Here is a 265,544-nt window from a genome sequence, read left to right on the forward strand (position 1 = left end):
AATAAATACTTTAAAAATTTCATAAACGGGCAACATATTTAACAACAATCATAGCTGATAACTTGCTGTCTTTCTTTACTTTTGAAAACCTTAGTATTATTTGAAAACTATATATACATAACAGTAATTTTGATATTATTTAATGTGCTTTTTGGGTCTTTAATTCGTCATGAAATTGAAATAGCATTGAGATAATTTTATTCAATAGAAAAAAAATCTGAAAACTGCTTCAAGTTTTTGTTTTATTAATCGGAAACAGCAATTTTTCATTATTACAACTTCAAAAATTAGTTTTGTCCGATATAATTAAATACCTATTCCTTTATACTTACATACAAAACGTAACCCAATGAATGTGATGTCATGTAGTATGATTAGATAAGAAGCACCAAATAGGTCTCGAAAACACGACGAGACGTGGACCGTTTATTTGTACTGCAATCTTCCATAACATATTGATGGAATAACTTATTAAGTAATTTTCAGCAAGGTGCAATTATACCTAGCTCGTTTAGGGGCTACTTAGTGAATGGGCTTGCAAAATTAATTAAAAATTAAGTCGCTTTTAGGTTCTTAAGTCAATTCAATTTCATTCAATTCTTGGTTCTTTCAATTTTTGAAGTAGATGTACCTACCTACAAATAGAAACATTATTCAATGCTTTTTACTGTATAGTGATGTAGACATTTGTAAACAAAAATAAGGAAAAATACTTAAATAAAATTAATTTATGTTGGTTTGGTAAGTACTTAACTACTTACTATATTGCGGCGTAATTCACGGGCAAACCAATAAACAAACACAGTTTCACTATAATATTAATGTAATATGATGTAATTTCTCAGTTTATGCGCGTTTTAAGTAACAGAAATATATATATATATAATAATATAAAATATTTCAATTATGAAACTGGTACAGTCTTGGATCCCTAACTGGGGAACCTACAAAGATTATTTTTATTTTAGTACTCACAATTATTAATTGAGATGTCTAGTACTTAGGAATTAAATAAAAAGTCGGCAATATGCCTTACTTTTTTTTTAATGAATTTTAAAAGAAACAAATACGTATTTTTCTGAAAAACGATCAATAACTCGAAAACGGGCGGTTTTTGCCCATAAGTGTTTAGAGGTAATTTGTAGCATTTGACCTCCTCTACAACTCCTCAAAGAGAAGGTAGCGTTTTTCTGGACTTCGTGTATAAATATCGCACATATGGATAAAAAAATACTAAAAATTATTTCCCCGCTTCAAAACGTTTCTGAATTTAAATAATGTATAAAAAACAAGAATTTAAAAAAAAATCATCAAAATCGGAGCTGTTTCTGAGGACTTCCTAAGATTGGCTATTTTACGGCTTTATTTACTCCACTATAATTATTATCATTATTTTAGTTTGTATTAGTATAGACTGCTTTAATCTTAACTCTTCCGTGGGGGAGTAAACACAGCGGTGACAGTAAAGGGGTTGATTAGGGATAAGCAAAGGGCGATGAATGCTCCCTCGTTACCGTGTTGCAGGATGTCGGGGGCTCATTCAGCCCCCACTCGGTGGATGAGACGTCTGGACCTAAAATAGATACACTACCCATTATACGCAGTTGGTAGTTTTCTCTCCAGGTTTTCCTTTTTTTACATAAATTCAAAATAGGTACCATGGTTTGTCCGTTTTTTAGATTTGAAAGATGATATAGTGATGTTAATTAATTACGTGAACTTAAATCTAAATTCAACAATTAGTGTACAGTATTAATTAAATTGTCTTTAAATTTTACAGCGCCACCTTGAGTGTTCGCTTATAACCTCTACGTAGGTTTAATATAAATAACACAGTTCTTGTACTTGTACGTACACATCAACACAAATATCTCAAATCATTTATTGATATAACGACAGAGGATGTTGTGATAACAAAAACGTACGTAAAGGGTCCGTCCTTCCGTCGGCCATTTTAATTTTTTTATTAATTGTTATTTGTTGCTATATAGCGGCAATTGACGTATCACATTCTGTAAAAATTTCAACTATCTACCTACCAATTACGGTCGTAGATGCATATTATTAAATAAATCAATCAATAAATCAATAAAAATCACGCTGGCAGACAGACCGATGGATAGACGGACGGACATTCGGAGGCTTAGTATTAGGGTTGCGTTGGCACTTGGTACTCTACGGGTACGGAACCCTAAAAATTAAAAAAAGATTGCGACGATCGCAATGCATCAATAATAAAAATTTCATCATTACATTGGACTGGCCGACGATTATGAAATGTGATGTTATCAATCGACCATAATGTTATTGACCTCTGTGACCCGGAGATGCGGTATTTTTATTCACCTGACAATCTTTTTAGGGTCCCGTACCTCAAAAGGAAAAAAGGAACCTTTATAAGATTATTTTACTGTCTGTCTCTCCGTCTGACTGTCGTGTCTGTCAAGAAAACCTACAAATAGGGTACTCTTCCCACTGGCCTAGATTCTAGAATCATGAAATTCGGCAGGTACGTAGGTAGGTAAGGTAGGTCTTACAGTACAAGTACGTAAGGCCATTAATGCCGCATATGCAAATACTCAAATATATACCTTGCAAATAAATCAAAACCACTATATAGGGTGTTTCCAGGTACTTCCCGTTGACTTAGGTCCTAGAATCATGGAAGAAGCAAGGCCTCGCAACAAAAGAAAAGAAAAAATCCGAAACTCGTAATTTGTATTTCTTTTGTAGTCAGAAATCACAAAAGAAAATATTTTACAAGCTTAGATTTGCAGTTGAAGTTCACCCTTATAAGAAACAAAATAATCACATACTTCCTTCCTTCCTACGAAACCCCGCTGCGCGAATCGGGCTCGCCCTTGGCTGGGCTTTATCTATACTAATATTATAAAGAGGAAACCTTTGTATTTTTGTATGTTTGTATTGAATAGGCTCAAAAACTACTGGACCGATTTCAAAATTTCTTTTACCATTCCTTAGAGGGATTCTTCCGAATCCGTATAGGCTATACTTTATCCCGGAAAATAGAAAAAATAAATGTCCACCCGTGCGAAGCTGGGGCGGGTCGCTAGTATTACCTACTTTAGCATCTGTACCTACCTAGTATGTATGTGGTCCTGACTATAGATAGCATTTACGACATAAATCATCTGCAAATATCTTACTTAAGTGCAAAGCGGTGCCGCCAAGAGATTTAGAGTTCCGGTAGGATGCCGTGTAGAAACCAAAGGAGTATAGGTTTAATGAAAACTGCCCTACCCGTTAGCCCGCTTACATCTTAGACTGCATCATCACTTGCCACCAGGTGAGATTACAATCAAGGGCTAACTTGTATCTCAATTAAAGTTAGAAAAAGACTTACCACCAGGTGAGATTCCAGTCAAGGGCTAACTTGTATCTGAGTTAAAGTTATAAAAAGGTATGTATGTACATAAAAATGCATGTGAATTGCATTTTTATACTATACTACAGAACGGAATATATATTATATCATGCAACGGAATAATTTAAAAAAGCGTAAGTCGTAAGTAATATTTTTCAAGTTATTCAACTAAGTAATTAATGATTGCTATCAAGTAGGTAGTTAGTCACATCAATTACATACCTAGACCTAACCACTTATCTCATTTCATACAAGGTTAACAGAAGCACGCACGCCGCGACCACAGACTGACGTGTGAAACGAGTTTTTTTTATAAGTTTTTTTTCGAAGTTATAACTTAGACAAAATGTTGCGTCCACTGTTCCATTTAAGTGTTGCTGCGATAAATACGTTCGTAATATGGTACGATCAAACGTATATCACATTTCCTTTTGCTGTTAAAGCTATGGAGGGATATCCGTTGAAGTCCAGGAGTATGTTTCTCACTATATGGTGCCTGGTAAGTTATACCTTCTTACTGTACATAGAATAAACAAGGAAGGAACACATCCTGAAACCTGAAAGCTCTCTATAGTGTTCTCAAATGTGTGTGAAGTCTGCTAATCCGCACTTGGTTACCGTGGTGGACTAATTCTTACGATTCAGAGAGCAGACCAGCCGTACTCAGTAGTGGGTCGGAGACTCGTTGAGATGATGATAGGTATCTAGTTATTAGGAGAAAAAAATCCTAAAATGGATGGCTTTGACGGATCAACTTTACCTTAGAAAAATAAGTTTTTTTTTCAACTTGCTAATATAACTTTAATAGAAAATTCACTTTTACAGTTACTTTGATGAATATCATAGTCAGATCATAGGTAACTAAGGTAAATCAAACCTTGCGCCATTATGGCTCCGATTAGGTGTATTATTAGTGTAAGTAGGTAGGTAATATAATATCTACACGTGATTTGCCTTGCACTTTATACCTTCTGGAGTTGGTTTTTCAGTCGTATCTGATTTGAATGTATGTCGCGCCAACAACGTAACTCGATTCCGATTGGGACGATTGTAGTGCACCTCTTACGTATTTCATCAAGAATTTACTTGATTACCTTTTAAGTAAACTAGATTAAGTAAGTACCTACGGGATTCCAACTTTTCATGCAATTTTGTGGCCGATGATTTTTTGCCCCTTTGGATCACTAATTATGTAAGTAGGTAGGTACCTATCTATAGGGGGAAGTGGGGCAGAAAAATTCAAAATGTCATTTCACTTCTTAATATTTTTTTGTATGGTTCTGCACATAGCAAATTTTATAAATATTACTAGCTGTGCCCGCGACTTCGTTCGCGTGGAATAGTGACTTTTCGGGCAGCATATACTCTGTACGTTAAAAATATTCGCCGTGATTCTTTAAATTGACATAACTTTTTTATTTATGAACCGATTGACATGAAATAAACACTAAATCCTAAGTGAAGCTTACTACAATATATTAGTGAAAACCGTATCTAAATCGAATAAGCCGTTTCTGAGATTAGCGTGCACAAACACACAGACAAACAGACAAACAGACAAACAGACAAACAGCCAAACAGACAAACAGACAAAAAAAAATTAATTACAATTTCGGGTTCGGCATCGATATAATAACAACCCCTGCTACTTTTTTTTTATATATTTCCATTGTACAGACACCACTTTTCTACAATTTTATTATATGTATATTTTATTATCTATATACCTACATATAATAAAATTGTAGAAAAGTGGTGTCTGTACAATGGAAATATATAAAAAAAAAGTAGCAGGGGTTGTTATTATATCGATGCCGAACCCGAAATTGTAATTAATTTTTTTTTGTCTGTTTGTCTGTTTGTCTGTGTGTTTGTGCACGCTAATCTCAGAAACGGCTTATTCGATTTAGTGTTTATTTCATGTCAATCGGTTCATAAATAAAAAAGTTATGTCAATTTAAAGAATCACGGCGCCTCGCGCCTGAGCGTCCGTGGCTATATAAAGCGCGAAAAGTCACTATTCCACGCGAACGAAGTCGCGGGCACAGCTAGTTTAAAAATAAAAATAATAGGTAGGTATCTACATAATAACTACCTACATATTTTATCCGCCATGTAAACCTAGACCTACCTAAATTAAAAAAAAACAGTGTTATAATAATATTTTTACGATTCCACGGAATTCTTAGTGTGCGAGAGTCTGGACTCATACCTACTTGATCGGTTGTTTATTTACTTATATATTTTTCTTTTTTTCAGATTTTACAAACCGTGTACCACTTCGTCGCATTCTTGAACGATGTTATCGGAACGAACGTGCAGTCCCCGAAAAAGACACCGATAATCCGGAAAATTAAAGACACCCTCTTCTCCCTCGCTTTTCCAACAGCGATTTACGTGTCTCTCGCATTTTGGAGCATATACGCCATAGACAAGGAGCTTATTTTTCCTGAACGCATAGAAAAGTTGTACCATCCAGCTCTCAACCACGTTATGCATACGACCATTTCAGTTTTTATTATTATTGAATTATTCACTTCTTTTAGAAACTATCCGTCAAGAAATCTCGGTTATATAGTAACGTATTCATTCTACGTATCGTACTTAGTTTGGTTTTTCGTTGTCTATGCTAAAACAGGTGCATGGGTGTACCCAGTGTTCGAACCTTTGAATTGGCCACTGAGGTTTGTTTTCATAGCACTGAGCCTAAGTATAGCAACAAGTTTATATATTTTTGGGGAGAAAGTGAACAACTTCGTATGTAAGAGTCGTAGGCAACCATACACCAATGGTGTTACAAATGGTTCGGCTAAGAGTAAGAAGAAATCATAAATAGGTAAATAAATAATATTTTGTAATAAATATTCAACCCTTTTTCATTTCTCAAATTAAGTTTATTATCAACCTTTACCTACCTAAACCTACCTAACCTTAAAACCTACCTTAGCCTTCGCTGTTCCTCTATCTGCGGTTTGTATCTCTTTAGCAGTACCTAAATAGGTAAGAGAATTGAAATTTTCACAGAATCTATTTCTATTGAAGCAAATAATAAAAATTTCAAATGGCCACCATGAAAATTTTAATAACTAACTAACCCTCGTAGCTTTAGTTTTAAGTTACGTAATTAATTATCACCACTATCGTACAAAAACAATTTCGACCATCAAAAGGAGTACAATAGTAGGTACCTACTTTGAATAAATGACATTGACTTTGACTTTGAACTTAAAAAGTGTTATTTCTTTACGATGGTACGGAAACCTCCGTATGCGAGTCCGACTGGACTTGACCGATTTTATTAATTTTATCTTGTACCTACTGGCTTTAGAGTTTGGAAATCTGTTCTTGAAAATAATTTTTACGAAAAATTTAAATAAGTTATACGTAAATGAAGAGTTTCATAACATCTTTGTGAAGGAATAACAGCACAAATAAAACAAACCCAAAACAAACACTTATTTTTAATGAATTAAAAGTATACATCGATGATTAAAAGTAAAACACACCACCCAGAGAAAAACCTTACACGGTTTAAAATAACTACATAATATTAGACATAAACAAAATATCTAGAAAAATATTTCTTGGTAAGTAGGTACGCTTTTATCTTAATTGAAAGTCAGTTTTTGCAGTTAGTTATTTTTCTCCAACTTTTAAAATATTATTTCCATTGATCCCTCAATTCACAATGTTTGACACGTCACATTTCTTTAAGCCACATGACATTTTGGATTTTTAGCTTTTTAATTAATTTATTTATAACAAAAGACATGTAATAGTCACAAATAATGTACATTGAATTTAAAACTAAAATCTAAATTAAAGCAAGTAGGTAAACATAAAATAATATAACAAATTAAAAATATCAACACTATAGAAAGGTTTATAATACCAGTTTCCCATTAAAATAAAAAAATCTAGATAAGTCAGTACTCAGTAGGTATTTGAAGCAGTTTTCGGAAACTCATAAATATTGAAACCTTATGGGAACAATACGGTGTATTTATGATTTTCACAATAAAAAAAATCAGAAGTCCAAAAGCAAAATTTTGCATGAGCCCTTTTATTACGCATGGATGGAGTCTGATATTTTTTAAACAAACAAAATAACCAAAGTTTAACTTGTATCCAATAGATCCATCCATTAACTTTTGCCTTGATAATACGTTTCTTACTCTTATTCTCTCCACTTTTGCTTCAAAGCCTTGTCATTTTTTCAATTGATTTTTTTTAATATTTAGCAAAAAAATTTCACCTAGTCTTAATAAATCTGTGACCACCTGTTTCTCTTTCTCTTGCGAGAGTGGCGCCAGGCCGGTGCTGGTTGAACGGTAGATAAATTCATTTTTTTCAACAACTCGTTATAAATTTTACAAATACTTTTATAGAACATTATTACAGTAGAAGCACCTTTAATATATTGCTCTATAAAAGTTAAAGGGTCTGCCTGATTTTCTAATTTTAAAGCTATATTATACACAAAAGTTCCATTGTAACTTTTATAGCAAACAGTACTTTCAAATGGTGAAGCACATAAGGTGTTTAATGCATTTATTTGTTGTAATGCACATTGAAATTGAGCAAATGAATGTATTTTATTAATGTCATAACTATCAGGTCTCATACGGATACTTCGATCTATTTCAAAATGTTTTAAAAGTACACTTGCTGCTATAAGACAATCGTCGTATAGAACTTTGTTTTTATCCAGAAATAGCTCATCTCTTCCTAGATGTTTTACAGCTCTCCGTCTCAACTCTTTTAGTTTTTGAGCATTTTTATTATTGAATTGGTAATGATCGCGCGAAGAATCAATTTTTTCATCAATGATTTCCAACATTATGTATGACATGATTAAACTGTGAGCATGTGCTGCCGGGACGTTACAAAAAGAAATCCACCAAAGAACTGATATCATAAAAAGTTGGAAATTCGACGGTAACAACTTTATATCATCAAAGCCTAAATTTTCAAGTTTTATACCAAGAAAATGTTGGAAATATTGCTTCAAGTCTGTATCTGTAAGTTGTTCATAAGATATATTTGAAGGTCGCTCAATAGAATACTCTCTATTTACAAACAACTTTCGATAATTACAATTCTCTCTGCTAAAATAAAAACAGTGATCGTGGCGAAAATCTGTTAAAATATCAAAAGCAAAACGTACAATTGGTAAAACACTGAGAAAAGAATCCTGTTTAGTAACATTTTCAACTTGCGGGTTGTAAATGTGCAAATGGTGTGCATACAAATTTAAATAACTAGTTGGTATAAGGTTTTTACGAATTTTATCAGAAAACCAATCAGGTAAGCTATCTAAATTGGGGTTGGAAACATCCTGCGCCTGTTCATCATCTTCTTGAGTGTTGTCTTCATTAAAAAAAGGTTCAGAATCGTTATCATGTCCTTCATCATTTTTATCATCAGAATTAAAGATTTCATCTACATCAGGCATCTTATATTCTGACTTTTTAATCAACACATCTGTTGATATATTGAAGTATTTCAAAGATTTACATTCATTGCAGTGATATCCATCAACATTTTTCTTTATTATTTTATGAACATCCTTTATCTGGTTTTTCCTTAGCATGCCTAGTATTTTAATGATAGCAGAATCTAAGGTTTCATTTTTCAGCCAGCTGAATAAGGCATGTATCATTTTCTGTTGCTTATTCTGTTTTCTCTTCACTTCAGTCAATTTAAGTTGATTCAAGAATTTACCAAAGAGCCCTTTTTCTACAAAATCATTTCCAAGTACGATTGCTAGTAAAGGTAAAAGTTCTTCATGCAGACCGCTAAAATGTTCACAGACGTATTGTACTTTGTATAGTTTACATTCCATTGTGTAAACCTTATTACCGTCCACCTCGATTTGCTTTGGTTTTGTCTCTAACATATTAAAAGGGATGTATAAAACGTTATATATAAAGAAATCTGAATCGTAACTCAGTACAGGACATTGAAGATATCTTGCTAGAGCTGCAATTTCATCATCTGCTTCAAACTCACAAATTGTATAGGGAATCTTCATTTCTATAAGTACTTCTCTGAAAACATCTCGAAGGAGATAAGGGAAGATCTGAAAGTCATGCTGCTTCAATGGATCTAGACGAGAACCGAGGACTTTTAACTTGGATTCAAGGCGAATAAAGACCGTTCTCAATTTTCTGTTCTCGTGGCACCCATCAAAAATAACATAAGGTTTAACGTTACATTTCTGCAAGTTTTTGAAAAACGTTTTTGTACACGATGCAATCTTGTCATAATCACCACCAAATGCCGAGAAATCGTTCGTCAATAAATACAGCTGGGTGCATAAGCTAAGACCGTCGATGACCAAGCTGGTATCATGTAAATAGTAGTTTTTGAAAAATAAATGTTGATTTTGATTCATATAAGTTGTCAAACCTTGAACTCCCATCTGGAAATTCAAACCAACTATTCAATAAACACTGCAAATAAAATAAAATAAAATATTTCTATACGTACATATCGAAGTCAGGCGAGTGTCCTGCGTCAATTTCTAGTTTTTTTTTTTTTTTGTTCGACCGATCTCACACGTAAGAAACAAAAATATTATGCATGGTTTAAATAGTGAGATTGCAGTCAAGAGCTAACTTTTATCTAAATTTAAAAAAAAATAAGCATTCAAAAAAAGAAGAAAGGAGAGTGAAGGTTGCTCAATATATCGCGCAGAAAATTGGTTGTCTGTAAAGTCGGTTTACTGACGATATTTGAACGTGACAACAAAGGCCGATTGTGCTTCTTTGTTGCTCGTTCCGCGCTCTCGCTTGCACTTCAAGCCTTACATGGAACGCCTCAGAGCGAAGTAACGCCGCATGAGTCATGTTTTTTCGTGCGTGCAGCCGGCTCTATCGAATTATAAGTTGTCACGTCAAAAAAACCTACGGGTAAGTCTCATCGAGCATGTTCATCGAGCCGGTCCACATTCCAAGAAACTCATTTGCCTTAATTAATACCTACTTACCACGTGACATGTAAAAACATTAATAGTACTTATGCTTAGTAGTTATTAAAGAAACAACGACGATGACGATGTACTTAAATACATACCTTTCAACAATCTTTGAAGCTGTTTGACAGTATTTTAATTCTCAACTGTGAACAGTTGCATGATAACCAATTCGGGTTTTGCGTTGGACTCTCTAATGAGACAGCGCTAGGTTGAGTGTTTAGAAGGCTGTCAAATACTTAATTGATCGTAAAACAAACACGCATCCTCCCCTCCCTTGATCTTTCCTAGGCTTTTGAGGTGGTTTCGTATAATGTTCTGTAGGAAAAGTTAGAAAAGAGTAGATTACTGATAGAGTATTTAAATATTCTCAAATATTAGTAGGGAAACCAGGTTGATAATGTGAGACAGGAAGATGCTATCTCACGACCTTACAGCTTAGATTAGTGGTGTCAAGTAAGTAGGGTTCTGCTTGCCCATTATCTTCAATCTCTATGTAAATAACCTTATTGGTGCACTTGGCAGCATCCATGTGGGTCGTCACATTGATGGCGAAATTCATCAAACATTTCATCATCTTCAAACATTCCTACTAAATTATTAACTGTTTAATTAAAAGAGCCTCGATAGCTCAACGGTTGAGGAGCGGACTGAATTCCGAAAGGTCGGCGGTTCAAACCCCACCCGTTGCACTATTGTCGTACCCACTCCTGGCACAAGCTTTACGCTTAATTGGAGAGGAAAGGGGAATATTAGTCATTTAACATGGCTAATATTCTTTAAAAAAAAAAAAAAATTACCATCAACAGTTTCTGAATACCCATGGTTTAGGAGTGTTGTACCCTGCATCATCAGGGATGCGGAGTTGGTACTTGGAGTTTAATTATGAAGTCGTTGATTTGACCTACAATATCAACTCACCATCAACAGATTCTGAATCTCCATAACTGAAGGGGGCAACAACCCTGCAGCATCAGGATTGGAAAGTTTTATCCATAACATTTTGTAGGAACTCCTCGCAAACTTCTTTTACTAACTATATGGATAGGTAGGTATTCATTCATCTCTGACCTTGGACTAAGTATTCCTTTTGAATTGGATTGATGAGTAAGATAATAATAATCAGAGTAGAGTCGGCAGAATAATGAGATTTCTGTCACACAAGGGAAATTGTATGTTACACAAAGGATTTTTGTAAAGGAGCATTTTATACAGCTTTGCACTTAGTTGTATTTTAAAACAATAAAATTAACCACGAAGAATGTGGCGCGGGTGGAAAAGTAGAGTAGCTTTCGTCACCTACCTAACTCTTAACCAACAGGGATTTGTGGGTATAAAAGTTTTTCTCTGTTCTTAATTTTTAGGGTTCCGTACCTCAAAAGGAAAAAGGAACCCCTAGATCACTTAGTTAGTCTGTCGTGTCTGTCAAGAAAACCTATAGGGTAGGTACTTCCCGTTGAACAAGAATAATGTTTGGCAGGTAGGTAGATCTTATAGCACAAGTAAAGGAAAAATCCGAAAACCGCAACTTCTGGTTACATCGTAAAAAAATGTATTCACAAAAAAATATTACTAAATCACAGATCCGTCATTAACTTGCAGTATTTTACCTACATAAAGTGCTAGGTATAGGTACCTACCTTGTAAGATGGTATGAAACGGTACCTACTAATAATACCTTTATTATTGGTAACCCTACATTGACATTGTTTAGTGTAACACTTGACATCACCAATTACTCAGTAGGAGTAATTTTAGTTATATCAAAACTCAGCCAAATTCATTGGTCAGAGGAATAAACCGCCAACGAACGGCCAAACATGCGCAATTGCGCAGTTATCACAACGACAGGAACGGAATTTCACCATAATATAAAAGCAGCTACCTACGCGTTTAATAGATACATTAAAAATGCTCTTTAATATATAATGTAAAGAAAAACCTAAATCTAAAACAATAATCTTACCTGAATTATTATCGTGTCACACAAATAATATTTTTAAGCGCCAAAATCTAGACAAAATAATCTTCAAGTACTTCAACAAACAGCGGAACGGAACTTGCAGTTTGTACTGTTTGCACTTTGCAGCGGAAAAACTTATCTATGCTTTTGACTCTCGGCAGACGCAGTCAGCGTCATGACCAGATTTAGTAATTTCTACTTTTTTGGTAGATTTCGAGCTGTATTGGCGACAGTAATATTATTTAGTCTGTTTTTTAACCCCCGACCCAAAAAGAGGGGTGTTATAAGTTTGACGTGTGTATCTGTCTGTGGCACCGTAGCGCCTAAACTAATGAACCGATTTTAATTTAGTTTTCTTTGTTTGAAAGGTGGCTTGATCGAGAGTGTTCTTAGCTATAATCTGAGAAAATCGGTTCAGCCGTTTGAAAGTTATCAGCTATTTTCTAGTTACTGTAACCTTCACTTGTCGGGGGTGTTATAAATTTTTAATTTACACTTGTTAAATGATGTAACCACAAATGCGGTTATCAGATTTATTCCTGTACTTGTGCTATAAGACCTACCTACCTACCAAATTTCATGATTCTAGGTCGACGGGAAGTACCCTATAGGTTTCTTGATAAACAGATTGACAGACAGACAGACAACAATGTGATTCTATGAGGGCTCCGTTTTTCCTTTTGAAGTACGGAACCCTTAAAAACAGGGTTACCACCTGAAGCACGCATTTTACCTCAAATAACCTTTAATCCCCTTCAACATAAAAACTCAAAATTTTTGCTAGAATTGACACTTTATTTTAACTTTTTAAGATTATTTTGGTACTTTTTTCAGCTTAAGATGACAACCTTATGAGAAACCTCTTTGATGCGGGCGGGGTATTCCCCGTTCCTTAAATCCTTATGTGAATAAGTTTTTCACTATGGAATATAACTAAAATATAATATTATAACATGAGATATAAATTAATTTCGCTCACCTTACCCGTAAGCGCAGGGCAAGGGTAAGCGCAGTGTAGGACGACCTCCTGCCCGCTAACCCGTTGACCTGAAGAAGGTGGCGGGGAGCGGGTGGATGAGGAAGGCGGAGGACCGTGTTTGGTGGCGTGCTCTTGGAAAGGCCTATGTGCAGCAGTGGACGCATACAGGCTGATGGATGGATGGATGGATGGCTCACCTTGCTTTGAAATGGAATTCTTTACACTAAAATGTAATAAGTCTGTACCTAATGGAAATAATTAAATTAAATATAATTTTATGTGTATTAGAAAACTTACGTTTTTCAACGACAATAATTGTGAATTTAATCATGAATAACATTCCCCTTTCCCCTCCAACTAAGCGTTAAGCTTGTGCTAGGAGTGGGTACGACAATAGTGCAACGGGTGGGGTTTAACCTGCCGATCTTTTGGATTTTAGTCCGCTCCTATAACCGTTGAGCTATTGAGGCTGTTTGAAACACATCCATAGCTTAGCAACGCAGCACATTTCTGGTGGAAGGACAGCCTTATTGCCACAGATACTTGCTGGTCTAAGCTATAGTTTAATACTCTCCTGGTAGTCCCCGACCAGAAAGAAAAGCTGATAATTATTGGAATGTTGCCGGATGTAAAAAATGACTGAACACAAAATTAATCTAAAAATGGGCGTGGAATGAAAACAAATTGAATCAATCACTCGAGTAAACCCACTACGGAGTAAACATTCACTCGAATGAACCGTCTGATATCTATATAATAATAATGATACCGTACGCGGTACAGTGGCCACGGGAAACTTTAGAAAAAGAGTTAATAGTAAAGATTATATTAATACCTTATGTCGCAAAATTTCAAAATCTATTACAGTCTGCAAAAATTAATATCCAACTAATATTATAAATGTGAAAGTGTGGATGTTTGTTACTCAATCACGGAAAAATGAACGATTTGGATGAAATTTGGCAAGCATGTAGCCTTTGACATGGAAAAGAACATTATACATCGATGTATCATGTAGGGAACATAGGCTACTTTTTATCCCGGAAAATCAGAGTTCCCGCGGGATTTTGAAAAATGTAAATCCACGCGGACGAAGTCGCGGGCATCAGCTAGTAATATTATAAATGTGAAGTGTGGATGTTTGTTACTTAATCACGCAAAAACTACTGGACGGATTTGGCTGAAACTTGGAATGGATATAGGTTATACCCTGGATTAACAGATAGGCTACTTTTTATCCCGGAAATCAAAGAGTTCCCGCGGGATTTTAAAAAACGTAAATCCACGCGGACGAAGTCGCGGGCATTAGCTAGTTTTAAAATAAAATAAAAGCGCTCTCCGTTTGTATGCGTTCCACAAAAGAAATAAAAACATTAGATATTTTGTTAATAATAAATAATAATAACATTGTCGCAATAACAGATAAGTAGGTATAATTCTAAAATTTACATACCTAATAATAGATTGCGATTTAATATCATAACAGGCATTACAAAATGCAAAAATGCGTACCGTGGCAGTATTGTACAAGGTTCCAGATTCGATTCCAGGCTGTATGAGAAATATATTTTGTATAAACAAATACTAAGTTCAGGTCTGGTATCTGATAAGAGCTTCAAAGCGGATAATTGACGGCAGGCCGGAAATCAAGGCGTATCCCGAAAAGAAACTGACAGTAGACTGGGACTTGATACAAACCATTTATTTCTTACCTCTGCCAAACACGACGGCGCCTCGATGAATCCCAGAGATTTAAAATAAAAACAAAAAAGTTTGAAACTGATAGATTTTATATTAATTGTACATCAGATTCAAAGCCTTTCACAATAAAATCGATTTCATTATTGACAACATTTTTCCGCCTGCTCCTTTTTCTCTTGCTTGACCATTGAACAGTAGATAAATTCATTTTTTTCAAAAACTCGTTATAAATTTTACAAATACTTTTATAAAACATTAGTACAGTAGTAGCACCTTTTATATATTGACCTAGAAAAGTGACAGGGTCTGCCTGATTTTCTAATTTTAAAGCTATATTATACACAAAAGTTCCATTATAACTTTTATGATAAACTGTACTTTCAAATGGTGAAGCACATAAGGTGTTTAAGGTGTTTATTTGCTGTAATGAACACTGAAATTGAGCAAATGAATGTATCTTTTTAATGTCATAACTTTTAGGTCTTTTATGGATACTGTCATCTATTTCAAAATGTTTTAAAAGTACACTTGCTGCTATAAGACAATCCTCATATAGAACTTTGTTTTTATTCAAAAATAATTCATCTGTTTCTAGATTTTCTGCAACTTTTTGTTTAAATTTTTCAAGTTTTTTAGCATGTTTACTATTAAATTGGTAATGACCGCGCACGGAACCAGTTCTTTCATCAATAATTTCTAACATTATGTACGACATAAACAAACTGTGAACATGTGCTGCCGGAATGTTACAATAAGAAATCCACCAAAGAACTGATATCATGAAAAGTTGAAAATTCGATGGTAACAATTCAATTTCATTATAATCCAAATTTTTAAGTTTTAAGTCAAGAAAATGCTGGAAATATTTGTTCAACTCTGTAGCAGTGAGTTGTTCATAAGATATACTTAGAGGTCTCTCGATCGAATATTCTTTATCAACTAATAATTTCCTATAACTACAATATTCTCTACTAAAGTACAAACAACTTTCTTGACTGAAATCTGTTAGGATGTCGAAAGCATAACGTAAAATTGGTAAGACACAAAGAAAGCAATCCCTTTCAGTGAAATCTTCTGCTTGCGGATTGCAAACGTGCAAATGGTGTGCATACAGATTTAAATAGGTAGTAGGTATAAGGTTTTTACGAATTTTTTCAGCAAACCAATCGGGTAAGCTATCCAAATTAGGGTTGGAGACTTCAAGAGCCTGTTCGTCATCTTCTTGAGCACTGCCTTCATTAGAAACAGTTTCAAAATCTTTATCATCTCCTTCATCATTTTCGTCATCAGAATTACAGATTTCATCATCAACATCGGGCATCTTATATTCTGACTTTTTAATCAATTCACCTGTTTTTATATTAAAGTATTTCAAAGATTTACAGTCATTACAGTAATATCCATCCACACTCTTCTTTATTATTCTAGACACCTTATTTTTCTGATATTTCTTAAGCCTGCCTATTATTTTAATGATAGCAGAGTCTAAACTTTCATTTTGCAGCCAGTTGAATAAGGCATGGATACTTCGCTGTTGCTCATTCTTTTTTCTCTTACTTTTGGGCAATTTAAGTTGGTTGAAGAATTTACGAAAGACCCGTTTTTCTACAAAATCATTTCCAAGTAGAGTCGCTAATAAAGGTAAAAGTTCTTCATGAAGACCGCCAAAATGTTCACACAAGTATTGTACTTTGTATAGTTTACATTCCATTGCGTAAACCTTATTACCGTCCACCTCAATATGCTTTGGCTTTATCTCTAACATATTAAAAGGTATGTATAAAACGTTATAAATAAAGAAATCTGAATCATAACTCAATACGGGACAGTTTAGAATTCTGGCTAGAGCAGCAATTTCATCATCTGCTTCAAACTCGCAAGTTGTATAGGGAATCTTCATTTCTCTAAGCACTTCTCTGAAAACATCTCGAAGGAGATAAGGGAAGATCTGGAGGCTGTCTTGCGTCACTGGATCTAGTCGAGAAGCACCTTTTAACTTAGATCTAAGTCGACTAAGCACCGTTTTCAATTTCCTACTTTCATGGCACCCATCAAAAATAACATAAGGTTTCACGTTACATTTCCGCAAGTTCTTGAAAAATGTCTTCGTACACGATGCCATCTTGTCGTAATCACCTCCAAAAGCCGAGAAACTGTTCAACAATCTGTACAGCTGGGCGCATAAGCTATGACCGTCGATGACCAGGCTGGTATCATGTAAATGGTATTTTTTCAAGAATAAATCTCGATTGTAATTTATGTAAGTTGTCAGGCCTCGCACTCCCATCTCGAAATTTAAACCACTAAACCCTCGAAATCCAGGTTATAAAGTTAAAATATAAACTGCATCTAAAAATTATTAAGAAAGAAGAGGTTATGATACGCATAGAGTAGGTATAGACCTTAGACGTATTTTACTATTTTGTCCATGCTTTGTCCACAGACCACAGATCATATACTAGTCTGAACTTTGTCCACAGCACAGACCAATAACATATTGGTCCACAGTCCACACCCTCCACACCACGTCCACACACCAGTAATCCAGCTCTGTCAAAGGTACTCTTGGGTACTCTGTGGTTTGTATTTAGCTAAGGCATGGGAAACGAGAGATCATCGGGAAAGTACCTATGCTTATACCTGGTTCGTACAAAATACACAAAGGGGCGGCAAGCCTATTTTATGAATCCACACGACCACAAGAATAAAAAGGATGACCACCATACGACTGCGCCTAAGGGAGTTATGTAGTTTACTTGACACTAATAGAGATCAAATTCATCAAATTATATCATACCTGCGAGCTATACTTTAAAGTATTTTATACCGTATTTTTGATAGGTTTTTAATAATCTATCATTTATTATGCATTTATTTTCCTCTATGATTTTCATTCTCAATCTCTTCATTTCAAAGAGTAAATCAGTAATCACTACGTTCACTCTTGTCTATGGGTCAAAATCAAAATGCCGGCACTTTCATGCGGATTTTAAAATTTGTGAAACACGTGTTGTGTATAGAGCGAATTTTGAATCGTTATAATTATAAATTACGTTGTTCCTGTGCGTTGTTCTCTTTAAACTATATATCTCAGTATCGCACTATGTCATAAAAGTGTTTTTGGCGCGGATAAGCACAGCGTGAGTAACAAATCAATTGCGCCACATTGTATCGGGATTATCGCCTGTAAAATAAAATATTTCTATAATGACTGAAGAAAAAGAAGTGGTAACTGAAACTAATGGACAGGAAAATAAAGATAAAGAGGATGATACTGAGGAATTAACTGATTTGGAGAGTGGCATCATACGCCAAGTGGAGTATTACTTCGGTAAGTTTTATACTTACTACGTGCTTTTATCAAATCGATAAACATGCAGCATGGACTTACAAAATACACCCATGTTTCAATTTGTTTCGACTCTTTCGTATTTTCACTGTATTAGGTACTTCGGCTGTAGGCTATTAGTCTACAGATAAATTTTCTGTTTTATTGGAACCTAACCTAAAGGCTCTAATAGACGACTGAATAAAAAATTTATAATGCATTGTGTGAATGAATGAGCACATTGGCCATTCCAACCATTCTGGTCCAGTATAGGGCTTAGTGGGCTATTCAGCAGTCTACAGCTTTGGAATTTGTGATTTAGTAGGTATTACTGTAGGAGACCCATATAAAATATGTTTCATCATCTACTCATTACCAGCTCACTATTGAATACAGGTATCCTCTCAGAATGAGAAGGGGTTTGCCATAAAAGTCTACCACTTCAGCACACTTCAAACAACTTTGGGAATATTATGGTGAACTCTCAGATCGGCGGGTTCCTCACAATGGTTTCCTTTACAATTAAAACAAGCTACTTACTTAATAGGGTCTTGGACTGTAGGAATAAAAATAATGTTATGTTTTGTATAGCGGTAGTTTATGATGCTAGAATCCATTATTTAAAAAAAAAAAAGATTTTTTGAAATTTTTGACATCCTAATTAATTTATTAACTTCACACTGTAAACGCGACCCTTACTACAAGACCTTTTGCTTAAAAACACACAATTCCGAAAAGTTAAAGGTCATGCCTCAGACCTTCAGAGTAGAAGGTCCATAACTACTGGCCATCACCGCTTTCTAAAAAAATATTGTTACAAGTACATTCAATAAAAATCAATAAATTTCAATCAATTACAGGTGATCTCAACCTGCCACGAGATAAGTTCCTGCGTGAACAGGTGAAGCTGGATGATGGATGGGTGCCGCTGGAGGTGCTCACCAGGTTTAACCGGCTCGCCAAACTGACCATGGACACTGATGTTATTGCCAGCACTATTAATAAGTCAACTTCTGGACTTCTTGAGGTTTGTGTCACTCATTCTATGTAACTGTAACATGTCTAATGAACAAATGATTTATCTTTGAGCTTATACTTGATACTTAAAAATCTTAAGCATAAAATTATAATTATGGTAATAGTTATGGTATGGTTAAGTATATAAGAAAGAATGCATACTAATCTATACTATCTATACTAATATTATAAAGAGGAAACCTTTGTATTTTTGTATTTTTGTATGTTTGTATTGAATAGGCTCAAAAACTACTGGACCGATTTCAAAATTTCTTTTACCATTACTTAGAGGGATTCTTCCGAATCCGTATAGGCTATATTTTATCCTGGAAAATAGATAGGATTTTTCGTGGTAGTGTCCACCCGTGCGAAGCCGGGGCGGGTCGCTAGTAACTAATATTTTTCAAAATTCAAAATATTTTTATTCACTTTTACAAGTACTTTTGAATTGTCATTAGCATCTACCACTAGTTCAGAATGCCTTTCCTACTGAGAAGAACCAGCGGTTGCTCTTTTCAAAGATTTGAAATTAAGATTGCGAGAGTTAGTGTCTGTCTATCTGCTAGCTTTTCACTGTCATCTACACAATTTTGCACAGAGATAACTTGTATCTTAGGGAGGACATAGGCTACTTTTGGCCCTGTAAAATATCAAAGATCTCACTGGATTTTTAAAAGTCAATAGATTCAAGTAATTGATCAATTGACTGATTTATTGATTTTGTTAAAATAAATTCAGAAAAGTTTTCATTGAATTTTGTAATAATATGGGTACATTTTTGCCTGAAATAAAGAACATTATTTATTATTTATTATTATTGATCATATTTTAAATATTTAAACGTAGATTGTAATATACCAAGCTTAAAAAAGTTGTAAATTAATAACAACAATTAACTTTTCAGGTTTCAGATGACAACAAGAAAGTACGAAGAAACCCTGAGATGCCAATACCAGAAATGAATGAGGAAAGACGTAAAGAACTCACGGCTCGGACAGTATACGCCAAAGGTTTCCCCAAAGACACGAACCTGGACGACATTCTCAAGTTCTTCAAACAGTTTGAGGAAGTAGAGAATGTTATCATGAGGCGGTATCAAGACAGACAGACTAAGAAGCGACTTTTTAAAGGATCTGTTTTTGCTACGTTTAAAACTAAAGAACAGGTAAGTTTTTTTTTTTTTTAAATAAAGAATACTAGCCATGCTAATCATGACTAATACTCCCCTTTCCTCTCCAATTAAGCGTAAAGCTTGTGCCAGGAGTGGGTACGACAATAGTGCAACGGGTGGGATTTGAACCGCCGACCTTTCGGAATTCAGTCTGCTCCTCAACCGTTGAGCTATCGAGGCTCTACTATTACGATTACTCTTTATCATTCTGTATTCAAATCCATGAATGTGCAATAGCCACTTGATAGGCTGATTCATCATCATGATCATGATCGAGCAATCGTCGGTTCACTACTGAGTACTGGTTCATCAGAATGTGGAGACCCTTCTCACACACTTGACACTTCAACGCTCCACGCTTCCACTTCCACGCTGATCAAGTTTGGAATGGCGGGCTTCTCACACTTGAACATTATGGAAACTCTCAGGCATGCAAATTTCCTTACAATGTTTTCCTTCACCATTTAAGAAAGTGATATTTAGTTGTTAAAAACAACAACTCTGAAAAGTTATAGGTGCATGCCCAGGATTGAACCCCCAACCTTTTGAATAGGAGGTGGATATCTTTACCACTAGTAACTAGGCTATCATGGCTATTGCACTGATTTATTTGTGATAATATTGGATGGGTTCATGGAATGGGTTTTACAGTATTTTTCTTTATTTTATGAATTTTCTTGGTCATATTTTAAGTACCCAATTGTGCCTTCACATATTCCACACAGGATTGAACTGTTTCAACAGAGCTTTATGAAAGCTTTAGTATTTTAGACTGAAAAAATGTGTCTTTTTCCAGGCGGAAAAGTTTTTAGGTACAAAAGATTTGAAATTCAACGACTCTGAGCTACTGACTCTATGGCAGGACAATTATATGCAACGGAAGCAAGAGGAGTACGCTGCTAAGAAAGACAAGAAGGATAAGAAACACAAGGACAAGGAGGTAAATTTTATTTATTGTGCATTCACACATCAACCAAGACTAACTCCAAAGACTACTTAATAGTATTGTTTACAAGCAGGTGTTAATTGGAGGTAGTCCTTGATATTATTTAATAGCTCCAAATACTGAAGGATCTTTATGCAAAGACGTTTAAATTAAATAGCGGCTCTTGTTACGAAACAAGTGCAATTCGGCTTGCATTGCTTTTAGCCTCGCTCAATAAATGCCTCTTTCCATCGCATTAGTCTTATCTCTTCCTCTCTATCGCGTAACTTATCTCTCTCTTTCCCGTAAACTCTCTCAGAAGAGAGTGCCGTCAAAGGGGCGCTTATTATTATTATTAGCAGGTATCAAAAATGAGCAGCACTGAGTTTTATTAAAATATTTTTATTGCTACCACTAGAAATTCCTAGATAGCTAGATCTTGTTGGCAATTACCGGCAATTATATAGTCGTCTCTAACTTACGATGCGAGTGCGAGCTCGCGCTGATATTGTTCCACGCGCTCCCGTGTACTGTATATTGATGTAGCACTCACACTAATGCAGCTGGCGAGCATGAGCCGCGCGGGCTGGTGTGCTCTGCTCGCCCGTACGTAACGCCCCGCTGACACCTAAAAAATGCTGCTCACAGTTTGGGGACTACTACTTGACTAGCGCGAACTATGCCAGCCGTTAATGCGATGAGATAACAGGGTCTAGTCATTTGAATTAGGTGTTCGCTGAACACCTAATTATTCACCTATTTTGTCTGTTATATAATTTCCAGACAAAGGAAAAAAAGGATGACTTCAAGTTGCCAACGGGCACGGTGCTGCACTTCAGCCAGGGCCACGACAAGATGACTCGGGAAGATGTCCGAGAAGCTCTCACACCTTTGGGTTTGTATTTATCTCTTCATTATCAATGTTATCTTATTAAATATTATCAATGAATAGACATCCACTGCTGGACATAGGTGTCATAGGCTGGACATACAAGAGTGTAGGGACATAAAAACACTAGGTGTGGCACAAGACTGGAGTTGGCGAGAGCATATTTTGTTGAATCAGTTTGTGTGATCAAGTTTTAGTGGTAATCATAATGTAACTTAAAAACAATATTGAAATTTTTCAAGAGAAGCTTTAGATGCATCATCACCAGTGACGGATTAAGACTGCTTGGTGCCCTAAGCAATCCATGCCTGTGGGGCCCCCCTATCCGTATGTCAACTAGAATCGGTCTTTAATTAAAGCTTTACCACCTAAAAACATAAGTTTTTTATAAAGTAAGATGATGAGATGTAGTCCAGTAATTTGGTAATATGAGATGGAAAGTTTTTAGAAGGTTATGCAAATTGGTGGTTGTATAAATTTCGATGTGCTCTTTCCGAATTTTTATTTTGCCACCTCGTACCTTTGCCGCTCGCGCCGCCATCTTGGAAAAATGGCCCCAAAAACAGTTTTTTCACGATAACTTCTTTCCCACTCATTTTACGATAAAAATGGCTATGTAACAATTAAACTAGAGACAATTTCCTACAATTTTTGTAGTCACCTTTTTTTGTAGACTCAATAGTTTCAGCGTACGAGCGCCACAAAGCCCACTCCAACACTCGTTTTGGCTAAATAACTCATTTCCACACCACCATGTAGTAGAGTGAGTGGCGTTATTTTTTTTTATGGTATCTCCAGGAGACGGTAGTCACCTTCAATTTAAGCCATCAGTTCGTCCAGAGAATACTAACACTCTTCAGAATTCTGTTCGAGATAAGAGTAAATATACTGCATCGCAGTTTCGATCTCACGTGCATATGAGCCTTTTTTTTGGGTTTTAAACCCAAAAGATGCCAACGGGACCTTATTACTAAGCCTCCGCTGTCATCCGTTTGCTTGTCCGTCCGTCCGTCTGTCTGTCAGCGCGCTGTATCTCATGAACCGTAATAGATAGAGAGTTGAAATTTTCATAAAATGTGTATTTCTATTGGCCGCCATTTTTCCAAGATGGCGGCGCGAGCGGCAAAGGTACGAGGTGGCAAAATAAAAATTCGGAAAGAGCACATCGAAATCTATAAAACCACCAATTGCAAATTGGTGGTAACCTTCTGAAAACTTTCCAGATAAGCCCCTTTTTGACGACCAAATTACTGGGCTAATGTAACGTACTTTAGAAGTGGAGTAGGTGCGACAACAATAAAAACCAAAGCATAATTATTTATTTATTTATTGAAATGCGCCTTGCGGCTTTCGGGGACATTATTAATCTTTTGTGGAAATAAATTATTTGTATTTGTAAAAAAAAAAAAACATTTGAACTGTCGGGCAGCAAATGGGCAAGCCGGAGTGGGGTTATGATTCTACAATGACTTTCTAAGCAAGGACATCGCACTGGCGCGCATAACAAGGGACCAAGTAAGTGTGCTTATACTCGGTGTAAGCACACTTTCTTCATTAGTCGCATGTTGACTGCAAAGCTGTCAAGACGCCTAAATGCGCGATCAAAAAGTGCCAAAATAATACGTTAGCGACGCAGAAAAGAGATGGTGTGACTTACCACCGGTAAGTTTATTTTATTTACGTAAGATAACATGCGAAAAAGTGTAAAATTTTTAGTAAAACCATTGAAAACACTAGAAATATCTAAAATTATTTACAATGTTCCCATTCCTTTCTCTCACGCACATCGGAAAGAGACAGATGGAAGGGCGCGTCACGAATGTCGGAAAAACAAAACTGTGGAGTAGCTTTTTTTTGTTCAATGTAAAATCTATTGGCCATTATTGTATCACATTTATTTTATTACTAGCTGTGCCCGCGACTTCGTTCGCGTGGAATAGCTCTCAGCGCGCTTTATATAGCCACAGACGCTCAGGCGTGAGGCGTGTATCTGTACGTTGAAAATGTTCGCCGTGATTCTTTTAATTGACATAACTTTTTTATTTATGAACCGATTGACATAAAATAAACACTAAATGTTAAGTGAATCTTACTACAATATATTAGTGACAATCGTATCTAAATCGAATAAGCCGTTTCTGATATTAGCGTGCACAAACACACAGACAAACAGACAAAAAAAAATTCATTACAATTTCGGGTTCAGCATCGATAAAAAAAAAGTAGCAGGGGTTGTTAATAATAACAACCCCTGCTACTTTTTTTATATATTTCCATTGTACAGACACCACTTTTCTACAATTTTATTATATGTATAGATAGATCTTTTGACGACCTCCAGTGCGCAGTGGTAACGCGGTGGATTTGTATGACGAGGGTCCCGGGTTCGATTCCCGGCTGGGCCGATTGAGATTTTCTTAATTGGTTTAGGTTGGCTGGTGGGAGGCCTTTGGCCATCTTGATTCAAGGCCCATCTTGAATCCGCCATTTTGGTTTTATTTTTCAGCTCCCTGTCAATTGGATGAAGTTCTGAGTGACATTTGTTCGAGCACCCCCCACCTATCTTCAATACCCTGGCCGTGCTCCTCACCGAAATCCTCAATCATCAGCTCTATCCATATTTTTCCTCCGAATCATTTTTTGTCCTCTATACGAAACCATCGGTAAAAAAAAAAACATACAAAATTTTACAGAAGAGGTGATCAAATGAGTCAGTCAGTCAGTCAGTGAATCAGCACGAGCAGAATAGTATATAGTATAGATATAGTATAATAGTTTCATATTTACAAAAACGAAAAATCTCTCAAAGAAATAACAAAAATTAATAGTGCTACACTACTCCATTCCATTTTTTGTTCAAGTTTGCTTCTAAAATCACCTTATTCAGCTTCGAGTGCAATAATCGATTTACATTGCGGCTTAATCACTGAGGTTAGTTTACAGGACTTGAATGTTAGCGGGAATGTATAAATGGAGCAGTTGAAGCTACATAGGGTGAATTTAGAAACGTGTGCCATGTTTGGCCTCTTGTGTTGTATGCCACGATGTGTCCATGCTTAGAAAGTCATTGTGATTCTAGATCGGACTCTATGTCAACTTAAAACGCGCGAATTTTCAAATTAGTCCTAGAAAAGATTCTACTCTCACGTCACCAAAAACCACACCAAATAAAGTTTTTTGGTGTGGTTTTTGGTGACGTGAGAGTGAGACGTGATGCCCTAAGGACGGATTTTTTTGTGCTTCTTCTGGTGCCCCCTCAGACGTGATGCCCTAGGCAATTGCTTAATTTGATTAAGGCTTAATCCGTCACTGATCATCACCTACTATTTGGTGTGATTGCAGTCAAGCGCATGCCTTCATACTACTGTGTTGATAGTGGGCCTCTAGTCAGAGAGTCAGAGTTTTGATTCAATTTCGCCTCTTATTTAGGAGGTCAGGGTACAAACCTGGGCACATACTTCAAACTTTTTGGAGTTGTGGTCATTTTAAGGAATTAAATATCACTTGATTTAACAGTAATGGAAAAAATCGTGAAGAAACCTCCATGCCTAGGAGTTCACCATAATGTTCTTAGTATAGTGTAAGTCTGCCGATCCCCACTTGTGCAATGGTGCAAGCCTACTTTAACTGGCGCTAAGTGCAGAAAAAGAACCCAAGACAAGTTACGTCGTATCACATTTTCTTAGCTAAATATTTTTGTAAAAGATTTTTTTTCCTCCAGGAGCTGACATCGCTTTCATAGACTTCAAAGTAGGCGAATCGGAAGGCTGGATCCGTTTGACGAAAGAGAACACAGCGAAGGAACTAGCAGAAAAAATAGTCGACGGCAAAATCAAAATTGGAGAATCCGAAGTGGTCTTCAGAATTTTGGAGGGCGAAGAAGAAACTGCATACCTAGAAAAAACTGTTGAAGAAATGTCGAAACGGCGTAAAAACCAGAAACAATTCAAACAGAATAATAAAGGGAACAATAAAGGGAGGAACTTTAAAGGCAAGCAGGGTAGAAAGAGAAAGCAAGATCAGTCCGATGACGGCCCTCCAACTAAAGTTAAGGCTGAAGATAGTTAGTGTATTTTTAACTAAGAAAAAAGGTTTTTCTATTAACTTAATTAAAAATTTAAAAATAAATATAAAAACACCAATAAATCGACGGTTCAGCCGCAGTGCCAATATGGCTTTGAAATAATTAATTGCGATCAACAGTGAAGTAACTAATTGTCCTTGAAAGAGCGTGAGTGTTTGATATTTTATTGCCGTGTTGGTATGCGTTATGAGCCCAAAAAAGACTTCATTGTATGACAGTTACATTGCCTTAGATTATGAATAACATCTAAAAAAAAACCCCATTTCAAAATCCATCAATTTCAAAAATGCCAACATGCACTACTTACCGCGGAGTACCGCTTAGGCGGAGTTTGTTAAAAATATACCACAACTAATATACCTTTTGACAACCTTGAGCGATACCAATACTATGAGCTTGAAGCAACGAAATATTCTAAGGTTTCATAATCTTAGAAAATTCTCAATATGTGATTGATGAAGAGTGAGTGTTTAATTGTATTGCTGTATGTTGTCCCAAAAAAGCTGTCATGGTATAAGATATATGGGTCTTTAGGATTGTCATTCATAGCTCTAGTTATTGTTAATCGTAGGTCTGCGAACGATGTCAGCTATAAAGCATTTATAACTTAATATGGACTTAGTCTTTTCAAGTTAACGATGTAAGCGGATCTTCCTAACTCGTTGAATGTTGATAATGCACTTTGGTACCGCAAGGTTTTAAGAAGAATAATTTAATTGTATGTTATTAAAATTAGTAAGCTAAATATTGTTGCTTTTGGTATACTTAATTGTAAGACGTACATAATTAAAAATTTTATTTTACGCTGTTTCTTTTATTTGATTCTGTTTTTACTTTCGTAATTACGGGTTTTTGTACGTAGCATGAAAAACGGTTACGGGGTACCCGTAAAATATTGCCATCTGGCAATCCTTTGTAGGTGCTATCAAATGTTCACTCCCAAGTTCATGCCAAGTTCGTACTGAGCTAGAGTGAATGGATATCATAATTAATAATTATTAATTATTATTATAGGTTCCGTACCTCAAAAGGAAAAACGGAATCGTTATAGGATCACTTTGTTGTCGTTCCGTCTGTCGATCAAAAAATCAAAAAATCATAAAAGGCAGGTAGATAGTTTTTTTTTCCTTTAAATCTGGCTTTACTCTGATTAGCCAATGTCAAGTTTGTAGTTATTTTCAAGTTATTGAATCTATACAAGTATGGACTCCGTCTTCGCCGGCGCCCGCCGACATACGCGCGGCGCCCCTTTAGAGCGCTTCCCAGTCAGTTCCACCACCAAAAAACACCAACTTACACAAAAACCATCCACTCTTAACAAAAAAAAAAAACACTCCAAACAAGCACAGCACGCGCGCCAGCAAACGCCATCACAGACGAAGTCCGGTAGATAGTTAGAAGTAGGTGAAAATCCGAAAACCGTGAATTTATGGTTAGGTACATCACAAGAAATAAAATGTGTTTATGAACAAAATATAATAGTATTTTCGAAGTAAGATACCAAGTGGGGTATCATATGAAAGGGTTTTACCTGTACATTCTAAAACAAATTTTTATTTATTTTTAAACGTAATAACTTTTGATTTATCGTGCAAAATGTTGGAACCCGAAAACGGTACCCTCGGTGCGCGGGACTGACTCGCACTTGGCTGGTTTTTATTTTTATTGGTAAACTTGGTCTTGGAAGGCACAGTAGATTAACCTCCGCTAAGAGTATAAGTATTCAGTGTGCCTAGTGGGAGATTTTTAATCTATTCGATCTCGTAAAAGTTAACTGCGTTTTGTATGGAATTGAAACAGCGCCATCTTCTTGTCACTAGATGGCGCTGTTTCAATTCCATACAAAACGCAGTTAACTTTTACGCGATCGAATAGGTTAAAAATCTCCCACTAGGCACACTGCTCCGACTAGATATAAGAATTCTATATTCTAGAAAACGCCGGGATCTTACTGTTTGGGGCACCTGGCATTAAAGTACTCTGTGTCTGGCATAAACTTTGTAGATCATCTGTGAAAGTCAAATGATTTGTCATTGTCAAAAATTGTCAATGAATGAAAAACGTAAATTGTAAACACCGATTGTAAACATTTTAATTTAGCAAACTTAATTAGTTTTTATATCGTTTTATAAAATAAAAGCGTCCTGATTTAAAAGATGAAACCAGAATTAGAAAACTGTGAAAATAAAGAAGATACAGTGACTGGTGATGTCATAGGAGACACGGCGTACAGCGAACGATTTGTTCTAAAGTTGTTACTAAAATTTGCTAACTTGGACACCTTAAAAGATGAAATTCAAGAAAAGGCTTTCGAGGAGGACCTCTGCACTCTCTGGGATATGACAGCCGAGAGAGATGTAGTATTATTCTTACAAAAACACGATGTTTTAAACTTGTTCAGTTTCGCCTGGCCGTTGGTTGAATCGCCTCGGCTTGTGGAAATTCTCATTGGTCTTATAGGCAATATGTGCTGCCAGAAAGAAGCAGCGGAATCTCTGCTTAAAATGGACAGTTTCCTTACCATGTTACTAGAATACGCGAAGTCTGAAGACAGCTTAACCATTATACAATTACTGCGGCTAATAAACTCCAGTTTATTTCTAGCCGACGACAACATATCAATTTGGGTCGATATGTTTATTAATGTGGGATATTCAAACGCTCTATACTTCATATTGAAAAACTCTTCCAACAAAGAACTGTTGGTCACAGGTTTGGAAAACTTTAACACAATATGCTCATACTGTAACACTGGCAAGCATAGAACTAAATTTTTCGGACATTTCGTCTCTTCAGAAGCTATAGTAGCCTTAGCATCAGCTTTCACAGAGTTAACTGTGAAACAGAAAGATTGTTGCGAGAGAGATGAATTGGAACGAGTTTTAATAATAAGTTTACAAATCACACTGAATTTAGTAGGGTTTGATAAATCTTATGATGTATTCAGTGATAACAAACCAGAAGTTGGGAAAATCATATCTATAGTTTTTTCATATTATGAAAATAAATTTGTTATTCAGAAGGAAATTGATTTGGATTTAGTAGATATTATAGATTCCACTAAAACAATAGTAAGAGTTCTACAGATTGGTGAGCTGTGTGATTATGAACAGTACTGCCTGCAAAGCTACAGTATGTGGAAAACTTTAAGTTCGATCACTACATTTGACAAAAATGGAGGATCAAGCTTTGAAAATGAGGACAAGGAAGAACTTCAGGACTTTTCCAAGAAAATGAAAACATCATTGAGCATACTTATATTTAGCTATTTGGAGAGCTGTTCTGATGACAACTTGGTAAAGGCGTTAGACTTGATTGACTCAAACTATGAGGATATTCTAAGTTTGGTCAATGATAAGTCGTTGGTGAAAGCAGTGTGTAATAGGGCAGCAAATTATAGGACTAGATTGAAGGAAACTGAAAATTGTTGATTTTCAAAGTATTGTTATTAGAAGTAATTGTAAAGTTAGTTGTATTTTTTTATCATAAATGAATAGTAATGCTCTCAATCACAATCCTATTTATTACTATTTTGGCACTTGCATAATATACTAATCAGACACTAAATATGTTTTAAACGGCATTCACTGATCTCTTGTACTGGAACAGCATGTCACCAATTTTTAGCTATTCACAGAAATAATTTACTTACTCCTAATAATAACGCATACTGATGCATCAGTAGTCATGTATGGCGACAAACTCAAGGTCCTTTTCCACCTCCATGATTATTTTGAATTCTGTGATCGTCTTATTTTATTATATTCCATTGTCTTTAACTATTTGATACACTTGTATTTTATTTTATATTTGAAATGGGTGTAAAAATGACTATTATTATGACAGGGCAGACGTGTTCTGGACTCTTGGAGTTGAGACTGCTTACCAGTCAGCGTATTGTGGGACAACCTCCAATCCACTGGAATGACAACCTTAAATAGGTGAAATTGAATGAAGAAGACTGAGGGAAGGTGTTGGTGTAGTGGTGCTCTTTCCAAAAGGTCATATCCAGCAGTAGACGCATACAAGCTGATGGATGGGTGAATGACAGCAATACCTATTTAAATTGTTGATTTTTTAGTCAACTATCACCATCCCTCAACCTGCACTCTAATTCACTAGCCGCCTCAGTGAATCATTTTTCAATCATCTTAATCAACTGAGACTGCTTTGGTGGACATAGGTCTCTTGTAAGGATTCCCACATGCCACGGTCTTGCGCCACCAGAATCCAGTGGTTTTATACCATAGCTTAATTAGCTTAATAATGTGTTGTGTTATGCAAGTGATTGCAAAATTAAAATTGACCACTGTATGAATTATTACTTACCAATGTACTCTCTATTTTGTTACTAATAACCATTTTTTAATAATAAATAATAATATGATAAAGGAGAATAAATAAAATTACAATATGTATATGGGATTATATATTTTTTTTTAGACATAATAAAGCAACATTTACATTACATTATTTAAACGAGTTGTACACCGTCGCCCGAGCGGCTGGCGTAAACTATTCGAATGTAACAGTACATTAACAGAACAAGCATCCCAGCATGCACTCAAGCATATGCTGCATATGCGCCTCACAACTTATACTCGCGTCGCATATGATCCTCACATAAAAAAAACTTACACCACAAATACTGAAAGGGAGAACAGACATTTTGTAAGTTGCTGCACAAAAGTTTACATTTTATTCATTCCTGTGCTAGACCTGCTTTGTGTAGATCGAGTCCAGCTGGGCTAGTACGAAGGTTGTGATTATTATCACCTAAATCATAGGGTGCTTGCATAAAGAAGCAGGCTTCTGGTACCTTTACACTACAAGCATGTACCCTTACACTACAGCTGTCAAAGTTTAAGGCTTGATAACCAACAAACCAGATATAGGCGGAGATGAGTTTAACAGACTAATCAGATTATTGATTGATCTCAATAATCTGATTGGTCCTATTGAACATATCTCCACTCCGCTTCGCTTAGATGGATACGGAGCCTAATTCTAGGCTGATATTTGAAATCTAAACATTTGAATAAAGTACGCACATTTCACACGAAGTTTAGAATTCGATATCGTATTAAATAACGCCCAATTCCATATAACAGTATCTAGTACAGATAAAAAACATATAAACATTTGTGCAACACATTACCATACATATTTTTACATTAAATGTACTTAAACACTATCTAACCACGAGCCTATGCGCTCCGAGACGGAGCGAAAATCGCACATTTAAATATCAATTCGTAAATATTTAGATATTATATCCGATAAAGAATAAAAACAGGATAAAGACTAGACTTTACACTGATCAACGATTAACTGCTAACGGTGCCCTGGCTCGCGGTGATATTGAAACCGCAACTACCCGCAACAGGATAGCCACGAAATAGAGATGAAACAGAGAGTCCTTTCAATACACAGTGCTGAAACAGATTCACTCATACAGACGCATGCGACGGTTAACTCACTTTCAGAATTCAGCGCGCGTTTCCACTGAAGCGAAGCGGAGACGTGTGATATTATAAAAAGATGACTTAGTAATATTATCACTTCATCTAACCATATTCAGTGGAAACGCTACCTTATGCTGAGATTTATGAATCGTATTTTGACTTTCTGAGACGGAGTTATTGAGCGTAGTTGATATCTTTCAATAACCTGATTGGTCGAAAACACGTCTCCGCTTCAGCCTTCAGACGACGCTCACTCTTGCACTGACTTCACTGTCCCATGGGTCAATATGTGAGTGCGCATACACATATTCCTTGTATTGATCGGGTCTTCTCTCTTTTGTGAGTTAACTATTTTGTGGGTGTCGTACTTTTTGGCGTCAAAGACACCTTTATACATGAACTATCAAAAACGCCACAAATAAGCGGTTTACGATCTGAATATCATAGCGAATAAGGGCACAGCAACAATGCTAGCGCCGTCTGCGGTCTGCTACGCAAGCATTGCGACTGGCAACACAGGTACCTTTTTAATTAATTTCAAGCAATAATGGTCCAACGTATTGATTTTTGACAGAAAACGATACCTTATTATTTTAGTTATCAGTTGCCGTTAAGTATTTTATTTTTGATCTACCCTCAATTTTATTAATTGTTGTTTGGCTTAAAAATGCATAATTATTATTAAATTCCAGGCTATTTACAAAAATAACTTGGGTGTGCAACTGACTTGGCGCTGAAAGAATAAAATAACTATCGATCTACCCTCAATTCTTTTTATATATTATGTAAGAAACACAGATTATTGTCATAATAGGCTCTAGTAGGCTTGAGATGATCTAATAGCTCTTTTTTCAAATCAAAAATCAATACTTTTGCCCGCAAAGGTGCATGTGTCGCCAGTGGTACTCAAACAACTGAGCGAATATATAAAATATATTATAGTTTCCCTAAAACGTAACATGTGACCATACCGGACCACTGTCCACACGGGCAAATCAATAATATACACCATAAATGTTACACTGAGGGTAGGCTCAGTTTGGCATCAGTTAAGTCCGTGATTTTAATCACCACGAAACTACCCCCTTGGCATGAAATAAAAAGATATTTAAAAAAAAGCTGTGATAATCACTGCTACAATAGCAAAATTGTTGTGATTGGTTAAATTAGGCGTATTATTGCTGCAACTATACATTTTAGCCAATAGCAAGTGTCAGCCAATCAGATTATCACACTGTAGCTATCAAACTGTGGTGTAGCCCTCTTAATGACAGATTAATAAGAGACTGATAAACATAAGATGTTTATTCCAGATCAGTCCAACCATAAGTATCAAAATTTTCTAAAACCTAATTCAGTGTCAAATACTTCTATATACAACAGTTAGTCCTAGCGAATTTTAGGAATTAAAAAACTAAGATATAATTGCATAAATTTTGACGAGTCGCCATATTTTCTCTATGTGTCAACTGTCATGTTAAAAGAACTGTTTACCCTCGGATTAAGGACTAAAATCGTACTTTTGACATGACAGTTGACACAGAGTAAAAATGGCGAGTCATGTTTTAAAATTTTTTGCACTATACTTGGGTTCATTTTACTCTTGATGTTTAAAACCATTGCAGGGGTGGGGAAGCCATTCTGAAGAAAATCAAGGATTGCAGCGATGCCAAACCGAACGTGTAACCTGTCTTACTTTCCTTTACCTACTTAATAAATTATATAAATAATCTGAATTTAAAAACAAGTCTTAGGTCTTCATAACATATTATGTCGCATGTAGTACCGTGATGAATACACCCGATCGGGATAACTTTGGGATAGATCAGATTGCTTTTTTTTGGGATGCATTCACAAAAACGCTTTTTTGTGCGTACATTTTAAGATCTCACTCGCCATCTTTAACCGACGTCGAAAAAAGGAGGAGGTTCTCAATTCGTCGGAATCTTTTTTTTTAGTCCTACGTGTCAACTGTCATGTCAAAAGTACAGTTCACCTTTAAATTAAGAACTAAAATTGTTGACAGTTGACAAATAGAGCTAAAATGGCGAGTGAGATCTCAAAATGTATGTACATTACCTTGTTTTAAAATTATATGATGCGGATAAAAGGTTTTTGTTAATGCATTTCAGAAAAAAAAAACAATAAAATTCGATTTTAGTGTAAAATGTCAAAGTTACCCCAACTCAGTGTTTCTGTTTTCAGCTACGAATCAACGGTCTCTACACATAAAATAATAATAATCTATTATAAATTATAATACACATAAAATAGACGAAAAATAAACAACTTATTGTAAGATTTAAACGATTTCTACTCACGTAAGTCTTAAAAAAACAAGTAGAATGTGTAGAGACCTCTAACAATAACTATTTACAAAGTTGTAGCCAAAACAAAACAAAAACAAAGCTTTATACGCAATGAACGCAAGTGACAATTTATGTAATGTAATATAACTATTGTCATTTGTTTCTGTGATTCCAATATTCAATAATACAATTTTTTTTTATATTTTCACAGAATGTTAGGTGTATTATTAATGATGATTAATTTTTTGTAACATTTTGCAGTAGACATACCTCTTATATGCTTTCAATATGCATTCGTATTTAATATGAAAACTGTCAACTACATATTTACGAATGAAATGTGTGACTGTTCATTTTCATACGTTAAAATTTTCGTACATGAAAATGCATGTTACAGTACGCGTCACAAATGTTGAAAATGTGTGCAGGGACTGTTTTACTTGAAATTTTAGATGCAATATCACACCCGTTACCATAGAATGACCCGACTACAAAAAGTATAGTGCATACATTTTGAGAACTCTCACGCACTATTTGCTCTGTGTCAATTGTCAAGTCAAAAGTACGATTTTAGTCCTGAATTTAAAGGTCGACCGTACTTTTGACATGACGGTTGACACTGACCTAAAATGGCGAGTGAGTTCTCAAAATGTATGCATTTATACACAGTTTGAAGCGTATGAACTGTGCGCACCACTACGTACCATCAGTAAGATTAATCTTGCAAAAAACGTGCGGTATTAATGCCTTATGAACGGGGTCTGATGTTGTGAATCTTGCTCCTCTTGGAAAAAATTACGAGCTCGCTTCGCTCATCTCGCGTTAAAGTGTCTTCAACTTTAGTGAAACGAACTGTACTCATGTCATAGAGCAATATTCCACTCACACACACATATAGACATTACCACTCCAGCCCTTGCATTGGTTCTGAATGGTCCGTTTTTTTTATTTTTGGCACACTTCCTTCGAATTTTGTAAAATAATACTACTTGACGCGTGGAATGGCAGTGTCTATTGGTTTGATGGGGTCCCCATTGACATGGGTTTCTCAGGTAAACTAATGGTTTAAATGAAAATTATCCAACCAATCCTAACCAATGTCACAGAGTAAATATTTAAATGTAACTTGTGTTGATATAATTGTATATTGTACGAGCATAACTTTGTAATTATTGATATTTATGTGAATATAAAATTTCATATTTAACTCTATTTAACTTCGACGACAATCTGCAGGCTAATGTTTGGCTGAATCGATTTTGATGGATAATTACCTGTACTTATACGTATAATGCATACATTTTGAGATCTTTCTCGCCGTTTTAGCTCAATGTGTCAACTGTCATGTCAAAGGTACAACATTAGTCCTTACTTTTAAGGGGCATGAGACGGGCCTGCCCGCGAAATTCAAATTTATTTGGTTTTTCGCAATTTGTGAACTAATACGACCAAACCAAATCAAATTTTAATTTCGCGGAAGGCCCGTCGCTTCCACCTTAAAGGCAAACCGCACTTTTGTCATTACCGTTAACTCATAGAGTGAGGTGTGAGTATTAAAAGCGAGTGAACCTTAAAATGTACGCACTATACCCTCGCGTTTATGTATTTATTTATTGAGTCATATTCGACACACCTAGTATAAGATATGTATCACTGTTGCGATATGCTTAGACCAATCCAGTCACTGCCAAACAGGTAGAGTTAGTATTAGTTTTACGTCTCGCAGACTGGTAGAATTCCAGCGTCGCATCGTCAAAGTAAAACAGACCTTTAAATCAAGAACCTTTAGGTCCATTTTACTCAGATATTATTGTTTTGACGCTAGAATTCTATTAACTTTGGCAAGGCAAACCCTGCTACTCAAAAATCAATACAGAATTTTCAAATGCCGTTAAAATTTTCATGCATTCTAAGTACCCGACGAAATTGTTCGAAGAAGCAATATTCATTATAATTTTAAGCGCCATTTTAACTCTATGGATCAGCTGTCATATACAATTCGCCTTTAAAATAAGGACTAAAATCGTACTTTTGACATGATATTTGACACAAAGTTAAAATGGCACGTAAGAAGTCATTTTTTACGCATTATATTATAAATATAATACGTAGTGCCAATAGACAACTTCGTCCGGCAACCAAAATGCATAGACTCGAGTATCGCCAAACATTCCCCCACAGATAAACTACAATAAACATCTTTGGTACATTTTGTGAGCAATAGTGAAAACGGTTTGAGTACACATTCATAGACAAGCCTAAAGCGATGCAGTCCACTAGCGATACCGAATACTGTCTCCATTATCTTGCGTTCATCTGAACCCTTTCCCCTTAAGGTAGCGTTCGGATCTTGGCGACCGCAGCTTGCGCCTGCGCCTGTTAGGTTGTTGCATGACAGTTACACTTCTTACGTGCTTCTCCATATTAACGTATTACATTATTTCATTATTTGTTGTTCTAGATCTATAACCAAGACCGATATTCATTATAAATTTAAGGTCAGACATCGGTTTATCTCGCCATTATCCTAAAACAATAAATATAGTATTTTTTTTTTTGAAAGTACATAATGACCTGAAAGGTCATTATGTACTTTCAAAAAAAAAAATCTTCTTATACGTCTCTACGTCTTTATTTTAAGCCGAATTTTGAGTGATTCGTGCGTAAATAAACCATGTAAGGAACTACAAAATTGCATAACTGTTGACTATAAGGCAAACTTTACTTAATAATAATTTCAAATATCTATAGTTTGTTAAAAATGTCAGTTAATTTTCAAAAATTAATGAAATCCGAACGTTGACTCGCGTTGTTCACACATCACGCATCTCGCTTTTGAGTGCGTTCCGCCCGTAAATGTTGAATGCAATAGCTCTCACGCTTAACTTGGAGCGATCAGGAGAGCAATTCGCGATCGCCATGATCCGAATGCCACCTTAATGTTTGACGTAGCCGAGTGTAGTATGCCTTTTCACTGGAATGTTCTAGACTCGAGCAAACCGTACCAGGCCCACTAATATTGCTTCACGTAAGCGTATTCATCCGAGATAAGATACTATACGACACATCCATTTGTACTTAACACACAGACAACTATTATATAGATTAAATATTAATAGAAACAACCTAATTTCCCCAGTTCGTTGTCTTGAACGGACAGGCGTGTTAACTGTTAACGTTTAACTACGGGGGTCACACGTAGAATAAATATAGGAATACATCTACACAGTCTGTTGAGACGGCAAGTAATAAAAAAATCGCACGTCCTCCGCGACATAACATCGAAATACTATTAAAATCCACGCACATATATCTAGGAGATATAAAATTTATATACGCTTTGTAATAAACTACAAAGATTTCGATTTTCGCGGATGAAAATCGCGGGTCGATGTTGCCGCAACGCCCAAACACTCGTACAAAATGTACACTAGCAACACTTCTTGTCAAAACGGTGCATGCCATTAAGGCTCTTAATTAGACGTCGTACGGTCGAATATCGCGTGCACGGTTCCGAAAGCTAAGTGAAGTTTTGCTAAGCGTATCGGAGGCAGTGAATCCGCCCGTTCGCACGGATTAAATTTATTATAATACTTTTTTTTATATAAGAATCGTTGCACTAGATAAGGACTAATTTGTTCGATACGCGCATATTCGAGCGAATTCACTGGTGGGAGGCGAAGTGTCGAGTATCGATATCGGGAGCGGAACATCACAGCACACGCGGGTAGCGACTCGAGATTACACTCCTAGGCGTCCTTCGGGCGCGCGTCGAGTATCGATATATCGATATGTCGATATCGATGTCTAGGCGCCGGAGAAGCCGTACACCTCGAGCACCCGTATCTCGAAGTCGCCGCTGGGGCAGAGCGGCGGGTTGTTGAAGGTGGAGCAACGGTCAGTTTTGCCGAATCGGATGTTCTCGTCCATCCATATTGCCTGCCCGTCTCTGCAAAAATATACATTTGAAAAGTAAAAAACTATTCATGTTTTTTTTATTTTTATTAATGATTAATGGAAAAATTTCCAACACAATTTTTAAAGCAACTCATTTTCCAGGAGTACGAAAAAAATAATTATTATAATAATAATACTTAAAATATGAAGGTACAATTATTATTAAGCTGAAAAGAATTTAGTCAGTTGAGAGTTAATCTCACCTGGAAATACAAAACGTACATGTACTTTAAAAGTATCTCTTGAGATCAAAAGTCCAAAAGCAACATCTCAGGAGTATTTAGCGAAGACGAGTGGAGATTAAACAGAGGGGTAATTAACAGTACTGCGAGTACTCTTAATTACTTGAACTGACCTTGTTCCGATTGTTGAGGTTCCGAATCTTGGAGTTGGCAGTCATAAAGAGCTCAGCGTCGTCGATTGTGCAACCGATCCCATAAGGCTCAAATTGAGTAAAGGCAGAAAACGGGGTATTAATTATAATTGTGGGTACCGACCCTCCTCCGATGGTGATCATCGTGTTGTCAGCGGCCATGAACAGCGACTTCCCGTGCGAGGTTTTGACTTCTTCCTCCTCATCTTTGGTGATGGACCCCACCCAGGGGTACTTGGCTCGTGTGGGATGGAGGCTGAAAGGCAGTGGTCGTTAGGGGTGTGGGGTGTATAGCAGGGGTACTGACCCTCCGCCGATGGTGATCATCTTGGAGTCGGCGGCCATGAACAGCTCGGAGCCGTGCGAGACGCGCTCGTCGCCCTTGCCGTCGGCGGCGAGCGAGCAGCCCACCCACGGGTACTTGGCGCGCTCCGGGTAAAGGCTGCAAGGGAACGCGTACACGCTAACCATTTCGTTGTGTGTGAGGTGGACACTGGACGTGTCTGTTGTATGTGACAATATTTTGTATGTAGAGTGAACTAGACTGAGGAAACTCAGTTTTGACCCTGAATCGACATCTGTCAAATGTTAGGCTAGGGGTGACGTGAAATCAAAGATACAATGCGACAAGGATCTTATGGTGCGTGGCCAAAATCGGAACTAACGCTGCCATCATGTGAAGTGTCATGCTGTCCTCTTATGTGGCGTTGCTAAGTAAAAAATCTAAAGTTCACCGTTTTTTTTTAATATTAGAGCATTTCTATATTCATTAATATAACGATATACTGTTAATAGATACAACATAAATGTGTCTGCATCTTTTAACTATATTTAGCACTACCTAAATAGAGTATTTGAACAGATAAAAATGATAGTTGAATTTTGGAAGACCCTGTATTTAATTATTACTAAAAAAAAATATTTTTGATATAGCCACCATCCCAATTGTATAGGTAGTATGTAGTAGCAAACGGAGCTTATTTGTGTTTGGTAGGTAACAATAATATTAAGATTTAAATTGAATTGATAGTAATTATTTAGTTAATCATAATAGAAATTTAACTATACGATATGGTCTGACTACAATTACTATAATTTAATCTACAGCTATTTAACTTGTGATTAATGTGATGAAGAAGTAATCTCAATAATAAAATATAATAATGCAAGCGATATCATATAAGAACAAGAATAAAGAAAAACAATTAAGTAAGCTAGAAAATAAATAAGTAACTAAGTATTATAAACTTTCAGTATATTATATTCATAGAAGGCCAATTAAGCTTAAAAATATCCCCCAAGTAAAAAAGCAAGCTTCAGAGATTCTGTCAATTTAAAAACTAATAATGTATTATTGGTTTAAACTTATAACACAAAGTTTGAAATCACAAAATTTAGTCAAAATCATATTATTATGATATTCAAATTTAATTCAATCATATTAAATAGCTCTTACAGTTACGTTTCAATTAATATGCAGCAAAATAATACTTATTTTTAGCAGTAGCATAAATTTTTAAGTGTTAAAAAGGGCAAAGTAAAGTTTTGATAGCTTAAGATGTAAAAGTGTGCAGTAACCCCCTTACTAATAAAAGTTGTTTTTTCATTCATCATTGTGTACAAACGCTATGGTTATTAAACCATAGCGTTAAGGGTGTGTAAGTTAACTTACACACACTTTGTCTTCTTCTTTCAAATGTGAAATTACTGATGTCAGAAAGAGATAAATCAGTAACTATTCACCACTGTACAACGTTTATTAATAAGGTCGTTAGTGTGCAAAGCTTTGTCGAAGGTGAATTGAAGAGTCAACAGCGAAAAGATAGCGTGTCAAAAGCAACCGAAACAGAAAGCCTTTACCCGAAGAACCCAAGTAAATAAAATAATATTTAGAAACGCCTACCAATTGGTATTAATTAAATATGTTATGCGTATAATCTGAGAAAGGACTCGTACATATTTGATCTAATTGTCATCACCTGGTGGTAAGTGATAATGCAGCCTAAGATGGAAGTGGGTTAACCTGGAAGGGGTATGGCAGTTTTTATTAAGCCCACACCCCTTTGGTTTCTACACAGTGTTGTACCGGAACGTTAAATCGCTTGGCTTTGCCGATAGAGTAGCCACGGATGAAAGCCTCCCACACCAGGCCAGAGCAGAAATTTAGAAGTTTATATAATTCCAAACCCCTGTCGGGAATCGAACCCGGGATCTCCCACTAATAAGACTACAGCGCTTAACCCTGCCAGGGAGGTCGTCAAAATAGGAGGAATGGGAGTAAACCGCACTTTTGAACTGGTGACACAGAGCAAATATTATGGCCAGTCCTTTCTAAGATTGTACGCGTAGTACTACTGTATATACATTATACAAATATACAAAAAGCTAAATATTACATCAGACAAATTATACCAATTGGTAAAAGCTAAAAATGACGAACAAACAGAAAAATAGCCATTAATATAAATAAAATAGAAATAATATATAAGGCATAAATAAAACGAGAGAAAAAAAGCTCACAATTTGTAGCGAAAGCGTTTAATAAATTAGCTTTGAAATAAAATAAATCAATAATTGCTGAAAAAATAATAACAAATTTAAAAAATACATACCTAACTGACTACAAGATGAAATTATAAAGACCAAGATAATGAAGAGCTCTTAAAATCAATAAATTATAAGATATTATTACAAATCATTAAACACAACAAAAAATTAACCAGTGGCTAAAAATAAAAATTAGAATAAATAGCTACCAATAAAACAAAATATAAATTGAGAAATCATGAATGCCGAAAAATTTAAAACTACCCTCTAAATATGAATTAAGTGCTAAATGGATATAAATGAAGTGACATATCCTATGGGACACAAATATGAAATGTTTAAGGCTTGAGACACAAATAAATAAATATAAATTCTAGATTTCTCAAGTAATCGCACTACTAAAGTAGAAACAACGTAAAAAAATGAAATGATAGGAAAAGGTTCCCGCGGAGACGAGTGGTTGAAGAATGATGACGGTGAAAGTTTACCTGAAGAGGAATGTCTCGCCGGTGCCGAAGTAGGCCTGGCGGTTGCCGCGCTCGTCCTTCTGGTTGCGCTCGAACCAGCGCGTCGAGCAGTATGCGCCGAACACCTGCAGCACACGGCAACTAAGTAATCTCAACTTATTACTATTACTAACTAACTGACGCCCGCGACTTCGTCCGCGTGGATTTAGGTTTTCCGAAATCCCGTGGGAACTCTTTGGTTTTCCGGGATAAATTGCCTATGTGCTAATGCAGGATATTATCTATGTCCATTTCGAATTTCTGCCAAATCCGTCCAGTGGTTTTTGCGTGAAGGAGTAACAAACATACACACACACACACATACACACAAACTTTCGCCTTTATAATATTAGTGTGATAGTGTGATCTCAACTTATTACCCGCAGACAGACAATGAAACGGATGAATGAAACATGCTTTATTGTGCACCATTATGAAAAGAAGGACATAAAAGTAACACAATCAACGCAAATAGAAGTACAAATAGAATCAAAAACCTCTATAAGAAAACTAGAAAAGAGGTGATAACTTTCAAACGGCTGAACCGATTTTCTTCGATTATAGCTAAGAACACTCTCGATCAAGCCACCTTTCAAACAAAAAAAAAACTAAATTAAAATCGGGTCATTCGTTTAGGAGCTACGATGCCACAGGGCACACACAGATACACACGTCAAACTTATAACACCCCTCTTTTTGGGTCGGGGATTAAAAAATGATGCTGATGATGAAGAAGCTTTTAAAACCTACGAAATAATTGAACATTTCACACCCAATTCCTAGAAAATAGAAACAAATGAAACTATAAGGTAATTATTACTAACCACCTTATAGTATTACATCGGACTTCGTCTGTGATGGCGTTTGCTGGCGCGCGTGCTGTGCTTGTTTGGAGTGTTTTTTTTTTTTGTTAAGAGTGGCTGGTTTTTGTGTTAGTTGGTGTTTTTTGGTGGTGGAACTGACTGGGAAGCGCTCTAAAGGGGCGCCGCGCGTATGTCGGCGGGCGCCGGCGCAGACGGAGTCCATACTTGTATAAATTCAATAACTTGAAAATATCACAAACTTGACATTGGCTAATCAGAGTAAAGCCAGATTTAAAGAAAAAAAAAAAAAAAAAAATAGTATTACATCTCACCTCGTTATTGCATGTTTTGATCATCAGTAACGTAGGCTCGTGGTGCTCAACCCTCACGTAGAATGTGGTCAAGGAACAGCCGTGTTCCTCCGTGGTATACAACAGTACCGGCTGGTACATGGTTATGCGCACCGGCAGCCACGACCATAGCGTGAACAACTGTAACACGGAGTCCATATAGAAATACGGGGTCTAACATTGCTGGCATTGTTGCTGGTTCGGTTCTACACAATCTATAAATTAATTAACAGGTCTATTGAGAGTTGGTATATTCTATTTCTCGCCAGCGTTGATAGAATTGACAATGTCATAGTAAAATGGACTTTATAGTGCTTTTTATAATTTATAAACTAGCTTGATATAGCTAGTCGTCTATTCAGTACCGCCAAATTTTATTCCGTTTGGAGCGCTGGCTCTAGATGTATGGACAAAGTTAAATTTTAATACAAAGGAGTAAAGGAGTCCATTATACTTTAACGTTAAAGTATTTCGACGCTCGAATTCTACCAGCGTTGGCGAGATGAAATATCTCATACTACTGAAGTGCTTTTCACAATGTTCGCGTCGGAAAAGGATAGCGTGATATTTAAGGCTGACATTACTAATCAATCTACTCTGTAATCTGTCGATAGTCACTAGCAACGTTGTTATTCGTCAAAAGTGGTATGGTCTTTTTGATAAATAACAATGTTGCTTTACCTCGTGTTCCAATATTCATCTCTATTCCTGATCTGTCGATAACTTACCTAGCAACGTTGTTATTTGTCAAAAAAGACCATACGATTTCTTGACAACGTTACGAAGTCGATAGATTACAGATAGATTAATTATTATTATTATTAATTTCGAACTAGAGCCTGTCAATTTAGTTTAGTGATTGTGTACAACAGATTTTGTTTAGAATGAAGTTAACTAACTATATGATGGATATACTCGTATTTTGAAATTTTCTAATAGTTGTTGTCACTGACACACCCTGTACCGCTTCAGAAACTATAGCATCGAACTTTAATACTAACATATAGATATATATCTTCTGCTAAAATATAGTTTTAACAAGAGAATCTAATACCTATTGCGACGATCACAGTGTCATAATCATTATGATTCACTTCGATATTGAAGTTGTAACTAAGCGCGATTACATTGTGACGTCACTTGAGACACCTCTACTTACAAAAACTGTCAAAATGGACGTCACAGTTTGCAGTCAAGATTTTAATGTCATAGAGATAAGGAGCCCAGAACAGCATGATATTCAAATATGAACTTTAAGTCATGCACTGTAGGTACACTTATGAATGACTCTTTCATTCAAACTTATGTACAGGTGAATTAAAGCACACACTTGAATAAAAAGAAATGTGTGCTTTGCTTTAGCGGTTCAGTGTTCATCAGTGACGCTATAAATCATATCCCAGATGTAGATAACAATGAATTCACTATAGAGTATTCTAACAAATTTAATAATAATGACGAAATTAATTTCAATAATGTAACTATCGTAGAACTATCAGCAATAAGTACCTTAGGTGAAGAAAACTAACGGTATAATGAAAGTACTATGGAGTCTTCTAACAAACTAAAAACTAATACTAAATATCAATTGATATTCAATAATGTTATTGTTATGAAATTCTCAAAAACACTCATGTTTATTATCTAAATGATGAAATAAATAGAAGAGGCTGTCTTCTAAATAATGTTGTTATGAACTTTGTAATAAATGAAATAATTAAAACTGATGATTTGCTAACAACGTAAATGTTAAAATCCATTGTCTCCGATTTGGACTTCAAAGTAGTCAATATGAATAACTAAAAACACTGAGAAACTAAGCAATCAGTTTTCTAATATTAATGCGTGAAAGATTTTAATAATATCAAGCAAAATCCTTGTAATTTTACTGATGATTTTCAAAAATATTACCTAATGGTGGTCTAGAAAATAACTTTTTGATGTGTCTATTGATGTTTTAATGAATGAAAGTACCAACAAATTACATTGAAAAATTTGCAAAGTTACAGATGCTAAAACAGGAGATTTTAAAACTATTCGTTTCATTTCCAAAGTTGTTTTTTTTTTAAATTAGCTAAAAGTTAGTCTAAAACACTAAGATTGAAATAAAGAATATTCATTTATACTAAGTAATAGACAACATAGATATACGACATCACAGAATTAGTTGTGTCGTTTTAGTGACGGCTACAAGTGCCAAGTGCTTGTGAACATCTAAACATTTATACAACACGTTAACAATATCTAAGTTCGCTATAGGTAAATGGACAGACAAAACGACATCGCATGCAAAATTACGAATTAATAAAGATAATATAGTGTTGAATTAAATGGGAGACATTTCAACCATTTATGTCAGGAATAAGTATAACTTTACTGGAAGAATATTAGGTATTAAAACATCCCTAATTGATTTGAGAGTTCAAACAAAAAAATTAAAAAAAATTAAACATTAGTCAATGGCAAAAATGACTCCAACAATTATAAAATTATTACTAACTAATGTTATATCAATGCAATAAACAGTTATTTTTCAAAAAGAAACTACAATCTAAAATTAAGAAAGCTAGCAATAGAATTATAATAAAAGTAATAATATTATAATGATGAGATAGGATTTAATGTGAACTTTTTGGTGATAAGTGTGTTTATATATTAGTCCTCTGCCTTTTTGCAATCCGAAACAGTGCGGTGACATTAAACATTGCTAATAGCTATTGTTTATATCTCTCTTTAAACGATAATTTAAGAAAACATAATATTGGTTTAGAGACCAAACATGAAAAAATTAAATACCCTTTAATTTTTTTTCGGACTTCTTTAAAAGGTAAATAAAATAACGATATAAAAACATAAAACATTGTTTCTAATTTAAATTAAGTATATCTTTAGTTTGCATACTGATCACTATTGATAAAGATGGATTTGAAAAATATATCAGGAACAATTTTCCTATTACTTTGAATCATCAAAGATACGAAATTAATCGCGATATGATCTAAATAAGTACCAATAATAAGAAAGTTAATAACAAAAATAAACGTATAGAGAGATATAAACGGCGATACGTACTTCCAATCAATTTATTAAGCTACCAAGTTTAACCCCAAGATAATAGTGGTATTAAGTTGATCCCTAATCGAACCTTCTGACGGAGGTCGGACGAATGCTGGCGTTGGTCGCTGAACACCGCGTTAGGGAATGGGAACCACAGGGCCAGGTGAGAGGATCTTGGGCTCTGTGAAAACTCCTAGATGATGATGAACAGGTTCCATGTTATGTGAATGAGTTCTTACATTTTAGAGATCGTGTTGTCTGACATTGCTCGGAATGGTAAAAATAAATAATGTTTTTGCGCAAGGTGATATTTTTGTTTAATGTCTGGGTGGTATTTTTTGGTGATTTTCAAAGTCTTATTTTCTTGGCCTAATGTTATGACTTCACATAGTTAAAGGAGATGACACTATAATAGCACAATGGAAGTCTTAAGATTCGGGAAAACCGAGCTTTCATGCAAAACTTTAGCTGTTGTTGATTTCAGATTTCATTACACAAAATAGAGTGCATGAGAGAAATGTTGTGTATTAAGAATAAGAAATAAAGATGAAATTAAGGATAACAAAATCTGAATCAACGTTCACATCAATATTTATAACAGTAATGCAAAATAATATCATAAAAAAAAACAAAAATCGAAGCTACCCTAACTGGAGGAACCTTAAAAAAAACAGCGATTGCTTCAATATTAAAATAATAAATAAACACCTAATAGAGGCAAGCGGTGCATCTAAACATCGATGATGGTCGCAAGCTCAAAAACGGCGACACTTAGAAGTTTGCTGGTGACAATACTACGTAATCTTACTTCGCTCTGGTCTAGAATCTGCGACTTGATCGCTTGGATTGGATAAACGCCCATCGAAAGGGCGCGCGGGCCCGGCGAATGTGAGCCCTAACAGGAAAACCGACACAAAAGTTAGCACTCACACAAAACAATCGTTTACATGCGCCGTCACATTATTATTAAATCTAATAAACCTATACACAGAGTGTTAATCATCTCAAGCTATTTTCAACTGCCCGCCACAGCACAACTTACGGTTTTCCACATCTCCGAGTCACCCCATCTCACACGCATGCCATATTTCGCAATATATCAACTTATAAATACATAATTAATATCACAACTTAATCAAGTCTGGACACTTGGCAAAAACAACACATTGAAACATCGAGGAGAACGCAAATAGGAACAAAACCATTCAAAGCCAATGCAATGAACTTCGAACATTGTTTGTCTGAGTGTTGTTGTTTCGTTTGTCTGGTGAGGATCGTGTCGAGTAGAATGATCACATCGATGGAAAACAAAATGGAAAGGTATTCACATAATCTCTCGCTACACAGATCGAAACATAACAAAACGTGGGTTCGACAAAAAGGAAAGGAGACAAAGGAGAAAATATTTTACAAGAAATTAAGACTCATAATGGTTTGTCTCATCGAATCTGTATAAGTATTCGATGTAATTGAAGTTAGTTGTGTTAGAAACGCAACCGAATGATTGAATGAGAAAGAAAAGCGAAAGCCACGCCTAATGTTGTCGTGTACGATACCATCTGTTTGCACGTTTCCTCAGACATTCTCTGCAAACCAAGTAAAATGATTTCTAATACACAATATTTTATATCGATCACATAAATACTTCTTTACGGCGTGGAGGTGCATTTGGTGTAGTTAGAACGTTTCCCGCGTCGGTTAAGGTGTTGATCAAATATATATTTTTATTAAATAGATAGCTCAAAAAGCATAGGATACCATTTACCAAAAATTGTTTGCAACTTATCAATTATATGACGTTCCCAATCGTTTAGCTTTAAACAGATCACTTTCAGGTATTACTAATGATACCATTAGTGTTGCAGAAAAATTGAGTATTCATTTAATCGGCAATGTTAACTTTAAAGCACTATAGCCCAAATCAATGTACAAACACACTATTTTGTTATTGTATGATGCAATTCTAGCGCACCGATCGACAAATCAGAGCCCTGAGTAAAAAACGTATGACTCTGATCGTCTTCAATCATGTCACTACACAATATTGTTTGCAACGTCAATCAAATAAATTATTTTATTATCACCCATAAATGAAGGTCTGGATTTTCCAGCAACACTAATGACAACCAAATAGTCTTCACCATATTTAACGTATGACTCTGATCGCCTTCTCACAACACAATATTGTTTGCACTGTCAACCAAATGTATAATTGGTCATTCTATTAATATAATATGAGGTCTGGATTTTCCGGCAACACTGATGGCTACCAAATCGTTGGCATAACCGTCTTCTGCAGCTGGTTCTAACTCTAAAACATAACGATCGTTAGTGTATTCGTGTTCGCGTACAAACGTACCTCGCGTATGGTGAGCGTGTGCGACATCATCTGTATGTTGACTTGCGACTGGCTGGTGGGCAGGTTGTCGGAGGAGCGCGACCGCATCAGCCGCGAGCCCGTTATCACCTGCTTTGACTTCAACGTCATCTCCGTCTTTATGAACACTCGGGATATGTACTGTGAACTGGAATTTAACAAAAAAAATTTTTAAGCCTGATGAAACCTAAACAGAGCAAAGCTAATTAATGCACCTAACGCAATAAGTTTTTAGAAGCAAAAATTCGTCTTCTTTTTTTGCGGTTAATGAAATATGAGAGGAAGTAAGTGTTGAGAGACTAATAAGTGCTGACATATAATGGAGCTTTACTGAGCGAAGGCGAAGCCCTTCTTTCCAAATTCAAATTCAAAATATTTTTAACTAGCCGATGCCCGCGACTTCGCCCGCGTGGATTTAGGTTTTTTGAAATCCCGTGGGAACTCTTTGATTTTCCTAATTGCTGTGCTAAAAGTGCTAATTCAGGATATTATCTATCTCCATTCCGAATTTCAGCCAAATCCGTCCAGTAGTTTTTGCGTGAAGGAGTAACAAACATACTCACACACAAACACACACACACACACACACACACCCATACAAACTTTCGCCTTTATAATATTAGTGTGATCAATTAAACTTTTACAAGTGCTTTTGAATCGTTAAAATCATCTACCACTGGTTCGGAATGCCGTTACTACCGAGAAGAACCAGCAAGAAACTGCATGTGAATGCAGAAACAACTCTAAAAAAGTTGTTGAGTTTGTTCAAATAGTGTTATTGAAATTACTTGTCAATGATAACAGAACAGATAACTAAAAACCAAATTTTTAAAAGTAATGGTTTACTTGGTAACCAGAACTTCTGAAATGTTGTTGTTGTTGACTGGAGTTAAAAATGAAAAAGCCATGATGAATGGCATCTGTGGAGATGCCAAATTACCAACCTTAGTGCCCTTATACTAAAAGCGGTCCTAAGAAGTTTGGTGGGGGAAGCAGGCATGTTCCTGCAGAATTTGTCGACGGCGTGATCGACTCCATTCTTCGTGGCCTCGGCGTACCACTCGGAATTCTGGTTGGTGGAGTGCTTGTTGAACAGGATCAGGATAGCGAGTGCTACCCTGTAGAACACCTGGGGAAGGGAGAAGTTGGTCATTTTTAGTCAGAGATCTATAGAGCGCACTTTGACTTAGCTCTGACTTATACTGACTGACTGAGACTGCGTTATATCGCTGATATAAATCTGTCTCTTTTTAGTCTGAGCAAAGCGCTTAGCGCGAAGGTTGTGCGGGTGTGCGGGGCGTTCCTTCCCCGATTGCCATTCAACCTATCGCGTACTATACATTTAGTGGCAACTAGCGAGCGTCTTTTTATTTTAAGATTTTAAAACTAATAAAATTCCTGTAGTCGGCTAACTCCAAAAGATACTAATCAAGGGTATTTTGCCCACAACAATCTAGATCATTCTACCTTACATACCTTGATTCCTTCATGGAAGAAACAGTCGAGCACTCGCACCAGATGGGGGAAGGGAAGAGCGGCCAGGATCCACCATTGCCAGTCGGCGTAGATGCGCTCGGGGCCGATGGCGCCAGATAGCCGCGACAAATGCTGCGCGGCCGACTTCTGCAACCAAGGGGCGATGCTGTACGGTTTGATAATAACACTTACACCTTCTTTAGTCTAAACAGCGATATTGTACTAGGTTTGGTCAGGTCAATGATTTGACAGAGCTATGGCTTATATGCTATGTTTATGCCCATGACACAGTTTATTCCGGCGTTGCTTGAGGTCTTTTCATTTTAATGCTCAAGTATTAGAGGCGCCAGGATAACCTAACTGGTAATGTGTGGCACAGCTTTTAAAAATAAAAGATCTTTCTTTCTTTCAATGTATGAGGTTATGTACCAATCTCAAACCACAATTTTGCTGGATTGTCGATGGTAGAAAGTTTCATAGTTGTATTTATAAATCTATGGGATTTTCGGGTAGTCCAAGATTCAACAAAAGGTTAAACAAGACAAAATTTCGTCCAAATCAGATAATATTAAATTGTGAAAAGCGATTTAATACTACTCAATATTAAGTAGTCATCAAAATCTATATCCTACAAATGATCCAGAACTTGGTAAACATTTGAGGAACCAGCTAGGTTTCATAATTAGCCTCGGTATCGATTGACGTTGCACAAATCAAATATTTTTAGAATAGTTTATTAAACATCCATAACCTAGGTAAACAATTCTCGCAAACGCGATAGTCTGGTGTCATGCACACGTAATCAGTAGTATTTATTGTCGATAACAATATCTGGCAGCCAAGGACCAGAGGTTAGGAACCGGTCGCCATTATCGAATCTATAAATGCTTAACGCGTTGGGGTGAACGGCATCGTTCCGAATCGATCGAAACTAGCCATTTGCCTATTGGTTTACGTAAACAAACTAACAAACTATTGCTATAATCCATACTATTGACAATAAATTTTGTATCCTAAAACGTACAAGCTCAGGTAATTTAATGTACCTACTGAGAACGCATGTTTCGACGTCTACTTACATCGTCTCATTTCACCAAATATTGTGAATGCGGTATTGATTTCAAAGGTAACATCATAAAAAAAGCCTTATTATTACAATCTAGGAGTACGCGCGGCTTACGCAAATTTCAAACCCCTATTTTAAGTACCCCCTTGGGGTTGAATTTCCAAAAATCCTTTCTTTATAGATGTCTACGGCATAACAGATATCTGCATGGCCCTCAGCCATCGTCAGGAGTTTGAGCTGTGCGTTGATAGATCAGTCAATCCACCTTTTCCTTTATGTATGTATATATTTACATGATTGGGACAACGTACTGGGACAATTCATGGCTAAAAGTTTGGTTTCCCACACATATTAATCGTAATGCAAACAAATTACACATCTGGGGTACACGTTTCCAAATAAGTAATATTGTTAACTCAAAACTAAAACTAAAAAAAACTTTCAAAAGTCAGTAATTGTTGTGCAATCCACGTAGCTTTTCTTCAATTTCACCTGTAAACTTACTGTTATGCAATTATTCGCCATTATATTTACATTACATTATGAGTGCAATTTTCAAAAATAGCTGTTTTTATGATTTAAACAAAGACAAAGATAATGTAAATCTTATACTACTGTCATTTAATATTTTCATTGTACATAGTATCTTATCTAAGTTGAAATATGATGGCAATAAGTTCGCATTAAACTAAAAGACAATGGAATTCGACTGTACATAAAACACACATTGACTATTTTTTAAATCACTTTAGGCACACGCTTGACCGTAATCAATACACATGGAAAATGAAGATGTGGCCTCAGATGTAGTGTAGCCACGTTGCTTAACTTTCTCATAACAAAAATCGTCGTTTAAGTTCTAAAACCACCTAAGGTCAAAATTGCAACTTTACAGGAGTGAAAAACTTGCCGTTTTCAGAGGTTTGGGTTGTTGTGGAATATGGATACTGTGCAGTTGCTTTTTATTTAATAGTTTCTGTTGGACGTTTTCTTGTTTCTGATTTGCCGAAACGACGCGTCACTCGATTCTCTAGCGAATGTATCCAGTGTTAAAACCGCCAAAAATGACTTGGGAAATGGTCCTTCGAGCCGGATTCTCTTTTGTGAAACATATTTTGAATATTAACCACTACAGAAATGTTTTTGTATCAAGCTTAATAGAAAAACATAACTAATAAAACGCGTCGCGTGTTTGTAACGATATACGATACACGTGATAACGTTGTTTACGTCGAGGCGTTGTCACGCTATCCCCTTTTGCTTGGGTTCCAATAAACTGCCTTTTTGGCTATTTTGTAATTAGGTAAGTTCTTAATTCGCGTTTAAATCTTTAATATTATGATGACCTTGACTGATATAGATCCAAACATTACATAAACTTAGTGCGTGTTTAAAAGAAATTAAGGAGGAACTAAAATAGAAATACAATGCTCAAAAAGTACTCAAGTACTTATTCTTCTTAATTCTTTCTAATGCGACCCGAAAAATAGGAGCCAATAGTCCTTATTTCAAATTACTTAAATTTAAGAGTTATTGCTTAGGTGTTGAGTTTCTATGTTTTTGTTCTCATATAAAAGAAACTTTTTTCTAATCTTTTTAAATTTATTGAATCATTTTATTGTGTATTACAAAATATCAATATTTATAATAAAGTGGGAGTAGCATTACACATAAAAGAACCGGAAATCCATAAAATACCTTGACCACTAAAAAAGGATAATAATAAAACTATGTCTCGAAGACAACGGCATTCCACGTATATTATGGTCAAGTACCTAGCCGTTTTACAATATGAACAATGAAATTAAAAGTTTCGATTTCCTTATGAAAATAACCTGAGTGTCATATTAAGGCGATTGCGTACCATAATGGGACCGCTATGCACTAACACAATTTCTCAGTACTAAATTCTGCTTATTCTATTGAATCCGTGCGAATAAAATGCGAATAAAATCAGCACAGGTGCGCGACTTTTTGATGTCATTCGCACTTTCAATATAATGTATATATGATAAATGAACTATGACACTATGTCATGTAACAAGTGTAATTTAAAAATTTATAACACTCCCGACAAGTGAAGGTTACAGTAATAACTAGAAAAGAGCTGATAACTTTCAAACAGCTGAACCGATTTTCTTGGATTATAGCTAAGAACACTCTCGATCAAGCCACCTTTCAAACAAAAAAAACTAAATAAAAAATCGGTTCATTAGTTTAGGAGCTACGATGCCACAGACAGATACACGCGTCAAACTTATAACCCCCTCTTTTTGGGTCGGGGGTTAAAAAGTAGGCTACTCTTAAATTAAGGACTAGAATTGTGTTTTTGAGTTACACAGAGCAAGACCTTTCTCAAAAAAGCACTATAAAAAAAGATACGCCGTTCGCGTGTGGTGATCCCCCACATCTGTGGGGGATCACCTTTATCTAACCAATTACACGCGAGGCTCGGTTTTTACTACACGAAATTTACCTAAAGACCCCTGTTTTATACAACATAAAGATTATACGATAAGCGGCGCATTACGTGACGTTGCTTCGTAAAGAAAACAATTTATGCTAATGTGGAAGGGATATACAAACATTCAACGTGGTATTGATTATTTTAACCTTTCTTTGTTTTATAGGACTGTAATTTTAAATATTGAAATTGATGAAGACCTTAATCTTGAGCTAATCCTTAAAGGAGACTTAGGCCCGATTTTTCAATCGTCAAATAACTTTTACTGAACTAACTGTCGAAATGTCAAATTTATTCCTTTGTCAAAATTATTTGTCGATTATATGTAAAGTTATTTGTCGATTGAAAAATCGGCCCTTAGAATCTTAGTTCAAGCAATTACCAGTTGTGCAAAAGAAACTCATATACATATATGAGCCTTGAAAACATGCCACACTTTTTTTGGGTAGTCGTGTAAAATTAAAGAAGTAAAATTCAAGCTTACGGCATGTTTTTTTGCGATCTGCATGACTGTCTTCCACGTGACCTCGTTCAGCAGTTTGGTCTGTGTGATGAACATCTTCTCCTTGGACGCGACGAGGCTTGCCATGCAGTGGTAGCATTCCTCTTCTGTAAAGATGGAACGATACATTTTAAATAACCCATGATGTATCAGTCAGAAAAAATGGGGCAGAGATTACCTAATTTTACCAATTCGTTTAGTTACCACCCAATGGTAGTAACTAAACGAATTGGTACAAAATTAGCATATGTCACACCAAGTCTAATAAGAAAAGTATAGTCCGTTTTTCCTTAGTTTGTTTGAAAGATAAACAAATCGCAGACACCTTGAAGCAACGCGTAAGCGACGCGATTTGCTCGGCGCTTTAGAGCTTCTGGAGTTATGTTTTTCACTCGTATTGCGATTTCATTGTCAGTTTGCGGTAATAAGGTCGTATGGGCCGCATATAGTGACATCTCCTACGCATTTCAGCGAAAAGCTACCTACTTGTTTATTGCAAAACTAAGTATATTACCTATTTCATTCGAGAAACAAATTCTTTAGCCAGATTTTGACTATTTGAAGAACTAAGCCGATGGAAAGAATTAATCTGTTGGAGGGTAGAATCTCGCCAGCAACGCAATTGTCGCCAATGTAGGAGAGAGGAAGAAAGTACTAAGTGGTTATTTTAATGAAAAACTAAATTCAAGGATGACTTAAATTTAAAACCTAGATTAAAAATAGACTGGCTAAAATTGTAAAGGCAAAATGGTCACAGGGGACACAAAGAACATACTAGATTTCTTTTAATTTATATGCATGCACCTGCGAATCGTTCATTAAAATTTTAAAATGCATTAAAATAATGTCAGAAAAAACCCGCGAGCGCCAGTAAACTACTTCTTTATATTATTTATGATGGAAAGAGCTACGAGTAGGTATTTGTGTGAATATATTCCACGTTTTATGCATTTTAAAATAGTCGGCGTTCCTCATCAAAAATGATTATAATTCATTACATTATTTCCGCTTCCATTGACAGCCTCTGCTCTACTTCCAAACAAATTCATATAGATTTACGATTATTTAAATAAACTAGGTATATTTTTATGGTTCTTCAGAAATACTCAGCTATAAACTGAACCGCATCACTCTGACCTCGATGTCATAATCGTGTACACCGATTGTAATTCATTGCAAGTCGAAAATACGAACTGGGGCATGCATGGGATAAAAAGTCCATTTGGTAAGCGAATATCCAATTTCAATTCCCTGGCGCGTGAGATTGGCAAATTATACTGGAAGCGAAAGTCTAAATATCATTTTAAAGCTCAAGAGAGACTAGGCACATGGAAAATCGTGTTTTCGAAGGGTAATTTCGCCCGAATGGATGCAATTATTGCGTCAACTCATCGAGAACGCTTCCAATTCGAGCGCTGGATTCAATCTGGCTATACCTTGATTGCTACTTAGGTTTCCCAAACAATTCACGCGATAGCATTACTATTAAAAGCAGAACTAAGACCCTAGAGAGAATTTAATCGTTTCAAATTTCTCGAGCGCGAAATTGGAGTTGGAATAGAAAATGAAAACAACGGTTGAAAACATTTACAAGTTATTATAACTTTAACAACTTGGGAAATTGGGTTCTCGAAACCCAACATAAATTATTTAAAGAGATTCATTAAACATTATACATTCGCGAGCATTAAATAAATAGGTTAACAAGACTCAGAGGAGTGAGTGCTTACCGAGAGCTTCGTTAAATTGTATACTCATTATACGATGAAATATTTAACGAACGCTTTTACTCAGTTTCCTGCGAGAGAACTGTAATGCATCCTTATTATGCATACCAAATTGTTTTAACTTTATTTAATGGATAGGTAATTAATTAAACAGTTAATGATTTAGTAGGAATGTTTGAAGTAGCTACGGCCCCCTACTTTTGAAATAACTCATAATTGCATATTTGTAGGGTGCCGCACCTAAAAAGGAAAAAGGAACCCTTACAGGATCGCTTCGTTATCTGTCTGTTTGTCTGACTATCGTATCTGTGAAGAAACCTATTGGGTACTTCCCGTTGTCCTAGAATCATGAAAGGCAGGCAGGTTGGTCTCAAAGCACAAGTACAGGGAACAATCCGAAAACCATGAATTTGTGCTTACATCACAAAAAAAATAAAAAAAATGATAATTTTTGTACGATGGTACTTGGTAGGAACCCTTCGTGTGCGAATCTTGACTTTGATCTTGATGTTGACTTAACCGGTTTTTTTAATTAGTTCAATTTTTCTACCATCTCTAACTTTTCGGAGGTGCATTTTAAGCAATAAAACAATTCATTCTGACGGTGAAAGAATACACGGCATGCCTGAAATTCTCCAAATTGTTGTCAAGGGTATGTGAAGTTTGCCAGGCCATGCTGAGCCAGCTTGGTGGACGCCTTCACCCTTCTTATACCTAGTGCCTTCGTGCTTGATGGTAGGACAGCGATAGGTTTATATGATGTCATAAGAAAAAGGAGAAACAGAGGCTCACTGGCGCCCAACGTGGTACAATTTTTTGTAAGTTTAATCGGAATCAAATGATGTCTGAAGTTCTGAACACAATTCGGTCTGTCTGTTGAAATTTGAATGTTTGCTACTGACGCCCAACGTAGTATCACTTTTTGTAAATCATAAAAACTAAAATAGCTTAGCTTGTACGGAAACCATACCTACTAAGCAAAAAGTGCAATTCTTCGGATATCAAATGTAGGCTGAACAATTCTCTGTTTTGCGAATGCGTTTTGTTTGTGAACGTTTGCACATTGGCGCCCAACGCGGGGCCACTATATAATACAGCTTAGCACTGAAAACAGTTAATTACACACAGCTCTATGTTTTGAATATCTGGCACACGGGTAAATCGGATCAGCGGCAGGCAATTACGGGAAATGCAATTACCGCAGCAGCTCGTCGACAGCGCGTCTAAATTCCAATACGCCAAACTCAATCAGCGTTGACAAAGGCTCTTATTCGTAGCTAGGTGAGAATGATGTACCTATGTAGAGTGTTAATTTTTAACCCCCGACCCAAAAAGAGGGGTGTTATAAGTTTGACGTGTGTATCTGTGTATCTGTATGTCTGTGTATCTGTCTGTGGCACCGTAACGCCTAAAGTAATGAACCGATTTTAATTTAGTTTTTGTTTGAAAGGTGGCTTGATCGAGAGTGTTCTTAGCTATAATCCAAGAAAATCAGTTCAGCCGTTTGAAAGTTATCAGCTCTTTTCTAGTTACTGTAACCTTCACTTGTCGGGGGTGTTTTAAATTTTTAATTTATACTTGTGACCGTATTGGTTATACAGGGTGTAACCAGAAAACGGACGATTAATTTACTAAACTAATTATACTAAGCGGACGGAGTCACGGGCAAAAGCTATTTACTTGATACTTTCTCACTACTTATTTCATTTGGATAAAATAATGAGTCATAAAGTAAATAAGCCTTGTGCCTTCATGAAGTTTTCAGTGCCTCCGGGTGAACGTTCTATATAATCGTGGCATGTCGTAGTTGAAAACTGCTCATTTATTCATGACCGGGCGATACGCCACGCTCAGTTGAGAGTAGGGCTTGAGCTCCGGAATTCCGGTTTTGGGCGTAACTCCGGAGCTTTGAAAGATTACAGGTTCGTTTGTGAAACCGGGAGCTATCGTGAACATAACCGGAGTTTCAATTTTCATATTTTAGATAAAAGAACTCTTTTAGCGGTTTCATATACAGTACAGAATCTTAATAAATTGTAAATCTGAAATAGAGTAAAAATCATTTAATTTTGCCATGAGAAACAATAAATTAAAGAAAAAAGTTACCCTTTTATTTTTCTAAATGATTTGTCGTATTTCATGCTTAAGGTAATTGCTATTTGACAAATCGCAAAAATGCTGTACTTTGAAGTAAATTGTTTATTTTTCTAAAGCATTAACAGCTATTAAATACATGCAATTAAAAACTTCAGTTTGTGAAGATTATAAGGGCCTTTTTTAATTTAGTATACATTATCCCAATAATAAAAAAAAACAAGTTGAAAACAATTGCTGTTCGCAACTTGTTCTGTAAAAATTTTCTTTAACATCTTAATACTTTGAAGCCAACCTCCAGAAAATGATATGTTTAGGTTTAGCAATCAATTTGAACTGTTAGTTTTATACTAAATGTTTTTCATTTCTTAAATAATCTAAAACTAACCAAAAAACTTCCTGTGCTATTTATTTTCTTGCAGGCGCTCTATGGAATTCAGTGTCCACTGGACTGTCATGGCGGAAGGACTGTGCGCGTCATTTCGTCGCAAAATATTATTTAAAATGAATTTAAGCTTATTATTTTTGAATGAAAGTTGTGTTTATAATAGTTGAAAAATAAAATAGGGATTTTTTCATTTCTAAATGAAGCCTGCTTATATACTAAAATTTATTCGAAAGTTACGGTTTTACCAGGTAAATACTCGGAGGTTGTCATAGATTATGATGACAGATAGTAAGTGTTCTAAATAGGTATTATACCTATGTTTTTTAGGAGATAGCGCGCCTCGTTTCGGGCGCCGTGTTCCGAAATGGATTTCGTAGTAGTGCAAGTTTGGTGCAAGCCCCACATGACGGAGGGGTATGCGTCAGGCATTTCCTGTGTACAAAAAAAGACCTATATTTCGGATCCATTTTTCATCACTGACATCATGCACTATTCAAAGACTGGTCTTCAAGCATTGAGGAATTTTGGACGAGAGACATCTCGAAGGTTCCCGAAGGCTGCCTAACTGAGTTAGATTTGTCGGCTAGCTAGCTTTTTTTGAAATTGGACCTACTTAGCTGGATTGTGTGTTAGAGATTTCTTATGAGATATTATATGTACATAATATAACCATCATAAGGAAGCTCAGATTCATGCTGCGGGCAATGGGGAGAGCCTAAAGGTTGGAACGCCATTTCGGCGGCCGTGTTTCCTGCCATATATACCATAGATACCTGCAAGCCAAGAGTGAATAGGCATCTTCCAGGTAAGCGTGCTCCAACTTGGACCTCATCATTGCTTTCTTTAAAGCATGATTGTCGTCAAGCGCAAGCGCAAAGATTCAGGCGGCGCAAACCCGTAGCATGTGGAAGACCCTATTAAAGACCTATGTTCACTGTGGACGTCTGTCGGTTGATGTTGATGATTATGTCTTTAGTGCAAGTAGTTCAGTAGTTTCAGAGTTTATCGATAACAAACAAACAAACCTTTCCTCTTCATAATATATGTACTTAGTAGCGCAAACTTGGAAAAAATCTCGTGGAAACTCTTTGATTTTCCGAGATAAATGTCATTTTACCTGGCAGCCCTAATCAATTTTATCACTGATAATAATAACTAATTCATAACCGTTAAAACTAAGAGTCAAAATCTCGTTTTTCTAGTCGAGTTCCGTAGGCTCTTTGAACCCACCGCATTATTATCCCAAGAAAACCTACCATTAGATGTAGGAATAATGGAAAGAGGTCACAACCCTCAGCAATAAAGAATACAATGCGGAGAGAGATGTCACTCTCAAGGTCTTTAAATGTATCCATTCAAAAAACCACGTCGACTGGTTGCTCCGTTGCAGCGTGATTGAATATTAAACCAACATACACACTTTCGCATTTGAAATATGGCCAGTGATTATAAGAAACAGTTTAAATCTCTCTCTGCTCTCCGAGAGACGTTAGGCAAAGTGAACACGAATTATGACACTTCTGTGTTCTTATACAAGCTTAGGTCTCTCAATTTTGTCAATTAATGTCAAATTTCTTTCTCAGATCAAAACCTAGTAAGTGGTTTAAATTCAAGAGAAGTTTAGGCCGTAGTCTTCAACAAGAAACTCGGCGGTTGCTCTTTTCAAAGATTTGATATACAATATTAAATTGCTTAAAACGCACATAACTGAAAAGTTAGTAGTGCGTGATTCCAGGATCGAACCCCCGACCTTCGATTAGGAGGCGGACGTTCTAACCACTAGGCTATGACAGTTTTTAAATTAAAGGGGTTTAAATATTTTAGTGTGAAGACTGGCCTACACATTTATTCATTAGATGTGCATCACTTTCTTTTTTAGGGTTCCGTACCTCAAAATGAAAAACGGAGCTCTTAAAGGATCACTTTGTTGTCTGTCCATTTGTCCGTCCGTGCGTCAAGAAAACCTATACAGTACTTCCCGTTGATCTAGAATCACGAAATTTGTTCTCGGATTTATTCCTTTACTTGGGCTATGAGAGTTGAGACCTATCTACTTGCCCATAATTCTAGGTTAACGGGAAATACCCTATCGGTTTTCTTGACAGACACGACAGACGGACAGACGGACAGAAAGACAGACAACAAAGTGATCCTATAAGGGTCCCGTGTTTCCTTTTGAGATATGGAACCCTAAAAACATTATGTAAGTATGCAAAGTATTTCCCTTGCAAGCCATATTTAACAGTTGACATGTAGAGGTCATTGACTTTTCCTATCTTACTTTTAAGTTTTAATGCATCATTAAGTATTTACTGTTTTGACATGGTATTTAGATAATGGGTGATATTTATTTTATTTAATCTAATTCCTTTGAAAAACTTAGTAAGGCGCATTAATCTATAAAAAACCTAGCCAGTTCATAGACTTACTATGTTTTAAAATGGTCAAAGCGACTTACTAGCTTTTAATTTTACTTTAATGTGGGTGTCCTTACAATACAACGGGACATAGGCTTATGACATAAAACGATTTTCGGAAAAATGACATTTACTTTGTTTTGATATGGGGCGGTCGATATAATTAGGTACTAGGGTAAAGGCTCAAGTAAATGAACAGATTGGACGTTTTTACATGTATTAAGAGCTGGAATAAAAAACCGGCTGATATACCTTTTTTAAATATTTTCTTACAAATTCTTACACTTTTTTCAATTTCAATTTCAAAACCGTGTTCCGTTCAAACCGTTCAAAAGTGCGTGTGTGTGCGTCCATGTGTGTGTGTGAGTGTGTGTGAGTATATACTTGTCTGTATGTTTGTACGAGTGTTTGTTAGTGTGGTATTGCGTTGTATAACCACATGAGTAGCGAACAGAGTCAAAGCTTCATACAAGCGCGCTACGATAGGTACACTACTACAAGCTTGAGGCGCGTGTGTGCGTGAGCACAGGCGCTACGTCGCGTACGGAGAGAAATCGGTTTATACCGGCTCGGCCTGTGCTCAAGCTCAGGGGCTGCAGTACACGTCGCGCGTCGTGTTTTCATTTAATTTAATGTTAATGATAATAATTTAAATAGTGTTTAAAATCTATTTTCTTGAACTGTCATAGATTTTGTTCAAAATCAATATCTGAGGATCCCTAGGATCACAAAACAGGATATTGTTACCAAATTTAAAAAAATCGACGCCATTTTGAAATTCTTTGTTAATTGACCGATTTCGTTCAAAATCGATATTTAGAGCTCCCTGGGATCACAAAATAAGAAACTGTTACCAAAATTTAAAAAAGTCGACGCCATTTTGAAATTCTTTGTAAATAATTGACCGATTTCGTTCAAAATCGATATTTAGAGCTCCCTGGGATCACGAAATAAGAAACTGTTACCAAAATTTAAAAAAGTCGACGCCATTTTGAAATTCTTTGTTAATTGACCGATTTCGTTCAAAATCGATATTTAGAGCTCCCTGGGATCACGAAATAAGAAACTGTTACCAAAATTTAAAAAAGTCGACGCCATTTTGAAATTCTTTGTAAATTGACCGATTTCGTTCAAAATCGATATTTAGAGCTCCCTGGGATCACGAAATAAGAAACTGTTACCAAAATTTAAAAAAGTCGACGCCATTTTGAAATTCTTTGTTAATTGACCGATTTCGTTCAAAATCGATATTTAGAGCTCCCTGGGATCACGAAATAAGAAACTGTTACCAAAATTTAAAAAAGTCGACGCCATTTTGAAATTCTTTGTTAATTGACCGATTTCGTTCAAAATCGATATTTAGAGCTCCCTGGGATCACGAAATAAGAAACTGTTACCAAAATTTAAAAAAGTCGACGCCATTTTGAAATTCTTTGTTAATTGACCGATTTCGTTCAAAATCGATATTTAGAGCTCCCTGGGATCACGAAATAAGAAACTGTTACCAAAATTTAAAAAAGTCGACGCCATTTTGAAATTCTTTGTAAATTGACCGATTTCGTTCAAAATCGATATTTAGAGCTCCCTGGGATCACGAAATAAGAAACTGTTACCAAAATTTAAAAAAGTCGACGCCATTTTGAAATTCTTTGTAAATTGACCGATTTCGTTCAAAATCGATATTTAGAGCTCCCTGGGATCACGAAATAAGAAACTGTTACCAAAATTTAAAAAAGTCGACGCCATTTTGAAATTCTTTGTTAATTGACCGATTTCGTTCAAAATCGATATTTAGAGCTCCCTGCGATCACAAAATAAGAAACTGTTACCAAAATTTAAAAAAGTCGACGCCATTTTGAAATTCTTTGTTTATTGACCGATTTCGTTCAAAATCGATATTTAGAGCTCCCTGGGATCACGAAATAAGAAACTGTTACCAAAATTTAAAAAAGTCGACGCCATTTTGAAATTCTTTGTTAATTGACCGATTTCGTTCAAAATCGATATTTAGAGCTCCCTGCGATCACAAAATAAGAAACTGTTACCAAAATTTAAAAAAGTCGACGCCATTTTGAAATTCTTTGTTAATTGACCGATTTCGTTCAAAATCGATATTTAGAGCTCCCTGGGATCACAAAATAAGAAACTGTTACCAAAATTTAAAAAAGTCGACGCCATTTTGAAATTCTTTGTTAATTGACCGATTTTGTTCAAAATCGATATTTAGAGCTCGCTGGGATCACAAAATAGGAACCTGTAACCAAAATTTAAAAAAGTTGGCACCATTTATAATTCTTTCTAAATTGACTGATTTCGTTCAAAATCGATATTTAGATCTATCGATCGATATTTAAAGATCGATATTTAAACTAGGCAATCACAACAAAAACAAACTTTACCATCTTGTTGAACAAATAACTATTGTTAATTAAATTGTATCCTCCAGTGCCAGCCCTACCAAAATAGTTATAAATTTTGCTCGCTTCTTAGAAGCTTTGCCTCTGTTTGCTACTCTATGGTATAACACCATGTTAGTAAATCTTAGTATATTTTTAACCGACTTTAAAAAAAGGAAGAGGTTCTGAATTCGTTGGTATCTTTTTTTTTATGTATGTTTCCCGATTACTCAAAGACGCCTGGACCGATTTGGATTTTTTTTTTGTTTGATAGGGTATACTTTGCAAGTGGTCCCATATAAATTTGGTAAAGATCTGATGAATATCTTTGAAGATGGAGAACAGAACTCCTCAATGGATAAGAGCAAATTCAATTTTTTTTTAATGTATGTTCACCGATTGCTCAAAGACGCCTGGACCGATTTGGATTTTTTTTTTTTTTTTTGAAAAGCTAGGTATACTTTGCAGGTGGTCCCATATAAATTTGATGAAGTTCTGATGAATATCTTCTGAGATGGAAAACAGAACTCCTCAATGGATAAGAGCAAATTGCTCGCGATCAGTGTAATTGCTTAGTAAACAGTAGGGTTTTAGCTGGGCATGGCATATTATTATAGTACAGTGGGGCCACTAAAAATTTTGAAATAAAAAATTTTCAAAATAAAAATAAAACCGACTTCAAAAACCACAATAACTTAAATTATTTTTTACTTTTTAGTGTTTGTGATTTTGAAGTCGGTTTTATTTTTCTTTTGAATTTTTTTTATATTTATTCTGGTATTCTTCTTTCTTGGATATGGATCCCTCTTGGGTATCCCCATTTCTCTGTCTTTGGTACTATCAAGCTAATTTTCTCTCGCGATTTGCACAATAGCATTAGACCAACGCGTCTTCGGTCTACCTACCTGTCCTTCTTTCATCTGTAAAAATCGATACAATATGACCATTTGCATTTCAGTTTTAGGGCATGTCTCAAGGTGTCTGTAGGCTTTGTCTTTTTTCTTATGTCTTCAATTCTCACTTTGAATATTTTTTGCTTAATTTATGCACCTTGCCATCGCCCTTTAGCAAGTCACTATTTCTTTTTATATTCTTTGTCTGGACCCATGTTTGGCTGGCATAGGTAAGGCATGGCAGGATGCATGTATCTATAACGGATCTTTTAAGATGTACTGGGTAAGCTCCTTTCATTCTTTCCTTTTGTGCCCAGTAAAACAAGCATACTCGGGCTACTTTGAGAACCCATTAGCAGCTAACAGCAAGGCCTGGACTCCAATTTTTATATGTGGAAGCTGTATTTCCTCGTTGCGTTTATGAGCAAATAAGAATAGTTAACTACTTTTACTAAAAAAAAAATTTATAATTTGGCGCAAACCATCTAAACACCATGATGATTATTATTTCTGCGTTGTGAATATTACCAGAAGAAACAGCAAAAAAAATTGTTCCAAGCGGCTCTATTGTAACTTGCAGTCTGCAATTTGAACGATTCTGACTTCTGGTGATAAATCTGTACCTCAGCCCCAACCCAGTACCTCTAATCTACCATTTCAAGAACTTTCAGAAGGTAGTGACGATGTAGTGACTTTTTTACATCTCAACTTAGACCATTCAATCAAAATTATTTGGATCACTTAATGAGAGATCTTAGATTGTCTAAAAAGCATCAGAACATGTGGCTTCTCGGCTCAAAGGAACAAATCTGATAACATCAGACACTTGTGTTACGGTATATTATTCTCACTACTCTTAACACATTCAGTAGCTGATGTTGCACTTCCAGCGACTTGGATGCAACAAGGGCGTTAAGTTTCATTTTCTCTGTAGTCATTTGGACTGTTTTCCAGAAAATTTAGGTGACTTTCAAACTAAGATAACTATACCAAAGGGGATAATATCATATGAAAGGGCTCTATTATACATTCTAAAACAGGTTTTATTTATTATTATTATGTAAAATAGTTTTTGATTTATCGCGCAAAATGTAGAAAAAAATATACAATAAGTCAAAAACTGAAAATCTGACATTTTTTTTTAAATTCCAAGCCGAAAATATACTTAAGAATTTATTAATAGGAATCGAGAGTTTATGCACTAGATAGAGTTCGTTCATTCACTGAAATTCCCAGTTCATTTACTGGCAATTTATCCTTTTGTTAAATAAAATAATTTATAATAATTAATACCACGCATTTTTTTGCGTTTTTGATATTTAAATAATTTAAGAGTGTATACCTACTGTGTATAGACACAGATAAAAAAAAATATAAAAATTATATATAGAACGATTCTCATATATCTTAATTTTAGGTCAAAGTCAGGGTAGTCCTTATTCGTTCATTTACTGGATCTTTTACCCTCCTACGTCAAAATACTAAAAGTCCGCGTAAATTTCGCAGATTGAAATGTCTGCTTGATTAATTGTCAATAGAGGGTCATGACCATGTCAAAATTGCTAGTTTGAAGGGGAAATCGTCAATGTCATTCGCATAGGTTTTCCTCTTAACAGTCTTGAACATTCAACTTAAAGTGCCAGAAATATTCAAATCAATCAAACTCATTATACATATAATCACATTCAGTATTTACAATGAAGGTTCGAAACTCCGGAACTCCGGACTTGGAACGCTGAGCATCAAAACCTGACTCGGAGCTGAAAAATAGCAGTCCGATTTTCAAGCCCTAGTTGAGATGTCTTTGGTGGCGGCTGTTTTGCTATTTGCCCATTTATTTATTCATGAGGCCCGTTATGCGTCACAGATTGTAAACGTATTTTGAAATTGTCTTACAGATACTATATCAGCAATAAATATTGCACGTCGAACTTTAGAAAGAGATTTCTGACGTAGAGCGATGTCTCTCTCACTGATGATGACCTATGTGACGTTTCGTCTGTTTCAACGACAGAGACAACACTACGAAACGGTTATCTCTTTCTAAAGTTCGGCCCACTACCTGACCACAGGTTTTTTCTCAGAATGAGAAGGGTTTAGGCCTTAGTCCAGCACGCTAGCCAAATGCGGGTTATGGTTTTATTCTGGACTATTATGCACATTTAAAGCTTTCAGCTCTAAGGTTTGGAATAAGCGTTATTTAAGTTTTCACTAGCTGGTACCTGCGACATTGTCCGCGTGGATTTAAATTTCTGAAAATCCCGTAGCAATTTTTTTATTTTACCAAATAAAAAAGCATATGTCACTCCAGGTATTTTGGTTATTCATTATTGTATGTATTTCTAGATAAGATTAAGCCCTTTTACATCTTTTGCATTTTATTAAAGGCACCATTAAGAAACTTTCCTTAACAAGGTTAGGCTCTTACTGTCGCCTCCCCACGAGGCACAGTTTTTTATAGAGTTATATTGAAACTGGGAAAAGACGGTCTATGTCAGGTATATTTTCATGCAAAAAAATTTCGCTTACTAACGTTAGGCGAAATGTCTACAAGCAATACAAGTGTAAATTAAAAATTTATAACACCCCCGACGATCCAAAGTATCTAAGTTTTCCAAAACATCATTTTCAAATAAATAATTATGTATTTAGGCAACGTCCATCTTGACAGCTTGACATTTGTCTATTGACATAATATTATGAACCTAACGGATATCTAACCTTCTTTTCTACAAGAAAACTAGGAAAGAGCTGATAACTCTTAAACGGCTGAACCAATTTTTTTGGATTATAGCTAAGAACACTCTCGATCAAGCCACCTTTCAAACAAAAAAAAGTAAATTAAAATCGGTTCATTCGTTTAGGCGCTACGATGCCACAGACAGATACACAGACACACAGATACACACGTCAAACTTATAACACACCTCTTTTTGGGTCGGGGGTTAAAAAAGCATATGTCACTCCAGGTATTTTAGTTATTCATTATTGTATGTATTTCTAGATAAGATTAAGACCTTTTACAACTTTTGCATTTTATTTAAGGCACCATTAAGAAACTTTCCTTAACAAGGTTAGGCTCTTACTGTCGCCTCCCCACGAGGCACTTTTCGGCACAGCGGGTGCTGTAATTCTATTGAAACTGGGAAAAGACGGTCAATGTCAGGTATATTTTCAGGCAAAAAATTTCGCTTACTAACGTTAGGCGAAATGTCTACAAGCAATAAAACCATACATGCATAAGCCATATAGCAGACAAATTGCTGAAGAAATCGACTTGCAGCAATTTTAATGCAGTGCTAAGCTATGTTTGATTTGACTACCAGTCCGGCAAGTTTTATAGATAGTGGACACTAGCGGTTAGCATTAGCGGTTAATATTGATAAGTGCGTGTGAGAAAATAAATAGCTTTTCTATCATATCATTTAAAAGACACTCATAACCCCTAGAGATTAAGGCTCTGCCCACAAAAAGTACTCGGAATATATCTGAATTCACTTACAAGAATTAAATGCTATGTCCTTCATAATTACAAAAAAAAACGCTATGTAAAGCCCACCGGTCATTCAATTCTGTCTACCAATCTACGAAAAAATGCACGCAAAGAAATGTATCATATCACATTTAGATATTTTTAGACTTCATTATCTTTATCTATTCTTAAATTGAGATAACAATATCTGAAGTTTGAATATAGATAAGATACGAAGTAGGGCACGTGCGTGTTTTAACGAAAGCAATAGGGTCTTGGACTGTAGTAATAAAATGATGTGATGTTTTATATAGCGGTAGTGTATTGGGCTATGGTTTAGTATTTTTATGAAAAATATTTTAATTGAATTTGTAATTCAATATTTGGTTTAGGATCAACGTTTCACACCAAATACCACAGGTTTGTAACTCATTTCGTCTCCGGGCTAGAGACCTGTGGCACGCGTACAAACAGACAGACAAACAGACAGACAGACAGATAGACAGACAGACGCACGGACGGATGAACGGATGGACGGACAGACAGACAGACATACAGACGGAAGGACGGACGGACAGACATACAGAGGAACAGCAGAGCAACTTTAATAGGGCTCCGTCTGTACCCTTTGGGTACGGTATCCTAACAACCTACATCAACGCGGACCAAGTCGCGGGCTCTAGTCTGTCTACAATTTTAGTTTTTTAGTAGTAGATAAAAGAACATAGCTCCATACTTTAATGAGAGCTACATAATATTTATCATCATAATTTACAAACACTACGTTCTATCATACCTACCTGACATTTAACCTTTCTGCTTGCCGTGATAACAATATGATATTTATGCAAGTCTCCATAACTGGAGAGTCTATTTTAAATGCAAATGTGCACTCTATAAAAGATAAGAGCTTAGTTAAATCTGAATCTTAATAGTCGTAAGTTACTATGTTTTTCAATTTAAAAACTATAAGCGTATCTACAAAATATTTTTTCGTTATTATTGAAAAGCCGAAGAACATAAAACATTAAGAATACACGCATCATCGAGATGTGATTATTAAAATTATGAATCCGTCCACCCTGTCTTGTCCATTCATCGTTATCATCATTATCATTCAATAGACGTCCAAAGCTGGACATAGACCGTTTCTTGTAGGGACTTAGGAGATACGCCGCCCGAATCCAGCGGCTCTCTGCGACTCGTTTCATGTCTTCTGTCCACCTAGTGGGTGGTCTACAGCAAGGCATCGTCAAGGCCTAGATCCGTACGTAGTTGAAATCCCTCGGACACATACGAAGCGATTTGCTTCCTCGTTTCTAATCCGAATCGCTAGAATATGGAACGCCCTTCCGGCATCAGTTTTCCCTTCCACTTTTAACATGGGTGCCTTCAAGTCAAGAGTGAATAGGCAACTTCTAGGCAAGCGCGCTCCATCTTAGGCTGCATTATCACTTGCTGGCAGGTCTGATTGCAGCCAAGCGCTAGTCTGTTAATTAAAAAAAGTCTTCAGATTCTGCGCTTTCTGCAGCGAGATCACCATTGTAGCACCTTGGGACACCAATGTGCCCATTGCCACTTCAGCTTCACAACCCATAGAGCTATGTCACTTACTCTAGTCCTAATACACATCTCCTTTGCCTACATCATCTTTAGGTTGCCTGGTAGAGATTGCTCCCAGCAATAAGGCCGCCTTTGCACACAATTGTTTTTTTTTCTGTTTTCTTCTTACTGTGTTGTTATCCTTATATGTGTTTTTGTGTGCAATAAAGAGTTTCTATCTATCTATCTATCTACTCAGACCCTACTTGATCTCGTAGAGAAACTCCAAGCATAGCTCTCCCCACCGCCCGTTGAGTGTATAGTAGGTAAACTGTATGAATCCAAGTTATTATATTATTGACTTCTGTGTAGCTACAGATTACCGAGATTCGTCACTTTTTGATTTTGTCATAAAGAGGTACAATTTTTATGCAAATATTTTAGGCAAATTCGAGCGAGAAAATGGTCGCAAAACTCATAAAATGAGTTCTTTGTACCTATTCTATGTCTCCTTCGGGATAAGAGAATATGAAATATAAGGGAAATAGGGCACGCACAACGGCTATCCATTGCAAACTGTCGTCAGCCGCGCTTTATATCGCCCTTGCGTCCAATTTTCTGCGCTTCCAATGTGACGGGTAGGTACGTCGCCTTGGGGACTTATTATTTTTTGCCATTTTGCAATTCTCTTGTAAGAAAGAATAGAACTTATACAAAAATACAAGTCTGTCACATTTACAAGTCATGTCACTGTCACGGAAAATCACGACTGGGGTAGTGTATGGAATTCCTAATCTTATACCTTTGGCTGACAGGCAGTACCGGCTTCTCACGGAGCATGGTATTGCGGACGGATGTGGGCCAGCCCGCACCTACGCACTATGGGAAGAGTATCATCCGTGGTAGCGCAGACACATCATCATCGTCATCCGAGCCTTGTGCGCGGGCGGTGCTGTTATAATCCGCAAAATCACGCACCGTGGGAAGCCAGTATAATAGAAACTGTTCAAACGTGACAAATCTATTTTTTTTACTATTACCTACTTCTCTCCCACAGTACGAGTATGTGTAAGGTTTAACGAACGAGGTTTGAAACGTCGTTCTATCGGATTTCATTCCAAGCAAATCGTTCCTTGACCACTGATCAATATCGGTAAAGAAGGAAAATCTTACAATCGGTAACCCTTCGATACCTTTAAAGCCGCACAGCAATTTTAACGTATAAGCGTGGAATAACAGATAAACCGACCGGAAACATTGTTTCAACAAACAACGCCAGATATTTACAGCGATACTCTCCAAATGTTTACTAGACTATTCCTTGCAGATGTTCCAAAGTTTCCATTTAATCCGTATGAGGGTTGCCACCTCAATTAAAAAATAATAATAACTGTGGAATCAACTCGCATCGGCGGTGTCGCCACTAGATTACAACACGGGGTTATTCAAGAGGCGGACCAACAAATTCCTGAAAGGCTGGCAATGCACCAGCGGTACCTATGGTGCTGCAAATGTTCATTTTTGGAAACCCAAATCCACGCGGATGAAGCAGCGAGCATCATCCAGTAAGGCATAAACAACGAAGTTGGTACTTGGTACGGCAACTTCAGCTGTTGCAACATTTTACTTGTAAAGAATATTGATAACTGTTTCGTTAATTAAAAACAAATTTGCTCTATTCTAATCAAAAATAACTAAAACAGACTAAATAGTAAATAGTTTACTATAATTAAATATAGGAATCACAAGTAGGAATATAGGCAGCCCTAGTCTTGATAGCTCATAATAAAGCTAAGCATTTGGCATCGTCCAAGTAATCATTACATTAAAGTTATCTTAGTAAGTAATTTAATTTAGCATAATGTTGTAATTCATGGCGTAACATGAAATCTGCAAATTGTATTTTCAAGCTCCAAGAAACATAACATAGTAGGTAGGTATATGTAATGTGTCCGAGCACATATTATTATATTCATTTGATTATTATTAAAAAGCGCATTAGAAACCGTCATTAGAATCATCATTTCAACCACCGCGACCGATTAAATAGTCTGTAAACTCAACTAGGAAATTCCGGTTTTGGGGTAACTCCGGAGCTTCGAAGGATTACAGGTTCATAACATAACCGGAGTTTCGAATTTCATATTTTTAAAAGTCGAGATTTTTTGTGCTTACATATAGGTACAGTAGTATTAGGTGTCTTCATAATTTGTACATAATATGAAATAGAGTAAAACTTATCCATCGATAACTTATCCAATTTTATCGATCGAGTTGTAGGACGGCGATGACAAAACGCACGACTGTTAGAGAACTTGTAACAAAACGTCGAGGCTTTGAGGTCACTGGCAGGCGTCAAATGTTAGCACATTTGACGCAGGTGGCAGTATTTTTCTATGACTTTCCGTTACTGTAGCCTAATATTTGATATATCGTCGATTCAGAATCAAACCGGGAGTTCCCTCACTTTACTTCGCTGCCACTACTGAGAATGAATCTCTTCTCAGAATGAGAAGGGTTTTATTAACCATAGTCCACCATGCTGGACAAGTACGGATTGGCAGACATCACACAACACGAGAACATTATGAAGGATTCTCAGGCATGCAGGTTTACTCACGATTTTTTCCTTTACCGTTAAAGCAAGTGATATTTAATTGCTTAAAACATACTCGTACATAGCTCCGAAAAGTTGTATGCCCGGGATCGAACCTCCGATAAGGAAACTGTCACCTTAAAAACTAGGCTACAACCGCTTTTAGGAAGGTAGTTACAAAAATAAAAATCCACTATGCTCGTATCTACGCACGTATAGTACTTACCTAAACTATAAAGATAAAAACAAGGGCTCCAATGCATGTACAAACAAAATAAAATATAACTGCACATAATTATCTACTTATTAGCAATTGTTTACACTTTACATCATTTACATTATCGGTCGTAAAGTATTGACCGTAATGTTGTAAGAGAGACATAATATAAGAGAGCATAAATTCCGAAATATATTATACACCATTAATGAAAGCATTACGACATATTATATTATATTTATGGGCATTTATCTGATAACACGTACACCGGTCACGTGTGGTGTAAACAAAGACGAGGCAGTAAGTGATTGATTGCAACATAAAACTCTCATTGCGTTTATTGCGGTTAGTATGGCCGTATGGTGCTTTATGGCTGGTCCACACCCAGCGTTTTCATAGTTATACTTATACCTATAGGCTCCAAATAAAATATTACCACTGCTATTATTTAGGCACGTCAAATAATTATATGAAACAAGTGTAAATTAAAAATTTATAACACCCCCGACAAGTGAAGGTTACAGTAACTAGAAACGAGCTGATAACTTTCAAACGGCTGAACCGATTTTCTTGGATTATAACCTAAGAACATTCGATCAAGCCACCCTTCAAACAAAAAAACTAAATTGAAGTAGGTTCATTAGTTTAGGAGCTACGATGCCACAGACAGATGCACACGTCAAACTTATAACACCCCTCTTTTTGGCTCGGGGGTTAAAAAGCAACGATCTCGATACTCTACGGAAAAACACTAAGTACCGAAAGGTCGTTCTAAACGAGATGTTTTTGGTAGTAAGTTGATGGTTCAAACGGACACTATGCCTACTTTGACGGCTTTTGAAATACAATTCCTGCTCGGCACAGCTATTCTATACATTTATTTAATGGTAAAAAGACTTTGAAAATAAATAGGATTACGTTTATGAATATATTTACACCTCCTACTGTACACTTAGAATGCAAACATTTCCTGATAGTGAGTGGTAGGTATACGCCTGGCTATTATGCGGTCAGACGATACAGTCCACGTGCAACTGGAATAGCCCACAAACTGAATCGATTGCGCTACCGTTATGCATGGTTTGACAGCCAGCGGTAAATTACCATCTTCACAGGAGAAAGTAATGCAAAACAGACGTGGAATGATACGTAGGCACGTTGATTCCAATGTAACGTCTTTGTTTACCACTCCTAACCTCATAACTAATTTTTGACGACTTGTCTGGTGAAGTAGGTAGTGCAATCGTCTCACGAGTCTAAACAAGCATGACAACAAAAGAAGCAGAAGAAGATCTGTGTTTCCTACCGATTACAATCCGGGTATCTTTAAAACAAGAGTGAATAGGCACCTAGGTAAACGCGTCCCATCTTAGACCACATCATCACTTTCCATCAGGTGTGATTGTGGTCAAGCGCTTACCTATAGTGAATAAAATAAAAAACACATTTTATGAGTTTTACTAACAGGTAGGTATATCGTGTCACTGAGACGGCTAGTGAGGTAGGGCGTGGATTGACGAAGGTTATATTGACGTAAAAATCAAGGCTTTTAACAGGGCTCTCTCCGTCACTCGTTTCATACAATCGTAGTTCCAATTTCGTTTAAATATTAAGCAACCAAAGTCCATGAAATTTTGCAGACATATTTTAAAAATTAATATCTGTGTCCGTGGTGTTTTAGATTTTTCTAAAAATATGTAGTTTTAAAATTACAGGGGCTCAAAGATTTGTATGAAAATTTTTAAGACCGCGTAACTTTGAAACCGAATATTTTAACAGAAATCTGGAAAACCACAGACATAGATATTAGTTTCTAGAATATGTCTGCAAAATTTCATGGACTTTGGTTGCTTAATATTCAAATGAAATTGGAACTACGATTGTATGAAACGAGTGACGGAGAGAGCCCTCTTAACGTCTTGTCACTCTCCCGCAACTCGCACTATGCGACGAGCTATCTCAATCAAGCGGTGTATACTTATCTAAAGGATTTTCGAATATTTGTTTCAAGCGGCAAAATTTTTCAAAACAGAATCTTATGGAAGGTGTATCCAGGGCAATGCTAAATTGTCTAAAATTTTTCTTTAATCCTGATGCTGGAAGGGATTAACTAAACTGTGAAGACTAAGATTCTGGCAATTGTGAATTAATGTATCAAACATAGATTTCGTCTCTGAACTTCGGGTTCCAAATTTTTCCGATGCTAGATGGATAGTGACTATTTCAATCCGATAAGATTCTAGAATAGTTAACTTTTATTGATAAAAGGTTAACCTTCAGTCAGAAAGGGCAAAGTTGACCTTCAGTCTTTTGGAGATGGATTTTTAAAATAGTTTTCCTTAAAAAGTACGTACTTGTACAATCGTTTTCACCTTTTGTGTCCATTGTATTCATATTCGTGCGATGGCCTACTTTTGCGTTACGCCATGTAGTAACGTACTCAAAGGTCAACGACACTGACGTAACAGAACGAAAGAAAGATAAAACAATCTTCATGATAATGGAATGGAACATGTAAAATAGGAAAAAGAAAGGCGATAAGATTACACCTTGGCGCAATCTGTCTAATAGGTTCCATTAGATGTCATAATCATCGATGTATATGGATGGGCCCTTCAAAGATAAATAACGCTCTCAAAAAGTCACGAGAATTTGCAAAAGTCTCTTGACTTTGTCAATGACGATGACGTAAGATTCAAGCGTATTTTCTCGCGTCTCGTCATCACACTTGTCCCCCACCGCTCCACTACCGCAGGAACCTACTCAGTTATGCGTTATACCTTAGATGTCATTCCTAGGTAAAGTCGAAACATTGACACTTGTCATTATTTCAGTGGCGAGCTGTCATCCCATTGGTTACTCGTGAGGCGCTGATCTAGCTAAGTATATCCATTTCAGTATGTACCTAAACACATAATTGAAATAACAGTGTAACCGTGAAATGATTTGGAAATCATAATGAATATTCCACACAAATTAAAAGAATTTCACATACTTAATACGATCGAAATAATGAAAAATAATGAAACGACAATTTATTTAATAATCATAAAATTATAACAATATAGATAAACAAAGAACGACCAGCCAGCTTGGCAAGACGTTTGATTTCTGGTACGACACGATGAAACAAATAAGTTGAACTTGGCAAAGAAACGAGACAACGTCACTGTAATTAGATGATTTCACGTACAGAAGCATAATATATCGATAAATCAATAATAAGAGACGAGAGTTGCTGCCACGTAATTGATGTTAGGGTAAGTATTGCGTATGCACTCCCGAATATCCCACAATAGATCAAACGATTATTATATTACGGTAGATATGGAAACCAGATGAACCTTTTGAATAATAATAAATAAATAATAAATAAATAAAGGTTTATTCAGCTCTCATATACAGAATCACACACAAAAACAAAAAAAAAAAAAAAAAACAAGAATAACAACAAAGATAAAATCAAACTCGAATATAAATCAAACTCAAAACTAGAAAACACCATTATCCTATTGCTGTGTCTGTGAGCTAAAAGGGCTCTGCCTCAGCAAGATGCTGCAGTATTTGACTACTGCAGCGCTGATTTAATAACGTGGTGAAAGTCAAAAAGGTAACTGTACAATAAGCGTAAATTAAATAACAATTGCTTTAACAGTAAAGGAAAACATCTTGAGCTAATCTGCATAATTTTTGCATATTGTTTTATATATATTGCTAATAATTTTCCATATTGTTTTCAAAGGTGTGTGAAGTCTCATAATCAACACTTGACCAGCGGAGCGTGGTACAGTGCAGCAATTATAATCGATTGTATAAAAAACAAATAACAATTTCGTATAGTCAGTGCCAGTATACATAAGGAAGGAAAAAGAAAAAATTAAAATAATAATCGATATTTAACATACAAATAACTATTGCATATTAGTACCCAAAATGTCGCACGTAAGGAAGAAAAAAGAAAAATTGTAAACAATAATAAAAATCGATATTTAAAAAACAAATTGCTAACTATTGCGTATCAGTGTCCGAAATGTCTCACAAGTCACAACATGTCAAAGGTCGAATATTGAAGTTATTTTCGTACAATGGGAGCTAATTTGAATGGCGACCTCGACGAGGCAGCGAGCTTAGTGATTTATTACTACTCCATTGAAGACTGGCCACACTTGCTACGCGTTTGAAAACAATAAACGGCAAAATCACAAAATATTTATGGTTGTAGTTGTATAAATATGTTATTAAATAAATCAGACAGTGCAATTACAAATAGATATAGAGACATCTTCGTCATCATGGTCAACCCATCGCCCGCTCACAACAGAGTAGGTACGGGTTGGAGAACCCTCAGAATGAGGGTTTCTGGCCAAGTACGGATTGGTAGACTTCTGAAACCTTTGAGAACATTATAGAGAACTCTCAAGCATGCCGGTTTCCTCACGATGTTTTCCTTCACCGCTAAAGCAAGTGATATTTAATTGCTTAAAACGGACATAACTCTGAAAAATTACAGGTGCGTGCCCAGGATCGAACCCCCGATCTCCGATTAGGAGCCGGACGTTCTAACCACTAGGCTACACAACTTAATGAACCACATATCGTAGTTAAAATGGTAGCCAAGCAGAAATCTAGTAACTTTAATAGAAAGAATGAGATAAGCCGTTGCAACATGGTGACAATAACGAATGTATGTCATTCTTCCGAAAAGCCTACCAAGGTAGGTCTTTTAATTTTATGGCGAAACCATCATTAGCTTTACGACGCTACTCATCCACGGATAGATACAGGCAATTGACGTCCCTAATCTAATGCATCGAGCGTTGATAATGGCGTAGCCGATTGTGTCATAACGTGCCGACTTGTATACGAATTGACAGTCGTTAAACGTCAGCGGGATGTGGGAGTTACAAAGGAGGAATTCGCGGTCTATCAGAATAGCATCGGTCGTCAAAACACTTATGGGATCGTTTCCAAATTAAAATATAGTATGTTTATGATAATCAGGACGTAATTTTAATGTCAAAGATGCGTATGCGTGGAAATAACACCGTACAGTTAGTTCCCTGCCTACGAATATTTTTAGCTTTACGTAGAAACTATCTAAAAACAGTTTTTTTTTTCACATTAAACCTAGAACTGCTTGTTCTAAGATAAGATGAGATATCAAAAAACCGGGAACTACATTCGATGATGTTTTTAACTTGAATCTAGATATTCTCGTCAAAACAAATATTTAGACTGCGTTTATCGATTAATTATGCTGCGTGTGAAGATATAGCGAGAATCTTTGTTCAATGTAAGTTTTTAAAAGTTTTCGCAATACACGATGAATAATAATTTTGAAATAGAGAAATTAGCGGCCGATATGTTAAAAATAACTATGGAAGCTGAAGCCATATGGTGGAAAGACGTGATTTAATCTGTAATTGCAGAACAATATTAAAGCATTTGACTTTAGTAATCCATGGAATACTTACATTCGCCTCCATCACCGTATTTCGTTTAAAGAAAGACTTAAAAAGGAGAAAGGGAAATAAAATACCGCTAGTCTAACATAAGCAGAACCAATTTGTTAGAAAATATAGGTACCTATTAAAAACAATTATAAGATGGTCTCTGCCAATAATATTTGTAATGATGACAAGGTCATTGTACGGTCATCTGTTGTATTTGGAGTCTCGCTTGTGTTTAAATTATAGATTTGGACCTATATGTCCAGCAAACTAAAATAAGCAGATCTTAAAATACAATATTGACCACTTGCAAACAATTTGTACACTTTAGTATCTCGATGAGAATTCTAAACTCAAAATTAGCTATTTATTACTAAATGATACCCGCGACTTCGTCCGCGTATAGACTTCTCTTTATTTCGGAAAATCAAAGAGTTCTCACGGGATTTTTAAAAATCCACGCGAACGAAGTCGCGGGCATTAGCTAGTAATATCTAAAGAAGTCTCAATAATTAACGCTACGTGATTCGCAGCACGATTGAAATAGAGTAAGTAGTGTTTTATCGTAAATCACATTAGAACATTCCGCGTTTTCAAGGGACTTGTCGAAATTTTTACTGTAGGTATCGAGATAAAAACTTTAATAGTGATATTGTTGTCCTACTTAGTCACTGATAATATTTTGTATGAAAAAAAAAAACAATTCTTTACATTACACATTTCTAATTAAAAAAGTACTGAAATATCACATAGATTATAATCTCAAATGCAATACAGCCACTGCTATCAATCCTACATAGTCCAGTTCCAGAAGTAGGATAAGTATTATGCTGTGCTGGAACCTTTTTTATTCCTTTACGCGTCAGTTTTATAATGGCCGATAAAAGATAAGGGATAAAAGGTGTCCACGTAAGCGATAACCGATGAAATACATCTTAACACAACAATTCGTGACGTACTTATCACTATCTATAGTCATCGCACTCGAGTTTATCGGCGCGAGATTACCTACACCCCTCCCTGGACCCTCTGGTCTAACTCGAAATGACATTGAGTGTGATTCGTTCAGAACCCACCTCATTTTGGTTTCGCTTGATTCAAGCCTTACAACTCATAACAATTATAAAAATTGAAAGCAAATATCCTCAGCCCAGAGAAGGTGCAATATGCTTGTCTCTAAAATTCTTTAAAATACTTTTCATGCAGAGAAATATAATTTGCACTAGCTACCTAGATACTAAATCGTACGTACACGTTTGAAATAATTTTAGGTCAAGGATGTGTCAAAAGTACCATTTTAACCACTTTAAAACCTATTGAAACCACTTCGCTTAAATAGGACTAGGTTGGTTTTGTGTGCCGTATGCTAGCTAGGTGATCTGTCTGAATTATCAACAATAACTAGCTGTATAACTATACCTTCCTACCACCTTCCTACCTACGTCTCATCCAAAGAATTCGAAGCACTTTTGATCAACCAACCTTTAGCGTTACAAAAACTTACTTCCGGAAGTACAAAAGCGAAAATTTAAAGAAGAAATCCAAGAGAAGTCTTCTATACATATGTTTAATATTGTTGAGGTACAACTACTCGTAAGTTCAATTATAAAACAAACAGCCATTATGAAAACAAATTGATCGGATGATCTAGGAGCGTTAAGTCATCACAAATATAATGCATCTCATGTGATAATGCTGTCAGTATTCAGTCAATCAAGATGTGAAACTTGATTCCTAACAGACAAGAAGCATCATAAATCATCCAATTACCACCCATAAATAGTATACGTATCGCGAATATGATATCATATTTACGGCATGACCACTGAGTAGGTATACCACTTCCACACCTAAAATGCACTAAATAAAGGATAAAGAATTAGTCAAAATACAATATGTATGCTCAGTATTGTATTACGATCTGAGGAAAATGAAAAAAAAAAAAAAACTTTATAACGCTAAAAGGTAACTGACCAGAATAATTCGGATGAGTCAGGCACAAAGGTTGATATATTTTTAAAACACGAGTAAAAATTTAGAACTTAAATAATAATAATAAAGCCCTTTATTTAGAACTTATAAGAAAATAATACTGAAGAGTGTTATTTTCTTGTTGTTGACTTCAGTGCTTTGAATACAGAATGTTATAATACGTAGGGACTTACGTTTTTAACAAGCAGGATTAGTTTGCTGAAGTTTGCATTTATAAATGGTTTTCTAGGGGCTCTGTTTTATTTAAGTAATTCTCAGTAGTTTTAGTGTTTTCTTTACACAAAAATATATATTCAAAAGGAGGCAAAATTTTGAAAACGCAGAAAGAAAAAGTATTACTAATGGAATATTAAACATGTATTTTACATGATACAACTAATAACCTTGTTGTAACCACAAGACTTTCAATATATAGTTGATATAAATTCAGATCCATAAACAATAAAATAATAGAGGTGAAACTGCACGTATTTGAAGTCGATTAAAAATGAACTGACACAATAATAAAGGACGACCTCGGCGCACCTATAATAGTGTAATAGTGTTTTTAATCCTACCAAGTTTATGATTAAGTGGATTAGACGGTGTCATGGCTTATTATAGTGGTGAGAGATCTGTTGCACCGCGACCACGCCCTCGACCTTGAAAAAATATATATCTATCTTGGATAACATATCATCTATCCTAGAAAATTGAGGAATTCAGATATGAATCCTCGTCAATCGTTTCAACCATAACAATGAAGTGTGTGTGTAATGAATATGAGTGTAAGTCGAAGATTCCCATCTTAGGGAATTCGACCTCGGCAACTTTTTGCAGCTGTTCTGTAGCGATACAGTCGCGATACTATCGCTAGTCGTATACCTTCGCCCACCTAAACATAATTTTGCATCACTACTGTCGCGATACAACATCGATACAGACACGATGTGGCATCGATACAGTCGTGGGATGTAGTGGCTACCTCTGGACGCCTGATGATGCTACATTGCAAGATGGAATCTATCGAGACCACGTTGGTCGTGTTGCCTTTGTTACTGCTTTTACGGAAGCAGCCACAGCGTGGGCGACGTAAATATTGGGTGTACCCATATAATTAAGAAAGGTTGCTAAATCAATGCAGTTGCGTTTATACGTCGATGCAGAAGCAATGCAAATGATACTATGCGGTTGCATTACTACTGAATAGCTACTGTCGCGCGTTGTAAATGCAATTAACGAAACGACAGTAGCAATGCAAACGCGCGAAATGCAAATGCGAAACGTGTTACTGAATCTCTGCAAAAAGTAGCTGTGGACGACCTCCGTAAGGTTCACAACACAGCATGCTAAAACATTAGTATAGCCGCTGAAGCCATAAATTATTCATTGCGATATTTTCTATCCCCCCAGTGTACAGCTTACAGACGGTTATTTACACACAAAGCCGTTGAACGATAGAAACAGTAAATGCCCTTGACCATTTCGCTAAGGGTTGGATCCGCTAACGTATTCCTGACAAATCAGGTTTAGATAATCCTGATAAAGTATTGATTGATCACTTGCTTTGTCCAATGCCAATGGCTTTCATATCAAACAATTTATTACATCCAAGAAAATTATTAGATTCCTTTTTTCATTCTATTTCCGTTCATAGAACACGGCCGCTCCGCAAACTCATAAAAAAACGTAACATACGTTATAATGACATATTGCAATATAAAACCCGCTGTACTGGCACAGTCATAAATAACGCATAAAAATTCATAACGACTTATATTCGGATAGTGGCGAACTATTTATAGGATTTCTTTCATATTCGATCTTTATAGAGGAGCGGCTATTAAAAGTTTTTTGCTTTATATCGAGCTTTATTGAAAGCATAAATGTAATTTTTGCCAATAATATCAGCAATATGTATGTATGTATCATCTTTATGTAAAGGTTCAATGGACTGACGGTAATTTTTTTTGTTTTGTAATCGATGTTGATTCAGTTTGTGAACTAAATGGAAAGGTCTAAAAAAGGTCCCATGCTTTTTACAATCTTCAAATTCATAATATTAGATACCATTTATAAAATAAGTTCTATTTGAGTACTGAGATAATAATGGTAATCACAACAAAAGAGGATATTGTGTAAAACATTTCAGATAATACGTTAGCGGATCGCACACCGAAGTTCCGTCCACGATCGTCAGTGATAAGGCAAACTACCTATACTACTTATTATTACCTATACTACTATACTATAGGTACTATATCTTACTTACTACTTATTATGGAATCACATAAAAGTACTAGAATCAGTCTAAAAGATGATAGTAATTTTTTTAGCTTTTTCTACAAACACTGCAACACTACGGACGGTTTTCCTGATTTAGGACCTGTTTCACAACCACCAGATCTGGGAGCACGGGAGTGCCCCCGCCAAGTCGAGATAGGGCAAGCTTTTTTACCTAACGGATAATTAGTTTGACATTTTGACAGATTCTCAATACAAAAACTGTTATAACGTCAAATTTATTCGTTAGAACAGTAAATCTGGAGATGGTGATACTTAATAATAAGACAATGTAATTAATAATAATAGATTGTTAAGTATCAAATACGTTTATTCCTAGTTATACACAAGTATAAACAACCTAAGTTTTTTTTTTTTTCATTTCGACACCACCTGGTTTTGTTTTGATAGCGACAGCGAGCGATTTGTTATGTAAATAACCGAATGCCATACCAGTGATAAGCCCTACCTATATAAGGTGGCAACTAAGCACCATACATAGACCTAACAAATGACTTGGATATATTTGCAATAACAGTTGGAACTATAGATGATATAAATGATATAATTAACACGGCTAATGAAGTGATGGCCCGAATGGACATAAAAGGCAACACTGATATAAATAACCATGTAAAGAATACAGCAATGACTGTCCTTGCGTTACAAGTTTGAGGCCAACAACCCACATTCATAATAATTGAGGAATATCTCGTTCGCCTCAATGAATCACGGGCATTTATTTCGGGACAATTTGTGACAGGCTCGTTGTTGTGCGTAACAATCTATTAAGACGATTTATCATCAGATATCTTTGAAAATCATTTTAAAATGGAGATATTTAAATGAAACTAGCTGACGCCAGCGACTTCGTCCGCATGGATTTAGGTTTTTCAAAATCCCGCGAGAACTCTTTGGTTTTCCGGGATAAAAAGTAGCCTATGTGCTAATCCAGGATATTATCTATCTCCATTCCGAATTTCAGCCAAATCCGTCCAGTGGTTTTTGCGTGAAGGAGTAACAAACATACACACACACACACACACATACAAACTTTCGCCTTTATAATATTAGTGTGCTATAGTGTGAAGTGTTATAAGTGTGATATTAGTGTGATTTAATGCTTAAATGCATAAAAATTGCGGAAATATCTATCTAGGGTAACGCACTCTGACTGTTCCTCATCTTCCCCTAAGTTCATCTTCCAAAAGACTTGATTACGAAGTAGATATCAAAAGCTGCGTATTGGCGTGTTTCAAATTAACTTACGCACGGCAGAATATTCCTTGTACCTACCCTTAATACGAGTTGCAGCATGCACATCTCATCAACGTTGATAGATTTCGATTATCGAAAATTTATAAAAACCGCCATATCTCTTTCAGGTTAGCCCGCTTTCATCAGACTGCATCATCACTTACCACCAGGTGAGATTGCAGTCAAGGGCAACTTGTATCGAAAAAAAAATTGTTTGACGTTTTGTTGCTCGTAATCTTTCAACGTAGTAGATGTGCAAAACTGCAAACATGTACTAATACTACTGTTCTGTAAACTTGGTAAACAAGTCCGCCCCGCCGCGCCCGCTGGAAACCAACTAAGCTTTGATGTATCGGTCCGACTCTGGCGTCGTTTGTTTATATGCGGCCGAGTGGAATTCTCTTTCGATTTGTGTTTCGATCCGATGCCACTCAAGGTCGCAACTATTTTCTATAGCTTATCACGCTTTAGCTCATCGATCGCTTATATGTAGTAGCTTTTTTGTGTATCGTTATTTATATCGTTATTTATCCAATGTAATGTGTTTTGGGATAACTATGTCTGGATTTTAATCCCTTGCGTATTCCCGCTATAACCCGAGTCTTACTTTAATACCATCATAATTTTATTAATTAAACGTTTCTATGAATGGGTGTAAGTCGATACTAAACGCATTCAAATTAACTTGTAAGATTCAGCCTTTTACAAATTTTTTTACCCATACCTAAAGTATTTTTTCAAATCTAACTTTTTCTCCGTGGGACAAAGACATAATTATATCTTGGTAAAAATTAGCATTATGTTCTTTTGTTGAATTCAAGCTATCTGTACCATTTTCAAGTAGTACCTACTAAGCGATTTCGAAGTTTGGCCAGCGATTCGCGGCGAAAAGGCTACACAATAGGAAACACATTTACGCATTTACAATATTAGTGTCGATACTCCAGCCTGCTTATTGTTCTAAACTTATATATTTGACCTTACCTTAATAGTTTATTAAGTCGTTAAGTAAATACTACCCGTAGCCTATAGCCTGGTAACCAAATAAATGTTAAGCTTATCTCAATTTGAGATCTACGTGACTATCGAATAAAAGATTGTTCGCGTGATGGGTACTAGGTACCGATACGTCGCGGCTAATCACTGAGCAAACGCTAACGTGCATGTTTGCGTCTACTAAAGTAACGTCCATGTTTACGTCACGTTCATTGTTTATTTCATTAATCCTACTAATATTTGAAACCTAAATCCACGCGGACATTATCCAGTAGTGTACACAAAGACTAAGAATATGTGATTCCATTTATTTTTCATAAACTCGGCATATCCAAGCTTAATTCATCTCGATCCCGAATGGAGGCGTGCAATCAAAGCGAGAGGTTAAGAGGGCGTGGAGGACGGCGTGACCTATATACCCGTAATGACGACCGGAGGGAGCGAATACGACCAGCTTGTATTAAATTTAATCTTCTCGGTCTCATAATATATAGGGTTGATGTTGAATTCCTACTAGATGGCACTGTTTTACGTTAAATCGCGGCGCTATACGACATTCGCGCCTCTGTGACTTCGAATAATAAATAATTAGACCCAAACAATCCTAGTAACTGTATTGAGTGTTGAAACTATGTTTCAAGTAAATGTGTTTAGAGTATTTACTCATTAGACTAAAAATTAAGAATAACTGAGTAGATATTTATTTATTTATTTATTGTATTTACAATATTCTAAAACTATTTACATTGAATTCTTAGCGCCCTGAAGTCTTGGCGACTTGTCTGGGCGCTGCACATTCCTCTAAAAATTAACTGTAATAATATCATATTATACGGGTGAGACTACTCAGTACACTCAATATCATATTATGTCGGTATAAGATAATATTATATTATGCAAAGGAAGGGTACCTACTCGGTTGCACAGCGCACGAACATTAGGTAGGTATTTGTGGCGCTCGACACCGAGGCGATGCTAGCCAGCTCGTTACCGGACTTATTCACTATACAGGCTGTTCTATGTAGATAAAAATTAGATTAAAACTATAAGTAGTATAGGATATTTATAGAATGTAATTATGAATTACTATGCGTAGTATACGTGTGCGTGTATTTATGTAAGCAATTGGGTTTCTGTTATTATGTATATACTATTGAATTTTTTACGTAAGGGAAGACGTGTTTAATAAATATTCCTTGATTTTATACTTTATGTTGTTTTTTGTTATTTTAGTTTTAATTTCCGTTGGTAATTCGTTGATTAATTTTGGTAATAGATAATTCGTGGTTCGTTCACCGTAAAAATTGTTTGCTTTGGTCGTAATTACCTTGTGTCCCGATACGGCCCTCGTCGTAATACTGTGTGTGACATAGTTTTGATAATATTCAAAGTAGTTTTGAGTAATTAGGGTATGTTTGACTTTTTTTTCTATTGGTAGTACTTTACAGAATTTGAATACTGCTTCCTCATTTTGTCTAAATTTTTCTTTAAGGTTAGGGGGTAAAATCATTTTTAGGGTCCGTTTTTGTATATTATGTATTTATGATGATGATACATATGATGATGACTCTTGAAAGTAATCATTGACTAGTGAGTAGTGACTAGTCTAAGCTGGAAATAGTTTTAACTTTAACCTTAACATGTTGACAGTGTTAACTTAAGCAGCTTGTAGATCGCACGGCGGTTTGTACGAGTTAGAAATTATAAAATGAGTGCTGTTAATACACCAAAAATTCAATTTAAAACTTAACGTTAAAAATTAAGCTAAAAGCATTGAATTATTATGTACTGCAGCCAAAAGTGGGAAGTATGAACTAAAAACTCGAGAATTCCCTTAATCTAGATTTACCCCGAAGCTTAATAAGCACTTAGCCTACTCCAGAAAATATTGCAAGCACAAAGTAATATAGCTCGGAAATCCGAGGGAGAAAACCACTTTTCGGATAAAACTGTTCCAACAAAAGAACTTCAATAACCTCATATTGGCCAACTATATAAAAGACGTACCTAAATCCTACGTGAACCAAATCTAGATCACATATCATATCAGTATTCACGCCTTTACCTCCATGCTAGACGATTTATCTAAATTCTAAGCCAAGTGTGCAGCATGGGGATTTGGGATGGATGGGGAAATCAATTGTACTCAAAGTTAGGTCAGGTTAACTACCCTGCCGGGGGCTAACCGAGTTTTACAGCATAATGCACTTTCAGTGGCCGCAACATAAAAATGTACTCAAAGTTTATTGTCTCTGGGCATCGCATGTGAGATCTCGGAACCATAAGTTAACAGATGGACTGAACGAGAACTACGGATATGAGGTAACTCAAACGTCCTTGAAATCGGAATAGTTTTCGAAGAACTACAACTACAAAAGAAACCGACTGCGTGCCGACACGCGACAAAAAAGGCTAAAAAGCTAGCGCGTGCTTTCAAGTTGCTTTTTGTGGATTCCGTATCTCAAAAGGAAAAACGGAACCCTTATAGGATCACTTTGTTGTCTGTCTGTGATGTCAGTCAGTGTGTCTGCCTGTCCGTCTGTCGTGTCTGGCACGAAAACCTATAGGATACTTCCTGTTGACCTAGAATCATGAAATTTGGCAGGTTGGTACTTGGTAGGTCTTATAGCACAAGTAAAGAAAAAAATCCAAAAACCGTGAATTCGTGGTTACATCACAAAAAAAAAGTGTGTTCACGAATTAGTATATATCGCTTAACGTTACCAACTAACTGAGAATGAAGTAAACAGGCATAAGCCTGCAGTGTAGGCTGAGTAGGTACTTTCACCATAATAGGACTCTAAAGTCCTATTACAGCGAAAGTACTCAACTCACACCACAGGCAAGATATGATATTATGGTAAAAATTGGTTAAGTGCGAGTCGGACTCGCACACGAAGAGTTCCGCACCATCGTAGAAGAAATAACATTTTTTTTTTTAATTTTTAAAGCGGCCATTTTGATTTTTTTTTTATTTATTGTTATTTCGTCAATAGATATACTATACACATTCTGTGGAAATTTCAACTCCATCTATTACATTTCACGAGATACAGCCCGCTGAAGACAGACGGACGGACGGATCAACCGCGAAGGCTTAGTAGAGGGGGTCCCGTTGGCATCCTTCGCTTACGGAACCCTAAAAAGCCACATAACGTAAATTTTCTCGTTCACTGCTCGCACGTGAAGCGAAATTGCGTCATAACTTCATAAGAGTACACAGACACAGGCGTCGTCTCTAGGGGGATAATAAGAGTTTATTGCTGAATGTGAGAAATAATAGAGGCGAGGCTTTGTTCCGCCAGTTTACGAGCCTCTCAACAACTAGGTCGAGATATTAATGAAGTGGACAAAATGAAGAATACGGTAGGTATTGCCAGATAGAAAAATTGAAAAGGAGAGCACAAAAGGCTAATAACATAATAAGGATAAAAAAACGGTCAAGTGCTATTCGGCTTCATACAAGATATACGCTAACACTTTTATATAGAACACTACAACGACGGACCAGACGGATTGGGCCATTTTATAAATCAATTTTTTCGTGAACACAATTTTTCTTTTGTAATGTAACCACAAATTTACGCTTTTAGGATTTTTTTCCTTTATTTGTGCTATAAAACCTACCTACCTGCCCATGATTCTAATAGACAGACAACAAAGTAATCCTATAAGGGTCCCTTTTTCCTTTTGAAGTACGGAACCCGAAAAAAGTTGGATAATGGATATACTTTAAACAAAACTTTTTTGTTTTAACTGTTATATATTTCTCAAACACTTCGACATTTTTTAAGAGTTACGGATGTTAAGTCAAAGTTTATTATATTTGTTAAATAAATACCACAGAAAACTGTTCTGGTTTCAGTTATAATGAAACAGTAACACTAATATTATTTTAGCATATTTTATCATTCAAGAACTTCATTATTCCACCCGTCTCTACGGAATAAAAAGTTTTTAACTGTCTTTCGAACGAAGGATATTTTATTTTCCTTTCATCTAGATCTTTGTCTCTTGGGTAATATTAAAGTTTTGATAGGTTAAGTTTTATAGTGAGTTTTGAAGTGGATATAGGTGATTAAGAAATGGTGAAGACAAAGAAAACGCTTAAGAAACTTTATAAGAGCGTGAAAGATAAGAGTGCCACATTGAAACCAAGAAGCAAGTTTTGAAATTAGTAGAAGTGAATTTCCATTTACCATAAACAATAATATAGGAGATCAAGGCAACCCCAATTTAGTATCTGACCTTAGTGACCCAGAAGGGCAAAATTAAAAACATATGGTCAAGTTTACTCTCTCAATAGTGATCTTTTCAATTCTAATACCGACATAAGGAATGTTCAATTTATTTTCTCTTTAGTTTGGAGATTTATCAAATTTTGAGTTACTTAAGAATCTTACTTTTAAACATTTATCTAATAGTTCGTCAATTTAGGCGGTGCATTTCTCCTAACACTTTCTGAAGTGCTTAGTTACAGACTTAGATCAGTCAGTTTCTCTTTTTAACCCCCGACCCAAAAAGAAGAGTGTTATAAGTTTGACGTGTGTATCTGTGTATCTGTAGCATCGTAGCTCCTAAACTAATGAAATGATGATTTAAATTTAGTTTTTTTTGTTTGATTGAAAGGTGGCTTGATCGAGAGTGTTCTTAGCTATAATCCAAGAAAATCGGTTCAGCCGTTTAAAAGTTATCAGCTCTTTCCAGTTACTGTAACCTTCAATTGTCGGGGGTGTTATAAATTTTTAATTTACACTTATTAGTAATAATTGTAGTTTAGGTTATAGTTTAAGTAATAAGTTATTACCTAAATGTATGGACAACGTCAATTCTCTCTATAACTTTTACCGACCTTCATTAAAAAAGGATTTTGATAAAATGAAATTTCAGAAAACCAAGCGAAGTCGAAGGAATAAGCTAGGTTAAAGTAAGAAAGGAACGATATGCAAAATGAAGTCAAAACGCCCTCGCGAATGCCTGCCAAGGACGATATTGAAGCGGTAGTACGTGACACGAGTAAAATAAGTCGCCTGGTTGTTGGTTGTGCGCAAAAAGAACAGGAAGAGCTCCAGTTACGGGCGAGTGCGCGTCGATCGAACATGTAATGGGGAGTTTTATTCAAGCTTTTTATCGACCCTTCTACTTTGTTCGACGATGAAAAGAATTGGGTTTCAATTATGAAATTAACGGAGGCAGCTTACCGGGCGGCTGGAATTTTTGAACCTTAAAATGTAAAGCGTCGTCAAATAAAAAATGAAAAACTGGGGCATTTTTATACGTCGATGCACAACAAAGAAGACAGGGGGAAGGGGTGCACTTGACACAATTTGCTACGGAATACAATGAAAATATTCTGATTGAAGAAGTACGATTTTTATTTTATTTAATAGGCATTTGGGTACCTAGTTTGTAAACTTATTCACTTTTTATTAAGTAAGAACAATTTGTTATTTTTCATTCGGTCCTTGTGCGAAACTTATAGACTTAATATCTTTACACCTAAGCCACTAATCTACCAGGTCAACCAAATTATTGACAAGAGCAGAACTCTTAAATTATATAAGACAAGATGCCCGTGACTTCGTCCAAAGTCTTTAAAAATCCGTGGGGACTCTTTAATTTTTTGATATAAAATTTGCCCTCTCCAGGGTTTTAAACAATGCAGAAAATCATGTCGATACATAGCCCCGTTGCGGTATGATTGAAGGACAAACTAAAAAAGTGTAAAATAAAGATACGATAAAGACTAAGATGTATGATAAATATCTGTTGCAAACCCATCGACGATTCTAAAAGCAGGTGATATTATTGACAAAACAAATAACAACAATAATATAGGCCGAGCCAATAATACCATTGGTTAAATAAAACACAGAAGCGATAACAACAACACGGTAATCGCGACGCTTGTTTGTAGATAAACGCCCAGAGACTGGCGACAAGCCAAACGCAGGAGGCCCGGGTTTATATTGGGCATCCGCGGACATTTTTCGCACGAAAACATGGGCCAAAAATGACACGTTTGAACTCTTGAATGCGATCCAGTTGAAACTGGCAGATAACGTTGAATAATGAAGACTCAGTGTCACGGACGCGCTCGATGTTGCTAAGGAAAATTATAATTTTAAGATGAATCTGGGCGATAATATAGACACTGTAGATTGTGAATATTGAAAAGTTGCTTCGTTTAGAACGAACTTTTAAAAGAAACTTTTTGTTTACTGAGAACACTCTTTGGTAAGTCTAAAATTCTTAATAAGCATTTGATAGGTAAATAAATAGAGATGCAACTTTATTGGATCAAAATGCTGAGAATATTTGATTTAATTGCTGTTATTTACTATAGCTCTACTATTATAAAGCCAGTACATTTGTCTTCAACTAAATTAGTAGTAGGTACAGACCAGCTCAAAACTACTTCCATTATATGACATTACCACTCTCAATCAATTGATGCCTATTCCATTATACACAAACATATAAATTAAATTGACAAATTAAAAAGTTATGCCATCCTTTTCCCAACGTTTCTATCAAAACTACTTAGAACTGTCTATATTTTGGTTAAGCTTTTTTCTAAACAAGTGTAAATTAAAAATTTATAACACCCCCGACAAGTGAAGGTTACAGTAACTAGAAAAGAGCTGATAACTTTCAAACAGCTGAACCGATAATACTCTCGATCAAGCCACCTTTCAAACAAAAAGAAGACAAAATTAAAATCGGTTCATTAGTTTAGGAGCTACGATGCCACAGACAAATACACAGATACACACGTCAAACTTATAACACCCCTCTTTTTGGGTCGGGGGTTAAAAATAGCGAGCAAACGAGCAGGCGCGTCACCTGAAGTTTGTGTAGAACTGCATAAGCAGTAGGTAGGTACTAATGATCAAAGACAGGCGCAACAACAATGACAAAGCTAAAGCTACTGCAGCCGATTCATCTCAAGCGACATTCACACGACCGCAGCAGCCTAGAATTAACAGCTTTACGTGCAACAATACGAGACACTAAGTTTAGATACGCGCACGTAATACGATAACTCGTCACGAACTGTGTAACTGCAGTGGAGGCATTGAGCTGGGACAGTTCAATATCACTGGATATCGTCGAATCGAGGTAATGGGGTATCTAGAATAGTTGTTAGCAATCATTACATGTGACTTGTTGATTGATCAAATCTAAGTTGCTATTACAGAAGCTGATAAGATAATTTTAATAGGGAATTTCGAGTTGCACATAACTAGACAAACTGATGAAAATATCAACATCACTTTTAACAATCTTTTTAACTGGCGAACAAAATGGTTAAGTACGCTTCGGACCAAATTAACTTTTTTTGGAAGTTCTGCTTACAAATCTGAAGTCTGAACTCGTATTCTAGCAAAACGGTCTAAAACTTTTATAAACTTAAGTCCCGTGATTTCGATCAGAACGGGCTAGTTTCAGTTAAGTTTAACATTTTTTTTTTAAATAAAAAATAGCGAGCAAACGAGCAGGCGGGTCACCTGATGTTATGTGATTTCCGCCGCCCATGAACATTTGCAGCACTAGAGGAACCGCTGTCATTATTTCCTCCTCCTGTAAAATCGGAGACGTGTATTTTACACCGTTTACACCTGCTCCCTAGATATTATAACAAAGATCAATATTGATAAAATTTACTGAGAAAACATATATTTATACTCCATAAGAGAAGTAAGAGTAAATTGTAGCAAATCGACCTATCAGGGGCATTTTTTGTTATTTAACATACAATAGGTATAGCCACTATAGACTACAGGCCCATGCTCAAAAATGGATGGGTCATATGAACCACCAGGTGATGTATACAGGACGATATAAGAGCATAAAATAATAAGATTCAGCACTATGCCGTCACTTGTAAGCTGTCCAACAGAGTGCTGGTGAGAATTCAAAAGTGCAGGTAGAGTGAGTACATTTTGGTCATATATTTTTGTACGGCATTTTTACCATCGATAGATCCATGAAAAATAATAAGAAAGCGCGCAGTGCCGTAAAAAAAATGGTGCGCCACAAAGTCAGTAATTTTTTTGATTTTCTGACAATTTCCAGGATAAATTTGGTCATTTAATTCTGTACGGCATTAGTTTCATACTGTTTCAATACAGCCTCTAATCCATTATTCCGCAACGCCGTACAAAAATCATGCGACAAGGGGAAAAAATTGAGGGTAGCAACCCCCTCTCTTTCCGTGGTCCGGGGGGTGATTTGAAACAACATAAAATTAATTTATTTTGAAAGTGTTTTATGCATAGATAATATTTTTTTACATGCCGTACATTTTCGTAGGTCCAAAGGTTTGTAGGGGATGTGGATATTATATACACACCCGTTCACTTCAGTTAGACGGCATAGTGATTTTATCATATTATCAATTGTTCTCTTGAAAAATATGTTAATGCCGTACAGTATCAGATGGCCATAAAGTACTACACCTTTAAAATGGTAGCGTCATTTTCATCAGCCTAAAAGATATGGTCTGCATTAAAATGTACGGCATAATTTTTTCCTAATTTATTTATCTTAATACTATTTAAAACAAGGGAAAAGCGTAGATAATTGCTATATTTTATTAATCTATGAATATTTAAACTTTTGCAATAATTTGAAAAATTTCAGTTTTTGTATTTCTCTATAATTTTTTTTAGAACAGTTTCTTTTGAACGGCAATACTATATAACAATAGTATTTTACACTATCATGTTAAAAAAAAGTTGCCGTACAGAGTCAAATGATTTTACAGCTTTAAAAATCAAGTATACCATGAAATTAAGATAATTATTGATACACATTCAAATGAACACTAATTTTTTGACGGCATTATTTTTAATAGTACTTTTGAGTGCTAGATAATGTTTTGGAACCAAAGCCGTACTTTTTCAAATCACCCCCCGGACCACGGAAAGAGAGGGGGTTGCTACCCTCAATTTTTTCCCCTTGTCGCATGATTTTTGTACGGCGTTGCGGAATAATGGATTAGAGGCTGTATTGAAACAGTATGAAACTAATGCCGTACAGAATTAAATGACCAAATTTATCCTGGAAATTATCAGAAAATCAAAAAATTTACTGACTTTGTGGCGCACCATTTTTTTACGGCACTGCGCGCTTTCTTATTATTTTTCATGGATCTATCGATGGTAAAAATGCCGTACAAAAATATATGACCAAAATGTACTCACTCTACCTGCACTTTTGAATTCTCACCAGCACTCTGTTGGACAGCTTACAAGTGACGGCATAGTGCTGAATCTTATTATTTTATGCTCTTATATCGTCCTGTATACGTCACCTGGTGGTTCATATGACCCATCCATTTTTGAACATGGGCCTGTAGTCTACTACAAACGATGTTGATATAAAGGAATATTATGCCGTCGTAAATAACTTAGTTAAAAGACCGCAAGAGGAAACAGTCGCTTTTTAACCATCCGGTCGTCGTGATGTTCAAATTGACATGGTCCATTTCCGCTTCGTCGTGAATCGTGATAAACAAATTGTCTCAATTCTCAAATGCGCAGGTGTCTCATTTATAATATCACTAACGACCCGACCCGACTTTGCACGGGTGCAATGTAGATACTAATATGGTGAGTGTAGTTACTTTGTTATATTTCAAAATAATAGGACAACATTTTCAATGAAAGCTCTTAGTCAGCTTGATTTCTTCCAACATCTTGCACAATTTTATCGTCATATTTCAACGCATCACATAAAAATATTAAGATATACGAAAAAACTTTTCTTTTGAATCACTCTTATCTATTGATGAAAACCACATCAAAGCTATTAAAAAGAATTTGAAGTTTTATTAACAGTATATTTTATTGAAATTAATTTTGCATGGCTATTTTTAAGGCAAAACATTGGGTGCTGCAAAACTCTGTAACACCTTAAGATATGTATAAAGTGCTTCTGCAGACTAAATAATTATTTATGGAATCATGCAAATTCCAGACAATAACAGGTGCAACACAGAAGTGAGACGTAGGAAATTGATAACAAAGTAGACGCTCTACAAATCTCTGGTATGCCGACGGCTATTAATCGTGATCACTCGTTTACACGTGATGGAATGGCATTCCCGACTCTGTCACGTAGTAGGAAAGTCCAATTTAGGATCCGATATGATAGGTCGGGGGTATAAGGTACGTCCAAAGGATATGCAGTCGTATGGAATTAAAATAGAGTTTAAAATAGACTGTGTGATGTCGTAGACCCAGTCAGGAGCGAATGGTACAGCAATTTGCTTATTGCCGAGTTCAATTATCGCCCCCCGCACTCATTACTGAATTAAGGCGAGAGCGACAGTAAATTTTGTGACGCCTCTGCTATTCTACTGAATTGGAAGGATGGTTTGCCACAACTAGTTGTTACCGGACTTATCCGGAACCTTGATAGAAAACTGTAAAAGTATGATAAACTCATTACGTTTTCAAAAGTTAGTCAATAATGGTCTTTTGGCGTGATGCAAATTGCAATACTAAATATTTACAAGTGTAAATTAAAAATTTATAACACCCCCGACAAAGTATTTGAGTTTTCCAAAACATCATTTTCAGATAAATAATTAATGTATCTAGGCAACGTCCATCTTGACAGCTTGACATTTGTCAATTGACAAAATATTATGAACCTAACGGATATCTAACCTTCTTTTCTACAAGAAAACTAGAAAAGAGCTGATAACTCTTAAACGGCTGAACCATTTTTTTTGGATTATAGCTAAGAACACTCTCGATCAAGCCACCTTTCAAACAAAAAAAAGTAAATTAAAATCGGTTCATTCGTTTAGGCGCTACGATGCCACAGACAGATACACAGATACACAGACACACAGACACACAGATACACAGATACACACGTCAAACTTATAACTCCCCTCTTTTTGGGTCGGGGGTTAAAAATAATTTGGGTCGAAGTAAATGTGTCAATGTACACATTTATGAAAATGCAGCATTGAATAAATTCGCTGCTTGTAGTTTTTAACCCCCGACCCAAAAAGAGGGGTGTTATAAGTTTGACGTGTGTATCTGTGCATCTGTGTGTCTGTGTATCTGTGTATCTGTCTGTGGCATCGTAGCGCCTAAACGAATGAACCGATTTTAATTTAGTTTTTTTTGTTTGAAAGGTGGGGCTTGATCGAGAGTGTTCTTAGCTATAATCCAAAAAAATTGGTTCAGCCGTTTAAAAGTTATCAGCTCTTTTCTAGTTTTCTTGTAGAAAAGAAGGTTAGATTGTCAGATACTTTGGATCGTAGGCGCGCAATAGTCCAAGTAAATCGGTTCAGCCGTTTGAAAGTTATCAGCTCTTTTCTAGTTACTGTAACCTTCACTGGTCGGGGGTGTTGAAAATTTTTAATTTACACTTGTTATATACGAGAGATGTATAAAAAAAAATTGAGGGTATAGGGTAAAGAAAAGATTCACCATTGTTGCGCTCAACTGACATGTCAAAAGTACGGGTTACCATTACTAAAAATTGTACTTTTGATATGACAGTTGACACATAGAACAGAAATGTAGAGCGTCAAAATTTATGCATTCTAAAGCTTTTACCTCTGATCAGACAGTGGAAACGTTCACAGTACAAGCTGTTAACGATTTAGTGATCATGTTAACAGAGCGTTTTAGTCATAATATCGTTAATGGAGCTAATTAACTCGTCGGCGTGCGAGACGGACGTTATACATAGGACGAGAAAATCGCGGCTGTAAAATTAACAGATCACAGTCGAGCCGTCAGTTGTACAAAAGAAATGTTAGGAACAATATGCACGGTTTGTTTTGCTAGTATTTATTATTGGCATATTATTTAGTGCTAAAGTTTAAGAAATTGTGATAAGTACGTAATTGCAAGTATCAATACATGTGATTAAGCTACTTAAAAAAACAAAACAAGTATTGTTTAACATGAGCACTTTTTTAAAATAGCAATACTTAATTTATCTCTCCCTTATCATTGTAAACAATGAACATTGTTTAATGATAACACCTCTTAATTTAGTAATAAAAAACTGATTCAAAACAATGGCACATAAATACGTGTCAACGAAAGGATTAAGTATCTCTTTTCTTGTTTAATCCAAACATGTTTTGTAAAATCTGATGTAAGTTCTATTTTTAACCCCCGACCCAAAAAGAGGGGTGTTATAAGTTTGACGTGTGTATCTGTGTATCTGTGTATCTGTGTATCTGTGTATCTGTGTATCTATGTATCTGTGTATCTGTGTATCGGTGTATCTGTGTATCGGTGTATCTGTGTATCTGTCTGTGGCCTCGTAGCGCCTAAACGAATGAACCGATTTTAATTTAGTTTTTTTTGTTTGAAAGGTGGCTTGATCGAGAGTGTTCTTAGCTATAATCCAAAAAAATTGGTTCAGCCGTTTGGAAGTTATCAGCTCTTTTCTGGTTTTCTTATTACTTTTATCTCAGGGCCACCAGAGGTTACGTATTTTCTGACAAAGGAAATATGTACGATTGAGTAGTGTTAGTAAGTACTAAGAACGCATGCCTAGCCTACCTGCTAGCTTGCTTAGACGGCCAATTTTCAGGTTTCTGATAATCAAGGTACATAAAAACATTACTTACCTCACGTAAATTCTCCAAGCTGATTTTTACGTATATTTTAGGCAATATCCTTAAAAATAAGTCGCCAATACTCCTAGACACTTCCCGCGTCGGCCGTATTGCTTTGCAGACGCTTTAAAGCTCCCAAAACAAGTAATTACTTAACTGCACGTAAATTCTGACGCTCCATTTTTATATATGTCCACCAGACAACTATTTTAAAACCTTTTACAAGAAGACAGACCGATCCAGAGGGCCAATCATCCCCTAAATTCAATTTTAATGCCTCTGTGGGTTTGAGCGCGAGGGCATTATCTACGCGCATGAGACTGAGTGAGACATGTATTAGGATGTATTGACTTCTCTCTCTCTCTCTTTCTCACTCTCTTATAGTTTACTTATGTCAATTAATTATTAATATTTAAAAAAATCTGCTAAAAATTAAAAAAATTGGAGAATTTACGTGAGGTAAGTAATGTTTTTATGTACCTTTATTACCTGATACCTGAAAATTGGCCGTCTAAGCAAGCTAGCAGGTCTGTAGGCATGCGTTCTTAGTACATACTAACACTACTCAATCGTCCACATTTCGTTCGTCAGAAAATACGTGACCTCTGGTGGCCCTGGGATCTTTCACTATTGTAACAGAGGTTCATAATATTATGTCAATTTACAAATGTCAAGCTATCAAGATGGACGTTGCCTAGATACATAATTATTTATTTGAAAATGATGTTTTGGAAAACTCAGATACTTAGGATCGTAGGCGCGGAATTTCTAATTTATAAAATATTATAATCACAGTTAAACGACAAAACATCAATTCAATTATAATATCCAACAGTTAACCAAAGGCCACGAACAATCAACCCAAGCCCAAACTATAGTCAAACTATTTTTAGGGTTCAGTAGGTATCTGTAGAGAAAAAAAAAATGTTGTAGCCTCGACAGTTGTAGTCGCGTAGGAGTGCATGGCATCATTAAATATCGTGGGAGGCGATGACCTTTCGCGCGGCTGAGGTTCCCGCTTCGTAGTCGCTTTGTCGCGCAGGTTTGGATTGCCACCTTCTTTTATTTTATCTGCTCGAACTCAGCTTATTTACTTTGACAAAATACGTTTAAAATTCATCATCATCAGGATCAACCCATCGCCGGCTCACTACTGAGCATAAGTCTCCTCTCAGAATGAGAAGCTACCACACTGGCCAAGCACGTATTGGCAGACCTCACGCACCTTTGAGGGAGCATTATGGCCAACTCTCAAGCATGCAGGTTTCCTGACGGTGTTTTCCTTCACCACTTCGTTGTCTGTCTGTGTGTCCGTCTGTCGCATCTTTCAAGAGAATCAAAACTTATAAATTGGGTACTTCCCGTTTACCTAGAATCATGAAAGGCAGGTAGCAATATCTTATAGCCCAAGCACTCTATTCCTGTGGCCCAAGTAAAGAGAAAAATCCGACAACTGAATTGTCATTACATAAAAAAAAACTTGCACGGAACTCTTCATGTGTGAGGCAGACTCGCACTTGACCGGTTTTTGAAAGTTATGTCAAATAAAAATTTGACATGCAATAACAAACAAAATAAAATACAAGCCACTTTATTCCTTATTTCATCGGGTGAAAGTCGATTTCAATTTAATCGTATATCTTAAAAAGCGATATATTATACGACTACGTAAAATGGGTACATTTTTAAAGCAACGACATGTTAGAAACAGATATTTCGTTTTGGTCGTGTTAAACTATAAGTGAATACTTTATGAGTCATTCAGATAATTCTTGATTTAGTGATGTTCGGTCAAAAATATTTCATGGAACGTATAATTAACATAACATTGATGTTACTTTTGAAGAGATATTAGCTGCCTTATTGGATTTATATTATTATAGAAATTGGGTCTTAGAATGGCACAAATAAACGGTAATTTATAAATAAAAGTTTAAAAAGCGTGAAATAAAAATTAAATTAAAAATTTAAAAAACCCCCGACACATAAACCTCTAAAAAGTAAAAAAATAATAGGTAAGTATGTATGGGCCCTTTAAGAATAGTATAAATAGTAAAGTTTTTATCCAAGCGCTCGTTGCGTCGGGGGACCGCTAAAGTTAACAAAAAATATTCTTTCTACAACAGATGACTTTCATAGTTTATGATAGGTAGCGGTCCCCTGGCGCAACGAGCGCTTGGATAAAAACTTTACTATTTATACTATTCTTAAAGGGCCCATACATACTTACCTATTATTTTTTTACTTTTTAGAGGTTTATGTGTCGGGGGTTTTTTAAATTTTTAATTTAATTTTTATAAAATAGTGTACTTAACGAGACTTAAAAACTGTGAGATTTAATAGTAACCACTAATGTGCGATTTTATAGAAGTTGCCAACTATGAAAACAAACTTGTTATCTCGGAATTTGTGATTCACATTTTCTCTATGAACAATTTTATTATTAAGGCAAAGAGCACTTGCAGAAGATGCCATCTGATCTGAAAAACGTTCCATTCCAACCCACAATCAAGTCAAAATTAAGATGACTGATTACCAGTCATCTCAAACTGATTACCAGTTGGGTGATTATGATGAAGTATCATGTCACAACTCGCATCACAAAAGAAATATTCTGAAATTATCCTGGATATTTCTTTTGCGATGCGATATGTAATTGTACCTACCCTAAACGCCCAGCTGATATAAATCTCAATGTGGACTTGGCTGTGGGATGAAACGTAGTTCAGAAAATACGTCCAATATTATAATCCGCCATTTTTTTTTTAAATAATGAAATGGGCTTGCGCTTGGCTGCAATCACACCAAGCAGGATTTGATGCAGCCTTATGTGAAGCGCGCCTGCCCAAAAAGTACCTATTCACTCTTCTTTTATGAACCCTTAATTTCTCTTTCTAAAGACTAATTTATGAGCCTGCTTGCGTTTACTGCTAGACCAACAAAGGCCACCGTCCGGCCCTTGCGGGTTAGATGGTACCCGAGGCAGTGGGTGGCCTCCACGAACGGCGGGAGCATGATTGGTTTATTGTTTTTTTTTCTCTCTCGTCTGGCTTTTCAAAGATTAGCCAATGTCAAGTTTGTAGTTATTTGTAACAAGTTAGGGAAACTATACAAGTATGGACCCCGTCTGTGCCGGCGCTCGCCGACACACGCACGGCACCCCCTTAGAGCGCTTTCCAGTGAGTTTTAACAAAAAAAAAAACACTCCATAAAGGCAGAGCACGCCCGCCAGCTAACACCAACACAGACGAAGTCCCCTGGTTTATTGTTAGACTTACCAGGCATGAAGTGTAGTAGAGCAGCGGTGATGGGATAGAGACTGGGGCTGTACGTGATGTCGGGACAGGCGTAGCCGAGCACGGAGACGACGCGGTCGGCCACCGCCCGGCCCTTGCGGGTCAGGTGGTACCCGAGGCAGTGGGTCGCCTCCACGAACGGCGGGAGCATGATTGGCTTATCCGGCAGCTCCACCGTGCCGAATACCTGCAACGAGATAATTGGATGATGTTAGTTATGTCACGGAAACGATTTGTCGTCTTGTTTGTAGCATCATTGGTAATGTAGGTAAACAGCGTGGCTAATTCTATTGTCCACAATCTCTAAATTGAACTGAATTGGAAGCTATAAATCTGCAGAGGGCATTATGAAAACGATAGCAATACATTAGAACTTACGTTGTTTAAGAGATTGTGTACAACTGAATTAGCCACAATACGGGATTTGCCTATGTCAAAAATAAATAAAATTATTTCTCAGTGATTATTAAATAGAGGGTCTTCCAAAATACGTAAAATCTACGTCCTTTGTTAGTTTTAAGTGTAAAAACCATTTTAAATTAACGGTTAACCTAAAAAAGCACGTCAATTCATTGTGACGTCACTTATGCCAGTATTTCATAGAAGCTCGCATACTAAACGCGTGTTTTGACGTTTGATAAAAAGATACTGATTTGACTAGTTGTCAAACACCAGATATACAAAGTTTGTTTCATCGACGCTACATCGGGGTCTGGTCTAGTAATTGTTAAAAGGACATCAACTGATTGCGCAAATTGCAAGGATGACACACGATTAGATCTTGCATCGACAACGTGGTAGTTGTAAACAAGTGTAAATTAAAAATTTTCAACACCCCCGACCAGTGAAGGTTACAGTAACTAGAAAAGAGCTGATAACTTTCAAAAACTTGGAGTTTTCCAAACATTTTCCAAAACATCATTTTCAAATAAATAATAATGTATATCTAGGCAACGTCCATCTTGACAGCTTGACATTTGTCAATTGACTTAATATTAAGAACCTAACGGTTATCTAACCTTCTTTTCTACGAGAAAACTAGAAAAGAGCTGATAACTCTTAAACGGCTGAACCAATTTTTTTGGATTATAGCTAAGAACACTCTCGATCAAGCCACCTTTCAAACAAAAAAAACTAAATTAAAATCGGTTCATTCGTTTAGGCGCTACGATGCCACAGACAGATACACAGATACACAGATACACAGACACACAGATACACACGTCAAACTTATAACACCCCTCTTTTTTGGTCGGGGGTTAAAAAGAAGACTAAGTAGGTATTTTACACATCCAACATGGCTTTAAACGTAACGAAACGGAACGAAATGAACAGAAAATTTAAATTAATGTTTTTAATAAATGTTAGGACTTAATAAATGGCAAGATAACAAAATGTTATTAAACCTGCTAAATTATTTGAATGAATTTAACAACACAGACATAATCATTACATCCCTAATAATATTATAAATGCGAAAGTGTGTCTGTCTGTCTGTTCACGGCCCATCTGTTAAATCAATTTTGACGAGATTTGGTACATAGATTGCTTGATTGATCAGAAAGTTGTGACAATAATAAGAAAAAATGGACAGGGAAGCACTTACGAGTATCTCTATAAGAGATCTCTACCAAGATTTAGAAAAGGACTTAGAAGCTATAAATAGGACAGGACTTAATATTTCTATCTCTCAATAAATGTAACTACCGTTAAATTAATTTAGATGAAATTAAAATTACTTATCATGATGTTAAACGTAACATGAAGTAGCATAGTAGAGACGCTTATATCTTACGATGCAGGCATTTTATCTTGCGGTAATCACTAATCACAGGAGGTGGCTGAATGCAGGTTTCCTTTCGTCCGGTTATGTGAAAGATTGCCCATTAAACCTTAACAGGTTGTAGACTTTCCTAACACCTACGCTAATTACGCTAGGTTTCGACTATTTGAAACTAGATTCCAAGAATTTGAACAGGATGTGAAATTTAAGTACAGCATGAACATGTGACCTGGATACTTGCATCTAGTTAAAGTAATTTATTTTAAAACGCTCTATCTGAACATGAAAAGGTAATTTTATTGGTAATATTACTGTAATGGTAAATATTATAATGTTGTTTCTTCTCGGAGCAGAGCGTGTATGGACCCTCATAGTTTTAGTTTTTAAGTTGATGAATCTTGAATATAACTATCTTCATCACCTCAATTTATGTCCTAGATACTTAATCCTGTTATAAAGAGTGCGAACTTTGTGAGTTTGTGTGTATGTGGAAGGTAATCTCCGGAACCACTGCACTATTTGAAAAATTCTTCACCGCTTTAAAGGAAGATTATTCCAGATGGACATAGACTATAATATTATGTATATTAACCCTAGGTCAAGTGGAGGCGGGCCGCTAGTAAATTAATACCATTAATATTAAGTACTTTTTTAACTGCACTATTATATGCACTTTTTTAACTTTGACTTTGGTAACGGCAAAAGCAATTTAAAACAAATATTCCAATTAAGCTGTATCATAATATATCATACAGTGGAATCTTCTTCGCAATATGACCTAGAAAACATTATGTGATAACAAAATTGTTCGTCGACCTAGAATGTCGAGAACATTCTACCCGATGTTTGACTAGGATTTTCTTATTATGCTGAGCTAGACAGATTTAGATAATATCGCTAACCCATTCTCTAAGACGAAATGAAGCCAAAACGGTCCTATTTATGTCATACAAGGAACCAAAAGCCTAATTTGCTGTAATCCGCTGAAACCGACAAAATTGTATGCAGCATGCGTTATGCACCGTCCGCCTTAACACTGCTAAAAATTTAAATATACATCTAAATCATTTCAGGCATTTACAATTGGAATAAAGAAACTCACTTTTTGGGCAACCGTGTAAAACTGAGGATGGAATTGAAATTAAATTGAAATAAACCATTATACAAGTGTAAATTAAAAATTTTCAACACCCCCGACAAGTGAAGGTTACAGTAACTAGAAAAGAGCTGACAAATTTCCAACGGCTGAACTGAACCGCTTTTCTTGGACTATTCCGCGCCTACGATCCAAAGTATCTGAGTTTTCCAAAACATCATTTTCAAATAAATAATTATGTATATCTAGGCAACGTCCATCTTGACAGCTTGACATTTGTCAATTGACACTTGAATATTATGAACCTAAGGGTTATCTAACCTTCTTTTCTACAAGAAAACTAGAAAAGAGCTGATAACTCTTAAACGGCTGAACCAATTTTTTTGGATTATAGCTAAGAACACTCTCGATCAACCTTTCAAACAAAAAAAAGTAAATTAAAATCGGTTCATTCGTTTAGGCGCTACGATGCCACAGACAGATACACAGATACACAGACACACAGATACACAGATACACACGTCAAACTTATAACACCCCTCTTTTTGGGTCGGGGGTTAAAAAGAATCACAAAGTAAAATATTACACAAAAAAAATAGTAGTACAATTTGGCAGTCTTAGGATACACTTAGGATGTATTTTTTCGTAAATCGTGCCATGGTATCATAGTCGTGAATTGGTTAAGTAAATACATTCAAATCAGTTATCCAATCTGTGGCTGACATATTCGCAAGTCGACTCGTGATTATTCACTTTGCGGGCAAGGCCGTTTTGGTCCGCTCCTATAAATTATACATTTCTGTCTTGAAACCGTACCTACGCATAAAGTGGCAACGGCCATTTGACATATAAATGGTATCTTTATTGCAGCTAAAGAGACACAACTGGGCAATATTGCTTTATCGAACAACTAAGCGAAACGAAATGACTGTATATGTATAAACTTTTTGTAATAAATAGCTTGGTGTAAAGATAAGTACTGAATACAATTTCTACGGCTGAATATCTCTGATCAAACAAAAGAAGTAGGACAAAATAACACAACTGAATGACACGTTAGATTATAAACAAACAACTACCTAAGTAACCTATAGAACTACATAAATAAATATTTATTACATACATGATTCACAATATTTTGGCGTCTATCTCTAGATCAACTAAGTATAAAATGTAGTGGCCCTTGAATTATGCCGAGATATAATAGGGGTACAAATAAAATGTACAATTAATTCCTGAAAAGGATAAATGTAAAACTCGTTGCATATAGTATACAAGTGTAAATTAAAAATTTATAACGCCCCCGACAAGTGAAGGTTACAGTAACTGGAAAAGAGCTGATAACATTCAAACGGCTGAACCAATTTTCTTGGATTATAGCTAAGAACACTCTCGATCAAGCCACCTTTCAAACAAAAAAACTAAATTAAAATCGGTTCATTAGTTTAGGCGCTACGGTGCCACAGACAGATACACAGATACACAGATACACAGACACACAGATACACATGTCAAACTTATAACACCCCTCTTTTTGGGTCGGGGGTTAAAAACTATAGACAATCTCTTTACTGAACTGTAGATTTATAGCAATTTTCCATTTATTGTCCCCGATTTTTTCACAGCGCCGAATATACAATTCACTAACACTATAACTATAAAGGTGTATCGGTGTAAAAAAACACCTTATCAATGTTATCAGTGCAAAGAGAGAGAATGCGAAGGAAAAATATAACAGCAACAGACCAGTCTTAAAGGATTATTATCGCAGACGCATTAGCTGTACAAACAGAAGCTAAGATCAATATTTTGGTAAGCACGATAAGAAAAACGTATTTCAGTCAACAGGTTCAGTTAATAGAGGTATAGGTATTAATCATGAAAACTTTCAAGAGATACACTTTGTTTTGAATTAAATAAATCGAAGAATTCGTAGCCATAAACAGAAAACCAAATTTAAACACAACAAAGGTGAAAGGTGAACAAAATGATGAACAGAAATCATCACTAAACCAGTAATGTAATTTAAAATATTTACACGCTTCATTTATCGTGAAGCGATGATCTATATGAAAAATCATTATACCAACAATGAACCGTCCAATTCTGCTTTCACAGGGATTACCAAACGTGGTTAATCCAATGAGAAAATCGTCGATTGCTAAAGATAATAGGGATAAATATACAGCAAACGTCTAGACAACGCATTTGCAGACAGGATGTGTGTCAATCAATCCGACTTGTGGATACATATAGACAAACAACCTTTATTGAAATATATTATACGGGTTTAAATTACAACTTCCTTTCAATACTCTGTAATATGACTGTAAATATAAGTGTTTAATACAAGTGATTGAATAATTATCATATTTAACTTTAAAAAAATCACAAGCTTTGTGATTGTGTAATGGGTTCGATGAACGTAAAGTCTCGACACAGATAAAAAAGTTCCTTTATGTTGATCGCATATTCTGGATAAACGGTGAACACTGAACGCCGCAAGAAAGTACCGTACGCGCCTAACGCAACGCATTTTCCAGTTCCGATGATGCAAATGATGTCGAATTTTTAGGGTTAAAATGCGGAGGACCTGAGAAGCATAAGTTGTGCTAAAGCCAAAATTCAGATGACACTGTGATATCGAACGTACGCCAGTCTTAGGAGCGCAAAATACATTGGTGATTTGTGTGCCATCAATTGCGACGCTGATGCCTGATAGCATCGCAGTACGAATAGGACGCGCGACCCCGGCATCAGTGAAGGAGGAATTCGGGTTTAAAGTATAATTGATGAATTGACAGGCGGAGTTGAAGACGCCACAAATGTACAAATAAATTCTGATATATTTTTCTACTATTTTTAGTCTCGATGTTCTCGGGAATTTCCATCAAACTAAATGTGCGATCGATGGCAAAAATGCCGAAATCTGGCCCAAAGCCCAAGAATGTCTGCCAAAATTTGCAACGCTTTGCTGATAGAAAATGTACGAGAAAGTTTTCTCACACTGGTGATGCTTGAGCTGTAGCAGCAACAGTATTCATTTGTTGCATGCAAATTGCAGGAGTACTGCTGACGTAGATGACGAATGGCTCATTCGTTGCATTTGGTGCATAAGTATGGTTTTTGCGGAGTGTGCGGTTCGCTTCATAATCGTAATGTGCGACCAGAACTGGACAGTCACGTGTTACGCAAAGAAGGAGCAACGACCGAAAGTGTAATTTGTAAATAAATACATAAAGATAAATAACATAAATACAACCAATAACCATTTGTCACGGCGACAGACTAAAACCAGGTTGTTCGAAGACGACAATTATTGAGCTAAATATAGCTGTCAACGGAGCTCGTTGGTACGCGAAAATTGTGATAGGATTACGAAAAAAGATGTATCTAATTGCGCGGTAAGCAATTTCAGAGGAATGTAAAGTACCTACTACACGCTATCGTTAAGATAATGCCAACAGGAAAAAGTAACATCCGTGATGATCTGTGATGCTCAACAATTTGAACAAACTGGTATTTGTATGATCAGTAGCGCGCCTAGTAAAAGATTTCAACTTATTTGATAGTATAAAGTAATAACAACTGAGAGACTCCTTACTGTCCAAATTCAATATCATATTATGTTTTAAAAATTTGTAAACCCTTGAGCTCGTAAGTTTGAAACTAACTATATTTTAACGGATTTCGGGCAAACCATATTAACCAAAACACAGATAACACTAGACGTAGGGATCTATAAGATGTCATTGGGTCTGGCTGGTTATTAATACTCAAATGAAATCTAAGCTACGTTTGTTCTAGTTTTCTCCTAAACTGTTCTTAATATTCAACACAAATAAAGCAAATTTTTATTTTTTTGAATTTGATGATCAATACTTAACTTAGCGACGGAACTAGGAAGAATAATGATTTCGTGATCTTTGATTATGTAATATTAAATATTAATGAACACAGCGTAGTGTTAATACAGAATTACGCAAACGTCAATTTAAATAAAGCACGTCATCTTATCAACATAGTCCGATAGAAACATACGAGTGACACCTTAATATAACGTGTGACATAGAATAACCACCTGTTTTGCAAGTTTTTATGATTAGCTCGGTATCCGTGCGGAAAACACAAGCTCTCATCATTCCGTTAGATCGCGTGTAGTGAATGCCACGCCCCCGAACCCGCTCAGAGAATAACGTGATATTATGTATAACTAACCACGTAGAGATGACACAGACTTAAAGCAATTTGCCCTGACTGGTTACTCTTGTCAACTTCCAGTCAAGCTATTGGGATTTTATAAATACATAAATGTTTATTCTTTCTTTCTTTTATTCATTCATTATAAAAATCTCAATCATTGTTGTAATTGGCTGAATTTGTGGTATCTTTGCTCGAACAATGCATTATAGCAAATAGCGACTGAGTTGCAGGTGTTTGCAATCGTCTATTATAGCTTTTATGCTCGAGCCATATTAAGGTTAACGTCAATGCCCAGCAACGCCATAATTATGGCGATAATTCCGCCGAAAATCCGCGCGTTAGATTGAGTGACCACACTTGTTCAAGGTTAACGTCTAATGCCAATTGGATTGGGGTTAAAATCGTCTAACGCCAAACGGCAATGTGAATGCCAAAACTACCGCGGGAGGGCTCTCTACCATCTACCTACATACACTGCATCTAGGTAAACCTTTTTAACTTCATTATAGTTAATGAACGTTCTATTTCTTGATCCTTTAGATATTTATCGATGAATGGGTACCTACCTAAGTACGTGATACACTAGAGAGAAAAAAACTGGCATTCATTTATTCGCGAAGCCGCGCGCGCCGCTTGCACGCCACACCCTCTGCGAGCGCGCAATGTCCTTCACGCCCAAGGCCGCCTACACACTGTTTACATACCGGTATTAGGGTTGCCCCGCGTAGATTTTTTTTTGTTTATTTCTCTCGGTTTCTTTGCTTTCGGAGTTTGATTATTTTACATAGGTTTAGCCTTAAACATTAAAGCACTTCAAGAATCTAAATATTTTATGAACGACTAAATGTTTTTTAAAGAAATCCAACCTATAATTTTTGAAGTTATTCTTTCTCAATTTGACAATGACAACCCTATAGAATTTGCAAGATTTTATATCCACATCTTCACGAAACCAGTTAGGAGACATAATTGATACTTGAAACCAATTAAAAATGAGTTTTGTAGATCTAAAGCATGCGCACAAAAACTAAGCGGCTGTGTCTTATCTGTCTTATCTAAGATCTCAACTTCTCTACAATTTACAGTTATTAAATTTATCATAATAAAAACTAGCTTATGCCCGCAACTTCGTCCGCGTGGACTACACAAGTTTCAAACCACTATTTTACAAACGGCGCAAAATTTTCAAAAATACTTTCTTTGCGGATGTCTACGTCATTAAAACTATCTGCCAACAGCCCGAACCGTCTAGTAGTTAAAGCTGTGCGCTGACACATCAGTCAGTCAGTCACCTTTTCTTTTTATATATTTAAATAACAAGGTAGGTAGGAAACATGTCAGTGGTTGGCACAAAAAATTAAGAAATGTCCCCAATTGTTTTCTGGATTTAACTCAACCATCGTCCATTACCAAAAGAATTTTATTATTAAAGTAGGTACAATTAAATTAGTATTTATCTCAACGCTCAACTTTTAAATAAAATAGCACGTTTTCCTGTTTCAATTCTCCGTTATTAATAAGAGTACGACTTTTGTATTCAATAAATTGAATCTTATCTTCAATGTTATAAGCGGAACCGGTCCAAACAATTTTAAGAGCCCCCGCAGACTTACAATTGCAAGTTGGGCAACTAAATCGCAGAGTATACAAATAAGCACAGTGACTTATGACATCCCGCACATCTTATCCAACTAAATTGTTCAACTAAATAATTGGACATCGATTGTATCAGAATCGAAATTCCCTTCCGATTACGCACAATTAAAAAGTTGTCCAACTATTGGCCGACAGCTTATTAGCACGGGGACTCTATACAAGCTCGCAGACTATCCAACTTAGTTGGTCAGTCGCACGGCAAGATGCAAGGGGACGTTACGCGCGCGCGTGATTTCCCCGCGCCCGGACCATCGACGACGGTCACGACAACGGTCACCCGATCTTTCATTGCAAACGATAAAGTAGAACAGCTTATAGATGAGGTGCAAAAAAGACCAGCGCTGTACAAAAAAGACTTAAAACAAGCTTATCAAAATAAGGAATACTCATTCTGTAGTACGAAAATTTATCTGGATAACATCTCAGTTTAGAATGCAAGATAATGATGTTGCCCATGTTCTAATCTATCACTTAATACAGGATGAACCCAAAAAGTTCTCTTTGGTCTTCTTTTCATTAATATGGGAATGAGAGCTTTTTTTCCGCATTTTCACGCACGCGTCACCGCGCTAGCAACACTGTCACTGCCTAAATCAATTTAGTCTGCGTTAGTCTGCGTCTAACAACCAATACAATATAGTTGGCCGATTAAATTGTGAAAGTTCGCGACTTCGTTGTTCGATAGTCGCTCAACTTGAAATTGTAGGTCTGCGGTGGCTCTAAGTGAATGCAAATCTATCATCCGATTCTTGGCAATTGTTCCAACAGAGTTTCGATAACGGTATACATAGACGCAAAAACCAATATAAACATAGTGTAGTGTGTGTTTCTACATTTACACTTCGGAGTGACGACTGATGAACCCACTAATTCGATAGTTCTAGAATACACCAATGAACTTTAAGTTATTAGAATGATTCACGAACGTAATCTTAGTGGAACACAATATTACGTAAATATAATTATGGAACGATATCACAATAGTACCTATTGATTGCTATCTTGAAATTGACGAAGCGTGACGATGAAGACAACATGTTTAATATCAAAGCAAGTTATGCTTTACAGACAAGACAAGGAAAACATTTTTCTGAACACAATTAAGTACGTACTAATTTTGAATTAATTTAAGGAATCATAAAAACTTACACAACATATTAAATTCTAAATTCACGAAATAAAACTGATTTATTTAAGAAATAAGGAGTCAGTAAAACGAGATTTACATACTCATGTAAATAATGTTTTCTTACAATAGAAATCAGCTTTCAGACATTTCATAGTTGCAAATGCATTCAACCTTGATGTCGGATAAGAACGGAGCTCTATTAAGTGGCTCTCAACGCACGCTACTGATAATGGCTTTGATCTGGATGAACATACATTATAAATCTTACGATTGTAACATCATAACAATAAACATGCATCGAAAATAGAATTGAGTAATGTTGAATTTTGAAACTATATTCATATTATTAGGTATAACATTCTGAATTGTGATATTACAAAAATCTTTTTAAATAATAATTTACTCAAAATTCAAACGATACCAAAGTGATTAAAAATATAAGAATGAACGAGATAAATCACGTCTTAAAGTTAAAAACCAACACAAAAATTTGAAAAACACAATTAGACCAACAATGGTACAATTATTAGACAAATTTTTGAATACGAGCAATAAGATTGATGTTAATTGCCAACCTCGAGATTTTTAATACTACTTACGATGGTTAGTAATAAAACTAATCAGATTCCCAACTCCGTGATGATATGTAGGATTAAAACATAGTCCAACAGTTTAGTTTATGTACTATAATTTAGTTCAATGGTCTTGGTACAGTTAGCTGTGTATGTTATTGAAGATAAACTCTATCATTTGGAACGGAATTTTTAAAATAACAAGTGTAAATTAAAAATTTTCAACACCCCCGACAAATCATTTTCAAATAAATAATTATGTAGGCAACGTCCATCTTGACAACTTGACATTTGTCAATTGACACTTGAATATTATGAACCTAAGGGTTATATCTAACCTTCTTTTCTACAAGAAAACTAGAAAATAGCTGATAACTTTTAAACGGCTGAACCAATTTTTTTGGATTATAGCTAAGAACACTCTCGATCAAGCCACCTTTCAAACAAAAAAAAGTAAATTAAAATCGGTTCATTCGTTTAGGCGCTACGATGCCACAGACAGATACACAGATACACACGTCAAACTTATAACACCCCTCTTTTTGGGTCGGGGGTTAAAAAATAGCTACGACAGGGACTATAGATTTTAAAGGCTAAAATAGAAAAAGACGAACAACAGTAAACTTGATATTATACTAATATTGAAAAAACACAAGTGGTAAATGAAAATGTCATATATATTTCAATTTGGGGTAATCAAATTTTCCGTCTAGACTAAGCTTTGAAAAAGAGCTAGATCAGATAAATTAGTTCGCCAATTCAAATGAGCAGATAGATGACAGTACAATGAGCAGTTGAATTGTGTGCCACGTGATCCGAGTCGGATTACTGGGGCACTGTAGAGTGTAGACAATAAGCACGTGGGCAGCGCTAAGGCCCTAATTAATGCGGGCACAACCTCGACGCGACCTCTTGGCATAAGCAATCAAGAACTAATTGAATAAAGTGGACCGACTTTACCAAATTGCAAATGTGATATGCTCTGTGGTTTTAAATACTTAAACATAAACGTTGCACTTAAGAAGTTAGGGTTCACAGTTTTGGCTGTTACATATGCTAATGACACGAAATTCTATACTTACTTGCTGTGCCGGAGTTCCAGACACAGGCACAGCAAGTAAAATAAATAAACTGAAATAAATGCGCAGGGATGCCATGACATCCCAAAACCCATGTGATCAAATCTGATGCCGATTGTACTAGCTGAATAAATAAATACATTGCCAACGATATACTCTCTCTTGTGGATAAGATTGATGATACTATTTTGGGCTGGCCGAATACACAAACCGGATTCCTTCGAAAATAACTTTTGTTTTACCCTCGCACTGTAAAGTGCTGTAAATCTTTCGTGGACGCAAGTCGATTTTGAATAAGTTTAGAGTTTTAGGTTAGGTAGACTTTAATTGTAGGCATAAATATACGTACTTAGGTCACTTTAATCTATAACACTGTCCGTAAAGATTATTTTTTAATTTTTCCTGATCAAAAACTTTATTACGTTCGGACATAATATAACATAAGTCACAACAGACTAGTCATGTAGATACGAGTAAGATATTCTCAATTTTAGAAGCAGAAATTTTCAAATAATAACTTTCAAGAAAATAACCTTAGAAACTGATTGAAAATGATCAAAAAACCCATACTAAAAACCACACTAGTTACTATCGTTAGATAACCTAATAAGCAAAGAAAGATTACAAATAAGATACTCTGAAACTAATTAAGTAAAATTTATTGTAAAAAATAAATTAAAACCGTGAAAGAAATAAACATAAATATAATTAGTAGTGTAGGTTTTTCAACGAGTAAAATCATGAGTGACAGTTGAATAAGTGGCTTGACGAGGTACAGTAGCAACCACAAGGTCTCACTATAATTTACATAAACAAAGGTGTAGCGATAGATGTACGTAGTTGGGACACCACGTGGTATCATGAATCCCGGTCGAGTATGAAATATTAGAAAAATATGAAAGTTGAAAGAACAAAATTAATAACTAATTAGTGTACCAAGCAATAATGAGTGAGTATGAAATATTAGGAATGAAGTTAGCGCAAATAAATTAATTGCCTTAGATACGGCATTCGTCTATTATTGCGACTTTTTTAAATAATAAAGTACACCCAAACAGTGGTTAAAGAACTTTATTCTCAAAAGAAATTATACAAAAATGAAAAATTGTAGTAACAAATTTAAGCTAATTTTACCGAAAGATCACAGCGGTAGGTAAGCTGAAAAAAATATTTGAAATAATCCTTAAAAATATGTTCACGGTATCTAAATTCAAATCTCGACCCTGAGATTGGAGGAAAGAAAAGCTCCGTCAGACAGAACCGAACATCTGAAATCTACGTAGTTTAATTGAGAGTTCCTTTTATAGTTAACAAGACATCTTGATAAGACTGTAAGAAGTTCAAACGAGTATATGTCCCTAGAAGAGATTATGCCCAGCAGTGGGCGTATATCGGTTGATGAACAAGAACGTAAAATTTTCCACTCACCACTGTTCCAATCTGCACAATACATAAGAAAGGACAATTTCCGTATCAATCTAATAGCCGGGTGCGGTAAACAGTGCCGACCTGATAACCCGGGAGCCGGGCTTGTTTACCGCGCCTAGTTTGATTGATAATGTGATTAACTGCGATGCAACGGGAGAGGTTATCGTTATCATTAAAGTGTATAATGTGCACAATTCAAATAGAATTTATGCACTTTCTAAAGCTTCATTATCAATAATAATGAACTGTTGTCGACAGTGCAGATGGGATGGATTGGTTATAAAATTGTTTCTACTATTGATTGACGTTGAGGGAAATGGCGCAATGCAGTCGCAAACCCCAATTAGCAACCCCAAACACTGATTTACAGTTAAAGACAACTTTTGAAGATCTTCCTGATAAACCAATGAAACCCAATGGGTACTGCTACCCCAAAATATGATTACAATTGTGATAACTGATAAACAGCTAACCCTATGATCAAAAGACGCAATTTAAAAGTTAATTATAAAGGCGATGTAATACACTTCAGCATAAATGCCTTTTTCACGTGAATCCCTTAACAAAAGCACCCTTTACCGAGAAGATCCCATTATTATGTGGTCCTAAAAGAGATCAAAAGGATAATTGAATTAACTTACAAAAGAGACAATTTTATTCAGCCGAAATTGAAAACGGGTGTGTTATTGTAGCTCAAGTGATGGCACAAATATTCCCAATGGGATACTATAATACGTAAGAATATGGAATGCCTTTCCGACATCAGTTTTCCCCTCCAATTCAGTATGGGTACCTTCAAGTCAAGATTGTATAGGCATCTTCTTCTAAGGAAGCACGCTCCATCTTAGGCTGCATCATCAGCAAGCGTGATTGCAGCCAAGCGTTAGTCTAAATTAAAAAAAAAAAGAATAGCTCGACCCAATAAAGAGGCATGGGACGATATAATATCTCCATTACGCAATGATATCGGACGCGGATGTGAATGTTTGTACAGGGATGGGGCAATGATTGCACAATGCGAATATATTTGAATAAATTGTCTCTAGCGTCTGATCAATGGCTGCTTCCTCGGTTGTTGTTCGATGACTCAATCTAAATATATATGTATAACAAGTGTAAATTAAAAATTTTCAACACCCCCGACAAATCATTTTCAAATAAATAATTTATATATATCTAGGCAACGTCCATCTCGACAGCTTGACATTTGTCAATTGACAATTGACACTTGAATATTATGAGCCTAAGGGTTATCAAACCTTCTTTTCTACAAGAAAACTAGAAAATAGCTGATAACTTTTAAACGGCTGAACTAATTTTTTTGGATTATAGCTAAGAACACTCTCGATCAAGCCACCTTTCAAACAAAAAAAAGTAAATTAAAATCGGTTCATTCGTTTAGGCGCTACGATGCCACAGACAGATACACAGATACACAGATACACAGACACACAGATACACAGATACATACGTCAAACTTATAGCACCCCTCTTTTTGGGTCGGGGGTTAAAAAGGAAAAGATGACTGACTGCTGATCTATCAACGCATAGCTACTAGACGGATCGGGCAAATACATGCAGATAGCTATTATGACGAAGATATCCGCTAAGAAAGGATATTTGAAAATTTAATCCCTAAGGGGGTTAAGATAGGGAATTGGTGTAGTGCACGCGAACGAAGTCGCGGGTGTAAGCTAGTAAGATATATTTTAATTTAATTCACTTTTATAGACAACTATAAACTACAGTGACGTTTAGTAAATTCTTTTAAACTTGAAGCTACCCAGAATATTCAGGCTGGGATCTAAGTATAGAGCGTACTTTGACTTTGCTCAGATTTAAGTTTCAGTTAAAACGAGACAGATTTATGTTTCTAACCCAAGTAAAGTAAGTCTGAGTAAAGTCAAAATATGCTATATAATTCTCAGCCTCATAGCATAGTAGTAGAGTAAGTATAATTTAGATGATAGATATGGAAATCACTTTGTATAATTAAGCATGTACATGAACCAAATGCAAAACAAGTAATAAATAGAATTTTATACAAAGTAAGAAATACATACGAGTATCAAATTGTAACCTACCTAAGTGAATAAAGAAGAAAACACCAAGAATAAAAGTTAGTCAAGAAAACGGTGTAGTGATTGCTAAAGTACAAAAAAATATGAATTTCAAGAAGTTACGAAGCAAAATTATGAAATAATAAGTAAACAAGGATAAAATATATCAGTAAAATAACAAGCTTATATAATAGTTATGCGATAACAAAACAATAATAATACGTAAACAATTCATTGCACGGCGGCGTTACGCTGAATTTTATAGATAAAACGCGTTTATTGCATTGTATGTGAAAGGAATGTCTTTGAAAACATTTAGATTAGGCCTTTGTAATTGAAATTTCAAGGTACGAGTATAACGTGAAACGTACAAGCGTAAGGTATGTAAGAAAAATAGATAAATGAACTGCAATGTCGCAAATGCGCTAACATAAATCTTTGTAGAGGATTTACATTGAAATTTATATTATGTTAAAGTTGAATAAAGTTGAAGTTAAAGCGCAGGATTGCAATCGTTTTCATGAAGACGCATTGCATCAACGCAAAACAATTAAAATCAAATCTTTGAAAAGAGCAACCACCGAGTTTCTCGCTGGTTCTTCTCGGTAGGAAAGGCATTCCGGACCAGTGATATGGATGATGTGCATTTGACGATTCAAAAGAACTTGTAAAAGTTTATTTGAATAAAATATTTCCATTCTATTCTACATGCCTACTTTGGAGTCTCTTATAAAACATTTGTAGCGATTTTTTCATCGACTGTTTCATATTTAATACAAAAACACTTTTATATAAGTTAAAAGAATGTCGCAGGTGGTAGAACATGGGCAATTTAAAGGACATAGAATTCAATTGACATAGAATCCAAAGAGAAAAATATAGAACTGTTAACTATCTAAGCAATTATATCATGTAATTAAATTATACCATGAACAGTTAACACGTGATACATAACACGTACATTGTACTAAGTATTGAGGTACAATAAAACATAAATCGACAGGACGACAAGGGAAATCACAACATCAACATGGTAGAAAAGGAAAAGCGTGGAAAAATAAGAAATGAGTGGTCCTTGGTTTACAAACAAACCAAAAATTATCTCATTAATGAACCTTCAACCTAACACGGTTTAATTGGCCGGAATGTGATTCACCAAAGTGCACGATCATGGCCTTGTACTGTTAACAAGTGTAAATTAAAAATTTATATCACCCCCGACGATCCAAAGTATCTGAGTTTTCCAAATCATCATTTTCAAATAAATAATTATGTATTTAGGCAACGTCCATCTTGACAGCTTGACATTTGTCTATTGACATAATATTATGAACCTAACGGTTATCTAACCTTCTTTTCTACAAGAAAACTAGAAAAGAGCTGATAACTCTTAAACGGCTGAACCAATTTTTTTAGATTATAGCTAAGAACACTCTCGATCAAGCCACCTTTCAAACAAAAAAAACTAAATTAAAATCGGTTCATTCGTTTAGGCGCTACGATGCCACAGACAGATACACAGATATACAGATACACAGATACTTACTTACTTATAACACCCCTCTTTTTGGGTCGGGGGTTAAAAATATAGGTTGTCTTGATTCAGTTCATCATTATCAAGCGATAGACGTGCACTGTTGGACATAGTCTCTTGTAGGGACAGCCATACACCAGTTTGCGCCGTTTGAATCCAGCAGCTTCCTGCCACTCGTTTGATGTCGACTGTCCATCTAGTAAGGGGTCTTCCAACGCCGAGGTTTTAACTAACTAACCAACTACGTCACCTGCCCATTGCCACTTTAGCTTCTCACCCCATTTAGCTCGTCGGTTACTCTGGTTCTTCTACGAACCGCTTCATTTCTGATTTTATTTTATTTTATTTTATTTTTATTTTATTTTATTCGACTAACCTACAACTTTTATAGATAAAATATTTACAAAAATATAATTGTTTATAGCTAAAAAGATACATAGTATAAACGTTAATAAAATTACTTAATTAAATTTGATCACGTAAAGAGAAACTCTACCTTTTTCTATTACCCGTTAAGTGACTCAGATCTTTTTATGAGACCCAACGCGACCATGTCTGCACTGATCGAAGACTGGTCTTCAAGCACTGAAGAAATTCAGCTCAATTCACTGTAAATATCCGTCTCAATAGCAAAACAATCAGAAATTTCATAACCAGAATTCGTATACAGAAACACTCAAAATAAGAGACTATAAGAGAGAAAAAATATTGGTAAAGGAGATGACAACAATTTGCATCAAAGCTTCAAAGGCCTTGACGCAAATACATATCTGTATTCTTTTCTTACTAAGAGATCTTTGTACTCTTTGAACTCGTGACTCTAAGCCTAGGATGATGCAGTGTTGGCGCAAAAAACCTTTAAGGTTGCAATGTAACCTTGTCTCTCCATGTGACAAGACAGTGCCTCGTTTGAGTCTCAAGATTTGGACTTGACACTGGTGTTTGTACATAGCTATCAAAGATGTATTCTATACAAAATTTCACCAAAAAACTTCACTAGATTTTACATTATGCACAAATAAGCAGGTGCAAATAGAGGAATTAAGTGCATGAAGTAACAGGGCTCTCGCCGTCACTCGTTTCCACTCGTTTCATACAATCGTAGTTCCAATTTCATTTGAATATTAAGCAACCAAAGTCCATGAAATTTCGCAGACATATTCTAGAAACTAATATCTGTGTCTGTGGTGTTTCAGATTTTTCTAAAATTATGTAGTTTTAAAATTACAGGGGCTCAAAGATTTGTACGTAAATTTTTAAGACCGCGTAACTTTGAAACCGAATATTTTAACAGAATTCTGGAAAACCACAGACATAGATATTAGTTTCTAGAATATGTCTGCAAAATTTCATGGACTTTTTTTGCTTAATATTCAAATGAAATTGGAACTACGATTGTATGAAACGAGTGACGGAGAGAGCCCTCTTAAATTTTTTCCATGAAATTGATGATAGGTATATTTTCCTTTTAATTTCAAATTACAACAATGTATAATTTTTCCTTTTCAAAATTCAGCTCTGTTTTACCTGTTGTCTAACAATTAAAGTTATTTGCGCCAACTCTTATCACAAACAGATTCATTTGCAATTCAAATCAACCTTGTTAGCCATTCGTCAATATGCCCGACAATGTTTATTGTATTACATGAGTTATCATGCTAGAACAAAGGCGCTTTATTTACGGTATGTTCCAGAACCACTTTTGCTAGGGCAGGTGCTCATATGCAGCTGCATAACGTCGTTTAAAGATAGATATGCTTGTACTTTAAGCTGATCACACATTTCAGCAAGCGTTTATGAGCCGCTGTCGACGCATTCTATATTACTTAGAATACAAGTGACTTCATCATCATCATGATCAATCGCCGGCTTACCTATAACTGATTATGGGTCTCATCTCAGAATGAGAAGGGTTTGACCATAATCTACCACGCTGGTCAAGTCCGGATTGGCAGATTTCACATTATGATAGTTAGATGTCAATGTGCGATCACCTTAAAACGGAAGTTTTGACTGCGAAAGGGGTCCTGTATATGGTCAGACATTTTGTAAGACAGGTTCGCAAGCTGATCTGAGTACAAGTAGGGAAGTATCATAGCTTTAACAAACGGTAACGGGTCATGTTTTAACGTGGGTTTTACGTATTTGTTAGTACAAGCCACAAGGGCAATAAACTTCAGAGCCGTGGGCGAAGTAGCGGGCATCTCTTTAAATCTTTGGCAAGGTATGCGAACAACTACGAAGTGATGCCGCACTTAAAAATTTAACAACACGATACCTTGGAGTGTTGAATATTGACATTAAAATTTTCAACTGACAGGTGTCGACGTCATGTTCACATTTTCTACAATAGTTTATTTCAGTTAACTAAATTATCTGATAAAATGTTTTTTTATCATCTAAACTAGAGCCGAAATCCTGTACTCTTAGTAGAAATGTATGCGGAAGGATGTGAGAATCAACCAAATTATTATCAAAAGAAACGGCCAACCATTGTTATTAACAGGAAAGGATCACGCCCTAAACAATGGAATATACGTTATAGGACCCAGTGAGAGAGAGAAGTGCACCAAAAAGAGTGGGAGAACGCACAACAGACGGAGAAACCAGCTCAGAGAGAAGAGTGGGAGAAAGGAATGGCACGGCAAATCTTACAAAAGGTTAGAAGAAAAGAACATGGATTAGTATAACCGTTGAATAGGACGTCAAGGTCATCGGTCCGCCGGTGAACGAAACCTCACAAGTGCAGGAAACAGACTAAACGTGCAGTCTGCTTGCTCCTTTATCGACTTCCTGCCTTTACATCGATTCTGCGCTTAGTCACAACCGGTGAATCGTGTTTTCAAAGCCAAGGTCCTGGTTGCGATCAGCATCAGCTGACAAACGACAAAGTCCTTGCATATCAGCAAGAATTTTGTCGTTTAATTGTAGCCCTTACTACGACACAAGTGGTTGCGCAACCAAGCAGACTCCAGGTGACTCACCTGGAGAACATGATGTTGGATGATGATGATACATCATCACTCATTACGAATAATTGCTTTGGATACAACAAGATACTGTTGGCGTCGCGTCAAAAGGCCTTTGGTCGACAGTGGCGGCGATCTGTCTACGAATGGCTATGGCCCTGCCATAATTATTATTTACTCTAAACGAAGTGCAGCATTTTACGTATTTTGTACGCTCAGCAATATAACTACACCATGAGTCTATTTGTTCTCCAACTGTGAAAACAGCAAACTATAATAAAAGGGCAATTGCTGAGTTTATGCTAGATCTTCTCTCAATAGAATCTGCTTTCAAACATCTTGAATCTTGATATGCCATACGTATGCATATAAGTTAGCCTAAATTAATTAAAATCTTTCATTGTTTTTCGTACATCGTCGGGATTTCTAAATTCAACTTTCGATTATTCAGATTTCAGTTCAATTCAACCGTTCAAAAAAACTATAATAATTATGCTTTCAAAAATAATCCAGGTTACACAAATTCCAGAAAACCAAAAGAGCTCGCAAATTGAAGTAAAAAATAAAAGTAAGCGCTAAAGGCACGTGACCACAATGTAGGTGAGAAAAGCCCAAGTGTACGTCTATTTTTGGACTTGGCTTGTGGCCATCGGCGCGCGCGCATTGCTATGTTAGTCAATAATCCGGCTGTCATGGGTCCATACTCATAATATAAATCCGAAAGTGTGCCTGTTTTTAGGGTTTCGTACCTCAATAGGATAAAGGAAAACCCTTATAGGATCACTTTGTTGTCTGTGTATCTGTCAAGAAAAGGGAATCAAAATCTATAGGATACTTCCCGTTGAAAGGGTAGTCAAGTTTGGCAGGTAGGTAGATTTTATAGCACAAGTAAAGAAAAAATCCGAAAACCGTGAATTCGCAGTTCCATTACAAAAAAATTAAAGATTTTAGTTTACTAAACCACATCAAGATGGCGCTGTAAGTCATTAACTTACAAATTTTATTATACTGGTTTGAGATTCTTTGTACAATGGTACAATCTTGCTTGGTGGAAAGCACATGAGATCTAGGAGAGAGCAGCTTGCCTGGAAGACTATTAGAGTTCTTCTTAATAGGAAGGATATTGCGAACTATAATTGCTACCATCCTATTTTTTTAAAGGCGTGAGCTAAGAAAGTACGTTCTAAAGAAAAGAATAGAAGAAACCAGATTCTAGAACGTGTCAACAAAAGGAGAATGATCGTACACGGGCCACGCTTGTGTCAGAAGATAATTATTTTCATAATTTATGTTTTATTTTATAATTCAGTTTGGCATAAAAAATAAAGTGCTGACTATCCCGAGATTTTTTCCTCATTTTAAAAGTACTTCAATTGTTACTAAGTATACAGAAATCCAGTCTCCATTTTTATCGGTAAACATACCATAGTGATGTTATTTTACGAAATCGATGATCAAAATCGGTGGTGTTCGAGTTATAATCGATTAAAGACTATTATTTTCATAGTAATATTAAAAAAAGTCGATATTTTTTTACAAACCATCTTGATCGAATCGAATCAACTCGATAAGTGCTAGTTGCAGGTCTATGGTTTTTGCTTTCTGTCAATTTCGATAATTGCAGTTGTAGTGTTCACATACTCTTTGAATGCAGTTTTCAGGGTGGTTCGAATTTAGATATTTTAATCCCATATCGTTGACCGTTGCGCGTTGTCTTGTACGTCGAGTTGAGAACTATATTTCCTTCGTATTAAGCTCCGTATATGCTATAACTTCATCATAAAAATATAGGTATAGGTAAATGCAATGGCACCTTGTACATCTTCAAATAGTGATTCATTGGGAATAACTATGTACTTGCACCAAATAGGCAGCACTAAAATCGTCCTGGTGATATGTGGAAACTACTACCTACTTTACTTTACCTAATAAAACCTACTTACCAAACCTAACCTAACCTTTTACATAAAACTGTTTTTCTCAGAAACTGGGAGGAATAAATTAAAAATTCTTTTTTTATATGAAAGTAGGGATATCAAACTTTATTATATGTAAACTTTCATTGAGACACAAAAATATTTGTAAGTGGCCCAAACTCCATAGAGTGCTGGTCATTCTCTTTTCGTTGGGTTGGGTTAATATTGAAATGGGAACCTAAATTAATACATATAAATAAACGTTTAAGTATATAGAAAGCGCTAAGGTTACTTCTCTAACAGATCTCAAGAGCAGCAATGTTATAGTTGCAGATCATGATTAGAAGAAGTAGTAGTAGTTCGGGACAGGCAAAGATCGTAGACCATACAGCCTGGTAAGTCATAGATAACTTTTCTTTTGTAGCAGGTCATGATTATAGCTACAGTGTTAAATCACTGCGTCACCCGAGGCCGGTACGAGACGCGATGATTGATGGCAAAGGATTTATTGTAACATCGGGTGCCAACCGCCGGTATTGTTTCAAAGCCAATTATGAATGCACTTCAATTATTGTTATCAGCAAACCTGGAGTGTGACGATAAAATTCCGTTCAGCCGTGTGAACAATTGATTCCTCGCCTTGGCTGAGGAAACAATTGATTCTTCGACCTTGGATGCGGATTCGATTGGTGAAATAATATATGATCACAGATATGTTAATCGGTTACCCTCAGATCTGTTACCTTTCACGTCAGAGCTAATTCTTCTTGATGATTTTTACTGAATTTGGTACATATCTAGATATCTTGTATACCACATAGTTCCCATGGGGTGTTCAAAAACCTAAATCCACGCGAACGAAGTTGCAGGCATCATTTAGTGATGATGATAATAAATGAGAAATTAGTTATAGATAACTTACTTCTCAAAGATGTACTGTGGACATAGACTACTTTAATCCGCGAATATGATGATGACATAAAGAAAAACCACCACGAACGAGTGCTAGATGCATTTGACGATTCAAAAGTACTTGTGAAAACTTAATTGAATAAATAAAAAAAAAACTTTAATGTCTATGTCTTAGGGCAGAACGGAAAATCCCAAAATCCAAATATTACTACGCGACTGATGTTGCGGGCAATTATTAGTAAAGAGATAAATTGATTAATACTGAAAGTGATGAGACCAACCTACGAGAACTTACAGTTCACGTTGGAATTCGGCGAGTGCCGGCCAGGCCAACGTGTGAAAGCTGTTTACGAATCGCACCAAGATCCATTGATGCTTGTATGAAAACTCGCACTGTCACAAGCCACCTAGCATCTTCGGTCGCACGTAGTAGGTAAATACAGCCAAATGAGACAGTACAAATCCACCAAACGCATTGAGCCAACGTATGCAAGAGGCATAAGATAAAATCGAATTACCGACCTAAATACAAACCGGCTTCCTAAATTGGAGTTGGAAGTCGACATTACTGATGCTATAAAACGGATAAAATCGCTCCAAGAACGCGTAAACGCTTAAAGCTTTGACGTTTTGACGAAAAGGCTGACGTCTTCTTGACGCTTGGACTCGCCTTGCCTAGGAGACCTAATCCCAATTTTCAGTTTGGTTATTTTAGCAAACAACTTATTTTAAATTGATTCTGGTTTTGATCTGGTTCCGAATCAATAAAGGGAGTTTATCATCGGCACTTAGCCTATATTTTTTTTAAATATTGAGTACTAGCTGATGCCCGCGACTTCGTCCGCGTGGGTTTAGGTTTTTTATAAATCCTGTAGGAGTTCTTTAATTTTCCGGGATAAAAAGGACAGTCTATTTCACTCTCCAGGTCTTTAACTGTACCCATGCAAAATAATCACGCCAATCCGTTGTTCCGTTGCGACGTGATTGAAGGACAAACCAACAAACAAACACGCTTTCGCATTTATAATTTGTGGGCAGTGAATTTATTTTAAAAACGTTATAATTAGATTTTTAGGACCCCGTACCTCAAAAGGAAAAACGGACCCCTTTTAGGATCAGTCTGTCTGTCAGTTTGATCCCATCGCGGCCAACATTACTTTATTGCCATCCCTTTCTCGGTACATACTGTGTACCAGTTAATCCACTGTTTGTTAACTTGGAAAGTCAGAACCCTTGGCATTAGGATAAAGATCTGCGGTTTATTTTATTAAATCCGACCTTTTCGCCTTCCCTGGTAACTAATCCCTAGTGACATTTAAATTTTGGTTAGAGAAGCTAAACGCGAGTTTTGCTTTTCCAACCGCAAGGGACGTCTGCGACCTTGTATAATAGGATTTAATTTAATGTCATTACAAGCAGAAGGCCCAAGTCTCTTAAGTAGAGCCGACATTTACGTAAGCAATTTACTAATCTTATGGGATAACAGATAACTTATTAAATCATATTTCACCATGATATTTGAGTCCATGGTCTTTAAGGTGTATTCTGCAACTAGGCAAGCTATCTTGGAAGCAAGATTTGTATTTTATCTCAACTTTATTTCAGTCTCAACTGAAATCTAGTCAATTCGGTAAAGCTAGATAACAAAGACATTGAAAAACGACGAACCATCAAACGACAATCGAATATTATACCTAGGTCAAGGCGCACGTGTCGTTGGCACCGCACCAGATGAGCTCGACTGACAGCCGATTCGGATCAGATTAGATATCTGGTAGGTATCTACAACTGAACATTTCTAAAGCATGACCATTGTAATGACTTTGACATTAATTCTCTTGTTTACAGAACAAGACATTATATTTCACAGGTTTTTTCAGGTTCAGACACAAGTTAGCCCTTGGCTGCAATCTCACCTGGTAAGTGATGATGCAGTCTAAGATGGATGGATGAATAGCGGTGATAATCTAGGAAGTGGATCGTCGTGGGCCTCTTAGGCAGAGGAGCCTCTAAATTTTCGGAGTTATGTGCGTTTTAAGCAATCAAATATCAGTTTTTATTGACGGCAAAGGAGAATAGACAGTGAGGAAACCTGCATGCTCGAGAGTTGTCTGTAATATTCTTTAAGGAGTGTAAAGTCTGCCAATCCGCACTTGGCCAGAGTGATAGACTATGGCCAAACCCTTTTTATCCTAGGAGGTGACCCGTACTCAGTGGTGGGCCGATTGAGATGACGATGTTGAGGGTATAGCTACACTTTTAGTACTGTCTGTAGAAAAAACAGCTTCATTTTGGACCCTATCAATTTAATTTTACCACCATCAAAAGTTATTGAAAAGGTGAAGCGATGACACCCGAAAAATATCTGACGTAGCTGATTGGAGATAAGCGAGAGATAGAAACGTTGGCGCTGCCAAAAAGAAGACCTTTGGATACATGACGGCTTAGGTTGAGATTTTCGTTTTGTACCACATAAAAACCAGTGATTTATGCTGTACGGAATCTACTCTTTCAACTACTAGCTATTCATTTACGACTGGAAAATTTAGAGCAAGGTTGTGGAAATATACGGTTCATGTCGTAAACAATAAAAACTAATACCAGAACCAAAAAGATGCTGCAGGTCGAATGTTGAAAAAAAATCGATACTGACCGTAGTCTCTATACACTGTATCAGATAATTTCCAGATAGTATTAAATGCATATCCCAAAAACTTTTCCAAGCATTAGAAATCTACAAGATTTCTACGGGATATTTCCTTGACCGCCGTGAGTGCTGTGGCCTCATAAGCGAGAGGTTCCAAGTTTGATAACCACCAGTACCATGGTATAACCACCATAACCACCACCACCATTTGAACCGATTTTCTTGGATTATAGCTAAGAACACTCTCGATCAAGCCACCTTTTAAACAAAAAAAAAACTAAATTAAAATCGGTTCATTAGTTTAGGAGCTACGATGCGACAGACAGAAACACAGATACACACGTAAAACTTATAACCCTCGGTCGGGGGTTAAAAATGAAAAGGGTATGTTTTTGATTAACCTCAATAACAGATAACTAGATACCATTTGGAAATACTCTACAAGGGACATACATGTTAAGTAGTGGACAACGAGGTGAGACAGGATCTTTTTGACAAAGACTACCAAACTCTGTAACCTATTGCAAGTACAATTTTTACGACTGGTGAAGCATTAATAAACATATCACGTCTCAGGCTTCATTCACGCAAATAACATATTCAGTACACACCGTGTGTTGACACAAAACATTTGGATTTCAATCAGATGTGAGCTGTGAAAATGACGTAGAACCCCATGATACGTAAGTTACTCATCACTTAAAAGAATATAACGAAAAAGACAATTATTTATTAATCATTTAAGTACCCTACTCCTAAGCACAAGATTTACGCTTAGTTGGAGGGGAAAGGGGAATATTAATCATGATTAACATGGCTAATTTGGAGCACCTAACAATAATAGTTTTAAGATCTGTTAACTAACCCAAATTCGCAATAAAGATTATTGAATTGAATTGAATTGAATTGAATTCTTTTTTAAATCTTGTATTATAAGGGTTCAAAAGCTTTAACACCTTTCACGCTGACGCATAAGCATCTGCAAGTGATTAAAATTAATCCAATGTAATTTCCGAGGCAACCTTCACTCAATTCAATTCGGAAGTTGGTAAAATACACTGCATAATAAGGCCGGGAAGTCAACAAACAGTGATATCATCGATTCCTACAGCTACTGGAAGTGGAGGTATTTTCAGAGCGACATTCCTTTTGACTTCTGAGAAAACCGGAATCTTGGCGAGCTCATACAGAAACCTCAGTGAGCCACGTGGCTGAGTCCTCGTGTTTGAATCATCACTTTATATATTATTATTGTTCTATAGTAGCTTTTTCCTTAGTTTTCTTTAATGATAAGCAATTCGCAGAAATCTTCTCATAGAGTTACGTTCACTCATAATTATAATTATCATGATTTCATGGTTTACAATTTCATGGGTTGACTTTTCCGAAATAAAAAGTACCTAGGTACTTATCCATTGTGTGTCTCCAGAATACAATCTATTTCTGTGAGATATTTCACATTTTGTCAAGCCAGAATCTAAATCGTAGTTCAAGCGAATAACTCATTGGCACTCGGTAAAAAAATACACTCCGAGAGGCTATCGATTCAGCGGTTGAGATTTTAAATACATGATGCACGAAAATTATACAGAGAAAAGATTTGTTAGTTTGTCCTACTTAATCGATTTCAAAAATACATAAAGGAAGTCCAAAATTTCATGTTGTTTATTTCGGTAACTAGAGGAAATAGGAATAATATATTCGGGTTCAAATTATTATTTATTAGTTATTGCCGTGTTGTGGTTGGCTCACTGAAATAGATTATAGAGAAAAAATTCCGCACTCCTGTTTTGCAAAATATTTATTTCAATAACATGACATGATTCACATATGTATGAAATATCGTTTGAGAAAATAATTATTTTGAAAGTTATTTGTACTTGTGCCATTTTTAAAAAGTTTTCAGCGAGCCAAATTATTTTGAAAAATAAATTATTGGGATTTCATAGCGATGAAGCAGGAGTTATTCATGATATGCAAATACTTCCGACACACGACACTTTAGCCAATTAATTCATCAGTTAAGTTTGGCTAAGTATCACACTAATATTATAAAGGAGAAAGTTTGTATGTGTGTGTGTGTGTGTGTGTGTGTGTGTATGTTTGTTACTCCTTCACGCAAAAACTACTGGACGGATTGGGCTGAAATTTAGAATGGAGATAGATTATACCATGGATTAGCACATAGGCTACTTTTTATCCCGGAAAATCAAAGAGTTCCCACGGGAATTTTAAAAAACCTACATCCACGCGAACGAAGTCGCGGGCATCAGCTAGTAAGCTATAAGTCTGAGAGTAAGAATCAAAGCACGAAATAAGGTAAAGTACATATCACCAACATCATCATGATCAACCCATCACCGGCTCACTACTGAACACGGGTCTCCTTTCAGAATGAGACGGTTTAGGTCATAGTCCGTCATGCTGGCCCAGTGCGGATGTGAAGACTTCACACACATTTGAGAAAATTATTGAGAACTCTCATTGTGGTTCCCCCACGATGTTTTCCTTCACCGTTAAAGCAAGTGATATTTTAGTGCTTAAAACACACATAACTCCGAAAAGTTAGAAATGCGTGAGAGGCAAAGTATACAATATTTTTCTTTTTTTTTATACACATACAAATCAGCCCTTGACTGCAATCTCACCTGGTGGTAAGTGATGATGCAGTCTAAGATGGAAGCGGGCTAACCTGGAAGGGGTATGGCAGTTTTCATTAAACCCATAACTTCCTTTGATTTCTATAAGGCATCGTACCGGAACGCTAAATCGCTTGGCGGCACGGCTTTGCCGGTACGGTCCTAACTAGCCACTTTTAGACTTACAAAAGCTGTTCATTGATATGAAAAAAATATTAAGTGACGCATACATAAAAGCATACGTTAGCTTTTCAAAGACTCGCTATGAACATGTGTGTAGTGCACGTAGGTAAGTGCAAATTGTGAAGGTGAACCAGACCCCGCTCTGGCTACATTGCCAACATATATTTTTAATTTAAAAATGTTTCACATATGAAACTGTTTAAGACTGGACTGTTTTATGCCGCCCATATACGTTAAGTTTACCGTCAAGTTTGCAGCGGAGTTAAAGCGGCGTCCGGTCAACTGATAGCCATACTCCGTCAAGTAAACTCAGGCGCAAAACTGCAACAGCTGAGTGTTCCGCCGAGATCAACGCGTGTCATTTGCAACCCTTTCTCAGAGAGAAACATTCTGGTGAGAACTTCCTCCTCTTCTCTTCCCCCCAGAACTACCTGGAAGGGTCTCCCTCAGGGATCTGTCCTTGGTCCGCTGCAACCTTGACGGTAAACTTCATCGTGTTTGGCCAGAGTTATGAAACTTTTCCTTAAACAATTCTGGTAAGTTGCGAGAACTACAAAATGGAAAAAAAGTATATCCAAAAACAAGTAGATGAACGCAAACGCATTGATTTGTATCGGCGAATCTGGTAACGAATTTAACACGTCAAAGTTTATTTTAATCTAGGCACGCTTACGTTAGAATCGGAAGGAAATAGGTATAATTTTCCAGTGCAAGAAATTCGGGCTTAGGTCACCTGCCGATTATAGTATGCTCGCGCGCAATATCGAAGGTGAACGGTGGACGATCAATATGCTTAGTACGAGATCTTACATCTCACCTGCGTTGATAGAATTCGAGCGTCGACGTCAAACTACACAATAACGTCAGAGTAACATGGGCCTAAAAGTCCTTGATTTAAAGTGAAAAATTCATTCCAACTGATTTTAATTATTCAAGGTATCTGTTTGGAGTACTGGGTGTAAGAGGCATGGACGAACTTGAGTTTTATAAGTGTAAATTAAAAATTTTCAACACCCCCGACAAATCATTTTCAAATAAATAATTATGTATATCTAGGCAACGTCCATCTTGACAACTTGACATTTGTCAATTGACACTTGAATATTATGAACCTAAGGGTTATCTAACCTTCTTTTCTACAAGAAAACTAGAAAATAGCTGATAACTTTTAAACGGCTGAACAATTTTTTTTGGATTATAGCTAAGAACACTCTCGATCAAGCCACCTTCCGAACAAAAAAAAGTAAATTAAAATCGGTTCATTCGTTTAGGCGCTACGATGCCACAGACAGATACACAGACACACAGATACACAGATACACACGTCAAACTTATAACACCCCTCTCTTTGGGTCGGGGGTTAAAAACAAGAGACTAACGTTGGAAGTCCCCTCACTAGGTGGATAGGCGACATCAAACGAATCGCAAAGAGCGGCTGGATTCAGTTCAGGCGGCACAAGAGCGTGGCGTGTGGAAGTCCCTATAAGAGACCTATGTCCAGCAGTGGACGTTTAGCGGTTTTTGATGATGGTGATGTTGACTAATTACTGTCAATTTTACTTGGACGATAAAGTGTTTCGATACATCGAATTCTATCAACGTAGGCGAGATGTAAAATCTCATACTAACACTACAGTTGGGTGATTTGACATCGTGCCAACCGCATGCCAAATAATAACAGAAACATAATGCATTCGGTCGAAAACATGCTTGCTTGTTTATTTGCTTTCGCCGAAAAAACTGGAACTTTGCCTCGCGCCTATTGCAATTTTTTTATACTAACTAATAAGTACAGAAAAAATCAGAAAAGTCGCCCAAAGAATTAAACACCAAAAGGAAATGTAGAGAGTTGTGTGCAAAGTGCATTCTTCTGGCATTCTTGAGTTAAATAAAATTAAAAGACTTTGTTCATTCCGCTTATTCGACTATATCTAGACCTTACTCTTTTGACTCCTTTCATAATATGGAGATGAATTTAAGGGTTGCTATATTAAAGTAAAATCTTATCAAGTTTTGGAGTTGGGCGACGAATTCTCATACTTTTGAATCCCCAGGCTTCTGCTGTCCATGTTCAATATCATCAAAAGTCGATATTTGTACTTGAATAAAAAAATCGAGAATATATGCACGTGGAGATAGATCTATTAGAACATCTTTTACACGCTTCCCAAATATAATTTTGTTGACACTAAACAAATAGGTTATCTCGTAGCTTCTGTGTGACTAACGCCACTATCTATTTGACCCAAAAGCGTGATACAAAGAATAATAAATCATTTCTCATAACTGCCCAATCAATTAACTCCTAATTACTTGAAGCAGACTATAATGTAGCGCGTCGTATTTTGTAGTAAAAATGATAATGGCACAAGCGATTCATAATATTGACAGAGGAGGATGACATGTTAATCCATTTAAAGCTTATATTGTAAATTTGTAATCTTTAAATGACAATTGCGCCATGTTAAAACGAATTTACACATGTACCTATTTAACTGGTATTTAACAGTTATCACCAATACCATTAGTTATACCATTGATTATAGTATTTACTTCTGTAGTCTTATATCAGACCGGTGTGTAGGACATAGATCTCTGTACTAATACATTGACATACATACATTAACATTGTAATAAAACAATCTTATCAAGAACATTCAGGTAGGTCGATAGTCTCGTCCAAGGCAAAGATACCTACCTTACCTAATAGATAACTATTTACTAAACAAGCAAACGCAATAGGATAGGCATACATTGTGTCGCAATAATCAAACAATAGGAGCAGAAAAGTAGCCATTTTCATTAACAGCTGTTGTTAATCGTCTATCCATTGTTATATGTTGTCAACTACTCAGACTTAAAAAATATATAGAGGTAAGGCTGCCTTTTCATCGGGGATCTGCAGCTAGGTGTGTGAAAACCAACCGAATCGCATTATTTTCATATAGTTTAGCTTATCATAACTTTGGTAGCAAAAGATTTCGTGAGCTAAACTAAGACCATGAAGGGAACATCACTAAGTTGGTAGTTTCCAAACAGATCCCCCGCTACACTTAGTAGCACATTCTAAATAGGGTTCATGAATAAGCTCGTAGAAGCCGATTTTAATAGTAAGAGAAGTGAGTCGTATGGCAGTAGCTTTGACATGATATTATTGCTAATCGGATGTACAGAATCTCCGAACTAAACTGATAGATCTAAAAGTAGTCCTAAGTGTGCCCTAGAAATAACAGAGTGAACCAGAGTGAGGGAACTCTCGGTTTGATCCTGAAGCGACGATATGTCAAATATTAGGCTATGGTGACGTAAAATCAAAGAAAAATAGGGCTAGTCAAATGTACTAACATTTGACTCCTGCCAGTGACTTCGAAGCTTCGAAGTTTTTTTACAAGTTCCCTAACAGTCGTGAACTACGGTAGTACCTAAAACATTGTGAAAGGGATACTAATTTCAGACTTGTCAATTTATTTTAGAAATTTTTTCAACCGAATTAGCACCATTGTCATCTTGTCAACTAGTTTTACTAATAAACCTGTTTGCACGCGCTAGCTTATTCTATTTTTTTCATTTAGTCTGTTGTTCGTAACTAATTGGGATGCGGGATGAGGCCCGCTCGATGCGCGCGCGCAGTGCGCACGTTGATGTCGAACGCAAGGACTCTTTCGTATGGTCTAACTCTATGATCGTACTAGCGGTACAATAGTTTGGTTTACTACCCTTATTTCGTAATGGTGCAGTGCCCGCGACTCCGTCCGCGTGGATGTAGGTTTTTTAAAAAACCCGTGGGAACTCTGCTTATCCGGGATGAAAAGGTGCCGAAGTTAATTTCCGGGGCGTAAGCTACCTCTGTACCAGATTTTATATAAATCGGTTAAACGGATAGACCGTTAGGAATCCCGAAAGAACTCTGATTTTCCGTGATAAAAAGTAGCCTATGTCCCCGGGATGTAAGCTAACCCTGCACCAAATTTCATTAGAATCAGTTCAGCGGTTGAGCCGCGAAAACGTAGCAGACAGACACACACTTTCGCATTTATAATAGTGATATGGTACAAAGTATGGATGGTACGGGCTCCATCGAATCATTGAATCATCAAATTATTCGAGTTCGGTCTACGATAGTTCGGCATTCGGCAAATACACTGGCCAAACTAATCAAAACAACTATCCGACTTTTTGTCTTCTTAGGGCTCTTTTTGCCAAATGGACATTTCCCACAAATCTTTGTCTCGGTAGAACATATTTTGATGTGCCGTAAATCACGTCCACTGATAAAAGACTTTCGGGATCTACAGAACAAAGACTACAACTCAAAATTAATGTAAATAAAGTAATAACGCCTTTGTTTACCTATTGTGTTGTTTCCCGCGGTAAACACCGATAAGGGTTGCGAGACAACGAGTTTTGTACAAAGATTTTATTGTTATCACTTGGCGACTCTTTCAGGTTTTCCAAACCCATCTGACAGGTGTAGTCATTGGAAGATGAAAACATACGCAATCCACATGTACCTGTATGTATACAGCGAGTGCTACGAACACAAGTTTTAATTGTGCGCGTTCATTGGAGCTTCACGCAAAAAAAATGATGTTTTTCGGCGTTTTTGTACGATGCCCATTTAAGGCTTAATTTCTTTTTAAAGCGGAGCGGTCACGTAGTCACGCTTGCCAAGGACCTCATGCAAACCACTCAAAAACACTCGGCACTCGAGTCTCGACACACAAACAACTTGAACAATTTTCAATCTATCGCTAATTGAACATAGGCGAAGCTTGCGAGAAAATATTTGAGTTTCAATTGAATGTTTATGCGTGGCCCGTTTATCATCAAAGTTTGTCTGATCGAGACCGAGAATAGACGACCTTGGCAAGTGTTCACCTCCTTATCGAGGGGCGAGATATGTCTAAACATTTGGGCGGCGCCGAACAAAATAAATTCACATGACCTTCACGACTTTAAGTACACAAATTCGCGAGATAAGACCACTCGAGTAGAAAATTTTCGAGAGAGTTGTCGGCCTTGCGATGACGAGATTTCTCAATATACATACATTATAATCGTAGGAGCACTGACCTGCGTAACCATGTCCCAGTAGAATCCGTCGAGCATGGACTTGCCATGCTGGTGCTGTCGGCAGAGCGCCGGCCAGAGCGAGGCACGGATGGGGCTGTTGATGGGCCACGAGTTCTCGCGGATGAGCAGCTTGAGGTCGCGCTTGCGGCCCTGCTGCAGCAGCGGCTGGAGCTCCTCGAAGGTCTTGAGCGGCGCTTTCTTGCCTGCGAATAACGGGGAGGGTAAGCACTGCGTCCAGATCGGCGACGGCGCGTCGGAGGCGAGGGATTCGGCGCTTTGCGCGCGGAACGCGGCCGGTTCTATGTACATCGCACTGAGGGCGCGGGGCACATGCTTTCGGTGCGCGCGCGCCTGCGGCACTGCAGCGCCGCCGCGCCGCAAGCTCCACCAGCCTCCGGAAAATGCGATAGCGCTCCGGCGCGCGACAACACTCGCAATGTTTACCTGCCACAGTGGCTGCCGACTGCCGTCACGGTCGGTTGGACCACTTTTTTTTCAATATTTTTTTCATCAAATAAAAACTTCTTTGAATCTAAATAAGTAATTACGGTTCCAATATTCTATCTGCTCTACCATGGGATTTCGGAATCTTAACTTAAAAATAATACAACTGTGACGTCATCGACATAATATTTTGTTGAGCTGAAAGTCTTACTGATTGATTGTACCGTACTACTTCTGTATTAATAATATTGTGAGATCGGTACAGCTTTCGACCTATCTAAAATAAATTCAACATAAAAGCTTGATAACGTTTTAAATATAGTTTGAACACACAAGCACTAAAATAAAATGGATAGCAATAAAAAAATTGCATAACATTTCATCACTCTTTCAAGTCTTAAAACAATACTTTTACTGCTAGTCTGTGTTTTACTAATAGGAGAAGTACCACAATTAAAATGTAAATTACAAGAGACCTATTATAATAAAAGAGAAATAAATTCACCATGTGCAATTAGTTGTAAAAATAGATACCTATCGAGGTATAACTACATAGCGATACGAACAGACAAATTTTGGAGGCAAGCCAAAGCACTCGAGGCAAGTCTTGCAGAATTCAAGAAACAAATAATTATTAAAACAATAGTTCTTGCAGCTTTAATGAGCACCATTATTTTTTCCAATAACTACATACCTGAACCTAGTAATAAGTACATTGAAATATGTATATGTTCCTACACACTATCACGTCTATGTGTTTAGTTTTCTCCCTACGATCGCTATTTAGCGATAAAACCACCTTTTTTTACTTAAATTTTCAGTTTTCTTTCTTTTTTTTTGTAACCTGTTTTTTTCCAAATAGTCCCACGCTCGCAGCACCAGTGTTAACTCAAGCCGCGGCTGATAACACGGGGTTATCAGCTACGACGCGATTAGTTACCTACAAGTTTTTAAACAACTTCATCGTATACCTACTTAGAGATAAACGTATAAGTGCCAGCCAGAGGGGGGCATTACGTCTTCGTAGCAAACACAAGTGTAAATTAAAAATGAATAACACCCCCGACAAGTGAAGGTTACAGTAACTAGCAAAGAGCTAATGACTTTCAAACGGCTGAACCGATTTTCTTGGATTATAGCTAAGAACACTCTCGATCAATCCACCTTTCAAACAAAAAAAAAACTAAATTAAAATCGGTTCATTGGTTTAGGAGCTACGATGCCACAGACATATACACAGATACACACGTCAAACTTATACCACCCCTCTTTTTGGGTCGGGGATTAAAAAATCATTTTTACTACGGTTCCGTACTCGAAGGGTGCCCAAGGGACCCTATTCGTAAGTCTCCCATCTCAACCTGTCGAAGTCGCGTTGAGTGATTGCCAAGCGATCATTTCTTCACGCGACGTCTCTTTCTTCTATCAGAGACACGAGATCAGTTTTTATTTGTCGTTAGTAGTCGTAGTCACGCTTCAATAAAAACTACTCAACCTTATCTCGGCCTGATCACCGGTGACTCATGTATCGGAAATTGATCTAATAAACAACTAAATAAATAACTAACTGAATCCGTTGTTACTACGTGAATAGAAGTTTTTTTTTTTTCTTTTATCCGACTGCGGCAAAGCCAAAAGGAAGGGTTATGATTTTAACAATCTATGTATGTATGTAAACACATAATGTTTGTATCCAGATTCTGTGTGTTCCACCGTAGCGCCTAAACTACTGGGCCGATTTTGATGAATGAGTTGTCAATCGATTCGTCGTAAAGGCCCGGGTGACATAGGCTATATTTTATACGAAAAAAATTGACCTGACGGATGTTACATGAAAACACTTGGACTCCAATTTTTTTTTTGCTATTGTATTGAGTGGGATGCCAAATGAAAGAGGAGAAAACTCTGAGTTCATAAATATAAACGTACTACAACATTAAAATATATACCAAGCGATAGAAAAACAATTTTACTATAATATTTCAGCGTTTATTGAGACTATCGCAGTCGGGTTTTAGTTTTCAAATAGGTATATCTTGTTCTCTAAGGATTTAACTAATAAGGAGATGACTAATAATCTTCGGATCATTATGAATGTCCATATTAGAGATTGTGAATCACCAACGTTACCTATACCTATACTTCAGCATTGCTTGCAATTGTGCAATGGACTAAGATTAATCGTCAAAATATGTTATCTTAATACTTTAATTAGGTAGGCAGTGTCTTTTGCCTGCACGAAGTTAACAATTCTTGGCTTCAATTCGAACTAGTACTATTTTTAGATAGACACACCCGATACATACCTACTTGAAGGCAAAACAAATTCTTGGCAAAAAAAATAAAGACTAGAAGTCGTAGTAAATTGTTTGAAAAAACACTATAAAAATATTCTAAGGACCATTTCTCTACATATTTATAAATAAATTATGTTATGACAACATCGCCTCTAAATTATTCTGAAATGGAATAAAAATACAATCTAAATAGGTCTAATTCTTCTACATATAAAATTCTCATGATAAGTTCTACTTATTCACTGAAAACTTCATAATTACTTCAGTGAAACTGTAAAGGAAAAGCTAAAAAAACCCTGAAGAGCATTCAACATTCTGTAGAAATAAATGACGCATAGATAATTTTCATCATTATTTACTTCAATACTTAGTATAATTCATAATGATGATCAACTCATCGCCTACTGAAAACCGGTCTCCTTCAGAATGAAAACGGTTCAGGCCAAAGTCTGCCACGCTGGCCAAGTGCGGATTTGCAATTTGATATAGAGGAAATGTTTTTGCGTGCCGAAATCCCAAATCCCAATATATTATACCTACTGATCGAACTTTATCTACCAATAGATCTCCGTCCTACATACAGTGAATTGATGTCATCCGTTTTTAAGGATCCGCATCTCCAGAGAACAAAAGGAACCGTTATAGACTCACTTCGTTGTCTCTCTTTCTGTCGTGTCTGTCAAGACCCATCAAAGGAATCAAAAGCTATAGGGTACTGCCCTAAAACCTATAGGGTACTTCCCGTTGACATAAAATCATGAAAGGCAGGTAGCAATGTCTAATAGCACAAGTACTTAAAGGTATTGATATGTAAATTTTATCTGTGTACATTTATTTGTCTATGCCCTATGCTCTCTTGTGTCTCTTGTCTCGAACTGTCAATGTGGTGAAATACAGTTGCTCGTATTTAATCAGAATTCTCGTTTTAATTCAAGTACCGAAACCTGCGACTCTGCCTGTTACAACAGGTTATGAGGCCCAGGTACGTGAAAAACGAAGAACAACAACAATTTTGTGAAGTTTACGAGTGTGTCGCAACTTGAACTTGGCACGGTGGTACGCGGCCGACCGCCATTACCAATTCAGTATTATCGAAAGCACGATGAACGACAAAAATATAATGACGGTCGAGAGGTTCAATGGAGAAAATTTTCGTCAATGGAAATTTCAAATTAAGTGCGCACTAAAGGCCAAAGGAATCGACCTAAAGAAGCAAATGCCCTCGGGGGCAGGGGCCTCGGCCGATAGTCAAAGTCAATGGATGAAAAATGATGGCATGGCAATGTATATTATAACCTCCTCGATGGAATTAAGCCAAATAACACTAATAGAAAACTGTGAAACTGCATTGGAAATTATGGAAAAGTTAGAAGCTATTTTTGAACAAAAAAGTGAAATAAATAAGATGATGTGTCATGAACGTTTTTATCAGTACAAAATGTCACCAGATGACACGATGGCGCAGCATATATCGAAAGTCGAAAACTTAGCAAAGCAGTTAAGAGAAGGTGGAGAAAACATTAGTGAAAATGCTGTCATGACAAAAATATTGAGTAATTTGCCTGCAAAATACCGATCACTTCGTCAGGCGTGGCTATCGTTAGATCCCAAGTTACAAACTATACATAACCTAACAGCACGGTTGTTAGATGAGGAAGCTAGTTTAACAAATGAAGATGAAGTTGAGACAGCCTTAATAGCTGACAAAAGGAATTCTAACCAAACAAGTAAGGTTAAGAAAAATAGTGTTTCCAATCAGAGAGATTCATCGGATGCTGCGAGTACTAGTTCAAAGCACAGATTCATCTGCTATAACTGTAATAAACGGGGCCATTTTGCTAGATTTTGTAAGGCCCCCAAGAAGTCTGGGAAGAAATCCCAAGAGCAGAATATGTTAGCATTTAATGCTGAATGTTTACAGTCAAACACAGATGCAGATGTGTGGATTCTTGACAGTGGAGCCTCTGTGCATATGTCGTACAGGCGAGACCTCTTCTGTGAGTTACAAGAATACAATGAGAACAGCAGTGGCAACGATAGAAGAGTAAAATTGGGAGACAAGAAGGAGTTAGAAGTCCGTGGCCAGGGCAAAGTGTTGATAAACAGGTGTGTCAACGGTCAGTGGGAGCAAAGTGTTCTGACTGGTGTATTGTATGTACCTGAGCTACGTAGAAACCTATTCTCCGAGGGAGCAGCTACTAGGAAAGGCTATGTTATTGTTAAGAGGGACTGTCGAGCTATGATATTAAAGGATGATACAGTAGTGATGTCGGCCACATTAAAGGAGAACAATCTTTATGAACTTAATATTAAAGCAATAGTGCAAGAGAGCTGTAACTTAGTGCAAACAAGTTTAAAAGTATGGCATGAACGCTTAGGACATTTAAATATTAAAGAAGTGCAAAATATGTGTAAAAATGGTGTTCTGCCAGTTAAATTAACTGAAGATAAAAACTTTGTCTGTGAAGCATGCCAATATGGTAAACAAAGTCGCTTGCCTTTTCAGAAATCTAACAGAGGTCAAAGTAAACCCGGCAACTTAGTGTACAGTGATGTTTGTGGACCCATAGAGCGAGCTTCAGTGTCAGGAGCAAGGTACTTTGTATTGTTTAAGGATGCTGCAACTAGCTATAGACATGTGTATATAATCAAGCATAAAAGTGATGTCCTAAGCTGCTTTAAAAAGTATAATGAAATTGTTAAAACTAACTTTCAACGTAGTGTTAAAATATTACACACAGACAATGGTCGAGAGTATGTGAACCAGGAGTTTCGCGCTTATCTCGATACAGAGGGTATAATTCATGAGTGCACAGCCCCGTATACACCAGAACAGAACGGTCGAGCAGAGAGAGAAATACGAACCATTATGGAGAGTGCAAGGTCTATGTTGTATGCTCGTGATACTCCTCTAAAGTTGTGGGCAGAAGCAGTGAATTGTGCTGTTTACTTATTGAATAGAAGCTCATCTAGTCAAACAAAAGATATAACTCCATATGAATTATGGACGGGGAACAAACCATGTTTAACACATGTAAGGGTGTTTGGCTCAGAAGGTTATGTTCACATACCCGACGAGAAAAGAAAGAAGTTAGATAAGAAGAGTAAGTGTATGTTGTTAGTGGGCTATGACAACCAGAACTACAAGATGTATGATCCTCAGACAAATAAGATAACAATTTCTAGAAATGTGTACTTTAATGAGAATAATGTGCCTTCAATAAGGAAGAATATCAATAAAATTAGTATAGATTTGGAAGAGAATGAGAGTGCCTGTGAGCCGGATACAAGTGCATCCCCAAGTAGACCCACAAACTTAGATTATTATGCTAGTGATGAGAGCCCCACAAGCTCTAAGAGCGGTGATGAGTCATATCAACCATCAGGAATAATAGATAGCGATGAAGATGAATTCAGAAATATCACACTGAGGCCAAGGCGCCATAGAAATGAGCATGAAGTAAATATCACCGAGTTTGATATACCATTAAGTTTTGAAGAAGCTATTCAAGGTAAAGATAGTCAAAAGTGGAAAGAAGCTATATCCGAGGAATTGCAGTCACATTCAGAAAATAAGACCTGGAAAATAGTTGAAAGAAAGAATAAGAAGACAATTTCATGTAAATGGGTATTTTCCATAAAGAGAAAGAGTAATGGTGAGGTTGACAGGTATAAGGCTCGTCTTTGTGCCCGTGGATTTACACAGATCAAGGGGATTGATTACGAGGAAACTTTCTCGCCTACTGTAAGGTATGATTCCATTAGGATTTTATTAAGTATTGCAGCTAGAGAGAAGTTTGAGATACAACAGTTCGATGTTAAAACTGCTTTCTTATATGGTGAACTTGTAGAGGACATTTATATGGAGCTACCTGAAGGAGTCCAAGCTGACCCAGGCATGATATGTAAGTTAAATAAATCTTTGTATGGCCTGAAACAGGCATCTCGATGCTGGAATAAAAAGTTTACTTCATTTTTGTTAACGTATGGTTTTAAAGCCTGTGAGTCTGATAATTGTATATTTGTTGGGTGTTTTAATAATTATCAAGTTATACTTTTGCTCTATGTAGATGATGCCTTATTATTTTCAAAAAGTAAAGAAGTTTTGTCTGTGGTTATAAAAGATCTTATGTTGAGTTTTAAGATAAAAGTATTAAGTTTACAGTCATTTGTTGGCATAGAAATTATAAAGTCTAGTAATTCAATCATAATACATCAAAACCAGTATACTGAACAGTTAATTGAAAGATTTAATATGTCAAATGCAAGCCCATGTAGTACACCTGCAGATAATAATGTGATTTTAACTAAAAATTCAAGTAATTGTGAGATTAATTTTCCATATAGGGAGGCTGTAGGAGCTTTGTTGTTTTTGGCATCAGTGTCTAGACCTGATATAGCATTTGCTGTGAATATTGTTAGTAGATATGTAAATAACCCCAATCAAAGTCATGTAAATGCTATAAAAAGAATTATTAGATATTTAATTAGTACTAAGAATTTGTGTATAGAATATAGTTGTATAAGCCAGATAGTTGGATTTTCTGATGCCGACTTTGCCTCAGACCTGGACTCAAGGAAGTCGAATTCGGGATATATTTTCATGATGAATGGTGGTCCAGTAACGTGGGCTAGTAGAAAACAAACCACAGTTGCTTTGTCCACTACTGAGTCCGAGTTTATGGCAGCAGCAGAAGCTGCAAAGGAATTGTTGTGGCTTAGACAACTTTTTATTGATATTAGAGTGCCACAAAAGTTAATATCTCTTTGATAATCAGAGTAATTGATAATCAGAGTACTATTAAATTAATACACAACCCTGTATATCACAAGAGATCAAAACATATTGATGTAAAATATATGTTTATAAGAGAAAAAGTTGAAGCTGGTATAATGTCTATTAATTATGTAAGTACGGTGAATCAAATAGCAGATTTTCTTACTAAAGCATTACCAGTAACTAAATTTGTCAAAAATAGAGACCAAGTGTTAAGTTGTTTTGAGTAATAGTTGATTGATTGTTGGTTTGTTTAAGATTAAGCATAGGGTTGTCAAGTTTGTTAATTTTTTTTTAAGCATAGGAACATAAAATTTAAGTGGGAGTATTGATATGTAAATTTTATCTGTGTACATTTATTTGTCTATGCCCTATGCTCTCTTGTGTCTCTTGTCTCGAACTGTCAATGTGGTGAAATACAGTTGCTCGTATTTAATCAGAATTCTCGTTTTAATTCAAGTACCGAAACCTGCGACTCTGCCTGTTACAACAAAAGGGAAAAATTCGAAAACTTACCTTGGAATACGTGGTTACATCACAAAAAATATTGTAATTTATTGTACAAATAGTACGGAACCCTTCATGTGCGAGTCCGACTCGACTTGGCCAGTTTTTGTAAGAAAGTATCGAAATTAGAGCATAAGATTCTTTAATTTCTCAATAGATCGGTTTTTTAGAATTTAAAAATATTTCGGGAAAATTCCGATTATGATACTTCAGTGAAACTATAAAGGAAAAGCTCGAAGTCTGAAGTGCTTCCAAAATTCTGTGGTAAATGACGCATGCGCATTCCGTGCGCCAATGTTTCCTGTACCAACCTACTTGTAGAAAAATGTGAATATTAAAAGCACTCGACACAATTTACGCCTAAATATAAACTTTAAATGGCTCTCATAGTACATAGTTTATGCCATTCTGTATCCTTCTTATATGAATCCGGCTGTTTCTATTGCAACAGCATCTTTAAATATTGCAGAATCGAGTTTTAAGATTCCTTTAGATGGTAGAACTATGCCATCAGTTCGGAGAACAAAATCCGCTAGGAAAAAATTCAGTTCTGTAGAATTATAGTCAATCGTGAGAACAAAAAGAAAATTAACAACGTAGTCTTACACTTTTAAGATAGGAGATGTACGAGTAATTAATTGCCTTTCCTTCCTTATTATTATGTTTCATTCAATATTATCCTTCTTTGTAGAGGAAATTGGACGCAAATCGTTGTTCGTTAGGCAGACAGCCTTCAGAATTCAAAATGAAGCCTACAACTTGTACTGTGTTAGTATAATTCAAAGACTGCCGAGCTCCTTTCATCTCTGTACAAATTGTTGCTTAATGTGGAACTAGATGAAGCCTCGCCTTCGTTAACTTGTATTTCATTGGAGTCAGAAATGAATTACACTAATATTATAAAGGCGAAAGTATGTGTGTATGTGTGTGTGTGTGTGTGTGTGTGTGTGTGTGTGTGTGTGTGCGCGTGTGTGTGTGTGTGTGTGTGTGTGTGTGTGTGTGTGTGTGTGTGTGTGTGTGTGTGTGTGTGTGTGTGTGTGTGTGTGTGTGTGTGTGTGTGTGTGTGTTTGTCACTCCTTCACGCAAAAACTACCAGACGGATTTGGCTGTTTAGAATGGAGATAGATAATATCCTGGATTACCACATAAGCTACTTTTTATCCCGGTAAATCAAAGAGTTCCCACGATATTTCGAAAAACCTAAATCCACGCGGGCGAAGTCGCGGGTATCGACTAGTAAGTACATATAGTCACTTAATATAGTCACTTAATATAATGTAAATACCAACTACCATCCTGGTCACTATCAACACGGGTCTCCTCTCAAAATGAGTCTACTAGTCTGTTCAAGTGCGGATTGGCAGACTTAACACAGCTTCGAAAACATTATGGAGAACTCTCAGGCAAGTAGGTTTCTCCACGATGTTTCTTCACCGTTAAAGTAAGTGATATTCAATTACATAAAACGCACATAGTTAAAAAGTTACAGGTGCGAGCCCGGCATCCAATCCAATCCATCAGCCTGTATGCGTCCACTACTGGACTATAGGCCTTTCACAGAACGCGCCACCAAACACGGTCCTCCGCCGTCCTCATTCACCCGATTCCCGCCACCTTCAAGTCATCAGGTATAATTTACTCATTTCAAATCTCTAGCTGGTTTAAGCTGTGAGTTCAGTTACGGTACTGTTGTATATTATTATGTCTACATAGATAACTAAGCGTATGTAGTTATTATCTATGGTTTCAGCGTCGCTGGAGGTACCTAATATCTAGTTAAGCAAACGTTACAGTATCGCTTAACCAACACATAATATTAATATTATCTCAACAAATATTTATAGGGTTTCGTTTCCAAACCGTAACTAAGTATTTTATCAATTTCTTGGGATCTTCTCAGACCTGGGCGCGATTGGCACCCTCGTAGCTTTAGTTTTAAGTTTACGTAATTAATTATTACCACTATATGATCTTACAAATATAACAATTCTAACCACCAAAAAATAAATGATTTGACTTTCGACTTTTGTAAACTAATGCTTTTTGTATTTGTAAGCTTATTTCGTGGTTTAACGACATTATTATATTGTAGATAACGGGTACATACTTACCACGATTAATTAGCTGAGTTGTCGATGTTTGGACTCAGTTGCATGGGTCGTGGGTCCCGACGGGATTGTTTTGAGTATTTTATTCCCATTATTTTTCTTTTTTGTTCTAATCTTGTATAGAAAAATCTCTTCCAACATGCGTATCCCAACGTCATGCATGATGTGCATTTAACTTCTGGGATATGTGCGTTTATGTAATTAAATAACACTTGCTTTAAAGGTAAAGAAAAACATCACGAGGAATCCTGCATGCCTGAGAGTTCTCAATACTGTTCTCGAAGATGTATGAAGTCTGCCAATTTGGCCAATTGGCCAGCGTGGTAACTATGATTGACCAAACCCTTCCTCATTTGAATGAGCCCGGTTGGTCATAAGTAGTGATACGAATCATCTTTCATTCGCCTAAACCACCATGTGCCAACTAAGTAAATATAATATTTGGTAGGTAGGTACTTGCACGTTCCCTTTTTCTGTCAAACTAAGCATGCAAAGGGTTTTAAAAGCTTCCAAACCAATTATTCAATTAATTCAATTCAGTCCCCAACATTTCCCTAGTTAAACAGCAATTGAATTCATTCACCCGTGCCAAATGAAGTTTATTTCTGGAGGCCATAATAGTGTTTACGAACCGTTAATACCTAATATTAGGTAATAGCGGAGATTTCATTCAACCTTTCGCCAGGTGGCGTGTTGCCCCCACTAAACTTCACAGCTTGTTACTGATGGACAAAACAACGCGCCACGTGCGAGCGCACATTTTGCAAGGAATCAGTAAATCATTTACCTACCTACCGTTACTACTTAATAAATATATAAACATATAATAATTAAAACATAATAGATATTGTTTAATTAGCCCCCGACCCAAAAAGAGGGGTGTTATAAGTTTGACGTGTGTAACTGTGTATCTGTCTGTGACATCGTAGCTCCTAAACGAATGAACAGATTTTAATTTAGTTTTTTTTTGTTTGAAAGGTGGCTTGATCGAGAGTGTTCTTAGCTATAATCGAAGAAAATTGGTTCAGCCGTTTGAAAGTTATCAGCTCTTTTCTAGTTTTCTTATAGAGGTTTTTGTGTCGGGTTTTTTTTTTAAATTTTGAGTTAGATATAGCCTTTGATGGTACACATATAAAAGAAGGATATATAAAAGAAAATCTGTCTTACTGACTGATCTATCAACACACAGCTCAAACTACAGGATCTAGATTCTAGGTACTAAAATCAGGTCAATCCGTTGCTCCATTGCAGCGTGATTGAAAACCAACAAACAAACACACTTTCGCATTTATACTAATGTGGGTAGTGATATACAATAATTAACTTAACGTGAAAGTTAATTGTATCAAATTAGCCACCAGTGTAATAAATAAAATCTGCAATGCAACAGTAATATCGTAAAGTAAAAGAGAAAACTTATTAATGTTAGTTATTTTGTCTTAGGTATTGTGAAACTTGTATTGTAGCCATGACTTGCCAGTTTATTGAAAAATAAAATTATAAAATACATAAGGCCATTGAACAAAGGAACTTGTTGTAAAGCCGCTGGGTTAGAGATTTTCCAATTTCTCAGAAAATCTATAAAATGTCTTAAAAAATCAAATTTATAACAGTTTTAAATATAGTTCTTTTGTCTTAGTTACGGTATAAATTGCACCTATGACCAAGACTTGCCAGTTAATAGGAAAATTATAAACTATAAAAAAGGTCAGTGAAACAAAGATACTTGAAGAACGGATCAAAAGATTTCCCAATTTCTCAGAAAATAGAATAATTACAAAATGTCTAAAGTAAAAGAGAAAAGTAATGTTCTTTTGTCTTAGTTATTGTGCAACTTGTAACTATGGTCGTGATTAGTCAGTTTAGTGAAAATTTTAAAGGTACTTACCTACTGCTACTATTAAAAAGTTCATTAAACAAAACACTTGTAGAACATCGTAATTCATCAATCTACGTAAAGTACCTTAAATTCAAAATAAATTTGATCCTCTGAATAACTTTAAAATATGATAAGAACTGCATAATTTATATCGCGTTTACATTTCATTGGTTTCGCATTTTATTAAGCCTTTGTTCATAATCAGGATATTGTTTTGTATAATATCAAAGCCATAATGATATCACGTACGAGTGTAGGTACGAATATGAGTATAATGCGTCGTTTCCGGAAGCTCCGTATGGATCGGAAATAGCAGTCGTGGAAGCTCCGTCGAGAATTTCAAGGCCAGTTAAATTTTGTATACGAGTACCCGAGTATATACGGCCACCTGCATATTCGAAGCATAATGCATTTAATTATAAACATAGACAAACTATAGTTAGGGGCTAGGTACTACCAGTTTTGTTTATACCTACGTGCCTACATCTGCAAAGAAAGTCACTCAATTAGGAACTTAGGTAACTGGCAAAATAGTATACTGTACTATGTTTTTTCGCTAAAGTGTTATAATCTACACTATTAGTGTACCTACTATAAACATTAAAAGTGCATAACTCGATTCTTCACGCTATAAATTTCGATAAAACATTATTATTAATTACTTAATTCATTTCAAATTGAAACTTTTTTATTCAGAAAGTAATAATACAGATTTTCACAAATGTTAAAAATACTTAAATATAAAAATTATAAAACAAAAATATCATTTCAACTTCTAATTCAGGTCTAGTAACCATACCTTTCTTGCATCGCATAAGGCTCAATTTACATTAGTAGCGAGTAACAAGTGGCAGCGAATTTCTAAAATATTACATAGCATTTGACTATCTCCACACTGAAAAGCACCAGTTTCTGCCCAAAAAAAAAAATTCCCGCGAAGTCGCGAGAATTTCCGCGCATTCCGCCGAATTTTTCATTTGGGTAAGGTGTTTTACGTGGAGGAAACAAAATTCAAGATGCTACGTAATATTTTAGAAATTCGCTCCCATTCCCTTTCAATGTAAATTGAGTCTAACTGCGTTATCAACGCAATCTAGGTTACGGAGATTGTTATCAGCGGCGACAAATACATCTCATCTCGAAGAATGCTCGTCTTATCAGCGAATCTTTATTGCGACTTGTGTAAATCAACGTAATAGATTGGCAATAAAACCATATGGTTAAGCGTCATCCAAACCTGCGCGACCAAAGCAATGGGGATCCACACTGCCAATTTATCCCGACAGATGGCGCATAAGCGAACCGGCGCGGCGCGGCCCAACTGTCCATAAAGGTAGTACAATCATCTGTGGAACCGGCTATACTGAGCTGCCAAATGCCATAATTTAAACTGTACAAGCTTCCAGGTATCATACATCATTAAATAATTCAAGAAACAATCGTATGTTGTATCAATATCACAATTCTCAGCTAAGCTAGCAAATAAAGAAAACAATTTTGATTTTGACATTGACATTGGCCGAACTTCTTGTGACGCCCTCTGAGATTAGTTCTTCCTATGGATCCTCATTACGAAACGGGAACGTCAACCGCGGGAAGGTCGCCCCCTTATATGTAGCACCATCCACCCCTACGCGTCTACAACAGAGGTGTGCACTATAGATTCACGACGTGGACGTTCCCGATCCCGCATTTATGACGCGCAAGTGTAGCCGAATCTTTAATAACAGCTAGTATGTTGGGTAAGGGTTTATTACCTAATTAACCAGATAAATAGAATTATTGTCTAAAGTCGCCGAGGAGTCTAGATATGCTTTGATTTAATTTTAGTTTGTGTCATTATACCTGACTGCAAAGGGGCATATGAAGCAAATGAAATATTATATGCAATTAATTTATTTAATTAAGTTAGTTTGGTTACTTACTTAATTAAATAAATTAATTGCATATTGAGGTTAAGGTTACCAAAGGTTACCTGGTGGTAAAGACTTCTATGAGTTCTAGGTATACATAGAAGTCTTTGGCTTTGATAACTAATAGTTTTTATCCTACTCCTACTAATATTATTAATGCGAAAGTGTGTCTGTCTGCCTGTCTGTCTGCTACCTTTTCACGACCCAACAGCTTAACCGATTCTGACGAAATTTGGTACATATCCCGGGGACAGACATAGACTACTTTTTCAAGGAAAATCAAAGAGTTCCCACGGGATTCCTAAAAACCCGTCCGCTTAACCGATTTGTATGAAAGGTACCGAGGTAGCTTGCGTCCCTTTTATTGACATAGGCAACTTTTTATCCCGGAAGATCAAACAGTTCCCACGGGAACTTTAAAAACCTAAACCCACGCGGACGAAGTCGCGGGCATCCTGTAGTTTTATTATAAATGATAACCGCAAAATACCTAACTAATAACTTTTTTCTATATATGCCTATCTAACTTAAAAGATTTTGTATTGTTTTACTCAATTATTTCTATTAAGTATAATATTATGTTAATAAATCCTGTGTAATGCAAACGTGTGTCTGTCTTTCTGCTAGTTTTTTACAACTCATCCTTTTAACCGATTTTGACAAAAGGTACTGAAAAACCAAGCTTGCATTCCGTCAGCGATATGAATATCTATTTACAAGATTTGTAATAAGAGTTTTAGAAGCGGCCCGAACAATAAAAGCAAAAATATTTAAAAATAGTCGAATTAAGACTTACCTATTTTTTAGGCGTTAACAGGGCTTTCTCCGTCACTCGTTTCATACAATCGTAGTTCCAATATCATTTGAATATTAAGCAACCAAAGTCCATGAAATTTTGCACACATATTCTAGAAACTAATATCTGTGTCTGTGGTGTTTTAGATTTTTCTAAAAATATGTAGTTTTAAAATTACAAGGGTTCAAAGATTTGTATGAAAATTTTTAAGACTGGGTAACTTTGAAACCGAATATTTTAACAGAAATCTGGAAAACCACAGACATAGATATTAGTTTCTAGAATATGTCTGCAAAATTTCATGGACTTTGGTTGCTTAATATTCAAATGAAATTGGAACTACGATTGTATGAAACGAGTGACGGAGAGAGCCCTCTTAAGTTTTATTTGAATTAAATATTTTTGTTCTCGTTTAAAAAAAAACTGGCCACTTGCGCGATGCCATTTTGTTAGTGATCATCTATACCTACCTATGGAGATCAAACATTTTCCGCGGGATTTTCAAAAGGCCTTAATACACGCGGATGCAGAGGCGGGCATCATCTAGTAAATAACAAGTGTAAATTAAAAATTTTCAACACCCCCCACAAATCATTTGCAATTAAATAATTATGTATATCTAGGCAACGTCCATCTTGACAGCTTGACATATTTTGTCAATGGACACTTGAATATTATGAACCTAACGGTTATCTAACCTTCTTTTCTACAAGAAAACTAGAAAATAGCTCACAACTTTTAAACGGCTGAACCAATTTTTTTGGATTATAGCTAAGAACACTCTCGATCAAGCCACCTTTCAAACAAAAAAAAGTAAATTAAAATCGGTTCATTCGTTTAGGCGCTACGATGCCACAGACAGATACACAGATACACAGATACACACGTCAAACTTATAACACCCCTCTTTTTGGGTCGGGGGTTAAAAACATCTCGAAACTGTTTTATGCTCTAAGAAATTCATCATGAAAATTCATAAAGCAAGCAAGTAAATTACAAACATGCAGTTTCTCGGATAAGTCAATTACTTAGTTGGGGACTGTGTAATGTTTCCTTGTTTAGACAGCACTGAACACAATGTCTCCTTGTTTCACAAACAAGTAACAACTTACTGTAGCCTAGCAGTTCATTGTGAGAGTTAACTAAACCTGTTACTTGAATTGTTTTACAGATTTACTTATTAACAAGTGTAAATTAAAAATTTATAACACCCCCGACAAGTGAAGGTTACAGTAAAAACTAGAAAAGAGCTGATAACTTTCAAACGGCTGAACCAATTTTCTTGAATTATAGCTAAGAACACTCTCGATCAAGCCACCTTTCAAACAAAAAAAAACTAAATTAAAATTTGTTCATTAGTTTAGGAGCTACGATGCCACAGACAGATACACAGATACACACGTCAAACTTATAACACCCTTCTTTTTGGGTCGGGGGTTAGGTTCTGAACAAAGCTTTATCATCATCATCATCAACTCATCGCCGGTTCACTACTGAACACTATCCTCTCAGAATGAGAAGGAATTGGCCACACTGACCAAGTTTTTTGGTATTTATTGGTATTACATAGTTATTCTAAAGGGTAACAAAGTCTCAAGTGGATAACTCTAGTCTAAACCATGCAGTAGACACTGTGACGATTTCTGTTAAGATAAAATGGATGATTCACAGCAATTCTTTTGTTATTATAGATAAAACTAGTTATTCATGAATTACGATCTTTGTCAGCACAGAACCATACATTTATGGTTTTTTTTTTTAATTTGATGACAGTGCTTTGCGATCTGAACTGATCAAGTTGGAAGGGATATGGTAATATTAAACATATGCTCCTAATCGGTTTTATGCCTCATTGCACCAACCTCTTTGGCAGCATGGTTTAGATGGTAACTTACCACGGTCGAAGTGTCCCACCAGTTTAGCCCTAGAGTTTAGTTATTTAGAAATTATAAACTCCTGAAGGCCAGTCGGAAATCAAACCAGGGACCTCCCACGTATTACCTAGTTATCTCACTGAGCCACGGGGGGTTGTTAATGTTAGCATCCTACCCTTTATTGAATGAAGATATATTCTATAGACCCTATTTAACTATCTAGGTATTGTTTCTCAAATTTTTCCAACCGGAAAATAATATTGTTATTTCAAGAACATCTTAATGCAATCATTGGCTTTTAAAATCCTGCTTTTGACACTTTAACGATAGTCATATAAAAATCCAGTGTTATTTGAACAAGTAATAACAGAACAAATACACAATATGTAGTCATACACATAAACTTTGTATTTTAAATTAAGTCTTTGGCAATAACAATTGTATTCATGTTTTGTAAATTAACAGAGAAGTGTAAAAAACATCACTGCCTATTTTTAATGAAGTCAGTTTGAAAAACAAATGAAAATTTATATTTTACTAGCTGATGCCCGCGACTTCGTTCGCGTGGATGTAGGTTTTTTAAAAATCCCGTGGGAACTCTTTGATTTTCCGGAATAAAAAATAGCCTGTGTGGTAATCCAGCGTATAATCTATCTTCATTCCAATTTTCAGCCCGATCCATTCAATAGTTTTTGCATGAAGGAGTAACAAACATACACACACACACACATACATACACATGCATACATACACACAACTTTTCCCTTTATAATATTAGTGTGATAGAATTGTAGATTGAATGTTTTCTGAGATCAACATCAATTACATACATTTTAATTGCTATTTCACAAAATTATTTTGAGAGGACTCTGCTTCTGATTCTGTGCCATATATACCATGTATTTGCCATATTATATTATAGAAAACTAGATAACAAACAAATTTATTTGTGTGGACGTAGGTTCATAAAAATCCTAAGGGAAATCTTTGAATTTCTAAGAAAAAGTGGCCTATAATGTCCATCTCTGGAATACAATTTATATGTATTTCTGTATCAAACATCAAATTAGGCTGAACACATGGGTTGTGATTTGTGAAAAGTAGTTAGTATTAATATAGATAGTATAGAATTTAATAGGTATACATTTATATAATTTTTTTTAAAGTAATTAGTATGTATAAGGAGTCAAATGTTTAAAAAGGTCATGAGAATAAAAATGTTCAAAGACATAAAATATTAGAAAGATATGCAAATATTTTAGATATTGTGTCATATGCTACTGGGAAGTGATTGGTGATATGATAAGCAGTTAGAGTATCATAGAAGAAATCTAATATATTTTTTATAGCAAATCTCAATGATAAGATATCTTTGTCTGTTAGGTACTTTAAACAGAATTAAGATAATAGAATGGTGAGTAATTTGAATGTAAACTGAATTTATGACCTATAATTATTAATAACAGCCCATACAGTGAAGCCTCTTTAACTCGAACTTGAAGGAAAAGGTTACAAATTTTGAGTTACCAAATCTTTGTCTTATTGAAGACTTAGAGATAAGGAGTTATTAAGTATTAAATTTTGACTTATAGAGGCTTAATCTATGAAACATCTAAAAATGATTTCTTGGAATTGGTTATTGCTTCTTTGATATAGAGTGTGATAGTTTTTGTAGTTTATCTAAACTAAGGGAAGGGAATAATCAATTACTTTGTCTTAGACTTGAACTTCAAGTTAACGGTTTCAAGTTAAAGAGATTATAATTCCCACTGTATTATGGTTTGGTGAATGTTGGAAGCTCTTTATTTAAAAACCATAAATGCAAGAACTTTAATGTTTCAATAACTATGTGCTTTTGAGATCCTTAATCTAATTTCCTCATGAAATAGAAACATTGGATACAATAATAAATAAACAAGAAAAAAAAGTAAATAGGAAAAAAAATCTGAAAACTACTCCAAATATGTAGAATTTTTAGTTTTCATCGGAAACAGGATTTAATGAGGATAGTTACAATTTCCAAAGATATTTTAAGAGTTCTTTGTTTTTTAACATACTTACTTACCTTAGGGGAAACATGAATTATGAATGAAATAAGGAAGGAAGGACATAAAAAATATTGAAGTGTTTACCTGGTGGGCTGTCAGTTAGGATGGTGATTCCGGAGGGGTCAACATGTGGAGGAAAAGCCTCGTACAGGTCGGGCTCCTCTTCCAGCACTGCGGACAACATCACGGAGGGCATCCCTGCTCCACGGACACTCGACTACACTTGACTAGACACTACACTACACTGCACTGGCACTGTCTGCCTGTCACTCACACCAGCACTAAGCCCATCACCGTCAGATCATGTACCACCGTCCCACGCACCTAAGTCAAATCCTGCTGCACCATTTTCAAATCTGAAAGGAACAAACAGTGGCTATGTGACTAGAACTGTGTCAAGACTGCAAATTATTTTACAAACGACACTATCACGCTGATACGTTATCAGTTGCCTCAGTCGGCATAATCCTCCGATTTGATCGCGGCGGATGAGCGTCGCTATTCAACTAAGTAATTATCTAATTGGATATAATTAAAACATTGTTCCGATCAGCTGATTGCCCCTCGCTGCCAGAAGGGGCTCGGAATTTTATAGCTATTTTAAGACTGTACGGCAGCTGATCGGGCGATCTTCAATGTCAGAGCGAGAAACGCCCGAATTTCCGATCTGTGTGAAATGACTTTTCACGAAAACCGAGCTTTGAAATGGACTTACCGAAATCTTGGCGATAAATGATGCGGTGCAGGATTTGCGACTCCGTATTTACCGCTTTGGAGTCCCCGCGGCGACTAACTAGAGTGCCCTGTTCCCGGCGCAACGTAATCACGGATGGGATAATAGTGACGAGTGGGAGCTGCCGACGCTTTTGCTTTGTCACTTAAACGAACCACACAGTACTTCACAGAGTTATATCAGTTACTGACCATACGCACGGGGACATTGTAACATTTATTTCACTGATATGCGGAACAATCTGAAATCTGAATCGTATAATCTAATTATTGATGTATCCGGTGAAAGTCTTCTACGTGAATCCGAGACGAAACTTTTCTCTATAATGACTAGTCTGACTGAATTGTTACAGAGTAGACCGAGATTTTCGCTTTTAATGACAAATCTAGATGATCGAGGGACCTTCACGCCTACTTTATTTATTCGCGATTTCCATGAAATCGAATTTTATAAAATTGAGACGGAACATGGAAACATTCGATTTGCCTACTCAAAAGCATAGACTAAAAACGATTGAGGGGCGATAAGCATTGAGCATAATTATGTGACTGGATTCACACTCACAATTCTGCACGCACAATGCGGACCGCGGTTTGACCCAGGTGGAAACTCCGCCTGGGTCTTGGGTCCGAAGTGGACTGGAGTGGAGTGTGGATGAGAAGTGAGAACAGAAAGTGACCTGTTTACACAAAATAAATTATGCAAAAAGGAATATTAAAAATATATAAAATGAATAATCTATACTTACTAGTTAACTAACATTAAAATGTGAAAATATAACTATCTGTTACCTTTTTACGGTCCAATATAACAAAATTTGGTACTGAGGAAACGGATAGCTTACATCCCGGAGACGGACTTAGGCTATTATTGCGGGATTCCTGCTGGATTTTTTAAAAATCTCAATCCATAAGGCCGAAGTCGCAGGTATCAAAAAGTACAATAGCATAAATTTTTATCTATACTCATTTAAAATTGAAAATATTACAATAAAACTTAAAACCAGCTTTATCTAATCATTAATCAGTATTATTATTTTTATTAAAGAACTTTGCCACCAGCACACCTTTTTTAAAATCGGTTAAAAACTAAAATGCTGGTACGAGTATCCGACACAACACCATAGACAATCTAAGACTAGGGTCCTCAGACAAAATATAATCAAGATAGACTTGTCAGAGATTCGTGGACTTCGTCTGTGATGGCGTTTGCTGGCGCGCGTGCTATGCTTGTTTGGAGTGTTTTTTTTGTTAAGAGTGGCTGGTTTTTGTGTTAGTTGGTGTTTTTTGGTGGTGGAACTGACTGGGAAGCGCTCCAAAGGGGCGCCGCGCGTATATCGGCGGGCGCCAGCGCAGACGGAGTCCATACTTGTATAAATTCAATAACTTGAAAATATCCCAAACTTGACATTGGCTAATCAGAGTAAAGCCAGATTTAAAGAAAAAAAAAAAAGACTTGTCAGACACGAAGTTTTGTTTATTAAAATATTACAATAAAACTTAAAGCTAGCCTTATCTAATTACTATACAAATCAATCATGCCCGCCACGAATACCCGAAAGGGACAAAACAATTATAAACCAAATCAAAATTAACTGTCATCTGTCAACATTATCAGTGGGAATGGGGAATACTGTCTTATGTCATTTTTATTTTGACAGAACTGAAAAATATCACACTTGACGTTGACCAAACGTTGACACTCATGAGTTCTTAGTTCATACACCTATGTATATTATTCTCTTTGAAGTTGATGAGTTTCGTTTTCGTCGTTGTTACTAAATTATTGTTTGTGCAAAGTTTTTCTGGTAGTAGATAAAAACGTATAAATATTTTGTAGAATAATATTGTAATTTCTCCAATCAACTTCTATGTAGCTGAGAAAATGTCTTCGGCAAAAGCGGACTGTTTGAAAGGTGGTTAAATTACAACTTTTTACATCATATTATTTACCCTGGACGAGAGTGTTTGAATTATAATTTATTTATAATACATTGTTTCGCAGATACTGTGACAGTGTTAATAAACGCTATAGGTGATAGCGATAACACTGTGAACAACGTTGTAATTAAATCCCTGACGAAGATAGCCAATGTACATCCAAATGAAGTGATTGAAATATTCTGCGAGTTCTACCGGAACACGGTCAAGTCTAACGTGACACAGCTGGGCAATATTGTGAAGTACGTATTTCTTTTCATCATCATCATCAACCAATAGACATCCACTGCTGAACATTGGTCTCTTGTGAAGACTTCCACACGCCAAGGTCTCGTGGCTCTTTGCGACTTGCTTGATGTTGTCGGCCCGCTCGGGTGGGCGGCCTTCCAAAACTGCGCTTTCTGGTGCATGGTCGCTATTCCAGCATGTTGGGACCACAACCTGTTTTTTTTTTAATTCACTATAGGCAAGCGCTTGACCACAATCACACCTGATGGAAAGTGATGATGTGGTCTAAGATAGGACGCGTTTACCTAGAAAGTGCCTAGTACTCTTGTTTTAAAGATTCCCGGATTGTAATTGGTAGGAAACAGATTGCGGAAGAGTATTCCAAACCTTAGCCATGCGTATGAGGAATGATGATGCAAACATTCAAAAACCTGTACAGGTTTTTGAACTGTGCCCTGCCCATTGCCACTTTAGCTTCACAACTCGCTGAGCTATTAGCATATTTCTTTTACCTAGGATTAATTAAGTAAATCATTAAACACCTATGTCAATATTGAATTTTCTTTGTGAATTACTTACATTTTTTATGTAAGTAGGTGACTGTTTAGCCAGTGTCGGCCCACCATCCAATATAGATGAGCTGGTCTTGTATTTAGCATAACAGAAGCCATATGTCTGTTAGCCTAATTTTATGTAAATATTTCTAGTATCATGTGTCCACAGTTTATTGCACTTCGACCTTGAAAGGTTTAGTGTATGACTCAGTGTGTATACAGTTCCATATTAATTTCTGCTCTAAATATTACAGATGAAGAAGTGTCTGTCTGTTACCTATTTATGGCCCGTTCGCTTAACCAATTTTGATGATTTTGGTAGGAGCTCTCCTGGGATTATAATTTGGTGGGTTCTCAGACCCATCCTCATACAGCTTGACTAAGAGGTCGAGATTTTGACTCTTAGCTTTTACAGTTATTATCAGATGTTAGTGATAATAAAATTTGATTTACACTATTGCAGTGGAGTCAAGCTTTTTTTTATCCTTAAATTGTAACTGTAAAACATAATATTTAATTGCATAGTATGCTTTTTCAGAAGCACGCTTTTAATAGCTATGCCTTCAGCTCATAAGATAGTCATAAAAAAAATGTAATTTTACAACAGAAGACATTTTTTATTACAATGAAACTTTTCTGTTGCAGAGTCCTAGAGCAGACATGTGTGAATCAAGTGAAAAAGTTAGACCAGAAAGTAGCTGCGGAGCTGGTGAATGCAATGCTGCGTGCTATGACAGAGAACCCATCATATGAGCCCATGGTACAGATGGGTGCATCAGCAGTGCTTGTGGCTATCAGCCATGAGTACTTGGATGTAGTAAGTAGCTATGAAAGATGTTATGGTGCAACCATACATGCCGCTGGATAACCACACATGCCAAACCTGGCGGCATGTGTGAATGCACCTTTATGGAGCTCCAAAACTGAACCTAAAAGCAAAAGATTCAGAAACTGTCACCATTTTGTTTACATTTTTAGCATTCTTTGCTTTTGGCTTCATTTAAATATGGAGTTATAAATATGTTGGATGATAATAAAAAATATCAGCCCTTTGCAACTGAATACCATTACACAATATTATGTATTAGGATATGATTAAAAGTAAATATTTGTAAAATTAGAATTCAAAAATATTTACATTCATTGTAATATCACATTAAGTATAAGAGCAGCAGTTATTAGAATTTCAAAATATACTTAGTTGTTAATATTAATAAAAAAAAGCTTTTACTGGCCTCCATAGGTAGTAGACCATGCCAAAAACTATGTATGAACGCTCAAAATGAAAAATTCTAACTTCGAAACTTGTTTGACAACATTTTCCAAGAAATCACATGAACTTGAAAATTTAAATTAATTGAGGAACTTGACAATATAATAAATATGCAAGTTCTCTCTATAAATAATAATTTATATTTTTGATTGCTGTCACAGGTCATGTCAGATACACACAGCAAGTTTACAAACTGTCTCATTACATTATCGCATTTACGCTAGACACAAGTCAAGAATATCCTTTTTTTTTCTCGCCTGGCTTTACACAGATTAGCCAAGAAGATCTTTTGCTTAGTATTGCCATGCTGGCTCTTGTCACATACACACTGTACACAACGAAGTTTATTTAGACTGTGGTGTTGTACAGGTACTCCGCGCGCTGATCACTCAAATGTCCCCCGCGTCTTTGCCGCACTACACTATCGCGCACACGCTGGGCACGCTCGCTGCGGTTAACACACACGGGGTTGTGCCACATGTCAAGGAAATCCTGTGCAAAATGCTACCCTTGCTGCCACTTGTCAAACCAGATGGAGTCAAACAAGCATTTGCTTATGGTGTGTTCCTATTTTTCTTTCTATATTTTTTCCAAAGAGCTTACTACAATTTTTCTTATCAAAAATTTCAGGTTCACTTTTTTAATGTCCCTTGCCCTTTTACTTAAAGACAAATAATTTTATACTGTGTGAAAATAATGCCGTCCTATTCAAAGTGAATAAAATAGTTTTTCTTTCAAGATAAGAATTTAGTTTAAAGTTGTATAAAAAAATATGTGATTCTTCAATCTTTACAATGAAATAAAGCAGCTAAAGAATTTAATTTTTCTGTTTACAGCGTTTGGACATTTTGCAGTCGCTGTATCAGAACAAATAGGCGACAATGTTGAAAATGAAAACATAACATCGATAAAGGAAAATTTTGTAACTGAGTTTTCAATAGTCTTCGACGTGTTATACAACCAATGGCTGCCCTCACATGAGCCTAAAGTATCAGAATCAGTACTCGAAGCGTTAGGCCCTATTACCCGACTTATACCAGAAAGACAATTCAATGAGACAGTAAATAAGTTCGTACTGTCTTTACTGTCCCTGTATCGCAAACCAGTTATTAATTTTTACTACATTAGTCAGTGCATATCCTACCTATTGTCACCATCTCCTTTAAATCCAAAACTCACACTAAATGATAGCGTAATAAACGCTATCAATAGTGTAATGTTCAATTTAGTTCTTTTAGAACCAGATTATGACCAACCTCACACTGTCAAAAACCATTTCGAGGTTCTGCGTTGTTTCGATCACATGGCAGGCCAGTTTCCAGATCAAACAGTCGAGAATTTGCTGCACCATTGCAAGAACAACCAAGAGAAAGAAAGAATGAAAGCTGTGATAATTTTAACCCATTTGACCACATCATCTCAAACTTTTATTGAAAATTTTGCGCCAAAATTCGTAACTATTTTAAAAGTAATGACGACCATGGAACAGGGTGTCAAGATGAAGAAATTGCTTGTTAAAGCAATTGTTGGTCTTGTTTATAGAAACTGTATAATGGCTCCTGAAGATTTTGCGATGGTGGAATTTATAATAAAACATTGTAGCTATGAGGGTCCACCGAATGTGTCGAAAATTGAAATTGTGGAGTTGCACGATACTTGTAGAAGTTCACTCATTCTTATGTGCAATACAGTCACAAGTGTGCGGACTCAGTTACGGAATTTGTTGCTGACTGCTCTAACTGTGGATGATTTTTCTAAATCCATGTCAACTGTGTGTCACTGTCTGACTTCTTTACTGCAAAATAATTCAGATGTTATTGCAGATGAACAGTCAGATAAGGCGAGCGACTTGCAATGCTCTCCCGACTTAGTTTTCGTACGATGCATAACGCATATCGTCGATCCCGACCAGACTGAAACCAACAAAAATCTGCTCGTATTCTTGGAAGAATTCTCTGGTGACGTGCACAAGAATTTAAAGAATTCTTGGACAATAGAAATCCAGAGATTGTTGAAGTTTGTGGAAAAGAGTGAATCCAAAGAGCAATGGCACGGAATGCTTTTGGATCTTTTAGTGTCTGCTGTGGAACAAGTTAACAGCAACAAATGGGTTGAAACAATAGCCACTTTGATATCTCAACAAGTTATGTCCAAGAAGCAATCGCCCATGATAAAAGGAGTATCTCTGCAGTATTTAGCTATTCTGTCATGCCATATGTCTAATGCTGCAATTGTTGAATCTGTTCTCAAGATAATATTATTCGCTCTCAAATCTATTCCAATGGAAAGCGTCGACTATGTTAGTAAAGCGGTAGGTATTGCATCTAGAGAACACGGCGAATTTGTCCTCAACGAAATTGATGCAACGTATAAAGAAAATGAAGGAAAACGCGGAAATAAATTACTTAACTTTTTATCATCTAGATCGTCAAAAAGCGAAACTGAATTGGGAGTTGTTAAATACGCAGTTATAACCTGTTACGGGAAAGTAGCATGTGAATGCTTAGATGTACTTGTACTTGCTAGATTGGGCGAAAATGTTACAGCAATACTTTTTGAAATACTAAAATCAAATCCACCCTTTGATTTGTGTAAGGCTAGTGTAACAACACTTTACGAGATAGCCAAAGCGTTATACCCCGCTTCGCATCATAATGTGACCTTAAGAAACCGGTGGCAGCTGCTAAATGGTGTTTTGGAACAGATATACAACAATAATCTTGACAAACGTAACGTAGAACTGTACCCTATCATAGTTAAAGCTTCGAAAGCGTTAACAAAGCTACAAAAAGGGATATTACCCGAAGAAAGAAATACAATACTGAGAGTTCTGTTCAACAGTATATTTGGAGAACTATCGTCTTTCAAAAGAAAGTACGAAATCGAGGGAAATGGCGATAAAAATGATTTACTCGCGAAAACACTTAATGATTCTTTATCGCTTTTGCACGAACTAATTAGGGAGTTGATTATCCAATCGACTTGCTTAAGTACTATAGATGATATAGTTACTTTAATGATGGAATGGATCCGCCATGAGAATGACGAGATTCGGACAGCAGCCATGTTGATCCTGCAAGTTGTATTCGACGCGTACATTAAAAATGTTAAATTGAATTACGAAACGCCGAGCAAATTTGGTCAAATGGGATATCTGCTTGGACTTCTAGTTCCCGGAGTTGCCGATTCAAACTTCCCTGTAAGATTAAGTACTGTCGATTGTGTCAAACTGATAATTCAAATACAAGATCTATATGAGGGGCATACAATTGAGCCTGATGATGAATGTATGGCAAGTCTGTCTCATTTACAGAATAACATATTGACGAATGATTTGAATATGATAAGTGATTATTGTACGAAGTTGTGCGATACTATATCGCAGAAAATACCCCATTTGCACACGATGCAGTTTATCGAAAGTTTGCTTCAAGGATATGACAATCAGGAGTTTAGAAGTGTTGGGATCAGTTCTGTATTAGATGCTTTTATAGTGAAGAAAGGCCAAGATCTGTTTCAGAGTATAGAAAGGATTGTGGAAGTATTATTGTTGACGATGGACGACGTTAGCGATGAAGCCCGTATGCGGTTAATGAGGCCTTTAACTTCTTTGACAAGGCATCATTCCAATGCTGTGACAGCTGTTCTGTTGGCACAAAGGATTCCTTTGAGACCGTAAGTATTAAATGCGCCAACACTTTGCTTATTTTTATAATTTTTTCTGGACGGGGTGATCGAAACTGGGATTTCACCAGAACAGAAATTCAAATGTAGTAAAAACCGCGAAACTAATACTTAAAAGTTGAATTCAATTTTCTGACTAGCTTTAGTAGGGGTACATACACCGTATGATACATTATTTTTGAAGATTTTAAAATAGGTATAGAATAGAAATATTTTTGTTCAAATTAACTTTAACAAGTACTTTTGAACTATAAGAGCATCTACCACTGGTTCAAAAATAACTATGCATTAATATGAACCATACCTAAGTTCGGTCATCTTGGATTTGAAGATGGACATCATTTTCACTACCTTAAAAATGTCAGAAAAATTCTTATCCATTTCTGCAATTTTTTTAAGGCACTACTGGTGGAAATTTTGGAATTCTGATGGTCTAAGTCAGCAAAAGCTGAGAGTTTTTTTATGATACATACATGTTATAGTTTTTTAAAGCTGGTAAAGAAGTTAAAATGCATTATTGCAGATGCGTAATAGCCTGTTGGCGGTACCTAGCTCGCGACGAGAGTCTGTCTTCGGTCATCGTGGATAACTTCCTTCGACTGATGACATCCGTCGAGCTGTACGAAGACCCCTACCATATCACGGAGAATCACATCGCCGCGTTGCAACCTTTAACTGTAAGTAACACTGATCTTCAAATTCTATAGTTCAAATAAGGTCCTTGAAATCAGCAAAACTATCCTCTACTTATGGATTAATTTGTTCACCATTAAGCTATCAGGCGTTGTACCTACCTACCACTAAGATCATAATATACAGGCAGTTTCAAGCTAGGATGTAGTCCCAGCTTGAAGCGTCATCATCATCGCGAAGTCCACTGCTGGACATAGTTCTCTTATAGAGACATAAATACGCTACAGTTTTGCGCCGCCTGAATCCACCAGCTCTCTGCGATTAGTTTGGTGTCGCCTATCCACTTTATCCACTTAGTTGGGGGGGGGGGTTTCCCGCCATTCTAGCACCTTGGTACTACAACGTCTATCAGTTTTTCGAATTATGTGCCCTGCCCATTGCCACTTCTGTCATTGCCATTGCCAAGTCGGTTATCCTGTTTCTCGTACGTATCTCTTTCTCCTACATAGCCCTCCATCGCCCGATGAGTGACTGAACTTTGTTATAAGGCCCATAGTAAGCGGCCTTGTCTCAGACCGATATTTTAACACACACTGTTCAAAGAGGGGTCTACTAAGATCTCGTATCTTACAGACTACATCGTTTGTTCCAGCTAATCAGTGCTTTAGGGGAAATGCTGCAAGAGGAAACGATGCGACCAATCTGTCTAGCCAAGTTCGCTTTGCTGTTCGCGGTGCTTTACACTTCAGTGGCGTGCTACATAGACGCCTCGCCGCCGGCGTATGCCGTGCCGGCAAACAAGGTATGAGACATTCACTGATTTACCGGCAAAGGTTACATGGGGCAACATGGGGTTACTCAAGGGGCGGACCAACAAATTCCTGAAAGGCCGGCGACGCATTGAAGGTTCCTCTAGTACTGCAAATGTTCATGGGCGGCGGTAATCATTTAACATTAGGTGACCCGCCTGCTCGTTTACTCGCTATTTTTATTTTAAAAAAGGTGTAATAGGTAATTAAGACTTCCTTCTTTCTTCAGATTGGACTATTTTTAGGTTTCCATACCTCAAAAGGAAAAACGGGACCCTTATAGGATCTCTTTGTTGTCTGTCTGTCTGTCTGTAATTTGGCAAGTAGGTAGGTCTCACAGCACAAAAAAAGAATCCGAAACAGTGATTTTTGGTTATATCACAGAAAAAAATGTGTTTATGAACAAATAAATTAGTATCTTCAATTTTCATAGTAAGATAACTATACCGAGTGGGGTATCATATGAAAGGGCTTTACCTGTACATCCTAAAACAGATTTTTATTTATTATTATGCGGAGTAGTTTTTGATTTATCTTGCAAAATGTCGGAAAAAATACCTGAGTACAGAACCCTCGGTGCGCGAGTCTCACTCGCGGTTTTTTCGATCACTGCACCAACCCTACTGAATTAAATTGTTTAAATATTAATATCAAATTGTAACTACATATATTGAAGGGGCAGGAGCGGTTCGGCTTCATCCCCAACAGAGAAGCCATCAAGCTGTCGCCCGCCAAGATCACCATCAACACTTTCAACATGTTCCTGGAGAGGGCCGACTGCTATAAGGTGAGTCAAAAATTAGGCAGTTACAAATAAAATTAATACATAATTTGTTTATTGAGCAAAACATAGATAGATTACATCTGCATATTAATTGTACTTATTATTATCTTATTCTAAAAGAAAGGTACACATAGAAAATCAACTGTCCCTAAACTATAAGACAAAAAGGCCTTAAAATCTAGCTTAACCCAAACAGTTAAATAAATCTATCTATAAATAAGTTTTTATTAGTATTATCCAAAAGTATTCATAAGATCGAGAAAGATCGAGATTTCTGCCGTCCAAATCATAATATCCGTTAGGGCTATAGTGGCCCAAATCAAAAAAGTCCAAATAATAGTAAAAATGTTCTATGATATGGTTTTCCATTCGAATCAGGGAATGGTGTTGTCCACTGTGAACGTTTATTAACGTCACCATCACTTAAACTTAGTACTTACACAGAAAATCTGATGTTTCTACAGCACGCAGTCACCGCGACTCCGTGCGCGACGACTTCCATATTATAAATTACAGATTCTTAACAGTCGCTGTCGACTGAGTCGCCGGGTGACTAGTCGACCATGCGTAATGTCCAAGTATCTTGTGGGCGATCTTGAATCCCTGGCTTTCTTCCGCGATTATAGACACATGTTTAGAAGTATGATCATATTTTTCTAGAAGCTATTTCCCCTTGGTTCAGGTGAAGGAAGCTTGTTCCTTGTGCCTAACGATAGAGCACGGGGACAGTTCGGCCACTCTTCTGGAGTTGGCGCCAATATTGGGCGGGGCTTTATCCCGCTCGTGTCCGGGACAGTTGGCCAAGTTGGTGGAGCGCTTGGGCCAATACGCGCGCTCCGCATTGCCGCCGCAACGTTGCGCGGCGCTTGCCCTATTAGCGGACTTGTTAAACTATAGGTAAGTAGACAAAGTTCCGTCGCAGTTGGCGTCAATATTTACCGCGTTCTTGTCCAAGACTGTTGTAGTAGATGAACCCTGAGATCAGGACAAATGTGACCTCTAGTACAAAATCTGATTACCCAAATCCCACACAGTCATTGTCTGTCCTTCCCCTAGACCCTCGAGTGTTTTTGGAAAGTGTGAAGCCAGAAGCTCACGAAAAAGTTCCTGGATAAGCGAGCCTACGACCGAAGCGAAGCGGAGAGATGACGAGCGAAGCGAGCCGCCAAACTTTCCTAGTCTGGGCGCATTTACTTTTAATTTAATTTTTCCTTTACCCTAACAGATGCAACGATAATCCAGTTCTCATAGAATCGGTTCTAGCAACCTTGAACACGGGTTGGAAGGATTCAGATGCACGCGTGAGGGCGGCCTGTCTCCGCGGCGCGGCCAATGTTGGTCAACTGAGGGACCAACACTGCGCCCAAGCATTACCGGCTGCGTTGGCCGCGCTCAGCCAAGGCGTGGACGCGCAGAAAACTCCGTGAGTATGGGTGTAATTATATTATCAATTCTAGCAACCCTCAACACTGGCTAGAAGGCACTTAAAACTATTAAATGATACTGTCGAATGCACATATGCGCATTATACCCTACTTGCATACTATTAACATTAGCATGTCAGTGACATGATCTTGAAGTTTTTCCTATTCGAAAAAAATCCTGTAGATTCTACAGGATTAAATACAAAAATCCAAGTTAAGCGAAGTGCGTCGGCATATCTAAGTCCCTCTAATAGCTCAACGGTTAAAGGAATGGACTGAAATCTGCAAGGTCGGCGGTTCAAACCCCACCGGATGCACTATTGTCGTACCTACTTCTAGCACCACCACAAGCTTTACGCAAAGTTGGAGGGGAAAGGGGAATATTATTCATGATTAACAAATAACATATTCAGTTAAAATTAAGTTTGATGTTCAGTTAACACCAATATAAACATTCTCACAACAGGTCAGCCATAGACAACGTACCTCTAGCAGCCATCCAAGGCCTAAGTCGCCTGCTCACAGAAACAGATAAAATAGACAAAGAATTCGACCGAGAACTAGTCTCGATCTCACAGAAGATACGGCCGTTCATGAACACTGATTGTGCGCTGTTGAGGGAGAACTCCATACGGTTGTTTGGTATAATTGTGGGAATGGTGAAGTCTGAGGCGTTGGTGGACCAAGCTGTCGCGTCCCTGCCTTGCTTTTTATTGCACTTGTGCGATAATAACTCTGCTGTTGTGAGGGTAAGTGTTCATTTCTAATTATTTACAAATTAAAATCCTGTAATTAGAGCGAAAGGCACTGAAATACACAGGGCACAGTGAAACACAGTATATTTTTTTTGCAAAAATTTAATATTGTAAAAAAAATGGAATAAAAAGAGAAAATGTAATTAATGTAAAAATTTATTTTGGAATCTAGCAAAATTAAGCATTCTATAAAAGGCTAAATAAAAAATAAAAATAATATACGCAACATGCAGTAGGAGAAGGTCATTGAATGCTGAGACAACATGGAGCTACAGTTGGAGTATTATGGTACGACAATCCAGCAACAATTCTCTGTATTTTAAATTATTGTATCATGTGGCTGTGGTATGCTGCATACATCAATGTGGCATTGTGTTTCGTTAGTGTCAAATAGCTTGTTTGGTTATAAGGTCAATAATTTTATTTCCAGGCCTCCAAATTCACTCTCCGCCGTGTTTTCAAAACGTTTAACATTAAAAAGTCGAACGATTTCGTCCAAACCCACCTCGTGGACGAAGGCCGGTTGTATTTGGACGAGTTTCTCTGGGCGTTGGTCCGTCAGCTCGCGGACGAGATGCCGGGCGGCATAACCAAGTGTCTGCAGAGCGCTGTTAACTACCTGCACTGTGCGAGGGACGAGATCAAACCACATGCGGCGTTGTTATTAGGTAAGTGTATAAACGCACCTCGTGGACAAAGATGGTTGTATCTGGACGAGTTTCTCTGAGTTTTGGTCCGAAACATTACATAAGATAGAACTATCAGAAGTTTTTACACTTTTTTTTAATTGCGTGATTGTGCTTGTGTTTTCTAATGATTTATTTAGCTTTCAAAATGCAAAATAAATCATAACTCATTTTATTAAGTACTCGCTTAGAAGCATATAAAGTATAAACGGAATAAGAGCTATGCCGCTCAGTCGTGTGACGTTACTATCTCATTTGTAATTCTAACAACATGCAGAATAGCGAAATATTCATTACCTCAGGCATCATTTCAAAAAAAATTAAAAAAACAGAAACATTTTATTGTTATTTTTTTCTATGATATCTCAAACTACAATTGATGACTGTTTTAGCTGCCCATTGGTAATCATAACTACCGTGTTACCCCTCAGGTGTGCTGTACTCAGAGCTATACCGTATAAAAGAGAAATACCCCGAAGAAACCGAACTAGACCCCGACATAACTCGCAGCGCACGCACTAGGCTCCTCACACTTATCAAAGAGCCCAGTGCACACGTGCGACAAAACGCAGCCATGGCCCTCGCCAACATCTGTCTCGTGTCTGCGATGGACGGATGACCGGGACGGAATACGATGAGAATGATTGCGATGGACGACGGCAGCTATCTCGTCCGGATGACCAAAAAGGATCTGGCTCATATAAACCGATTGAGGAAGCTAAAGAACTTGTAGATCAACCCCCCTATTGTACAGAAAAAACGTATTCATCATAACCGTTAGAGAATTCTGCCCCTTGATTGGCTGTAAAAAATGTAAACAGCGAATTCAACCAATCATATGGCAGTATTTGCTATCGATTAGATTACGATGAATACGCAAGTATGATACGATAGTGGAGCCAAACCATTATTAAAGTTAGCGAGTAGTTTTAAATGTTTTGTATTTTTTTTTTTAAGAGAGACGAAAGTCCTTTTTTCTAATATTTTTTTCGTTTTGTTAAAATTATTGTAAGGAATGTTTAAAAGCATTATGATAAAATTAGGGTTATAGAATTATATTTAATAATCTGTTCTTTTAATTAAATAAAAATGTATCAATTCATCAAATTATTTCAATTTTGTTTTAAATATTGGTATGATATTATGCATTTTTGTAAATCAAATAAAATCTTGTAGTCACATGCAATTCAATTATTATAACGATTAAATATTATAAGAAATATTCAATACTTACAATATAAATGTTACCATATTGTTATTATAAAAGATGTTATATGTAACAATAGTAATATTTGGCATGTTATATAACATTGAGATCAACTTAATGTTCAGTTATTGCCTTACATATTAATTTTTTTTAAGTAACCAAAATATGTAATTCCAAAATGAAATTAGACTTGTTGCTAGTTAGATTCTAGTTAAATTTATTTAAAAATATTTAGATATTCTAGTACTGAAAAAAAAATATTTTTGCATTTTATAATAGTATGAAAAGTAAGTGTAGAGACATATAATATTGAGTTCTTATTTTGCCTTTTAAGCAAAACTAGGTTTAATAAATAAGTATAAGCTGAAATTAACGTACATTATATTATTGTTATGAATTATTATTATTAGGAATGTAAAATTATACTATGAAGACTGCAATTGAAGATGAAGTGTAATAATAAAGTTGAGTAGAATTAAGGAATTATTTTATCTTTATAATGGAAGGTTTTCTTTTAATTATGATTTATGCCTTGCGATACTTCGGTGCTCAGACATTTATTTCGTAAATGTTATATTATGTTACAAAATATAGTAATATAGTCATTAGTCATGTTATATAACATTATGATTCTAAAAATATAAAAATAATGAATTAGAAATGTATAATTATACATAGGTAATAGTTAACCAATGTGATATAAGGTATACTGTTCAATAATATCTCTTGTTTTTCGCATTTGGTTATCTAAGAATTATCTAAGTAATTATAATATGATGATGTAAAATGTTGTTAAAAAATATTATGTAAGAACAATAAGGCTATCCAGTAAGGACGTTCAGTCGACGGGTGAACTTTGTATCTATCTATCTATTTGTCTAGCCAGTTATATCATGAGTTAGTTAATACCACTGCATGCTGGTTATAGAATATTTGATTCAATGTTAAAGGAACTACATACATATTCGTAAAGAGTACTATGGAATTCCAAATTGCTTTGTTTATGAAATTATACTTAATGCTCTGTATACAAGTTAGTTATTTTAATAGATTTTCTTATATATGCTTTTTTGAAATAGTAATTATTTTGATCTCTTCGTAAAAATCTTTCCCTAGTTCGAAAGTTATTTTTAGTAACGACAAAATTCCGTACGTACGTGATATTAATTCAGTTTTTGTAACTTAAACACAACCAGTACTTACAGTAAAAACAATATTATATTGAAATTGTTTATTGTAAATTAAAGTTATTATCAAAATTAAATATATAAGAACAATCTAAACAAACAATATTCCTCTCATATTTCTTGCATGGTTAACAGGGCTCTCTCCGTCACTCGTTTCCACTCGTTTCATACAATCGTAGTTCCAATTTCATTTGAATATTAAGCAACCAAAGTCCATGAAATTTTGCAGACATTCTAGAAACTAATATCTGTGTCTGTGGTGTTTTAGATTTTTCTAAAAATATGTAGTTTTAAAATTACAGGGGCTCGAAGATTTGTATGAAAATTTTAAGACCGCGTAACTTTGAAACAGAATATTTTAACAGAAATCTGGAAAACCACAGACATAGATATTAGTTTCTAGAATATATGTGCAAAATTTCATGGACTTTGATTGCTTGATATTCAAATGAAATTGGAACTACGATTGTATGAAACGAGTGGAAACGAGTGACGGAGAGAGCCCTCTTAATAATGTTATTGTTTGCAATAAAATTGATTGAAAGTTTCAACTGTTTTTCATTTGTTTCTGTAATTTCATTTGAGCTTCACGCGCGGCGGTGAACTTACAGGCATCACATCTGAAAAATACATAAGTAATTTTTAGGCTGCGATTACACTTGTAAGTTTAACTCACGTAAGTAAATTTTTCAACTTACGTAATTTGTGAGAGGATACGATAATGTACTTCAAAATATTTACAAATACCTATCGTAAGTAAATCACGTAAGCTACTTACTCGCAGAACCTTTTCCATAACTTCTTTTAGCCTTTCTAATTTATTTACTAGGTGCATTCAGTGATAGGTTCTCTGTTTATCTGCCAGAGATCTGTCTTCTGTACCAGTGCTGGTGAGTTTAGCCGTATTGAATAACTTACATCTCCCTCAAGCGTTTGAGTTGCACCATGGCATTATGGCTTACGCGTGAAGGCATAGCTTACCGCAAAGGCCTGGCGAGGTGGAACTCCCTTGTCGCATCGCAGCAGGCGCGCAGCTGTCGCGCGTCCCATGCTGCCGACTCAATGCGCCATTCCGGAGACACATATGGCGGCACGAGCTTTGGAAGTGTGAACTGCATTTTATAAAAAATTGTGTGAGTACCTACACAGCAAAATTTTGAAATATTTTTAGGGTCCCGTACCTACCTGAAAAAAACGGAACTTTTATAGGATCACTTTGTTGTCTGTCTGTCTGTCAAGAAAACCTATAGGGTACTTTCCGTTGACCTAGAATCATGAAATTTGGCAGGTACGTAGATAGGTCTTATAGTACCAGAAAAGGAAAAAATCCGAAAGCCGTGAATTTGTACTAGTGACATCACAAAAAAAAAATGTGTTCATGAATAAATAATAAGTATACCTAAGTAAGGTATTTACCAAGTGGGGTATTATATGAAAGGGCTTTACTTGTACACTCTAAAACAGATTTTTATTTATTATTATGCATAACTAATAGTTTTTGATTTATCGTGCAAAATGTCGGAAAAAATACCCGAGTACGGTATATCGGTATCGGACAGTCGGTATATCTTGGTAGGTACTTGGTATATACCCGTACCAAATTAGCAGGAGCCGGCGAGGCAGGCAAGGGAGCTTTCACGCTGGGCGCCGTGGCCGCCAAAGCACTGCTCCTTCGAGCTGTGGTGGTGTACATTTCATCTACCAGCAGTTTGCGTTTTCTGCGCAAATTCAAAAAGTAAAAAAAATACCGGTATAGGTAAGTATTAATACTTATACCGGTAATTCTATACCTATCTGATATCTCTAACTAACGACGCCCGCCATGTAAGTACAAAGTAGTAGTGAACGAAGAAGAACTTACGATAAAAATGAAACGTTCGGATATACCGCTATCAATAACGTTACCCTTTTAACAAAATATAACGAAATGTTTTTGTAGTTTTAACGCTAAATAATTAAGTAATGGTACCTAACAGTTCCTGGGATTCCTAGGTACCTATACCCACTACATTATACATAATATTATTATTAGGTATAATAATGTGACTTACTCTGGTGGGGCATCATCCAAACTCAAGGCTGGTGTTATGAAAACTCGAGGACGCGTGTTCTTTGCGTGTTCCAAGTCTACGTCTATTGGCTTCTCCTACAGGTAATAAAAACTGTAAAGTGCGACATCCGATAGAAGCGCATCTTTTGTCTCGTTCACTCATTTATGTGCTGCCCAGCCAATGAGATGTATTTCATCACCGTGTTCGTTCGCTTCCCTTTTTGAGAGCCGCACCGTGCCCCTCAATGCTTGCATAAGTTTACGGCATTGACAAGTGACAAGTCGTTGCGAGTCTGCACCGCTCACTGCCCGTTCGGGTAAAATAGCCTTATATTGTTATTTGTTACCTATCTATATCTCTATGTGAGAGCTCTTAAGATCAATATAGGGTTGTTACCCTTACCAATCGGTACCGGCAATCTTTATGCAAGCCATCGATGATGCAAGCACCCTTAGTCTTCTATTGGAAATCACTTTGGTTGGAAAAGAATATAAAGCATGGTTTAGGATAATTATAATTACGCCTAATTTACTTTAAAAATATAATACCTAGGTATATTATAGATTGTCAAAAAACTTCAAACTAACATAAGGCTGCTGGACATCCCTGGGATTAGTTTGAACGATATCCTTAGGCTTATGTAGCAAGGTAAAAGGCGGCACCCTTGCGTCCTTCCAATCTACCAATGTATGAATATCCTTCAAAGGTGGAGGCCTGATTCTATAGCAAGACGGTTTAGCTTTAAACACCGTTTTTATGATTGGCTTAATTTCACCATTGCGGTGATACGTTCTGTACGATGTTTCGTAATTGAAGAGCATGTCTTCAAAATGTTTTTCGGCGGACATTTTGAGAAATAAAATGTGTCTCAAAAATTATAAAAACGTAAGAAATTGTGTAAAAATTTCTCGAAATTTACAATCTATAATGCAATATGCAAAAATATTATGAAAGATGCCAAGATAAGGCCAAGGCTGGCCATAGATTAAACATGACCTAGTTACCTTGGATGAATAAATACTCCAAGTTACGTAGTAAATTAATCATTTTTTAATCCATTTATTTACGATACAAAAAAGGTATTCATGAATCAGCTTATATATGAGATCTCTTAAATCTTTACTTGGTATGGTTGCTAAAGTAACACCTTGGCATTCACACATTGGACATTCGTAACAATACAGGAGGTTCATAAAAATCAAATACAGGTATTTTTCACATTATTTATTCTTAAAAACCACTTAAACAAAATAAAAAACATTTCAAACACGTAACCTATTAGCAACAATATACTTAAATATTTTTATAAAATAGGTAAGTGAGACAAGTGCATGACAGGTGTCTCACTTAAGTCAAAAACTAATTAATAAAAAATTTAACTAGTTAGGTAAGTATTAAATTACACTGACTGGTTAGCCTTTACAGGTTTAACGGCTCGAAAATTTTAAATTGCACTTCATCTTTCTATGCGCGGCAACTAGAGCTGACTCATCGCATATTCTGCACCTGAAAGCAAAATCAACTTAAATCAGAATTAAAGTCGACCCAACTAGCCAATAACCAAATTGAAAACCCAAACTAAATACGGCCCAATTTAAAAACTTGGTCTAATGTGCAAGTGCCTTGCATGCAAGTTGCATGTAGCTTGCAGAATGTTGGAAATGCACCTGTATCTGTAGGTAATAGTGTTTTGAACTTGTAAATAAAATGCGTAGGTACCTAACTGTCGCTTGCATGTAATAATTATTATGCAAGTGATAAACAAACTAGCGTACAAGTTCTGTGCATACACTTTGTCATCATCTCAACACACTGCTATCAAATTATTGATCGCAGGTGTCCTCACAGCATGAGCATCACGTATTTAAAGCTATACTCACTTCATGGGGTCTCGTGTGAGCCAGAACTCTCTGGTGGGATCGCAGTGCGCTCGCAACTGTTTGTTGTCCCACGAGACAGTCTCCATGCGCCACTCTGGTGACACGTACGGCGGCTGCAGCTTCGGTAGAGCGATCTAAATTTGAAAAAATAAATAAAGGTAGACTAAATGAAGGGACTTTGTCTGTGGTGGCGTTTGTTGGCGCGCGTGTTGTGATTTTTTGGAGTGTTTTTTTTGTTAGAAGTGGCCGGTTTTTGTGTCCCGCTGGTGTTTATTGGTGGTGGAACTGACCGAGGAACTGACTGAGAAGCGCTCTAAAGGGGCGCCGCGTGTATGTCGGCGGGCGCCAGCACAGACGAAGACCATACTTATACATATAGTTTTCCTAACTTGTAAATATCTACACACTTGACATTGGCTAATCAGTGTAAAGCCAGACCAGAGAAGAAAAAAAAAAAAGACTAAAGGAAGTGGGAACCTCGTAAGTAGTAACGTAATATTTTACTTGATTGAAGGATACGATCACTAGCAAGAGCGCAGCGAGCCCCCAATTTTTTGTTATATTTACCTAAAATGTCTTCAAAGTAGGCAGGTAAATACTTATCTATCTTCTAGTAGTTACTAAAAAACATGAGTATGTAAGTAGATAGTGACACAGAGGTTTGCGATTGCAATGCGAGACACCCAAAATATGCACACTGCCAGCAAAATATGTCACCAGTCTGGTGTTGACTGTGAACAAGAGTATGGATGAGTTTTTCGTGTCCTTAACGGGTGGTCCACAGAGGATCCTTCGCACACTTGTGATTGTGAAGAACGGGTATTTGATTCTCTATGCGAACGGATCAAGCGCTTTCTTGAAGATATACCTCCGATGGTTTCCTTGTAAAGTTGCATCTCGAGGGACTGGACGCACAATAGTCTATAAGGTATATTTACCGGATTAGCAGGCGCAGGAAGTTCCGGTAAAGGCGCCTTCACTTGCGGTGGTAATGCTGCAACCGCCTCGCGCATGCCGCGGCGCATCTCGCTGGTGTACATGTCAGTACACAGGATGCTGCGCGCGGTCGGGTCGGCGATGTCATCCATGCTCACTGCCGGTGCCACGACCAGCCGGGGACGAGTCTTTTGAGCTATCTCCCTTTCTAAGTCTTCTTTTTCCTCCTGTTAGGTACCAAAATTGTAAATAATTTTTAAGTACATATCAATGAGTGTGGAACCGGCAGGATTCGAACCAGCGTCTTTTGGGTTCGCCCTCGAACCCTTTGACCGTTAAGCCACGGTTTCCCTTACTGCCAGTAACGAAAGTGATATGTATGTTCAGTCAGTAGGTAAAGCGACTACTAGATGGTAGTAGCGACACTTTGCAGCTAGCTTGTGCGTGCTACTTTGTAAGTACACATCGTAGAGTTTGGTGTACCTACTTCAATTAAGTACCGGTTATAGTCCTTTAAGTATTGATACTTGTACCGGTAAGTATTAATAACGGTATTTAGATAACGTTAATGGATGTATGCGTATCGTTACTTTTTAACGTTAACATAACGGTATTTTGGTAACGCTACGAAAAAAATACCGTTAATTCGTTCCCTGCCCAATCTATCTCTAACAACATAATAGTTTAAAAACTTACCAATGGTTTCATAACAACATGCGGGTTGGTCCTAACGATTTCCTTTGGAGCATGCGTCAGGCTGAAAGATGGAACATCTCCCTTCCACTCCGTCATCGTGTGAAGGTTGTTTACGTTCCTGTACGCTAAGGTACGTTCCTTTACAGGCTTAGGCTTAAATACGGTCTTTGGATACTCTCGAATCTCACCGTGACGATAATCTGCCTGATAAGTTGTCTCATAGTGAAATAACATGGACTCGATCCTAAGTTGCGTTTGTAACATTTTTATTTATTTTCTTATTATTGTAAATTCCTTATAAAATAATATATTTTGTATTCAAATAATACTTTATCGTTGCTTCTTGAGTTCTTGAGCAGTCGTGTATTAAGATTATATCTGCAATTGACATAACTAAATGTCATATTTTATAGTGATTTTGTGACATTAAAATTATTTCATTACTTTACTTATGTTTATTTTCTAATAAAAACTATGAAAACCTCTATTATATTATCAATCAATAAGAGAATGTGACGTCAGCGTGATGATCCAATATGGAGGATGTAGAATAAAAAAATGGGAGATAATAAAAATCATACTAAAATTCTCATTTATTTATTTAAATCCATCAAATAAACGACACCACGGTAACACGTAACAAATTTTAAAATAAAATAATAAACATAAAAAATAAATTACATTTTTATCACAATATCGGTAAATTCATGCGATAACTTTACTTAATATTGCATTTCGTTTAACTTTTTACATAAATATTATAATTTGATATAAGGTGAAACTTATTAGATAAAATCATATTATTTCACAAATGTATGACAGTTTGAAGATCGCAATAACTTCTGATTGGCTGAAATTAATTGCTAAGATGCCAAAAATGCACTGTTGCAACCAGAATCAATCAATTCATCCAATCATAACAATTGCGATAGTACCAATGTGACAATCACAACTTACGTTGTACAGAAAACTAAAAAAATAGCATGTCTATTTCGATCAGTTTTGCACTAACACTATTTAAATTGCCTGTGTCTAGCCAAACCCGTGAAAATACAGTTGCTTAGTCCATACTAATATTATATTTACGAAAGTGTGTCTGTCTTTCTGTCTGTAAAGGGGTAAGCTTATGTCCCGGGGACGGACATAGGCTATTTTTTATCCCGGAAAATCAAAAAATTCCCACGGCATTCCCAAAAACCCATCCGCTTAACCGATTTGTATGAAAGGTACCGAGGTAGCTTGCGTCCCTGTAATTCACATAGGCAACTTTTTATTCCGGAAAATCAAACAGTTCGCACGGGATCTTTAAAAACCTAAATCCACGCGGACGAAGTCGCGGGCATCCTCTAGTATTTAATATTGAGGCCATTTTGTGAATTTTTTCCTCGGATTCGGCTCAAGAGTCCACAAAAGCCCTTAAGCTGTATTTGGCGTTTGTAATTTCCGTAAAAAAAAAGGACAAAAAATGTTTTAAATTAATTTTTTAAATTAGTAAGATGGGAATTATTAAATACGAGATCAGTTCAAAAGTATACAATAATATGAAAATATTTTAAGTAGATCTCTACGGACTCAATGTACACAAGCACCTCGATTTGTCTCCAAAGTTAACCAATAACAGGTTAGGAGTTTGACAGTTATAGATCGTGTCAACGTATTGTTCCAATGGCGTTATGTTGGCTCCCCTGTCCGTCCAAGTCATTGGCACCATATTATTTGCATAGGAAGACACAGATTTTGTTTATTTTCATTTGATTTTTATGAATGAATGAAATGAAAATCAAATGAAAATAAACAAAATCTACGTCTTCTCATGCCAATATGGTGCCAATGACCACCCAATGACTTAGACAGACAGGGGAGCCAACATAACGCCTTAGGAACTAATCATTGAAACGATCTATAAGTACTTTACTTGTTGACAAGCTTTGAACCGGTTTCGAATACGGTTAATATCCGGTGCCCTGCTTGTTGGACACTACGTACTGCGTACAGTACCCGGTAGGAAATATTGTACATCGATCTTTGGAAAGAGATAGTGGTAGGTATCGTAAAGCGTTGTCTCCGTCGTTGAGACTGACAAAACGTCACATAGGTATGAGTGACAGAGACGAACCCTACGAAGCCGAAATCTCTTTCTAAAAAGGTCGATGTAGTAATTTGTATACCTGGCGATTAAAGTTTCATTACTGGGTTGTACTATTGCGGGTTTGTTAATATTGGGCCAAAACTTTATCTTAGTCATGGATTTAGTCAACTTTAACAGCCTGATATGCAATTGGCCCCTAATTATTAATATATCTACTGAAATACGTAATAAGTCCTGCATTGTTCCTCAATGAGAATAATTTTTGGAAGTTTTTTGCAACATATTTTAAACATCAAGGAAAGCATAATCAGGTACGCTGTTACGACATTACAAACACTTTTTTTTTCAAAAAAATATCTCTTATCTATATTTTTAAAGTAGAAAAGTTTAGCAGTCAGATAGATAAAACAAAATAATGGAATATTAGTATGTAGACATGTTTTACTGATTCTAGCTTTAATATTTGGCCACATCTGTTTAAGTAGTAGGTAGTCTATACTATTTTTATTTATTTGAAAAGAATTAATTTTTATAGTTTTAATCTTATAAAATAGAATCGAAAATTGTAATTATAAACTATTTTGTGGACGTACAACATGTCACTACATACAATTACGATCTTATAAAAAAAGTTGCTTTTTCATGTTTGGTATACTCTATCCACGGAAAGAAGTTAGTATAGCGCTCTCTCTGTTAAGCGATCCCATACAAATGACAAGGCCAGAGATTCATTAAAAACATGTTTTCAAAAAACATTCCAAATTCAATTCGAAAATGTTTTCGAAAACATATTATGTGGTTTGTGATTGGTCGGTGACTCAAAATGGTTAACGCCCACTGAAGTTTTTTGCTCTATCATGTATATGGGATTACAGAGAAAACCCTATACTAACTTCTTTGCGTGAATAGAGTATAGTTTAAGGATCAATGCGCCATATTTGCTTTATCTGTCAACTGTCATTTGAAAAGTACGATTAGCAAGTTGCTAACCCATTGCTAGCCATATTTTTCAAATTACAGGTAAGGGATAGGGTAGATAAATACATAAACTTTAATCCAATGTGCAACATTTTTTACTTGTTAGTTACTGTCTTACTACAAAAACTTTAAGCGCAACTCAAAAAGTTTACTCAATCCGACACAGGGTAAACAAGTGTTAAACTAATCTAAAGTTTTTGTGATAAGACATTTTAATGTTAATGAATTAAATAATATTTTACTAAAAACACGATTTCATGATAGACAGTTAAATTTTAAAATACACCCTATATACAGAAATATATTTTACATCAATAATAATTTACTATATAAATAATAACTATATTTTACAATAAATATTTATGTTAGCAGCCAAATTCGATTTTAGGACAAATAGTTTGGTTTAGACAAATTCAGTTCGTTCTAAAATCGTGTTTGGGCGATAACATAAATAAGTATAGGTACATTAATATATTATACAAGAAGTTCATGCGAAAAATTGGTAAGCATATTTTTTTTAATTTAATTTGTAATTGTAAACATGGCCTCCTTTATGAAAAATAGATTTTCTGTTTATTCTATGCTTAAAGCGATCAAGTTAACAACCCCGGGATAAAATATCAATAAAACAATATGTTTTCTTAGGATTCTAGGAGTTATATTATAAGTCCGATGATAAAAATACTATTTACTGGAGACGAAACATTCGATTGTACAAAATACTACCTATAGGTATACTGTTTCACTGAGACAGTGTGGTGGGTAGGGCAAGGGTTGCGGGAAGGGTGATAGTGGATGCAAAAATCGGTCAAGCGCGAGTTGGACTCCAAACGAAGGGTTCCGTACCATCGTACAAGAAATAACACTATTTAATTTTTTCAAATTTTCATGGCAGCCATTTTGAAATTTTTATTATTTGTTGTTATAGCGGCAATAGAAATATACAATATATACATATAAATGTATAAAAGTAAAACCTGACTGACTGACTGATCTTTCAACGCACAGCTCAAACTACTGGACGGATCGGGCTGAATTATGCATGCAGATAGCTATTATGACGTAGACATCCACTAAGAAAGGATTATTGAAAATTCAACATCTAACGAGGTAAAATAGGGGTTTGAAGTTTGTGTAGTCCACACGGACGAAGTCGCGGGCATAAGCACTAGCTCACAGACCATCTGTAAAAATTTTGACTCTACCTATTACGAGATAAAGCCCGATGACAGACAGACGGACAGATGGACAGCGGAGTTATAGCGTTACATCTATAATTTAAAAGGGCTAAGGGGCTAGTTTTAAGGATAGTGGCATTTTTTTCTCCACGCCCCTTACAAAAAAGGTTAGCATGCTTTTCAATACATCGGGTGTAACAGGTCTATATAGTGTTATACTTTTCTGCAGGGGACAATGTGCATAGGATAGCAGTTAACACTATTATGAGTTTAATTTAGAGGTTATGTGTACAATCGAACAACAATCCTGTCTCTATATCATTTGTACAACTAAAGACTTTTAATGAGATTAAAATGGCATGCAAATACCTTGAAGTGGCATAACAACAATGTCTGCCCACGTTAAAAGACAACGAATAGGTGAATTGGCGGCAAAAAGTGACACTAAATCCAACATGGCCGCTTTAAGACATCAAAAGGAATACAAAGAGGAATTGCAAGATCGACACTAGTGCAGTAGTCGCACAATATACAAGAGAATTTTTTCTATTATCTATGGTGACCATGTGTCAATCAGGCACTTTGAATTCTGCCCAAATGGGACAGAATGGGGACGCGGGTCCACCCCATGACCATCCCCGTGGTATGGCTAAATGGCATAGCCCTGATTTGATCACCCCAGAGTGCGCGTTAAAGTTCGTCTTGTCTATGCTTCCGGGGCATAAAATGGCGCTTTGCCCGGTGGCGTTAGTGTCTATTTTCGTGACGATCGCTTGGTCCAATATTGATTCGCAGTTCTGTAGCGCTGAAACAAACATTATTAAATTAGTTTGACTGAAGGGCGTACGGTAGGTCAAGTTTTATGGTAGTGGTATATACATTTTACTGAACTACCATGCTACGTTTCGGCTTCAAACGGATTATAATTTATCAATTTATTTATCTGAATTGTCTATTCCTTTATGTCTCCAGGTTATCGTCTATAGCATAGACAATAAATCGTACACGTTACAGAGAAAACGTAGAGTGTAGGTCCCCACGGTTTCTGTTATAGAGATATACCATAGAGTATAAACCATTAACTATGAATGACTGAATTGAAAAGTTAAACTTTTACACACACATTTTGCAAGATAATATGCACTTTGGTTGGATTATAACTTTTGCATTTGCTGTTCCTCACGTGAACCAAACTGTGAAAAACTGGCCCAAGGCCGCCGGTGTAATTTACCACATTTTTTCTGGACCTCGATTGAAAGCTTCAAAATTATTGGACCCCACTTAAAATTACTTGCCAACCCCTGGTATAGGTTAAAAACAGTAACTTAGGCAGGTCCCTTGTAGATACTCAAGTTAAGAGTGTTGAACCGGCATGAGCTATTCTTAAGCCATTTTGCCCCCCTATATTTTATTAAACACTGCATTTATGTAAAACATGTATACACTACTTTGTAGAATATTTCCTGTTTTATTAAATTGACAGACAACATTTTGCAATTTATTCATAGTTTATCTTTTATTGCCTAAAATACCAAAAGACTATTACTGAATTTTGGATTTCGTGTCATCTTTGACGTTCACTACATCAAAAGTTACTTGGTCGATTCTCACAAAGAGATATATTTACCAAAGAAAAGGTCCTGAACTAATAAGATGACAGAACCAAATCTTTCGTTTGGCATTTTTTACATTATAAAAATTCAAACAAAAAAGTCATAATTTCATAAAACTACAGACACATAAAACTGTCATTTAGGTGGGTTATTTTTCTTCATTTATAAATAAAACTAAGTATTCATTAAAGAAGAACATATTTGCAATATAAACAGAAAAAAAAAATTAAATTTAATTAATATTTGTTTCCAAAAAATAATCTTGAAACACACTACAAAACCGTGCAACAAGCAATAGTAAATTGAACTAGGAAATTAGTATCGGCCGAGGCCTCTCCGAGAACGGACGTAACGCTTGTTTGCTTAGCAATTGTTATCGGATTATTTACGATTTACCTGAAATTGTAGTGCGACTATCACTTCTCAATACTAGGTATTTTTAATACTCGCTATTTTTTCTTAAAGATAGATTAAAACTTTTTGTATATTTTTAAATTGTGTTTATATGATGCTGTAAGGAATTGCATTCCTAAATCCTGGTGATCCCTCGGGATTTTTAAAGGATCATCCGTTTAGATGTTTTACGTGGTACAGAAATGCGTTGCATCCCCGGGACGGGCTATTACGGATAGGCTACTTTTGTCCTGGAAAATCAAAAGTTCCCACGGGATTTTTAGAAACCTAAATCCACGCGGGTGAAGCTGCGGGCATCAGCTAGTTAATAAATAAGTATTGCCTCGAGCAAATAGCTGCATTGGTATCTATTGTTCCCTGTCATTGAAAGGGAATAATTTAATTTTCAAAATTTGAAAAAAATTGTAAAACGCGATTTCGGTAGAGAATAGATCAATGCCTATCAGAGCAGTGGCATTGATCTATATTTTTAATAATTTCTAAAAAATAAATTTTTAACTGTTTAAATTTTACATGGGTTTCACATTTATTTCAAGAGCTTTTATAAATATGTAAAACTCAATACTCAAGGTTTCATTATACCGTTTGTGATAAGGAAAACCATGTTTTTAAATAAACGGAAAGTTGAATTTTGTATAATTAGTTATTGACTAGAATTATAATTTTTCAGAATCAAATATTCTTAAAGGCTTATAGTTTTACAGTTATTACCGGCTGACAATGCTATATCCCAATAGCCTTGCTATTTGTCCTAGCCGCTAAATAAAATTTTGATGATTCATCGTCCTTTTATGGCATTAGCGCGGTTTCTTGTATTCCATTATGATTTCTTTTTTTTCATTTGCATAATAGCATTAGTTTATTGTCTTTTACAGCATTAGTACGGTATTTTGTATTTAGATTTTGGTTGTATACATTGTACACTCTACCATAACACCTGAAACAATAGGATAATTACTATCATTTGCACGTGGTCATCCCTCGTGGATCTTTATGATGGTTTTATTTTTGAACTAGCTATTACCCGCGGCTTCGCTCGCGTGATTCAAGGTTTTAATAATAATTGAGGTTTGTTACAATATTTTATGCAATGCCTAAGTTATTTTATCATGTGTTTTAGCATGCTATCCTGCGGGAACTATTTGTTTTTTTTTTTGAAAGGAAAAGTAGTCTATAATACTTTTTCCTCGACTATGTCTATGCAAAACAACCGGCCAAGTGCGAGTTACACTCGCGCACTAAGAGTTCCGTACTCGGCTATTTTTTCCAACATTTTGCACGATAAGTCAAAAACTATTATGCATAAAAATAAATAAAATCCTGTTTTAGAATGTACAGGTAAAGTCCTTTCATATGATACCCCACTTGGTATAGTTACCTTAGTTTGAAAATTGAAACATTTTTTTTTAATTCGCAGTTTTCAGATTTATTCCTGTACTTGTGCTGTAAGACCTACCTACCTGCCAAATTTCATGATTCTAGGTCAGCGGGAAGTACCCTATAGGTTTCTTGACAGACACGATGGAAAGACAGATAGACAGACAGACAACAAAGTGATCCTATAAGGGTTCCGTTTTTGCTTGAACCCTAAAAAAATTACGTCAATTCATAGCTCTGTTGTGGCGTTATTGAATGACAAATGCGTGAAAAATAGTATGCTATCCCGCGAGAAGTGTTCATATAATATTTTTCGGGAGAAAAAGTTGCATTTATTACTTACTAGCTGATGCCCGCGACTTCGTTCGCGTGGATGTAGTTTTTAAAAATTCCGTGGGAACTCTTTGATTTTCCGGGATAAAAAGTAGCCTATATGCTAAACCAGAGTATAATCTATCTCTATTCTAAATTTCAGCCCAATCCGCCCAGTAGTTTTTGCGTGAAGGAGTAACAAACACACACACACACACACACACACACACACACACACTCACATACAAACTTTCGCCTTTATAATATTAGTGTGATGTGACTAGCTGATACCCGCGACTTCGTTCACTTGGATGTAGGTGTTTTAAAATTCCCGTGGGAATTTTTTGATTTTCCGGGATAAAAAGTAGCCTGTGTGCGAATCCATGGTATAATCTATCTGCATTCTAAATTTCATCCCAATCTGTCCAGTAGTTTTTGCGTGAAGGAGTTACAAACATACACACACACACACACACACACACATACATACAAACTTTCTCCTTTATAATATTAGTGTGATTAGATTCTCAGCTATGTCTTTGCAAAACAATACTTTATCCAACTAAGAGAGGACTGAGTTTTCGGGAGCTATGTATAGTACGTGACAGGTCGAGATGGCAATCGAGGTATGAGGCGGGGGCCGTTCGGCACACCCGCACGTCACCCGCGCTATCCCGCACCGGATTAGCCCAGGGATTGTGTGGGTGTGCGGGGCGTCCTCACCCTGATTGCCATCACAACCTGACACGTGTTGTGTTGCGTATTTGTTTGTTTATTGGCTCATCGATTCACTTATTACTGCCAAACTGCTCATTAAATTTTGATAAATGAGATCTCTCTTTGGCTTCGTTTTACCATTCCGTGTGTTAGAGGCTATATTGTCATATGTCATAAAATTTTCCGATATGTCATAAAAGAACTTATCATAATCAAAACGAATGTAAGAGATATAACCTACAAAACCCAAAAAGTATATTGAAATTGGTTTACCTACACATGACATGAAAAAGAAATGTATATCGAGAAAAAATAAACTTGAAATAGATGGATCGAGTTTGATATCGAATCATAGCAGTTACTATGAAAATTTCGAATACATGTATATAATAATTTATACATATTCAAATATAAATCAATTATCTGCGGTGAAGTCTTTAAAAGTAGTAGATGGGTTTTTGTACTTTTACTTTTGAACTTTATCTTATTTTGTTTTTGTATCCCTAGCTTACTCGTGTAGCAATGCACTTATTTTTGATGAATAAATACCTACTCAAGTGTAACATCTGCATTTTTGTATCTGTTAATCCCTTTCATTGTACTGTCCATTGTCTTGCGCTTACGGTAAGTACGATTTAGTACTAACAATAAAATTTGAAAAGATTGTAAAGGACCATAAATAAATAAAAAATGCTCAATGTCTTTATGAGTATTAGCATTGCATTATATTTTTGATAATATTACAAATTAAATATTTAAGACTGTTTAAATTTTAGACGGATTTCACATTTATTTTAGCCTTTATAAATATATGTGTGAAAATTATTATAGTAGGTGTAACTATTTATACTGTGAATGATAAGGGAACCATATTTTCGTAAATATGTATAAGGAAAGTTGAATTTTGTATAATTTCTTGACTCTCTTATACTTACACAAGTATATAAAAGATTAGTATTAAGTACTGACTACAATTATAAGTTTTATTCACTCGTACTTAATCTATAAAGACAATACACTGTTTTAAAAAACATCATTGTTTTGAAAAAAACGACAAACTAACACCACATACTTAAAAATATTGAAAAAATAATCTGTTTGAAAATCGTCTAGGATCAAAACGGTTTGTTATAAACTAAACTGCGCTGGGTACGTCCGTTCACGGAAACAAACAAAGAACCTCGGGTAAATACCTAAACTTGTGTTCCAGGCTCATGCTTCAACGCTCTTAAACGTGGCGTATAACTTGTTATAGTTATGGAACACGGACGCCGGAAGGCATTTTGGAAAAGTTTCACCTATCTGCAGTGAGATTCGCATTCATTCCAATAAATCTCTAAAAAGCGTCGGTTTATTGATCAGCAAAACATGCATCTGCATGGAAACTCGGGGTTGGTACTATTATGAATGTTGCGGGTATTTTTAGATCTTTTGTGTCTAAAGTTCAGAGGTCAACTCTCTTTGGAGATGCTATACAAATCTCGTGATTCGTAAATGGGTCATCTTTTATCAAATGATCTTCAATTTAAAAAACGTAGCAATTTGTGAATTATTGTATTGCTATAAGTTAGAAGTTACAAAAATATTTGGAGGATGTCGCAAACTTTTTAGACTTCGAAGTTTACCTAAACTACTCTCTAAACCGGACCTAAACTCTATAAAAACGATCCAAAGATGATGCCATTTTAGGATAAGGGTTGAAGTAACTTCGTAGTTTTAGTGTTAAGTTTACGTAATGAATTATCAGCATTACATCAGTTATCTTACAAGTTCAATAATAATTGACAATCAAAAAGTGTACAATGGTACCTATTTTGAACAAATGGCTTTGACTTTGAATTTATTTTTTTAATAATAATATAGCGAGCAAAGGAACAGGCCGATCACTTAATGTTAAGTGAATTTGTACACACTTCTTCCATTTAATGGATAAGCACCTTAGACCGTGTGCAAAAGTTATTTATATTTAGAGAAGGACATAGGCTACTTTATATCCCGAAACAAGTAGGTACCTACTAAAGAGTTCCCACGGGATTTTTACAAACCTAAATCCACGCGGATGAAGTCGCATCTAGATTCTAGTATTACATAATTCTAATAGATCCATATTAAATAATAAATTAACTTTTATTCCAGGCAATTAGACCCATAATTGTGTTAGTATGACAAATCACTTAAACTATGTTAGTAGGTACTTATTTCTAGCTTAACAACTAATTCTATAACTAAAAAGCCCGAGGGAGCCTCTTGGCGCCTATGTGCGCACCTCCCCAGCACCTCCAGAGAGGACTATCCAGTTTCCTGGCCAATGCGCTGAGAAGAGTGTTGGTACTACTCATTAGCCTGCGCAATATACTTACTATGTTTAGCATCATCGATTTGTCATCTTTGTGGAGACAAATCTCCGAGACGACAGTAGGCATATAATAGGTACAGAACATATCAAACAAAGAAACACGTGACAACGCGTGTAAATCCAAGGTCAGTCAATTAACCTCATATCTGAGATACGGAGCAAATGTTCTGATTACGTCACTAATTAGTCTAACGATCTAACGGTCTTTCAGCGATTTCGGAGATATTCATTTATTTTTCAATTAAAACTCTGTGGCATCGTAGCTCCTAAACTAATGAACCGATTTTAATTTAGTTCTTTTTTGTTTGTAAGGTGACTTGATCGAGAGTGTTCTTAGCTATAATCCAAGAAAATCGGTTCAGCCGTTTGAAAGTGAAGCTCTTTTCTAGTTATTGTAACCTTTACTTGTCGGGGGTGTTATAAATTTTTAATTTACACTTGTTATCTGTGAAACCGACAACAAATAAATGCATTGTCTTTCTTTCCTTCTTTTTACCGGTAATAGAATTATGGGGATGAAGCCGCGATGTAATCTAGTGCAGGTAAGTACTAGGAAAACGTAAACGGCTTAGTGGCTATTTGCAAACTGCATATCATAATCAATGCGCCGTATTACAGTAAACACTTTGTTGTCGTAACTTGTGTAGTTGTGCTGAGTCATCTGAACAAAGTGTAACCAAGAGATAACGATGATTCTATTTGCCTGGAAAATATTTAATAATGATACGAGCTATACTAATAAATAAAATTGGAGTGTCGGTCTGTAATTTCGAAATAACTACCTCATATTAAGCTTATATGGTTATTTTAACGATACCAACACTGAATCACGTTTTTAAAATTTTTGTCTGTCTGTCTGTCTGTCTGTTTGAAAAGGCTAATCTTGGGAACGGCTGCACCGATTTTGACGGGATTTTCACAGACAAGTAGAGAATTGACCAGGGAGTAACATAGGCTACTTTTTTAACCGACTTTCAAAAAGGGAGTTGTGTTTTTCTACCTATGTACACCGAAATCTCCGAGATTTCTGAAGCGATTTGCGTCATTTCTTTTTTAATCGATAGAGGAACTTTGCGACATTGTTTCATAAAAAATTTGGATTCCAACTCCTCAATCCTGATGCTGCAGGGGATCTGACCAATCCACGCGGGCGAAGCTGCGGGCATCAGCTAGTTAAACTGTAAAGTGGTTAATACTTCGGCCGTTTGTTGAGTCCGGGGGTTCGACATTTCAAATTTTTTGGAATTATGTGCCCTCTAACTTGCTTTAATAGTGAAGGAAAACATCATAATATGGAATTCTGCATGCCTAAGTTTTTTTTCTTTAAAAAGAATACTAACCAGGTTTATCATGCTGACTAATATTACCCTTTCCCCTCCAACTAAGCGTAAAGCTTGTGCTATGAGTAGATACGACAATAGTGCAACAGATGGGGCTTGAACCGGCGACCTTTCGAATTTCAGTCCGCTACTTTAACCGTTGAGCTATCGAGGTTCTCCATAATGTTCCCAAAGGTGTGTGAAGTCTGCCAATTCCACACTTAGCCAGCATGGTAGACTATGGCCTAAACTCTTCCCAATCTGAGAGCTGAGCTCGGTAGAGAGCCGACGATATAGGTTGGAAACTGATAAATCCAACCAATATTATAAACGCGAAAGTTTGTACGATGGATGTATGGATGTTTATTACTCTATCACGCAAAAACTACTGGACTGTTTTGGCTGAAATTCGGAATGGAGATAGATTGTACCTTGGATTAACACATAGGCTACTTTTTATCCCGGAAAATCAATGAGTTCCCACGGGATTTTTAAAAACCTATATTCACGGGAACGAAGTTGCGCGCATCATCTAGTAATAATACAAGTTAAATCATTTTTACTTACAGAGCATTTATTAAATCAATGCTTATTCCTTACATAAGACTTTTACTTTACTTTTAGAGATATTCCAAGTGAAAATAGCACGTGCTGCAAAATTTTCCATAATATCTATACTAATAAATAAAATTGGAGTGTCTGTCTGTAATTTCGAAATAACTACCTCATATTAAGCTCATAGGGTTATTTGAACGATACCTTAACTGAATCACACGTTTTTAAAATTTTTGTCTGTCTGTCTGTTTGAAAAGGCTAACCTTTGGAACGGCTGAACCGATTTTGACGGGATTTTCACAGACAAGTAGAGGATTGACCAGGATGCAACATAGGCTACTTTTTTAACCGACTTTCAAAAAGGGAGTTGTGTTTTTCTACCTATGTACACCGAAATCTCTGAGATTTCTGAACCGGTTTGCGTAATTTTTTTTTTAATCGATAGAGGAACTTTGCGACATTGTTTCATAAAAAATTTGGATTCCAACTCCTCAATCCTGATGCTGCAGGGGATCTGACCAATCCACGCGGGCGAAGCTGCGGGCATCAGCTAGTCTGTAAAATATTTATTTCCACGGCGGAAAATTTAGGAGCACGTGTTAATTAATTAGAAGCATTCAGTCGCGATTTCGGTCCCTTGGGGATACATTTTCATTTCTAACCGCGGTATTCGTACTTTCCCAAGGCCGCGGCCTCGACGACACCGACGACATGCGGGCGGGAGCGGGGCGACGGTTTTATAACGCATACTTTAAACATTTGTATGGGAAGGCACTGGCTTCTATAATATGGGCTGTCCTAGATTAGGGGCCGAGACTCCATGAAACTCCTGTACTTAAATATGATAAATAAGTTTTAATTTAATTTCATTTTCAGAATTAATCAATACCCTAACATGCTAGCTTTGAAAACTACGTCGGTTTCTTCACATTGATTGCATAGACGCTTTTACACGGAGAGTGATTATTAAATTATCGCACTTATATCGTTCAATCGACAAAGATCAATAGCGCTGATATTTGGCAGGTGTAAACGATTGCTATATTAATTTAACTTTTCAGCCTTTTACTACTAAATGCTTTTCCTTTCACTTTGTGATTTTTCACAGGCTTCTGTTACATATGAAAAGGCTTTAACATGATTTTACACACGCTCCCTTTGAAATGGCCCATCTCTACTTGATGCTGAATACTTACATCGAACATTTTCCCATCGCACGAACTCCCCGAAGAAGGCCAGCTCTAGGTTGCAGGAGAGTGCTCGGTCGGCTATCTCGCTCAGTCTCGTGCCATCCTCGTCACTCAACCGCTCCGTGCACTGTACGTTCACTAGGATAACCGGCCGGTTGCATATCAGGAACGCTGGAAATAAAACATAATACGTTTAATAAATAAAAATAGCGCATAACAATTTGCGCAGGCCATACGCCTCGTGTTTAGATACTACTTTTTTTGCGCGCATATGCACGCATGTGTAAGCTTGAAAATCGACCAATTTTTCAGCTCCTGAGTCGGGTTTCATTGCAAGTCCGGAGTTCCGGAGTTTCGAAGCTTCATTAAAAATTGGTTGTCTGTAAAGTCGGTTTACTGAGAATAGTTGAACGTGACAACAAAGGCCGATTGTGCTTCTTTGTCGCTCGTTCCGCGCTCTCGCTTGCACTTCAAGCCTTACATGGAACGCCTCAGAGCGAGGTAACGCCGCATGAGTCATGTTTTTTCGTGCGTGCAGCCGGCTCTATCGAATTATAAGACGTTGTCACGTCAAAAAGTTTAATGTGATTATGTGTGAGTAATAATAATAATGCGTTTGATTTGAATATTTCTTGCGCTTAAATTAATGTCAAGTCTGTTAGGTATGAAATAAAACAAATCAGTTAGAAAAATTAATAGGAAACTTTATTTTACGACCAGGTAAAATTAATTAGTAAATTTTTTATTTCAGATTTATTTATTAAGTTTTCCGTAGATCAAATTTTATCCTATTTTATATGTACAATTTATGAAGACTCTGTACTGTGTATGTAACCGCTGAAAAAGTTCGTTTTTTTAAAAATTAATATAAAAATCGAAACTCCGGTTATGTTCACGATAACTCCGGTTTTACAAACGAATCTGTAACTTCCGGAGATACGCCAAAACCGGAATTCCGGAGTTCAAGCACTATTCATGTATCTTGAAAGGCACGTAACGCCATCGGTCCTGCGTATGAGATCTTGCCGGACTGTCGGTTTGCATCCCCATGGGACTATGAGAATGAGGAAATAAAGAGCGCACCTGCATAGTTGATTAGCCTGCATTGAGATTGACCGCCACGCCATGGCCGAAAGAAATTCGGGAAGACGTTATTGTAATATTTTTTTTATATTTATTTTTACATTGTGACCATTTAAAACTAATTTATGTTTAGCCATTAAATCATTTAAAACAAAGTCCTTATCGGTCCCCCAGCTAACAGTTAATTTCCGACGCTCGTTAAAAATAAATAACTACCCAAGCTATGTGTACGTACTACTTTGTAACAGTGATTTTTACCCGACTGCGGCAAAGCCAAAAGGAAGGGTTATTATTTTAGCAGTCTATGTATGTATGTACATATGTACCTATGATCCAGATTCTATATTTTCCACTGTAGCGCCTAAACTACTGGGCCGATTTTGATGAATCAGGTGTCAATTGATTCGTTGTAAAAGTCCGAGTGACATAGGCTATATTTTATACGAAAAAATTTGACCTAACGGATGTTACGTCAAAAAGTGATGAGGTCTCCAAAAAAATTTATTTGCTATTGTATCGAGTATTATTTCAAAAGGTGTGTGTACATGTTTTGCATGTTTGCTAGTTCAAGAGATAATCTTTTTAGCTATGTGATTTTGATGTAACAGTAGTGCATATTTTTTCAAAAAATTTAATTCTAAAAGAGCCTTTTGAAAACTTGTGATTTTCCACATAGCGGAATTTTCATGCGCAGCGCGATACGCAACAACTTTCATTGAAAATATTTTATATCAATATACCTATTAGTGCATGTATGAAATTCCAATAGAAAACATTTCCATTGTTGTTTTATTTTAAATCCAATGTCGCTTCATACTTCCTGTCGAGAGGGAAGTTGATAATTTTATGTAAAGCATCGTGCCACCACGGTAAAACCAGCCATCAAGTGACAAAGCGAAGATAACACAATCACTAGAAAGATCCATCAATGTTTAACATAAATACATACGTCACGTTACGTAAAAGCACGAACTACGATAAATCCTACGTTTTACCTCAGACACTAGTTCGAAAATTAACTAAACTGTTTTTGCAATCTACGCCAGATTCAAGAAGACTTGCTCCGTCGCGTCGCCCCTTCATTCAGCTTCACTCGACCTTCGTTTTGCTTCAATAGTGTTTTTTAAACAAAAAAACGTGTTTAAAATTTAATTTCTTTAAAACAATGCCACGGCTCTTGCTCTTATTCTATTCAAAATGTTAAAAGGCGCTGTCAAAATATGTCTCCTGCTAAATTCACTCAAATCTTTACCGAATACGAACATTATTACATTTCAGAATGGAGTCAGCGCGATACATTTTTATTTAACCTTTATAAAGTCGGTCAAAAACATGTCCACAAGAATTCATTGCGAGTCAAGGAAACAGTAATACAAGTACTTAATTAAATAATAGCAAGCCTTTTCTGAATTAACTTTTAAACTGGTTTTGTTGTAAGATTAACAATTTACTTTGTAAAAGAGCGCAAGCTAAACCAAGTAATACTTACCAGTTTTATCGGTGACCGCAATCCTAAAAAAAGGCACCAATTTTACCCAAACCCCTTTGTTACTTTGTAAAAGAGCGCAAGCTAAACCAAGTCATTGATCAACATTTTATTTAAAAAATAAGGCTTATTTTTCGACATAATGGTCAGTAGTGATGGCGCAATGAGTCGCAAAGTGGTGGCTAAATGGGAAGGAAACTTTACTAGAAGAATCAATAGACGATAGGGTAAACTGGAATACGTCTCACTCGATGAACGATCGAACTTTCCAACGGATGAACTGATTTTCTTGGATTATAGCTAAGAACACTCTCGATCAAGTCACCTTTCAAACAAAAAAAACTAAATTAAAATCGGTTCATTAGTTTAGGAGCTACGATGCCATAGACAGATACACAGATACACACGTCAAACTTATAACACCCCTCTTTTTGGGTCGGGGGTTAAAAACGATGGTTGGTAAAAACGTGTAAAAGCTACATACTTCAAAAGGTCTTTACATACTAAATTAATAAATAGGCTGTGACCGAAATCGATATTTACAACACGCCACGAAAATACTCCAATAATAGGAATTAAATTATTTATTTACACTCTTCGCACATAAACAAGCTGGAAAATTGTTAGGTAAGGTGAGTTAGGTGTAATAATACAATTTTCGCTGAACACGCAAGGTTAATTTTTCACACGTGCTGTTTGGATTCACATCAATTGGTAAAGAATCATTAATTCCTAGTACCTAAGATAAATCCCAGACGTGAATAGGTACATTTCAAATAGAAAGATATTCTAGTGAAACCATTTGAGTGTAAAGTTAGATAGGAACGGTCAAATGCAGACTTGCTGTCTGAAACAGTAACATTGATCACTGAAGTAGGTACCTATAATATGAAATACTAAATGATGATGATATTCATTGATTTTTCGGGATAATTTTCATCACATGAAAACTTTCATCCCCTATTTTTCCCCCTTTTAGGGTAATTTTTTTACAAACTTTGAATGTCGTATTTATTTATGTCTAATCAAGTTTAAAAAATAGGTTTAAAGCTTCTAGCTTTAAAAATGACGAAATGAAAAATGAATGAAAAAATATTTCCATACAATTATGTCCTTTTTCCGGCTCTAGACTATTCTCTGTAGCAATTTCATTTGAATCGGTTCAGTAGTTTAGGCGTAATTGCGTAACACACAGACAGACAGAGTTACTTTCGCATTTAAAATATTAGTAAGGATCGTGGGCAACTGATGGCAAAGTTGATTGCTTCACTATCAGGTGACATAACCTACTAATCTAAAATCTGATTGTATTGCTATGAGTATAATAGATTGCTAAATAGAAAGATTTCGAAAGAGTCCTTTAAAAGTCAGCCTAGATATATACAGCATAAATCACATTTTATTACTGCCCTAATATACAAGAATACTGTCGCAACTAGGTCGTACGAATAAATAAAGCCAAAAAAAGTTATGCTTCATAAAAAGTAGCGGTCCTTTCCAATGAAAATCACATTAGGTATAGGACTAATTAGAGCCTTATAAAAAAAAGAAGTGGACCCAAAACACGTCCCTGAAGGATGCGGCATACAGTTAAGTTTGAATCGATTGTTTTTATGAATTCGCTCGAGCCCTTCGACACAGTTCTAGAGTAGAGCGTCCTACAAAAACAACGATTAATATGCAACTCAATTATACGAATGCGGATCGCCTCTACCGAGTACCGAGCTCCTTAAATAGTAAGCGACGAAGCTCACCGGCTTATATGGATGATATTTAAACATATTAGTAATTTCAGAAAGGATAAAGCCACAATGTAAGATGAGCCTTTTACTACACAAGCGAATAAGAATCTGTGTAAGTGAAATCCATACTAATTAAATGCAAAAGTGTGTCTATCTATCTGTCTGCTATGTGCCTATTACGAACTTGATAGCTGGTTCCAAACAAGATTTTCTAATGTGAGTTATGTTCAGTTAATGGCAAGTCACTTTATGACAGTAAAACTACGGATGACGTAGGTAGGTAGTTTTACGGCTTGTGGAACACGATTTTTGTTCAAAATAACCATTTTAACATTCATAACGGGGTAATTTAATTAACTACTTTTCCTAAGTGTAACCAGTTTACTGGTAACGCTTGATAATAGCCTGGCTGAGTTGAAGGTCTCCACTCCCAACTAAATTATTGTCAATGTCAAGTGCGCATACTTAGCTCACAGTTTCGCCGCTTAATTGGGTGCACTATTTTCCCCTCTAGGTGCCTCTAGTCACTAGTGTCATTTGTCAACCTAAATATAGAAAGCCAGTAGCCTAATAGCCCCTCTACTTTGAGGCACACAGGTTATATCTTTGGCTTTTATATAAATGGCAACAATCGAATATGACCTTTGTTGTATTTGTAGTAAGGTGAATCAGGGGACAACTTTTTCAATGTCAATAACACTAAGGACAACAAAATTAACATAACGGTTGATTTTATTTTAAAACTAGCTAATTCCCAGCTTGAGTTTTAATGCAACTCGCACTCCAAATATTCGTTGATGATATTAAGTCAGAAACCTTCCCGCAATTCCCGACAACAACTGTACAAAGTAAATTCTATCCGATGAAAGATTCGCGAATAAATAGCTAACCAGCAGACAAACTATTTTTTTTATTAGCCAGGAAAACGAACAACTTTAAATGATGAACTTATAAATAAAGATGTGACTACAAAATATCCAATCCAAAACAGAAAAAAATATATAAGATTGGAGAGCAAGTGAAAGTATCGAAATTGATAACATGATATTGGTTTGAAAATTTTAAATTCATACGAGTAGATTAGAATATTAATTGACTGATTCTTTAAGAGGGGTCTCTCCGTCACTCGCTTCATACAAACGTAGTTCCAATTTCATTTGAATATTAAGCAACCAAAGTCCATGAAATTTTGCAGACATATTCTAGTAACTAATATCTATGTCTGTGGTTTTCCAGATTTCCATTAAAATATTCGGTTTCAAAGTTACGCGGTCTTAAAAATTTACATACAAATCTTTGAGCCCCTGTAATTTTAAAACTACATATTTTTAGATGTTATGTTTTTAGATGTCTACAAAATTTCATGGACTTTGGTTGCTTAATATTCAAATGAAATTGGAACTACGATTGTATGAAGCGAGTGACGGAGAGAGCCCTGTTAAATAGAAAGCGTTGAGCTTGTGACATAAGTTTTAATTCTTGGGGCTTGAGGAATAATAAAAGGAGAAATTGCCTGATTGACACATCACAGAACACCTCAAACCGCCGGGCTTGGAAACAATGTTGAGGTCTAGGTTAGAGCTAACTTGCCTAGAAGATGCCTATTCACTCTTGCCTTGTAGGTCCTTAAGTTATACGTAACAGGAAACAGACGCCGGAAGGGCGTTCCAAACCTGAGCGATTCGTATCAAAAACATTCAACAATCCCGGTTTAGCCGTAGAAGACGTAAGAATTTTTACTATAGTTAGTGAAAACACGGTAATGGTATGTATATATTACCGTGGTGAAAAGGATAACCTTTTTCATTAACAAAAGATTTCAAAAACGTTAATAGGTAGGTATGCAGATTTATGCAAAGTGAAGTCGATTGGTAATCGATTCACAATGAAGCACGAATTGAGCCAATTAAGTTTATAACAATGGTCAATGATATTTGAATTGTTCATTGTGCTCGTATGTGTGAACTACGAACGCCTTTGCAAACTCAGAAATACCTAAAACATGCTAGTTTCAGCATAATATGCGGAACGAGGGAAAGAATTTGAAGACTCAAAAATCAACAATTATCAAGATAGACCACAGATCATAAGTGGTGACTTGTGGCTGAAATTATTTAACAGGGCTCTCTCCGTCACTTACTCCATACAATCGTAGTCCCAATTTCATTTGAATATTCAGCAACCAAAGTCCATGAAATTTGCAGACATATTCTAGAAACTAATATCTGTGCCTGTGGTGTTTTAGATTTTTCAAAAAATATGTAGTTTTAAAATTACAGGGGCTCAAAGATTTGTATGTGAATTTTTTAAGACCGCGTAACTTTGAAACCGAATATTTTAACGGAAATCTGAAAACCCACAGGCATAGATATTAGTTCCCGGAACGTTTCTACAAAATTCCATTGAGTATGATTGGTTAGTATTCAAATGAGAGACGAACTACGTTTGTATGGAGCGAGTGACGGAGAGACCCCTCTTAATCAATAGCTGCTATTCACGGAGAAGTTAATATAATAGTTCGGTAGGTATTTTACATTCTTCTATTTTAAGATCATAAGATAGTAAGATTGAGCAGTGTTAATAGATATCTACAAATAACAAGTGTTCATCGATTTATTGTTATTCACTGCCTTTTAGATATTTGAAGTAGGAAGATGTTACATGATGAAATTTTTAAAGGCATCATCATTTTCAAGCTAACTATGTTACTAAAAAATATTGAAACACTTTTTATAAAATGGAAAAGAACAGCATGTTTTTAATCCTACCTATTTTAAACTAGACGATGTCCACAACTTCGTCGGCGTGGACTTGGGTTTTAACAAAACCCGTGGAAATTCTTTCATTTTCCGGGATAAAAAGTACTATCACTCTCCAGATCTTTAACGATATCCATGCAAAAAATCACTTCAATCCGTTACTTTGCTCCCTTGTGGAGTTATTGAAGGATACACAAACACACTTTCTTTGACTTTCGCATTTTAATATGGTTAGTGATTTTAAGCCATTATATTGCAACGTTAATTGTACTTTTAGGTATTCGTTTCAGCGTTCATGGGACGCGTCGTAAACAATTTCGCACGCTATAACAAATAATGTGCACGTCTGTCTACATCTGTCACGCTTTGTTACATCAGTTAAACATTATTATACCAATCTGCAAGTATGAAACATTAGTCTGCAACTCTACTGAAACGAAAAACGTTTAGTTATATCATTTAAAATGCAACGAATCTACATAATTCAAGCAGTGATAATTCTCATAAGTCATAATCAAGTGGTTAAGCCTTTAGTTTCCTATTCGTGACGAAAAAAACGTGAGGAAACCTGAATGCCTAAGAGTTCTCCATAATGTTTTCAAAGGTGTGAGAAGCCAATCGCAATTGGCCAGCGTGTGGCTATGCCCAAACCCCTTCTACTTCTGAGAATATGTAGCCATATTGTTCCACCGCCAGGATGTGGAACGCCCTTCCGGCATCAGATTTCCCTTCCACCTATAATATGGGTACCTTCAAGTCAAGAGCGAATAAGCAACTTCTAGACAAGCGCGCTCCATCTTAGGCTGCATCATGACTTGCTAGCGAGTCTGATTGCAGCCAAGCGCTAGTCTATATAATTTAAAAAAAAACCCGCTCTCATATTGGACCGGGCGCGACTAAAACGTGGATGTGAGTTATTAAACTACATTATTTTCCTTCTTTTACAAAGTGATATTCCAAAAAAAAATTGTCACCACAAATAGTTCTTTGGAAAAATACCGTGGAATTCAACACACGTTGTTGTTATCAGACGATCTTATCTGACGGTATGCGATAATTAATTATATAGGTACAATCTAAGATGAAAAAGTTTAAAAGATAAAGAGAAATAGTAGTTGGATAGGCACGTTTTTATTTGGTTATTCTACCAGAATGCTGAATCAGTAGACAGGACCGCTATGTTAGTAGGTATAGGGGTTTGAAAAATTTGTGTAGGCCACGCGGAGAAAGTCGCGGGCATAAGCTACTAAGCTAGTCAATAATAAGACCTAAACAAAGTATGAAGACTTACGCGATCCAAGCTACTATGTCATTTGCCATTGGTACTCTAAATTAAGAGAGGTCTCTCCGTCACTCGCTCCATACAATCGTAGTTCCAATTTCATTTGAATATTAAGCAACCTAACTCCATGAAATTTTGCAGACATATTCTAGAAATTAATATCTATGCCTGTGGTTTTCCAGATTTCTGTTAAAATATTCGGTTTCAAAGTTACGTGGTCTTAAAAATTCACATAAAAATCTTTGAGCTCCTGTAATTTTAAAACAACATATTTTTAGAAAAATCTAAAACACCACAGGCTCAGATATTCGTTTTTAGAATATGTCTGCAAAATTTCATGGACTTTGGTTGCTTAATATTCAAATGAAATTGGAACTACGATTGTTTGGAGTAAGTGACGTAGAGAGCCCTGTTAAACAACATTAAAATACGCAATGCAGCAGATAACGGCAACTGTCATGCACCTGAAAGTAGAATCAATTTGCTCCTTTACTATCTCTATGATTTGCTCAATCAACTCTTACATCAGAGTCTGATGCTCAGACACGATTTGAATAATTGAATAGATGAAAAGCCTTGTAGGCGTTGAGTCGCACAGCAAATTTGAATTTCGAACATATTGTCTAAATGAGCGCCAGACACGGTCAATGTCAATGTTCTCAGTACAGATAAAGCAAAAATCGAGTGCGCAAGACTCGTGTCTAATCGCATTTACTTTTTTTTTTTTCTCTCTCGTCTGGCTTTTACAATGATTAGCCAATGTCAAGTTTGTAGTTATTTGTAACAAGTTAGCTAAACTATACAAGTATGGACCCCGTCTGTGCCGGCGCTCGCCGACATACGCACGGCACCCCCTTAGAGCGCTTTCCAGTCAGTTTTAACAAAAAAAAAAACACTCCAAAAAGTCACAACACGCGCGCCAGCAACCGCCACCACAGACGAAGTCCACCTACCTAAACTAATGTTTCAAATTTTCTCGCATTTACTTATGGTGACTTCAACTGTGGTTGCCGTGAACCCATGTTTTCTTGAGACATCTTATTTTAGAGGTTTGCAATTCGTCGACTAATAATTTTATCCCAGAAAATCAAAGAGTTCCCACGGGATTTCTAGAAACCTAAATCCACGTGGACGAAGCCGCGAGCATCATCTAGTATGTACATATAAAAGGAAAAGCACAATCAAACGGATCGGATTGAAATTTGGCATGCAGATAGCTATTATGACGTAGGCATTCGTTAAGAAAGGATCCTGGAAAATTCAACCCCGAAGGAGGTAAAATAGGGGTTTGAAATTTGTGTAGTCCACGCGGACGAAGTCGCGGGCATCAGCTAGTATATGTTTTCATAGATAGAGGGAAATATAATGTCGATCTCGTAGGTACAATACCTATTTCCGTAGTGTAACACAGCGCACGTAATTATGTAGATGCTGACCACTTTTCCGCACACGGGCGCGCGGCGGCGGCTCCTTCATGCACGAATGTTTACTTCGGCTACGTTGATACAAGAAAACACTAGATTCAAACTCTCGCGAAAATAGACCGAAAAAATACGTAATACAAGTCGTAATTTAAAAAAAAAAATTAAGACTGCTCTGGCGAAACGAACAAAAGTAAAAAAAATCACATCTGAAAATGGCACTATACAGCCGCCATATTTCATACTAGCCGATGCCCGCGACTTCGCCCGCGCGGATTTAGGTTTTTCGAAATCCCGTAGGAACTCTTTGATTTTTCGGGATAAAAAGTAGCCTATGTGCTAATCCAGGATATTATCTATCTCCATTCCAAATTTCAGCCAAATCCGTCCAGTAGTTTTTGCGTGAAGGAGTAACAAACATACACACACACACACACACACACATACAAACTTTCGCCTTTATAATATTAGTGTGATTAGTGTGATTAAAAAAAATATAGTCAGTATCACTCGGGATATTGTAAGGATTCTAACATTACACCATACATCCAAATCTGTCCGGGCATTTAAAAGTTGTGGTGGAATAAATAATACAACATACAACATTATAACATAGTATTACACTAGGCCTGAAGACATTACACTCCTTTTTTGGGCTGTGTAAAAATTCAAACCAGCGACCTCCTGTCTCCTATGCCAATGCACTATAGATGAGTCACCAAACTAATATCTTGTTCTATGAAGCTATCAAGACTATGTATGACACTGGCCATCAAGCAAGCAAAAGATAGTTGCCCATCCCAAAAAAAATTGTTCGGAATGACTAGTCACTGTTGTGGGTTGTATAATATTATCGAGGTCGTTGTTTTAAATGTGACAATCGAAAACTGTACGATTTCATTTTTAAATGACGTATGAAGGAATCGGTTTTAAATTCGCACAGTACTATTTAAATAAAGTCTGTGACCCATTTTGCAATGGTGTTAATTCGGCAATGAGCCACCCACCTGCTTTGGTATATAATCCATATTATTTTTGGCCCTAAACAATCTAAACAACGAATCACTGATCTTATTCTCAGTAAGTTGATCATATGTAGATCAAAAATAAATATCTGCTTTCTTTATATTTGCGGTCATTTCAGTAGAGAGGTTTTTAAAAGTCCTGTCCTTCTCAAGCTTTGAATTCCGCCAATGTGTCGTCGCGACTCTGACGAAAATTTAGGACCCCTCCCACCACCCCATTGCCATACAATGTCACACCCTCTTCCTCCCCCTTAACGTGTATTATGGTATACTGAAAATTTCAGTACACCATAAAGTAACCATAAAATATATTGTCCATGCGATGACGGAGTTATTATAACATTTTTGAAGACTACAACCAATGCGATGGCCGACGTGTACTTTTTAGAAGTTAGGTAAGAACAAATCTATCTTTAGATTTTTATATCAATGTGCGGGCGCGGTTTCTCAAACAACCGCTCACACGATTTGATAGCTACTTCAGTGTTTGGCGCAAACAATTTGCCAATTCGCCTGCGTATGGGAATTTAGGTAGGCAAGTATTTGAGGAGTCTTCGAATTTTGTGTAATTTTGAAGACTTGTAGCTTTCTTTTAAAGTATAATTTAAATAGAATGGAATAGAAATATTTTTGTATTCAATTAAACTTTTAAAAGTATTTTGAATTGTCAAATGCATCTATCTACCAGTGGTTTGGAATGCGTTTCCTACCGAGAAGAACCAGCAAGAAACTCGCCGGTCGCCCTTTTCAAAGATTTGATTTACAACATTATGTTATGGGTATTATACGTTCAGTTTTTGTAACGAAACGTACCAAAAAAACGGAATAGTTTCGAAGTAAAATTCCTGCACATAACGGCACATTTCTGCAGGTGCTCATCGCATGTTTATTTTTTCTTGTTTTAAAAATGTTCTACACCTCCTCACACGTTTTATGATGGCTTCAGTTCAGTCTACTTGTTATACAATATTGACAGATGTATTCAAGCCATTTATAACTCTTATTTGTCTCGTAAAATAAAGATTTAAAAAAAAAAAAAAACTCTTATTTGATAGTCTTCTAAAACATAAATTAACTTATTATGATAGACCAGCTGATGCCTGCGACTTCATCCGCGTGGATTAAGGTTTTTAAAAATCCCGTAAGAATTCTTTGATTTCCGGGATAAAAAATAACCTATGTCACTCTCTTAAACTATACCCATGCAAAAAATCACGTCGATTCGTTTTTCCGTTGCGATGTGATTGAAAGAATTTCGTCAAGATCGATTCAATGGTTAGGGCAGACCATGACTGATAGACAGACGGGCACACTTTCATATTTATAATATTAGTACTCATGGATATAATTTTTATCATGGTCGGTACAGATCCTATTGTGCAACAGCGAAGGTCTTCATAGATAATATACTTTATTATTATGTCTATTGAACGCTTATCGGTTAGTGTTACAAAAGCAATAACGCATACTTAATTATCAACGGACGTAAATCGATATCAAAGTCCGATTTAAATCACCTTTGCGCTGAGTGAAATAAGTTTGCCCGTATCATAGCTCATCTGCATAGACGTCAATAATGTACGAATTTTTTCACAGAATTTGGCGCTGTCGTAATTGGCAATCGCTCGCGCGAAAGTACTACGATCGCATCGTATTAATCAAAGATACAATACACATACTGCTAGAATATGGAATGCCCGGCTTCCGTTTTCCCTGCCAGGCGTCACTTACGAGCGCTAAGCCCTTCTCATTCTGAGGCGCCATATCCACGGGCGAAAGTATCGCGGCGATAATCTCCTCGTGCCACCGATAGGAGCCTCAATAGCTCAACGGTTGAGGAGCGGACTGAATTCCGAAAGGTCGGCGGTTCAAACCCCAGCCGTTGCACTATTGTCGTACCCACTCCTGGCACAAGCTTTACGCTTAATTGGAGGGGAAATGGGAGTATTAGTCATGATTAGCATTGCTAATATTCTTTAAAAAAAAATCCGATACAAATTCTATGAGCCTATCTCTACAGGGCGATACGAATATAACGTCGCGGACTCGTCGTGTCACGCGGCGATACCGCCACGTTACGCCACAGTTGAGAGGACCATTGAAGCGTTGCGCTCACGTCACGCGGCGATCCGTGGCGGTCTCGTGGTGTATAACGATACACCACGAGTCACAACGACACGTTGGCGGAATTATCTACCGTGGAGATTATCCGACGATAGTATGACGGACTCGTCCGTGGAGATGGCGCCATGGAGAAGGACCCGTGCTCAATAATGGGCCGACGGCGATGGGTTGAAATGGTGATGGTTGGTATAGTTACAAACCTTGCGGAGAGACGCCCAGCCGCTTAGAGCGCAGCGCAGTCAGTTCCTCGAAGATCCTTCGCGCATGTTCATCTGTGAGCAGCGCGGTCTCTACCGTGATGTGCTTGTTGGAGCGCTCGTACAAGAAGCCCAGGTTTCGACTGCAACAACAAATAATAGCTTAAACCACCAAAAGATTAAAGAAACTAAGGAAGAAGAGAGACAGTTTGAAATGGGAGCGTATAGAGCGAGAGTTAGGTGGATCGATCAGCACTGAAGATGAGGAAGAGGATAATAGTGACGAAAAGGAAAATTATATATAAAGAGGCTAAATTGTGAAATGGAGAGAGAAATAGAGAATAGGACGAAAGTCAGAATAAGAGATGTGCATTGGAGGAGGACAAAGAGTGATACGGCGACGAAGAAAGAACTGAGAGGAAGGCAGTAGGAATCGGAAAATTGAAATAGTTTTGGGAAAGAAAAAGAGTCCGTATTTAAAGGCTACAGGAGAATAAGAAGTAAGAAAAGAGAGATGGTAAGAGAGAGGAGCATGGGATGTCTATGCGGGTTTGTCCTAAAAATTGACGTAGAAATATTATCTGAACATAAAAATTGTATTTATATTTCAGAAAGTGAATTTCATTGGATACCTAATTGATATTGATTGCCAAGTAGTTGTGATTTATGATAATAACATTTTGTACTTATCTATTTATGACTAATAAAGGACGATTCATAAAAAACTAATTTTCGTCTTTTCCCGAGAATACCAAAGGAAATCAACGTGCCTATGAAATAACATCGAATTTGATTGGTTAATATTCAAATGAGAACCAAACTACGTTGTATGAAGCGAGTGATGGCGAGACCCCTCTTAACAGGGCTCTCTCCGTCACTCGTTTCATACAATCGTAGTTCCAATTTCATTTGAATATTAAGCAACCAAAGTCCATGAAATTTTGCAGACATATTCTAGAAACTAATATCTGTGTCTGTGGTGTTTTAGATTTTTCAAAAAATATGTAGTTTTAAACTTACAGGGGCTCAAAGATTTGTATGAAATTTTTTAAGACCGCGTAACTTTGAAACCGAATATTTTAACAGAAATCTGGAAAACCACAGACATAGATATTAGTTTCTAGAATATGTCTGCAAAATTTCATGGACTTTGGTTGCTTAATATTCAAATGAAATTGGAACTACGATTGTATGAAACGAGTGACGGAGAGAGCCCTCTTAACAAGCGCTCGACTGGTATAGTCTTGCACTTGACCGCTTATCTCTCCACTCGATGTGGAACGTCCCTGACGGCTTCCTTATCAGATCGTCCCGCGTCGTTATCAGCGCGCCGAGTGCCTCGATCGACTAATTTAGAACAATATTCATGCACACATTATTAGGGTTGGCAAACTTTACTAATTGAAAGATAATGTGAAAGGGTGATAATAAATATACTAGACTAGCGGCCCGCCCCACATTATTAGGGTTAGCAAAGTTTAACTAATTCAAAATTAATGAGAAAGGATTATAATAAATATACTAGATTAGCTGATGCCCGCGACTTCATTCGTGTGATAAAAACTGTTTAATTTTCCGGGATAAAAAGTAGCCCTTGTGTTAATCTAGGCTATAATCTATCTTCATTTCAAACAGCCAAATCCGTCGAGTAGTTTTTGCGGGAAAGAGTAACAAACATACACACAAACTTTCGCCTTTATTATATGAGTGTGAATGCGAAGTGTGATAGTTTCAAGAAGCGGTTGCATGCCAAGCGGCAGACGGCGACGACATGTGTCGCGACGTTAAAGGCAGTACTTTACAGTGTCAGTTTGTATGAGAGTAGAGACCAATTCCGTCATACGACTGCAACTGAACCTGACGGCTTCCTTATCAGATCGTCTCGCGTCGTTATCAGCGCGCCGAGTGCCTAAATCGACTGATTTAGAACAATGTTCGTCGTGCACAAATTATTAGGGTTGGCAAACTTTAAATAAGGGTGATAACAAATATATTAAATATGACTATACATAACTAGTAAAATAATACTCGGTTGCGTTTGTTTTAAGCTGCTTCTAAGACTACGGCGCATTCGCAAGCGTTGTTGCTTAAGTTTTGAGATCAAACATAAAATTATAGTTTGTTCCAATATTTTTTCATTGTAGGCATATGTTATTTTTCATTTAGTTGATATAAAAAAATGTTATTAGAATAAACTATTTTAAATTTTAATAATAACATAAAAAAACATATTTTGAAGTTTAACAAAAACAAAAATAAATAAATTAGATAACTTACAACGCAAATAGTGAAACGATCTGAAAAAAATATTAAAGAAACATTTTTTTTACCAAACTTATTGGTATTAGTTATTTAGTTTTACATTCTATCAAAAACAAATAATAAAAATGCTTCAAAGTTATCCCTAAAAACTTTCCTTCAAAGATGCTATTAAAATACTTTTCTATAGTTTATACTTTGCAAACGGGTCCAAATTACGTACATGGGGTACGTAATTTGGACCCGTAGTTACGGTTTGGGTATGCAAGTTTATAATATAAGATATCGACATTCGACAGCCAACATTTTTTAAATATTAAGTGCATGCCAAAATATTCTCAGTATGGTTGGCAGCCCTACTTATCTAAATTACGCTTTTGTCTCAATATCCAGAAGGAAATTGAGATGTATTGCATCGCAATAAGTTTCAAAATTATTTGCGTCTTGACTACAATAATAAATGTACTAAAAATAATTGAATGAACATACTTGCCTTTGCTAACATGCAGGTTGGGAGTTTGTGTTTACATGGGTCATGGGTAATATGGCGTGTAGACATTTGGGCACTGCCTACCTTGCCATTGTACATTACATGAATCTTAATTTGCAATCGGTTTTGCATTAAGATGCCTACGAGATAGTATAAAGAGAACTATTGTTGTTATAGTATTTTAACCCAGATAAATCTACAAGTTATAGCCTTCGACTGAGATATCATCGGGTGGTAAGTGATGATTTTACGCAGGATCGTACCGGAACGCTAAATCACTATTTAAAAAACCCAAAAAAAAAAAGTAATCCAGGTGTTTCTTGCCATGCAACATGATCAACCCATCATCGGGCCACTACCGAGTACGGGTCTTCTCTCAGAATGAGCTAAGGGTTTCTTGTCATATCCATCGCTACTATTTTTCATCAGATTCAGTTGGGTAAAAGATAACGATTTCGTTTTTGAATGCCCAAATCTCTAACCTACTAATCGAATAAACTTATCACTGATAATAAAAAAATCTGTTATCAGAAGTGATATGACACGTCGAAGTTAATTAGGTTTTGGTTATACATAATAGGAGGAAAATTATTTCCGGGAGCTGCTAATTAAAAACTTAAATACCTAGCCTGAATTCACATAAATATAAACATAGCAATAATAAACACTCAATTTAGGGACTCTAATTCCTGGTACTAAGCCCAAATTAATACCTATTGCATAAAAATGGCAGAAACAGACTTTGGAAACAAAACGCAGTATAATGAACGCGTCGCGTGTTCTGAGACCTTTCGATTTTGATAATCCATCTAATTAACCGATTTGGAAAGGTACCTACGGATACCTGACATCCTGGAAACGGAAATAGAGTACTTTTGTCCCGGAAAAATAAAAGGTTTACCCATGAGGTTTTCAAAAATCTAAAACCGCCTGCCCGGGATAGAACCTCGAATTTTACGGAGTTATATGCATTTAAATATAACAAATTTTAAGCATATTAATATCACTTGCTTTAATGGTGAAGGAAAACATAGTGAGGAAACCTGTATGCTTGAGAGTTCTCCATAATGTTCTCAAAGATGTGTGAAGTCTACCAATCCACACGTGGTCAGCGTGGTGGACTATGGTCAAAACGTTTCTCATTCTGAGAGGCGATCCGTGCTCAGTACTGAGCCGTCGATTAGTGAAATGCACTCAGACGAAGTCGCGGGTAATATCTAGTAAATTATGAGTCTCGCCGCGTTTCAAAAGTATGTTTCCACCCTAATAAGAGCGCATTTTCAACTCACCCTGTATACACGCTCTGCCAGGTGTGACTGTTGCAGCGCCACTCTCTCACTCGCCGCAACGCTGGCGAGTTGAGCTCATCGCATATCATCTGCAACGCGGGCTCTTCCAGTATATCCTGAACGGCTATTATTGATAACCTGTGAACAAAATATTGTTTTAAATCAACTGTAATAGGTACGTCGCAGGTTGAGATGGCAATCGGGGCATGAGGCGGGGGGGCGCCCCGCGCATCCGCACGTCAACCCGCTATGTGCGTGTGCGGGGCATCCCCACTCCGGTTGCCATCTCAACCTGTCGCGCACTATAGTTAGCTGCTTCCTGTGACTTATTGGTAGTTAAAATTATAAAAGTAGCATTATTTATGTCATCACCATCATCAGCAACCCATCACCGTTTCACTACTAAGAATTGGTTTCCTCTCAGAATAAGCAGGGTTTGGCCACAGTCTACCACACTGGCCAAGTGTGGTAGACTGGTGATCAGCATGTACTCCTGAACAGGACTTGGACATCCTAACCACTAGGCTATCACTGCTATATTTTTCTATGTATTAAAACTTAAATCCGATAGTTTATAGGATTTCAGTACTATCTGTTACATGATAAATCATAGACATTCCAACTTCTGTATAAGCTTAACGCTTATCACTGGGCGGGTGCTTACAATTTAGATTTACATACAAAGAATTCCCACAATATTTATTATTTAGTTAGAATTAGTGAGACTGTGGTAGTAACATGTAGGTATTCTTTGTGACTATTGTGCTATTTTTACATCAGTCAATTTAAAATATTACAATAAGTGATTAAAAATTAATTAGTTGTTTTTCTTTGCTAATAATTCATACCTGAACTAATAAAAGTTTTTTGTTTTGTTATTCTTTTAACAGTTAACTTTTTCTGTTGATCAGAGGAAATTACTTATTTTAATTTTTGTAGTTAAGATTAAAACTTATAGGTAGCTAATACATATACCTAGATAAAATTGATAACTTATCACAAATCGAAATTATAATTAAGTATATTCAAAAATTAACTATTTCTAAGATTACGATAGTATAAAGAAAATCACTCATTACATACTACTTGCTTCTCCATACAACCTATGCGCGTTTCGCTCTCGAGCATGTCTCGCCCGTAAATGCCCGCCCAGGCACAACCATTAGCTATCAAATAGAGTACAGTACTCTTAAGCAACTCAATAAGACCTCCTTAGTCCAATTAAGTTAGAAAACAATTATAATTTTTTGGTTAGATTATTTTTCTTAGTCAAGATCAAGCTAAACTATTACTTACTTATATTCCAGAATAGTCCTGCATATCACTTCTCTAACACCAGGATTTGTGATTTTGTCAACACTGAGTTGATGGAGATTCCAGGAAGCGAGACGGCAACACCTAACCCCATCTCTCTCATACGTAAACACCTCTTCCACAATTGGTCTGTGAGAGTAAGCGGAGAGCAAGTCCAATATATCTGTTACTGGAGCTGTCGCAAAACCATTTGGCAACGTAATAGGAAATTTATTTGGCATTGAAAGACTTTTTCTATGCGGACTCTTTGGAGTTTTTGGCTCACTGCTGACCAATGAATCATTTATTGAAGGGTCTGTCCATCCGTTCACGTGCCCATTGGTTAGATGTTGTACGCTCTCGCACTTCCGAAGTTCCAGGTTCAAATGTGGTTTAATACTACTTAGTCTAACTATGTCCATTCCTCTTACTTTTATAAGATCATCTAAGGACTTAAAGGGACCTTTTTTATTACGGTAATCAACTATGTTTGCGGCTAATTCTTGGTTTAAGCCAGGTACACATTGTAATTGGAATACGCTAGATGAGTTCACTGAACATAACTTATTTTCTGACGATGATCTTATGCTATCTAATGAGTATGTGTATGAGCTAGTTCTAGAGATCTGCCTTCTTGAATTTGTACATATTTCAGGTCTTAGTAACTCTAGTTTTTCAGCACCGATACCTAAAACAATAGGGAAGATTAAAAATCATTATACCATCTACTTACCAAAACCTAAAGCTTTTTATCCTATAATATTATAAATGTGAAAGTGTGGATGTTTGTTACTCAATCACGCAAAAACCACTGGACGGATTTGGCTGAAATTTGGAATGGAGATAGATTATACCCTGGATTAACACATAGGCTACTTTTCATCCCGGAAAATCAAAGAGTTCCCACAGGATTTTTAAAAACGTAAATCCACGCGGACGAAATCGCGGGCGTCAGCTAGTGGTAAATAAATTAAGCTTGTGCAAATAAAAACGTGTCATAAATATTAAAATATTATTCTAATTATTCGCTGAATATTAATTTCTTATTAGTCAAACCATGAAAAGTTTTTTACACTTTTATTACACATGGACTTCAGACTATTTAGAAAAAAAAAAATGAAACCAGTTTAAGACTATTTATAGTGATACCATGCTAAAAAGTTCCTCAAAGGCGAGGCAACCTATTTGATGCACCACAATCATTTTAAATTACTGAAATCATGATAATAGCTATCTATAATCAATAGTACAAAGGTGTTAGCCAATAAGGATTGCAGTAAATAGATTGGTTGCATCAAAGTTTCATAATACTTGCTTACAAATCCATTGAAACAAAAGATAAGTTTGGCCTGATTGTATTTTGCCTGGATTTATGAATATCTCTAGATACTACACATATTTTTACAAGTCATCTGTTACATCTGTAGTAGGCTTATTAGAATTTTGATTTGATAACTGCATTAAGTAATTGAAACAAAGTTTCATACTTAAGACTGATTAGCTACTTAATTTATTAATTTTTTGCTTAGAAAAAGATAAAGTTAGCCTTTGTTATGTTTGCTAGGCTTCACGATAATTACCTGAGACCAAGGCAAGGTCGTCGACTCGTTTAAACCTGCCTATCATCTGCCGATGACGAACTATCTCCTGTGCAAGTTGCCTGGACACCCCTGGCAACGTCATCAACTGCTCCTCCGTCGCCGTGTTCACATTCATCAGCTCAGGGTACTCCTCCGAAGGCGGCAAGCTGAACGTGTGGCTCAAATTCGACTTGTTCAACTTAGAACGCCTCACAAAAGAACGAAAAGACCTCCGACTACCTTTACTCCGGTTAGAACTAGGACTCTGCCCCATATTTGCACACGCCACAGTAAACCATAGGTATTATAACACTTACAAATCTAAACACTAATTTCACTTTTACAAATTATTATTAGATAAAAATTAAATTAAAATCACTCGCACATCACTGATTTAAAACTACACATACAAACGCATGTATCACGTATCACATTTTAATCTCAACGTTAGCAAAAGTGTTTTCTTGGATTGCTAAAGATCTTTTGTTTTTATGTTCACTTTAAAATTACATTTAATTTATAATTCCACACAACTCATCAAGCCAAATCGCGTTACGATATGGGAAAAAAATCAAATGACAATCATTCGTGGTCTGTGATGACAATTGACATTCAATCATCAATGACATTTTGTTTTTGATGATGGCACCATCAAAATGACGTGTGGTAAAGCTGCGTTCTGAAATAAGTTTTCTCTCTAAGTACCTACCTAGCTATTGATAAAAATATTTCTGAAAGAGCTGATATATTTTTATAAAACTATAGGTACAAAGTACTAAAAGTATTCAGTATTTTGTACAGCTAATCTTACTTGTAAACTATAACAATTATTATAAACTAAACTTGAGGTCTTTATTAATTCTGAACGCAGCGTTTTACGTTTACTTTAAACATGAAGGCAACCATCATTTAAGTCCAGAGTGAGACTGTCCCGATTTTATTTTTTGATTAAGTACTCACTGTTCACAGCCGACACAGTTTTGGAAAACTAAGTCAACGCAATCCTGATTTAATTACCAATAAGTTATAAAAAATTATATTTGCACTCGCAATGATGCATGTTGAAATAGTACCTACCTATGCCTTATTTTCAATTTGTTCCCCATAGGTAATACATAACATAGGCATTGCATTTAGGCAGCTCCTATATAACTACAAAATAGTACCTATGTTATGAATAAAAAAAACGCAATAAACAGATTCCGTGCTAATTTATTTAATTAATATATTAGATAATAATACCTAATTATAACTTGTACAATAGTCGCCAATAAGCTAAAAACAGTAACTATAGGTTTTGAATTAATCGTAACACTGCTATATCTCTGTATTTACATACAAAGTTGAGTGTGTATGACATAGGGCGTAATTTATTTTCTATTAGAAACATCAGCAATCAGATGATGAAAATAATAGAAATTGATAATACTATAGATGATAAATTACAAGTATTTTTAGATAAACAGCTATTTAAGGCTACACAGTATGTATTTCTCATAGGTACCTAGATATTTTTATGAAGTGTTAAATTTGCGTTTTGTTGTTACCAATATGTAAGAAGGTTTTATTACTATGGAAATAATAATAGGACATTTGTTGTTGTAAGCTATGATATAAAATTCTCATATAGGTAAGTATACCAACTTCTAACTTGGCGACTTATTGAAATCTATTAAATATATTCCATTTTGCACATAAAATTTTAAACTCATCATTACAAACAATTTTTTTTTTGTAGTTAACTTATCGATTTATAAATAAAATTATCCAATAATAAGATATTAACTGTACCTAATTCTGGTATACACAAATCTTTAACTGAACTTTTAGTTTGGTTTCAGCCCAACAAATTAGCAGGATTATAAAAAAATCTGTTCTTTAATAACTATGCAGATTTACGAAAAAGTTGGCATCAATACTAAGTAGGTACATACTTTGATTATTTCTTTAGATTTTTGGCTTATTGTTTAATGCATTTGTTACTCACTGTTGTTATTCTATAGGGCACACAATTTAAACATCACTGCACTTTTGATTTACACCTTTATTGCTAATAAATACACTATTTCACTACTCTTATACTGCTGCTATTGTTGCTCTTGTTGCTCAAAACACAAATATGATTATCTCAACATATGGCTCCTATAGCCTTACATTTTAGCGTGAAGTAATATTCAACTAACGCCATCTATCGGCTGGTAGGAAAAGTTCTCAAAAAACCTTTAATTAATTTAGACATACCGCCCATCAAGGACTTGTCCTTTAAATAATCAATTAACATTTAAGTGATTTACGACTCAAAGAAAATGTATTGACAATTCAAATGTTAAGTTGTTTACTCGACTAAGGTGATTTAACGATTAAGACAAGTGAAATCTATCACATTATCTAAGTTCGCTTAGCACTATAATGACACTGAAATTGATACTAAAAACAAAGTGATATTGTTAGTTAGTAAGTACACAATGAATGACGTATTTAGATTGAGAAACGACATAAAATCAATTAAGTTTAACATTGTCTGCAAAGCAAAATACAACCAGGTATAAGTGAACTGAACAATTAAATAAAGTAAATTGATTTGACAACTCAGTACATTGTGACGTTGCAAACAAAGCACAAACTAAATGACTAACTAAAATTTAACTTGTTAACAAACAATGTGTTGAAAATTACAACTAATTAAAGCTAACAATCAAAAACAAAGAGATTGAACACAGATTTAGATTAATCTCGCGAAATGTTATGATAAAATACAACTCAACTAACAATGTTACTGATGAGGTGGCTGCCGCCCATCATGACAACTATAAGGATACATATCACTTTGATACTAGAAATGTTTTAGATAGAGTGGGAGCCGCCCATCATGACAACTTCAATATACATAACATTTTGAAGTAATTTAGATAAGATGGCACAATTCTGATTTGATTAAACTCTGAATTTTTAAACAATTGCACATTTTTTATTTTATTTTGTAAAATAAATTTTAAATCATTGTATGCTAGTGATAATATTCTTTTCTTCAGCTTCTCTGATGAATCTTTGTGTTCTATAAACCAATATTTCTCATGTGACAGATTCAGTACCATTTGAGGTTTGTTATGCAATGTTTTCTCATGAGGATCCGCTACTATCAACTTGATAAGATGTCTCTTGTCGGAGCGTACCTTTAGGAATGTTATTGATTTAGTAGCTCTCAAAAGTGCTTTTTCATCCATGAAAGAGTGAAGAGGGTAGATCGTACTTTTCTTTCGTACATATTCTCGTTTTAGGATCTTATTCAAGCCTTCGTAAACTTCTATTTCTTCCGAATCTTTCAAGTGATTTGGTAGCGAAATCTTCATTTTATGTATAGTTATAGGAACTTTTAGTTTATTTCTCTTTTCTTTTTTCTTTTTAGTAAGTGTAAATAACTCTATAATAATATAAATAAATAAGTTTCTTTTCTCGTTTCAGCTTCAGTTAAAGTCTTGGATGTTTTCTCTGCTCTGTGTGTGGAGAAGTCTGGTTTGTTAGGATAAATTATACGAACTTTCGTCCGTTGTTTGTATTCAATTGTGTCGATGACTCGGCTGTTTATGAAATTCGTGTAATAATTTGGCAAACTTTTCAGCCATGTTAATATCACAGCCAAGTCACTCCAAGCGTGAAGATCATAACCTTTCAATATGTTTAAAATTCGGACCAACTCGTATATTAATTTTGCAATTAGAAATCTATCACAAAGTTTTAATCTTACAGTAGTTACTTTCTTTTGTATTGATGTAACCTTTATGTTGGCGGTAATCGGTCTCATGTGAATTTGATCTCCAGTGGTATGAGCTGATTTAGATGTATCATTTGAAGCATGCAGTTCTCGGCTAAAACTATCTATCAGTTGAATTTTTCTCTGAATCTTAAAATTCTTCATTCTAACTTGCTCTTTCATTATTATTGTATCATCCCATTCTAAATTTACTGCATGTAACTTTTGGAAGTGATTTTCTAATACTCTTAATAGCTTATTCATTTCTATGTAAATAACTCCTTCTACAGCTTCTTCTCTAGATCCATGAGTAGCCACAAGGTTGTCAACGTTAAATTTAATTTCCAAACCCTTTTCTACAGCGATTGCAAAATTATGTTCTTCATCTTTAGTTATTTGTTCCGAATACCTTTTATCTAGATAAGGTTCACAAACTGTTGCAAATTTTGAAGTTAGTAATTTGTAGTGCTGAACTGGCTGAAAAGAATTATGTTTCCAAAGTAAACGCTGATATTTTGTATCTTTTTCATGTACTTTCCCTTGATCGTACATTTTGTCTTCCCTTATTTCAGCGTGTTGATGGACAATATCTGCTGCAGAATCTTTTGTCTCTTTATTATTTTCTATGAGTTCTATATTTGAATTTAAAGTGATATCTTCTTCCTGAATTTTCGGATCTTCTTCATAGTAATTAGAATTTTTCTTTAGTTTAATTTCTATAGAATGAGATCTCTTTAAAGCCTTGAACTGTTTTTCTTCACAATCAGGTGTTTCTTTCTCTAACGGCAGTACAACGTACCGCCCATCGTTAGCACTCATAGCCGTTGATAAGTTTCCTGATTTAATTTCTTCTCTAATTAGATTCTTGTGATAATTATTATTAAGTTCTGTCCCAATCTTCGGAAATTGTTTACGTTTGTTTTCTACTCTTATTTTGAGGTGCATGCTAACTACTCTTTTACTGTGTGCATTTGTATCATTCGACACTTCTCCTGATATTTTCCATCCAAAAATGGTATTTTGTGCAATTAAGTTACCTTTTGGATGTTTGATCATGCCCTCAGTTAATATTTTACTGTACACTTCAGCTCCAAGCAAAAGATCAATTTTACTTGAAGTTGCGTAGCCTGGATCAGCTAGAACTAAATCTCCAAATTCTAGACAGTCAGGTGATGTAAGATTACTCGACGGAAGTACCCACGAAAATGATCTCAGCACATATGCATCTACTTGGATTGATTTTTCTGGGTTCTGGCGTGATTCGACATGGAGAGAAACCATGTACTTAACTCTCGTTCCACCAGGCCCTAGACCTGACACCCACGCATTGACCGGTGAGCGCTTAAGTCCAAGCAGTTGAATTGTAGCTTCCGTGATGAATGACGCCTGTGAGCCCTGATCTAAAAGAGCTCTAATGTGGTGCTCACAGCCGTTCTTTGCTCTAGTTTTAACAAGCGCGGTGGCCAGTAGGACTTCGTTAGGTTGTAGTTTCTCTTTCGCAAAGTTAGATATGATTCTCGTCTCAGTTCCCAACGAAGTTGATGATTGCGCATGTTTCTCAGAATTGTTAGTGTCAAGGTGTAAGTTCTCAGTAGTACTCAGAAAACCTTCTTGGTCTCTGGCCTCTTTGTTGAAGTGCAATAATGTGTGGTGTTTTCGCCCGCATTTTTGACAAGATTTTGCCAGCCTACAATTTTTCACTGAATGAAATGGAGCCAAGCAGTTAAAACAAAGTCCCTTGGCTTGTACGAAGTCTTGTCTTTCCTTTGGTTGTTGCACACCAAATTTCTTACAAGCGTAAAGGTGATGATTTTCTTCGCATAGTGCACAAACTGGCTCTTTCTTATTCTGATTATCAAGTGTGGTATGAAATGATTTGGGTTTTGATGCGTGGTTACTCTGAACTGGATGTTTGGCCTTATCAGTATCAATCATTTCTAGCGCTCGGAATCTAGCTTCTAAAAACTCAGCAAGTTGACTCCACGTGGGCATTCCATCAGGTGCTAAATGGCTCATTTGGATTTCCCACTGCTTATGAGATTCAATATCTAATTTAGAAACCACTAAGTATATCAAAATTGAATCCCAAGATGTGACATCAATACCCAAGTTCTTCAATTGTTTCAGACAGCTCAATGTTGTATCAAGAATAAGTTTAAGTGCACTAGCCGACTCATGACTCGTTTGTTTAATGGAAAATAATGATTTAAGAACAGCGTTGCAATTGAATCTCTTGTTGTCGTATCGCCTTTTTAATAGCAACCACGCCTCCTCATAGTTTGCATCAGTAATAGTTAAGTCGCGCAATAAAACTTCAGGTTCTCCACTTAAGCAACTCTTCAAGTAATGAAGTTTTTGAACACTCTTTAACTTGCTGTTGTTGTGAATTAAACTATCAAATAAATCATGAAAAGATTGCCATTCATTATATTTTCCACTAAATGAGGGTAGTTTGATCAAAGGTAAATGTACTTCATCACGCGCTGAACATGATCCAGAGTTAGATATTGAAACAGTTTCAGTGTGTTTTGTAGGCTTAAATTGCTCGAGTTTATTTTTTAACGTTGATTTGTAGGTAGTGTAAAGTTCTTCAAATTGCTCATATAAATCTTCTGTAAAATATGCTAAATCTTTTCTTGTGTCTTTAGTAGCCTGCGCCACTATCTGTCGATGATCCAACTTAAATTCGCTCCACAATGTTTCTAAGGACTCTAATCTAGATTCAGTATAACCCTTAGTTAATCTCTCTTTAGGTGTCTTTTTGTAATTTTTATCAGCCTTCATTAAGTTTTCAAAACGATCTTCTTGAACAAGTATTAGCGAATTCATTTTTATTTGTAATTTTTTGAAGCACTAAGTTAACACAATACTAATGTTCAACAAAAAATAAAGTCCAGTTGTATCACAGAAATAATTTAAAAATGTTTAAAATACTTAAAACTTGATAGTGCAAGCATTACAAAATCATCCAGTTATTAGCTTCAAAGTTCATTTAAGTTCTAAAAACGAAGTCACTATTATGTTCAGAGACTAAGTTCACAAATGATTAAAAAGTTCTCTAAGTTTATTCACAAGTAAATGTTCGTTAATTTAAATCGAAATTTTTCTATGTCTTTACACAACCAATTTTTTTTCTAAGTCCTTTTGAAGCGAAATTTAGTTTAAGTTTTTTCACATACGAAATTTTTCTAAGTTATTTCACAGACGTAATTTTTCTAAGTTATTTCACAGACGTAATTTTTCTAAGTCTTTTTTAACACGATTTTTACTAAGTCTTTTTTCAACACGATTTTCACTAAGTCTTTTTTCAACACGATTTTCACTAAGTCTTTTTTCAACACGATTTGCACTAAGTCTTTTTTCACTGATATTAACTTAAGTTCTATTACTTACAGTTTATTCCCGGGTTTCGGCACCATAATGTTTAATGCATTTGTTACTCACTGTTGTTATTCTATAGGGCACACAATTTAAACATCACTGCACTTTTGATTTACACCTTTATTGCTAATAAATACACTATTTCACTACTCTTATACTGCTGCTATTGTTGCTCTTGTTGCTCAAAACACAAATATGATTATCTCAACATATGGCTCCTATAGCCTTACATTTTAGCGTGAAGTAATATTCAACTAACGCCATCTATCGGCTGGTAGGAAAAGTTCTCAAAAAACCTTTAATTAATTTAGACACTTATTTTCGTTAAAGTTGTGCATACAGCAGAAATGGTAAATATCTTCTTTATCAAATATTGTACAACCAAAAAAGGATAGCTATAAATACTTACCTACACTATTAAAAGCGTAATAACTAATAAATCAGAATCTAACAGTATAAATCACTATGCCTTTGCGGTAATATTAAATACTTTATGAAAATCAATGTAATTTGTAGGTCAATTTTTAAGAAAACTGCATTGTTTATTTAATGTGTAGTCTTTTTTACATAAACTATAGTTTGACGAAATAAACTAAATGACTTGACGAAAAATACTGCAATAATTGTTCATATCACGTAATATATTCGTAACATGTCAATTTAGTTTTTAATTGAACGAAATTAACGATATTTTAGACCCCCATCTAAACTTAGTTTATTTTAGTCAAAATAAATTATGGTTTAGATAATAGAGCAATATTATCAGTAAATAACAATAATAATTGAAATGACTGCTAAGCCATAATGTGCCTCTAGAAGACATATTTATCAGTTTATTTTCTTTACTTAAAAGACCATAGTTTTTCCTAAAATAAAAAGATACTTACTTAAAAACTCATAAGTATTATTAATTTTTCGCTATTCGTAATTCGAGGATGGTAAGTGGCTAATTCATCTATTAGTGCAAATTAAAGATAGGTATATTATTTTTGTTCAATAAAAATTATATCACAGTACATAGTCGTATTAAATATGAAAAATATCTATGCATAAATCGAACTGTTGTTTTGACTAGTATGAAAAGTAATAATCTAAGTGAGCAAAAATATGTTCATGTTAATTTTAGTTCCAAGATTGTTGAAAACTAAACTAAGAATTCAAAGGGCTTAAAATGAAGCCGTTCTTTTCTCTACATCGTATTATTTTAGTCTTACCTGTAAATTAAATTTAGTTTAGTGTAAAACGAAAATGGTTATAACTGTCAAAAATTCTGGGAAATGATATTTTTGCAGGAAATATGGTTTTCCGATTGATAAGTAACTATATGAAAATATTATATTATGTAGTTTTACATAAAAGTATCAAGTAATAATTATAGATTACATTACACGACACATAAAGAATTTATTCAAACAAAATTGCCCCAGTATCAAGTATTTTACGCCTTTATAAAAAAAGGATTATATTATTGAAAAATTAGGTAAATATAAATTTAAAAAAAAAGAGTTATTATGCACTTTAGCCACCTAACATTATCCCTCCCACGCTATAAAAATATTTTTGTTTTTCTACGCAATTTTTTTTTGACAGCACTAATTTTAGTTTGCCCTATAAGAATAAGTGATAGTACAAGAATATATTTTTTAAATGAATAGCTGCCTCAATTAATATTTGAAGCAAATTAGTTCGTGTTCAATAGTGCTTCCAATATTGTTTTTTTTTTAATACTACGGCTGCCACGCGTTTTTCTAATTTCTGGGATAGTCTATGATTAAATTTTTTCGGCCTCATGTTATTTAAAGTTATGATATTTAAATTAATTTAGATTTTTTATTCTAACGAAGTTTGTTGAGAAAAACGTTATTCTAAAATAGTCTTAAGACTATTTTAGAATAGAATAAGTTGGCAGCCGATCATATTCTAAGAGTAGGTATGTCAGAGAATTTTAACATTTTTGTTTCGTAAATTAAGTTCTAATGAGGAGAAATTATGATTCGGGATTTACTTTTTGTAGAAAGATTATTAGTAATTTAACGTTTAAATGGCGAAAGATAACTAATAAAATGAATGTTAAGTACTCAATAATAATTTAAAAAGTTACAGTTAATAAGTTCGAATTAGTTAATAGTGACCTTTAGTGCCTGAAATAAAAGAGAGCGTTGGGCAAGAATTAAATGAAACTCCATAATATTATTCGATAATTTTACTATAATAATAAGCACCAAACCAGGTTTGGAATGTTCTGTATTGCACCAAATATGAACATAATCCAATGTTAAAAAATTACGTCTTCTATACATAATAATTACATCGTCTCACAGAGTATGGGTAGAAAAAGGATAATATACTGTGTTAAGTTAATGTATTTGAAAATAAATAAATTTAGCAATAACACAACACAAAAAGGTCACCATTACAATTCAACGATTAAGGTTCGCTGTCCACTAAAACTTTCAGGAATTCACATGAATGCAGTTCAATACGTAAAGGTTTCCAATAATATAGTTAATTTCTCGAATGATCTACGATATGCGTTAGTGGATAGTGTCCTTACAATTAATGAGTTTTACATTTCGATCATTACATTATGAGCAATAAAAGTTAAGGTTATACATTTTTATTATTAGTTTGTAGTGAAAACCTGTTTGTACCTGCTTATGTAAAAAAAATATGTTAAGAATAGATTATTGTTTAGCACAAGTTTGTCAAAGAGTAAAATTTTTATTTATGCCTGATCATTCTGTAGTTAATGCTGTGTTTCAAATGTACCTTATACAAAACTTATCATTAGGCTATTGACAAAATTTAGCGAAGCTCTGCTAATTGAAATGTTTTGGGCACTGCCATATCTACGCGGTCAAAATGATATAGAAAAAGACCGCACGCGTATATTCGCGCGCTGGCAAAATTTTGCTAGATTTGTTTCCGACCTTAGTCTCAAATCTCATGTTAACTTAGAAATTACTAAAATTTTGTCATAGAGCACAAAAATCAACTGTATAATTTCAATTCTTCAAACAAATTAGCAGGTTAACTATTTTAGTCTGAAACCCGTTATTATAAGTGTATTTAATCGTTACAAAAACAAATGATTTGTACAAAGATAGACTTTATTGTGCATACTATAATATCCCCACATGACTGTCAGTCTTCATAGAAGATCACAATTTTGGATATGAGCAATTTAAATAGAACTGAAACTAATCAAACAAAACAACCAAGATTCAGAAATGTATTGAATAGTTGTGAGATTTATTGGTCAGAAATCCTATAATTACGAATTAAATACAAAAATATTCATGTTTTGATCGAATTTAACAGTAATAAAAAAGTCCTGAATTCATAAAATTCAACATGGTAACCCTAAGTCACATTATTTTGTATGATTAAAAACTTAGTACACATTGAACCAACGCACTTGGCGAAAGTGTATAGACCACATGGCGAATGTGTATAGACCACTTAGCGAATGTGCATAGACCACTTCGCCTCATGACTTTTATGGGTTTTCAGACCCATATTAATGGATCTGAGAGCAATTCGCAAGTAGCATTTATACATTGGCCGCCATGGCCGAGCGCACTGGATCAATGTGTAGTGGAGTCTTTAGATTTTACGTAGTCATTACCGATTCAGTTCTATATAAAATACTCGCTAATCTCAAGAGGATTCAAGAGGCTATATTACCGAATAAATTCAAACATAAGCTAACTAAATAAATACTTAATATCATAAAACGTATTATTATTATTAATATTACAAGTAAAAAATAAAATATTACTGAATAGGAAATTATTACAACTCTCGATTTCGTTTCACTGCAATGGAATTATAGGTCGCCTAGCATAGCTGAGGAATTAAATCACTGTAGTATGAGATTTTACATCTCACGGGCGTCGAAACTCAATAACGTCAAAGTAAAATGAATCTAATAATGAATGAATAATTTTACCGTATTTTTATCCAATGTTTTTTTTTTCTTTATTCTTCCGTTACTTTAGTTTTCTGTTGTTTCTGTTATTTTATTTCTCTTTTGTTTCTGTTATTTATTGATTTTGTTGTTGCTGTTATTTTATTTTTTGTTCTTTCTGTGTTTCTGTTATTTTTTCTGTTGTTTTTGTTATTTTATTGTTTGTTGTTTTTGTTATTGCTGTTATTTTTGAACATTTTTTAAAAATTGGGTAAAATGTGTAAAATAAATAAATGAGAGTAATGAATAAATGTATGAATATACTTTTTTGTAGTTACACCACAAAATTAACACAACACATACAATGCAAAACAAAATATAGGCAGGTAGGTACAATTTGGCGGCCTTATGGCTGGCTACCTACCTCTTCCAGGCAAAACGGTGCAAAGGACATAGCTATAGATATTAGAGGTATGGTGTAATCTTTAATTGAAAGTCAAAAATTCAGTATGGCCGATTTAAATTTAACAATATTTTCGCTTTTAGCGTGCTTGAGCTTTAAAACAAGGCTGTTAAGGTCCATTTCACTTTAATGTTGAAGTGTATCTAACGTTGATGAGCTGTCATGTAAAATCTAATACTAAGCATACAGGATCAAACTGCCATTACATCAGTAGGGTTAGTACAAGATTGCACATTTCCACAAAGTAGATAGATTTCGAATATCGTAACTCGAAATCTATTTACGTTTTTTGGCTGAAATAATAATATATCTCACAATTATAATAACTCATGTGGCCCAGGTGACATTTAAATCGCGCGACAAACCTACATTCCATTATATTCGACTCCACAGATATTCTAGGTGAACTATTATTATGTATTATAACTATATCCAGAGGCATTCTTCACATACAAGGCTGCCATAGATTACAAAAAAACATATATATAACATTAATTAGTTTTAATAAGTTATGTAAAAAATGTCTCTTCTTTTCTCCTTAATATTACAATACATTAACCTTTATATAAAGTACATCACACTGCCGTTAGCTCTGCTAATTCGATTGCACACAAATCTTTAAATTGACGGGTCTAAAAAGTAGTGCTATCCTTGTCCTTAGAGAACAATGTGAAAAGGACAACACTACCTTTTAGACCTCGGTTTAAATTTGTACAACCGAATAAGCACCAATGCTTATCTTGTCCTGTATTACGAAACCTGTGATGGCGATTATCGCAATGTTGTTATTGGCTTCTGAACATGGGTCTGGTCATTAATTAATTAGAATTTAGATGTCCAACAATCTAGGAAAAATAGAAAACTTTCATTTTTTTTTTTTTTAATAATTTTTAAAATTAATGAGAATATAATGAAGATCAAAGTGACCTTTTTTTGTTTGAAGTTTTTCGAAATACGAAGAAATACAAACAGGTTGTTAATTGTGACGTCACGTCAGCGGCGTGAACGATATGACATGTCCATACAAACTTAGCGATTTAAGTAATTTTGGTGTCACATATTTTTTCTTACAAACAGGGTTGAGAAGGATTGCGATTATCGCATTGTTCGCATCAATTTCGTAATATCAAGAGTGGAATATCTATAAAACTAACGATATTTCATCAACAGATGGCGTTGTTGCCCAAACCTGTAACCGACCAATCATCTACAGCGCTCGACCAATCTTGATCGACGTAGAAATTATTCTACCAATCTCATTTCGCGACAACATTTTTACCAATCTCATTTTGCGACAGTAATAGCCTTCAGAATATTAAAATGAACTAACGGTATATTATGTCGTCAAAAGCGTTGTTGACATATAACCAACCAATCACATCGCTTGACCAATCGTAGTTGATTTAGAAATAAATATACAGCGTTCGAAAATTTTTGATTGATTTTTACTTATCGCGATCGATAAACAAACAGTATATACATCGTTCGAACAATCGTGATTGTTGTTACACCAATTGCATTCGCTTATAAGATACAGCGCTGGAACAATCTTGATCGATGTACATTTCTTGATAATCGCGATCCGCTAACAAATGACTTTACTACCAATCTTGGTCTACGCATTTTAATTTCCATTTGCGATTGGCTAATAAAATTGATCAATGTATTTTTAAACCACTATAAAAAGGTAGAATCTCGAAGGATGTCGCAATAATACAAGCGTTCGGAATAAATAATACGGTTTCCGTTGCCGCGTGGCCGTGGATATGGCGTGACAACACAAAGTACAAGCCAGCAATGTATCATATTACGTGGAAGCGCGCAGACGTTGTCCACTATGCTTCCACATGCCGGGCGATATCTTGCGCGCCCGCTAAACTAATATACCTGTAAAGAAATGATAAAATATAATGCTTCTAAGTTACTATTCAATTCAAAAATTGATGTAAATGTGTATTCAATTCAAATATTATTGTAAATTGAACAATTGAAAAGAGCAACCGCCGAGTTTCTTGCTGGTTCTTCTCAGTAGGAACGGCATTCCGAACCAGTGGTAAATTATTTGACGATTCAAAAGCACTTGTAAAAGTTTATTTGAATAAAAATCTATTCTATTCTATTCTATTCAAAAGATATTTTAGTGTTCTTAAATCATTTATTCATTATTAGCTAGTAGTTGCTGATTACGAAAATGTTATCCATTTCCAAAAGCCCCAAAAATAAAAGCAAAAATAATTGTTTGATCATATTTAAAAATTCAAATTTTTAGACTTATTGCTTAGGTGTTAAATTTTATTTTAGAATAACTATTTAAGGGTAGGAATGGGTTTAATTTTTTTATTTTATTAAGATACAAGTTAGCCCTTGACTGCAATTTCACCTGGTGGTAAGTGATGATGCAGTCTAAGGTGGAAGCGGGCTAACCTGGAAGGGATATGGCAGTTTTTATTAAACCCATACCCCTTTGGTTTCTACACGGCATCGTACCGCAACGCTAAATCGCTTGGCGGCATGGCTTTACCGGTAGGTTGGTAACTAGCCTCGGCCAAAGCCTCCCACCAGACAAAAGAGCTAAACCAACCTCGACTGAGCCGCGTCGCGCTAGCACTCGGACGTGTTAAGGTCAATGGGCGGCGGCGCGCGCTTGGCCCGCGTGAGTCGGTCGAGCTCGGCCGCGGCGTCAGACCGCGCGGCCGCCGCAGCAGGCGAAGCGTCGGGCGCCCTCGTGCCGGGCGAGCCGGGCTTGTTCTTGTATAGTAGAGAGTTGAAGAAGTTCGCCAGGACACCCTCGTTGCCTGGTGTGCCGGGGCCCATGCCGATCTTTGCCCCATCCAGCTGAAATATGACGTAACGTTAGTACATGAGATCAGTCGATGACAATATACGAGTAAAAACGAAAAGTATTTATTGAAGTAAAATTTATTTAGGCCAGACTTGAGGATAACTCAGATCTTTTACGAACAGAAGTAACGCAAATGTTATTCCGCCGGTATTAAACATAACAGCTATTTTGGTGCCATCTTTTTTGAGGTCCTATAAAGTTAGTCCTTCGAACGAGATACCCAGCCGGAGCTGTAGTTCTCTGTGTGGTCCGGACGTATCGGTTTTGGGCGCAAGTGTGCCAGCCTGCATCGCGACTTGGTATCGCTGGGACAAAACCTGGTCCTTCGAGCCAGATACATTTACCTATGCTGTAGTTTTCTGGGCAAGTCCTTAAGAGCGAATCTGCTCTGAGCGCAGGCTTGCAATGCGGCTAGTTGTTATTGTAGGTAAAATAGCCAGTTGTCACTGTAGGTAAAACCTGGTCCTTCGAGCCGGATAAACATACCTGTGCTGTAGTTCTCTGGGTGGTCCTCAAGGGGGAATCTGCTCTAGGCGCGGGCGTACCAGCCTGCAACGCGGCCAGTTGTCGCTGTAAAAACGCTTGTTCGTCCTCCGCTGACACTTCCGCTTCTCTGTGACCACCGCTCTAAAATAATCGAGACGAAAAACTTGAGTCTAAATGGGTCAATGAATTTTTTTTTCCAAGCCCCGCCCAAAATTTCTAACATTTTATCAACAAGGGAGGTTGCTATTGCCAAAAATTAAAGCTTAGTTATTATTAATACTGTATGATCGTACGGTTTTATTTTTCTTGTTTTAGACACTGTTAAGCGCTTACCTTCCGCGTAGCGGGTTGTACGATAACATCTCTGTAGTAGTCATCCGGCTTACAGGTCTGCATGTTTTCATACAATATACTAATTTTCTTCATACTATCCCAGCCTGCGGGTCTGCAAAGAGATGAAAATTTTGGATCAACAATTCGCAATATTCTGTTCTGGTGCTTGTATGAAACACTAGCTTTTGCCCACGAATTCATCTGATTTGTGGGGTTTTACGCTATAAATTGTATAGCCTATAGAAATTGGGAATAGTGTAGCTAATATTCTAGTATAATCTATCAGTGAAAGAATTTTTAGAACCGGATCATTAATTCCGCATATTATCCTCACATTAAACTCACAAATGTTAACCTTTTTATTGTAAGTTATTTTTGCTTTAAATAAAAAGTCACTTAAATTATACTATTATCAGAAGTGGGATTCACTAAAATCCTCAGCCTCGTAATTAATAAGTAAATAATGGTCAATATCAGAAGTGGGATTCACAGGAAATTTTCGACCGCAAATTATTACCTATGTGGTAAGGATACAAAGGAGATTGTTCAGACTTACATCAGAACAGCGTCCTTTTCAACTATGAGCGCAGGCGTTCGGAAGGGCAGGCCGTATATTCGATGCGTAAGGTACTTATACAGCAGATCACAGTTCTTATCCTCTTTAGCGCTCGTGTAGAACAGAGCCGCGCCGTATTGCAAGCAAAACCGCCGGATCCACTGCTGCATAAAGTCAAAGTGCTCGTCGCGGTAATCGTGCTCCTTTTCTAATGTGGTCATGTAGTCAGTCTAGAAAATAGGAAAACTGACGTTAGAGTGTTAAGTTTCCTTTTTAACCCCCGACCCAAAAAGAGGGGTGTTATAAGTTTGACGTGTGTATCTGTGTATCTGTGTGTCTGTGTATCTGTGTATCTGTGTATCTGTCTGTGGCATCGTAGCGCCTAAACGAATGAACCGATTTTAATTTAGTTTTTTTTGTTTGAAAGGTGGCTTGATCGAGAGTGTTCTTAGCTATAATCTAAAAAAATTGGTTCAGCTGTTTAAGAGTTATCAGCTCTTTTCTAGTTTTCTTGTAGAAAAGAAGGTTAGATAACCGTTAGGTTCATAATATTATGTCAATAGACAAATGTCAAGCTGTCAAGATGGACGTTGCCTAAATACATAATATAATTATTTATTTGAAAATGATGTTTTGGAAAACTCAAATACTTTGGATCGTCGGGGGTGTTATAAATTTTTAATTTACACTTGTTAATTAAATGTGAGTTAATAATGCCATATCCGTAATCAGCATCCAGGAGACCTCGAAAAAGAAAACCCCTTTTAAAAAAAACTGGCCAAGTGTCAGAGAGTTTTTCCGACATTTTGCTTGATAAATCAAAAACTATTATGCATGAAAAAAATAAAGATTTGTTTCAGAATGTACAGGTAAAGCCCTTTCATATGATACCCCACTTGGTATAGTTATCTTGCTTTTTCACTTTTTTTTTGTGATTTAACCACAAATTCACGGTTTTCGGATTTTTTCCTTTACTTATGCTACAAGACCTACCTACTAAATTCATGACTCTAGGTCAACGGAAAGTACCCTTTAGCAGACACGACAGAGGTAGAGACAGACCGACAACAAAGTGATCATATAAGTTCCGTTTTTCCTTTTGAGATACGGAACCCCAAAAAAAACTGACGAACTATAACCATGACAACAACATATAAATAATAGGTATGGTATACATTTCAATGTAACACAATATGTCTTCAATGTACAAACAATGAGAAAAAATCCAGTGAACGGATGTTGATTGTGGCTTTCACTGACGCGTGATTAGGGTCCAAATGAGAGACAATTAGTTTGGTAGTGTATAGAACTTCATCTTTAACAAATAAATAGGAGTTTTACAAGCTCTTCTGAATTTCAAGATCTGAAGTTAGTATGAGATTTCACATCTCACTAATGTTGATAGAATTTGAGCATCGTAACACTAGGTCTAAGTTAGAACTTATTTGCCTAGAAGATGCCTATTCGCTCTTACTTTAAAGGTATTCAAGTTGGTTCCTGCCAAGGTATACTTGGCAGGAAATACGGATGTCGAAAATTCAGCATTTTTGGATACATTACTTACTCTTAAGTTTTAAGTTTAGTACAAAAGTGTTTTTGCTATAATAAAAGAAATTGTTATTCTGACTACTTGGCCATATTCTGACTACTTGGCCAAAGCACCCATTCACCTTAGTGGCAACGACGACAATATCGATGCCCAAGTTGGTGGTAAGTATGGCTTCCAGCAGTGGGTTGTCGTCGTCGTCGAGATCGTCGGAAAGGTTGCGCGACGAGCGCTTCATGGGCGACGAGGCGTTGGGCTCCAGTTCGTCGCCCAGCTCTGTGTACCTCTGCCACTTCTGCACTTGCTGCTTTTTACTATGAAATCTTCGTTCTATAGGGGATGAACGTAATTTCGTCGTTGGCTTTTTCACTCACCTTAGTGGCAACGACGACAATATCGAGGCCCAGGTTGGTGGTAAGTACGGCTTCCGGTAGAGGGTTGTCGTCGTCGTCGTCGTCGAGCTCGTCGGACAGGTTGCGCGACGAGCGCTTCATGGGCGACGAGGCGTTGGGCTCCAGCTCGTCGCCCGGCTCCGTGTACCTCTGCCACTTCTGCACTTGCTGCTTTTTACTTTGTAACCTTTGTTCTGTGGAGGACAAACAAAAATGTTGATGATGGCATTTTCAGGGTCTGCTCAGATAGAGCGCTCGGATTGCTTAATCAAGTCCCTCGAGTTACATTTTTGACATTCCCAAAAAGTTTTAGGGCATTCACTTCAAAATTAGCATGTCTTAGGCTGCATCCGACATTTGCCAACAGGTCAGATTGCATCCAAACCTTAATTTATAAATTTAAAATATATGTATACTTGTATAGTCATTTTCTTTTAAGCTAGACTACAACCAAATCTCATTTAAAACTGGAAAAAAAATGTATTATCTTTACAAAGTCTAGAAAATAGAAATTCTAATATACGAAATTAAAGTGAAAGTATTTGGCATGGCTAACTGAGCAGTACATCTATTCAAAGGCCAAAGCTTGCACGCGTCGGCGTCTTTATTGCAAATCAATATTTTTATTACCACTTACAGCCTTTTTTCTGTATCTATTAGTTTTAAAATTTCCGGATGATCCGGTCTCATTTATGTACATTTCATTGAATCATCAATCAATCTAGCGAATGCCCGCGGCTTCGTCCGCATTTAGTTTCTTAAAATATCGTGGGAACTCTGATTTTTAGAGATTAGAAGAAGCTATCCGTCTCCGGGACGCAAGCTATATTACTGTAAGTCAACATTGGTGAAACGGATGGACCTTTAAAAATCCCATGCAAATCTATCTAGCGATTTAAAACAGACGGATCAATTATTATTTTTCAAAAAATATATCCAGGAAGCGTAAACATTGATCGGCTCCTTGGTTCCCCTGGGACTACGGCACCCTATGTGTTTGTAATTATGATATTATTTTATCTGTCAACTTTTGGCTGAATAGAGGGTATTTATTTAATTAAATGACGCCGCGATAAAAAGTAGCTTTTACTCTCCATTAGTTTTACTATATACCCATGCAAAAAATCACGTCGATCCGTTGCTACGTTCCGAGTTATTGAAGGACAAACCAACAAACAAACACACTCTCACAAAGTAACAGGAATTTTAAATACTTAAATCCACGCGGACAAAGTCGCAGGCTAATCCCTCCATATAAACTAGACTTCTCACGAGTAGGTATGACTGAACTAAATTGGGTACACAGTGAATTTGATAGGTATAAGAATCTTATTGTAATGCACTTTCACGAATTAATTAGTCGAGTCACCTCGCGTGCAGTGCTAGCACTTTGAGCTACATTATTTCCTCTCTATTTTCATACATTTTATATTTATATTTTAAAACAAGTCTCAGGAAATCCGCTTTGGCGTAGAGGAGTAAACACCATGACTGTGTCAAAGGTTACAAATTTCAGGGTTCCATTCCCGAAGGGTGCCAACGGGACTCTATTACTAAGCCTCCGCTGTCCGTCCGTCTGTCTGTCCGTCCGTCCGTCTGTTCGTCAGCGGGCAGTATCTCGTGAACCGTAATAGGTAGAGAGTTAAATTTTCCGCGTCTATGATAACAAATAATAAAAATATCAAAATGGTTGCCATGAATATTGGAAAAAATTAATGTGTTACTTCTTGTAGGATGGTACGGAACTCAATTCGCAAAAAACTGAAGGTCGGCATCGTCCAAGAGAGGATACTTAGTGGAAAGGGTCACGACCCTAAGTAATAGGGAACACGACACAAACGAATTATCTACAGTCGAATTAGTCTACAGTCTAATAGCTCAACGAAAAAAACGTCGAACTGAAATCCGATATACCTCAGGTTAGCTGTCACCCCTGCATTTCTAGTAGGTTCACGCTTCATGCTTAGCTGGCCGAAAATCCTCATTAGGGTGTGTGTCCACTAAGCAGGGCCGACATGAGACACGTTCAGTAGACCAATCAGGTTACACAGAGATGACGTAATAAGCAAACACTCTTATAATCATGGTATAGGTATCCTAAAAGTGATTAATAAAGTGCCTGCTTAATATTCTCTTCTTTTCTTAATATGTGGCTTTTCTCAGTGCCACACAGCACAATATTCTCATCGTTTATTCATTGAACACTTTTTAAACCCTGTCTTGTAACCTCTTTCTGATCAGACTGGGGATGCTACTTTCTCGTGCAAAACGACACTTTTTAAACCTTTTATTCAGGAGTACTTCAAATTCTTTTTGATCTTGACCTATTCAGCTTTTAGGATAGTGTGGTAAAGAAAATAAGCACAAAAGCTATAAATATGAAAGCAAAAAAGTTCAACGGCTGTAGTACAAATAGAACGAAAGATAATGTACAGGGCGGGAGATTTATTTTAGACATTTCGCTAAAGGTGACGACCGCAGACCGAGATCTATGACGTAGTAAGTTGGAATGATTCATAAAACGCATCGCTGGGAACTCTGAGCAATGCAATTATGACTGTTCCAGTGTTTAGAGCGTTTTTGCACTCATTCGTATTCAATTCGTATTCGTTTTCGTAAAAATACGATTCAAAGTGGCCGGCAATATACAAAACGTACCGTACGCGTGTGCACTCATTCGTATTTTTTCGATTCGTATTTCATGGATTTTTGACGTAAAATACGGATCGTATTTTTACGAAAACGAATACGAATTAGTGCACAAGCGCAGTGCATTTATTTACTCTACAAGCTGATATTTATTTACTACAAGCTGATGCAAGCGGCTTAATCTGCGTGGATTTAGGTTTTTGAAAATCCCGTCTTCTATGATTGTGCTAGATTAAAAATAACATGTAACTCTACAGAACTCTATATCCACACAAAAAAATTAAGCCGATCAGTTGCAATGTGATTGAAGAAATACCAATAAATTATATATACCTAATTAGACTATAGAATAAAAAGTTACAAGTTATTCTCGTTCAAGCGTCTGAGTATAAAATAGTGTTTTATGTTTTACTAAAAAAAATTTAAAAAAATTAAAAGTGCTGCAGGTGTATACAGTAGATCACCAAAAGGAATGTTAAATTCCGGATTGTTAATGATCAAGGTTAAATAAACAGATGTCCTGCGGTCGTAAACATTTTACTGTCACAACTTTGTGAGTGATGAAATAAATGAGGAAATAATCTACACAATATAAATATCGAGATGGAGATCAGAAAAAAACCATGCTCAGGTTTCTAGGGGTGGATATTATAAATTATATGTAAGTATAAATAAATAATTATTGTCATAAAATCTGCAAAAGTTTTGCAACATAAGGTAATTGCTATTTGACAAATCGCAAAAATGCTGTACTTTGAAGTAAATTGTTTATTTTTCTAAAGCATTAACAGCTATTAAATACATGCAATTAAAAACTTCAGTTTGTGAAGATTATAAGGGCCTCTTTTTATTTAGTATACATTATCCCAATAAAAAAAAAACCAAGTTGAAAACATTGCTGTTCGCAACTTGTTCTGTAAAAGTTTTCTTTAACATCTTGATACTTTGAAGCCAACCTCCAGAAAATGATATGTTTAGGTTTAGCAATCAATTTTAACTGTTAGTTTTATACTAAATGTTTTTCGTTTCTTAAATAATCTAAAACTAACCAAAAAACTTCCTGTGCTATTTATTTTCTTGCAGGCGCTCTATGGAATTCAGTGTCCACTGGACTCTAATGGCGGACGGACTGCGCGCGTCATTTCGTCGCAAAATATTATTTAAAATGAATTTAAGCTTATTATTTTTGAATGAAAGTTGTGTTTATAATCGTTGAAAAATAAAATAGGGATTTTTTCATTTCTAAATGAAGCCTGCTTATATACTAAATTTTATTCTAAAGTTACGGTTTTACCAGGTAAACACTCGGAGGTTGTCATAGATTATGATGACAGATAGTAAGTGTTCTAAATAGGTATTATACCTATGTTAGGAGATAGCGCGCCTCGTTCCGGGTGCCGTGTTCCGAAATGGATTTCGTAGTAGTGCAAGTTTGGTGCAAGCCCCACATGACGGGGGGGTATGCGTCAGGCATTTCCTGTGTACAAAAAAAAAGACCTATATTTCGGATCCATATTTCATCACTGACAATATGCACTATTCAAAGACTGTTCTTCAAGCATTGAGGAATTTTGGACAGAGACATCTCGAAGGTTCCCGAAGGCTGCCTGAGTTAGATTTGTCGGCTAGCTAGCTTTTTTCGAAATTGGACTTACTTAGCTGGATTGTGTGTTAGAGCTTTCTTATGAGATATTATATGTACATAATATAACCATGGGTCTCATAAGAAAGCTCAGATTCATGCTGCGGGCAATGGGGAGAGCCTAAAGGTTGGAACGCCATTTCGGCGGCCGTGTTTCCTGCCATATATACCTTAGATACCTGCAAGCCAAGAGTGAATAGGCATCTTCTAGGTAAGCGTGCTCCAACTTGGACCTCATCATTGCTTTCTTTAAAGCATGATTGTCGTCAAGCGCAAGCGCAAAGATTCAGGCGGCGCAAACCCGTAGCATGTGGAAGACCCTATTAAAGATCTATGTTCACGGTGGACGTCTGTCGGTTGATGTTGATGATTATGTCTTTAGTGCAAGTAGTTCAGTAGTTTCAGAGTTTATCGATAACAAACAAACAAACCTTTCCTCTTCATAATATATGTAGTTAGTAGCGCAAACTTGGAATAAAATCTCGTGGACACTCTTTGATTTTCCGAGATAAATGTCATTTTACCTGACAGCCCTAATCAATTTTATCACTGATATTAATAACTAATTCATAACCGTTAAACCTAAGTGTCAAAATCTCGTTTTTCTAGTCGAGTTCCGTAGGCTCTTTGAACCCACCACATTATTATCCCAAGAAAACCTACCATTAGATGTAGGAATAATGGAAAGAGATCACAACCCTCAGCAATAAAGAATACGATGCGGAGAGAGATGTCACTCTCAAGGTCTTTAAATGTATCCATGCAAAAAACCACGTCGACTGGTTGCTCCGTTGCAGCGTGATTGAATATTAAACCAACAAACACACTTTCGCATTTGAAATATGGCCAGTGATTATAAGAAACAGTTTAAATCTCTCTCTGCTCTCTGAGAGACGTTAGGCAAAGTGAACACGAATTATGACACTTCTGTGTTCTTATACAAGCTTAGGTCTCTCAATTTTGTCAATTAATGTCAAATTTCTTTCTCAGATCAAAACCTAGTAAGTGGTTTAAATTCAAAAGAAGTTTAGGCCGTAGTTCTTTCTGGTCCAATGCGGAATGGCATACTTCACACACCTTTGAGAACATGGAAAACTTGCAGGTATGTAGGTTTCCTCACGATGTTTTCCTTCGCCGTTAAAGCAAGTGATATTAAATTGCTTAAAACGCACATAACTGAAAAGTTAGTAGTGCGTGATTCCGGGATCGAACCCCCGACCTTCGATTAGGAGGCGGACGTTCTAACCACTAGGCTATGACAGTTTTTAAATTAAAGGGGTTTAAATATTTTAGTGTGAAGACTGGCCAACACATTTATTCATTACATGTGCATCATTTTCTTTTTTAGGGTTCTGTACCTCAAAATGAAAAACGGAGCTCTTAAAGGACCACTTTGCTGTCTGTCCATTTGTCCGTCCGTCCGTCAAGAAAACCTATACAGTACTTCCCGTTGATCAAGAATCACGAAATTTGTTCTCGGATTTATTCCTTTACTTGGGCTATGAGAGTTGAGACCTATCTACCTGCCCATAATTCTAGGTTAACGGGAAATACCCTATCGGTTTTCTTGACAGACACGACAGACGGACAGACGGACAGAAAGACAGACAACAAAGTGATCCTATAAGGGTCCCGTGTTTCCTTTTGAGATATGGAACCCTAAAAACATTACGTAAGTATGCAAAGTATTTCCCTTGCAAACCATATTTAACAGTTGACATGTAGAGGTCATTGACTTTTCCTATCTTACTTTTAAGTTTTAATGCATTATTAAGTATTTACTGTTTTGACATGGTATTTAGATAATGGGTGATATTTATTTTATTTAATCTAATTCCTTTTAAAAACTTAGTAAGGCGCATTAATCTATAAAAACCTAGCCAGTTCATAGACTTACTATGTTTTAAAATGGTCAAAGCGACTTACTAGCTTTTAATTTTACTTTAATGTGGGTGTCCTTACAATACAACGGGACATACTATGAAAGTTAGGTTTATGACATAAAACGATTTTCGGAAAAATGACATTTACTTTGTTTTTATATGGGGCGGTCGATATAATTAGGTACTAGGGTAAAGGCTCGAGTAAATGAACAGATTGGACGTTTTTACATGTATTAAGAGCTGGAATAAAAAACCGGCTGATATACCTTTTTTAAATATTTTCTTACAAATTCTTACACTTTTTTCAATTTCAATTTCAAAACCGTGTTCCGTTCAAACCGTTCAAAAGTGCGTGTGCGTGCGTCCATGTGTGTGTGTGAGTGTGTGTGAGTATATACTTGTCTGTATGTTTGTACGAGTGTTTGTGAGTGTGGTATTGCGTTGTATAACCACATGAGTAGCGACTAGCGAACAGAGTCAAAGCTTCATACAAGCGCGCTACGATAGGTACACTACTACAAGCTTGAGGCGCGTGTGTGCGTGAGCACAGGCGCTACGTCGCGTACGGAGAGAAATCGGTTTATACCGGCTCGGCCTGTGCTCAAGCTCAGGGGCTGCAGTACACGTCGCGAGTCGTGTTTTCATTTAATTTAATGTTAATGATAATAATTTAAATAGTGTTTAAAATCTATTTTCTTGAACTGTCATAGATTTTGTTCAAAATCAATATCTGAGGATCCCTAGGATCACAAAACAGGAAATTGTTACCAAAATTTAAAAAAATCGACGCCATTTTGAAATTCTTTGTTAATTGACCGATTTCGTTCAAAATCGATATTTAGAGCTCCCTGGGGATCACAAAATAAGAAACTGTTACCAAAATTTAAAAAAGTCGACGCCATTTTGAAATTCTTTGTTAATTGACCGATTTCGTTCAAAATCGATATTTAGAGCTCCCTGGGGATCACAAAATAAGAAACTGTTACCAAAATTTAAAAAAGTCGACGCCATTTTGAAATTCTTTGTTAATTGACCGATTTCGTTCAAAATCGATATTTAGAGCTCCCTGGGATCACGAAATAAGAAACTGTTACCAAAATTTAAAAAAAGTCGACGCCATTTTGAAATTCTTTGTTAATTGACCGATTTCGTTCAAAATCGATATTTAGAGCTCCCTGGGATCACGAAATAAGAAACTGTTACCAAAATTTAAAAAAGTCGACGCCATTTTGAAATTCTTTGTTAATTGACCGATTTTGTTCAAAATCGATATTTAGAGCTCTCTGCGATCACAAAATAAGAAACTGTTACCAAAATTTAAAAAAGTCGACGCCATTTTGAAATTCTTTGTTAATTGACCGATTTCGTTCAAAATCGATATTTAGAGCTCCCTGGGATCACAAAATAAGAAACTGTTACCAAAATTTAAAAAAGTCGACGCCATTTTGAAATTCTTTGTTAATTGACCGATTTCGTTCAAAATCGATATTTAGAGCTCCCTGGGATCACAAAATAAGAAACTGTTACCAAAATTAAAAAAGTCGATGCCATTTTGAAATTCTTTGTTAATTGACCGATTTCGTTCAAAATCGATATTTAGAGCTCCCTGGGATCACGAAATAAGAAACTGTTACCAAAATTTAAAAAAGTCGACGCCATTTTGAAATGCTTTGTTAATTGACCGATTTCGTTCAAAATCGATATTTAGAGCTCCCTGGGATCACAAAATAAGAAACTGTTACCAAAATTTAAAAAAGTCGACGCCATTTTGAAATTCTTTGTTAATTGACCGATTTCGTTCAAAATCGATATTTAGAGCTCCCTGGGATCACAAAATAGGAAACTGTAACCAAAATTTAAAAAAGTTGGCACCATTTATAATTCTTTCTAAATTGACTGATTTCGTTCAAAATCGATATTTAGATCTATTGATCGATATTTAAAGATCGATATTTAAACTAGGCAATCACAACAAAAACAAACTTTACCATCTTGTTGACCAAATAACTATTGTTAATTAAATTGTATCCTCCAGTGCCAACCCTACCAAAATAGTTATAAAATTTGCTCGCTTCTTAGAAGCTTTGCCTCTGTTTGCTACTCTGTGGTATAACACCATGTTAGTAAATCTTAGTATATTTTTAACCGACTTTAAAAAAAGGAAGAGGTTCTGAATTCGTCGGTATCTTTTTTTTTTTATGTATGTTCCCCGATTACTCAAAGACGCCTGGACTGATTTGGATTTTTTTTTTGTTTGATAGGGTATACTTTGCAAGTGGTCCCATATAAATTTGGTGAAGATCTGATGAATATCTTTGAAGATGGAGAACAGAACTCCTCAATGGATAAGAGCAAATTCAATTTTTTTTTTAATGTATGTTCACCGATTGCTCAAAGACGCCTGGACCGATTTGGAAATTATTTTTTTTTGAAAAGCTAGGTATACTTTGCAGGTGGTCCCATATAAAGATGAAGTTCTGATGAATATCTTCTGAGATGGAGAACAGAACTCCTCAATGGATAAGAGCAAATTGCTCGCGATCAGTGTAATTGCTTAGTAAACAGTAGGGTTTTAGCTGGGCATGGCATATTATTATAGTACAGTGGGGCCACTAAAAATTTTGAAATAAAAAATTTTCAAAAGAAAAATAAAACCGACTTCAAAAACCACAATAACTTAAATTATTTTTTACTTTTTAGTGTTTGTGATTTTGAAGCCAGTTTTATTTTTCTTTTGAATTTTTTTTATATTTATTCTGGTATTCTTCTTTCTTGGATATGGATCCCTCTTGGGTATCCCCATTTCTCTCTGTCTTTGGTACTATCAAGCTAATTTTCTCTCGCGATTTGCACAATAGCATTAGACCAACGCGTTTTCGGTCTACCTACCTGTCCTTCTTTCATCTGTAAAAATCGATACAATATGACCATTTACATTTCAGTTTTAGGGCATGTCTCAAGGTGTCTGTAGGCTTTGTCTTTTTTCTTATGTCTTCAATTCTCACTTTGAATATTTTTTGCTTAATTTATGCAACTTGCCATCGCCCTTTAGCAAGTCACTATTTCTTTTTATATTCTTTGTCTGGACCCATGTTTGGCTGGCATAGGTAAGGCATGGCAGGATGCATGTATCTATAACGGATCTTTTAAGATGTACTGGGTAAGCTCCTTTCATTCTTTCCTTTTGTGCCCAGTAAAACAAGCATACTCGGGCTACTTTGAGAACCCATTAGCAGCTAACAGCAAGGCCTGGATTCCAATTTTTATATGTGGAAGCTGTATTTCCTCGTTGCGTTTATGAGCAAATAAGAATAGTTAACTACTTTTACTAAAAAAAAATTTTATTATTTGGCGCGAACCATCTAAACACCATGATGATTATTATTTCTTCGTTGTGAATATTACCAGAAGAAACAGCAAAAAAATTGTTCCAAGCGGCTCTATTGTAACTTGCAGTCTGCAATTTGAACGATTCTGACTTCTGGTGATAAATCTGTACCTCAGCCCCAACCCAGTACCTCTAATCTACCATTTCAAGAACTTTCAGAAGGTAGTGACGATGTAGTGACTTTTTTACATCTCAACTTAGACCATTCAATCAAAATTATTTGGATCACTTAATGAGAGATCTTAGATTGTCTAAAAAGCATCAGAACATGTGGCTTCTCGGCTCAAAGGAACAAATCTGATAACATCAGACACTTGTGTTACGGTATATTATTCTCACTACTCTTAACACATTCAGTAGCTGATGTTGCACTTCCAGCGACTTGGATGCAACAAGGGCGTTAAGTTTCATTTTCTCTGTAGTCATTTGGACTGTTTTCCAGAAAATTTAGGTGACTTTCAAACTAAGATAACTATACCAAAGGGGATAATATCATATGAAAGGGCTCTATTATACATTCTAAAACAGGTTTTATTTATTATTATTATGTAAAAGAGTTTTTGATTTATCGCGCAAAATGTAGAAAAAAATATACAATAAGTCAAAAACTGAAAATCTGACAATTTTTTTAAAATTCCAAGCCGAAAATATACTTAAGAATTTGTTAATAGGAATCGAGAGTTTATGCACTAGATAGAGTTCGTTCATTCACTGAAATTCCCAGTTCATTTACTGGCAATTTATCCTTTTGTTAAATAAAATAATTTATAATAATTAATACCACGCATTTTATTTGATTTTTTGATATACTGTGTACAGATACACAAAAAATAAAAATTATATATAGAACAATTCTCATATATCTTAATTTTAGGTCAAAGTCAGGGTAATCCTTATTCGTTCATGTACTGGATCTTTTACCCTCCTACGTCAAAATACTAAAAGTCCGCGTAAATTTCGCAGATTGAAATGTCTGCTTGATTAATTGTCAATAGAGGGTCATGACATGTCAAAATTGCTAGTTTGAAGGTGAAATCGTCTAAGTCATTCGAGATGGTTTTCCTCATAATAGTTAGGCAAGTATTGAAAGAAAAAGCTTGATTTGCTAAAATATCTTTTGCAAAGTAAGCATTACGGAGCAAAGTAACTACTAAATGTAAGGAAAAAAATGTAATCTAATAAGTTGTTTCTATTCAGTCGATGGCGACAATAGTATGGAAAAAAGTTAGATAGGTGTCACGCATTTTACGATATCTTAGCGTAAAAACACGCAAAAAGTACGTAGGTATAAGTACTATAACATTATTCTGTGCAAAACTTTATAGGCGTAAAAACATAAAAGTCATGTCTTTTTGGCTTTATTTATATTAAAACAGCACCTATGCTTTTATTTATAACTCGAGCTTTTGTGAATGACATGGTTCATGCGCGATTCGGCTCAAGCTATGATTCTACTCAACTGATTTTGTTAGAACTTCGCGCAATATTTATTATTTTTAACCCCCGACCCAAAAAGAGGGGCGTTATAAGTTTGACGTGTGTATCTGTGTATCTGTCTGTGGCATCGTAGCTCCTAAACGAATGAACCAAATTCAATTTAGTTATTTTTGTTTGAAAGGTGGCTTGATCGAGAGTGTTCTTAGCTATAATCCAAAAAAATTGGTTCAGCCGTTTAAGAGTTATCAGCTCTTTTCTAGTTTTTTTTGTAGAAAAGAAGGTTAGATAACAGTTAGGTTCATAATATTATGTCAATTGACAAATGTCAAGCTGTCAAGATGGACGTTGCCTAGATACATAATTATTTATTTGAAAATGATGTTTTGGAAAACTCAGATACTTTGGATCGTAGGCGCGGAATAGTCTAAGAAAATCGGTTCAGCCGTTTGAAAGTTATCAGGTCTTTTTTAGTTACTGTAACCTTCACTTGTCGGGGGTGTTATAAATTTTTAATTTACACTTGTATCTCGAGCTTTTGTGAATGACATGGTTCATGCGCGATTCAGCTCAAGCTATGATTCTACTCAACTGATTTTGTTAGAACTTCGCGCAATATTACTTTTAACCCCCGACCCAAAAAGAGGGTGTTATAAGTTTGACGTGTGTATCTGTGTATCTGTCTGTGGCATCGTAGCTCCTAAACGAATGAACCGATTTCAATTTAGTTTGTTTAGTTTGAAAGGTGGCTTGATCGAGAGTGTTCTTGAGCTATAATCCAAGAAAATCGGTTCAGCCGTTTGAAAGTTATCAGCTCTTTTCTAGTTTTCTTATAGAGGTTTTTGTGTCGGGGGTTTTTTAAATTTTGAGTTATTTTTTGTTTATGATTACTCACACATACAATAGGTAACGCTACTGACGTAACATATCTATCCCCCAAAGCTCGACTGTTTTTAGCAATTTAAAATTCAGTGATTTTGCGTTATGCACTAACAAACAGGTACAAAAACAATGTAGCGGTAGGGGAAAAAGTTTATAGATACTTGTTTATATACATAATTCAAAAAGTTTCAAAAGCTCCGACTGCGCCTTGCACTGCACCTTTTTCAGCCCGCACATTAAACCACATAGAATCCGGCATTTTGATTTAACTAGAGGATGCCTGCGACTTCATCCGCGTGGATGTAGGTTTTTGAACATCCCGTGGGAACTATTTGGTTTTCCGGGATAAAAAGTTGTCTATGTCAATAACATGGACGCAAGCTACCTCGGTACCAAATTTCATACAAATCGATTGAGCAGATGGATCCTTAAATTAGCATATTATGTCCGTCTCCGGGATATAAGCTAACTTTGTACCTTTCGTCTGAATCGGTTAAACTGTTGGGCCGTGAAAAGGTAGCAGACAGACACACTTTATAATATTTATAAAATATATAAGTATGGATGGATTTTATGTTCCCAGTGCCACTCGCGCCCTCACGACGAATCTAATGACGTATCAATTATCAAAACCAGTTGAGCCGTTGAGTAGTTACTAGCGGACATAGGAACAGACATACATAGACCGTACAGGTCAAAATATAAACCCTCTTTTGGGCTTCGCAAGAGTCGGGTAAAAACCATTGAACAAAAGGAGTGACAAAACCAGTTATACATACTTACTATAAAGTTCAAACGTATATTCATTGATTAAGTAATGCACGCGAATGACGTAACACGTGAGTCACGGTGTGAAATAAACATTATCTGGGTAGGTATCTATTTGACAAGTTGAGATTCTGCAGCGGAAGGTCGAGCTTAAAGCTTCCCTTTGCGAGAGATTGCTCTAAAAGATTTATACTAAGGAGTCCTTATAAGAAAATAATCTACACTTCTACTCTAATTTATGATAAACGAGCTGTTGTCCGCGACTTCTTGTCTTTCCCGTCTTTTTCCGTGGATTTTCTAAAAAAACCTTTCATCTATACATATAATAAAATTGTAGAAAAGTGGTGTCTGTACAATGGAAATATATAAAAAAAAAGTAGCAGGGGTTATTATATCGATGCCGAACCCGAAATTGTAATTATTTTTTTTTGTCTGTTTGTCTGTGTGTTTGTGCACGCTAATATCAGAAACGGCTTATTCGATTTAGATACGGTTTTCACTAATATATTGTAGTAAGCTTCACTTAACATTTAGTGTTTATTTCATGTCAATCGGTTCATAAATAAAAAAGTTATGTCAATTTAAAGAATCACGCTGCCCGAAAAGTCACTATTCCACGCGAACGAAGTCGCGGGCACAGCTAGTTATATAATATAAACCTTGTCCTAACAATTATAAACACAAGAAAAAAGAATTATCCAATTTGGTCCAATCGTTCTCAAGTTATGACGTAACCGAAGGAAATAGGAATTCATTTTTATATATAAAAATAAAACTAGATGTTTCGCGCGACTTCGTCTGCACTTTGTCTTTAAATGTTTTGGATGGAGGTTTTTAAAAATCTTGTGGGAATTCTTTGGTTTTCCACGATAAAAAGTAATCTTTAACTCATTTAATCATGCAAAAAATCACTTCGATCTGTTGTCCGTTGTGACGTGATTGAAGAACAAACCAACACACTTTCCCATTTATTATATGGGTAGTCATTAGGATGCGCTAATGAGTCACGCAATCAGTTAATGATACAACCATGCGCTGTTAGTGCCTGACATTAAAATGATAACACCTCTGTTTTAATAATAGATGGTATAGTTAATTGTTTCTTGTTTTTGTTATGCTTTTGCACTATTTGTGTTAATGTAATGTGGTATTGATCTTAATAAATTTACTGTGAACTAGTAGCTAATAATATAATTTATTAAAGAAAAAAATTAGGAAATAAATCCAGAAAAATGCTGGTCAAATCCTTCAACAAGAAGGCTGGCTCGAGGTGCTGGCGCTTTGTAGGAAAACCTATGGATTTTAGTATGAATTTTAACGGGTCATCGTGGACTCGTAAATAGACAGATATACATTGTACCACCTTAAGCTCTAGGGCATGGATATCGGCAGACCTCGCCAGGAGTCTGACAAGACTCTGACGGAGAAAATATGCTACTGCCCTGCTTTAATGCATAATCATAACCTCCACCTAGGAACACATCATACAACCCAAGGAAGCTACTCTAAATCCAGTCATGGAAGTGTTGCTGGCAGGCACAAGTATTTACACGGAACTGTAAAAATGGTGGCCATTACAATGGATCGGAGACAGTCAAAGTGATACAGGGAAAGACCTGCACAGCCCCAGAGAAAGAACCTATCAAAATCTAAAAATATAAAAGAAAAGGTTGACTGACTTGACTGATCTATCAACACACAGCTTAAACTATAGGACGGATCAGGCATGCAGATAGCTATTATGGTGTAGACATTCGATAAGACAGGATTTTTCAAAATACAACCTCTTACATACATATTGCAAAAATATATCTCCTAGATTTTTGTGACAAGTTTAGTAAAGCAACTTTATCTATACTAATATTATAAAGAGGAAACCTTTGTATTTTTGTATTTTTGTATGTTTGTATTGAATAGGCTCAAAAACTACTGGACCGATTTCAAAATTTCTTTTACCATTACTTAGAGGGATTCTTCCGAATCCGTATAGGCTATATTTTATCCCGGAAAATAGATAAGATTTTTCATGGTAGTGTCCACCCGTGCGAATCCGGGGCGGGTCGGTAGCTAGTGGTTGACTATAGGTACAATCAGTGCTATATATGTCTAAAACTCATTGCCCACATCATAGTTGAAAAATCATTTCTCAGATCTAGATTGTAGTTCCTAGTTCTAGACAGGGTCCCAGTAAAAAACAAAGTTCTTATCCTAGACAGTTTTAGAATCAAAACTGGGTTCTAGTTATAGACGGTTCTAATTATGAAAGGATTTTAGTTGCAGACAGAAGAAGTTCAATATAGGAATTTAGAATCAATATGCTAAAAATGAGTTTATAGTCAAAAACTCACCAGGTGTGAGATCCAATTTGTCTATATGGTCGCCGAGCACAGAGGCCCAGCTCTGCAGCTGGTCCAGGATGCCCCAGGGTGTGGTCATGGCCACTGTGAGGACGACCAGCGTGTGTGGGAATGTCTCTTCACTCAGTGCAAACTTGAGCAGATTTGTGTGCCCTGGATCCCCGTCTAGGACCCAGACGCTTAGTCTTGTGTGGTCTGGAAATAAATATCCATTATAGAAAAATCACTAAATAATATACAACAATAATATTTTTTAAGAAACATTTCTTTTATAAGTTTACATTTCTGTTTAGACTCAACAGATTTAAAATATGAAACTATGAATAATGACTAACTATGAACTATGTAGAATGTAATGATAATTTCCTTTGCATGGAACACCATCATCATGATCTACTCATCACAGGTTTACTAAAGAGCAGCTCTCAGAATGAGAAGGATTTGACCAGTCTATTACTCTGGCTAAGTGATGATAGGCAGACCTCATACACCTTTGAGAATATTATGGAGAACCTCTCAGGCATGCAGGCTTTCTCACCATATTTTCCTTCAACGTTAAAGCAAGAGATATTAGGAACAAAGCGCCCACTTGCTGAATAGGAGGCAACATCTTAACCACTAGACTAACACGCATGCATTCATTTATTAAGCAGATAATTCATTATCTATTCATAGTTGGTTTGTCTATCAATACAGCTTTGATAAAGAACTCTTATATGAATCACTTAAAATCGACATATTTTAATTTATCATTTATTACTGAATTTCTTATTAAAGTTATTGAGTTAAACTTATATTTAATTTAAATGAATTATCTAATCATGTGGAACTTATTTTTAATACACATCCTAATATTATAAATGTGAAAGTTTGGATGTTTAGATGTTTGTTACTCCTTCACTCCACAATAACTGAACTATTCTGGCTAAAATTTGGCATGGAGATAGCTTAAATCTTGAATTAATACATAGGCTCTATTTATCCCGTAAAATCAACGAGCTCCATGAGATTTTTAAAAACCTATATACACACAGACAGTCTCAGATATATCATCTAGTGGATTGTAAATTAGTAACTCACCATCACGGTACTCATCTCTAACATCTATATATGCATATTCGAGTGCTGACCCCTTCTTAGGGTCTTCCACACCTTGTAATTTAGCTACTAATGTGGTTTTGCCAGTCTCATTATCACCCAATACCAGCACATTCTTGTTCGACGGCAATTTCGTGTTCCCCTGATTCTGAACTTCCTCTAAAATAGCGGACCTGTAAACATATCACTCGAATACAGAGGAAAATTTTCATATGAAAAATGTAACAGTTAAATCTCACTCGACGTCGAGGGAAACGGCCCCGAATTGGTTGTAACACATATTCCACGGCTTCTTTACAAACAAAGGTAAGACGTCGCAGCCAGGTCACATATTTCTCAGGTACAATTCTTTGACATCACGTAGGTGTGACACATTGGATACCCTATATGGATGCTGCATGTAAGTCGTAAATTAACAGTGACCAATTACCACAAATTGTCCTTGCCGTCGCCGTTTTCTTTCTTTTTAGATTTAAGCCCATTCGCTTGGCCGTTTGTCTCCATTCTTCAGATATGATAGAAGATAACAACGGCACAAGAGGCTTTTCTTTCGTTTTCGTTTCGGCTGTTCATACGTCACTCTCGCAGACAAAGCACAGACTAAAAAACTCGTGGAGTGTGGCGGACGAAATTCTTGCCATTTTCTAGTTGACTTTTTCTACCATATTTTTAGTAGGTTTATCGAAGAAAACGCTCAGTGAGTATTTGCCTAAAATTGCCCTGACATTGACACTTTACCATAAAGTAAAGAGCCAAGTTCACAGAGTTTACATCGGTTTGGCATATAATCCTTCATCCAAGGTTTGGCAGTTGGTTGAAAATTGCCAATTGCCATTATCATTGACAGTGACACAGCCAATGAAAATGAGAGTTCTTTTACTTCTTCTATTTTACTTTTTTCCAAAACTTGTGTAAATAACAAAAATCAAGCTTTTAAATTGATTCGATTAACGCTTCGGAGAATAATACTGACTATTCGAATGTATTGGACAGTGTAATTGAGTGTTCTGTACTTTAATTTAAGGGCTAAATTGTTACGTTTGAGGCAACGTATTTGTTTTACTGTTTCATTTTGTATGATTGCTTTGGTTCCCTTATCGTGTTGTTTATCAACGCAAGCAAACAATAATAAGGTTTTATAACAAGTGAACATAATATAATATAGTAAAAGTGAACCTAAAATTTTAAACCTATTATAATTTATAGTGTTTTGTGTCAATAGCAAGTGTAAGTAAACAAAATGTACAAAAAACCCAGCTCTGGTAAAAGAGGCAATTTATCACAGGTGAGTCATTATATTGTGATTATAGGCTAGTTTTCATCCGGCCTTATGATCTATGCTCTATTTTTAGTTAGGATTGTTGAAGTAATACAGCATCATAATCAGAATAAAGGATTTCCTTAATTGAACAATGCTCATATAGCTAATCTTTGGAATGTTAACTGTCTTCAAGGATTTTATTATACTGACTATGTACTACAAAGATAAATCAAGTTAAGTTAATCTATAAATGTATGTATAAGGCTCAAACTCACTTAATTTTGGCATTGCAGACAAAAAGTATGTTAATAACTTGTACATCACATAACTTGGAAAAAATATAGCTGTATAAAAATCTACTTTAATAAGTTTGAAGCCTCCTTTGTGTCCTTGCCCATCTCTTATGCCTCTCTAGCCTAAGTCATCATTCTATGCTATTATTAATTCAATACATATAAAAACTAGTTAAAAGAAAAAGTTGACTTACTGACAGATACATCAATGCCCAGCCTTTGGCCTTTACTTTCTAGAAAGCTGAATTTTAGCACCAACATTCTCTTTATAATGTAGTGAATGAAGATGGCTGAGTTCAAAATTTCCACAGAAGTGAAACCATGGACAGTCATTAAATAAATAAATAGCATAATAATATATAATAGTCTATGTGATTAGAATAATGACCTATTCTTTTTTAGTTTGGCCTGCTAGACATCCCAGATGTAGATGATGATGATCAACCAATGGATCTGTCAGATGATGATATAGACCTGGAGGCAGAGTTGGCAGCTATCGGTGGAGGCGGTAAACCACGGCCGAAGAAGAAGGTGCCACAGGTGGTTGCTGACCTGGACAGTATGATTGCTGCCAGCTTGAGAGATATACCATCTGATGAGGAAGTGTCAGGTATTATTATTTACTAGCTGGTGCTCGTAAATTCATCCATGTGGATTTGGGTTTCTAAAAATCCTCTGGGAAATTGTTAATTTTCCAGTATAAAATGTAGAGTAGAATAGAATAGAATAGATTTTTATTTAAGTAAACTTTTACAAGTGCATTTGAATCGTCAAAATAAGTTTTCACTGGTTGGGAATGCTGTAGCATCATAAGCCACTCTTCATGTCTTTAACCATACTCATGCAAAAAATCAAGTTTGTCCGTTGCTCTGTTGCCGAATTAAAGGACAAACAAACATACTTTTGCATTTATAATATGGGTTTTGATGTATATCTGGTAGATGCCTATAAAATTAAACATAAAATGCAATTATACTAGCCAATAAACAAGACAAAAATGAAAAACCTTAAAATACTATACTTAAAACACATAAAAACACTAAAAAACTCAACAGAGTTTTTCTCGAAATGATAATATTCCCATGCCTAGCCCTGTGAAAACCCCCTTATTAATCATTAAATAATTAATGGAAGGGGTCACCATTCCTAGCAATGAGTCATCTCACTGCATGTATTTATACGGTAGGTAAATGGTAGGTGTATAATAAAACTCTATTCCAGGTGATGAAGATGATCCAGACTTACTGAGAGAACTACAAGATATGTCTCTGGATGATGAAGCCCCTCCCACTGAACAACCGCGTATGTCCAGGCCAGCCCCCCCACCCCCCGGCAGTTCGTCTAACAGCACTGTCAATTTGCTGCAAGAGAGAATATCCAACTATACTATAGCAGAGAGAAATGCTAAGCAGAGTGGGGAAAGTAGTAAGGCTAGAAGGTGAGATTACAAATGGTAAAAGTTTAGTCAGAATAAAATCATTACATTCAAACATAAATATAACACAAAATGATAGATAGATAGAAGTCTTTATTGCACACAAAAACATGTAAATGAAAAACTCAGAAGGAAGAAAACAGAAAATACAATTGTGTGCAAAGGCGGCCTTATTGCTTAGAGCAATCTCTACCAGGCAACCTTTGATGATGTTATAATTTGGGACTCTTAGGTTGAAAATTGAAATCTATAGACTTAAAGCGTACTTTGCCTTTGCTTAGACTTAAGTTTCAGTTAAAACGAGATAGATTTATGCCAGGCGTATAACGCTGTCTCGTTTTAACATTGTCTTAAGTCTGAACAAAGTCAAAGTGCGCTCTATAGCTCCCAGTCTTACTCCACCTTTGGGTCCTCATGGTCATGCCAAACTTTTTTATGTCAAGTTGAAGGCCCATATTATTTTGCCTTGCATTATTTTGCATTTTTGTATTTCTTAATATAATTGATTAATTAATGACTAACTGGTGTCAGCGACTTCGTCTGCATAGAATTAGGTTTTTAAAAATCCGGGAGCTTATTGATTTTCCAGTATAAAAAGTAGCCAATGTCACTCTCCAGGTCTTTAATTATATCCATGCAAAAAACCATGCTAATCTGTTACTGCATTGCGATGTGATTGAAGGACAAAACAAAAAACAAACACACTTTCGCATTTATGAGTAGTGATAATTCAGTCAATATATGATAGTATATTTTTTAATATAAGAATCTATGTCATAAAACCGTATGACGTGTTTCCTAAACTCGCTTTTTTGTATTTAATTTCTGTAGCTCTTATGATAGCTAGTTTCAATAAAGTTTGACATTTTGGCAAAGTTTATGTTAGGTGCATTGTAAATAGATGTAACATGCGCCAGTATGCTTAATATTCCACAGGTATGGACGAGGTATCAAAACGCTAAACGATCTATTAAAACAAGCGAAAGCGGGCAGACCAATCAAAGACGAAGATATACCGCCACCGGTTAGCCTCGGGAAACCTGACCAACCACCACAACCTACCCCAATATCACCCCCAGAATCACCCCCTGAACAACCTCCCGTCCCACCCCGTCGTTCCACATCAATACCAAGCGCTCCAGAACCAGAGGAAAGACCCCCAACACCCCCAGAACCTAAGGAGCCACCTCCACCACCACCTAATGTTGAGGAGTTGGATCCCGCTAGACAGCAAGGATTGCAGTTTATATTGAGTGAGTGTAGTTTAATCTTTATATCCTCAATAGCTCAATGGTCGAGGAGCAGACTGAATTCCGTAAGATCGGCGGTTCAAAGTCCCACCCGTTGCCTATTGTAGTACCTACTACTAACATAAGCTTTACACTTAGTTGGAGGGGAATGGGGAAAATATTCTTTAAAAAAATCTGCTATTTGTATTGACTTCTAATACCAGCAAAACTCACCTTATGCTCAAAAGTCATACGAGATGCGCGACTATTTTTTATAAATTTTTGTTTATTTGGAATCTCACTACAGTGATGTCTTCATACAATTTTTTTTTGCAAAAATCCACCGTTTAGTGCCCTTTCGAGTCTTGGAAGCGTATTTAACCTCCTAACAGTTTATATTTACATTCCTTTCTACTATACCTCATCTTTCTTCATACGATTGATAGAAATCTGTTCGTTCTAGAACGAAAGGAAGAGTTTAAAGCGGCTGCGCTCGCAAGCAAGCACGCGGGTGACAAAGCGATGGCACTAGAATACCTTAAGGTCGTGAAACAATTCGAGATAGTAGTGCAAGCGTACAGATCCGGCCAAGATATGGATCTCAACGAGCTTCCCACGCCAGAAGCTATCGCGGCAGCTACAAGGAGTCAACAGAAGGAGGAGGATCAGACGCAAAATTCTGCAGGTAAGAGTGAAGCCATACGATGCGTTGCGTTGACGTGCGGAGCCGCTGCCTCATTCTACAAAGAAATCGCTTTACCATGCCACACGATACTTTACGACGTCGTGCGGCGCCGCACCGCAACGGGCTTTGCACCAAAGGGACGAGACGGGGTGGGGTGGTGCGTTGCAATACCATACTTTTTTACCGTGTGGCACTCATATTTTACAGCAATTTTATAGCCACCTTTAATGCGCAAATAATTTGATTCCTCTAGTGTATAATTAAGAAAGAAACAGTACTATTTGATTTCATTAATAACTAGTCAGCCATACAGCCCGCGTCATTCTTCGAAAAAACACTCGACGCTTGTTTCACTCCGACATTGGAGATGTAAACAATACAATGCACAATTGCAAAATTGTTTTGCAATCCACTGGATTATAGCAAATTAAGCTAATGGCACCAAAGCGAGCGAATAATATTGCACCTAGAAATTCCAAAAACCCTAGCTCTATTTTGAGCCCTTTTACGGCTTTTCTAAACATTTGTTTTGCCCTTAGAACCAGTTCCTGAACCCACTCCAGAACCAGCTGGATTGATAACGGCTTCAACCGTCGACGAGGCATTACGACAGAGACTCGCTTATTTTCAGGTAAGTACCCAAAAAATTATGTGCGCCATTTTGGATTTGGGAATGGATGTCATTTCCTTAATCAGTCCTGGGAAATCTTGAAAATTACACCCATTACGATTTTTTTTTCAATTGATTCAGGTTGTTCAGGTAAATAATAAAGCTAAAATGCCCTTCAGTTATAGGAAAATTTTACACCACACACCAGTTTTAGTAAAAAAACGTCATATTCTTCTAGGAGCAAGAATCTAAATCCAAGGAGCAAGGTAACTCTTCTAAAGCCCGTAGAATGGGGCGCATAGTAAAGCAATATCAAGATGCTATAAGATTAAACGCTGCAGGCAAACCCATACCTGTGGAGGATCTACCGACTCCCAACGGATATGCACCTTTGCCTAGCGAAGGGGTAAGTTATTGTTTCTTATCCTCATCATTATCATCATTTTTTTTAAAACATCTTCATCATGACCCGATGATATTACATTGTGTAGAAAAGAACTAAATAAGTTGTTGCATTGCATCTAAAGTTAAGACTGAAAACTACCACATTTGGGTCGCATTTGTAGAACGCTATCTCTTTCACTCTTGTGTGTTGTGTTTTTTTTTTTTATTCACTATAGGTAAGCGCTTGACCACAATCACACCTGATGGAAAGTGATGATGTGGTCTAAGATGGGACGCGATAAAGATACCCGGATTGTAATTGGTAGGAAACACCGATCGCAGAAGAGTATTCCAAACCTTAGCCATGCGTATGAGGAATGAAGACGCAAAACGTTTCGTGCGTGTAGATGGAATGTCAACGACATAAGGATGGAAACTCGCCCGACGTCTTGCAGTTCGGTGGTAAAATGGTGAAGGGGGGACAAAAAAATTAACTATTTATTTAATCGATTATTTCTTTGTTGGACAGCACGTATTGTCGTCCATTCGTGTGAGCGAGACAAAGACCTTTATCTGATGACAAACGACACCTTAATGTCTTTTGTGCGTATTTCTGTCTCGCCCATTCCCAAGTAAGCCAGCAACTCCGCAGCAACTGTTGCGCTAGGATGAGCAACTCGTGTTGCTGTTGCACAGACAGAACAGTTCAAAAAGCTGACTTCAAATCACACACCAAGAACTTTTATTTCAAACATTTATTTGTAAATAATCAAGTATTTTTCAATGATAATTGATTTTAATTTTAACCAATTATTGTCTGCGCAGCACGTATCGTCAACCATATAAGTGAGCGAAAGGACATCTTCGCTTCTATCTAGTGTCCACCGACACCTCACAATCGTTTTTGTATTTCAGCCTCGCCCGTCCCCAAGTAAGCCAGCCCCAGTGGCACCTAAAGTAACCCCAAGTCCATCCCCCAAACCCGCCACCCCGCAGCCAGCCTCGCGCTACGATAAGCAACTCGTGTTGCTGATGCACAGACAGAAACAGTTCAAAGAGGCAGCCATACTTGCTAAGAAGAATGGTAAGTCACAGACACATGCGGTTTGAATGTTCCCCTAAAGAAGCCCCTATCTTGACTATGAAATTCGGTATTAGTGCTTAATATGTATGTATGTATATTGTATGCTATATTTTATTGCACCACACACAGGTTACAAAAAAGAAAATTTAAAATGCAGGTACAAAAAGGCGGTCTATTGCTAAATAGCGATCTCTTTCAGACTACCTTAACGCTAGGGAGAAAACGAGCGAACATACAGTGGGAGGTGGTGTATATAAGAAATCTAAATACTAATAACTAAACAAACTAAACCATATAACACAACAAAAAAAACTTGAAGCTTAGTAGTAGGTACCTCGCCAATCAGCACCTAATTATTTTCGTTCTCAGGTGATATAGACCAAGCTAAGGAGTACCTTCGGGCAGCTAAAGGCTTCGATTCATTGATAGAGGCGGCGGAGGGAGGTCTCACCGTGGACCTCAAGTCACTGCCGCTACCGCCCACTGCCAAAAAACAGATGGAGCATACGTAAGTTATATTTTTCACCATCATCATCGCAATCGTTATCTCAATCACATTTTTAAGGTTCCGTACATCAAAACTTATAGGATCACTTCGTTGTCTGTCTGTCTGTCGTGTCTGTCTAGAAAACGAACTCAAAACCTATAGGATACTTTCCGTTGACCTAGAATCCTGAAAAGCACACAAAGTAAAGGAAAAAATCCGAAAACCGTGAATTTGTGGTTACATCACGAAAAAAAAAATATGTTCACGAAAAAATATTACCTTCCTAAATCACATCTAGATTGCGCTGTCCTTTATTAACTTGCAGTGTTGAACAGAAAAGTGTTATATTTTTTACGATTGTACGGAACCCTTTGTGTGCGAGTCCGACTCGCACTTGACCGGTTTTTTTGTAAAGATTTTCTTATCTCTATTATTATTTTTCAGTTTCGACGTCGTATCAGCCGACGACTGCGGTCCTCCCGACGACTCATCAATCAGCCTTGGTGATGAAAACGTCATGAGCCGTCTGCACACACAACTCACGGCCCAGTTGAAACTGTGCCTAACCAACCGCGACCACTACCGCGCGATGGGCAATATCGCTGAGAGCAATCGCTTCGAACATCTAGCTGTTAGTGTGAAACAGGACTTAGATGTGGTGGCCGTAGCTAAGAGGTAGATGTTTATTATAGGCCGCGTTTACACTTGCAAGTTTTATTCGCGTAAGTAGTTTACATGATTAACTTACGATAAATTTATCAATGTAAGCATGCTTATAAGTACGTTTTCAAAATAAACAACTATTGGTTGACTGATGGATGGGTTTCAAAAACAAAAATCACGCTGTTTTTCATACAGGGTGTAAACAGAACGCTAGCAAAAACTTAGCGTTATTATTATACTACCTTAGAACAATCCGATGCCAATAACCATTTGCCTTATCTTGTAGTTTTAGAAAACTTGGATCTGTGAGTGACCTATTTACGGAACGTTCGTGGACCTCTAGCGTCACATGTTTTATTTGCAATATATTGTGAACGTTTAGAAAAATCAGGTTTAAAAAAAATCGTAGTATTTTTATAGTATCTTATCAGTAATCACTTGTGTGTATTTCATAAACAAAACAATATTTTCTCTGTCACGCTCATAAGTTGCCCGCGTGCGAGAGAGATAGAGAGACTCTTCGTGACACTTGCGCTTATTCATAGATTCTATACAAGCGTATAGAATATACCTAACCTACTCTAAAAATGTGTTATCTCATTCCAGTTTGGGGGATAATCCACCTAAATTCCATTACGAGAGTCGAAAGTTCTCCGTGGTGCAATGCAATACCGACCTTAATGAAAACGACATAGAGCTGACAATCGTTCGCGGCATCGCGTACAACGTTCCCAACCCGAAGGAGATTGATACTTACGTAAAGTTCGAGTTTCCCTTCCCTCAGGTATGTTTATAACAACTGTCAGTATAGTGCAATGCAATATCGATTTTAATACTAAGGACTTAGAGTTGACATTGACTTTAAAAACATGATTAAGGTGCCTCGCGGTCGCTGCCTTTATACCTATTTTGAATAAAAGGTTTTCACTAAAAATTACGTGACTTTATAATAGGAGGCGCCAGTATCTGACCGGACCCCCTTAGTGAAGGACACGAACAGTCCTCAGTACGACTCGGTGTTCACTCTGCCCATACAGCGCGGCGCGCGGCCCTGCCTCAGAGTGTTTAAACGACATGGGATCAAGTTCGAAGTCTATTCTAGAGGGTAAGAGCTAATTTAAGGTCCCTTCTAATTAAAGGTCATTTTCAGGGTTCCGTACCTCTAAAAAAAGGAACCCTTATAGGATCACTTTGTTGTCTGTCTGTCAATAAAAGGGAATCAAAACCTATAAGGTACTTCCCGCTGACCTATAATCATGAAATTTAGCAGGTAGCAATGCCTCATAGCGCAAGTAAAGGAAAAAGTCCGAAAACCGTGAATCTGTCACACATCACAAAAAAAAAATGTTTTCTAAATCACATCATAGATGGCGCTGTTCGTAATTAACTAGCAGTGTTGCACATAAAAGTGTTTTATCTTGTGCGATGGTACGGAATCCTTCGTGTGCGAGTCCGACTCGTACTTAACCGGTTTTTTTACGCGAATCTATCCCTTTAGCACGGTATAATATGCACCAAACATGTAATCCAACCTGAACACAGGGTGTATGCGACTGCGCATTGTACAAAAACAGATCTCAAGCCAGGCTTGTGTATTTAATCCTTAGTCTATGGTTTGCGCAAATCGCCATATTGTAACTTCGAATTGGATTACTTGTTTTGCTATCACTTTACGAAAGTTTTGATTATTTATCATTCGATTTGGATATCCTAATATAGTTTTGTGATATGAGTATATTTTGACCAAATGGCTATGCCCTGTAGTAAAGCCCTGTAGTAAAAGTTACTTTGGGTCCCTCATACTTAAAGTAATATGCCAATTTTGTCCATAGTCCATATTTTCATCTATTTCGCCATAATTTCCGTAAAAGTTGTTCATTTATTTTTCTGCATGGTGTGGTTTTAGTGTAATGGGCCCCTTTTTTCATCCAAAACATCTCATGGGTAACTAATACGGCATTACTATAGGTATAGCGCATAACTGATTAGGCTCCTGCGGTAGTGAAGCGGTGCGGTAGGGTGAAAGCTGTCAGAAGTTGACGGGTCACTGCGTTCTTGCGTCACGTTTTCTTTCTTTCTTTCTTTCTTTCTTCTCTCCGGGCTGGTTTCCGCACTTAAACGTTTCCGTCTGTTGTGCATGCGTTGCCCGTCCCCGCCGAAGTCTTCACTCCAGCCATCCAAGCTCGATCCAGAAGCCGAGTAGACCGCCCAGGTTGCCGAGGGCTTCATGAACTGAGGTTGGGGATCCCAAATGGCGTTCTCGTTGTTCTGCCACGGCCGTGCACTCCAGGAGCACGTGCGTCGGTGTTTCATCGACCTCCCTGCAGGCGTTGCACAGAGGACTGTCGGTAACACCTGTAACGAAAAGGTGTTTGTTTAGTGGACTAAACGTCATCACACCCCTCCCGCACCGCCCCACTACCGCAGAAACCTACTCAGTTATGCGTTATGCCTGTAATAAACATTGTACACCTGGTGAGACAGAGATTTCTCCCTTTCTGTCATCACTAATTTGACATTCGTAGGAAGAAAACAAATTATTGTGTCATTAAACAATGTTTATTAATAAAAGAGACCAAACCCTATCTAAATTGTGTGACCAGACCAAACGATTTCTATGGTATGAAGGAGTAACCTTGAGTCATCTGGTCTGCTTAAGGCATTACTGGTGTACCATGGGGAATTTTCACTATCATTATACCTATACTATTATCGGCTTGACAATAAAGTTACATCCATCTTCTAGTACGTTACATTTTCTGTAAATACAATATATTATGCATGTTCAATATTTTATTGAAATGTTCATTGTTCATCCTCGGAAAAAATGGCCAAATTCGTTTAATGTAACCTCCTATGCATGAACCCTGTTTGTATTTTTTGTGCTCGTGTGGGTAGTGTGTAGAAGTAGAACGATGCCGCAGGTGTGGCAGCTGTAGTGGCTTGTGTTGCAGCGGCTGGTTCAGCAAGGACTCGCTGCTGGGCAGCCTCACCGTCAAGCTGGCGCCCTTGGAGACACAAGTCACGCTGCACGAAGCTTTCCCGGTGAGTAGAACGATGCCGCAGGTGTGGCAGCTGTAGCGGCTTGTGTTGCAGCGGCTGGTTCAGCAAGGACTCGCTGCTGGGCAGCCTCACCGTCAAGCTGGCGCCCTTAGAGACACAAGTCACGCTGCACGAAGCTTTCCCGGTGAGTAGAACGATGCCGCAGGTGTGGCAGCTGTAGTGGCTTGTGTTGCAGCGGCTGGTTCAGCAAGGACTCGCTGCTGGGCAGCCTCACCGTCAAGCTGGCGCCCTTAGAGACACAAGTCACGCTGCACGAAGCTTTCCCGGTGAGTAGAACGATGCCGCAGGTGTGGCAGCTGTAGCGGCTTGTGTTGCAGCGGCTGGTTCAGCAAGGACTCGCTGCTGGGCAGCCTCACCGTCAAGCTGGCGCCCTTAGAGACACAAGTCACGCTGCACGAAGCTTTCCCGGTGAGTAGAACGATGCCGCAGGTGTGGCAGCTGTAGTGGCTTGTGTTGCAGCGGCTGGTTCAGCAAGGACTCGCTGCTGGGCAGCCTCACCGTCAAGCTGGCGCCCTTAGAGACACAAGTCACGCTGCACGAAGCTTTCCCGGTGAGTAGAACGATGCCGCAGGTGTGGCAGCTGTAGTGGCTTGTGTTGCAGCGGCTGGTTCAGCAAGGACTCGCTGCTGGGCAGCCTCACCGTCAAGCTGGCGCCCTTAGAGACACAAGTCACGCTGCACGAAGCTTTCCCGGTGAGTAGAACGATGCCGCAGGTGTGGCAGCTGTAGTGGCTTGTGTTGCAGCGGCTGGTTCAGCAAGGACTCGCTGCTGGGCAGCCTCACCGTCAAGCTGGCGCCCTTAGAGACACAAGTCACGCTGCACGAAGCTTTCCCGGTGAGTAGAACGATGCCGCAGGTGTGGCAGCTGTAGCGGCTTGTGTTGCAGCGGCTGGTTCAGCAAGGACTCGCTGCTGGGCAGCCTCACCGTAAAGATTCGAAACCACTTTTAGTCCATGATTCACACCCATAAGGTAATACTTCGGCTGAGGTCTACAAAGCGTACCTTAACTTTGAGGGCGTGTGGCAATGTCCATCACCGTTCTACTATAACAGAACAGCGAGAAACCGTGAGCTTCACCCATTCGACCTTCGTTGCGTTTCAATACGGCGCGTTGGTCGAAGAAGTCAGCCCGTATAAATTGAAAACTTCACCTTTTGACAGAAATCTATCAAACCATGTACTCAGATATCAATTTCTAGCACGTGTCTACTATCGAGCACGCTACGAATGATACTGATAATACTATGTGTATGAGCTCATAAATGTATGCATGTATTTCAGCTAATGGACGGCCGTCGGCCCGCAGGCGGTTCGTTGGAAGTAAAACTGCGCGTACGCACTCCATTACTGCAGCAACAAGTGGAGAACACAACGCATCGCTGGCTCGTCATAGACAACTGACGCGTGACATCAACGAGTTTAGAACTGTTAGTGGGCCATAGACAAATCGCTCTATGGATAGAGTTCGAAGCTGCTTTATATTTTATGTTTAAGCTGCAGACACATTATTGTGTTGCATTGCCTGTCGTTAGTTTGTGACACAATAAAAGACGATCGGAGACATAACGCTCAAAAAGACTAGAACCCAGAGCCATGACTGGTTTTACCAGTTAAAAAAAGATTGGAGACATATTTAATACTAGAGGATGCCCGCGACTTCGTCCGCGTGAATTTAGGTTTTTTAAAGGTCCCTTGGACTGTATGATTTTCCGGGATAAAAAGTTGCCTATGTCAATAACAGGGAGGCAAGCTACCTCGGTACCAAATTTCAAACAAATCAGTTAAGCGAGCAAGTTTCCGGGATAAAAAGTAGCCTATGTCCGTCCCCAGGATTTAAAGCTAACCCTATTCCAAATTTCGTCAGAATTGGTTAAACTGTTGGGCCATGAAAAGGTAGCAGACAAACAGACAGACACACTTTCGCATTTATAATATTAGTATGGATATCTATTTTTTTTAAAACGACACGCCAGATTCATTTGTGACCACTGAAGTAAATTATTCCCTCAAAGATATTAAACCGCACTCAAACCAAACACTTGGACAATTTTAGACACTCCCCAAATGAAATGAAATGAAAACTTCTTTAGACGAGTTCGGTGATTTTGGGATGATTAAAAACTTGAAGTTCGCATCACCGGCACCCACGACTACTGTGTTAATGGTTTTAATTTACAAATTATGTAATTTTATGTTTTGACTCGTTTGAAAATCCAAAAATGAGCTACTGAAACTGAAATCCAAAAATATATATATACTTAAAACTAAAAATATAAAGAAAATACAAGCAGACTGAATAAAATTTCACATCAGACGTATTTTTTTGTGGAAGCATTTAGCATGGCATAGGCATATCCTGATCGTTGCGACACAAAACAACAGTAATGTGTTTGCGCCTTAACTTTTTGCTTAAAGAGTTCCGCTCGCTAAAGTTAGCGTTCATTAAGCATATAGTGCCTGGCAAACAACTTGGACCTAAAGCAGTGTAGTGGGAAAAAGTTGGTGAATCCGGGAAGCGAAAGTCGACGTTTTTCAACCAATCGCGTGCACCCGCGCCGACTGATCAACCAACCGCGTGCTCCCGCCATTCGTCAGCCAATCGCGTCAATGTTCAAGTTGTTTGCCGGGCTCTGTAACAAATAACATTGTTAAAGCGACTAAACGGACTCCTAACAAAAACTCAATTTAAAGCAGTTTTTTTTTTATTCGATGTTCACAAAAAGATATTAAAATGTAAGCATTGTGTAGAATATTGTGATATAAACTTAGATTTTATTTTGGTATGTATATGGACTAAAATGGCAAAAAACAACTAACTAAAACAAAATGTTTTACCGTCCTTTCTGTATAGTGATTGTGATCCCAAAAATATTATAAATATTTAATTTTACATAATATTGTGTTTGTCAGTATAATTTTTTTAGATCTGTCTATATTATGTGTAGATGAAAAAAGCGATAATCGAATTTCGCAATCCTTTGTTGTTGGTGCGTTGTCACCAAAAAATTTTGAATATGATATAGTGCGCGCAAAACAAATAATTCAATCAGAAGTTGCAAAATGGCGGTTTACGTAGGCATGAAACGGCTTGAATATTTTAGTATGGAACCTGGCCTGCCTGCATTTCCGCCATTTTCTTTTTTTTCAAACTAACAGCCACACACAAAACCTGTATTAATCAATAATAGCTAGAATGTTGTACTGAGTACTGTTAATAAACGTTTTATGCATGGCCGCTATTTTGAAAAAAAATAATTGCAGACTATTAAGTAGGCCAAAATCTTCAAAGCCCTTTAATTACATCAGGTACAGAAAATCTTATTCGGCATTGTTTTACCTTTTGACAAACTTGTAGCAATGATTCCACTGGCAGAGTATTAGTACTTCTGTGTTTCACTGTCAAGACTGTCCAGTAGTGTTGATAAGAGATTTTAAATCTCGTCAGAGTAAAGTGAACCTTAAGGCCCTTGATTTAAGGTCTTTCATTCAGTACTACCGATTTTTATTTCGCTAGGTTCCCGGTTTTAGCTGGCTGTAGATGTTTAGACGAAGTTAAGCTTTAAACAAGGGTGATTAAGGTCCATTTTACTTTAACGTTAAAGTGTTGACGCTCGAATCAACATTTTAAAGATGTAAAATCTCATACTAACTCTACTGTTAAAGACTTTAGGGCCAGTTAAACGTCAGACGATAAAAGTAAAGTTAAACTTGCACAACAAAAGAAAAACTAAATGGGTTGCATAAGTCAGTATTCGTATTTACTTCTATAGTTAAGGTATATCCCCGACACTCCATACAAGCAAACTGATTTAATTATCTACTACTACTACCGGAACACCGGCCTGTCCGCACACGATTTGTGTGTGAGTAATGTATGCGGAACCAATCGAGCGGGACAAGGACCACACTATAGTAAGCGAAATCAGTGTTTCTCGCTCGCGTGACTACAAGGTGAGAACCTGACTTGCAGCCCACTATGTTTTATTGATGGTATTTTTAAAACTTAAATACCGTCTGATATATTTAACTGGTCCTAATAATAAAATTGTTGAAACTAAAAATACTTCATAAATATAATTATACATAGTTTATTTTTATACTTATGCACTGAAGAGTAGCTTAAATGATGCTTTTGTTGAAATCAAAATATTGTAGATAATAATTTAATTGTTTATTTGTATGATATAATTATGATAAATATGATCGAAATCACCAAATAATATAATTTGAATATACGTATGTTGATATCGATATTAAATTTGTTTCTTTTTTTTGCCTATAATAGTGGCTAAGTCTATATTGCACACAATCTCTATTAAATTGACAGTTAAAAAAAATGCTATCCTTTTCTGTAGGGGACATTAAGAAAAGGATAACACTATAAAAGCTTAAAGGATAGAAAGTTGTTCAATTTAAGCCCATTTCAAAGTCACTCACTGTTCACACTGTGACATTTCAAAGTAGGGCGAGTGATATTTTATATTATATTATGTTTCCGTAGTTTGAAATGAGCTTTAGTCTTGAAATTGTGTACAACAGAATTAGGCACATTAATTATTATTATTATTTTACGATTTTGCAGTTTTGCTAAAATCTATTTTTCTGCGATTTTGTTTTCATCTTTTAAGATCCAATTTCACCAAATAAAAAAATAACTACTAGTCCAATAATAATAATTAAAGAAAACTAAAGTAGTTATAATGTCTATAAATCATCAGTCATCATGGAAGTATCGCAAAGTTCTAAGTAAATTGTTTATTTAAATGAATCCAGTTTTTGTTAGAGATCTATGTAATTACTATATGATGCCCGCGACTTTATCCGCGTGGATTCAGTTTTTTAATCCCGTGGGAATTCATTGATTTTCCAGGATAAAAAGTAGCCTGTCCTTCCCCGGGATATAAGCTTACTCTGCACCTTTCATCAAAATCGGTTAAACTATTGGACCGTGAATAATAATTAGCAGACAGACACTCGCATTTGTAATAATCCCTTGATTAATTTTTAATTCATTGATTTTCCGGGATAAAAGCTAGCCTATGTCCTTCCCCGGGATATAAGCTTACTCTGCGCCTTTCATCAAAATCGGTTAAACTATTGGACCGTGAAAAGCTAGCAGACAGACACATTCGCATTTGTAATATTAGTATGGATAAGTTCCGACCCGTTCGCCTTGACTTTGACACAGTTTTATTTCAATTTGTAAACAAATAAAATTAAAACTAAACAGCAAGTCGTTTCAAGGTTTTCCTAAATTAATTAGCATGCAACTACGCATATCGGCGTGTTTTAGACATGATCAAGTTTTTGTTGACCTTCGGTACCTTTATGTTTTGATAGTTTGCTACTTAGGCTTGTAAACAGGGTCTAGTAATAAAAAGATGTGATGTTTTGTATAGCGGTGGTTTATGGGGCTAGAATCCATTATACTTATGAGAGTAATAAAACTGTATTGACACCTCATTCATCAAGTAAGTAATTTAGTCACTAGGAACGCACAGAATTTAGATACAAACATACATACATAGACTGCTAAAATCGTAACCCTTTCTTTTGGGTTTGCCGCAGTCGGGTAAAAAGGATTTTAAATGAAGTTATTGATGAAATAAAAGACGTGCTATTAAAATATCTTTAATAACAATAATTAAGGTTGTAAACTATTTTTTAACATTAAAATGTTAAAAAATGACTTAGGTAGGTACTACCTACGCACTGTTAGAAATTCACTGACGATAGATACCGACCTACCTACTTAATGATAACATGCAATCAATCTGCCTGTCTGCATCCACTAGGTACTGGACATAGGCCTTCCCAAGAGCGCTTCACCAGGTGAGGACCAGCGGAGGACGGTGTGTGGAAGGTGAAGTTCACCTTCCACACACCGTCCTCCGCCTCCCTCATCCATCCAGGTTGTCAGTCCAGCGGGTTGAAGGTCGTCCCACACTGGGCTTGCTGGTACACGGTCTCCACTCCAGAACACGTCTGCCCCAGTGGCCAACGGTTCTGCGACAGACATGGCCTGCCAACTGCCACTTCAGCTTGCTAATTCGTTGAGCTTTGTCGGTCCTGTTGGTTCCCCTACGGATTTCCTTATTGCGGATTTTGCCCTTCAGCGATACTCCCAACTTAGCTTGGGACTTTGTTCTTGAAAATACGTTAAGCTAAAGAGTTTGAAAAATAACTCGATATGAGCTCGGTACATAATACGGAAAAAAATATATTGATATGAAGTATGGCAATTATTTGTTTAATTAGTCAAAAATAATCTATGGCCCATGAGGGGATCGAACCCGCGACCTTCGCGTTATTAGCACGACGCTCTAACCAACTGAGCTAATGGGCCGGTTGAGCGTGCCGATGAAAATACTGAAACAATTCAGACGCAACGCACATAGGTACGTTACGTTGCTAGTGCAACATGAGAATGATGTAAACTATGTTACACTGTTAGATATGATATTATCACATCTAACAGTGTGAACAGTGACATTTAAAAGTAGGGTGAGCGATATTTATATAATATTTTATATTCCGTAGTTTGAAATCAACTTTAACCGGGGTTTAGTGGAATCGAAGGGATTAGGAATGTAAGGTTGTGAAGTGATTCGATACAATCTATTTTTATTAAGTTTAAGTTTTTCAAGTTATAAACATGAGACTCGTAAATAGAAATTAATAAGTAAGCATACTGAATATCTCTCTGTTTTTTTTTTTTAGTTTTAAGGCGGATTTCTACCGACTTAAAACAATCCTACTCTGCTTAAAACCTCGCGAAGTCCATTCTACTTGACGACATATTCTAAAGCAAAAAAAAAAACGGGCTGAATTAAGAACCATCTCCGTTTTGGATGTCGTTGAAAATCCTGTAAAGGTAAGAAATTGAAACACATTTAACTACTTGCTTATACAACATTGTATGGAAAGATCTGGCAAAGGGAAACAATGCCTCCAGGTTTCGGCTTGACGTCATCCGGTCACGTGACGGTGCCGGGGCGGGCACGGGACGAGTGTTCTCGACGCCCAGCGATATAGATGTTCCACTAGATGGGGCGCCTCATAGTAACAATATGTTCCAACAAAACATATCAGTGTACGCATTCCTGTCAACCAAACCGAATTAGACGGAGTCCGTTTGTAAAAATTAAACTTGCGCGATATCTCTAATTATTATTATTCAGTTATCATATTTGAGTAGGTATCTATAGGAGAGTAGGTAGGTTGCTGTGTACACCTATTAGGGGTTGTCACTTAGATTAGGATCTTTTGTTTTTATGTTTGGACCACTTTTAGTTACAACCTGTTGTGTGTACCTTTGAATAAATAAATAAATAAATAAATAAATAAATAAATAAGTAGGTAGCTTTATTAAAGCCAATTAAGTTGCGCCAGACCCAGAAATCTTATTTTTGAATGGTGCGAAAACATCTCAGCCAATCAACCGTTCGCTATCGGTTGTTTCCTAGGCGACATGTTTTGTTCACGTGAATTATTATTCATGAGCGACATAGCATGAGTCTCTGTTGTTCTTGTTTAAAATCTTAACGTCAAGCAATAAGGTCTGTTTTCCATTGGTGTACATTCGGTTTTTGTTAGCGTGCAACTTTCTGCGCAATCGAATTTTGCCGATGCGACTTATAAAAGTGGAATATACTGTACTAGAGTGGAGAAACTTTCGGTTTTTGACATCTGTCAAATAATAGGCGACGTGAAATCAAAGATACCTAGTCGCTTAATAGCCTACCTTGCGTCAAAATGTAGTAGGTAAGTATAACATTTGACACCTGCCATTGTGAGTTAAGCCTCGGCGTTTGCTACAAGTTTCCTAACTGTCGTGAACTATGACTGTACTATGGAGCGCCTCATCTAGTCGTACATAAATCGCTGTCGACGGCCACGTGCCGCTATAATAGGATGCAATAGCCCGAGGGTAGGCAGGGGTCGGGGGGTGAGTGTACAACACTGTTTGGTTATGAAAGACTTGATATTTAGGTCGGTAAAGTGTAAGAATAGGTTTAAAGGAAAGTTGGTATAATAAAATAGGTAGGTATCACGTTTTGTTTGTAATAAAAATTCAATCCTATCCAATCATAGATATGTTATCCAATCCATCATGAGCGCACCACCAAACACGGTCCTCCGCCTGCCAAATCCAACCACTTCCCGCTACCTTTCTTCAGGTCATCGGTCCAGCGGGCTGGAGGTTGTCCTACACTGCGTTTACTGTTACGTGGTCTCCACTCCAGGACACGTCTGTCGGCCGGTTCCGCGACAGACATGACCTACCCATTGCCACTTGAGTTTCCCAACCCGTTGAATTTGTCGGTTGTACTTACTCTGGTTCTCCTATTCACCTAATTTCTGATTTGATCACGTAGAGGGACTCAAAGCATAAGGAGCTCTCTCCATCGCCCGCTGAATGACTTTGAGCTCTGAGACCCATAGTCAAGGCCATAATATCAATTTATAGTCTTGTCTAATCTATACTAATAAATAAAATTGGAGTGTCTGTCTGTAATTTCGAAATAACTACCGCATATTAAGGTCATAATATGGTTATTTGAACGATACTATAACTGAATCACACGTTTTTAAAATTTTTGTCTGTCTGTCTGTCTGTTTGAAAAGACTAATCTTGGGAACGGCTGAACCGATTTTGACGGGATTTTCACAGACAAGTAGAGAATTGACCAGGGGAGTTGTGTTTTTCAACCTATGTACACCGAAATCTCCGAGTTTTCTGAACCGATTTGCGTCATTTCTTTTTTAATCGATAGAGGAACTTTGCGACATTGTTTCATAAAAAATTTAGAGTCCAACTCCTCAATCCTGATGCTGGAGGGGATCTGACCAATCCACGCGGGCGAAGCTGCGGGCATCAGCTAGTAAATAATAAGTGAAGAGAATAGTACGGTAGTATTACAACAGGCCAAAGTCCGAGCAACACACTCCAATCTCTACATGAACAGAATTCTTGCGCCATCGCGCGGCGAGCGAAGTCCATGAGATTCAAATAGGTGTAAATACTTTGTATGTTGCCAAGAATACTTGATTTAAACGAGGCGTGGTCGTGTGTAGGAAATAGGAATAAACCATAGATACGTATCAGATATATAACCATAGATTATAAACACGCTAGAAAATAGAATTTATGGCGACTACAGAGTTGGCAGACTTTGTAAAAATAAAATAATAAAATAGAGCTTTTAACGCCGATTATTATTAGATATTGTGTACTAGTTGTTCTTTAACTAGATAATACATATCAAATAATACTTAAATGTTTGAATTTAACATAACACTCTTTAATCTATCATTTGTTTTGAGCGAAGCTTTAGGGATGGGGATTGGAGATTTATAACACGGTTACGAAATATTGGCATTGGCTGGGCAGCCCGTCCGTAAAGGATTGAGTGAGTATAAGAGAGAGAACATGCAACAGAGAAAACTATATCTCCGTATTGCAAAGCCTTATCCTCTACGTAAGTACTCTCCCTTTGCGTCGTAAGTATTCTGCTGACAGTCGGGATCTCTTTCAGTAATAGCAGGAGTTCTTATTTCTTTCTTTCTTATCTCTGGGCTGGTTTCCGCACTTAAACGTTTCCGTCTGTTGTGCGTGCGTTGCCCCTCCCCGCCGAAGATTTCACTCCTGCCATCCAAGCTCGCTCCAGAAGCCGAGTAGACCGCCCAGGTTGCCGAGGGCTTCATGAAGTGAGGTTGGGGATCCCAGATAGCGTTCTCGTTATTCTGCCACGCCCGTGCACTCCAGGAGCACGTGCGTCGGTGTTTCATCGACCTCCCTGCAGGCTCTGCACAGAGGACTGTCGGTGACACCTATAACGAAAAGGTTTTTGTTTAGTGGCAGTAGTTTTCTTAGGATAGAAATACTCCATGGTAACACCGCAGACCTGTAACAATATCATTTTGTCGTCAAAACTATCATCAAATGACGTCGGTACCTACAGCTTACCGCTTATCAGAGCTCTTGTAGGCCGTCGAGTATTTTACTCGAACGTCATCACTTCAAACACTTCCACTATTATACCGTACGTAACTATTAGATTGCATTAGCTTATAAGATATACTTAAGGTATCATCATCCAATTTAGACGTCCACTGCTAGACATAAATATAGGTCTCTTGTCGGGCCGGTACTCAATCTCCACTCCATAACACATCTGCGCCGTCGCGCGTCGGTTCTGCGACAGACATGGTCGGTCAGAAATAGTCAGAACCGCTGACCTAATTGGACTGAATGAAAAATTTTACTTCATAAGATCGTAAGTAGAAGGTAAGTTTCTATCCATCTCTGGTAGTAATGAAAAAAATTCTTACTGTCTAATCAGATTTGCGGAATTATTTTTTTAGATACCTAGTATTGCTACTAAGTACCTACTCATCAAGTTATGCTCGGGCGGAATTTCTAAAAATCCTTTCTGTATTCTACGTTATGTATTCTACGTTATTTATATAGAGTGAACTAGTAAGTATCTAAGTAGGCCTGCAGGGCTATTCAGAACACTCGATTCGGTAACTTACCGAATCGAGTGTTCTGAATAGCCCTGTAGATACGTTAATATGTCAGTAACTCAGTTTCAGCGAATGACACAACATAGAAAACGTTTTTCTAACAATATTGCCATTCTAAAACAGACGCAATCTCCCGTCTGTTAAACACGTCATCAACCAATTAAATTAACGTAAATCGCAATAGGGATGCTGTGTCGTGCTGTCATGCGACAATAACGGCCGTGATTGGCAGACTCAAAGGAGTTACAATCGAAATATTGAAGTACGCTTAAGCGGCAGAGTAATCACTGTCCACTACGGAGCGTAAGAAATGCTTCTACAAGTATGTTTTATCATAACGAGTTTGGAACTCATATAATGAGCAGTAATGACACAGAAATGAGCTATGAATTCCTTATATTGAAGACTAGTACAGTGTGTTAGAGCGTTTTTAGTACTAATAAATGGGTGTATGACTAAATAAAAATAAATCAAAGTCATCCGTAACAGAAACAAAACAAAAGCGTGCCCTTTTAAAGAAATATCAATGACGTACGCGGGTTAAAGAACTTGGCGCATTATGTCGGTTCGTACATACAGCTATAGTAGGTAACATTTGTTTATGGTTGGTGAAACCGGATCAAACCGGTCGGGTTATGAGACTTGGCGAGCTGCCGACACGCCCTCGACTCCTCGTTTAGCAATGTTGTTGCTAATTTATTTTATTATTATGATTACGTTTGTAAAATGATGCCATTCTACGCAGTTTGGTTGAGTTTTTAATCAGAGGTATCGGCCGCTTGTATTGCAATTCTTTGTTTGTTTTTACTAGTCGATGTCCGTCACCCCGTGCATACTGATTTTGGTTTTTGAAAATCGTGAGAACCAAACCAATGCCACTACGCTGCTACGCCAGAAACATCCCGCGTAGCTCTCTCGTAGAGCAAATGAAATGAAATGATTTGAAAATTTAATGAAAAAGATTTTAAAAGCCAGCCAATTACGAGTCAGACTCGCGCATCGAGGATACCGTAATACAGAAGAAGTAAATGGAAAAAAGGAAAAAAAATTGTTAACGAACCGTGAAACTTACTTTGTTTGTAGAGGTTTATTATTAAATATCAAAAAAGCTATGCTTGTCAGAGCGTCTATTTTAATTTTCCTGTAAAATATACATGAACTTCTATTGACTATAATTTTTCCATGAATTATCCCAGGTTTTTCGATTGGTAAACTTCGTAGATCAGAGGAGAAAAATACTTCAAGGGGGCCTTATCTTCTTAGAAATAAATGATAGAAATCGACAAAGCTTCAAATTTTATTTACCTTATTTGAAGACAAACATTTCATTCGCAGCCTTCTCGAGCTGTGAAGCCTGCGGGTTGCAATGACGTCACGGGCGCGGTCGAGGTCGGCAAAGGTCACGCGTGGGAGGGAAGGTCACTACGAGCCTCTAGTCTCTACACATCCTTTGTTATAGAACCGGTGAATCATTTTATGAAATAAATAAATTGATTTTATCTCCCTTCCCACCTCTCATTTCTGAGACAGAGAGAACCCTCTGCTCCGTGTTCCTCATTTCTGAGGGTCGTAATCCCTTTCTATTAATCACATAATACATAGTAGTTTTCTTGGGATGATAATTGCGGTGGGTTCCCAAATCCTTCTGCACGCAGTTTGACAAAGAGAACTTAGGTTTTTGCAATCCTATTGACAAAATAGTTGGAAACGACGCGGACGGCTGAAGGTACTCTTCGAGACACAGAGCCAGAGAGAGAGAGAGAGAGAGAGAGAGAGAGAGAGAGAGAGAGAGAGAGAAACCAAAAGGCCATGTTCGAACGTGAGTTTTCTAGCTTTCTGAAAATAAAAAACCCTAGAGTGATCGCAAGGGATTGGATAGCAAAAGGGATTGTAGAGATATATACAGGATAGTCTGGGGCATTTCACGTCAAGCGGACAACCAAAAAAAAGTGAGGTCGTGAATTTTGTTTATACTCTGGTCAGTTATACTTCTAGTAGACGTGGATATATACACACAATGTTTTTTTCGTATGATGCTTTATTGCTGAGTTATGAGCTTTTAAAAATTTACTACGAATGAAGTCCGTTATTTTTGGATGCTTATTATTTGTAACAATTCATTTGTAAATAAAACTAAAAAGCATTGTTTATTATAGTTAAAAAGTTGAAATTTTTATTTTTTTTATCGAATTCTAAATTTAAATTTTTTAACGTATAGTAAACCGGAAGTGAACATTTCAAATCGATATTTGAGTAACTTGGCCAAAATAAAAATAATTTTTTTTTACCGTGAATTAAAGCTTACATGTACTTATTCTTCACCAAAAAAAATTGTAACGTGATGTCTAATAGTTTAGGACTTAGTAGCCCAGTAATTTGGTCGTCAAAAAGGGGCTTATCTGGAAAGTTTTCAGAAAGTTATGCAAATTGGTGGTTTTATAGATTTCGATGTGCTCTTTCCGAATTTTTATTTTGCCACCTCGTACCTTTGCCGCTCGCGCCGCCATCTTGGAAAAATGGCACCCAAAAACAGTTTTTTCACGATAACTTCTTTCCCACTCATTTTACGATAAAAATGGCTATGTAACAATTAAACTAGAGACAATTTCCTATAATTTGTGTAGTCACCTTTTTTTGTAGACTCAATAGTTTCAGCGTACGAGCGCCACAAAGCCCACTCCAACACTCGTTTTGGCTAAATAACTCATTTCCACCCCACCATGTGGTAGAGTGAGTGACGTGATTTTTTTTTATGGTATCTCCAGGAACCGGTAGTCACCTTCAATTTAAGCTATCAGTTCGACCAGAGAATACTAACATTCTTCAGAATTCTGCTCGAGATAAGAGTACATATACTGCATCGCAGTTTCGATCTCACGTGCATATGAGCCTTTATTTTGGGTTTTAAACCCAAAAGATGCCCATGGGACCTTATTACTAAGCCTCCGCTGTCATCCGTTTGCCTATCCGTCTGTCCGTCTGTCTGTCAGCGTGCTGTATCTCATGAACCGTAATAGGTAGAAAGTTGAAATTTTCACAGAATGTGTATTTATTGCCGTTATAATAACAAATAATAAAAATTTCAAAATGGCCGTCCTGAAAATAAAATAAAAAAGAGCATTATTTCTTGTATTATGGTACGGAACCCTTCCTATGTGAGTTGGACTCGCACTTGACCGATTTTTCGGCATCTCGAGCATGTTTATAATGTGGTCGCAGTCAATACACAATATCGCAATTCGTGCATTAAAAATTTTACCTCGCACTACAAACTAAAAAAATAAAAAAATGGGTCAAGTGCAAGCCCAACTCGCACACGAAGAGTTCCGTACCATCAAACAAGAAATAACATTACTTTTTTGTTTTTTTTTCATGTCAGCCATTTTGAAATTTTTATTATTTGTTGTTATAACGGCAATAGAAATACACATTTTGTGAAAATTTCAACTCTCTATCTATTACGGTTCACGAGATACAGCCCGCTGACAGACAAACGGACGGATAACAGCGGAGACTTAGTAATAAGGTCCCGTTGGCATCCTTTGGGTTCGAAACCCAAAAAAAGGTCCATATTCACATGAGATCGAAACTGCGATGCAGTATATTTACTCTTATCTCGAGCGGAATTCTGAAGAATGTTAGTATTCTCTGAACGAAGTGATGTCTTAAATTGAAGGTGA

The 265,544-nt window shown here is 36.4% G+C and overlaps 11 protein-coding genes, 4 long non-coding RNA genes and 1 other non-coding gene across 30 annotated transcripts; 8 read left to right on the forward strand and 8 right to left on the reverse strand.

Annotated features, from left to right (window-relative positions):
* Positions 1-3,631: 3,631 nt before the first annotated feature.
* Positions 3,632-6,249, forward strand: LOC123867701 (androgen-dependent TFPI-regulating protein-like). Its single transcript, XM_045909883.1, has 2 exons — positions 3,632-3,884; positions 5,645-6,249. Exons 1-2 carry the CDS (start codon positions 3,732-3,734, stop codon positions 6,215-6,217), a joined length of 726 nt encoding a protein of 241 aa, XP_045765839.1. The 5' UTR covers positions 3,632-3,731; the 3' UTR covers positions 6,218-6,249.
* Positions 6,250-6,830: 581 nt separating this feature from the next.
* Positions 6,831-17,522, reverse strand: LOC123867640 (protein asteroid-like). 5 transcript variants are annotated; one of them, XM_045909773.1, is made up of 4 exons: positions 12,328-12,516; positions 10,605-10,679; positions 10,463-10,507; positions 6,831-9,809 (listed from the first exon to the last, which is right to left on the reverse strand). In XM_045909773.1, the coding sequence occupies exon 4, from the start codon at positions 9,807-9,809 to the stop codon at positions 7,647-7,649; it is 2,163 nt and encodes a 720-aa protein (XP_045765729.1). In that variant the 5' UTR covers positions 10,463-10,507; positions 10,605-10,679; positions 12,328-12,516; the 3' UTR covers positions 6,831-7,646. The 5 variants fall into 5 exon arrangements, with proteins under 5 accessions (XP_045765729.1, XP_045765719.1, XP_045765750.1 ...); XM_045909763.1 differs by having other exon boundaries at positions 10,463-10,679; positions 12,328-12,514; XM_045909794.1 differs by lacking the exons at positions 10,463-10,507; positions 10,605-10,679; positions 12,328-12,516 and adding an exon at positions 16,941-17,522 and having other exon boundaries at positions 6,831-9,455.
* Positions 17,523-17,939: 417 nt separating this feature from the next.
* LOC123867691 (la protein homolog) lies at positions 17,940-26,427 on the forward strand. The gene is made up of 6 exons (XM_045909874.1): positions 17,940-18,335; positions 19,193-19,359; positions 20,254-20,514; positions 21,317-21,460; positions 22,229-22,340; positions 26,056-26,427. Exons 1-6 carry the CDS (start codon positions 18,212-18,214, stop codon positions 26,400-26,402), a joined length of 1,155 nt encoding a protein of 384 aa, XP_045765830.1. The 5' UTR covers positions 17,940-18,211; the 3' UTR covers positions 26,403-26,427.
* A 2,041-nt stretch (positions 26,428-28,468) lies between these two features.
* LOC123867683 lies at positions 28,469-35,396 on the forward strand. The gene has a single exon (XM_045909867.1). The coding sequence runs from the start codon at positions 28,575-28,577 to the stop codon at positions 29,847-29,849; it is 1,275 nt and encodes a 424-aa protein (XP_045765823.1). The 5' UTR covers positions 28,469-28,574; the 3' UTR covers positions 29,850-35,396.
* A 645-nt stretch (positions 35,397-36,041) lies between these two features.
* LOC123867647 (GTPase-activating protein skywalker) lies at positions 36,042-152,063 on the reverse strand. Of its 9 annotated transcripts, none has more exons than XR_006796471.1 (14): positions 151,507-152,052; positions 150,876-151,147; positions 132,149-132,351; positions 99,252-99,456; positions 53,653-53,777; positions 49,639-49,785; positions 49,107-49,291; positions 48,145-48,310; positions 46,594-46,680; positions 42,711-42,869; positions 41,558-41,661; positions 38,830-38,964; positions 36,812-38,141; positions 36,042-36,766 (listed from the first exon to the last, which is right to left on the reverse strand). XR_006796471.1 is itself a non-coding variant. In XM_045909861.1 (14 exons), exons 2-14 carry the CDS (start codon positions 150,985-150,987, stop codon positions 38,000-38,002), a joined length of 1,800 nt encoding a protein of 599 aa, XP_045765817.1. In that variant the 5' UTR covers positions 150,988-151,147; positions 151,507-152,051; the 3' UTR covers positions 36,042-37,999. The 9 variants fall into 9 exon arrangements, 8 of the variants coding, with proteins under 8 accessions (XP_045765817.1, XP_045765786.1, XP_045765760.1 ...); XM_045909861.1 differs by adding an exon at positions 47,342-47,371 and having other exon boundaries at positions 36,042-38,141; positions 151,507-152,051; XM_045909830.1 differs by having other exon boundaries at positions 36,042-38,141; positions 49,639-49,782; positions 151,507-152,063.
* Positions 107,945-113,040, forward strand: LOC123867712. The gene is made up of 3 exons (XR_006796480.1): positions 107,945-108,267; positions 110,503-110,509; positions 113,030-113,040. It is a non-coding gene; the product is annotated as an uncharacterized LOC123867712 (long non-coding RNA).
* LOC123867708 lies at positions 119,093-128,006 on the reverse strand. The gene is made up of 3 exons (XR_006796479.1): positions 127,930-128,006; positions 123,688-123,698; positions 119,093-119,105 (listed from the first exon to the last, which is right to left on the reverse strand). It is a non-coding gene; the product is annotated as an uncharacterized LOC123867708 (long non-coding RNA).
* A 1,149-nt stretch (positions 152,064-153,212) lies between the features above and the next one.
* LOC123869334 (maestro heat-like repeat-containing protein family member 1) lies at positions 153,213-165,261 on the forward strand. Its single transcript, XM_045912205.1, has 13 exons — positions 153,213-153,439; positions 153,529-153,706; positions 154,892-155,063; positions 155,889-156,078; positions 156,356-159,194; positions 159,727-159,880; positions 160,489-160,638; positions 161,322-161,432; positions 162,112-162,326; positions 162,655-162,852; positions 163,320-163,602; positions 164,039-164,276; positions 164,726-165,261. The coding sequence occupies exons 1-13, from the start codon at positions 153,409-153,411 to the stop codon at positions 164,911-164,913; spliced, it is 4,947 nt and encodes a 1,648-aa protein (XP_045768161.1). The 5' UTR covers positions 153,213-153,408; the 3' UTR covers positions 164,914-165,261.
* Positions 165,262-165,284: 23 nt separating this feature from the next.
* LOC123867378 lies at positions 165,285-172,628 on the reverse strand. The gene is made up of 10 exons (XM_045909387.1): positions 172,252-172,628; positions 171,558-171,782; positions 170,620-170,753; positions 170,195-170,245; positions 169,327-169,606; positions 168,740-168,834; positions 168,286-168,406; positions 167,670-167,800; positions 167,196-167,308; positions 165,285-166,816 (listed from the first exon to the last, which is right to left on the reverse strand). The coding sequence occupies exons 1-9, from the start codon at positions 172,513-172,515 to the stop codon at positions 167,236-167,238; spliced, it is 1,374 nt and encodes a 457-aa protein (XP_045765343.1). The 5' UTR covers positions 172,516-172,628; the 3' UTR covers positions 165,285-166,816; positions 167,196-167,235.
* Positions 172,629-173,487: 859 nt separating this feature from the next.
* On the forward strand, positions 173,488-177,961 carry LOC123869348. The gene is made up of 3 exons (XR_006796870.1): positions 173,488-174,403; positions 177,826-177,829; positions 177,952-177,961. It is a non-coding gene; the product is annotated as an uncharacterized LOC123869348 (long non-coding RNA).
* On the reverse strand, positions 176,372-206,962 carry LOC123869342 (endonuclease/exonuclease/phosphatase family domain-containing protein 1-like). Its single transcript, XM_045912218.1, has 6 exons — positions 206,380-206,962; positions 204,803-205,487; positions 203,507-203,644; positions 199,472-199,611; positions 186,356-186,520; positions 176,372-177,301 (listed from the first exon to the last, which is right to left on the reverse strand). The coding sequence occupies exons 1-6, from the start codon at positions 206,651-206,653 to the stop codon at positions 177,066-177,068; spliced, it is 1,638 nt and encodes a 545-aa protein (XP_045768174.1). The 5' UTR covers positions 206,654-206,962; the 3' UTR covers positions 176,372-177,065.
* A 2,838-nt stretch (positions 206,963-209,800) lies between these two features.
* LOC123867384 lies at positions 209,801-212,959 on the reverse strand. Its single transcript, XM_045909398.1, has one exon. It carries the CDS (start codon positions 212,957-212,959, stop codon positions 209,801-209,803), a length of 3,159 nt encoding a protein of 1,052 aa, XP_045765354.1.
* A 5,411-nt stretch (positions 212,960-218,370) lies between these two features.
* LOC123874324 (cytoplasmic dynein 1 light intermediate chain 2) lies at positions 218,371-240,729 on the reverse strand. Its single transcript, XM_045919629.1, has 9 exons — positions 240,571-240,729; positions 240,123-240,313; positions 239,034-239,237; positions 224,022-224,233; positions 222,102-222,331; positions 221,546-221,657; positions 221,213-221,353; positions 220,466-220,719; positions 218,371-219,771 (listed from the first exon to the last, which is right to left on the reverse strand). The coding sequence occupies exons 1-8, from the start codon at positions 240,642-240,644 to the stop codon at positions 220,486-220,488; spliced, it is 1,398 nt and encodes a 465-aa protein (XP_045775585.1). The 5' UTR covers positions 240,645-240,729; the 3' UTR covers positions 218,371-219,771; positions 220,466-220,485.
* Positions 240,730-240,975: 246 nt separating this feature from the next.
* Positions 240,976-252,954, forward strand: LOC123874159 (coiled-coil and C2 domain-containing protein 1-like). Of its 3 annotated transcripts, none has more exons than XR_006797884.1 (14): positions 240,976-241,425; positions 242,097-242,304; positions 242,916-243,132; positions 244,066-244,382; positions 244,822-245,043; positions 245,583-245,674; positions 245,892-246,059; positions 246,953-247,121; positions 247,491-247,629; positions 248,053-248,283; positions 248,878-249,055; positions 249,225-249,376; positions 251,368-252,168; positions 252,616-252,749. XR_006797884.1 is itself a non-coding variant. In XM_045919413.1 (14 exons), the coding sequence occupies exons 1-14, from the start codon at positions 241,381-241,383 to the stop codon at positions 252,733-252,735; spliced, it is 2,379 nt and encodes a 792-aa protein (XP_045775369.1). In that variant the 5' UTR covers positions 240,976-241,380; the 3' UTR covers positions 252,736-252,954. The 3 variants fall into 3 exon arrangements, 2 of the variants coding, with proteins under 2 accessions (XP_045775369.1, XP_045775433.1); XM_045919413.1 differs by lacking the exon at positions 251,368-252,168 and adding an exon at positions 251,196-251,316 and having other exon boundaries at positions 252,616-252,954; XM_045919477.1 differs by lacking the exon at positions 251,368-252,168 and adding an exon at positions 251,226-251,316 and having other exon boundaries at positions 252,616-252,953.
* Positions 252,955-254,285: 1,331 nt separating this feature from the next.
* LOC123874405 lies at positions 254,286-255,590 on the forward strand. The gene is made up of 2 exons (XR_006797913.1): positions 254,286-255,197; positions 255,286-255,590. It is a non-coding gene; the product is annotated as an uncharacterized LOC123874405 (long non-coding RNA).
* Positions 255,591-257,606: 2,016 nt separating this feature from the next.
* On the reverse strand, positions 257,607-257,680 carry Trnai-aau. Its single transcript has one exon. It is a non-coding gene; the product is annotated as a tRNA-Ile (tRNA).
* Positions 257,681-265,544: the final 7,864 nt, after the last annotated feature.

This window comes from Maniola jurtina, chromosome 1 (assembly GCF_905333055.1).
Source record: "Maniola jurtina chromosome 1, ilManJurt1.1, whole genome shotgun sequence".
NCBI lineage: Eukaryota > Metazoa > Arthropoda > Insecta > Lepidoptera > Nymphalidae > Maniola > Maniola jurtina.

Bases quoted from the DNA above. Each gene is read 5' to 3' on its own strand.
- LOC123869334 (XM_045912205.1), top strand. From the start codon at position 153,409: ATGTCTTCGGCAAAAGCGGACTGTTTGAAAG. The intron at 159,881-160,488 runs GTAAGTAACACT...CGTTTGTTCCAG, and splicing joins CCGCGTTGCAACCTTTAACT to CTAATCAGTGCTTTAGGGGA. The intron at 164,277-164,725 runs GTAAGTGTATAA...GTTACCCCTCAG, and splicing joins ACATGCGGCGTTGTTATTAG to GTGTGCTGTACTCAGAGCTA.
- LOC123867647 (XM_045909861.1), bottom strand. From the start codon at position 150,987: ATGCCCTCCGTGATGTTGTCCGCAGTGCTGGAAGAGGAGCCCGACCTG. The intron at 49,292-49,638 runs GTATGTAAGGTA...TCCCTTCCCCAG, and splicing joins TCTTCCATGAAGGAATCAAG to GTGTTCTACAGGGTAGCACT. The intron at 38,965-41,557 runs GTAAACTTTCAC...GTTCCCTTGCAG, and splicing joins GGCGAGACATTCCTCTTCAG to CCTTTACCCGGAGCGCGCCA.
- LOC123874159 (XM_045919413.1), top strand. From the start codon at position 241,381: ATGTACAAAAAACCCAGCTCTGGTAAAAGAGGCAATTTATCACAG. The intron at 242,305-242,915 runs GTATTATTATTT...ACTCTATTCCAG, and splicing joins ATCTGATGAGGAAGTGTCAG to GTGATGAAGATGATCCAGAC. The intron at 248,284-248,877 runs GTAGATGTTTAT...ATCTCATTCCAG, and splicing joins GTGGTGGCCGTAGCTAAGAG to TTTGGGGGATAATCCACCTA.
- LOC123867384 (XM_045909398.1), bottom strand. From the start codon at position 212,959: ATGAATTCGCTAATACTTGTTCAAGAAGATCGTTTTGAAAACTTAATG.
- LOC123867701 (XM_045909883.1), top strand. From the start codon at position 3,732: ATGTTGCGTCCACTGTTCCATTTAAGTGTTGCTGCGATAAATACGTTC. The intron at 3,885-5,644 runs GTAAGTTATACC...TCTTTTTTTCAG, and splicing joins TTCTCACTATATGGTGCCTG to ATTTTACAAACCGTGTACCA.
- LOC123867640 (XM_045909752.1), bottom strand. From the start codon at position 17,291: ATGGGAGTGCGAGGCCTGACAACTTACATAAATTACAATCGAGATTTA.
- LOC123867691 (XM_045909874.1), top strand. From the start codon at position 18,212: ATGACTGAAGAAAAAGAAGTGGTAACTGAAACTAATGGACAGGAAAAT. The intron at 18,336-19,192 runs GTAAGTTTTATA...AATCAATTACAG, and splicing joins CCAAGTGGAGTATTACTTCG to GTGATCTCAACCTGCCACGA. The intron at 21,461-22,228 runs GTAAATTTTATT...TATAATTTCCAG, and splicing joins AGAAACACAAGGACAAGGAG to ACAAAGGAAAAAAAGGATGA.
- LOC123869342 (XM_045912218.1), bottom strand. From the start codon at position 206,653: ATGGGGCAGAGTCCTAGTTCTAACCGGAGTAAAGGTAGTCGGAGGTCT. The intron at 205,488-206,379 runs GTAATTATCGTG...CTATTGTTTTAG, and splicing joins CGACCTTGCCTTGGTCTCAG to GTATCGGTGCTGAAAAACTA. The intron at 186,521-199,471 runs GTTTGTAACTAT...TTTTATTTCCAG, and splicing joins GCTGGGCGTCTCTCCGCAAG to CGTTCCTGATATGCAACCGG.
- LOC123874324 (XM_045919629.1), bottom strand. From the start codon at position 240,644: ATGGAGACAAACGGCCAAGCGAATGGGCTTAAATCTAAAAAGAAAGAA. The intron at 239,238-240,122 runs GTGAGTTACTAA...ATTTATTTCCAG, and splicing joins TAGAGATGAGTACCGTGATG to ACCACACAAGACTAAGCGTC. The intron at 222,332-224,021 runs GTGAGTGAAAAA...CCTATTTTCTAG, and splicing joins TTGTCGTCGTTGCCACTAAG to ACTGACTACATGACCACATT.
- LOC123867378 (XM_045909387.1), bottom strand. From the start codon at position 172,515: ATGTTACAAACGCAACTTAGGATCGAGTCCATGTTATTTCACTATGAG. The intron at 171,783-172,251 runs GTAAGTTTTTAA...GGTACCTAACAG, and splicing joins ATGTTGTTATGAAACCATTG to GAGGAAAAAGAAGACTTAGA. The intron at 167,309-167,669 runs GTAAGCTATGCC...TGTATTTTTCAG, and splicing joins CACCTCGCCAGGCCTTTGCG to ATGTGATGCCTGTAAGTTCA.
- LOC123867683 (XM_045909867.1), top strand. From the start codon at position 28,575: ATGAAACCAGAATTAGAAAACTGTGAAAATAAAGAAGATACAGTGACT.